Genomic DNA, 253,966 nt, shown 5'->3' on the forward strand with positions numbered 1-253,966 from the left:
GATAAAGAAACTGAGGCCCAAACAGATGAAATGACTTATCTAGGGCCACACAGCTATTAATTGTGGGATCCAAGAGTTAGACACAAGCCCATTCCATTTAGTACAGTGGGGAAGAGCACTATATTTAGAGTTGGAAGACAGCTTAAAATTTTTTCTGACATTTACTACTTTGTGACTTTAGGCAAATTACTTCATTTCCTTGATTCTCTGTTTTCTTAGCTTTAAAATGTGTGTGTGTGTATGTGTGTGAGTGTGTGTGTGTGTATGAGAGAGAGAGAGAGAGAGAGAGAGAGTTAGAGGGGATTAAACTTGTTTGGCTCTGAGGGATCTTCAAACCCTAAACCTATGATACAGTGAACTTAAAATCCAGCATTCTTTCCTCTTTACTGAGCTGCTTCTCCAGTTATCAGAGAAAGAAAGACTCCTTAGGAAAAGCACTAGGTATGAAATTCTACAGGAAAATAGAAATATAAAAGCTATTGTTTGGCAAATAAATAGAACCCTCACTGTGAGAAGGATGAGGGGAAAGAGGGGAAAACAGAGGGAAAAGGAAACCCATTACTCTGTATTTACAGAACACTTGCTATGCATCTGGTACTGTAGCGGAGGCAAAAAAAGAAAGCAAAGAAGGAAGAAGATGGGGCTAAGTGAAGGAAAAAAATGGTCTTTGAGAGATTCTGGAGGGTGAAATATTGAGAGCTAAGAATGTTTATTAATTTGGAATTTCTGATCATATTGCCCATGTTGTCCTTTCAAAAACATTACTGTAGTCACAACTGGTTGATGGAACTTAGAATATTTAGCTTGGCATAGATAATTCTTAGAGAATAAATGAGAAATGTCTTCAAATATTTGAAGGACCATAATGTGAAAGAAATTTAATTTGCTGGTACTAGAAATTAGAACTAGATACCATGGGTCACAAAGAAACTAACTTAGGTTAAAAAAGAGATACTTCTGAACAAATAGCGCTATCCCTGAGTGGAATGGGATTGACTTGGAGGGAGAAATGAAGATTTTCCTTCACTGAAAGTCTTTATGAGAAGGAGGAATGAACAATTTTTGGTATAGAAATGAGGCCTTCTGAGATACAAGTTGAAAGAAAAGGCCTCTCCTGACACTGATATCCTGAGATTCTTTTCATGGATATAGATTCAGCAAAACTAGATTCAGAAGAAATATTTTTAAGACGATAGAGGTTCTAGGTGAGGAAAAGAGAGGAGGCAGGGAGAAGAGAGAAAAAGGAAGGTAGTATAGCGCATTTCCTTATATGAAGGAAAATGATTGGAAAAGTACTCATTGAATGCCTACTATCTGCCAGGCACTGCGCTAAGGGCCAAGGATACAAAAGCAAGCCAACAAGACTTTGCCCCAAGGAGCTTACATTCTAATATAGGAAGTCAACACATAAAGGGGAGTGAGTGTTGGAAAGGAGAAGGAGATGGTGAACATATGTGAAGTTTTAGAGATAGCTAGGAAGTGGTGGGGTAGCCTAGCTCCAGGCCAGATAAGGTGAAAGCTCACCTAATATGAGCTCATGGACCCGGGGCAGAGTCCAAGTCCTAGTAGAGAGAAGAAGAGAACAGAGTCCAGGTGTCAGGGTTTGGAAATGGTCAGGAATTGATGTCCAGATAAAGTGTAAGCTAGAGAGTATTAACACATCGTAGTGGAAGGAAACACTGGACTTTGAATCAGAATGCTTTTGGGTCCTGGCTCTGTCATTTACTATGACCTTGGGAATCTAATTTCCCCACATAGACCTCCATCTCCATAATTGTAAAAAGATGGCATTGACAATTGGGATAAAAAGGGAAGCTGTTGACTGGGGAAAAATCTTTATGTCAAATATCCCTTATAAGGGTACGATATCTAACATATATAGGGAACTAAGAGAAATATATAAGAACAAGAGCCATTTCCCAATGAATAAGTGGTAGAAAAAAAACCCAAACATTTATGAAAAGAATTGCAAACTATTAACAATTATGTGAAAGATTGTTCCAAATAACTAATAAGATAACTGCAAATCAAACAGCTCTGTGCTTTTGTCTCATTCCTAGCAAATTAACAAAGATAGCCCCAAATGGTAATATTTAATGTAGGAGGGATTGTAGTAAGATAGGCAGTTAGGTAGTGCAGTGCTAAATCTGGAGTCCAGAAAACAAGTTCAAATCTAGTTTCAGAAATGTGTGAGCTTGGTGTGACCCAGCATAAGTAATTTACCCTCTATCTGCCTCAGTTTCATCATCTATTAAATGGAAATAAAAATAAAACCCACCTGCCATTGTTGTTGGGAGAATAAAATGAGATCTATGAAAAGAACTTTGCAAATTTTAAAGCACTCTATAAATGCTACCTATTATTAATACATTGCTAGAGGTGTGGTTTGTTCTAAATATTCTGGAAAGTAATCAGGAATCGTGATAAGAAAATTCCTAAAATGCCCATACATTGTGACATTGTTAGGCATATGTCTAAAAGAAGTCAAAAGATTAACATAAAGTTCTCATATACAACAAAATATCGATAGTATCACTAATGCAAAGAGCTAGAAACAAAGTAGATGCTTACTGATTAGAAAATGGATAAAAAGTTGTAACCTGAATGTCATGGAATTTTATTGCACTAAACAAATTTATAATTGTGAAAAACATAGAGAATCACAGCAAGACACAGGAACTGATGCAAATTGAAAGAAATAAAATTAAGAAAACAACGTGCATAATTTAAATGAAAAGAACAAAAATCTAAACTGGTTATGTAATGATAATGACCAAACAGCCCCAAAGGAGAGATGAGAATATATACCTTCTTCCCTTCTTTGCAGAGTGTAGAACACTGCATCTCCTATCAGACTTGGCTCATGTGTTGATTAATAAATTTTATTTCTTTGTTATAGAGAACCCGTTTTTGTTATGTTATCTGTCTCTGAACAGGGGATAGGGGAGAGATATATTTGGAAATGAAGGTGATACAAAAATATATATTTTTAAAATTAGGACATTAGAGTAAATTATCTTTAAGGTTCTTTCCAGTTTTATCCTTCTGTCATTCCATGGCTGGGTCAAGCTCAATCCCACAGAATGTCAGTATAAGATAAAGTCTTTGAACATAAGCAAATGTTTAAGTTTTTGGTTTTGTATCTTTCCAGTCAGGCTAACTATTTTCATGTTGCTCTCCTCGCTAAAATTTCCTCACAATAAAAACTACCCTTTCCCTTTTCTCCATTCTGGTATCCATGGAGCATATTAATTTGATATACCAAGAACACTGTAGGTTGATTAAGTATGTGGTCCATGGTGAAACAGACAATTATTTTCATGGCAGGATCTTTCTGTGGATGTAAAGGGGTCTTCACAAATATAGGAAGCTTTTGTTGGCCTATCTGGGCAATATGTGGAAACTCTCTCTGGCCATAATTTTCCCAGATACATTTATATATTCTTATTTATTCAAATTTTATTTGAACAACCACATGACCCTCCTTATTTCCACTGTATTCAAATACAATCATATGATCCTCCTTTTTTCTACTTCCCTCCCTTACTTGCCACCCTGGATCCCAAATAAAAAACAGACAGCGCATTTTAAAGAAGTTTTTAATGTCTTTTCAGTAATCTTGTATTGGAGCAGGGATCTTACTCATTTTCATTCCAATAAGTCCTGCTATATTCTCTGACTGATCCTTACCCACAGTCACCAGCAGAGAGCTACAGAGTATTAGCTATTTTCATTCACCAAATTGGCTTGTTTTTTATTTGCTTGCATAAATTATAAACAACAGCACAAAATCACACAACATAGAATCTAGAATAGAGAGGACGTGTTTCCTCTGGCCTCGGGGACACTATGTCCAAGGTTCCTTCTGCTTCCCCACAAGTGAAGCCAAGTCCTAAAACAGTTCCTTCTTGGAGAAATGGAGGCCAATCTGACTTCCCCACTGCCCCCACCTCATTGTTTGGGTTTTCTAGGAGGCTCCTGGCAAAGAAGTATCCCATTCTAGCACCACATTTGGGGAATAGGGTGTGGAACCATATCCTTAGGTGCAAGGCTATTGAGTTAAGTATAGCCATGGTCAGAAAAGTGACTCCAAAGGATATTGCCACTGGCTTCCACCAAAAATCGCCTCTTGAGGATTCCTTGAGTTACCAGATGTTGTTTAGGAATAGAATCTCCAGGGCTGCAGCCCCTCCTCCACATCTGACATATCATCTTTAACATCCCAGGTTCTACAGTTGGAGACAGGATGGGCAATGTTGCCCGAAGGACCTAAGGCTGAAGAGAAGTCATTCTGCTCTCCTCCCAGAGCTGCTCCTGCATCTTCATGTCACTCCAACAGTAGTAAAAGCCTTCTAATTTTGAATAACGATGGCACAGATCTGTATTGCACCTCTCTATATCTGCTTTTCAATAAGAATTAAGCTTCGGTGCTCCTGGGTGAGGTAGGTAAGTTCCATCAGCCTCATGCTGCAGCCCAATGAGGTTAAGAGACTTGCCCAATATTATCCAGCAGCTGAGTATTGTCATTAATCATCCTGGCTCTGAGCTCCCCACTAATGTTATGAGACATTGCTCTCTCCCAACTAAGCCACTAGGTACTGGGGGCCCTGTCAGCAAGGACCAATCACCCAATCACTTTTTAGAACTCAACCCCTAGCAATAAAAACTAAACGAACTCAAACCAGACTAGATGAATTGGCAATCCTGTCCTGCCCGACAAGTCACCTCCGAGTAAAAATAAAGTTTATAAAAGTAAATTATCTCATTTTTATAACTTAAGTGCATCAAGCATTTCCTTAAATAGAGTTCACACTGAAAATAAAGTTACTTTTGCTGTACAGTTGCTGCCTGTTACAATTAGGAATAAACTTTGATGATAAAGTATGAAAGGTTACACACACTCACACACACGTCCATCTGTCTATGGGCACATAGATGGATAGACGCATGCGCCTCTTGACAAGAGCTTCCCCAAAATGGTGGGAAGTTGTTAGGAGTCTCTAGGTATCTAATTTGCATGAGAATGTCTATATTAAAAGTCCCTGTTCTTAATGATAAACACGTCTTCATATCTAATGCTATGACTCTTATAGAAACATTAAACTATGCAATCCATAACGTATTCAGTCTTTGGAAATGCTGGGCTATACCATATTGTTATACAGCATCCCCAAGAAAGGCCCCTCCCCCACCCACTTCTTCCCTAACCTCCCAAACTAAGGCCAGTTAACTTCTGGTTTAATATGTTTGTTTCACTTGGGAGCCTAACCACTGGACTCTGGGGTGGACTCAAGAGGTGAAATAAGAATTCTGCATGGAGTAGAGGTGGTCGATGGGGTTCCCCACCCGGGACTGCAGGGGCCCGGCTTCAGAGGTTGCTAGGAAACAGTCACCCAGGTTACTGAGGGAGGTGTCATCACTATCTAGGTCATGGAAAAGGGGCTCAGCACCTGAAATGGAAATAAAACACCAGCATGAAGTTCATCTTTTATTGCTAGAAAAATGCAAATCAATTCAATGAATATTTATTGGATAGAGACTATATGCTGACAAAAGTAGCTGTTTGATAATAGTCCTCAAGAATCTGGCCATTCTTTTAAGCAAATAAGACTTAGGCATGCAAACACTGTAAAAATAGTACTTAATACACATTTACATATAGAAAGAAATTATAACAGAGAACTAAGCAGAATATAATCAAGTGCCACCACACATGGTCCAAAGGGTGAGGTGAGCAGCACAGTACATGATGCCCAGGGCTGAAGGGAAGCCATGCTGCTCCACCCCGGAAGTCTCCTTCCGTCTTACAATAGCAAAACCTTTGAATACTGACTGTTACTGACACACATCCACATCCCACCACCTCATCTGCCTTCCACTAAAGACTGAACTTCGTCGCTCCTGGATGCAATCAGTTTCATCCCACACAGGAGGAAGCCAACACCTAGTGAGGTTAAGTGACTTGTTCATTATTCTATAGATAGTCAGGAAAAGAATAAGGCAGTGTTGGCTGGAGTTACTATTCAAGTTTTCAGGGAGAAGGTTGAACCTAGAAAATGATGCTCTGTGAATGGTGAGAAAACATGAAACAGCTCCGCGACTGACCCATGAAGCTTCAGGTGAATTCCATGTTCAATATTCAATGAGCGTTTAAGAGCCAGCTTATAGTTTAGGGAGAACTTTTAAAAGTTTTGAGCTTAGAAGGCTGGCAAAGTGCTTTACAAATATCACTTCATTTTATTCTCACAACAACTCTGGGATTATTAGAATCTATTTTATATGGTATTTCTATATAATTTAATAGTGTATTATTTTACAGGTATGATTTATTTCATTATCTTTATGCTTATTTTACACAGGAGGAAACTGAGGAAGTCAGAGGTTAAGTGACTTTTCTGGAGCTAGTTCACTCAATGGGACCTCTATCTAGCATCTGAGTCAGCATTTGAACTCTTGTCCTTCTGGTTCTTTAGCCTGTGCTCTGTCCCCCAGGCCACCTCACTGTCTCATTAACTTAGTGCCCACAGTGTTCCCAACCCTACACTAGATTCTCTGAGAAATACAAAAGAAATAGATGACTTGGGCTTTGAGACAAGAGGTAACTCTTCACAATAACTAGAGGAAAAATTACAAAGTAAAATAAATAAATGTATAGAATGCACCAGTACCACCTGCTCCCACCCTTAGCTTAAGCAAACCTGATATATATATATGTGTGTGTGTGTGTGTATATACATATATATATATGTATATATACATATGTACATATAAATCTGATTCTGAGGGGGGAAACATCATTTTGAGGATAATTATTCACTTTACAAAAGTTTTAATCTTAGGATTTCTTTCTGTAGCAAGCTACCTTAGTATCTTTAAAATGTGAATTGTTAGAAGAATTGATTTATGTATATTTTTCCAGGAATAGAGCTATTTCATAAAGTGAGCTGTGTCTTTATGTTATGCAATTGAGATCATATCATACAAGGATCAGCTGAAGGAACTGGAGATGGTTAACCAGAAGAAGACAAGACAGAGGCAGGATGTGTTAGCGGCCTTCGAGTATTTGAAGGTCTGTCCCAAGCCAGAGCAATGAGAACTATTGTGTGGTTAAAGAGTTTAGAATTTAGAACAATAGGTCAAAGTTGCAGGGAGGAAGATTTTGACTAGAGATGTTTGAAAATGGAATCGAATTTTTCAGGTGTTAGTAAGAGTCCCTTCATGAGAGATCATTTAACAAGGCCTGAATGATTAGTTGTAGGTGGGACTCATTGGCCCAGAAATTCCCTTCCAATTCCAAGATTCTGAGATTTTATAAGTCTGTGATAGTATACAAACATGGTAGGATGGTGGGTAGGGATGGAATGAGGAAAGGAAGTCTCAGGACAAATATGGAATAAGTACTAAAAGGCTTCTTGTAGGAAGCCATGACTATAGATGATAGGATTGAGAATTGATTTAGATTCTAAAAGGATTTGAAAGATTATCCAGTCCAACAGATGAAAAAACTGAGGCCCAAGAATAAAATGACTTGCACAAAGAGCCAGGTCCTGAACTCAGCTTTCACCCTCCAAATCCAGTGCTCAGGTCATACATGAATCAATGGATTTTCCAAAATGGCTCCCTAAGTGAAAGTAGTAGCCCTAAGAATGAGAGAATCCAACCCGCTCACCAATCACCTCCTCACCTAGCTCCTTGCTTTAGTCTTATCATTTGTCATTCCATTTACTCATTTTTCTATGCTGGTGGTTGTTTCATCTGCCCCGATCAGCCTCTAAGTCCATCAAGGATTTCTTTAGTGTCTATTGCCTCTTTGGGGGCTCATAGAGGTCTCATTGAGTGAACCTGGGAATCACTGCTCACTATATTGTGGGATGTGGGGACTGAAAAACAAGATAAGGATTGTGATCTCCTCCCACACTCAAGAGAAGATATACATTATGACTTCCTAACTCTCTCAGGGTCTTCAAGTAACTCTTGGACTGTGAGTAAAGGGAAGGGAGCTGGAAGAACCCAGCAAACATATTCATGCACCTGGAATAGCTTTGTGTTTTGGTGAAGGACCCTGTTGGTGTCTGCTACCAGACAGCAGAGGGTGCTGGTGGCATACAGCAATTGGATGTATAAGGACACCAGTGAACAAAGGAAGTTGGTTGACTTAAGGTCCATAATTTGTGGTTGATGTTGCCATCATACCAATGGTTTGGTGTTTCCTCCTGCTTGAAAAAAAACTTTATATTTAGTCTTAGCAACTACTACTTTGCGTACTACTTATTGCAGAAATATTGGTCAGTGTGAATTTTTCTTTATAAAAAGCTGATGTTCTACATCCCTAATATCTGTTAAATCTCATTTTCCTGTTTTGGAGAGCAACTCTAGGCTGCAAGCCTGGTTCCTACCCCTGGCTCCTATCCACTAACCCAGTAAAAGTTACTTAAATGGTAAGTGGGGAGGATGGGTGCTTTCTGTAGCTATTTAGATCAGAGCTAGAGAAGATTCCCTACAGATTGAATGTACACAGCATATGTCTACTCTAATTGGGAGGAAAACTTTTTAACCATTAAAGGTTGATTTATGGTCCTTAGATTACATTAGAACACCTGCTAGTATTCACAGTAGAGAAAGGCAAGTACAAAAACTGCTACTTGTGTGTCTATCTCAGAGCTCATTACTTGCTTAATTAAAGAATCCTACCTTGATCAGAGGTATTAATATTAGAAATTATTTAATGAGCTCCTCTACTCACCCCGTCCTGTTATGAAAGAAAGGATCTGATAATTCAAATGCATTGTTGGAATACAACTAGTCATGCTCCTAGGTGGCCCAACGGATAGAGTGCCATACTTGGAGTCAAAAAGTTTGGGCTTATAATCTGGTCTCATATACTCACTAACTGTGTGACAGTGGGACAATCACTGAACCTTGCTCAGGAAGCAGCCTTGTAAAGGAAGGATGGAAAAGCCTATATGCAAGCAGACGGTGCTTATTGAATTCAGTCCTGGTACTGTTTTGAGTTTCTTACCATAAGGGTGCATGTGGTCTCCAGGCATCTGAGGTGGAGTGAGCCCTTGTCGAAAGGGATCTGAGTTGTACACGCTCTGTTCAATGGCCAGGAGCTGCTGTGCAGTTGGCAATGCAGTATAGGGATTCATGATCCCTTCCATTCCAGTACTCCCTCCACCATTTGTCTGAGCTGTAGGACAAAAGAGAGGAGAGATCATTCTCACTGATCTGGAAGAAGGGAGGGATTATCCTGGCTTAGTCTCACCCAATTATTTGACATCTCTTTTCCATTAGAATGTAAGCTCCTTGAGGGTCTTGATTTCTGCTTGTTATTTGTATTTCCCAACACTTAGCATAGTGTCTACCACACTTAATAAATGCTGATTGACTTGATTTCCTTCTCCATGAGGGTATAGCACATTGTTAACTCTCTCAAAGCAGTGCGTCTGGGGTGGTTAGTGAACCAGAGGACCCCAGATCCTTCCCTCACCTTGATATGTTATAATAAACAACACTCTAAGCTTCTGTTTCTTCATTTACAACCAAAAAGGTGATAAATACTTGTCATCTGCCTTAGTCTTTTGATAGCCATAGAGCTGTTATAAGATAATCTCTTGGGAGCTTCTGAATGAATGGCTCCTAGAAAGACTAAGTGCTTCTGCTCCCATAGTCCTTTGCAGAATTTTTTTTCAATTGCTCTTTTTAATTTAGGGGAGCCATCTTGCAAGATCATCTCAATAATGTCTTGAATTTTAAACGTGCTCAAGTTCTGGTCCACTGGAAATTATCATAATTAAATTTATTATTATTAATTGGCATTTATTAAGCATTTATTGTGTAACAAACATTGAGCTAAGCCCTAGGGATCCAAAGCAAAGCAAAAGACAGTCCATGTCTTCAAGGAACTTGCAGTTTAATGTGAAAGACAATGTATAAACAGCTTTGCACACATAAGCTATATACAGAATAAATTAAAGATGAATAGAGGTATTAGAACGGAAATCAAGAGATCAAATCTTTACTATAATGTTTACTATTTGTGTGACCTTGGTAAATCATTTGACTTAGATAGGCCTCAGCTCCCTCATCTATAAAATGACAGGGTTGGACTTCATTCAACAGTCTCTGAGCTCTATGGGGTCTAGATCTATGATCCCACAATTTGGAATCAGAGAACCTGATTTGAATTGCTGCTAAATGTCTGTGTAACTTTGAGCATATTGTATCACCTATCTGGACCTCGGTGTCCTTAACTGTAGGATGAAATAACTAGACTGGAGAATCTCTGTTCTTTCTACCTCTAAGCCTATGATCCTACTTTGCTTTTCAAAATGGCCTTATTTTATAGAGAAATGATTGGCTCAAAGACAAAGCCACTTCTCAAATGTGAGTCTCTTTCCACAGGAGCATGCAGGGTGGCAGGACTGAAGATACATTAGCCCGACATCTTTGCCAGCTTTTCTGTTCCTTCCTTCTCTAGCGAATCTCTATAATGACAGGGGTCCTTAATCCAAGAGGTAAGTGACCAAGGAATTCACTCTCTGTAGAAGGCCTCTGAGTTACAAACTGCAGAGCTAGGACCCCTCATTACAATCTAGAACCACATTCGGTTCAGTATCTAGCAGAAAGACATGGCACCAAAGGGATCTTGGGAGGAGAACCATGCTAAACAATAGGGACTGCATCGAGGAAGATGAGATGACACTAATGCAAGAATTCTTAAATTCATTGCCTCAAATGACCTCCTTGCAGAATCAGCAGATATATTTTTTCATGGCCAGAAAACAAACTAATAAAAAAATTTTGTAGGATTTTCATGTTACTGAAAGAGGGTAAATGATGGTGGGATTTTTCTTTAAGGGAGGGAGGGAAGGAATAAGGTTTTATATAATACCCATTATGTGCTAGGCACTATGCTAAGTGCTTTAGAAATATTACTTAATTTGATCCTCAGAATAACCCTGGGAGGAAGATGCTGAAATTATTTTAATTTGACAGTTGAGGAAACTGAGGCAAACAGAGCTTAAGTGACTTGCCCAGGGTCACACAGCTAATGAGTGTCTGAGGCTGGGTTTGAACTCAGGTCTTCCTGACTCCAGGCCCAGCCTTCTATCCACTTCACCATTTAGCCATCTCATGTCCCATTAGCCCAGAAAAGGAGAATCCCATCAGGAATGGACAAGCAGAGAAGATAATGCCAATAAGGGATCAATTTATGATGTCAAAAAGAGAAAAGGTTAAGAGGGCATTGATGGGAGTTAATGGCTACCAACACCATCATTAGATAGCCACCCTGCACTCTGCAGCTCAGGTATTCTTAGTTCTGCCACAACTAATATGTGACCTCTGGAGCAGGGAAGATGGCCCCAGTTCTCACTCTAAGGATGATAGGGGAGTCAGGTGATAGATGGAACACCACTCATTTCAAAGATCTATTGATGAGGAGTTGAGCTGGGGTGGCTTAGCGGTGGCTAGTGACATCTCCTACTTAATTCTTCGAGGAATTAGAGAAGGAACTATAGCACTAGCTGCTGAGGATGGGGCGTCCACCTTACCCGAACTCAGCCTTTGTGTATTCTGCTGATCTTGCTGTTGCTGCTGCTGTCGCCTTGCCAACTTCTTCATCTGGTGAGGAGGGAACAAGGGGGTTAGAACCTAGTCCACTTGCAGTAGCCTAATGAGATGGAAGACGGGATGGAGAAGGAAAGGTGAAGGGATGGCCTCTGAAATAAGACTGTCTGATTAGTGAAACCACTGGACCCTGCTTGCTCCACTTAGCATTTAGGGACCCAGACATTTTGGGGAAATGGCTCTACTGGGGACCTTGCAACTAGCTATATCTCATCTGCTGAGCTATTTTACAGACATGAAGACTGAGACATGGGCAGAGCTTTGTTTCAGTGCAAAAGACAGCATCTATGTTGGGAACTGGAACAACAGATTGGCATTTGAAACGTAATTTGAGACATCATAAATAAAGAAGTAAAATAATATATTATAAATATATATATAATAATGAAATAAAAATAAGTAAAATAAAAATTAAATAAATAAGAGACATAATTTGGACCAACTAGGATTTACTGAGTTCTCCAGCAGGGTTGAAGAGGCAAAGACTCCCTGAATGACCAGTATACAAGGTTTACACAAGTTTCAATGAGTAAGAAACAAGGTAGGGAACAAAGTAAAAGTTGATTGGTCAAGGTCCCTGGTACTTGGTCTCAAGGCTGGCCTGGTGTAATAACCCTTTTGCCCAGTTTCAGGGTAACAGGAAGCAGGAGGTGGGAAGGGACCGAGGCTGTTTTTCAGAACAGGATGAAAAGTAGGATACCATGGCATATCTTATTTGGAGTTACTTGTATTTTTTTTCATTTTTTAAAATTTATTTCTGGTTTTCAACATTCATATCCACAAGATTACAAGATTTTGAGTTATAAATTTTCTCCCCATCTCTATCCTCCCTGCCACCCCAAGATGGCATGTATTCTTATTTCCCCTTTCCCCATGATTACTTGCATTTTAAGTACCAATGGGAGACTACAGATGTGTAAACTAAGTGAAATGATTCTCAGAATGGAGGAGCTCTGAATCCACGATAGCCAGAAGGTAAAATAGAGTGGAGCATAAATAAATTTCCTTAATTTCCTGCCTATAATCATTGCCACAAATATTTGCAGGCTTACCCATATGTAATAATAACAATAACTCCTATTTCTATAACATTTTAGAATTGCAAAACCTTGTAAAAACTCTGTCCTCACAGTCCTGTGAAGTAGATAGTCAAATAACATCAGTCTGGTTTTATAGACAGTCAGCCTAATATTTGGAAAAATTAAGTGACAAGCATATGATCATACAGTTAGTTAAGTGTTGAATCCAGGGTTCCAACCCAGGTTTCCTGACTCTATAGATAGTACTCTTTGCTGCATCGTGTTGTATGGCATATGCACTCAGGCCGACCTGGTAGGTACGTAGAATAAATGGCCTGCTCGTTAGTTGTAAAAACCTGCCTTTAGAGTCACTTCTCATAGCCATAGAAACAGAAGATTTAGATTTGAAAGAAGTCTTAGAAATTGCCTTGTACCAATATCTTCACTTTATATGTGGAAAAAATAGAAGCCTGAAAAAGGAAATTGCCCAATGTCATATAATATAAATTGATTTTTTGGTTTGATCATAGACTTAGAAGCCAGAAGGGATCTTAGAAGTCATCTACTCCAATCCCCTCATTTAACAGACAAAGAGAGACGTAGAATGATTAGGTGACTTGCCAAAGATTATCACATAAAAAATGAGCCAGAGACAGGATTTGGTGCAGTCTTTTGAATTCCAGTCAATTCTATGATGGCTCTACCACAGGAAATCTTCTCTAGAAGGTCCACTAAAGTATTGGCTGGGGAAGGGGGGGGCGGTGACACATTAACCTATTAGCACATGTGATGCCATTAGTGTATACTGGCTGTTCTTAAAGAGAAAAGTCCTAAATGAATGGGAATGGGGAAGAAAGGGGTGGGGGGCATGGGCAGCTACCATAGAAGGCAAGCCAAAATGAGTCCCTTAGAAGCCAGATGGCAGTAGGAAAGCCTTGTCCGTGGCAATGGGGAAGATTGCCAAAAATGGAGAGGCACATACTGGAAAAGACCATGTGTTTGAAGTGAAATGCCCCCAAAACCCAATTCATCTGGAATTAGGAGACCTGGCTTAACTTCTTGGTTCTGCCACATGCTATCTGATTGACATTGGGCAATACATAACCTCTGAGACAATTTTCTCTTCCATAGGATAATAACACTTGGGCTACATAATTCAAAGAATTTTTGTTTTGAAAAGTGTGAATACCTCAGAGCATTAGAGAATTCAGTGACTATTACTTAAAGAGTCAGTTTGGTATAGGGGGAAGAAGACTAGACTAGGAACCTGTAGACCTCAGTTTGAGGTCACAATCCATCTGTTACTAGGTAGGATCTCAGCTACATTCCTGAGCCTCAGTTTTCTCAGCTATAAAGTAGGAACAACAGTCCTTAGACTATCACGAATTATCATTCAGCTGTATTGATGAGCATCAAACGAAACTTATTTTCATGAAAGCTCCATATAACAGTAAGGTATTATTATACAGCATATCTCAAAATTCCTAGTGCAGTTTTAAGTCTTAATATAATAACAATGATAATAATAGTATAACAAAATTAATTAGTTAATTAAAAATAGTAACCAGTCTGCTTATTTGGAAGTCAAAATAAGAGCTTTTTTTTAATTAGTTGTTTTTGTTAATGACTTCTATTTACACTAACCAAAAATGAAACTTAAGAAAACTCATTTGTATATGGAGTCCCAAAAGTCACACCAAGACTTTTGGGACACAGTGTATAAATGTCACTTATTATTATTTATTATTATTATTATTTCACTAGGCTCAGTCTTGAATATATCAATCAGAATTTACAATGTACTTTTTAGGAGAATGTTTACTATATGCTTAAACTATGCTTAAAGCCTCACCTTATAACCAGCAAACATTTCTCCAGACATATGATAGGATGCATCTAGTCGGTGAGCATATGATTAACTAACAGGGCCCCAACAAATGATCTCCTGCTATCACTAATTTTTTTCAGGGACACAGTAATATCTCAAGGGATTTGGGTGATATAAAGTTCAAGAGGCAATTTACCTTAGCTCTCTGATTTTGGAACCAAACTTGAACAACACGAACACTCAACCCCGTCTCAGCAGCCAAAGTCTCTCTTACCTTTAAAAGATGGAAAGTTAGAAACATTAAAATTTCAAAAAAGGGAAAGATATAGAAGCATTTCTTAATATATTACATGCAAATATATTACCTACATTTATCATGAATATACCTTATTTTCCTCTATTAAATAGATTTTTTGGTGCACAGGTTTTTTTAATGGAGGGGGTAGGGAATTAATAGTTTTGAAAAAAAAATTGAAATAATTTATTCAAAATTATCATAAAAGAAGAGGAAGACCAGCTGAGTGTTTCTTTGGTCAATAACTTAGCATTAAAGAATTATGAAACTGAGCAAAACTTCATATGCGTAGGAAGTCCCAAAAGTCTTTGTGTAGTGTCAAGCTTTAATGGCTTACCAATGCACTAAGACTTTTGTGATATCCTATGTAACTTTTTCATATGTGTAATTATTTGATGACACACATAATGTATCATCAAAGCAATTGAACTCGACATGACTATGAATTTGTGCCTGGTCACTGCCGAAAGGAATTAGGAATAGAAGAATAGAGGGTAGATGGAAGATAGAAGGTAGAAGATAAAAGAGACATTTTGTAATAATATCAGTGGAAGGAGAATGTTTGTCTGAACATGTTGAAACATACATCCCTTCTCATTTAGCATTTGACGTTAAGTGCTAGTTTAGAACATACAATAAGCCAGCGAATGGGTGACTTTTGATAAGTCTGATGATGTGCTGTAATTGGAGCTGAAAAAAAGCATGAATTGTAAGTATATATATCACACAAGAGGTCAATGTCGGTATCTTCCTAAAGACCTGGCTAATGGTCAGAAATCAAGTAATCCAAAGCATAAGAAAAAACCCCTCTTTAAAACAGAATTCACCAAGTACATCTCATAAGAAACAAGCATGAACTCAAAGGTTTAAAACACCTCAAGGAGGTGTTTCCTGCGGTTTGAGTTTACATTGAACATCAGCCAACTCTTCCAGAAGATGTTGGACACTAGCCCATTGTCGAACATTAGCCGTAACACATTTATTAACAGACACACAGAGCTTGAGGGTTTCTGCAAAAATTACCGTTAAAAGAGACTTACTGCTTTTTGCTTTATCATTGTCATTTTGCAATTTAATTTGCTTTGAATGCTGCCATATCTTTCCCTTGATTTATTTAGAGATATCATAGAGTAGCAGAATGAGTGTGGAATTTGAAGTTAGCAGAAAGCTGGGTTCAGGACCCTACCTTTGATGCCCCCTGCCAGTGTAAACATAGGCAAGCAACTTAACCTCTGGTCCTCAATTTCCCCATCTGTAAAATGGGGATAATCATACCCTTTGCACCTTTCTAATGGAGCTTCTTACATTATGTTTGGTGCTAGAGTTACTCTAATATGGAGGTATCAAACAGGCTGCCTACAAACTGCATAAACCCCACAATATTTTTAAAGTAATATCAAAAAATTTATAACAAGTTTCTCTGATAAAGACCTCATTTCTCAAATATATTGGGAACTGAGTCAAATTTTAAAAAGAAGAGCCATTACCCAATTCATAAATGATCAAAGAATATGAACAGGCAGCTTTCAGAAGAAGCAATCAAAGCTATTTATAGTTGTATGAAAAATATTCTAAATCATTATTGATTAGAGAAATGCAAATTAAGACAATGCTGAGCAGCTTGCATTACTTATATACAATGATTAAGCATTTGGAGGGGAATAGTGAGAATGGAAAGTTATTTTATGTTTATGCTGTGGCAAAACCTGTCATCTATGTTTTGATTGGTCAGGGAAGACTTGAGATTTCAGAAATAAGCTACTTCCCTTAGAGGATCAAAGGAAGCAACATTAGTAATGAGAGCAGGGAGAGAAGGAAGATCTCCCTGAAATTTTTTGTATAGGTCCAAGAGGGATGTGAAACTAATGTTTAAATTAGTTTTTCCACTACCATGATAATAACCAAGCTTTGCCTAACTCTTGACCGTATTTTCTGCCTGTATACGTCCTCATACCTCAGAGTCCTTTGTCAACACATCCCTTTAATGCATTTATATAATGAAGTTATCAGTGTTCGCATCTTATCTTCCATCTGGGCTCTATACTTGCACCTTAGCAGGGACCCTGGTTTATTTAAACTTTGAAACTTCCCCAGTAGAGTGTTTGGTATAATGTAAGTATGTCACTACTTATATAATGAACAAATGAATGAATGAAATGAGTTTAACTTATATGCATGGGAGGGACAGGAGGGTATGTGTGAATACAAATTTAAAATCAGCCTTAAGAGGACCTGCACTGTCTAGGGTTGGACAAGTCTTTCCTGATCCTCATCAGAGACAGACATGACACAGATGTGGGCGATTGCTTCCCTCTTCCTCCTTAAAGTACCTTCCTGCACGGCTTGGAGGAGACTTCAAATGAGGCCTTGAATGCTCTTCGCTGTTGGGTGGTCAGGATGGTCCTGGGGCGTTTGGGGCGTTTGTGGTCCTTGCCATCCTCAGCGACCCCCTTCCCTGTTCCATGGCCTGCCTTGCAAAGGCTATCTTCATCATCGCTTTTCCCTGAAAGAAAAGAGAAAGTCATGTAGAGAGTCTATCGAAAGTCTCTTATTGGGATTCATGAGTGGGAGCGTGGGGTTTGCCCCAAATAATTGCCCCAATCCCTCAGCCACAGAGCTGGCCTTATATATCTTCAGAGTAGGTGGTTGTAAATGGTATGATTTCAGAGGACCAAAGAATGAAATTCCTGATCAAAGACACACACACACACACACACACACACACACACACACACACACACCCTTCTCATCTGACACTGCTCAATCCCTGTAAGAGCTGGTGATTTTTGTTGTTGCTTATTACAACTTCTTGAAAAGGATCATGGGCTTTGAGATGTAAAGTGCCCTTGACTTTATCTAGTCCAAACTTGTCATTTTACAGGTGAAGAAACTGAGGTCCAGCTGGGTGAAAATCACTTGCCCAAAGGCACCCAGGTAGAAGTGGCTGAGCTGGGATTCGAATCCAGATCCCCTGACTCCAAATTCATTGTTCTTTCCATTGTGGCCTGTAAGACTAGCACTATAGGGGTTTATCGTGTCTTCAGAAGAACAAAGTCTGCAAAGCTAGTAGCTGTCACCAAGTGAAGAGGGGTACCCTCTCATCAGCAAAGTCAGCATTTAGGTCCCCCCAAGCCACAGAAAATATAAAGTAAAAGCAGGCTATCCTGTCTCATTGACTCATAAAAGTTTAAAATTTGAAAAGCTATCAGACAATTTTATAGTAACTTTTTGCTAGAACATGACTATCAGAATAACAATATAAAATGGTGGCATTCACCATAGGAAATTGATAAACAATGAGATGTAATATGGCTGAAAAGAAAGACCACTGCCTGGATCCAAGATGCACTATGGGCTTTCTCTCTCTCAGAGTAATTATTACCAACCATAGGTTAACTTACTGTAAAACTATTGTTTTTCCAGGTCCAAGCTTTGAATCTTCTCTTCGTCTTGCTCAAGAAAAGCTGCTTCTGAACTCAAAAGCATCATCAAAATGTATTTTGCTTACCTATTTATTCTAATTATTCTAGCTTTGACCAGTGGGGGGGATAGTAAATGTTTAACAACTGACTCTCCGGGGGGAAAATGTACGCATAATACACTTTCAGATTTAATTTATGTTATTAACATTTCCTCCACCACTTACTTGAGTGATCACAATCAACAAAACAATATATCTGTAGTGTTTGCCACTTTTTGAAGGGTAAACACTCACACTAAAAATTTAATAACCAGCTGGTTCCACCTGGCTCCTGCACGCCCCTGAGTTTGACCTTCATCAATGTTGTTGCTCATTGGATTCAGTTGTATTTGACTCTTCATGACCACATTTGGGGTTTTCTTGCAGAAATATTGAGTGGTTTGCCATTTCCTTTTGTAACTCATTTGACAAATGTGGAAACTGAGGCCAACAGGGTTAAGTGACTTGCCCAGGTTCACAAATCTAGTAATTGTCTGAGGCTGAATTTGAACTCACAAAGATGAGTCTTCTTGATTCCAGACCCAGTGCTCTACCCACTGCACCACCTAGCTGCCCTTATCTATAATTTCACTAATTGTTATCAATGACTTGGATGAGTTTCTCTGAAAAAATGATTTAGGTGTTTTAGTGAGTTGTAAGAAACCCAGGAAAAGAAAAGACTTAGGGGCACATGATAGTGAATCCCAATATTTGAAGACTGAAATGTTCAAATAATAAGCTTGTCCTGCCCTTTCCCATTGTGCCAAAGTAGGAGCAATATATGGAAGCAGTTGTAGAAAGGCAGAAAATTTAAAAAAACTAACTTCTAACAATTAGACCTATCCAAAAATGAAATGGGCTGCCACTGGCACACAAGGGACCCTATCACTGTTAGTCTTCAGAGGGAGTTTAGATATTTGTTTGGCATACTGTAGAACGGGTCCTTGGTCAGGTATGGATTGCACGAGATTGACTATAGGATGCCTTCCAGTTCTGAGACTGATTCTGGAATCTCTTTCTGTGTCCTCCCACTTCATGATAATTGAATTTCTACCTCATCCTCAATTGGGGATCATTCCCTCAGCCCTCAGTTCTTGGTCCCATCTCTGTCCCATCCCTACCACTAACTAGAGTTTGTTCCTTAACTTCTGTGGATCCCAGACTTCTAATCTATAAAATGGAAGGCAGGGTGTAGATTAGATGTTAGATAAGGTCCTTTCTAATTCAAAAATCTCTCCTTCTGTGCTCTTATTTTTCAAGAGGCCCAAAAGAAAAGAGTTCAGTTGGAAGGATAGAGCACACCAAAAAGTGGCCTTTTCTTCAATTTAAACTTCCTCCTTCAGACTTCTTTCGACTTCATCCATTGAATCTTCCCCTCCTAAAAGCAGAGATATCTGCATAAACTCATATTGTTTACTTTTAGATAAATTCTTTCATTTCTGAGGTTCTGTTAACTTTGTCTTTCTCACAAAACCAAAATATTTCTTTTTTTTAAAGGATGATGCCTTTTTGTTTATTTGAACATTTAAAAATTATTTTAACATAATAGAATAGTTAATACACTGGTTTCCTTACAAAACTTGGTTCCTTTTACTTTTTAGCTAAATTCTTTCACTTCTGAGGTTCTGTTAATTTTGACTTTCTCCCAAAACTAAATCATTTATTTTTTAAGGATGATGCCTTTTTTGTTAGTTTGAACATGAAAAAACCCAACCCATTACTGTAAATAGAACATTGTTACTCTGGTTTCCTCACAAAACTTTATTCCTTTAACTGTGATCCCTGTTAAAATATGAATACACTTGGAAGGGATAATAATGTTATCATTATTTATACCTGGGAGCGAATGAGGTTTTTAAACTTTCCTGCTTTTTTCACTTTGGACAGAGGAAAAGAGAATGTGAGCAAGTAGAGTGCCTGGTGAGAGGCAGTGGGGAACAGTGAACCACCGAGAGGGACAAGGTGGTCTGGAACCCATTTCACTCAGATCTAACCCTACTCATTTGACTGATGGAATAATCCTTGCGAGTCTTTATTCAGTCTGTAATTCTCCTCTCTCCTCCTGGATCACTACCTTGTTGTGGTGACAGGGCTTGTGTAGCTCAACAAAACCATGACTATGTCATACAGGGCTACCCAAGACGGATGAGTCATAGTGGAGAGTTCTGACAAAAGGCGATCCACTGGAAAAGGAAATGGTGAACCACTCCAGTATCTTTGCCAAGAAAATCCCATGGATAGTATTAAAATGCATGACATCAGAAAATGAGCCCCTCGGGTGAAGGGCCCGGCATGCCATGGCTCACAGAGTCATGAAGAGTCAGACATAACTGAACAACTGAACAAAGTCTCCTCTGGATCTGTTCTCTTTGAGTACAAATAAATACCACTGAGTATTTGGTAATATGATAGAGAGGACAGAATACTAGATTTAAAGTAAGAGGACCTGAACTGGAATTCTACCTGTGATACTTACTCTCTGCATGACCTTAAGCAAGTCACCTGCATCTCACTGGGGCTCACTTGAGAAGGCTGATCTCCAATGTCCCTCTAATTCAAAATGCATGATCTTATTTCTGACAAACTTGGCACATCAAGTCACAGAGGATCCTCCCAATCTTTCCTTTGGTGATTCTAAGAGTTGCCATGAGCACATTGGGTAGCCTGTGATCAGGCCCTACCATCCGAAAGGGTAGAGAATTGTTGTCGGGGGCTAGGCTGCAGATTTCGTAGCTGTGGGTCATTCTTGTGCAGATGATATAATGCTGTGTGAAAATGCCACAGTCATTGGCAGAGCCCTTGGGCTGAATCCTATGAACTGCCACTCCCACCCCACCACCGCTACTCCATAAACTCTAATGTCTTCCTATTATCTCCATGATCAAATATAAGGCATTTAAAACCCTTTACAGCCTAAAGTTTTCCTACCTTTCCCATTTATTTGGGCACATAGGTGGCTCCATATGAATAAAATACCGGGCCTGCAGTCAGAAAGATTCATCTCCCTGAGTCCAAATCTGGCCTCATATATTTACTAGCTGTGTGATTCTAGGCAAGTCACTTAACCCTGTTTGCCTCAGTTTCCTCATCTGTAAAACAAGCTAGAGAAGGAAATGGCAAATCACTCCAGTATCTTTTCCAAGAAAACCCAAAATTATGTCACAGTCAGATGCAACTGAACAACAACCACCTTATTTTTTCCTCCCTTTCTAATTTTCTTACACACTATAAGATTCAGCTACACTGTCCTACTTGCTGTTCCTCTCCCAAATCCATGCTTTGTAAATGGCTATTTTCCTTGCCTGGAATGTTCTGCCCCTACCATGGCCTATGTTGATTGGTGATTTTGCATACCTACCTGGGAGTTAGGAGCATTATGGCACAGGAGGGCTAGGAATGTCAGTGAGAGTCTCTTTTGAGAAAATTTTTAAGTGAAAATGAAAAGTGAGAAAGAAAGTGTGCGAAAGTGTGACTGTGGACACTGAGGGCCCGGGCAGTGGATTTTAGACTTGGCATGAAAGCCAAGAATGAGCATGAGCATGGCTAAGAGCTGGGACAGCTGTTATGTGTTTTAGGCACAGACTGAGAAGTCTGAGTAAGACCAGAGATTATGCACAAAGGTAGGGCTCTGTTCTGGCTGCTAGTCTCTGCCTCTACCTTCCCCCCTCCCCTGCCCCACAATGCAATGTATACCGGTATGGAATGAGACATGATGAAAGGATGTAAGATAAGAGTCTGTCCAGTACTGTGTATCTGAATTGTGGGTTTGTGAGGTCTATCCTGGGTTTTATCCCAGATGGAGATCACACTGGGGAGGAGGGGTGCACAGAGTGACCTAGTAGGACATTTGAGACAGGGTGGATTCTGTTCTGTTGACAGGTTTAGGGCAACTAGAGCCCTGCCTTTACCGTGACATGTGGGCAGAATATCGTTCTTGGTCAACCTGGTCAAACAAAACCCAGCGTACATCACAAGGTCACCATTTTGCCAAGGGTTAGGAATATGCTAGAACACTGGGTACAAGTGCTGCCCAAGAGCAAAGGGCGAAATATGGCAAGAGGGGGGAAAATGTCAAACAACAAACGGAAAGAAGGGCTCTCTTCATGGCTCTGAGGCTCCCCCATCCAGATCTGCTCATCATAATTTACTCCGACACTCCCAGGCTGAGATGAAAAGAACTCCACTTGTTGCTCCCTGACAGCCAATGTCAGCAGAACTGGAGGCAATTTCATCACAAATGCAGCATAAATCTGACTCCTGAAGGGAAAGTCCAGAGATTAAGTCTCCACACATTCTCCTACCAGGTGGAGATGAATTTGTTCTGTGTAGAGTTTGAACTTGTATCCTAAGGCCTTTTCTCCCCCGACTTCTTGTAAAAATGCTAGTTCTGGTACCAGTAACCCCCCTTTCGCCTGTGCCTCCCACTCATTTATGACATAAGCAGCCACAGATGAAAGGCTGTGCCATGGTTTATGGCTCTGAAATTGGCCTGGCTACCTGTGGGGCCTTGAAGATTCCTTTTAGGTTGTTGGAAAAATCCCAGTGGTGTATAAACAGTAAAAGAGACATCTGAGCTTCAGTTCAGAATGGGGAGGAAAGGGAGGGAGCAGATCCCCTTGCTGAGGAAGGGGGAGGCATGGAAGGTTTTCAGATGCTTCTCAAATAGATTAACCTTATAAATATTGTGTTTGTTGGGTGGGAGGAAGGTGGTATAGAGTGGAGATTATGTCTGGACCTCATAGTGACCCAGATCCTGGTAGGAGGAGAGAGGGGTCTGCATAGGGAAAAAAGAGTAATCTACAAAGCCAAGAGAATATGATGCCTAAGAGGAGTTCTCAGCCACTAGTCTGCATCCCATAACCCAAACCCCTCTTCTCAATGACCAAGAAGTCAGCTCCTAAAGCCCAGTGTTCGGTGACTGCAGATATATACAATAAGGTGTCAGGAACATAATCAGAGGGAAGGTACTAGCAATGGAGAGACTCAGAAAAGGCTTGGAGATGCCAGAACGTCAACTGAGTCATAGAGAAAACCTGGGAAGCTAAGGGAGAGATTGAGGAGGAAGAGGATTCCAGGTGTGGTAGATACAAAGGAAAATGCATAGAGATGGAGTGCCATGGTCAAAGAACAGGAAATCGGCTGATTTCATTGGCCAGTCTGTGGAGGGGAGTAAAGTATAATGACTGGAAAGGTAGAAAGGGGTCATGTTATAATGAGCTTTAAATGCCAAATAAAATGTTGTATTTGATCCTGGAGGTAACAGGAGCCACTGGAGATTATTGACCAGCAGCAGGGTGACATGGTCAGACCTGTACTTCAGGAAAATGACTTTGACACCTGGGTGGACAGCTGACTTGTAGAAGGAAGAGGCAGGAAGACCAGTTATAAGGCCATTGTAATAATCCAAACAACAGCTTGTGGGAGCCCACATAGAGAAGGCTGATTTTAGAGTGGGGCAACTCAAAAAATTTTTCATGGAGGAGGTGAGCAAGGCTTTGGGAGGGGCTTTACTAATAGATATGCTTTGACTGGAGTAAAAGAGGAAGGGCATTGAAGGCCAGAGAAACAGAATAAGTTAGTTACTACCATGGAGGTGAAAATAAGTATGGAATTTGTAAAGAGCAGTGGGGAAACCTATAGCAGTCTTGCATAGGAAAGCTGGGGGGAAATATACCGAGATTGGATGTGATAAATTGGGGAAGACCTTGACAGCCAGGCAGAGTTTATAGTCCCAATGCTCTGAACAGTAGAGAGCCATTCTATCTCCTTGAGTAGGGAGTAACATAATAAGATGGATGTTTTAGGAAAATTAGTTTGGTCACAGCCAGCAGGATGGATTCAAGCAGAAAGACTGGCATCAGTACCGTGGATTTTGCACCTGGGTGGAGGAAGAAGGCGTGTTCATTTTAAAGGTTAGCCGAGAAATTATCCCGGCTCCCAGCTCTAGGTGCTAATCCTGGCTCCCAGTTCTAAGTGCTAATCCTGGCAGGATAATGAGGGCCTGGCTAGTTCTCAATCAATAGAGGACCAAGGGCAAGCAGGTGAAATGCACCTGCTGGAGGACCTGGCAAGTTTGAAGGCTTTGTTACAAATAGACTATTAACATAAGGAATCTACTTGTTATTTAAAAGGCTGAGTCGGGTGGTGGAAAGAAGTCTGGCCCTTGCTTTATTATTATTCTGAGAGGTAGCTACTCTAGAGGACCAAGAGCCATGAACTTGAAGGTAGACTTGGGTTCGAATCTCAACTATTTTATTTATTTACCTTAGACTAATCTATCTGGGTCTCAGTTTCCTCATCTGTAAAATAAGGACATAGATGTTGAATATCTCTAAGATCTCTTCCATCTCTATATCTGATGGACTTCTCTGAATTTTGAATGAAGTTATATGTCTTGGGTTAAGTCAAGTGACTTCTCTGTGGCTTTATTTATCCATCTGTCAAATAGAAATAATACCTGCCTCATTTACCTAATGATAAATATGCATGTTTCTATAGTGCTTTAAATCTTACAAAGCATATTATTTGTGGTGACCCTATAAGCAGGTAGGGACATGGAAAGAACGCTGGATTTTGAATCAGAAGCTGTAGGTCTGAATTCTGGCTCTGCTTCCTTTGGGCAAATCACTCTCTCGGACCCTCAGTTTCTTTATCCATACATGAGAAGTTGGTCTAGGCAATTTGACTCTAAATCTCTGATACTAGGACCTCACCATGCTGTTCTGATGATTAAATGAGATGTGATGACACGTGGAGACATTTAGAAAAGAGTTCTGTTCCATGAATGCAAAGTGTCACAGAGAAGAGAAAGCTCTTGTAAACAAGGACGCAGATGAAGGATGCTATTTGGAGGCTCAGACTTTCTGGGGTTGGGGCACCAATTAAACTATGGCTGGAAAATCACTAACTGTCCAATCTAAATGGGTGAGTTTATTTTTCCCCCTCTTTAAAAACAGACCCACAGCTCAGCAGGGAAGAACTCTTCTTTCAATGTGCTAATCATTCCCAGAGCTGGAGTGACAGGAGCTTTGCTGCCCTCCCAGATCAGGCCTTAGGTAAAGCGCCCAAAGAAAGACATCTTTGTTCAGGGATGTCCACTGAAGATGGGCTTTCTGTACCAGGCAGAGGGGAGTTCAGACCTGGGGCAGGCCACAAAGGGGAGTCGTGTGTGCTGTAAGGACCGGCACGGTGCCTCTGACTGAACACCTCGCCTTCCTCTTCCCTCTACCGGCTGATGTCTATGAAAAGGAAACCTTGTGCATGGAGCTTTGTAGGAAACATAACAGTATTGACACCGATTGGAGGGACTACTGTTGATTTGTATACAGGCCAGGCTTTTCTCATTCCAATAAACCCATAGGGAACAAGGTCCCTCTTTCCCCCTCTCTGTGTCTTCTCTCCTCTTTCTTTCATCCCCTGTCCTCCATCATTCTTTTCTTTCCCACTTGGCCCTCTTTCTATTCCTTTCTATCCTTGTCTTGGTTTCTTTTTCCCTCTTCCTTCCACTCCTTTTTCTTCTTTATCCCTTTCTAAATCCTCTGTCTCTCTGTGTATTTCTTTGTTTCTCTTTCTCTCTCTGTCTCTTTCTCTCCCCTTTTTCTCCTCTCTCTCTCTCTCTCTCTCTCTCTCTCTCTCTTTCCTCTCTCTCTCTCTCTCTCTCTCTCTCTCTCTCTCTCTCTCTCTCTCTCTCTCTCCCTCTGCCTCCGTCTTTGTTTTTATTTCTCTCTTTTGGTCTCTGTCTTTTTGTCTGTCTGCCTCCCTCTCTCTCTTTGTCTCTCTCTGCCTCTCTTGTCTCTGTCTCTCTGTCTCTGTTTCTCTCTCTTTCTCTGTCTGTGTTTGTCTCTATCTCTGTCTCTGTCTATTGGTCTCTGTCTTCCTGCCTGTATGTCTGTCTTTCTCTTTCTCTGTCTCTCTCTGTCTGTCTCTCTGTCTCTATCTGTCTGTCTCTGTTTATTGGTCTCCATCTTTCTGTCTGTCTATCTTTCTCTTTCTCTCTGTCTCTCTCTTTCCCTCCACTCTTCTCCTGTTTCTCCCCTCCCTTTCTCTCTCTCTTTTGCTCACTAGTATTTTTACATGAAAAAGAAACCTTTGTGTTGATTGATTTTTAAACTCGTTATGACAAAAGATGTTGCTTTAAATAAATCCACACAAAGGTAAAACAAATCAAAAGCCCCCATGTTGGTGTTCAGTCATCTTAGTCGTGTCTGACTCTTCATGACCCCATTTGGGGTTTTCTTGGCAAAGATGCTGGAGTGGTTTGCCATTTCCTTCTCCAATTCATTTTACAGATGAGGAAATGGAGGCAAAATTGGTTAAATGAGTTGCCCAGGGTCACACAGCTTGCAAATGTCTGAGGCCAGATTTGAACTAAAATTTTCCTGACTTCTAGGCCTGGTGCTTTATCCACTGTACCACCATAGTGTTGCATGCATAGTGAAAAGTAATCGGAAAAAGGGAATTACATTCATCTTTGTGGATATATGCATGTATATTTGTGGGGGCGGGGGCTCAGTTTACGCTAGCATTGGAAAACTCCAAACCTGAGATATGGAACCATAAATTAGCACCATATAAATGTCAGGGGTCATCATCATTATTATGTATCTCCCCTGCAAAAGTATCTGCCAAGCCTCTCCTTTACCTAACCAATCAAGCACAAATTTCTCATCCTAGCATTCAAGGCCTTGTATAAACTGTTCATATTTTGAACTCTTTCTCAGGGCATTCAATCCCCACCAGCCAACTCAATCTCCTGATCATGCTCTAGAAACACTCTGATCTTTCCTTCCTGTTCACATTTGCTCATACTGCTTCCCTTGCCTGAAATCCCCTCCTCCCATTCTTGAAGCCAATAAAACCTGTTTGTACAAAGTATGCCCTAAAGTCATGTTACTGAAGTATTAACTTAAATTTCTGGATGAAATATGTCTGGTTGGTCTTGTCTACTGACATAATAACCATCTTACTGGTAAAATATGATACCTGAAAAATAATTCACATCACAGTTATCTTAAATAACTTCTTCCTCTCCACTTAAACAAATGCCATCTGTTAAGGCTATTTTGAGTCCCACTTCCTCTATGGAATCTTTCCTGATAACCCCAAGCAACCTTGATCTATTTCCTTAATGACCACCTTACTCTTATTGGGTGTATGATAAATTTTAGATATTTGTGATCATGCTCAATTTAACATGATTATAACTGTATCGATGTTAATAACTCACATTTACATAATGCCCTGAGGTAAACCGAGTGTAGTAGGTAGAGAATGGAGTTCAGAGTCAGAAAGATCTGAGTTCAAGTGCCAACTATGATGCATATTGGCTCTGTGACACTAGTCATGGTCAAGTTACTTAATCACAAAGTGCCCTAGGCAGCTTAAACCATACATTGCAGATTGGATACCGATCTATATTGATAAAGGGAGTTCCCTAAACCAATAAAGGTGGCTAGGTGGTGCAGGGGATAGAGCAGAACTCCAGGCTTGGAGTCAGGAAGATCTGAATTCAAATCCGGCCTCAGACACTTCGCATGTGTGACTGTAAGCAAGTTTCTTAACCCTGTTTGCCTCAGTTTCCTCATCTATAAAATGAGGTGGAGAAGAAAATGGCGAACCATTCCAGCATCTTTGCCAAGAAAACCCCGACTGGGGTCATGATGAGTTGGACATGACTGAAATGACTGAACGACAACAAAAAAACCACACACAATAAAATCTCGTATCAGGTCCCCTCACCCTACCCTTGCCCAAACAAAAAGTCCTCTAAAGTTTATAAAGTATTGTCCTTATAACATCCTGTGAAGATTGAGAGCCAGCATGGTATGGATGAAGGGATGCTGGAATGGAGGATTATGGGATCTAATGCCAGGTGTAAAGCTCATAAGGTCGGCTAGCTGCATGACTCTAAGCATGCATTTTATCTCTGAGCTCATTTGTAAAATGGGGATATTAATACTCATACTCCTGACCACCCAGGACTTCTGTGATGAAAGAACTTTACAAACTGTAAAGTGCTATAGAAATGTGAGTTGTTTGTATCATCCCCATCGTCTAGGTCAGGAAGCTCAAGATAGATAACATGACTCAAGCAGCATCACACAGTCAAGAGCAGACCTGGGATTTGAACCCAGGTTCTCTGACTCCAGACCCAGAGCTCTTTTCAATTCAAGGTTGTTGGGAGGATCTAATGAGATTATATTTATAAAGTTCTTAGCACAGTGCCTGGCACACAGTAGGCACTTAATAAATGCCTATTCTCTTCCCTCCCCTTCCCTTTTGTCTATCAAGCTGCCTTCTATCATTTTCTAACTGATTTATTTGTATACTAACATTCTATCAACACATACTTTCTCACCCTCAAGAAAAATCTCCATGAGAGCAAGAATCATGACCAATAATTCTTTAGCAATTCGCCTTGGCCTAGCACAGGGCTCACCTTAAGGTCCTCGAGCACAGTGACTGTGGGGTACCCATCTTTGTATTCCCCATAGTCCGTAGCAAGGTATTAGCCACAGAGTAACTTAAATATATGTTGAATAAACAATAGATCTCAATAAATACACATTGAATTTAATTAAATTAAACTGGATGGCCTTGGGGATAAAATACAAACTTTTTAGTCTATCACTTAAAGCCCTCTACAATATGGTTGCCACGCACCTTTCCATTCATATTTCATATTATGGCCTCTTCCTTCTTGTATTTACCACTCTGGTCAACTGGCCTTCAAGGTGCTCCCTTGTATACTGCATTTCACCTTCTGCCTGCAGGCCTTTGCAGAAGTGTCTAGAATATCCTAATGTACCCTCATGCCTACCATTTAGCATCTCCAGCTTCCTCCAAAGCACAACTCAGGTACCACTTTCTATACAGGGCTTTTCTGATCCTTCTCAGTTTTTAGTCTCTCTCTCTCTCTCTCTCTCTCTCTCTCTCTCTCTCTCTCTCTCTCTCTCTCTCTCTCTCTCTCTCTCCATCTCTTTCCCTCCATCATCATCATCATCATCTCTCTCTCTCTCCCTCCATTCTCTGTCTCTCTGTCTCTGTCTCTCTCTGTTTCTTTCTCTGTCTCTGTCTCTCTCCCCTTCCCCTCCCTCCCTCCCCCCCTTTCCTCATGTATTTCTTTGTCCATACCTATCATTTACTTACTCATGTAAGTGTTTAACACAGTTTCTCACAGATTGTAGGTGCTTAATAAATAGTTTATTTACTGAATTATGTATGTGTATTTTCTTCAGCAGCAGAAAGTAAGCTTCTTGAGGGCAGGTACTGATTTGTTTTTGTTTTTTTAAATTTTTATCTCTATAATCTAGCACACTGTGTGGCACATAGTAGGTGCAATAAATGTTGAAGTGAATTGAGCCTTGAAATCACCTGTACCACCTAATCACAACCCAAGAGAAAGGAATGTGATAGACTTAGGCCTTTCCAATTTTAATTACGTATTTGACAAACTTAAGCAAGTTATAGCAGGCAATGGACGGATGTGAGGATTAGGTAGCTGCTTCTCTTCTTTCTGACTGAATTATGAAATATGATGCCCCTATTACCTGTACCTCCTAACAGCTCTGTGCCTTTGGTATTGACCTGAAGATGTAAAATGCACCAATTTCTCCCCCTGCCCCCCATCATTGCAGCAATCCATACTTTGGGTTATTTAGCTTGCACAGCACCATTGAGGGGGAATAGCATTTGGCTGGGAATCCCTAATCCTGATCAGCTTGCATTGGCCTTCATAATTAAGTGGCCTTGTTTATGACATAAATAGAGGACTGGATAGCCACAGTTCTTAATATCTCCCGCCTAGTGAGTCAAAGAGGGCATGAATATTTTACAGAGGATGAACCTCCCTTTAATTAGTCATAAATCCATCATAAGGATCCATTTGGGAAGTGTTCATGGTAATTACCCCTCAGGGGGGATGGGCTGAAGGCTGTAATGTGGTGATGTGAATGAAGATCGAATCTCATTTTGCTGGTGGGCAGCAGGAGCAGTATCAAACGTAGCCAACGGTGTTACCATGATCGCTTTAGGAAACAAATTAGCCTTGAATCTATGACCTTCAATATAGCATTTATTCATGCAATATTCTTTGCCAGCTCCATTTTTAAAGGAGATATTGGACCACCAAAATGCCCATGACCATGATCAGTGGTACAAATACACAGTGAAGAACAAACAACTACGGCCTGTAAGAGGTTTGCATTCTGATTGGAAAGGCAACATAGACCCATGTAGGTTTAGGTGGGACACATATAGAAAGCAGATCCTAGGTAACCTGGGAAGGGAAGGAGCTAGTAACTTAGGGAATGGGGAAAGGGGATCAGGAAATGCCTGCAGTTGCAAAAAAAAACCGATGGCACTTGGGATGTTAGGTAACAGGGGTATGAACAATAGTAAGGGACTTCGCCTTCTGCTCTCAGACAATAGGTTTGTTCATGATTCTTTCACTGTTCCGACCAGACCTTTAGTGTGACCCTTATCATTGTTAAAATTCTTAGAGCCCCTTGGAGGGGAGAGGTTGAGGGGGTGCGATTTGCTCTTCCGAATGTGAAGGTCAAATGAGGATGAAGTAAATAGAAATAATAATAGCTAGCTAGCATTTCTAGGGTGTCATATACTGGGCAGTAAATAGAGTGTGGCACTTGGAGCCAGGAAGACCTGAGATCAAATCCAGCCTCAGATACATAGGAGCTGTGTGACCTTGGGCAAGTCACTTAACACCTGTTGGCCTCGGTTTCCTCCTCCATACAAGGGGAATAATAATGCATATTAATAGCACCTATCTCTGGGGGTTATTGTGAGGATCAAATGAGATATTTGTAAAGCACTTAGCACAGTGTGTGACACATAGTAGACATTTATTAAATGCTTATTGCCTTCCTCTTCACCCAACCAAGCACTTTACAAATACCTCCTTGGATCCTCACAACGACCCTGGGAGGTAGGTGCTATTACCATCATCTTCATTTTATAGTTGAGGAAACTTGAATGAAGTAATTTGCACAGGTTGCACAGCCAGTAAATGTCTAGGGCCAGATTTGAACTCAGATCTGCCTGACTCTGAGTCCAGCACTCTATGCACTACACCACCATCCATTGTCACTAATACAAAGCATCACATTGAACATGGAGTTGATCTTTCCCCACTGCTTGGTCAATTTAGATGAACATATCTGTCCTCTTGTGATGCCTCACTGAGGCATGGGAATGACCCCAAATTCTCAAAAGTTATGCCAATGGAGCAGGGTCTTAGCAATCCAGATGTACTCTCCTAACTCTGCTTCTGACTTAAGATACTTCTCCACCATATCCCCAAGTGGATACCCACCTTCCCACTCGAGTTTTTCAACTTCCTTTTATGTAATTGTTTTCCCCCATTAGAATGTAAGCTCATTGAGGACAGGGACCCTCTTTTTTCTGCTTTTATTTGTAACCCCAGTGCTTACCATAGTGCTCGGCACATAGCAATGGCTTAAAAAATGCTTATTAATCTGTTGACTTGGAAAGTCTTCAAATATGCACCAGGCAGTGGATTCTCTCTCTCGTGAGCAAAGTCCAACCTAGCTAAGTCCAGAGAGGCTCATCACCAGGTGATTGGTCACCAGGTGATGATAGCTGTCAGCCACTGGAATTCATGGCTACCCTCTTCTCCACAAAGGTGTGCACATCTTGCATTTATGGAAGGAGCTTCCACCCATGAAATTGCAGATTCTTTATATTGAAGAGAGATGACAAAGCCAGAGTGAGGTGATAACTAAACTCCTTCACACATACCTCAAAGGGCTATTATTATAAAATATCAAAGAATATTTTCCACTGTCTATAAAATGTGCTTGTTTTATCTAAAAGCATTCTTACCTGTTCTAAAAGTAAGACAGAGATTGTTGGTCTCTTTGTGAGAACAAGATGGCTTCCAAAATCTAACCAAGTATGGCAGGTTATTGACTTAGTTTCTTTGAATTTTAGGCGTTAAATCAGGTGGTAGGGTGTATTCTATTGACAAACACATGTAGATATACATATATGCATATGTAGATATAGATGATACCTCACACGCACATGTGAATATATAAGTAAAGGAACATTTTGGCCTGTACGTGGATTTTATCAGTATAGGGAATTCCTGGTGTGTAAATTCTTTCCACTAAAGCAGATCAACAACTTAAAGGACTGTTTGAGGCACTATGGTTACATTCCTAGGATGTGTCAGAGGCAAGATTTGAAACATAGATCTTTCAGACTCCAAGATCTGCTTCCTAACCATACATCATGCTGCCCCTTGTACATATATCTGAGTGTATAAGTACATGTGTGCCTGCATGTGTATGTACATAAAACCAACCCATTTCTTTTTTTTTCTTTTAGCTGGCACTTTTTCTCCATCCCACCCCCATGTTAAACTCTCCTGGCAACCCTGTTTTCCTCTAGCCCCACCTTTCAGAAATACCTACTTCACACAAATGTGAACTATACTATGAGCTCCTTGAGGGCAGGTTCTCTCTTCCCCTTGCTTTTCCATTGTTCTTTCCTCAACTTGGGATGCCAAGTATAAAGAATGATATGGCTGTTCATGCTACTTGGATGACCTGGGAACCACCCACCTGCTGCAAGCTTCCAGTAAGATAGATAAACACCTGGTCTTACCATTTGCCCTGCCCCATGGCCTTCAGAAATCTAGGCATTGTCATCTGACCTGCTGATCCCACCCAGGGACTCTTGGTTTTGCCACCTGTCCAACCACTGCACCCTTGGGATTTCTAGGATGAATTGGAGAGGAGACAAACTAGAATGAGATGGCTACTATAATTGCCCAAGTGAGAGGCAATAAGGACCTGAAGTAGGGTATTAGTTGTGTGAGTTAAGAAGAGATGGAAGCATGCTCACAGTTGGAGGTCAATACGTATGTGTTGATTAATTTAAGAAGCATTTTATTTGTCTCAAATGAACTTTTTATGCTTCATAGGATTCCCCTTAGGTCTAGCAATTCCAAGATTTGACAAACAAATCCATGCTCAATCTATCTATAGACTTCATGATTTCAAAAGGCATCAGTCATATCCTTTTCAATCCTTATCTATCAATCATATCCTTTTTCAATCTTTATCTTTCCATTATTAATATGAATAATCCTATTAATGTGTCCTCATATGGCAATGCCCAATCTGATTTCTTCATCCTTATGAGTTGCCTATCTCTAGACATTCTCCAGATTTATTCCTTTTTTAAGAAAAAGAAAAGGCCTGCACACAGATATCATGCCTCTTTATGTGGGCAAGATGTTTTCTATGGGGCAAATTATCTCACATGAAAGTGCCAAAAAAAAGCAGTTCTGTAGGAAGGGAAGAGGGGGCAGGTGAGGGGGAATGAGTGAATCTTGCTCTCATCAGATTTGACCTGAGGATGGAATAACATACACACTCAATTGGGTATCTTACCCCACAGGAAAGAAGGAGGAAGAAAATAAAAAGGGGGGACTATAGAGGTGGGGCAGATAGGGGGAGGATGTAATCAAAAACAAACACTTTGCAAAAGGGACAGGGTCAAGGGAGAAAATTCAGTAAAGGGGGATAGATTAGGAAGGAGCAAAATATAGTTAGTCTTTCACAATATGAGTATTGTGGAAGGGTTTTACATAATGATACACATGTGGCCTATGTTGAATTACTTGCCTTCTTAGGGAAGGTGGATGGGGAGGGAAGGGGGGAGAGAATTTGGAACTCAAAGTTTTAAAAACAGATGTTCAAAACAAAGTTTCTCCACGCAACTAGGAAATAAGATACACAGGCAATGGGGCATAGAAATGTATCTTGCCCTACAAGAAAGTAAAGGAAAAGGGGATGGGAGGGGAGTGGAGTGACAGAAGGGAGGACTGACTGGGGAACAGGGCAACCAGAATATATGCCATCTTGGAGTGGGTGGGAGGGCAGAAATGAGGAGAAAATTCGTAATTCAAACTCTTGTGAAAATCAATGCTGAAAACTTAATATATTAAATTTTAAAAAAAGATATTTTCTGTTTTGTTTCCAATATCCCTACTAAAGACAAGCAAAGCTGGTTAGGCCACAGGAACACATTGGGTTCATATCTTTGGAACAACTTGTTTGATATATGAATTCATTGTGGAAATGATGATGGATGTGAAGTCAAAAGAACTGGGTTCACATACCTGGTCTACCATTTGTTAGCTTTATGAACATGAGAAAGTTATCTTACCTATCTGAGTCTCAGTTTCCTCACCTGTAAAATTAAGGGGTTTTATTTCTAAGGGCCCTTCAGCTTAAAATGTATGATTCTAAGCAGCATGGCTTAGTGAGTATAGTGCTGAAGTTGGAGTTTGGAAGACTTAGGTTCGAATCCTATCTCTGATACCCTCTAGTTGTGTGGCCATGAGAAAATCATTTCATATCTCTGAACATCTGTTTTGTCGCCTGTAAAATAGGGATAATAATGCTCGTAAAAACAGCAGCATGAGTTTGTTTTGAAGACTCCAATAAGCAATTTATATTAAAGGCTTTGCAAACCCTAAGGCACAATATAAATGCAAATTACTATTACTCTAATGGTTCATATCACAGCCCCTCTATAGTGATATTCTTGTTTAAGTTTTCCAATAAATCTTTCGTAGAGAAACTGTCTCAATGCATAAGAGGCTTTTCTTTTCCTACCAACATCTTGTATATCTCAATGTATCCTTTTGGTTAACAAGTTATTGTCTCTTATTCTCACTATATGTCTGACTCACCTCCTTTCCATGGCATTCATACACATTTTCCATTGCTACTAATGCATATGTTGTCACTGGCTGTGTGCTCCAGCTTGCTTATTCCCACTATACATCTTTACCCTGTCCTTTGGGATGTTTATAATTTGAATGCATCTAAAACCATTTTTTGCACATAGAGACACTGAAGGAATATTGTATTAAAAAGATGGTCTTTTGGAGTCATATGCAATCTTCTGGCAAAAGTCTGTAATAACTCCTAGCTCTCCTTTCTGGGACTGTAACAAAGTTAAAAATTCATCATCTCATACTTGTTGTGAATTATTTTTTCTCTAAAAAGTATTTCCTGGTTTTGATCACCACAAATATCCCCTTTCTAGGTACTCACATGGCTTCATGAGACTTTTCTTCACCTTGGTATTTAGCTCACCTATTGAGAAACTATTCTTTGCAGATACTTTTAAGGGGAAATGGGAAATCAGAAGTAAAAGAAATAGATTTTCAAGGCCCTCTTAAATAGAGAAACATATAAACATCTGGGACAAACAAGCTCTGAATGAGCTCCAAATGAGCTAACTGATTTGAGGAAGGTCACAATTCTATAGGATCAAGATTCATGTGATGGAGAAGAACCAAAGTTTTAAGTGATCCAAAAGAAAATGAAAATTTGAATATAGAGTGTTATCATCTTCGATGTCTTACCCACAAGAAAAGACATAAAAGACATCACTGAGGACAGATATAACCAGAGAAGGGGTGGACTGATCATTTAGCATGAGTGCAGCATAACATGCTTCTTCATGTGGGCAAGATAATATTTTCTGTTTTGTTTCCAGTATCTCTACTAAAGACAAGCAAAGCTGGTTAGGCCACAGGTACACATTGGGTTCATATTTTTGGAACAACTTGTTCGATGGTATAATTGGATGTTGCACCGGTACCCATGATCTGCCACTTGCTAGCTTTACGAACACGAGAAAGTTGTATTACTTCTCTGAGTCTCAGTTTCCTCATCTGTAAAATTAGTAAAAGAGGAGGAGGTGCAATACAGTCAAAACACTGATTCTGGAGACAGAGAGCCTGGATTCAAATGCCACTTATGATACAACCTTAGTGAAAACACATAATCTCCCTAGGCCTCAGTAATATGCATAAAACTGGTGGGTGGGGTGGACTAAATGGTCCCTGAGGTTCCTTCCAACTAAAACCTTATGATACTATGAATCAGAAAAAGGCATGAAATTGAGTGGAGCCCTCATACAGAGTTGTGGAAAGACACAAACAAAAAATGACAACAGAGAGAAGGCATGGATGGCTTGGTATCTGAACCAGTAGAGGGACTACCCATAACACTGAGATCATAGATCCTATTAAAATAACTCAAGTCTGAGAAAACTTCCACAGGCAGGTGGTTCTATAATATTAGTATGGGGCAGTGGTGAATATCACCAGTACCAGGACAACCTCAGCACCATGTTCCACCTCATATTTTCTAAGTAACTGATAGTCACATATTCTAGAGGAAAAATTAGGTGATAAATGTACTCTGAACTGCTCAGCTCCTAGACCAAAACCAATCTCAAGAGAAAGCTACCATTTCTATGAGATTACCTAGATGATATATTTTCCCTTTCATGACACATGGCATAGAGGAAAAACGATGGTCTTGTAACCATAAAACCTAGGTTCTAACCCAATATATTCCATTTAGAATTTCTTTAGGTTTCATTTTCTTCATGTGTAACATAAAGAAAGTGGCTAGGTGATTTTCACAGTCCCTTTCAGCTCCAATATTCTATGATTGTTATCTGTGACATCATCACCACTTCCTTTATAGTCCCTCTGTGTGGCCTTCCTTGTTACCATACATGGTACAGATGAAGGACACCTTTGAAAAATGGCATTTCAGACAGGTCAAGCTGCCTCTATCTGGGAGTTTAGTTTTAAAACTGGATTAAATCTTGGTTAGTACATTTCACGGAGGTTTACTTAGATGTCACCATTAAATATTTAGATACTTCTGTGTCTCCTAAGTCTTATAGAATGGGATGTGTCCAAGCTGTATAAAGTTCACATCAGAGTAGAAATTAGACAGCCAAAAATAGTAAGAATTAACATTTTGTTCCCTTTCCCTCCTACTTCATCCTCAATAATTAGGCTTTAAATATTTTAAGAAATGGTATCCTAGAGGGGAGAGGAAGGCTTGAAGGAGTAATGGTAATAACACATGTGTATTCAGCACCATGGTCAGAGCCTGGTAGACTTAGAACTCAAGGCTAGAACAGAGTAGAGAAGGCAAGAGATCTTGTGATTTAATTCAACAATGACAGCTATCTCAGATATACACATGCAAGGTTTGGGGAGTTAAAGCTAAAACACCCACTAAAAAGTACCTTCAGATTACTAACCCAGCTTCCTCCCATCCCCCATAGTCATCATCCAAAGGAATGGGTAACTCCTTTGAAGATGTGCCCAGGTAACTGCCTCCACAGTTGCTGCATCCCTTGGCTCCTTGGCAGTCAGCTATTAAAGAGACAGAGGAAAATAGTTCTCAAAGTCCTTAGTATTGTCAAATGATTCACCACCAGAAAATGACATGGCTTTACCAATGAAAATGACACTAAGGGAAATGTATAGCAATCTGTGGGAGGGCTATTATCTACCAGCATTTCCTCACAACATGGGTTGTGTCTCCACCTCTTCCTTCCCTCCTGCTAGAGGAAGGATTTTTCCCTAAAGGAGGACAGAGATGTACCAAGGGCCTGATTTCCCTGGCAAATTCTTTCCCCTTGCCCCCAGTGTGGGGCAGGCCCAGACCCCTCCTCTCTCTCTCCTGCAATAGAGATTTGCTTTCCCTAAAAGGAGATAAAGCTGCCCTAAGACCTGCCAGATTTCTGGTCATTTTAAGGGCATAAAATGTTCTAATCACATAGAGGCTGGCTCCCTCTAACTTGATGGATTTCTGAAGATCATGCAAGTCACTATGTCCTTCACCGTCTCCAGCCTGACTACCAGGCACATTTCCATAGAGGGGGCCACATTAAAAGAAGCTAAGTGTCCCTGTTTCCTTGTTGCATACCCTTGCGGTGTTAGAACTAAGTAAACTTTCTTTTGTTAACTGCTCAATGACTCATGAGTGTCTCATTCCATCCCAACAATAAACCTGAATTGAAGACTGGCATTAGGCCCAACTCTTACACCATCTGCTTTGTTGATTTGTTCTAAGGACCGCAGGGTCTTTCCATCTGCTCTTCAGCTGAAACCTCTGAGATGTTTCATCTACCCTATTAGAATGTGAGTTCCATGAGAACATGGAATATCTTGCATGTCTATGCATGTCCCAGTATTTTGTACAGTGCTTTGCACATAAGTATTTAATAAATGCTTTCTCATTCTTCCATTTGCTTCCAATCTCAGTATGCAACAATAACGTTAGCTGATATTTAAGGTTTTGAAAATATTTTATATACAACATGTCCCTATACATTTATTATTTAAGCTTTGCATAACCCTGTGAGTTAGGTAAGACAAGGAATATTATTCCAGTTTTATATATAAAGAAACCAGTGTTTGGAGAAGTTATGTGACTTGCCCATGGTCATGTTGCTGGTAAGCATCAGAAGTAAACTTCAAAGTCAGGTCTTTCTGATGCTTAAGTCCAGAATTCCATCCATTGGGCCACATCATGTACGTAGCTGTCATTTGTACTGATAACAAGACACTGGAAAGGTAGTGTGATATAGTGAGAAGATGGCTGATCTAGTCCTGTGATTTGGCTTCTAGTCCAACTCCCACCACAGATTGCTATGTCTCTGTGGACAAGTCACCTGAACTGTCTGGGACCTTTTTCATTATCTGTAAAATGAGGCTTTTCACTAGATGGTCTACAAGGTTTCTTCTAGGGTAGAAGATGTTTCTTTTAAGTGATAGGTAACTGTGTTTTATCTAAACTAGGGAAAACTGTGGAATGGCCTTCGTTCATGTAACTTGGCTAGGAATTGACTCACATCCAATGACCAGATAAATGAAGCTCTGCTTTAGAGATCTGATTCATCTCAATCAAATTGCTAAAAGGTCTTGAAATATTTGGAATTATAGGCATCTCAAGAGATAGATGATACTATAACCTCAACTGCTTAGGCAGAACATATAATGGTCATTTAATCTATACATTCATTCATCTTTTTCTTCTCCAGCCAGCAAATAATTTAGAGTTTCACAATGTTAAAACCCATTCATGAATATCTAGAAACCTCCCTGAGACTGTATCTACATGATGCCTCAACAAGATGGATGATAAATAATCCAAACAATTGTCTTGGGAGTATAGTTTTTAGAAGTTTGACTATTTTCATTATATCATTTAAAGGGTATTGTGGTATTGTATGCACTTGACTGAAAAGCTGCTGTTCCAGTGAAGTCCTGGTGGGACTAGATTAATAGTTCTTTTAATTCAATAAAGATTTCTCAAATACTTACTATGTTTAGGCACTGGGGGAGATACAAAGATAAGTAATACATAGTCTTATTTATAAATTCAGAGAGCTGATAATCTAATTAGGGAATTAAGACATAAACAAGTAACCCAAAATACTTAGATTCAAGAATAGTGACATAAGAATTCAGAAAAAGGAGATACGTATACTCACAAATATTTAGGGAGGAGGTTGATCAAGAAAGACTTCATGGATAAATAATATTTGAATTTAGCCTTGAACCAGCAGAAATAGGAAGGAGAAAAGAAGCATGGATTTCATGTGCTTTACTTCAGAATAAAAATAGCAAGCTTTCCCTGTTATACTAAGCTCCTCAGGGTCACTAGATGTCACCCCTGTTTCCCAATCTTCACTTCCTCTAGTTCTATGGGCAGTCTGATATACAGGTAAAGGAGGCAATCTTGTGTGTATGGTAAGTGTCAGAAGCAGGCTTCAGAATCAGGTCTTTCTGACCCTTAAGTCCGACATTCTATCCACTGGGCCATGTCACCTACATATATGTTATTCCTCTTAGTAACAAAATACTAGAAAGGTAGGATTATCTGTAGTAATAATAAGACACTAGAAAAGTAGGAAGATGGCTGATCTGTGAAATGGAGTTTAGTCCTGACTCGGCCACTGATTGCTATGTGACTTTGGATAAGTCATTTCAATTCTCTCAGCCATTTTTCACTATCTATAAAATGGGGGTTTTTCACTAGGTGGTCACACTTCACTATAAATGTTCTTCACCATATAGTTTGAGGAGTCAGCACCTTACTCAAAGGTACCATCCCACCTGCCTGTAATGGTATACACATGACACCAGCCCTTCTTTGTTCTCACTATAATGGAAGCATTGATTTGAAGAGGAAACTTCCTGTATTATCACTTATTATTGAATGTCTTTATACAATGCATTGGCTTGATTTCCTGCCTTATTAAGTAGAGTGGACATAATAGAATCTGCAGTAGTACTGGTTATGTCTGGATATCCCCAGACATTTAGCCTGATAGGCTGAAATCCCAGATTCCTGCCTGACCTGTTTTTGGAGAACTGACCTATCCTGCCAGGAGGTGGAGATTTTCAAAGTATGAGAACCTTGTTTGAAAACAGTATGAAAGAAGGTACAAACAAAACCACACAGAGACACAAACAACCAGGAATGTCTCCTTCCCTTTTGTTTCTAACCTTTTGCACAAATCATGTTTGGTGACCTCATTTACTCTTCTTCACACCACAGCTGTTATACCATATGATGCCAGCTGTGGCATCCCTGCATCTTTGTCAAATAACCTTACATGAGTGTGGAGACACTTTGGTATATTTTGAAGGTGTCCTTGGTGTATCATGACTTACCAGAGTACATAAAGTTGAACAAAACCTTATAAATCACATATTCTAATTCCCTCTTTTTACAAATACAGAAACTGAGAACTTTCCCAAGGTCAAAGAGAGAATTAGTGGCAGAACCAGAATTAGATGCCAGACTTCAGACATCTAGTAAAACCTTTTCCCACCATTAGGTCATGATGCCCATCCTGAAGTTTCTCACACCCATTTCTTACACACTGGCTTTGCCAGTTTGTGACCAGGAGATTAGAAGCTTCAAGATTAAGGCATGCCTGTTGCTTGAAGCCTTTCCTGACCATTCTAGCCTTCACTGATTTCTCCAATGCCTAAACTTGGTATCATTCAGAATACTGGCTGTACGATACATACCATGCAATATAGAATACAACCCATCAAAAAGCATTTATCAAGTGAAACTGTTCCGACTGTCAAGGGATTTTTAATTTCAATGGATAGAGGTAGTATGTGCATATGTATGTATATGCAACATACATATAAAGTAAACACAGACTTAGGTAGAAGATGCATGCTAAATAAATACAAAACAGCATCATAGGAGATGGCATTATCAACCAAGGGAAAACAGGAAAGGCCTGAACTGACTCTTGAAGGAAATGAGGAACTATAAGAGGTAGAGGTAAGGAGGGAGGGCTTTCCAGGCATAAGGAAAGGTAAAAGCAAAGACAGAACTGTGTGTGAGGAACAGGAAAGAGACTAATATTACTGGACCCCTGGGTGCATGGTTGAAAATAATGCATAAGAAGGCTAAAAAATAACAAGGACTAGTTTGTGAAGGGCTTTAAATCCAAAGAAAGGAATTTATAGTTTATATGGATTTATATTTAGTATCTTGTAATGTTTTTGGTTCTTTCATAGAACATGCTATTGCTTTTCCAACTAGATATAATCTCCTTGAACTCATGTATTGTGTCCTATATTTTTATATAGCGCTCCCCCCTCCCCGCCCAGTACTTATGTTAGTAGGGCTAGACATATAGTAACTGCTTAACTATCATGGATTGAAGAAAGTAGTGGTTACCATGGTGGTTACTTGGTTCAGATGGTGTATGTGTGGGTGTGTGGGTGTTCATCTAGCTACATAATACAGTGGGGGTGTAGGGCATAGATTGACAGAAGACTGAAATAGTACGTATATGGGTTCAGTTGTTGGGAAGGGAACTTAATTGTCTGAAAAAGGTGAAGAATCAAGGACTTAACACTTTGGTGCCTAAGACAGGCTTGGGTCTACCCACGCCAGGATCACATCTGAACAGCTGAAAGATTTCACTGATTTGATTCAACACTGCTCAATCTACAAAGCATTCAGAAATGCTAGCCTCTCACTTATGGAGAAGTCCTTATAATCATGTCTAACTGCATCTACTGAATCCTGCTGACTTGTTTCTACTGTCACCATGCAGAAAAGACATGAAATAGTAGCTCCCTACCTTAATTTGAGCCCTCTGAGCCACCTGATTGAAATCAACCAGGCAGGGGGAAAAATCAGTGAGAATACATTGAGGTGACAGGTCTTCACTGCTTATGCAAAGAAGCATCATTTAGACAGGAAAGGGAAAAACATACTTCACTTGAATTATCCTGTAGGGTCCTGTCCTCCAACTCTTGATAACTGCCCAACTCTGTAGTCCCTTTTGGTTAGGGAAGACAAGAGGGAATTTGTCAGTCTTTTCCTTACATCTGAAACCTGGCTTACTGTCAACAACAATTGACGTTTATAGCAATTTACAATCTGCAGAGTGCTTCACATATATTTATCTCATTTAAGGCTGCTCCTTTCAACTCCCCCGCGCTTTTTGCAGAGGAGCAGGTTTCCAAAGAAGAAATTGAATGTCAGTGAGATTCAGGTTCAGCTCAACCAAATTGGATCATCAAAGAATGGGGGTGCATACATTGTGTCCCTCCTGTTATTCACCTCATTGGCTGGCTCCCCTTCTAATTCTGAATTCTACCAGGAGCTGGGGAGCAGAGGATGGGATCGTGGGCCTAGGTGGCAGAGGGAGAAAATCTTTCCGGTGGATAAAAACACCCTCAAATTACGCTGGAGAACCTCAGAAGCTCCTGCGGATCTGAGCTCTGAGGCAAAAAGGCGCTAGATATGCAGGAACCAAAAAAGAACAACACCCCCCTCCCCTGCCTGGGCAGCGCACAGAATGGCAGGTGGAACAAAGAGGGGCGGCGGGAAGACACACTAGGGTGCAAGTTAAAGTGGCTCTTCCCAAACCACCGACCAAGCCCCTGCTCCCCCCAACCCCCCAAGACCAAACACCTGCTCCAGGAAAGCTTGCGCTGGCTTTCTCTCTCTCCCCCCTCCTCCCCACTAAGGCCCAGCTCTTCTCCAGTTAAGAAAGCCGGGGCGGATTTAACGTGGTATTACTTTTAATTAACTCTGCCTCGCCAGTCCTCCACGAACAAGGTAGGAATTAATCTGGCAGGCCCCGCCTGACGTAACATGGGAAAGCGGCGGCCCAGGGAAGGAAGGGGGGAGCGGGCGGGCGGGCCAGGCTTCGGATTGCCGGCTGTGGCTGTGACCTCTGTGCGACCCGCGGGGCTCCGGAGGGGACCGAAAGCCAGGGACACAGACAGAGAGAGGGAGGGAGAGAAAAAACAAACCCGAAGACTCCATTCTCGCCGGGCTGGAGATGAAGAAATTCTTTGGTTCGGGGGGGAATTAAGGAAAGGAGAAATGTTAGTACACTTTTAATTGGAAACCGAGTTCCTCTTTGAGAGCAGCGTGTTTACTTAGGATTGGGCATTAGAACTCAGGGGAGGCTCTAATTGAAGTGAGGGCTTTGGAGATTACGGGGAACATATGGCTCTGCCGCCTGGCTCTTTATCTGCATTTTCTCATAAAACTGCCTTTCGTTTGTGTTGCTCTTCTCACCCTCTTACATTTCTAAAGGCGTCTTTGAAAAGGCAGGCAGAATGCGCGGGGCTTACTTAATGCGGGGGGCTGCGACCCTGGAGTGGGGAGCACCTAGCTCCCGGCCTCGCATGGGTGAAATTTACATCCCTCCTCCTCCGCGGTCCCCCTGCCCCGCGAGCTTCTCTCCACTTTCCTCCTATCACGCATCAACTGTGCGCGCCCCTGGCCAGAGGCTGACCAGCAGCATGGGGTGGCAGGGACCTTCTGCCAGAGTCACCCTGTATTGGCTGCTGCCTGGGATGAGGTGGGGGAAGAAGGAAAGATGACTAGTGAGCCCCACCGAGCTGGTGTGGAATCCAGACAGTATTTAGCTAGTGCAAGGCTGAGAGAGAGTTGCCAAGGAAACGGGAGATCTCCCCCACACATACCCCCCACCCCAAGCTCTGGGAGAGGGTAACCTCATGCTTCAGGCCTGCCTGCATACGTGGAACCTTAAGTGGGGGAGAAATGGAAACCAGGGTGAACTGGGAAAGAATTACTGAGCCCAGCCCACCCCACCCCATTCCACACACACACATATGGCCTCTTGAAGGCACCAAGTCTCCTCTGAGCATTATTACCAGTACCCAGCAGTGCTGAGCCAGAAAGAAGAGGAGAGGAAGGAAGTAACAGTAAGATTTCAACATGCTTTGGGTTTGCTTAGTTCTCCATCATCTTCTTTTTAATTCAAACCTTGTATGTAGTAGATGGTTGCAGTGGAGATCAGATTTAAAGCCAGAAGGGACCTTAGAGGTCATCTAGATAATCAATTGGCAAACTTTCAAGTGCCTACTATGTGCCAGGCACTGTGATAGCCACTTGGGATATAAAAACCAAAAAATGAAACAATCTATACTCTGAAGTGGCTATACATATACACACAGATATATACATATATATATATATATACATATATTCATACTGAAGTATGTACATATATGTATATTGTATGCATATAACAATATCGAGATAATACATACAAAATGACTCCAAGATGATTAAATGCAAGGGAGTTAGGGAAAGAGGATGTTTGAAATTGTAAAAATGGGGTAATCTGTAAAGAATTTATTTAGAAAATGGTGACGGACCTGTGTCTCCAAGGAAAAGAAGGATTCTATGGGGTGGAGGTGAGGAAGGGAGTATATTCCAGGCATGGAAGGTGATCAGTGCAAAGTCACAGGTCTGAGAGATGGGGCCACGTGGGAAGAAAAGAGAAAGGCCAGTTTCTCTAAACCATAAATAGGATGTAAGAAGAGTAACAGAAAACAAGGCTGAAAAGATAAGTTGGGGCCAGGTCAAAGGCTTTAAAAGCCAAACAAAGGAGTTTGATTTTATCTTAGGGGCAATGAGGAGGCACAAGAGTTTATTGAGTAGACAAGTGTGCTTAAGAAAAGCCACTGTGTGGAGAAAGGACAGCAGTGAGGAGAGACTTAAGGCAGGAGGCCGTATAGATATCTGGTCCAAAGGTGGAAAACATGAGGTCCAGGAGCAGCATCTCCTGGGTGGGGCCCAAACAAAATTAACATGCAGTTGGCAAATATCAAATGAAATAAATAAAAACACAATAAAACATACATAATGTTACAGTTTAAAACTAAGTCAATATGCATCCAACAGGTATCCTTATGTACAGATTATTGAACCCTGTTTCTATGGGAGCTTGATACCATTGGTCCAATCTAATTTTGTCATTTTACAGTTGAGGAAACTGAGACCCAAAGACATTAAGTTACTTGCTTAAGGTGACATAGGTGATAATGAAATGGCAGAAGAAGTAATCAAATCTAGGTCCTCAGACCAAATCCACTGTGTCATGCTTTCATTCCCTGTTGAGTCACTGCCATATTTCTACATCCCAGCTAGGCTAGTACAGCTTATCTTCCTTCTCTCCATCCATCTGAGAAGAAAAATGAACTTCTATAAGCCCAGCCTACATATTTATCCTCATCGCCTTGAGAAGAAGCTTTGAGGTTACAGGTTTGGGGGTGGAAGAGGCAGGAGGAAGTAGGGGTTAAGAGGCAGGAGGAAGAATGATGGTAGTATTAAAACAACATGCATTATAAATTCTCAGGAAGTACTTGATGAATTGAATGGAGGGAGGGTAGGGCAGGAGTAAGGGTAGTAGTGATAGCCTTGAATAGTCTTCTATGGTCAGTGTCTAGGCCCCCATACCCTCAGCACAGACCGTATGCTTATTTGGCAGGGTATAGTCTGAGCAAGACGGAGATCGCCATAGCCTTGATGTTCTTCCTTCAGCCCTCCCACTTACCTGGGAACCAATGTAGGAGATAAGACAGGATAAGAAAGCAAGAATTTTGGTTACTTTGTTACTACACTTTCATTGATCTATTTGGAAAAAGTTACTTAAACCCTCTTAGTCCCTCTGAAGACATATACTCCCATACCTCCCAAAGGGAAAACCTACTAAATGCTGAAATGTTGTCTGAAGGAAGACACCTTAGAAGCTCATGTGTTATTTGGTATAAAACAACCTTTCCTGCATATTCTACTATATATTTTAAAGCTTAACCTTTAAGCTTTAAAACGTACTTTTAACACACTCTTACTCATGTACAGTCTTGTGTTGTTCACATTGCCAGTTTCAACAGAGTGAAATGGAATTTATTTATAAAATAGTGATTTTTAAAGGAAAGTTTCAGGGTTCATTTCTAGTCCTTGAAGATGACCTAGGACAACTACTGTACTCTCCCAACAAAAATCCCTTAAAGTCACTGGAAAGGTTAGATGGGCCAGGACTGAAGCACATGATTATACTTCTTACCTAATATTTTTGGGGCAAGTGTGGGGACTGGACCTATAAATGATTTCACAGTAATGTCCACATGTTTTATTGATGTCTTATTGCCTTTGGAGAAAAGTCATGATACATTCCAACACTATGTTAAAATCATGATGTTCTGATTCACTAAGATTGCCAAAATTATGCTAATGTTAATAATTCAATATTTCAAGCACCTTTTTTCACTGATGTTGTATCTCTTTTCATTAATATAGAATAGGATCCCCTTAATGATTTTCATCAGTAACTGCCACTGGAAAAAAATACGATATATATGAAAAAACCTGAAGGTAGAAGTCACATCCAACTGCTTTTTAAAATCGTTAAGGTTTACAGCAACAGGTCATTTTCCTCCCAGTGAGTGTTTATTCAGTTTGAGGCCTCTGGCAAAACTGTGTTATGATGAACATAGAATTGACTACTCACTGAAATAGATACAGTCAGCTTAGGGTCAAGTCAATCCAAAGAGGTCCTCTCGCTCAATTCACCTCCCAATAACCAGACCCCCTAGGGCTCTCAACTCTGCTGCCTGAATGGGTTTCCACTCTCACCTTTCTATTGTGATGTATACCACTCTTCTGTAAAAGAATAAAGTATGGTCTACTGATAGCAAGGTATTGTCTCTTGTGTTTCAGGTAACAATGCCCCAGATTCTCCTAGCAGTTAGGCTAGCTTGTAACCAAGACTTGAGCTAACATTCTCTTGGAAGAATTTTCAGATATTAGAATGGATTTAAGGTGTGTACATTAGTTCTGATTATAATGTCCTGACATGTGGCTAATCAGAGCAGTTAATTAGAATACATTGTTCGAAGCCTTTTTCGAGTTCTGTCTCTGGTGGTCCATCTAGTTTTGCTCCATTCTGCGACCACATTATTCCTTTCAACCCATCTTTCTCTTTCCCAACTACATGCCAGATAGTTACTAGGGAAACTGGAGTGTCAATCAATCGGTAGAAATCCATCATCAGGAAAACAACCTAAAGCATGTAGTGAATTAATCACATTATCTTCGTATATGAAAGTCAGTATATTATAATAATTGGTATTATTATACAATTCATGCTCAAGACAACCCTATCACCTCCTTCTCATGTATGATATAGAAAAATAGGATTCTTCCAATCAGACTAAAGATCCAGTTATTGTATGGTTGAAGATGCAGGTCAGCATAACTTATCCTTCCTTTGGATAGCCAAGTATCCCAATATCACCCAAATAACACTTTGAGCTTCACCAATTTTATTCATTCTTGATGTCTTTAATGTCCTCATGTTCCTCTACAATTACTCTATCCATAGTCATATTTTAATACCCTGTTTAACTCCCCTCTCTTCCATGAAGCCTTCCTTGACCCTACCAAGTAGGAAATTTTTCTCCATCTCATCTCCTATAGGAAGGATAGTTCATAATATTCATTGTTACCCATCATTTACCCTCTCCCTGGTACAATTTCATTGGTTATTTTTTTCATTTGTATTTATCTTACCTCCCCAACTACAAGTGACTCTTTTGAATACAGTCAAACTTTCAGCAATATTCTCATGATATCCTCGCAAACAAGAAAAAGATAAGCTAAATGACAAAGTATTTGGATAGATTCAAAACTAGTTAAATATCCGGACCCAGAAAATAGTAATTAATGGGCCAAAGCAAAACCAAAAAAACTTCTATAGTGGAGAGCTTTAAGGATCTATTCTTGGACTTCTCTATTCTTGGACATTTTATAACTATTTTGATCAAAGGTTCTTAACCTAGGGGCCCCTGATCTTGATTTTTTTGAATATGTTCATAACAATTTAAATATATTTGGTTTCATTTGTAATCTTATGAATTTTATTTTGGGTATTTAAAAAGGTTATTCTAAGAAGGGGTACCTAGAATTCATTAGACTGCCAAAGGAATCTATGACATAAGTAAGGTGAATAACCCCTACGTAAAAGGCATCATGTGCTTGTCAGATTTCCAGATGACGAAAACTGGGAGGGACAGCTAACAGTGAAGATGCAATCCTTCATAAAAATAGACAAGTCAAAATGATAGATTGAATCTAGTAAGATGAGATTTAAAAGAGGCAAGTGTTTGACAGGTATATTGGCCCTTGAAACATGTAAAAAGACTGGAGGAAGGCCTCTAGAGTGGAGCAGCTCTTTTTTGGAGGATCTATAGGAGGGTCTGGGTGAGTTCCACAAGATGAAAAGGTACAGATGAAATGTTATGTCTTCTGATGAAAGGAGTACCTAGATCTATGTGATCACAAATCCATTGAAGGATGTTTTACATCAGTCTCACTACTTTATACAGTAGTTGTATCCTGTATATTTCATCTGTATGCCTCAACATGCCAAATATAACATGATCATCCAGTAGTTAATTAATGGGTTCAACTGTACATTCATTTTCTATATTTGCTGTTGCTTTTTCAGTGGTATGCATTTGAGGTACAGGTGTCTACTTATCAGCATTCTCTTTGATCATACCTGGCATATATATACAAAAGTGCTCCTAGTCTCCTGTTATCATGGCAGCATGCCAAGTACATGCTACAATCATGGGTTAATATGCCAGTGTTGCAAGGCAAATAAAGATATACATCTGGTCCTTGAGATGTAGACTTGGCTTTTCATTCCCTCCACTTTTATTTCTTGGTTATTACAGGGAGGTCTACAGAGGGTAAAGGGTGGGATTAGCTCTGACTTTATCTGGCATCTATGTATTTTTATGACATCCATCACTGAAGTAGTCAGAGAAAGCAATAACCTGGTTCATCCTCAATCTTTAATAAGACATATAAACATACAGTCCACCATCATTTGAACCTTCTTCAAATACACATTTTCCAAACCTACAAATTGTATTCAGAAGCCTTTAGCGGTTTTCTTTCTCCATTGACTCCAGGACTTAGGGCATTTGGAGATGATTCTTTTTCCTCCGTGCTGAGACTGCTTGTTCAAAATAGTCATCCTAGCATGTCAAGACCAGTATTCAAATCTTTTAGATAATGCATTAGTTGGCTTTATGAAACCTGATTATGAGGTCCAAGTCAGAATGCTAATGCAATATATGCAGTCAAATTTCTCCTGTGCTTTTTGATAGCAAGGGATTAATTATTTCTTCCCAGTTAGCACAGTTGATTGGAGAATGGTGCTACTGAGGACAAAGTCATGGATTAGATCCCTTCAAAGGAGAGTTAGATTTGTTCTGTTCCATGGCAATAATTTTGAATATCAAAAAATCATCTTATTTAGGCAAGCTCAAATTACTTCCTTTCATAATCTCTGCCTTTCAGCCAAAATGAACTTGCTCATCATTCCCTTTCCTAGCCTTACTATCACTTCTCTCCATGCCTTTGCTCACATATTCCCCTAAGCTTCTAATAGGCCACCCCACCCTTCCTTCCTATTGAAATATTTCTCTTCATTCAAGGCAATCAGGACTCTCTCTGAAGCCGAGTCCCTCCGTTACCCCAGTAAGAAGCAATAAGTCCTTGCTTGAATCTCTCATTTATATCTTTCAACATCTGCTTTGTATTTATGCTATTCTTATATTGCAGTCATTTGTGTACATGTCTGATCTTGCTACTAGTTAGTCATCAAGTGTTTATTTTGTTTACTACGTGAAAGCACTGACCTAAGTGCAGTGAGGACATAAAAAAGCAAAAACAGTCCCTACCCTCTAGGAGCTTACATTTCAATGGGAGGAGACACTTAACTAACTATGTACATAAAGGACATATGTGTGTGTGTCTACATATACACATATATATGGGGGGGGAGAGAGAGAGAGACAGAGAGGCAGAGAGAGAGACAGAGAGACAGAAAGAGAGACAGAGAGAGAGAGAGAGACAGAGAGAGAGAGACAGAGAGAGAGAATATGGAAGGCAATCTTAAAGGGAAGAGACCTATATGGGTTCTTAACTGGGGACTGTAAACTTATTCTTTTAAAAAGTATTATTTCACTAGAATTGTGTATATCTTTAAATATATTATATATATTTAAATATATTATTCTAAGAAGCCTTCAACTTTTTCTATGACCAGAAAGGTGTGGTGAGGGAGAGAGGGTTAAGAATCCCTACTCTGACACCTTGGGGGACAAGGAAAAGCCTTCTTCAGGATGTGGGATTTAAGTTGAGTCAGGAAGGAAGCCAGGGCAAATAAGAGGCAAAAATGAGGGGCAGAGCATTCCAGGTATGGGGGAGAGCCAGCATAATGCATGGAATCAGGAGACAGGATGCAGCAAAGGAATAGCAAAGTAGTCCAGTAGAGGTGGGTCGCAGAGCTCAAGGAGAGGAATAAAATGTATGATTAGAAAGATAGGAAGGGTCTGGGTCAGGGGTGGGAACCCTGCAGCCCTGCTCTAGGTCATGGAGATATTTAAAAACCAAACAGAGGAGCATATGTTGAATCCTGGAGATAAAACGAAAGCACTAGAGTCCATTGAGAAAGGGGGAGATGACATGGTCAGAACTACACTTTAGGAAAATTACTTTGGCTGTCGAGTGCAGATGGAGTGGAATGGGGAGAGGCTTGGAAATAAGCAATTGAGGATGCAATGAAGTTTGGGGGCTTTGAAGAACTGGAGGATGGTGATGCCCCCAATAGTAATAGAGAAGTTGGAACTAAGGAAGGATTTGGGGGAAAGTCAATGAGAAGTTTTTAAGATGTCGAGTTTGAGATGTCTGAGACATTCATTTCAAAATGTCCAACAGGTGGTTGGACTCAGGAGTGAGGTTACAGCTGTTTATATAGATCTGGGAATTATCTGCCTAGAAATAATAATTGAATCTATGGTAGCTGATGAGATTAGCAAGGGAGAACTATAGAGCTAAGAGGGGAAAGAGGGCCCAGGATATAGCCTTAAGGCTCATCCAGCATTAATGGGCATGACATGGATGAAAATCAAGCAAAGAAAAGGAGTGGTTGGAGAAATAGGAACAAAACCAGATGAGGACTGTGTCATGAAAACTTTGAGAGCAAAGAATGTCCAAGAAGTGAGATCATAAACAACGTCAAAGGCTGCAGAAAGGTCAACAAGGATGAGGATTGAGAAAAGGCCATTAGATCTGGCAATTAAGTAGTCATTGGCAACTTTGGAGAGAGCAGTTTCCCCGAACAATGATATTGAAACAGACTGGAGAGGATTTAGAAGAGATTGAAAAGAATGGATGTGGAAATATGTAGTGGCAATGACTTTTCCAAGAAGTTTATCTAGGAAAGGAATGAAAGATATATGATGATAGCTGGCAGGGAGCGTGGGATCAAGTAAGGGGTTTTTGAGGATAGGAGACATGTGGTCATATTTGGAGACAGCAGGGAAATAGCCAGTTGATATAGAGACAAAGCAAGAGAACAGGAAATGATTGTGGGGATAATATGCTAGAGAAGATGAGAGGGGATTGGATCAAGTTTTGACCTTGATAAAGAAAAGGGTGACCTCTTCATATGAAACTGTAGTTAAGGAGGAGATAATTGCGGAGGCAAGATATCGGAGTTCTGTGAATGAGGATCATGGTGAGGACAAAGAACAGGGTTAGAGGTTGTAAGGTCAAGGGGAAGCTAGAATGATTAAAAAGTATCAACAAATAGAGCAATTTTAGAATTTTTGAACATGGAAAGGGAATATCTGTGGATGATGGCAAGATCAAAGGAATGACCGTTTCTCTGTATAATCATTGAAGAGTAGAGGAGTGTGTCATGGGAATTGAAAAAAAATCAGACCAAACTGTCAATAAGCTCTTCAAGGTGGGTGACAACTTTCCCTGAAGATGTCTTATAGTATTTTATTGTAATTCTCTAATGTAACTATCATATAAGATTATATATTACTGTTATCTTTGGTGCCACTCCTTAACTAGACTATAAGGCAGAAATCTGTCCTGTCTGGACTTTCTATCTCCCCTGGTGCTTAGGACAGGATAATGTTCATTATAGTCATTAGGGATAGAGACTGTATTTTGTTTCATTTTTGTACCTCCTACTACAATTCTGGATAGAATACAAAGGAGTCTAGAACAAATGAACAAAACGCTAGTTAACAGCAGCTGAATTCAGAGTTTTATTCAGAGATCTATCAAGAGGGAGAATCTATCATTGTTTAAGGTCCCTGGAAACGTTGATGACATTATATCTGCTCCATACCTACTTGTGGCAATTCCAGAATGATGAACTAAGTATGACCAACAAAGCCCATTGAACAAATCATAACATAAATCCATAAATCAGTTGATTTCATCTAGGTAGGTATTTGGAAATCAACTCATTCCTTCCATACACAAGTGCAGAAAGCACCTGTCTTCTATGACCCCGTGGCTCCTGAAGTCAGAGCTAGAAATATTTTTGAGAAAAATGCTGCCCAATTTTATTCTTATCTGGCATGGGTGTGACTGGAGTCAAGACAGTTCGTGAAGCCAAGAACCTGCTAGAATTAATCCTCTATGGGCATGACCCTGTCTTCTACTTCTTTTCTTATCACCATGATACTTAGCGCAATGCTGGGCACATAATAAGAAGAGTAACTAGCAGCTGTATAGAACTTTGAGCTTTGAAAAATGATTTACAAATCACAGCAACCCTGAGAAGTAGGTGCAATTATTAACCCCATTTTATACATGAGGAAACTGAGGCAAATAGAGGTTAAGTGACTTGCCTAGGGTCACATAGCTAATAAAAGTCAGGCACTGAGGATACAAAACAAAACAAAACAAAATAAAAAATACAGAACACCATCAACCACAAAACCATGGTCCCTGTCCTCAAGAAGCTTATAGTCCAACAGAAGAAACAACATGAAAATTACTATATATGGGACAGATAATTCCAGATCAAATTGGAGGTGATATCAGAAGGAAGGAATCAGCACTGAAGGGGACTAGGGAAGGGTTCTTGGAGAATGTAGGACTTGACTGATTCTTAAAGAAGCCAGGGAAGTCAGGAGGCAGAAACCAAATTGAAGAAATGGGGGGTGGGGTGGGAAATAGTACTCCAGGAATGGAGAACAGCTAGTGAAAAGTCACAGTCCGGAGATGAAGCATCATGTTTGGGTAACAGGAAGAAGGTCCATGTTGCTAGATCACAGAGAACATAAAGGAAAGGAAAGTATAAAAATGGTTGGAAAGGTAGGAAGGGGACGGGAAGCCAAATTGAGGATTTTATATTTGGTACAGGAAGTAATAGGGAGTCAGAGTAGGGGAAGTGCCATGGTCAGACCTTCACTTTAGGGAGATCACCTTGGCAACTTTGTAGAGGATACACTGGGGCAGCTAGGTGGCACCATCATGCATAGAGTACCAGGCCTGGAGTCAGGAATGTTCATCTTCCTGAATTCAAATCCAGCCTTAGACACTTACTAGCCATGTGACCTTGGGCAAGTCACTTAACGCCATTTGCCTCAGTTTCTTCATTTGTAAAATGACCCGGAGAAGGAAATGACAAACCATTCCAGGATTTCTGTCAAGAAATCCCCAAATGGGATCACAGAAAGTTGGACATGAGTGCAAAATGACTTAGCATCAACAAAAGATGGACTAAAGATGAGAAAGACTTGAGACACCAGGACAGCCTGCACCTGAGTGGCAGCTGTGTCAGAAAAGGGAAGGGGAGAAATATGAGAGATGTTTCCAAAATAGAAACGACAGGACTTAGCAGCAGGTGAGGTGGCAGTGTTGTACTGACTAGTACATTAGCTGTGAAATAGAAGTAGAGAAAAAGTGAGCAGCTGGCTCTGTAGAGGATGGCCAGGAACAGGATCTGGTTTTCTGTATCAGAGAAAAAGGTTCCAAAAAGAAGCTCAGATCCTAGGCTTGTGAGCTGAATATGGGCTCCTGATAAAATATTAGACTCGCTTATTAATGAGATGATTTATGAGCTCTCAGCAAAGGGAAGAGTGGTCACTCGATAACAATGACGTGACTCATAGAGAACTTTCAGGTTTACAAAGCTCTTTCCTCTCAGTTACCTTCTAGGACAGGTAACACATGGATTATTATACCCATGTTACAGATGGGGAAACCAAACTCAAAGAAGTTAATTTGTCAGTGGACCAGGATCACATGTAATTGCCTCCAGCATGATTTGAATCCAGGTTTCCTAGATTCAAGCTACTTCAAATAATGTCAGACAACATGCCACCTCTTTAGAAAAGGCCGCTATCCTGTGGCTGTTTCAGAGACATGGAGAATAGTGTAGAAGAAAGAGCAGTGAAGTCGGGGTCATGAGAGAGCGAGGTTCAAATCCCACCTTTACTACTTGTTGCCGGGTGACACTGAGCTAGACACTTAACCTCTTGGAGACTCGGTTTCTTTATATGTAAGATGGGGATAATCCCTCTACTATCTACTGCACAGGGTTGTTGTGAGGAAAGGGTCTTGTAAACTTTAAAGTGCTATACAAACATGAGCTATTATTCCCATCATTTTCACCCTAGGAGGGGAGGGGGCAGGCTGAGATGCTTTCCTCGGTAACCCTGGCAACCAGAGGATTTGCCAGCCAGCTCACTGAAAGTTTTCTGATTCTGGCTACAGAATCCATCACAACTTTAATGATTTTTCCTCAAGACCACAGGCAAAGCACAAACCCGAGGATGAAAGAACAGCAGATCAGCAATGAGCAAATGCCCTGAATCTCTTCCCAGTTCTCCCACCACTATACAGTCACAAAATTGCAAAATTCCAGAGTTTGAAGGGATATCAAGGGTCCATCGAGTCCAAGCCATACCTGAAAAATCAACCCTTTTACAAGATACATAAAGAGTCATCATCTAGTCTGCTCAAAGACCCCCGAAGAGGCACTTACTACATCCACAGGCATCTCATTCAATGCTTGATTAATTCTGCTAGTGGTTCCTTATAGGAAGCCTAAATTTTTGTAAATTTTGTGAATTTCTAAATTTTGTAAATTTTCTTTCTGTAAATTCTATCTATTGCTCCAAATTCCATCATCTGGGCCCAGCAGGACAAACATAATCACCCATCGAGGTGGTAGTCCTTTAATGCTTGAAGATGGGTATCATATGGCCACTAATGCTTCTTTTTTCCAGACTAAACATCTCAGTTTCTTTAACAGAGGCTCATTTGCCATGAACTTGAGACCCTGATACCATCCCAGTTACCTTTCTCTGTATGCTCTCCAGTTTATCAGTATTCTTCCTAGCAGAACAGAATATATAGATTGGATCTAATGAGATTACAGTAATACTGTCTGAACAACAATATATAGACTTTGTTGTTGTTCAGACATGTCTGACCCCATTTGGGGTTTTCTTGGCAAAGATACTAGAATGGTTTGCCATTTCCTTCTACAGCTCATTTTACAAGAAACTGAGGCAAATAGTGACCTGCCCAGGATCACACAGCTAGGAAGTGTCTGAGGTCAGATTTGAACTCAAGAAAATGAGTCTTCCTGACTCCTGACAGACACTCTATCCACTGTGCCACCTAACTGCACAATTGCTTCCTTGTTTAACATGGTTTCCAGATAAATCACCATCTTGAGCACACTCGCCTGGGCAAGGTCCAGTTTGTCAGTATCCTTCTGAAAACATGGCATCCCAGATTGAACACAATACTCTAGACATGGTCTGGACAATGCAGACTACAATGGGACTTTTTTTTTCTGTGATGGATGTTGGGGAGAAGGATAAGATGGGGTACTTAGCATCAAGGTTCAGCCAAAGGACAAAAGAAACAAAAGGTGATTTTTGAGGTGACTATGGGAAGTATGGAAGAACCCAGATAGAACAAGTTGGTTCTAACACTTAGAATTATAGAGGTGGAATGCATCCGGTGGGTTCTCTAGGCAAAGCCCTATATGAGTCACAAATCCATTCTACACAACATGCCTAACAGGCACTCATTCAGTCTCTGGTTAAAAACCACTAATGATAAAGAACAAAGTTTCCCTACTAACCCCCTGCCTCCTTCCATACCTGTCATAGGATAGGGCATTCTACTTCTATATAGTCCTAATTGTTAAGAATTTTTTTCCTCCTAGTGAGTTGCAACTTGCCTCTGTGTAACATCCAGTTATCAGCCCTTGACTTCTTGGGCCAGATTGAACAGTGTGTCTTCCACAAGATATACTTTCAAATGTTTGAATGCTACTATTATGCCCACCCCTACTCCCCATCTCTGTTAGCTATGTGAGTTTGTGCAAATCACAAGGCTCCTTAGAACTCAGTTTTCCCATATTTAAAATGGTAATAATAATAATATTTTTACAGTTTATTTCAAAAGATTGTTGGGGATAGGAAGTGTTTTATAAAGCTTAAAGCGGAAATACAGTCACATGACTAATTGTTATTATATAATAAGGGCAAATCTGTGCCACGTGACCCTTTTGGAGAAAAAGCGATTGGGACTTGCAATCAAAAAGTACAATAAGTGGCTGTCATATAAACAGTGATAGGCGAGGCGCCGTTTAAAGTGATTGACGCTTGAAATTGCACTAAAATTTCTGGGACACTGTGTGCGTGTGTAATGTGTATACATATGTGTGTATACACATATATACTAATATACATATGTATACATGTATACATATAATATGTGATGTATGTGTTGTGTACATATATGTAGGTTGTATATGTCTTAACCCTACTTGCCTCAGTTTCCTCTAAATTGAGCTGGAGAAGGAAATAGCAAAGAAAACCTCAAATGGGGCCATGGAGAGTCATAGGTGACTGAATAACAACCACAACCAAGTCTAAATATTGTTATTGTTCAGACATTACATGTACTTTTACATATATGCATATTATATATGTGTGTATATACATATATGTATTCTACATGTGTACGCATACATATATTTATGTATATTTATATTTCATTTGGTCTTTACAACAGCTTTCTGAAAGGTACCATAATTGCCCTTTTACAGGGGAAAAGATCTAAGTGATACGCATGGTCATATAACCCCCAGGTAGGACATAGAATTCAAACTCGGGCTTTCTCAGTGCCACGTCTTCCACTCTTATAATGCTGCCACTCTAAAAGCATCATAAAGGGACTGCTCTTGTAAGTCCTTTGTTCTGGGTGTTGCTGACTTCAGAACAGATCATCATGGAGCATTGAATTAGAAGCTGAAATCAAAGGATGATCATCGGTGTCCTGTGTTTGTGTCTAATTGGAATTGTATGATGCTTATGCGGATGGTGTGGTTGTTCTTTTTTTCATATTCCCACAATAGGATACAGATCTTTAAGAATCATGAAAGCCAGAAGCAAATGACTTCCAAATACAAGGTCTGAGGCTTCAGTGAAAGATTTTTGCATAGGAGGATGGGAATCTAGAATGTGATCTTTTAGAATTTAACTTAATACCCTTAACTTTTCTATTATTGTAGAGTTCATCCCCATGCTCCAAGTCACCTAGGCCTTCAACCCGGGTGTCATCCTTGACTCCTTATTCTCTCTCGCCCTCTGTACTCAATCATTTGCTGAGTGCTATCAATTCAACCTTCATAACAGTCCAATCTGAGTTTGGAAAAAAATAACTTCATTCCATTTCTTCTGAAGGGGTAAAAATTGTTATGAGGCACTGTTCATTGCCCTTTCTACTTTGCTTTCCACTCTTTAGGGGCAGTGAGGGGTCATCGTTGACCTGGGATAGGTGGAGATGAAGGGGAAAAAACACCTTTCGGTTATACCCCCCAAAATGCATTAACCTCTGGTCAGAAAGAAGTACCCCAATTTTACAGATGGGAAATTGAGGAAAAGAGAAGTTAAGTCATTCCTGGGTTCACGATGAGTTTTGAGATAATATGATCCAGGACCACAGATCTCCAGACTCCCAGGCCTGTTCTTTGTCCATGAAATATGATTGGGCCATCCCCCTTCCCCTTCTCTTCTCCCTCCCACTAGCATACTTACCAGAGTCTGAAGCCACTGGGCTCACCAGGCTGAGCAGCTCTCTCTCCTTCTCATAGTCACCCTTACAGAGTAGCTGTCCCTCTTTCAGGACAAACTCATCACCCTTTTGGAGTTGGCGCTCACAGACACAGCAGCAGAAGCAGCTCAGGTGGTAAACACTTTTCTGGGCCCTCATGACAAACTCATTGGGTGCAATAGCTTCAAAACAGCCACCACATTTGACAGCAAACAACCTGGAAGGGGAGAAACCAAGAGCCCTCAGATGGAGAAAACATTGGCTCGGGGACTCCTCCCCCCAAACCAGTCACAAATAAAAAGTCCTATTCAAGTTAGAACAATCCGGGTGAACTTCCTGAAAATCTAGGTGGCTCCTAGACATGGGAAAATTTAAAATTTGTTTATTATCCGATCATTTTAGCACTAGTCTGAGGCTGTTGAATCAAATTGCATTAATTTGGGGGTAGAAGGAAAAGTAATGAGTTCAAATTAGTGGCCATTTTAGGATGATATGTATTCGAACATATTTTTTGAGGAGGAGCTCAAACTCAAACATTTTTTTCATCATCAGAAATATTTCATCTACTATTAAAGTAATTCGAGTCAGTAACTAACACAAAATATCACAGACCACAGTAATATTGGAAGCCCCTCCATTTCAGGCTTCTTCTTAATTAATTCAGTCCTTTTCCTTGGGCTCTGGTTAGGGGCTAGAGTGGATCAGAAGCAGCAGGCAGGAGAAGAGGGGTAGGGGGAATGAGGGAAGGAAGGAAGAGCTGAGCCTGACAAAGAAAGGAGTGTATGGAAAATGAGGGGCCTGTTAGAATGTCCCAGAGAGGGGGGACAACCTGAAATTGAGGTATAAGGCAATGCAGCCAATTTAGCCTCAACCTAATTCTCCATCTTTACCTTAAGCTATTCATTTAGATATGGCCTTCCCACCCCATTAGCTCCATATACCTTAGTTTGTATATATTTGCCTGCATCTGTCTCTCCCATTAGATTGTAAGCTCTTTGAGGGCAGGGACCATTTTTTGTATCCCCAGAACTTAGCACAGTGAATGGTACATTGTTGTTGTTCGGTTGTGTAGGACCCTATGTGACCCCATGGTCATTCTCCATGGGGTTTCTTGGCAAATTATTTCTGACTTTTCATCTTGTCTTGTAGAAAGATGAATGACTGTTAAAAGCCTCTGGGTTTGGAGACAGATGCTATAACAATTGGATGTCTGGAAAATGCATGTCAAACAAGATGCCCTCATCTCACTTGATATGCTGCTGGATGACAGGAGAGAGGGAGGATCAGAGGGGATGGACAGGTCAGATGGAGCAGGGTCACATAGCTAGTAAATGTTTGAGGCTCGTGCGAATTCCAGCCTTCCTGACCCTAAGTCCGGTGCTCTAAATAGTAAAATGAGGTATAGTTGTGCTACGTTTTCTCTAAAGCCCCTTCGACTCTAAAAATCTGATTCTCTGATTCTAGATTCATTAAGTATTGAGAAGAGAGTTACAGTGATCCGGATGAGGTGGGCTTCATCTGGGATGCTTTCCAAAGAAAGGGAATTCTAAGAGCAGAGGAGGAAGGGGAAAGAAGTCTTGCTAGTGGAACAACAGAGAGAAGGAAGAAAAGAATTGCAGGGTGGCAGAATGACAGGGCAGCAAAGGCCAGCCCCGCCCAGGGCTACCTTTCAGGAATGATTCCCCTCCCCCACCCCCAGACAGAGGCCAGTCTGGCAGAAGCACCACTCCACCTGCTAGTGAATGCCAAGCAGTTCAAGGATTGAAATGAAGAGGTCTCCAGATTCTTCTATCACCCCCAGATACTCACTCACATAGGTGCTTCTTGTACCCTCCCTCATCTATAACTAGGAACCCTACTTAAGATCATGGAGAAATATCTGTAAACACAAACCCCCTCATCCCCAGAAGGAAAGAGGACAGCTGGGGAGAAAGGACAGCAGTGGTAAGCAATAAAATGCTTCCTTTGCATTAAGGGTCCCACATCTACCAAACAGTTTAAAATTTAAAAACACTCTTCTCACAACAACCTTGTGAGTTTAGGTGATATATTACCACAAGTGTTATCATCTGCATATTACAGATAAGGAAAGAGATTCAGAGAGTCTGAGTTTCTTACCTAGAGTCACACAGCTAGAAAGTATTTGATCTGCCATTGGATCAGGCCTCCCCAGATGTCAGATTCAACATTCCTTCTCCTACACCACACTGTCCTCTAACTCTAGTCACCTTCTATTGCTTTCCCCCTTCCTCTTCCTTTTACAGAGTAGTGGCTGGGTGTGTATCTTCATTGTGCCTTGGCACACCAGATCCCTGGGCATTGTCCTCTCCTTCACCAACCCTAAAGTCATATGCTCTGTACTGGAGTGCAAGCATACACACACACACACACACACACACACACACACACATCTCTTGTGTGTTGAGACGGCATTTGTTGTTTGCCAACCTGAGCAAACTAATCAAGCTCCTTCCAGGAGACGGCCAAAGTCCCTTTGTCCCAGGGCCTTCCTTCTCCTCCCCTTCCCCTGGAATGAACTGTGAAACAGACTCAGGACAAACGCTCCCAGAGAGTCAACAAGCATTTGAGAATCGACAGCAGCAGGTGGGAGCATCTGTGCCTGTCCAACTTCAAGCCTGTTAATCTCCTCCTCCCCCTTCACCAACCCCCATGCCTATGACTTCCCCCAAGCTGGAGAGGGGGATTTGAATGGGGGTAGCCCAACAAAGTAATAGGCTATGTTGACTCAAGAGTGACAGGAGGAAGTATCAGGAGGCACCCAACTCATGTCCTGAAATAGTAGTGACAAGAACAGAGATTACTGACTTAGGAGGGACCATTTCACTTTCTCTGGGGCCCTTCTTGAGAAACTGGGGCCATCAGATTCTCCTTTCTGTGCCCAGACAAGGCCCACAGACAATTTACCTTTCCACCACCAGCAACCACCAACCCCATTATTGATCCAAGGAGGGAAGGAACATGCATTTCAACACCTGTTTGCCAGATGTGTACACAGCTGTATGGGTACCACTGTGGATCCAGCTGCTGAATACATGCCTCCCACCAGTTGTTTTCTCTAAGGCTCAGCCAAGCAGAGGAAAGGATTTGTTCAAAAGTCCAAGTCATAATTAAAACACAGCCTGTCTTTGCGTGCTGCCCTGAGTGGTTTCCTCCACGGTAACTTCTCCCTTTGAATGTTAATGAAACCTCACTGTGCATACAGAGCCCGGCAGACTGGCAGTACCTTGAAAAGCCAAACAAGGCTCACCAACATTCTCAGCTCCTTTGGAGGAGCAAGAAGCTCTCCTTTTATCCCTAGAATTTCTCCTGCCCACAATTGTTTTGCAAGGGATTCCCTTCCTGCTTTCTATGCCAATGACTTGTTGAGGCCAAAGGAGTGGGTGCTGGCTGGCATTTCTTTCAAATCCCAATTTTCAAAGGTATAGGAATGATCGCCATGACTGTGAGCATCCTGTAGCTCAAAGTATACTAGACTTCGAGTGGCAAGAGTCAATTTCTAGTTCCAGCTTTGCCATGATTTAGCAGAATAGCCTTGGGCAAGTCATGCTATCTCAGTGGTTCTTAAACTGGGCTCCACAGATTCCCCAAAGAGTCCTTGGTTAGTTTTCAGGGAACCTGTGAACTCTGGAGGGGAAAAAATGTTATCCTTATTTCAATAGCCTTTTACTGAACTGTAACATTTCCTTCAGTTATTTTCAAATGTTATCCCAAGGAGTCCATAGGCTTCACCAGACTGCCAGAGGCATCCATGACACAAAAGAAGGTGGTAAACTCCAGCTTTACTTATCTTAAGGATTGTTGAGGAAGTCTAAAGTCTCTTTCAGATCTAACATTGTATGCACTATGGGAAGAAAATGAAACAACCACCCCACCATCATGGAGTAGTCCTCTAGAATGGATATCAAGCTCCTTAAACCAGAAACTATGGAGGGCTCAACAGAATCCAGCACACTCATGTAGTATAGATAGATGAACCGAGAAGAGCCAGTACGTGAAGCGTGTATAGATATTCTCTGTCAGCTTCCAATCCAGTCTTATAAACACTTGTTGGGATGGTTTCTGGTGAGGAATGACTGAAAGGTCAGTACTGTGTGATTAGGAAGTCTTCTAATTGGTTGTAGGATGAATGGCAGAGGAGACATTGAACTAGGACTGAGCATGAGTACAGAAGATGCATGGCCATCTCTTAGGCTATTTCCTTTGTGGCTTCCATTAAGGCAGAGCTCCTTTGAGCTCTTAGTGGGAAAGGAGCAGCAGTCTACATTCTCCTAACTGATCACTAGGCGTATTTGGGCATATGTCTCCACTGATCCTTTTGTGTTTATATGTTCCTGATCTTAGGCAAATGTGTATTCCAAGATGGGAGTAGCAAGCTGACCTGGTGAGTTTAGGAGGTGCTGAGGTCCCATTGGATTTAGGAGCAGAGTTCTCTGGACCTAGTAGCAGTAACCATAGGAGTCAAGAGGATGACAAAGCACCAACCTAGAGGCAGACATGCCCAGCCAGAAACCTTATTGGGTATTGCAAGGTCTGAACAGACTACAGGGTGCCATCCAAGAGACTTAGCCCAGTAGCAGATATGCCTAGCCCAGCCCAGCAGTGGCTGATCTGCCCAGCAGAGAGCTTCACTTAAGGGTAAAATTGTAAGGGCTCCTTGAAAGGAGCCAGGAGTTGGGAAGTGCCCCTGGGCCACACTTGTCCTCTGCCCCAGGGGTATAAAACTGAAATAGAAAGGGATCCCTTGGAGCCACACATTGACTTAGGAAACCACAAATGCATATTACTTATATGGTATTATATTTCTATTAATTTTGTGATCATTTCTCTATTATGTTTTAATCTGGTTTAAGCTACAGTCTAGAATTTGGTGGGCCACAGCCCATGAGTTTGACACCTCTACTCTACACATATGCCTTGGGACCATTGCGCCTTAAATTTGAGCCCGCCTCTTTAGGGACCTTGTGAGTACAAGGGGAAAGTACATCCTGATTTGGGGGAATGAAGATTAATAATAATAATAATAGTTAGCATGGATATAATGTTTTCAGATTTGCAAGGAATTTGCATGCAATATCTCATTTGATTCTCACAATAACCTTATAAGATACTATTATCCCCACTTCGCAGATGAGAAAACCAAGGCTGAGAGGGATTAAGTGACTAGCCCAGGACTGCAAAGCTGAGGCAAGGTATCCAAGGTCAGCACTCTAACTACTGCATTGCCTAGCTGCCTTGATGTTTTTCAACGTTTCAGACCAATTGTTCTTTCTGTACCTTCTCCATAAATCCCGCTACTTAGAAGCTAATAGAGTTCAACTGGTTGACTGCTAATGGGAAACGCATCGATGGGAGATCAGGATCCACAGGATCAGAAACCCCAGCCCCTCAGATTTACCTGAGTGAACACTGAGAGCTACATCCTCTGAGAACAGCACTCTGTGTGTGTGGGTGCCCAGCTGGGGGAGGGTCCCCAGAAAAGGCGCCATACTCCCATGACCAATTTCATTGTCTGATAGTATCACCAGCAAAAAGCTGGTGGTTACTGGTTTGCAGTTCCTGCCTCCCTATTGACAGCACAGCCCAGAGAATCTGGGAAGGAGTATCCGAGGTACAGCACCCTGGACATGAAGTCCAACTTGGACTATGACGTAACCTGTAGTTGTTCAGAGCTAACACTCATGATAACAAAAAAACCAACAATATTTATATAGCACCTACTATGCGCGAGACACTGTGCTGAGTGATCTTCACAATAATCCTGAGAGGTAGGTACTATTATTATCCCCATTTTACAGATGAGGAAGTTGAGGCAAATGGAGGTCACACAACAAGTTAAGTATCTACTGGGCCAACTAGTATCAAAGAAATGTTCAAAACTGCCTAGTTCTGAGTTTGGGGGCCTCTTTGCAACTACCCCATAAAGCCTCAAGTTAAAAAAAAACATAGCTCTAAACAGTATAATGCTTTAAGGTTTGTAAAGCGCTTTACAAATATAATCTCATGTTTATCTTCACAACGCTGTGACATAGGTGCTGTTATTAACCCCACTGTACAGGTAAGGAAGCTGAAGCAGACAGAGCTTAACTGATTTGCTCAGGTCACAGTTACTAAGTGTTTGAGTCTGGATTTGAACTCATGTTTTCTGAACTCTAGATGCAGCACTCTCTCCATGGTGCCTCTTAGTATCTTGATGAATCAACGTTTAAGACTTTCCCCCATTGGTTAAAACCAATCCTACATCACTTCAACTGGGAGAGATGAGGGGTTGGTTGTCAGTAAAGGGTAGGTAGTTGAATCAATTATTGGTGGCAGTCTTTATATAAGTTGAGTCACAAATTACCTCTCCAAAACTTCCCCCATCGATGTTTTGTAACTAATTTCCTGAACGACCTTAAGCAAATCACTTAAGCCCTCTGATTCTCAATTTTCTTATCTATATGAAACAAGAATATTGGACTAGATGATCTTCAAGGGCCCTTGCATCTCTAAATTTTATGATAGTTCTGCCCCCTAAGTTTAAGCAAAATAAGTCTAGTCCCACCTTCAAATGGTGGTTCTTAGAAAGCTATCCTATAAACCATCCCACCACCCCATCCCCTCAAGGCATCTCTTCTCCAGCCTGAACATTCCTCATTGCTTCAACTGCTCTTCACACGGTATCCTTCCACATCCCCCCACCATTCTCATCACCCATTTCTTCACGACAAAAACTCTAGAGGGTCAACTCCTTTCCAAAATTCAGTATCCAAAACTGGATAAAAGACTATATATGTGGCCTGTACCAGTGCACAATGCAGTGTCCTTGTTCTGGACATTATGTTTCCATTAATACCACCTTCCTCTCTAAATCTCTTTCACAATTTTATCATCTCCCTTTCTTTGCTTTCCACTGCTTATAGTTTATCAAAAACCACCGAGTAGCTTCAGTGAATGCCATTTAGCACCATTGGTAACTCTAAATCCTAAAAAGATTACCTACAACTACAACAAACGATGCTGTAAGATAGTATTGTAATTAAAGCGATTTGACTGGATAATCTCCAGGTTTTATTCCAGATCATAAATTCTCTGACATAGGGGGAAAAGATCCTTGGAAAAGGAGTTGTGCTAGCTGCAAGCTCCTTGAGACTGTCATTCTTTTTAAAAATTTATATCTCCAGTCCCTAGCACAATGTATCACATTAACAGGCACTTGTATTTGTTGACTGTAATTGATTGAGAATTAGAAGACCTGGGTTCCAGGCCTTGCTATTCCACCAATTCACTGTGTGACTTTAGGTAAGGTTATTTCTCCTATCTGAGACTCAGTTTGCTTATCTGAAAAAAATTAAGGGATTGAACAATATGAACACATCTATCTCTCCCAACATTAATTAACATTCTATTATTCAAAGATGCTAGAATTCTAGGATGGAGAATTTTGATTACCCAGCAAATTGTTTCCACCTTCTCCACTAGGGGGCCATATAATAACACTCATCCACTCGACATCCAACTGTCATTGACAGTTAAGGTCATTCAGACACAATCAGCTACTGGCTATAGGCCAAAGCTGTCGATCAGAGAAATCTGCTGCTGGGAGTCTGAGAGTCCACATAGTTACTGCACGTGGAGGAGAAAGGGCAGGAGAAGAGGACACAAAAGACTTGGGGCCACTGAAAACATCACTTCTGGTCATAGACATCATCCAAGTTTTTCAGCTCTCGTAAGGTCCTTGTCCTTGAGGCTGAGCCAACACTATCATAATAAACAACTCATGCGTTCAGTCCTGGAAGTGGTGGGAAAGTCTGTAGGGACAATAGAAGGGGCAGTATCTTCTATGGCGGGCAGAGCTTCATGACTCCATAATGGTGAGAAAATGGGGAACAATAGATGGCTGGCACAGGCAGTCAGAAAATCCTATCTCCTGTGGATCTTGGTGAACTGTATGCAAGCAAGGATATACAATGGGACTGAACGACTGGGTGACAGATCTGGTTTGCATAATGCCTGCATGTCTGTCCCTGTACAGGTCATTTTGTCAACGTTAGACCTTACTCAGGAGCAAAGTGATGAATTTCACCCACCAGTCAACAAAACTAATGCCATGATTTTTAGCAAATGTATTTAAAGTAAATTATGACCAATTTGTTTTAAAGTACTGGGCTGAATTTTATTCTTTCTTCAAAAAACATTGATTTTCATATCTTATACTGTGCATCTACAGAATTTTGCAGTCATCCATATTAAAGAACATATGCCCATTAAAAACTCTAATAATAGGCCTATTTATTTCAGTTCAGCAGAATAAATGGTAACATTAACTTCAGGTGAATCTTTATAGCTTTTCTATATACCGATTTTAGCCAAAAACTATCTTTCACAGTCCACCATGGAAAAGAAAGGTAGACAAACTCGAAATGCTGAGATGTTTCAGGTCGAAGAGAAATAGAGACCTCCCTTCATTTGGGCAATTAAAGCTATAGTCCAAACCAAAGAAAACATTGACATTAGCCAACTCATGTTGACATTAGCCACATTCACTGCTAAAAGTCTAATGTATGTTCAGAAAATCAACTAGTTTCTTACTCGTGCCGCAACAGCCACTATTTAACTCATTCCAATATTATCTGGTAAACAGATCATTTTTCCCATGTAACTTAGAGTTTTATAATGAGAAAAACCTATCATATGCAGAAAATGACTTCAAGAGAGTTAAATTAAATTGCCCAAAATCATACAGCAGCCAGACTTAGAGCCCAGTTGTCCTGCCTCTCAAGTCGATTGCTTTCTCCTTGTTATTCTTAGTAGGCTTTTTAATGCTGATACCCAGTGGTGCTTGCCACCATCAACAGGGCAGGAGCTTTTGACCTCTTTCTCTAGATATCTAGACGGCCAGATCAGTTGCAGGTATTTACAAGATGGCGAGCTGAAGCTAGAAATTCAGTTAGTGGCCATAGACCAGGCAAATGGTCTATACAGAGATGAGAATCTCTAACTTTAGTACCACATTCTAACCAAAGGAGTTAATAAACAATTGTGTTTATGTTTATGTGTGTGTGCATGTGTGTGCATAAACCACTCTTGTTCCTCCTACATAGGATTTTTTTCTTCTTTCCTATACCTCCCCCCTGCCAACATCCAGAAGACTGCCTATTAACAAGTTCAAAGAGTTTAAGAATTCCAGGAAACCCTGGATTCCAATGGCCCATGGATGAGGTGACACAACATATAATATAGTTTCTCCCTATTGTCACACAAACATACAAAAAATGGTATGAAACATAAAACAGACATACGGAAAATATATTTTCTTTTTAGGGGGCTAAAGATTTAGTTTCCTTTGAAAATGTCAGTTTTCCTTTCCCTTCATCATCATTACCCTCCTGGGACCCTCCTAACCATACCCAGCAAACAACAGAGCAGGGGGGAAGAGGGTATTTTTAGCTGATATTCTGGGCACTGATTCCTTTTGTTCCATAATTTTTGGCTTGACTAGATGGCAAGTGGCCAATACAATGTATACTCTTACAAAGAATGTATGTTTTGTGGGGTGTGTGTGTGTGTGTGTGTGTGTGTGTGTGTGTGTGTGTGTGTTATACTGGGAAGACAAGGGTATTACAGCATTTTTGATGAGAAAGCTCTTGGGACCCCTTGAGGGAGCATCGCTAGGTTCCCATGTCATCCCCTTTGTTGTTGCCTCTATCACTTCTCATCATCGTTATTGTAGGTCAATAACACACTGTTGTCATAACTTCTGATACTAAAACACCCTGATTCTCCTATTGTAGGAAACTCTGAAATTTGGGAAGGGAGAAAATCCCCCACTGATTGCTCCACTAGGTGAAAGGAGTCAAATTTTTCCACCAACAAGTAAAGCCCCTCACAAGGGCTTCCTTGGGGAAGGTTTATAACCCCTTGGCCTCTGAGCTTTGGGCCAAAGAAGAGGGATAAATATTTTGAATTTCTGGAATGCTTTGAAATGGAAACTCTTGAAGTATCATATATAATAATGATAATAATAATGATAGCTAACATTTATATAGTGTCAGGCATCAAAGCATCCTTTTGAGGTAGGTTGCAGCAGGTATTATTACCCCATTTTGCAAATGGTAAAACTGAGTGAACCAGGGGCTAACATGCCTTGTACGATATCTTAGAATGAACCAGTAGTGAAACTTCAGTTAGAACCCAGGTGTCCTGAAGAAAAGTGCAGGGATCCTTCCCATTTAGCTGAGGGACTGCCACTATCATGGGTTAGATTTAAGGTTTCTACACATCTTTATTTAAATTAGGACACAGGTGGAAGTGTTGGTTAGGGCTGAGAGGTGATCTCTTTTGGCAATATTCTTAGACCCTTTCTCCCATTCCATGACTTCCACAATCAGGCAAAAAGGATGGTCATCATAATTTTTCACAAAATCCTTCCCATGACCCAACTCCGAAATCCTGTTCATATTGCATTGCAATCCTGACTTGGGAGATTTGGGGATAAGCAGAGAAAGAAGCTGAAGGAAAAAATGTAAGCTCTATGAATGAATGAATTAATGAATGAATGAATGAAATATTAAACATTAACTATGTGCAAAGAGTCATCTTTGTACTTGAATTCCCAATGCCTACCACAGTGCACTGAAGATAGTAGATACTTAACAAATACACACTAAATTTGAGTAAGAGCTGACTCTGCTGCCCACCACTGCTGGCTCTAGAAATCCAAGGTACATTAGGCTACAACAATATAACCTCTTAACTCCAGGTAGGGGTGATAGAATCTAGAACTAGAAAGAGACTTAGAAATCATCTCATCCAACCCCATTCTTTTATAATTGTGGAAATGGAGAGACAGAGAAGTGAATATAACTTGCCTAGGATTTAAACACACAGCTAACCACTAAAAGAGTTTGTGTTTGAACCCAGTTCTTCTGATTTCAAATCCAGTGCTCTCTCCCAATATGAGGTCTAATCATTAATCAAGGTTTATGAGATAATGGACACTCAGCACAGGTGGAAGGGACAGAGAGGTCTCCTTCTGTAAAAGGCATGAGAAAATGTTCTAATAATGACCAACAAGACAGCAAGCATTTATTAAGTGATTACCATGTGCACTGTTAGTGATCACTGCTAAGTGTTTACTATGTGCAACTAAAGAACAAATTATTTCGTACACTGTACTAAGCACTGGGAATACAAATAAAAGAAAAAAACAGTCCCCACCCTCAAGAAGTTTACATTCAAGTGCAGTAAGACACATAAAAAGGGGAAGAGAGAGAGGGAAAGAGAGATGGACAGAGGCATAGAGAGAAAGATAGAGACAGACAGGGGGAAAGGAGGGAAAGAGAAAGAGAAGGAAGAAAGGAAGGAAGGAAGGAAGGAAGGAAGGAAGGAAGGAAGGAAGGAAGGAAGGAAGAAGGAAGGAAGGAAGGAAGGAAGGAAGGAAGGAAGGAAGGAAGGAAGGAAGGAAGGAAGGAAGGAAAAAAGGAAGGAAGGAAAGAAGGAAGGAAGGGAGGGAGGGAGGGAGGAAAAAAAGAGATGCTGGTCATGAGAAACAGGCTAAGTTAACTCCAGATAGCATCAGCCCTGAAACTTGTATTGAAACAAGGAAGGAATATTGTGTGGAAATGGAAAAACCAGGGGGAACGGTGGCAAATGCATTGTGCCAGCCAACCAGCCGCCCAGCTAAACCACATCACTCATGTCCAAGTCTGGGATGCGCTTTTCTGCCTGGCTTCTCTTCCCATGGCTCTCCTCTCTATATCCAGCTCCATTCAGAGGATTAGAGAACAGAGATAGACTTGAAGAGAAAGAGAACCACAGAAAAAAAATCTCTGAGAAATAGGATGCTTGCTTTGGAATCAGCAATATTCTATGCAGACAAACACATACATACACACGCGTTATTGCACACACATTTGGAAATCATCCCCCAGGCCAGCAATTGCTGACCATTTTGGATTCAAGACAGCTGATTGTTGGTTTTATTTCACAATACTCCCCTTCCAGAAGTTTTTTGGGGAATTGTCCAGCACTCCTAGAAATAATTGGTAACACAGGGAAAGGGATGTGCTGATTAAAGTTTAACAACCAGATCTTTGAAAAAAAATGTAGGCACAACACATTTTTAGGTTTATTCTGTATTTTAGGGTTAGCTAGGTGATATAGTAGATAGAGCACTGGACCCACAGTCAGGAAGATTCATCTTCCCAAGTTCAAATCTGGCCTCAGACACTTTTTAGTTATGTGACCTTTGGCAAGTGACTTAACCCTGTTTGCCTCAGTTTCCTCAACTGTAAACTGAACTAGAGAAGGAAATGACAAACCACTCCCAGCGTTTCTGCCAAGAAAACCCCAAATAGGGTCACAAATGAAATGACTGAAGAAGAAATTATTTTTAACATAACTTTCTCAAGTCTAGACAATTAACAAAAACAATGCCTTGATTAGTAGAATTTGTTGATAGCTGAGGTGTAAATGCTCACACTGGAAATTTAACAACCAGCTCTCATGGGCTAGTATTGTAAACTAGACTTGGAATTCACTGACCCAAAGCACTACAATACAGATTTCCTAGGTCCATCTGGGGCTCTTAGAGAGATCCCGGTGCTCTGTTCAGGACAAACTCCAAGAATCTGCTGGTCAAATACTTCTGATCTTTCTGAGTATAAGCAAGGGCCTGAGGAACTACGGGATCATGAAGAAAGACAAATGTTAGTAACATGTAGACCACCCCTTTCACTTTACAGATAAGAGAAATGATACTGAGAAAGGGGAAGTGATTTACTCAAGGTCACATAGTTATCAAGTCACAGACCTTTTGACTTTAAATACAGAGCTCTCTCCTCCTGCCTAGAGGCAGCTAGATGGCAAAGAATGATGTCCTGGAGAGAAGACAAGTCCAAATTCTGCCTCAAGAACTTACTAGCTATGTGACTACAGGAAAGTCATTTAACCTCTCTCTGACTCAGTTTCCTCACCTATAAAAGGGGGAAGTAATAATAGTACCTACCTCTCAGAGTTGTTGTGAGGATTAAATGAGATAATATTTGTAAAGCACTTAGCACTGGGCTTGCCACAAAACAGGCATTTAATACATGATTTCTGACTTCTCTCCTTCCCTCTTTTCTTCCTTTCTTCCTTCCCTTTTCTCCCTTCCTCCTTCCTTCCCTCCTTTCTTTCTTCTTTCAATCCTTCCTTCATTCCATCCTCCCTTTCTTCCTCCCTCTTTCCTTTTTCCTTCCTCCCTCCCTCCCTTTCTCCCTTCCTCCCTTCCTCCCTTCCTTCCTTCCTTCTTTCCTTCCTTCCAAGAAGGGACTTGAAAGTATCACCTGGATCTAAAGAATATCCAGATCCAAGAAGCTTCCTAGATTCCAGAGACTAATTCTCAGGACCATATTCAAATGTAGTCATCTAGACATGCTCTTCAAGCTTAAGCCAAGCAAAGCCTTTCCCTGAATTCCTTACAATTCTGAGGCCTGAGGTTTCTTCCAGCTGCTTTAATTCGGGCAGCAAAGATATTGCCTTTTCTTTCTTTTTGTATCAAGATCACCACCAGGGAAGCTCTTAGCAGTGAGGACTTGGTGGAAGAGTAGGAAGAACTTGAAATGGGGCTGCCTTCTGGCTCCCTTTTTGTCAGTCCTCCCCACCCCATCCCCCATCCCTCTCCTCATTTCTTACTATGGAGAACTTATCTGAGTTCACAAAGACAGTCTCATGGAGTACTGGGTCAATGTGCAAAAGTGTTTTTGCATTGTATTAGGAGCACCTTACCCAGTCTCAGACAGCTGCCAACCTTCTTCATGGGATTTGGAGCTAGCAGGGGTCTTAAAGATGAGGAGGCTGGTGCAATGATTTAGCCAAGGTCACATGGGCAGTAAATAGCAGATTAGAATGCATTAAAATGGATTTGAATTCAGGATTAATGTATACTCACCACCACCGTATGCCTCTCACACACACACACACACACACACACACACACAGAGGCACACATGCATACATGTATACATAGGCACATGTACATACACAGGTACAGACACACAGTCTTTTTTTCCCAGAGAGGCTATTCTCACCAAGCAGAAAACTGGAAGAAAGTTTTTTGCTATTGACAAAAACATTTAACACAATTGGTGGAAACATGCTGTTAATAGGCCAGTCCTTAGGAGGACTGTAGTTAGCTTGGGAGAAAGGAAAGAAGAAAAGGCATTTTCTTGATGGCAGGCCTTGTTCATTCACTCCATCCATCTTACAGATGCTCTGTTCACAGGGAGGGATGGGGTAAGAAAGCATTGATGGCTCCTCACATCCCACAGACACAACAATTGAAGCAACTTCCAAAGCTCCTGCCAAATCACCATTCCCGACTGGCTGTGTTATGGGTTTTTCCATGTTAGGCCACCCATGATACACCTCATGTTAAGCTCCTAAGGGACAGAGCATAGGAGTGGCCAGTTATAAAGCCAGATTTCACTAAATGACTCATACACACACACACACACACACACATACACAGCCCAGGGAAGTGAAGGACTTGACCAATAATTCAACAGTTTACAAACTCTGAAAAGGTCTGTTTCCTTCATTAGTAAAAATGAGGATCTGAATATTGTTCATTAAATATTCTGAAATCCTGATAAATAAATAGAGGTGACTTTTGGTTGTTTCATTGTCTTGTTGGGAGAATACACAGCTTTTTAATTTTGGCCTAGACCTTTGATTTCATTGGTATAGATAATTCCCAGGGAAAAAACTCTCTCTGCTATACTAATGCAAATTGGCCCCTCCGCTGAAATCAGTAATCTTAAATAGATGCTGGGGGCCATGAGAAGTAAATTGTCTTGCCCAGGATCACACAGTCAGTGCATTCAGAGTCAGGACTTAAACCCAGGCTTTTCTGACTCTGAGTCAGAATCTGCTTATCCTTCCCACCTTCACTTGAATAATCTTGTCTTTAGTCCTCATGGCCTCTTGCCCAGACTATTGTAATAGCTGCCCAGCCGGTCTTCTCACCTCCAGACCCTTCCTCCCCCAGTCTACTATTCATATCACTATCATAGTAATGGTTTTCCATTCTGACCATGTTATTCAGAGCTCTCGAGATAAAATGAGTTACTTATGTGGCATTACTGATGGAGTGGTATGGTAAGGGTGATCCCGGTACTCAGAATTTCTACTTAACAAGCCTCCATTTCCTCCCTGATAAAGTTAAAACTCCACATTCTGGCATTCAAGGCCTTACAGAGTCTGGTTCCAACCTAGCTTTCTAGTTGTATTCCACCTTGCACCCCTATATCCTATGTGTCAACCAAACTGAATTGCTTACCATTTGACTCTCTTAACAAATTAGCAAGAGTGTATTAAATAACTATAACGTTCCAAGTGCCAGGGATTCAAAGACATGAATTAGTCCCTGCCCTCAAAAAGCTTAGACTCTCTATGGGGAAAAACATATACATACATAAATGTTTTAAAAATACATACAAATTCATGCCCTTTGCTCCGTATCTGGAATGAACTTCTCATTCCTCTTTTTCTGTCAAAATTCCTATTTTTATTTGACTTGTTTCATGGGCCCCTTCCCCCGCTGAAAATGAAATCTCTTTCCCCAGATTTCTTAGAACACTTTGTCTAGACCTCTACTCTGAGCCTCTCACATTCTGCTTTATCTGACAATGAGAACCACTTAATAGCATTTCTATCACATTTTGCTGTCACTGTGGCTCGGTTGCGCCTGACGCTCTGTGACCCCATTTAGGGTTTTCTTGGCAAAGACACTGGAGTGGTTTGCCATTTCCTTCTCCAGCTCATTTTACTCCATCAGTGGCTCTATCCAAAAGCAAAGCACTTTGCAAAAAAACAAAAAATGTCTCGTTTGAGCCTCATAACCACCCTGGGAGATAGTTGCAACCATTACCCTCATTTAACAGGTGAGGTCACTGAGGCAGAGAAAATGTAAGTGACTTGTCCAGGATCACACAGCTAAAGGCAGGATTAGAACCAATGTCTTCAGTATCCCCAGTCCTGCATTCTATTCACTGTACCACCATATATGGAGTAATTAGGTGGCACAATGGATAAAGCGACGGGCCTGGAGTCAGGAAGACCTGAGTTGAAATCCAGACTCAGACACTTAACTACCTATGTGACCCTGGGCAATTCACTTAACCCTGTTTGCCTCAGTTTCCCCATCTGTAAAATAAGCTGGAAAAGGGAATGGCAAACCACTACAGTATTTTCACCAAGAAAAACCCAAAATGGGGTCATGAACAGTTGGAAACAACTGGACACCAAAAACAAAATTATGACCTTATAATATATATAATAGAAAACCAACCCTCCTAGACAGTGATCTCCTTGAATAAAAGAACTGTGTTTAACTCATATCTGTATCCTTGACACCGTGCCTTGCACACAGTAGATAGTTAAGAAATGTTTTTAATTTAACTGAATACTTGAAGCAATTTTGTTTTAATCAGTTGCACGATCAGTGATGATAGATTTGGGTCTGAAAGGGGCCTTTGGAAGTCATCCGTCCTCCAGTCCAGTCCTGTCATTTGACAAACGCTGAAACAAATGGAGGGCGAAAGGAGGTGAAACGTTTTGGCCAGGATCACAAAAATGTTAAGCAGTGGGGTCAGGTTTGGAACCCGGCACCTCTGACTCTATATCCAGTTTTCTTTCTAGTGGATCGCAGCTGTGTGGATGGACCCATAGGGAAGGCAGTGGGAAGTGGTCCAGGAGTGAGCTAGGTGACAGAAGGAAATGAGCCATGCATTTCTAGCAAACCATAAAATGGAGAATCCACAAGCATGAAATTGAGAGTTGCTTTTGGCTTGGCAGATCCGAAGTAAACACACCCACGCATGGAGCCAAATTGCCCTGAAAACCCCCGTGAAGATTAAACAGACCATCGTGCTACAGCACATGCAGTAGTGGGAAAAAAGTTCCCCTTGGAGTCTTGGGTTCTAGTCCTAGCATACTGACAATCACTAAGCTGTGCGACCATGGACATGTCACTTAATTTCTCTGTGCCTTAATTGCCTCACCTGTAAAATGAAGATGATAGCTCCTGCGGCTATATAAATCACACAGTTGTTGTGAGGCTCAAATGAGTGAATGTAAAGAGCTTTGTAACCATAAACTGCTATAAATGTCAGCTATTATTATCAGCAGGAAGCATGGCTATTAAAAGGCCCATTTATAATGCTACTTACCTTTTTAGCTATGCTTCACAGGGGAATATTTTGCCAGGGAACCCAATATAATAGAAACCTGTCTAAGTATAGCAAGGGACTCGATGGAAGATGTGAATGAGGGAATGGAATGTGGATTCTTGGGCCAATGGGTGAGTACTGAAGGCCAGGAATCTTCTGAGATTCTCAGGGACCCCAGGTAAAATAAAAATAAAAGGAGGAGCAACTTGTAAGCCAGGGGCACCAAGCTCTAAGACCAGAACACAGACACAAGTTCACTGACAGAGGAGACCTTAAGACTGCATGAAGCCTCTTCTGAATAGCCTGAACTCATTACCTCATTCCTTAGCTAAGCCACCACTGCCTTGCCAAGAGCTGCCCAGAGATGGATTTCCTGTTTCATCATTTACTCCCATTATCTCACCAAGTGCACTTCAGTCCTTTTGAGGCTTTGAGACAAAAGAAGGCTAGATAATGAGTCTAGACTATATTTGGAGGTTGCCTCAAGAGGGTGTTATCAATCTGAGGGCTGGGGGCAAGAGAGCTTAGAAATGGTCCTGCTGAGATCCGGCTACCCAAAGGTCTATTTGATTGGATCCATGTTTTCATTTTCACAATAGAGAGTGCAAGGTCAGAGTTCAGCGAACTAATAGAATAAATGTGGGAACTGTCCCTGTGACAATGGAAGTTGGGATTTTAGGTCTCACCATCGACCTGCCCTGATGACCCTGTAGACAGAGGACAGGATCACCCTCTAGTGCCCTAACCTCCATTCCAGCAAAGGAAGTCTGAGCTCGATCTAATGCCGGCTAATCATGTCTTAGATAGGAGTCCAAGCGGGCTAATGAGAGCTCCGAGCCACAGCCATAAGCAATCACAGCTGCATGAGATTTGAGATGATGAAATAATGATGACTGCATTAAATGCATCTAAGGCACCCAAGCTAAAGTGTGAAAGTAAGGCTGTTGTCTTTAGGACACAACTGAATCAACCTTGGTATTTTCCTTCTAAGAAAGAACAGAAAAGGACTAAAAGTCAGTTAATATCATCACAGTAGGGAAATGGGCAAAAGTGTAAATATCAAATACAACATCTTGTAAGGGAGGCCACTAAAGGAGGGGCCCTGCTATATTGGTGCTTCTATACATTTATTTAGTGCCTTGATGAACAAGGCACTCTAGTATATGTATGCCAGATAACTATTTTATTTTTTAATTTGCAAAAAAAAATTTTTTTTTAATTTGTAAAAGATGAAGACAGCTTTCTGATGTATTTATTTGGGAGACTAAAATTACCACCTAAATGGCTATGGAGAAAGAATATGACAGGAAGAAAGAAGAAGGGAAAAAGGTCTCTGGCACTCCAGAAGGCTGCCCAAATACGTATGCCTATATTTCCTGGAGCTTGGAAGACTTTTCTCCACATATGGAAATCACCAAGTGATTTGTCTAACAGGGGTGGGGGACCTGCGACCTTGAGGCCACATGTGGCCCTCTAGGTCCTCAAGTGCAGCCCTTTGACTGACTTGGATAAGGATATACAGACAGTGAGCAGAAAGTTGTTGTCTCCTTATCAAGCTCCATGGCCCCAAGTACGTTATTTGTTCTTTCTGGGGCTCAGTTTTTTTCACCTGTAAAATTACCCGGAAAGTTCCTTCTTCCTATATGGGTCTATAATTCCATCCTTCCAGTCCCACCTCCTCCTCCATGAAGTCTTCCCTGCTGCTCTTGGTGCTGTAGATCACAATTAAATCCTCTACCCTCTAAATTCCTCCAGCACTCTTTCCTTGTGCCAGTCTTTTAGTAAGAAGAGCCCACATTCCTATGCATTTTACAGTTTTCAAAGTAATTTCATTTACGACATTTGGATTTTATTATAGCCCTGTGTGGAAGGCTTGGAAAGTGCTATTATTTCTGTTTTACAAATGAGGAAACTGAGGTTAAATACTTAGCTAACTAAAGGACCCAAGGCTAGCAAGAAGATCCTGAGCTAGAACCCAGAGCCTTCTTCTGACTCCTAGCCCGATATCTAGTGTACCCTTCTGTCTTTTAATCCATATCTTTGCACATATCCTGTCATGACACCTCTCTTATTCTTGTTGTCCCATCCTGTTATTTAACTTTTTCACATGTATATGTCTTGCCTGTCTGATTAGATTGTAAGATGCTTGAGGGCAACGGGAATGTGCTGGGTTTTGTTTTCTTTTTTTTTTTTATTTCTGCATAACAGACAAAATAATGCCATCACAGTACACCCTCAATAGATATTTATGGCGCGGACACATGATCTACCAGTCCCTCCTTGTTTATCACAACACTCATCATGCATCAACTGCTTTGTCTTTAGGGGTGCAAATAAATAGAATAGGATTTTGATATTCAGTCACTGTGATTCTTGGTAGCTTTTCTATATTTCCACAGCATGATGGGTAGTTAGAGAATATCCTACAAAATGTAGGCTGGGGAAATTGTTACAATGCCGTATCAATAGACAAGACTTTGGGGTGACAAGCTCCGGCTCTTCTCTGACCTAGTTCAGTTCAGTTCAATTTAACAGGTATTTATTCCGCTGGAAAAATCCAAGCTAACTCAAGGGTCATTGAACAAATGCCTGATTACCCTCTGAAAAAAATCAGAGTGGGTTGGGGGACTAGAAATCCAGGTCCTGCTGCTTACATGTCATTAAAATAGGGTCTGAAGAATTTAAAAGCGGAAGCTTTCAGTCAAGGGGCTAATCAGGTACATACTCAGCTTATGTCGAACATAAAGGCAGCTCACCAGGTAAGAGGTATCTGTGTGATCCTTGTTTTAGTAAATAAATAATTGAAAGTAGGTACTGGTGTCATAGAATAATAGAATCCTAGATTTGGAAGAAACTCCAAGAGGTTAGGTAATCCAGTACCAACCCAGACCATGAATTTTATTTCAGGAGACCAGTGGCAGGGAGAATATCACAACTAAGAATCTTTCTAGCTTTTCCTATCTCCCTAGCTATCCCTCAATATACAACATTAATTTCAAACATTTTTAAATACATAGAACAATTTTAAATATATAAAATATATAGAACATTTTTAAATATATAGAATTATTGATTGAGATAGAAGATACTTTTGAAGTTACCTACTTCAGTCTTCTTAATTTACAGTTAAAGAAACTGACACCCAAAGAGACTAAGCAACTTGCTGAAGGGCCTAAAGAGAATAAGAATCAAGAGTTGAGATTTGAACCCTGTTCCTCAGACTCCACACCCTACTGCATTACAAGAGATTATATTGGACTTCAGTCAGTCAGATGTGGGATTCCTATTTGGAATGAGACAGATATGTTCTTCCTGGACACATCTGGATAATTGAAGACAACAGCAGGACTATTGTATCAGAGCTTTTGTCAGAAGTCTGGGCACTTGGTTTCCTTTGATTTCCACACTAGAGCAGCAACCAAGGCTGGGAACTATGTGCCACACTCCTCAAGACAGGAGACCTCTGGGTACTATCGCACTTGGAAGAGAGCTTCCAAGCTTGCTGCTCATGTGGCCAGGTAAGTGTGCTTTCAGAAAGATGGTTCACCATCTTTTTCTTCCAGGTAAGTGTGCTCTCAGAAGGACGGTTCACCACTTTTTCTTCCTGATCCTAGGAGAGGTTTCAAGATGCCTGATTGATCACTTTTTCCCTCACCAAGTGCCCTGATGCCCACACTTAAACTGGACAAGCCTTCTGCTAGTTAAGCAGAGGGGAATTACATCCCTGGTGCTCTCTCTGCCAGATACTTGGAGTCTATCATGCTTTACAGACACAAAAACAAATTCCACCATATGTTAAAGTTAATTGCAAACATTTGCTGCTGAAAAGAGTTCCATTTTTCAAGAGCCCATGGAGATCCGGTTACACCGGTGGCTGAAGCATCAGCCAACCTCATTTGCTCATTTAAAGTGGCAGGACCAATGTTCTGGTGGCAAATATGACATAGGAAGGATTCTCCTGCTCCAAAACTTACTCCCATTGTGTTAGTTTAGAGCTCAGCTCTTGGATTGTACAATTCCTCTATCAACACTGGCCCAGGAACAATGTGGAGGAGTTGGGTAGTGGTGGGGAAAAAAGGGGGGATGATGGAAGGTGGAGAGATGGGGATAGAAAGGGAAGTCAGCTGGCTGTGTTCCACTGTCCGGTGAGTGCTGAAATAAGACGGCACAGGCAACCACGATGACCCCATGAGGCCTGGAGAAATCAGGCTAGATTGCCAGGGGTCTGTACAAGGATCTCTGAGTGATAGTTATTGATGGTGTGGTTTCGGAAGAGGCCAGTTGAGGGAAGCCTTAGACTCACAAACCTACTTAGCTTAGAATCCAATGTCAGGATGTCACAAAACATAGAGAAGTCGAGGAGGAGGGGGAGGAAGAGAAGGAATGGCATTTGGAACTCTGAGGATAATTCTACCCCAGGCCACAGAGAGGAGATACTTTTATGAGCACATCTGGAGGGTAGATTTCTTTGACTAGGATGCCAAGAGGGAGAAATAACCATTGAGAATTCCTAAGCTGTTATTCCTGCGTATCACCCAAGCAACTCCAGAATAAAGAATTTCACTGGGTCTTACATGGTGATTTCCTCCAACTGCAGCCTTAGATAGCAAAGGGCCAACCCTGGCTCTGGCAGTCAGCAGCTTGGGATGCGGTGCTTGAACATGGAAGTGTGGTGCTGACGCTTTTTGGCTTCTAGTCTCGGCTCTGCTCTTAATTTGCTGTGCTACCTAGTTGAGTCAATCTCTTCTGGACCCCATTTTCTTCTCCTGTGAAATGAAGGGGTTGGGCTACATGACCTCTAAGGCCCCTTCTGGTTCAAAATTCTATAAATCTGTGTGCTTCATTGAATCTGTTGTTCAGGCACCTGCCTGACTCAAGCCATCATCGCTGTAAACAGCTCAAGTGTGAGTCTGGTTGACAAGGAGAGACCCTGCAGGGAAAGGCAGATGGAATAGCAACAAGTATGGCAAACACAATAACCGGCCCTTCTGGCAGTGCCTGGGATGTCCATTGCTTGACCGTCCCAAGGACAGCTCATGCTTGTGACCGGCACTCAACGGCACTGGCAGCAACGTATTTGCCCTCTCAGCCAAGCCTGCATGTGGGAAATCACACTGCCTGGGATGTCACCTCCAAATAAGGAGGAGGAAATCCTTATTGGCATGAATGTCAGGGAAGAGGCACAATCCAAATGTCCAGGGCCCTGCCTGGGCTATGTTTCAGAAAAACCTTGATTCCCAGGCTGTGTCTGCATGATGCTCAAACATCTGGTAAATTCAGACCCTGCAATCAAATGAATGACTGATTCAGTGGGGATGGAGTGGGGGCTAGAACAGGCAATAAAACTAATGTAATGTAGATAAGGAATGGACTTGGAATCAATAGATCTGAATTCAAGTTTTGGCTTTACCATCTAGCAACTGTGTGACCTTGGGCAAGTCACTCAACTTCTGGGAGATCAATTTCCTCATTTATAAAATGGGCATAATCACATAGGATTAAGGGAGAGAGGGAAGGGGAAAACCATTTATTCAGTGCCCACTATGTGTCAGGCACCACACTAAGTGTTTTACAAATATTATCTCGTATTGATTCCTCACAACCATAGGAGGAGGGTGCCGTTACTATCCCCATTTACAGCTGAAGAAGCAGATAGTGGTCACATGACTTGCCCAGGATTACATGGCTTCTAAGTGTCTGAGGCTAGATTTGAACTCAGGTCCTCCTGACACCAATCCCAAGTACTCTATCTACTGTGCCATCTAGCTGCCCTTAAATAAAGTATGTATATAAAGTGTTTTTAAGTAAAGCATTTTATATCAATGTGGCATTATTATCAATAGTAATCCAACAATTCATAGAATTTAGAACCGGAGTGGCTCTTAGAGAAAACTTAATCCAACCCCCTCATTTTGCAGATTTCAAGCGACTTGGCTAGGGTCATACATAGTGCCATGCATTTAAAGCTGGATAGAAGCTCAGGGGTCACCTGGTGCAACAGCATCATTTGTACAAATGGGGAAATGGAGGCACAGAGAGGTTAAATAACTAGCTTCATATTGGTTAACGTATAACACTTTAAAATTTGTGAAGCATTTTACATAATTCAATCCCCACAACAACCCTGTGAGGTAGGTCCTATTTTTAATTCCCATGTTACACATAGGGAAACTGAGATTGAAATCACTGAGGTGACTTGCCCAAGGTCACTTGGCAGGCAAATACCTGAGGCAGGATTGACACTTGGGTCTTTTGTGACTCTAAGTCAAGCACTCCAACCACTAAACCAACTGCCTAGAAATATGGAATCTATATAGAAGCTCCCTTCGCTTCCCTCTAGATTCCTCTAAGCCTCTCATTGTCCTCATTCATTTTCTCTTCCTTCCTCCCAGTCTCAGAAGAGGCTGCTCTCCTCTCTCACTTCTTCCATGATCTTCTTCCACCAATCATACCTTCTCGCTCATGCTTCTAAGCCTCTCACCCTCTTCCTAACCTGTACATGTGCTCCCATCTTACCTATTTTAAATAAACAAAACAAATTTCCCTTGATTACAGCACAGTCCTCCTGGACTTATCCTTTCTCTTTGTTGTTGAGTTATTTTCATGTCCAACTCTTTGCAACCCCATTTGGAGTTTTTTTGGTAAAGATACTGGATTGCCATTTCCTTCTCCAGCTCATTTTACAGATGGGGAAACTGAGGGGAACAGGGTAAGTGACTTGCCCAGGGTCACCCAACTAGTAAGTGTCTGAGGTCAGATTTGAACTCAGGTCTTCCTGACTCTAGGCTCTGCGCTCTAATCCACTGGGCCACCTGCCTGCCCTTTTCTCTACTTCTCCTCACTGCCAAACCTCTATAAAGAGTAGCCCACACTTGCTGCTCCCTCTTCCTCCCCATATTTCACTCTTCAGACCTTTGTAATCTTCCTTCCTAGTCTACCATAACAGCTTCCTCCAATGGCATTAATAACTTCCTGACTGTGAAAGTCAATGATATTTTTTCCTGTTTTCAATCTCCTTAACCTCTCAGTGGCATGGGACACTATGCTCCAACCTCGCTCCCTGGGAGCCTTCCTCTCCTTCCCTCTCCTGGCTTCCATGACACTGCCTTCTCATGACTCTTCTCTAATCTGCCTGATGATTCCTTTCATGTCTCCTTTGCTGCCTTCTCCTTCATTATCTACTAGCATCCCTGAGTAATTTCCACTCCACAGAACAACTGGCCTTCCCTCCCAGGATAAGCCGATCACCATGAAGAATGGAAAATCTACACTTTCTCAACACACCCTCAATTGCTTCTCCCCTCAGATTGTAGCAGGGCATGGAAGGAAGAGGACTAACCTCCTTCCAGAGCCTTCCTTTATAGAGGGCTCACAACCTTCCTGATAACTGGGTTCTCCAGCTCAGCAACTCCATGGTATAACATGCCCCTGTGTCAGGTAACCCCTGTCTCCCCACCCCCCACGCTTTTCGGTCTCTTTTTTGGGTTGCCTTCCCCATTAGATTATAAGCTCCTTGAGGGCAGGAACTATATTTTTCTTACTTGTATTCCCAGTGCTTTGCACAGTTCCTGGCACCTAGTAGGCACTTAATAAACAGTTATTGGTTTGAAATGAATTTATAAAATTGAATTAAATCCTAATGTTTCCTTAAATATGGGTATTGCCCAGTGTTCTTTCCTTGGTTCCCTCCCTTAGATAGCCTCTATTCCTTGGTGATCTTCTGCTTCCACAACTCTAATTATCACCTCTAAGCAAAAATCTCCCAACTCTGTATTTTATCCCCTACATCCCAACTTCTCCTCAAAGCTACTGTTCCATATTTCCAACCGCCTGCTGGCTGACTCTGCCTGTAGATGTCCCACTGGCACCTCAGACTCAACATATTGAAAACAGAATTCCTCTGTTTCTCTCAAAATCTTCCCCTCCCCCAACTCTTCAATATTTACATTGGTGGTACCACATTGTCTTTCTAGTAACCTAGGCTTGTAATCTCAGTAATTTTTACTCTTAGAAAACTATTGAACTTGGAGTCAGTGGACCCAGGTTCAAATGCGGGCTGTATTACTAATCATCTATGTGACTCTGAGCAAATCATGTTACCTCTTTGTGCCTCAGTTCCTCATCTGTGAAATTATGGGTTTGAATTGGATGTTTTAGATTAGATTAAGGTTCCTTCCAACTCTAACCTATGACTCTAATTTTCCACATCTCACCCCACAAATACAATCAGTTACCAAGTCCTGTTAATTCTGCCTCCAAAATCTCTCTCCTGTTTATATCCTCTTTCCCATACCCACTATAACCACCCTAGAGGATTATTTCTAATTTATTGGAAGTACATCTCTAGTGCAGTGCCCTAGAGGTCCTTGGCCTTATGCTGCGCCATCTTCTTGTCAATGATTTGGATAAATGAATCCATAGCATGCTTACCAATTTTACTGATATTAGAAAGTTGGGAGGAATACCTAACACTTTAGGTAAACAGGATCAGAATCCCACAAATTTTAACGTGTTAAAATGATGGATCTTATTTAATAAATTAGCATTTATTAGGCTTAAATATAAAGCCTACGCTTGGGTTTTAAAAAAATCAACTATATTAGTACAATAAAGAGGCAAGAAGGTACAGCAGATAGAATGCCATAGTCAGGAAGATCTGAGTCCATTTCCTAATTTTCACTAGTTTATAATGCAATGGTTGTTGTTGTGTTTGTCCTTCATTTTCAAAGAGGACCACAACATCAGGGAAATGATGACATGACTTGCAATTGACTTTGATTTGAGTGAAGGAGGGCTGTGCAAGGTCACCAGCCTCACTTTCTCCTCCAGAGCCATCTGGGTCCAGTGGCCTGATATTCACCAGGATGACTGGTGAACCTTAACCTTCCAGGCTAAGGCTCACTGTGAGTGAAGTAATGCCCATTCACTGAATAGGCCTCTTTAAGAAGTTAATCAAGGGATGGCCCCTTTGATGAAAAGCTCAAAAAAAAATTAAACTCGGAGGGAAAGACCCTCAGGGTTCCTGGAGGTAGGATATGTGTACATGAGCAGCACAGGTAACTGTACAATGCCTGGCACATAGTAGGTGCTTAATAAATGCTTATTTACTGAAATTATAAGAATTTAGTATTTCAAGATTATCATAAATTCATGATCATCAGGTGACTGGTATAAAACAATAAGCTTTGGTTTTATATGCTTATGGTTTATCATCCCAAATAGATTATAAGGTCTTTGGAGGGCAAGGGCCAAGTTTCAGATTTTTCTCATAGCCCCTGTGATGTACCGGACACATAGTGGATGATCTGAAAAATGCTTGTTGATCGATTGAAATCATCTCACTAAATTATGCCTCAGTTTCTCCATTTGCCCCACAGAAAGAAAATAATACCTGGCCCCAGACCCTCTTCCTTGGCGGTTATAAAATCCAGAAGCAATTTTCATAGAATGTAGGATGCTAAGAATCCAAGAAATTTTAAAAGAACAATGGCTATGAGGATGTGGAACTATCTGACTCCAATCTACTATCAGATGAGGGAGACAATTCTTGACTGAATCATGCAGCTTCTTGTTTCCCAGTTTAAACAGTGAGTGTTATTATCTTTACATACCAGAGACTGCCAATAACACTGACCTCTGTGTCTATACTGCGAAACACTTTATATGTGAGACCAGATATGTGAGGAGTGTCACTTGGAGTCAGTTGTGTGTGGTTAATTTCTCCCTCTTCCTGACCCAGAGAGCAGTGATAATAATACCTTATAATCAGTTCCTCTTGGTACCTTTTTAACTTAATGTGTTCAATACTGCTCTGAGTGGGCAAATACATAAATGAACAGTTTTTGTTCACCTAATAAACCTGATCTATTTAAATCCATGAAAAAATAAATTAAGGGATAATTATTCACTTTATCAAGATCAAATGAGACAAAAACTGGGAGAAAAATGTTTGACATTTTGGAGGTACCACAGTAAACGAAGATTATCTGATGGACTGTATGCTATTTGAAGGCAGAGACATTTTTACTTTTATTTTTATATCTCTAGTACCTTGGTATACCTCCTGACGCATAGCTAATGCTTGCTTAATAAGCACTTGCTGATTGATTGTCCTGTGCTGAGTCCAAATGGAAGAAGGAGTCCCTATAGATAAACTCCTCTAGATGCTCCAGTTTGGAGATGACACTGTGACGGTTGCATCAAACTCCAGAATATTTCAGACCATCCTAAGTGAGATGTATTGTCATTCATAATAATTGAGTCTAACAAACCACAAAGGGAAAAGGGAGTGAATAAAGAATGTCTGTTGTTCATACAAAGATATTTCAGCTGAATAAGTTTTGAAAAACACAGCAGATAGATAATAAACTGGTCCCAGAATTGAAAGGGAAGGAGATTGGGAGGAGGAGAGGACTGGATTTGGAGAATTGTGCAGTGTGTTTAATGACCTCAAGCTTTTACCTAAGATAAAACAGATGAGATATTTTTAACACTAATACCCTTCTGATAGTACCTTATGGCAGGAGATCATGGATAGGCATTCCATGATCAAGAAGGACAGCTAGTGGCTCAGTGGATAGAAAGCCAGGCCTAGAGTCAAGAAGACCTGAGTTCAAATGTGGCCTCAGACTAGCCATGTGATCCTGGACAAGTCACTTCACCCTGTTTGCCTCAGTTTCCTCACTTGTAAAATGACCTGGAGAAGGAAATGGCAAACCACTTCAGCGTCTTTGCCAGGAAGATCCCAAATGGGGTCATGAAGAGTCAGACAGAACTGAAACAACTGAACAACAGTCTCAGGAATACTACAACTGTAGGTCACCGAAAGGGCAATGGAGATGCATGGTGGGCACAACTAGGCTTGTAATCAATGAAGAATAGTATATAAGAAGTATAAAAAGATACCAGAAAGAGACGTATGACCAGAAACAGGGATGGGCAGATCTCTTTAGAGAGCGAGGCATACTCCATTGAGGTTACATTCCATTGGGACCTACAAAGTGTCAAGAGACCCAGAGGAAGGTCTCTAATTTATTGGCTGCACTCCCTGTGGAAAACCAATGGAAGATCATGAACAAGAGTCACACAAAGTAAGAAATCATCAATGAGCTGTGATCTACCCCATCCACAACAAGAAAATCATAGACACTTCAAAATCCTGAAGGAAGTCACTTCATTAAAAAAAATCATTCACTATATTGAAAAAATTTGTTGTTGTTCAGCTATTTCAGTTACATCTGACTCTTTGTGACGCCAATTGGGGTTTTCTTGGTAAAGATACTGGAGTGGTTTGCCATTTCCTTCTCCAGCTCATTTTACAGATGAGGAAACTGAGGCAAACAGGGTTAAGTGACTTGCCCAGGATCACACAGCTAATAAGTGTCTAAGGCCAGATTTTAACTTGGAAGATGAGGCTCCAGGCACAGCACTCTACCCACTGTGCCACCTCGCTGCCCCATATTGAAAAATGCACCTACGAATTTCCTTAAATAAATAATTACCCTCCTAGTGTATTGAAAATGTCACTATACTATTTACATTTATGCTAATTTGATTTTCACCAAATTTCAGAAATAGACTAATTTGCATGAAGAAACGTAGCGGGATCACAATAAGGCTAAACAAAGTCAATGTAGAATCCAAGAACTATAGAAACAGATAATTACGGTCTCACAAAGTAGGTGGATACACAAGCAGTTTGTTTGGGGTTGACCTAGAAAAGGGAAAGTCACTAATGCAGAATTTGTTTTCATTTGGTTTACACGGTCCTTATCCAACCTCACTGTAAACTTTAAATTTATGTAGGAGTCGGGAGTCAGGATGGAGTTCACCGAGGGCTCCTTGCTAGAACTTAGGCATCCATTTACGTTTTCTAGGCCTCAGTTTCCATGTCTGTAAGATCTGCAAGGTCTTGTCTGTAAGGTATTGGAGATTTAGAGCTAGAGGGAATCTTAGAGATTATCTAGGTAAATCTCTTCAGTACAGATGAGGAAACTGAGGCCCAGAGAAGGAAAATTTGCCCAAGGTCACACAGCTATGAAAACCTGAAAGTTGGGTTTTGACACCAGGTCCTGAGTCCACATTCTTTCCGTTACACCATGTTGCCTCCAAAATGAATTTGACTTGATCTCCAAGCCATCTCCCAATCTATGCCCTAGGCAAAATGAGAAAAGAACTCCCATTACAATGTACAAACTAAGGGGCCAAGATACTCCTGTAGGTCAAGTGTCAAAGATGGTCAAGGAGGGAGAGGAGAGTTCCTACTCTCAGCCCTCTATTCAATATGCTTCAATCCAATGAATATTTATTAAGAAATGACTATGTTTAGAGTATCCGGTATTAAACATAGCATAGTGGCTAGAGTGCTAGGCCTAGAGCCAAGAAGACCTGAGTTGGAATTCTGCCTTAGTCACTTACTAACTGCATGACCCTAGACAAGTCACTTATGTCAAACAGTAAGCATTTATTAAGGACCTCCTGTGCCAAGCATTATGCTAGGTGCTAGGGATATAAATATAAAGAATTAATGGTTCCTGTTGTCAAGAAGCTTCCATTCATGACTTTCTAAGGTCCCTTCCATCTCAAAATCTATGATCCTATGAACCAATATCCCTGCAATCCTCCTACCCCCCTACTCCATAGAAAGTAAATATTGGCCAGACTCCTCCTGCAAAATGTAGATTGGATCAGACACTTAGTAAAGAGTGGCATGAACCAAGGTGGTGAGGTACCTCATTGTAAGGCTAAAGATGTAACCAAAGAGAGACCCACCCCCCACCTCCACTCAATAGTCTTCATAGATTACAATGCTCATATTGAGAGATGCTCTAACTTGGGTCTTGGCGTGTGTGTGTGTGTGTGTGTGTGTGTGTGTGTTACATATAAGTGTTAAACGGCTCACCTGAAGAGTTTTAGCACATAGATTTTTCATCTCAATGTCAGCCAGCCTCATTTGGTCTCTAGAGATGGTGAATACATGTGCACAAGGGCACAGTCAGGAGTTAACAGCAAATAATAGGGATGGATGTTGGGATCTTTTTGGTTGTTCCAGAGACAAAGCTGGAAGTTGGCCCAACAGCTGGCTGAAGGTACACTTGCAAAGCTGTTCTGACATCCCCTTGCTTTCTTTTGGGAGCTGCCTTCACATCAGCAGCAACGCTCATTTGTTGAGGACCCCCACATGTGCTAGGCACTGTTCAGAACAAATAGAAAAATAGCACCTGCCACATGGGAGCTTTCACTCTTAATGATGTAAAGTAGACAAGCACAAGCATTTTCTTTTAAAGGCTTTAGGATTTGGGTTTGTAGACTTAGGAGCCTATAGACCATGGCGTCTCTCTAGAAACAATAAAAAACAGCCTTAGTTTAATCTATTTTCCAAAATCTGGATCCCTGGGGTTTGAATTTAGTGATGGTCAGTCATGGCACACATAAAGAGCTATGTGACCTGGCATCCATCCACAGGCTCATGGCTATTTAGCCCCTTGACACTTCATGGCACTCTTGGTATGGAGGTAGTGTACAAAGGTAATGTACAATGGAGTCAGGGGTTGAGACTCCCCTAAAGGAAGTGCATGAGTTGGGGACAATGTAGAAAGGAAGGTTCTGATATTGATCTTGCCTCTGTCTTTCCCAGTACTTTGGGCAAGAGACTTTCCATTTATTTTAGGGATATTATACTTAGGTCCTACTTAAAAATAATTAGAAATAACATCCCTGCATGTACATATACATACACACACATTCACACACACAGCCATATTGTGGCACTATGCATACTTAATAGATTGGAAATGGAAGAAAACTTGGGAATAACTGCAGAAATAAAATTCAAACCCATAATTTGCAACAGATGTTGCCGACATTGATCAGTGAAGGAATCAATGATGTCCCTGTCCAGAGAAGGTCCATAAAGCTTAACTTTTTTGATTTTTCATAGCATTTGACAGCTTAGAGTCCTAAAAGGAGTTTGTACCAGGCAAATAACTCTCTTCTGGGTTTTTGATGTTAACTTGTTTGGCCCTGTCGTCTAATACACTAATGGAAATTATTCATTAGCAAGTGTGAATCGTACCCCAACAACAACAGACTGCCTTCATCCACAGTGCCAAATGAAGTGCCAACATGAACTGCTCATTAGGATTTGTGAAAAAAACTCAAATAAAAATGCCAATGGATGTCACAGCAATCCTGACTGTTGCTAATAGCAGGAGAGAGGTGGGGAACTTCCTTCCAAGTGACTGGAATTAAACACTGGTTCAATTTCCCTATTATAGATTCTAGGCTTACATGCAAGAATGACTTGCCCCTCCCCCTCCCCCACCTCCCACACTCTTCCTTTCTCCTCTCTTACAGGTGCCCAACTCCTCAGCAAGAGTCTCTCTCCTTCCCTTTATATGATAAGTCCAGAGGCCAAACAAACACTCACTAATCCATCTCTGGGGAGAGAGGAGCTTTTATGCAGGCAGCTAAGTCAAATGCTCTTCTCCAGCCCCTAGTAAGGTGGGGGTGGGGTGATGCAAGAGAATGATAAGGGGAGAACACAATCGGGAGGATTTTGCTTCAGTCCCTCCGGTTTCTTCAAAATGTTATAGTGCTGCTGGGGGGAGGGTGTGTGTGTGTGCGCGTGTGTGTGTGTGTGTGCGCCTGTGTGCGCGCGCGTGTGTGTTCCTCCTTCTGAGTTTGAACATCAGCCAAATCTCAGAACAAGAGCAGGCTGGGGCTAGGCATGAAGGTAACCACAATTCTGTTTGGGAGCGGCGCACTGAGGTTTTAGAACGAGAAGCCAAGGAATGAGTGATGGGCTTCGGAGATGAGATGCACACACCAGAGATCGGGGGAGAAAGAGACGGAGGGGAGGAAGAAGGGGGATGAGGAGCGGAGAAAGAGCGGGGGCAGGAAAGGGGGAGCAGGAAAGAGGTCATGGAAGAGAGGAGGAAAATCAGAAAGTCGAAGGGAAGCGTCCCCAGACAACGGACTTGAGAATGTATTTTCTGTCTCTCCTATCCAAACTTGAACTCCCAGGTCACGAAATATTGTGTAAGCCTCTGTCTTATGCCGCTAAACGAGAAGTCTTAGACTCTAGGGGGAGACTCCTCCTTTTTAGAGCCTGTGAAGAATTAAAACACAGGCCCTGAAAAGGAAGGAGCTATTCCAATGTAAAATGACTCTAACCCTGTGTGAGATAAAGTACTGACTGCACCCAATCCTTATCTTCCACTACAAAGGAGAGACACAAACTTGCAGCTGTACCAGCCGAAGAGGCACATCTGTGGATCTCAGGGAGCAGAACTAGAACTGAGAATTCTTCTACATGGGGGGAGGCAGCAGTGGGGTTCAGGGGGAGAGAAGAGGGAGTGGGGGAAGGTTGATCTTGGGTTGTGTGAAGAAAAGGGGCCCACAATGACAGAGAGGACAGTCCAGCCACAGATGCAATTGTATTTGGTGACAACTGCAAGAGAGTTGGTTCTATATATCCATGGAGATGAGGGGAAAAGAGAAGCCTAGGGGAAGGGTGCCATGAATGGCTCCAGGACCTGAGGCCAGCTGAAAGAGTGGGACCCTGCCACACCCTGTCATGTCAGTAAAGGGCAGCAAAGAAGGACAAAGAGTCAGTTGCTTTGCCCTGGTTATTGCTATGAGGAGGAGAATTATTATATGGGCACAGGTTAAGTGTACTATGGCCAATAAATCAACAATTATTTTTAAGTGCTTGCTAAATACCAGGCATTGTGTTAGGTGGTGGACTTTTATGATAGATTGAGAGGCAGATAAAAACTTGAGGCCATGATGATCATGCTTTTATCTTGCCACTAACATGACCTTGTTTGAATAAGTCACAAAACCTTATCACCCATGAATGTTATCCTGCTCTTCAGTATATTAGTGAGGAAAATCATTAGAAATACTTTTGAGAGATACAAAGAACACACACACATACTTTATATATATATATATATATATTTATATACATATATATTTATATACATATATATATTTATATACATATATATTTATATATATATATTTATATATATATATTTATATATATAAAATCATCCTCTTTTAGAAAATTATAATATTCTAGAGTTAGAATTTAATTTTTAAAATAGTGAACAGTGTAGAGAACATCAAATGAAGAACTGAGAGTTCAAAGGCTAGGATTCAGTTCCTACACACACACACACACACACACACACACACACACACACACACAACCTCTCTGCCAAATAGATTTGCTAGACTAACATTGCTATGAGGTAATTAAGAGGCATATGGTCTTATCCCCAAGCTGAATGGCATAATAGATAGAGATACTACACTTACAGTCAAGAAATGCTAAATTTAAAATCCTGCCTCAGATGCTAATTGTTGTACCCTGTGCAAACCACATAAAATCTCTCAGCCTCAATTGCCTTATCTCTAAAATGGGAGTAACCTACCTGATAAGGTTATCCTGAGGATCAAATGAAATAATGCATACAAAGTACTTTACAAACTTTAAAACATTACACAGATATTGACTATTGTTATTTTTATTATGACTATTACCATTATTATTAATTTTCTAGTGGAGAAAATGAGCTATTGAGTACTGAAGTATTACAGAGAAGTGAGGGGATGGAGGAGGAGGAACTGAATCCTAACCTTTGAGCTGAATTCTTCATCTGATATTCTTCTCTACACTGTTCAATATTTTACAAATTAAATTCTAAATCTAGAAATTTATAATTTTATACAATTGGATGATTATTAATAAATATGAGAATATGGGTACATAAGTGCAACAGTTTGTGAATGCATGTAATTTGCAAGCATGTGATTTGGGATGACATGGGGTAGATTAAGGAGCATATGTGTATGAGCATGGGTATCTGGAGAACCAAAGTAAAAGTGGTAGCTCAGACTTGGTGGGGTCAGCAGAGCCTCGAATGCCAAAGGCTATAGGGGAGTGCCTTTGGGGATTAGGGGAGGCACTAAGTGCCATGATTCTGTGTGTGCTATACCTGCTCAGTGAAGTTGCCTTGGCATCTGATGACCTTCGCATTAAATGCCATGGCTCACAACCAGAAACCCTGGCTTATATAACGCCCTAGCTAAGTCCTTCCTTCAATGATGGGAAATTCCAGGACTTCGTGTGTAACTGGGAGACCACTCATCTGGTCTTCCTAATGTTGGGTCCCAATCCCCGTATGGCTTTGACTGACAAGAGCAGGGTTAGAGCTGCCCAGGGATTCCCCAGCTGCACACATGCCCGCAGCAATGGATCTCGCTAATCAGAATGCCTGAGCTGCCTTTTCTACAGCTCATCCTCCTTCTTCTCCCTCCCGACAAATGGTGCCAAGAAAGGAATAAAGAATAAATTCATGGAGTTTATTTGCACCATCGTGGCCATGAACAGGCTGCCCCATCCCAGTTCTGTGTAGTCATGCTAGCACCAAGAGAGCAGCTTTAGGGAGCTTTTTCGTTATGACTTCAGGAACAAAATCCAGTCACTTTCATGCTGAATAAAGGAAAAACAGGATTAAAGAAGAAAAAAAGAGGCCCAGAAGCAGGAGCACTTGAGAATGAGAGGCAGCCTGCCATAACGCACAGAGCACTGGACTTAGAGGTATGAGACCTGGGTTCAAGTCTCACATAAGACCTGAATAAGTCATTTGATGTCTCACATCCTCTGTTTCTTCATCTGTAAAAAGGAAACGTAATGATTCCTCTCTATTGTGAGAAAGCTGCTTTGCCACCTTAAAACTTCTATAGAAAAAGAAGTCATCATTCTAGAGATGATGGACAGCTAATGACTGCCAAGGGCCCCTCTAAAGTTATTCATGTCAGCCTCTACCACTAAAACATAACTATAATAAGCTGGCCTCTGTCTTTTCCTTGTGTCTTTTTTCTCTCAAAGAAATAGCATTTCTTTCTTTCTTAGTTTTCTTTTTCTTCCCTTTCATATTCTCTCACTTCCCCTTGGTACTATTTTTTCAAGTGACCATGAGGCATTTTCTTCTCTCTCATCCTCCTCTCCCAATAATCCCCCTTTTCCCTCAAGGGTATTCTCTATTTCTATCCCCTTTATACTTCAGTGGCTGGTTTCCTCAGCCCCACCAATTTTGATACTTCAGGGGGACATCTAGTGACACCGAACTGGAGTCACCTCTGGATTTTGATTGGCAGTTGAGTTAGAAAACAGTACTGCAAAGGAATCAATTCAGCCTGTCGATTTCTTCCACCAGCTGGCCCTCTGGGGAGAACATTGCCTGAAGCCACAAACATTGTGAAATGTGGTTCTTTCAGGAAAAAAAAAAAACAAACCACATTTCCAAGCCAGGCCAAATAGGCCCTAAAGTGGTGTGTCTCACTCATGGCATTCTAACCATACAGATGTTTGTGATATCTAAGAGCTGAGGCCTGGAAGAACATAGAGTACAGTATACATACCGTATGGCAACAGTGGCCGTAGCATTGGGGTTTTAATGCTACTACAAGATCGTCATTCATACTGGAGGCCTCTCTGCCAAAGAGGCATGAAGTAATAGACAGTACTGTGTAAAAATAGGAGTGTTGCCCAAACAGCCCCTGAATAAAAAAGGTACGAGGAGGAACTCTGAAAGTCAGTTGTTTTGTTATTGATTTAAAAAAGGGGAGAGTTACCTTCTGAAATTTTTGCATAAGAAGCCAGGACTTTAAATCTTTACCACTGGGATTATACACTGGGGGAACCCAATTCATACTCACCCTAGAGTGGAATAAGAAGCTTTCCAAATGTTGGTTGTTTAGTTCACCAAGCTCATCCAACTGAGGCTAAAATCCATTATCATCTGACAGAGATTCTGTGGTCTGTGTAAAATAACAGGGTGGAGACTCTACCCTGTAGGACAGAGAGGCCTCTTCCCCGAAAAACATCACCTCAGCCAGCAATCACTGGTCCCTTCTCTCCAGTGCCAGCCCATCACTGGAGGGGCCTGGAATCAGGCGTTTCCCCAACCAAGGCCCCAGAGTACCTAGTTCAGGGCCACGAGCCCTAGGGCAGAGTCTCCATACATATTCATTTTCACATACAATGCTTATACATTTGAACTGAATATTAATTTTCACTGCTGGAAGTTCTTCTATCCCAAGGGGTCTGAGGACAGGATAGGAGAGGTGGGAGCTGGCATCCACTCTAGCTCTTTGCTCAAAAGGAAATTGTGTGGGAAAAGGAGGAGGGTGGAAGATGGCAAGGTTTAGGGATGGGGAGGAGATAAGAACGGGTACCATTTCTCTACTACTACTACTTAGTGTCTCAGTTTCCCTCCTCTGTCAAATGAGGTCATCAGAGACTGATTTCAGAAGCACCATGAGGATCTCCCAAGAAAGGAGAGAAGAAACTGAGGGTATCCTTATCATCCTTAGACAAATCATAATTTGTATTATTAGTTCCAACAAATGAACGCAGTTTGGGTGTGTGCCGCGGTATTCCTTCCCCACCAATAAACATATCAACTACCCCAAAGGGCTGGCTCTCAAGCGGAGATTTGAGGGGAGGGCTTCAGTGCTAGTTTACATGACCCCTTTCCATTCTCCCTGTCCCCCTCTCCCTGGGGCGGGCAAGTGCTCGTTTTACTGCCTGGCAACCAGGCCAGGGCTAAGCTTGCTAAAATATGAGTGCTTTTTTGGCTGGAGTACCAGAGAGCCCGCAGCCCTATGGAGAGAGAAAAATTGAACACACCAGGCCGTGGCTCCAGAAAGGGGAAGAATTAGGCTTCACACCGAGCAGGCTGAACCATGGCATTCTTTAGATAATGCTTAACAAACCCCCAAACAAAGGCAGCCAACTTAGCTGCATGTTCGTAAAATGTATTCTCAGCAGATTCGGGCTTATTGAATCACTCTGCTGCTCCCCAGCCCAAGTAACCACTCTAAGCTTCCCGTTTTTCCGGGCTCCTCTCCCTTGTCTAAATTCCTCCAGCTTCTGCCAATCAGAATTCCTCACCTCGGGCTCAGAGAGTCTTAGCAACCAAGGTAAATGGTAGCCCTGTAAGATGTGGCCCTCACATTTGCTGCTCCTGGGGCTGCCTTCTCCAAAGGAGGGCACAGAGCCCAGGATTTCCCCACTGGACTACCATTTGGCCATAAGGGACTCATTTCTGACTGGTTAAAATAGATAGATAGATAGATAGATAGATAGATAGATAGATAGATAGATATAAATGTATAAATAAACAAGACATTGAATTCTTTATTCAAATGACCCTTGCAGGCTTGACTGAGAAATTTTATTACATTGGGCTTTTAATACTTTATTCTTATGAATCTCATTAGTGAGGACACTTGTACTGTTCATACAGATGCCCAGTCCTACACGCTATTTTTGCCCATGTTCAGATTATCTTTTGTTAAAAATTATTTGTTGTCGAATTTTGTTCTTGTTTCTACCGTTGGTGGAGTTCAGACAAAAATAGGACAGGTCACCAGCCTACTTCTCTGTTCCTTCATGTTTATTGTTTGAACAATAAATTGAATAAAAGGTAAATAAAATTGAATAAAAGCATTGAGATGCAGACCTCTTCTGTAGGTTCCTTTGGGGAAAAAAAAAACACTGTCACCATTATCCTCATCATTATTATCATATGCAGAGATAATTAGCTTGATATGGTAGAGATATAAAGTGATTCAGAGGCAGGTGAACTTATTTCCCATTGCCAGATTTTCTCTGAGCTATTCAAAGAGGGAAGTGGTGTGAAAGAGAGCATATTAACTATGGAATACAGATACACTACTTTGTTGTCATGTGGTTATTTGGAAGTTGTGCAGTCCCTACTCCCCTTTGGCCTTCAAATCTCTTTGTTTCTATGAGTATTGAGATTTCTTGTCTCACATAACTAGTCTCTCCAGAATCTCTGAACTGGACAGGAACTTTGTCAGAGCTGACCGTGGGCAGGAATCTAAAGGTTTAGAGACTAGGTTTGGGTTCCCACCTTGTGACTAGGGGCAATTTTCATGAAATCAACATTTTTTTTTTCTCACTGCAGGAAAAGGCATTCATCCAAGTCTGTTAAATTAGCCCTGATTTCTCTGGACTCAGATCTACCCCTGGCTAACTCTGTGACCTTAGGCAAGTTTCTTTGTCAGGGGGGTTTCCCCTCCATAAAACAGGAATAACAATACCTGTCCTTCATCAACCTCCCAGGGGTATTGAAGTAATGAATAGGATAAGGGGCATAAAACAGTTTTAGTGCCTCTGAGGAAGGATACACAGAAATACAAGGTGTTTAACTTTAGACTCTCCAAGCATTTTCTAGGTCCTGTGGAGCCAGATAGACCACAAGGAGATGTGGGTAGCTTCCCATCCCAATTTCCACTGAGAACTAGCAACAAGAACTAGCAACCTAACAAGCAGGCCCAAACCAGAGCTGTCTGACTGGACCATGTGAAGTCTTCAGATGGGTTCTGGGAGGCAAGTTTGCTTTGGTTTATAATAGAAAGTTTATTTTACACAGATCTGGTTTATATTGGATAAGCTAAGGAGAGAGCCCACCCCCATACATGGAAGACAGAGGAAATGCGTGAAAGACGTCTTGAAGCTCACACACCTGTCTAGTATGGCCTGATGGGAAACAACAGGAGCAGATGAAACAGCCTGGACTAGAGGGCTAACAAATGGGATGACTCTTGGAGCAGAAGTTTCATGTTAAGTATAAAGAAGAACAAGAATCGTAACTAGCAATTTTTATACCTGGGCAAGCAGCACAAGCAGGCCCTCAAATCAACTTTGTAATGTATGACGTGAAAAAAATAATCCAAAATATAACTAAGATAAATTCAATTGAGTAGAGGAGAGGGGATTAATTGCTATTCCCTATTACAGTGAATCAGAGAATTAAGAATCTGATCTATCTCCTTATTTAACTACATTTTACTGCTAACTAGGTACTAACCAAGTTATTAATATCAATTGATATCCATATCGATTTTTATTGATAACTAGGTGCTAACCTTAGTTGTTTCTGAAGGAGTATATGGTATTTTTTTTCTTCTTACCTCTACATTTCGGTGATCAGGGACAAAGCATCAGTCACCCAACCCTAGTTATGGTTCTGTGTTGCGTCACAAATATTAACAGATTTTCTGCAAATGGTGACTACAGCCTCAAATCAAAGATTACCTTTAAGCATGGCCTGTGTTGTGTCACATGAACCTGTAGGTAATAATAATTGTCTGGTAATAGCATCATTGACTATGGGGGTCAATATACATTGTGGTGGAAAGCATGATCTATTTGGAATCAACAGACTTGGGTGTGAAGGCACACTCTGTTGTTTATCAGCTAGGTTACCTTGAGCAAATCATAGGATCATAAATGTTTGAGCTAGAGAAGAAATTAGAAATCATTTAGTCTAACTTCTTCATTTTATATTTGATGACATAGTGACCTAGAGGGTCACTTGCCCCTGTACCATATGATACAATACAATATGATACGGTACGGTATGGTACTGTATGGTATAGTACAATACGGCATGGTACGGTATGGTGCAATGCAGTCTCATGCTACATTATATACTATGTTTTTATTTTAGATATAATATAAAATATTGTATATATGCATGTATATTGCCTCAGGGTCACACAGATATTAAGCCACAAAGTTGGAATTTGAAAGCTTGCCCCTTGACTCAAAATCCAGAATTTTTTCTACTACTCCTTATAGTGACCCTCCTACTCAATGATGCTTTTTTTGTTGTTCACTCTTGTCCTACTCTTTTCGACCCCACGGCCAGGGCCTTTAATCCTCCACTATCTCCTGAAGTCTGTCCAAAGTCACATTCATTGTTTCCATACTGATGGACAATTGTTGTCATCTGCATACACACAGAAGGATGTTTCTTCTGGATACTTTGTAGCCAAGGTCTTGGGGGGGGGGGAAGGGAGGAAGGAAGATATTGGAGGATATACTGTCTACATGTTTAAGAGTATCTTCTTACATGCTTTTCTTTATTTTCATGCATTCCTATACTCTCCTTTAAATCTGAAGATGGGCGGGGTGTCCCAGAGTCTTAGTTCAGGTTGTGTTTTAATAAACTTAAAACTTCAATAAGACCTTTGGAGCACTCTGTTAAGAACATAACACAATGTACGTAACGTGTTGTGTAATAGGTGTTCAATAAATGTGCCTTGTGCATTTTTCTTGATTGAACCATAGCTCTATTGACCAATTGGGAAGAAATAAAGAAAAAAAGCACTTTTTAGGAATATAGAATCCTGAGTTTTACTTCTAGCTCAGCTAGATGGCCCAGTGAATTGAGTGCTGGGCCTAAAGTCAGGAAGCCCTGAGTTCAAATCCAACCTCAGACACATACCAGCTGTGTGACTCTGGGAAAGTCACTTAACCTCTGTTTGCCTCAGTTTTTTCAACTATAAAATGGGGAGAATAATAGAACCTACCTCCCATAGTTGTTGTTAGGGTGAAATGAGATAATATTTATAAAACACTTAGCACAGTGCGTGACACATAGTAGAAGCAATGATTATTATTAACTTGCTGTTTTATTTCTGGAAAACTCCTGTCTCTGGAGCTTACTTTTCTTATCTATAAAATTAGAGAGTTGGAGGAGATGACCTTTATGGTTTCTTCTGACTCTTCAATTCTATGAATCACGTATTTTGACTAATTTTTCTAGGCATGTCAATGACTTTGAGCAGCTTCATCCATGTTCCCACATTTCGCTTCCCCTCTCCCTTTTTGTAATCCATGGCAAATGCTTCCCGGCAGCTGTTTGGGGAGAGGAGCATGGAATAGAGTGAAGATGTGAAGAGCCATAGCCAAAGCACAGGATTTACAGAGTGAATAGATTTTAGAGTCTCATCTAGCACCTTCCTTTTAAAATGAGTAAACTGAGACCCAGAAATATAAAGTGAATTCAAAGAATTGAGAAACACAAAATCTCAGAGTAAGAAGGGACCTGAGAGAATTCCCCATCCAACTAGCGTCTGTACATGAATCCCCTCCACAAAATCTCTTAGAAATTGTGATGAGGCCTCACCAGGAGCCTATGGAACCCACTACCTTTTGAAGTGTCTCATTCCAATTTTAGAGAGCTTTAATTTTTTAAGGAAGTTTTTCTTTACATCAAGCCAAGTTCTGCCTCTTTGTAATTTCCCCCATTTCTTTTAGTTTCGTCCTCAGGAGTGAACATTTCTGACCCCCTTCCAAATGATGGCCCTTGAAATTCTCTAACTCTAATGTGTCCTATTCCCACCTAAGTCTTTTCTTTTCTAGACTCAACAACCCTTCTTCTTTCAACTGATCCTCATAGGGCATTGCTTCCAAGCCTCTCTTCTTCCAGCACAATTCAATATTCTCCTTCAATTGTGGCATCCACAATTGAACAGAACATTCCAGACATGCCATGAGCAGGCAAAGTACAGAAGGACTATCATTTCCCTCAGTCGACAGATTGTAGCACTCTTAATGTAGAGGGATATTTAATTAGCTCTTTTAGTTAGCTTTGATACATTGTAAGTCCATACTAGGCTTGCATTCCACTAAAACCCCCAAGTCATTTTCATGCTAAATGTTCTATCAGTAGCCATCTTGTACTTATGAAGTTGATGTTTTGAACCCAAATGTGAGACTTTGCATTTATAATATAAAATTATATTTATTATATTATATATGACATACTATACAATATAATTATATATAACATATCATATAATTATATTGTATACAATTATTATATGTTTATATAGTTGTATCCTATATATGTGTATATGTATATGTGTACATGTAAATATGCATATATACATCCATATATGTGTGTATATATCCATACATCCACATGTATGTATATATGTGTGTGCATATATGTATATAGACATACGCACACATAAATAAGAAGACCTGGATTCTAATCCCAGCTACCTCCTATATGATCTTGAGAAAAACGCAATCTCTTTGAGCTTCAATTTCCTTCTTTATAAATAGAAGGATTGGACTAGATGAACCCTAAGGTTCCTTCCAGCCCTAAATCTCTGTTCTAATGATCCTAAATTTCATCTTATTCAATGTGGCTCAACATCTTAGGCTGCCAAGATTTTTTCTGATTCCAACTATCTCATTCAATGTGTTAGTTATCCCATTCTGAGAGGTTTCATCTACGTATTTGTTTGAATTGTCTAAGGTGATAAAGGTAAAAGTAGCAGAGCCAGGATTCACTTCCAGGTCCTTCAGCTTCATATGCAGCTCTCATTCCACTCTACCATAATGCTCCAGTTTGCTGGCTTTCCCATTTTCCCTCTTGGACTTCATAGAGCGTTTTTATACTTATTCAACATGCTTATCATGTAATATCCTACATTATTGAGATAGTTGTTAGAGTCTCACCTCCCGCACTAGATTTGAGGGTGGGGGAAGTGTTTTGTCTAAACATTAAACTTTCCCCAGGGCTAAGCACCTTGCTCTAGATAAGCGGGCTATTGAATGAATCAATGAATGGGTAGATGAATAAATCTTGACCCCTGTTAGCAACCTTAGTTGCTAACCTCAACAACACAAATGGATAGGTAGGTAGGTAGGTAGGTAGGTAGGTAGGTAGGTAGGTAGAAACAGAGAAAGACAGATAAAGACAATTTAATGTCTATAAAACATGACATCCTCTCAGTCACACTTTAATAATCTCCCTGATTCTCTATGCGAATGACCTGGTATTTCTATTCATTTTAGTTCCATCTCTTCTTATTGTTGGAAGTAGGAATAAAAATCTGGAATCACCTTTTGGCTGCCATAAAGTGAAAAAGAGAGCCAATATGCTTTCCCTGCCTCCCCCCTCAACTTCACATTGTAGACCTGCCCTGTACCCAGGAGGGCAATGACAAATACCAAACAATGTGATTATTTAGAGGAAAAGTCATTACTGAGGAGAGTTGGGTATTCTAATTACCCAGGTTTTGTGTGGGCATAGGGGCAAAAAGCTCTTACCAAAAGGGGTTTTCTGAAGAGGATTTAAAACACACACTACAAAAACAACAAAAAATACAGAAGGTGAATTCTATGAGTCACAGCGACAGACAGTTCAGAGCAAGGGAGGCAGCCAGCAGGCAGCAGAGGTCAGAGTTAATTACAGCCAACGGCATTTCACCACCGTGCCACGGTGCCTACCTCATCTCTCTCCTCTGGGAACTGAGACATTCAAAATCCATGCTGGCTGATATTAGTAAGTACTGATTAGAATATGCCCACAGGGCCATTTAAACTTTCCTTCTCTAGTTAGAGATTTCATTTTCATCAAGATTTATGGGAGTTTCTGCTTCAGGCAAGTAGAATTTGCCAACAGGGAAGTCCCTCCATTTACAGAGAATGCAGAGGCTAGCACTAGAGCACTGTCTTGGAAAATGCAATCTCCATCTGTTTGTTTCTTACAATTTCAGGTAACTATGTGGAAAGACAACAGAAAGGCTTCCCAGATCCCCCATCTAGTGACATCTCTCTCCTCAATCTTTGATTCCTGTTTGTGTGACTTCTCTTGTGGCTTTGTCGCATGCTAACTTGTATTGTAGTTTAATTCAAATCAAGGCACCCTTCTCAGTGCCAAAACAAAACCATCTGTGCCCTCAAAGAACTTATATTCTACTAGGGTAATACAACATGCACACAAATAAGTAATTGTAGTATATGTCAATTTATACAGAGAGGAGAGAGAGAGAGAGAGAGAGAGAGAGAGAGAGAGAGAGAGAGAGAGGAGGAGGAGGAGGAGGAGGAGGAGGAGAGAAGAGAAGAAGAGAGAAGAGGAGAGGAGAAGAGAGGAGAGCAGAAGCAATATGGAATAGTCCAGATCTATGGGCTACAAGTCAAGAGATCCAAGTTCTAGTCCTGGTCCTACCACAGCTTGCTGTGTGGCCTTGAATAAATTGCATAAACTGTCCAGTCTTCAGTTTCCTCATCTCTAATATTAAGATCCCATCAGATTCTCTTGGCAACTTCTCACCACACCCACAAAAACAAGGATCAAATCTGGAAAGGAAAACCTGTGGTGTCTGATCAGCGATGCTGCCAATTCTTTTTTTTTCTCTGAACTAAACCCAGCTTTACATCCCAAGATTGCCTGGGGGATACAGACCGCCAGCACATTAGACTAGAGAGAGCTTAAGTCTCCAAGGTGAGTGCATACATATGAGTTTCTAGCATATGAAGGCTTATTACATGGAGTATGATGACCAGCTGTTCTCCATCTCTACCGAGGAACAAATGAAAAGAAAGGGGCTTAAGCTAAAGAATTGGGGGTTTAAGTGAGATATACAGAAGAGTTTTTCCACTAGTATCAGTTGTTAAATACTGGGAAGGGTTGCCAAGGTCATTGTATAATCTTCTTTGGAGGTCTTAAAAAGCAGGATAGATGATTATTTCTTGGGGATAGTTTAGTTGCCTGATTGAGGGGACTAGGGTATTAGACTAGATCCCAGCAGGTTCTAGACCTCTCTAGACCCTTTCCAGTCATGTGAATCTAGGCATTAAACCCCATCATATTTGGCAAGAGCTACTTAGTTTGAAACGGCAAACCATATACTTGTATTAAGATGTCCTTCCAAACTCCAAGTGAATTCAACAAACATTTATTAAACTCCTATTATGTATATAACAAAGGCAGCAGTAAAGTAGATAAGACTGTTGAGCTGTGAGTCAGAAAGGCCTGGATTCAAATCAGGTATCTAACACTTCTTTGTCCTATGACTCTTTGAAGGCCATTTAACTTTGTGCCTCCAGTAAGTCTCTATGGCTTGTCTATTAAGCAACAGACAGATGGATTTGCTGAGGTGGGAAATATTTAAAAGAAAGTAACTTCTAGAGTCACTTTCTGAAAAGAAATGAGTCTCTAACTAATTAAAGTCTAGGACTGGTGTTGTCCTGAGCAAATACTGCTAAGCTTCTCGCTTCAACATTTGTATATCGACTGATCAATCAATCATTTAAGCAAAATGTATATGCCAGGTGGTGTGCTAAGGACTGTGAATACAAGGGAAGAAGGAAAGACAGACAGACAGACAGACAGATGGAAAGAAGGAAAGGAAGAAAGAAAGAAAGAAAGAAAGAAAGAAAGAAAGAAAGAAAGAAAGAAAGAAAGAGAGAAAGAAAGAAAGGAAAGAAGGAAGGAAGGAAGGGAGGGAGAGAGGGAGAGAGGGAAGGAAGAAAGGAAGGAAGAAAGAAAGGAAGAAAGAAAGAAAGAAAGAAAGAAAGAAAGAAAGAAGAAAGGAAGGAAGGAAAGAAAGAAAGAAAGGAAAGAAGGAAGGAAGGAAGGGAGGGAGAGAGGGAAGGAAGAAAGGAAGGAAGAAAGAAAGAAAAGAAAGAAAGGAAAGAAGAAAAGAAAGAGAGAAAGAAAGAAAGGAAGGAAGGAAGGAAGGAAGAAAAGAAAGAGAGAAAGAAAGAAAAGAAAGAAAGAAAGAAGGGAGGAAGGAAGGAAGAAAGGAAGAAAAGAAGGAAGGGAGAAAGGAAGGAAGGGAGAAAGAAAGAAAGAAAGAAAGAAAGAAAGAAAGAAAGAAAGAAAGAAAGAAAGGAAGAAAGAAAGAGAAAGATGGAAGGAATCTTAGAAAAGAAAAGGGAGGAAGAGAGAGAAAGAGAAAGCCATAACAAGGTTAAAAAGGGACCAGGCTGTGAAGACTATCAAATACAGAACAAAAACCTTTATATTTTATCCTAGAAATAACAATAGCTAGTATTTACATGGCGCTTTAAGGTTTGCAGAAGACTTTATAAGTATTATTTAATTTTATCCTCACAACGATGTTGTTATCATCCCCATTTTACTAATGAGGAAACTGAGACAAGTAGAAGTACCTTACCTGAGGTCACACAGATAGTAAGTGCCTGAGGCTGGATTTGAACTCAGGTTTTCGGGACTCCAAACCCAATTCTATATCAACTGTACCATTTAGCTGCCTAGGAAGGTTATTGACCTCAGGGTTTCCATGGTGAGGCCTACACTTTAGGAAAATCATTTTGGCAGCTGAGTGGAAGATGGATTGGGGTGGGAAGAAATGAGACATAATGATCAGTTGAAAGGCTATTGTAATTGTACAGGTGAGAGGAGATGAAGACCTGATGTTGGGTGATGACTATGTGAGTAGAGAGCAGGGGACATACATGGGAAATGTTGTAGAGAAAGACATTACAAGTTTCGGTGACTGACTGTATTTGTGGGGTAAGCAGGAGAGAGGATTTGAGGATGCTACCAAGGTTTCTAATCTCGGTAAGTTGATGAGATCTCCAAGTAAGATAGTGAGAAAAGAAAGCCTTGAGGGACACTCACTGTTAGAACGAATGACATACAAATGAAGAGACTGAAGAATGGTCACCCAGATAGGAGAACCTAGAGAGTAAAGCCATGAAAAGGAGGAGGAGATATTCTCCAGAAGGAGAAGGTGGCCAACGGTGGTGCCTGCCATGGAGAGGTCAACAAAGCTGAGGGCTGAGAAGAGCCCATTAGATCTGGCACTTAAGAGACCACTGGTAATTTTGGAGAGAGCTGTTTCAGTTGAATGAAGAAGTCAGAAGCCAGACTGCAGAGAGTTTAGAAAAGAGTGTCAGGGGAAGAAATAGACCCATCAAGAGTAGAGAGATCTTTAGCCAATTAGTGGAGAAGAAATATAAGATGATAGTTCACTTCCAGAGGGGAATCTATGCTTCTGGACCCCAGTTTATGTTCTTTCCTTCCTCATATTATCTTGTATTTGCTTATCTGTGATTGCATCCCCCCAAGCAAAACAATTGGATCTTTGATGATTAAATTGCTAAAAAAAACAAAAAAAGTGCTTTGCCCATAGGTCAAAAGCAAAGGACCTCTGATTATGTCAGCATAGAGACTTCCTCCACTGACAAAGATGTGGGTTTGAATCCAACCTGTAACACTTACTAGCTAAAAACTCATTGATAACTTACAGTCTTAGAGAATCACTTGAGGTGCAGAGAGGTTGTGAGCAATGAAGTTAACATGGACTCAGAAGAGCTAGGTTCAAATTTCACCTCCAATTCTTCCTACCTACTTGAGCTTTGGCAAGTGAATCTTAAGGTCTTTGAGGAGGGGACAAAAAGGAGGGAATGAGCATTTATTTAGAACCCACTATGTGCCAGTCACTGTGCTAAATGCTTTATAAATATCTCATTTTATAATATTAACATTGTACTATTATAATTGTATTGATGATGCTGATAATATTGAATTATTTATATTATTGAATTAAGATCCAAGGCAATATTTTCATCACCCTGGGCCTTGGTTTCCTCAATTGTATTGGCCTCTATGGTTCCTTCCTGCACTAAGACTGTGATTATCCTAGGATCTGCACATGCTAAATTTCAGAGATGGCATCTGAAGGTGAGTCTTCCTGACTCCAGACCTAGCCACTAATTTTCCTTACTTTTTCCACATTGAACCTCATCCTGCACATAGTGGGGCTTCATAAATGTTGAATTGACTCAAATAGCACTTTGTCTCAGACACACATTTCATGCAATATTTTGTGCCTGGTTATATGTATGACAAATAATAGGGCTAATGTGGTGGACCGAGCTCTCACCTCGGAGTCAGAACCACCTGGGTTCAAGTCTTGCCCCTGGCATATCATTAGTTTGTGTGACCATAAACTGGTCTTTTAACCTCTGGGCATCCCAGGCAACTCACTAAGACTATAAATTTCAGAACAATTCCTGATCTGCAATGGTCAGAGAGAGTTTCCTCACCAGGAATTCCCTACATCAACGAAATCACAAGTGTAGACATTGGACATTGACATTGAAGTTATTTATGGATGCCATCCTTCTCTCAGAATATTAGGTTCATGAGGGCATGAACAAGGGTAAGTCTTGTTCAAACTTTGTTATCCTCCCCACAGCACCCACTCAGTGCTCTGCGTAAAATAGGTGATTTAAAAGGTATATTGATTTAAATTTATTTTAATGAATTAAAGGCTTATTTAGTAGTAACTTAATATATTAAATGCCTTTTCTGAAAAATCAGACGTGACAAATTAAAGCAAAGTACCAGGGTATTCTACATTAAGAAAAATCAGCATGCAAAGATTCAGATTTACAAAATACATAAATTGGTGGAGGCAGGTTGGATTTTTCATATTATAAAATTATTTCTTTGATTTACAAAAGGTTTTACTGTGGTATTATTTTTTTTAAAAAACCAGCAGCCTTCCCTGATGCCACCCAGTGAATTTAAAAATCTGATTTGGCATATAAAATTTAATTTATTTAATGTATTGTGTAAAGTTAGGGACACTTATACAGAGAACTAACTTCTTAGCCCTGGCCCCTTGTTTAGCCCTATGGTCTGTGTAGGCAAAGTGAGTTATTCATTAACTTTAGTATGTAACCTGAATAATAAAACCGAAGTGTGTTAAATCCAGATGAGGGGTTTTAAATCACTTCCAAGTCACTTGGCTTTTAACCACTCTTATTTTCCTGGAACAAACATGACCTAAGGTTGTTGCAGGACAACACTATAAAGTAAAGATCCCAATATTTTGCCCAAGTTGGGGGGGCAGGGATGGCACAAGGAGAAAATGGTGGTTAAAGAATCTAACACCCCCCTTCTCTCCCCCTGCCTCTCTCTCTCTCTCTCTCTCTCTCTCTCTCTCTCTCTCTCTCTCTCTCTCTCTCTCTCTCTCTCTCTCTCTCCCCCCACCCAGTCTGTCTCTCCTTGTATACATGAAGAATTTACAGGCAGCAAGGGAATGGACCAGATGACCTCTTGAGTTCCCTTCCAGCCTTGGGGTTTGAAAAAGTGCTTTGAGATCCCTGGCTGAAAGGCACATGGGATGAAAACTGTTATTTAAAGGGGGGAACCAAGTCCCAGTGAATAGCTGTGGGATTCAAACCCGTCACTGCTTTGTAACAACCACTTAGCTCTTATTTCTCTCCAGGGATTTATGTGCTAGAGAACAGCAGGCAGCTGTCTCCAACGCTGAGGAAACCTCCCCCCGGGCGAACGAGGAGACCGTAAGCAGGCAAGATGTGGGTAAAGCAAGCTTCAGATTCTGGCTGGATCCTGTGTCTCCTAGGTTACAAGTGAGGACTTTTCTCCCCTTTATAACAACAGAAAATTTATGTTCCCCAGGGACTGTTCAAACATCTGTATGAAGAGCCAGGACTGTGCCCGCACAAGTGTGCACACACAAACACACGCACCCAACCACCAGCAGGAATAACACAGCTCTTCAAATAAATCCTCTTCAGATATTTAAAATTCATGGTACATCATTGCTGTCACTGAAGCCGCCCTGCTACAGATGTGTGCTAGTAGTCTTGAAGCAGAGATCCAGTATTCTAATTAAAACAGAGGAAGGCTATCTCCTCTCGGATTTCCTTTAGCTGTAACTCTATAAAAATCACTAGGTAATATCCAATTTAAAGAGAATGAGTCACTAGGGCTAGCAGCTGGGTGATACAGATAGAGCAAACAAAGTTCTGGCCCCCACTGGGGGTGTCCCAGAAAATTCTATATAGCAGGAACACCTATATCCTACGTCACTATCATTAGCCTGCCCCTCATCTAATCTCTCAGGGTCATGTTGACGAAGTTATGGCTATGGATCCATCTGGATGTTTCTCCTTCCCTCCAAAATGGGAAAGGAAAAAAGTAACAGAAAAAAAACGACCAATGCTGTTTTGTGGGGGAAAACTCATAAAGATGGGCTAAAAGTCATTGAAATCTGTGCTTTGCTGTTTTTTGCTATCATTGAAAAAAAATGAAAACCAGCTGTTCTGATCTCCTTGCATACAGACTGCTTAGAGCAGAGCTGCATAGCAGATGGAATTATCTGGGAAAGGGAATCCTTCATTCAAAGCTTTGTGCACTAGAGAGCACCCTTACGTGTGTTTCAATGCAATTTGTCACCCAAGCTCAGTTAAAGATGCAGAGCCAAAGTATCAAAGAATTATTTTCTCCAGTGAACCCAAACACTCCTTTTGCAGAAGTGTGACTCAGGTGGCGTGGTCTCTCCAAGGGAACCTGCCTTCTTTCCCCAATTACAAAGTTTATAAGATTTGATGTTTGATGGTGCTGGTTCTGCAGAGCCGAATTTCAGCTTTTGTCAACTATAGCATTCCAACCAGAAAACTAAGAGTAAACCACGGATCAATGCTCGTCAAATCGTTTCCAAAAGCAATTCCATGATGGGAGCTGTAAGTGAGGCAGGGCATTCGGGGCTTTGACATAGGACGCTAACTTCAGAGGGTCCAGATAGCACTTGCAATGTTGCAGTAGCATGCGGGGAGGGAGAAGGGAACTTAACACCTATGTCAGGAAGAATGATTAGTGAAAATAGGACGGGAACAGACGGTTAGCTCCTCCGGCATCACAGTTAGCTCCTCCCACTACTGCTTAACTAGGGGCGCACCTCAAGTTTTATACCACTTGTCCATGGTGTAGTTTGTAGTACTTGTCCTGGTGCATAAAACCCTCTTATGGCTCTGCCTGTAATAATCCATCTATGTAGCCTGTTGTTTCTGTTCAGTCGTGAATGAGTCTCTGTGACCCCATTTGGGTTTTTTTTTTGGCAAAGGTACTGCCATTTCCTTCTCCAGCTCATTTTACAGATGAGGAAACTGAGGGAAAGAGGGTTAAGTGATTTGCCCAGGGTCATACAGCTAGGAAGTGTCTGAGGCCAGATTTGAACTCAGAAAAATGAGTCTTCCTAACTAAAGGCTTGGCTTTCTTCTATCCATTGCACCAGCTAGCTGCCTAATATATAGCATGCTAAGTGTAAAAATCTGGGTTTGGAATGAGAGGAGAAAGGTTCAAGTCTTGGGCAAGTCACAAATACTCGCACTGCCTACTTTATAAGACTGTGTGGGAAAAAAAGCACTTGCATAGACTTTAAAGCTTAAGTAAATGTGCAATAGTAATATTGTATACTTATAATTAATCAATATACATAACCTAGCTGCCATAAGATAGCACAGTTATAACGAAAAGGAAATTGACATCTAACACAATGCCAAAAGATTCACCATGGAAAACGATATACAGATCCAGAGACAGGACTATGGAGTCTGGAGGCAGATTGAAACATACTATTTTCTGTGTCATCGTTGTGGTTGTTGTGTGTTTTTCTTTCTCATGGTTTTTCCCTTTTGTTCTGATTCTTCTTTCACAACATGACCAATGTGGAAATATGCTTAATGTGATTGTACATGTATAGCCTATATCTGATTGCTTGCTGTCTTGAGGAGGGAGGGAGAAAAAATTGGAACTCAAAATCTTACAAAAGGAAGTGTTGAAAAATAAATAAATATTTTTTTAAAAAAGAAAGAAAAGGAAATTGAGAGAGGGGTCCTGAGATTTCTCTTTTACTCCACTCCTACTCCTACTCCCACTCTTACTCCTACTCCTACTACTACCCCTACTACTCCTACTCCTACTCTTACTCCTCCTCCTCCTCTTCCTCCTTTTCCTCCTCCTCCTCCTTCTCCTACTACTACTACCTCTCATTTATATTTTGCTTAGAGGCTTACAAAGTATTTTCATTATTATGAACCAGCTGGTGACACAGTAGATTGAGCACAAGAACTAGAGTAAGGACGACCCAAATTCAAACCTGCCCTCAGATGTTTACTAGCTACAGGACCACTTGCTGCGAGTCACTTAACTTCTCTTTGCCTCAGTTTCACCAACTCTAAAATAATAATAGCTAACATTTATATGATGCTTATTGTGTGCCAGGCACTGGGTTAAGTGCTTTACAAATATTATTTCATTTGAGCACCACAATAATCCTGGGAGGAAAGCGTGATTATTAGCCTCATTTTCCAAAATTATACTGTTTGTCATTGTAATTTATATTTTGCAAATGTACAAATTTTACAGGGCAGCTAGGTGGCACAGTGCTAGCCCTAGAGGCAGGAGGACCTGAGTTCAAATCTGGCCTCAGATACTTACTAGCAGTGTGGTCCCCGGCAAACCATTTAATCCTGTTTGCCTCAATGTCCTCATCTGTAGAATGACCTGGGGAAGGAAATGGCCAACCACTCCAGTATCTCTGCCACTAAAACTCCAAATGGGGTCACAGAGAGTCAGTCATGACTAAAACAACTCAATAACAGAAACCAATTTTACACAAATGAGGATAATAATAGCACCTACCCCCCCAGGGTTGTTGTGGGGGTCAAATGAGATAATATTTGTAAAAATCACTTAGCACACTGCCTGGCACGTAGTAGGTGCTCCATAAATGTTTATTCCCTTTCCCCCCATTGCCCTGTGAGAGAGGTAGTTATAAATAGTCTGATTCTCATTTTACAGATGAGGAATTAAGGCTTGGTAAAAGGAAAGATTTTTTGCAGAAAGTTTGTGTGTGTCAGAGTCAGAATTTGAACCCAGGTTTCCCAGATACAGGGCACTTGCTGCTACATCCTACTGGTTCCACAGTCCCATCCTTCAAATGAACAGGTGCACGCTCTTCCATAGAGCCTTCTCTGATTTCTTTAGTTGAAAGTGAGCTCATTCATTTCAAATTTTCTTAGCACACTTTGGATCTCTCCTTTGTCTCTGACCTCAGAGTATACATGCAAGCCCCTTGGTCATCAGGGATGGCTTGACTTCTCATCTTTATGTTCCTGACACCTTGCACGGTGCCTTGGCCCCAGTAGGTACTTAGTGAATAGAAATTGAATTAAATCTTTTTCCTCAGTTTTTTCAACTGTAAAAAGTAGAATGGGGATGGTGATTATATATAGACTATCTTCCCTCACAGTGCATTTGTCAGGAAAGCAATTTGCCAGCCTTAAAGTGTGGCATTATTGTGTGGATTATTATTAATATTAATGTTGCACAGTACTAAGCTAGGCTCTTTGGAGGATATGAATAATAACTGGCATATGCATTACATGTTGCCTATTTGATACAAATAACTGGAATATATATGTAATATTGACTATTTTATATAAATAACTGAAATATATACATATATATCACCTATAAGATACAAATAATAACTGGAATGTATATTGCCTATTTGATACAAATAGTAACTGGAATGTGTATATATGCATATATGAGTGTGTATATGTATATATGTGTGTATGTATGTGTATGTATATCCTTAAGATTTGCCAACTTATTTACCTTGCAAAAAAAAGTGATTTGCTTTGCAAAGGCTTGTTCAAGCCTCACAAACAATCCTAGGTGAAAGGTATTATGGGAATTATCTCATTTATGCGGTTCTTTAAGCACTTTTTGTCCTAATAGCCCCATAAACTGGAAAATATATTTAGCATAATCCCCATTTAATAGAGGACTAAACTGAGGTTCATAGAAATTAAACTGACTTGTCTTCAGTGCTACAGTGAGTACATATGAGAGGCAAATTCAATACGAGGTTGCCCTGGTTTTGAAATTTCACATTCCAACCACTGTATAACACTGCACATAGCAGGCTCTTAATGGATGCTTATTGACTGACTGACTGCCTAGCTAGCTGCCTATAGATGTTGCTCCTGACCTTAGGGAATTTACAGCCTAGTAGGGAAGGTAAAGATACTTACCAAGTAAATGATATATGCCCCCATAGAACTGCAAAGTGCTCTAAGAAAACATGTATCTTTGGAATTAATTTACACAGATTTTAGACCTCTAAAATGGGCAAAATCCTACTTGCCTCTAATGTTATCAGATTATTTATGTATATGCATATATACATATACATATGTGTTTTATATGCATGCATACATATATGCATGTTGTACAATCATACATATTTATATGTTATATGATTCATACAGAATTATAGGAAGATGAAACCTTGGAGGTCAGCAAGCCTAACCTCTTACCACATGCAGGAATTGCCCCTCCCATATATCAACCTGTGTTTGCAGCCCACTGCTCCCTGGGGTATCACATTCCACTGTTGGACAGCACTGGTTTATAAAAATTGCTGAAAGAAATTCAAGAGAGTGGAATTCTCGAATCCCAAAATGGCAGAGATGGATGGAAGGGACCTTGGAGATGTTCAGCAGCATTTTTATCTGTCTTCTTTGGAGCTAGCACAGTCTGGCACATCAAGGTGTTCCATACATGTTTGTTGGGCTGAGTTAGAGGTCTCTCGGGCCCCCTCATTTTACAGGTGAGGAAACCAGGGCCCAGAGAACTTTGGGCATGCTGTCACATAACTAGTGAGTAGTGGAGTTGGGGCCTGAAAACCAGTCCTATGCTTCTAAGTCGCTGCTGCCAGGGTTCAGAAGATGGAGAGATCTGTGTGAGCTGGTGAGCCACAGGAGGCTTGGTGGGGGAGGCGGCACCTGAGCTGGACCTCGAAAAAAGGCCAAAAATAAACTGAGAGGAAGCAGAAAGACCCAGTACTTGGAATTAAGTTTCCACATAATTTTTTTTAAAGTGAGATGATAAAAATGAGCTTTTATGGCCATTATGAACATCTCTTTCACTTTTTCATGGTAGCCTATTACAAAAACATTTGTTTTCATTTTGGAAGCTCTGAAAACCACACATAGAAACCTGTGGTATTATCTGGTTGTGGGAGTGAGAAAAATGACCCAGGGCCAGCAGGACCAATTTAAATTATCAAAAGATAGAACAGGAGGGAACTGATATAGTCAACAAGAGAAGGGTCTATCAAGCCTGTGGCTAAAGGATGGGCTGGGCACCATCCGAGCACCATACTGAGGTCCCCTCCCTCCCCCCATCATTAACAGCCTTCACCTACTTCAAACTTCTAGTAATCCTTTTTTTTGCACCTTTTTATACTGTACTTAGCATGTATTGTTCAGTGTCACTGTTTTCCATGTGCATATGTGAGATTCTCCTTCTAGACTGTAAGCTGAATGAAGGCAAGAGCTAATCTCCCATCTCAGCACAATGCTCACAGAGCACTACATACAGTAATCATTTAATAGATGTTTCTTAAAATGAATTGGGGCACGTAGGTGGCTCTGTGGATAGAGCCTGAGTTCAAATCTGGCCTCAGACAGTTATTAGCTGCGTCACCTTGGACAAGTCACTTAACCCTGTTTGCTTCAGCTTCCTCATCTGTAAAATGAGCTGGAGAAGGAAATGGCAAACCACTGCAGTATGTTTGCCAAGAAAACCCCAAATGGAATCATAGAGAGTTGGACATGACTGAAAAAACAACTCAACAACAACAACAAAATAAATGAAATTGACTGATGTGTGGGATGGCATCAAAGTGGGTCGGTGGTTAGAGCAAGAACCGGCCATCTAAGTAAAGTTACATTCTAAAATGCCTAAGGGTTGTTTCCTGAGGTGTGACCCTGGACAAGTCAGTTAACTTGTTTGTATCCATTTCCTCATCTGTAAAATGGAGATAATTATAGCACCTACCTCCCAGGATTGTTCTGGGGATCAAACGAGATTATAATTGTAAATCATCTAACAGTGTCTGACACATAGCAAGAGCTAGATAAGTGTTAGCTGTTACTAGTAATAGATGCTTAATAAATGTTTATAGAATAAAAGAATGAATAACCTCCAAGGTTCTTCCCAGATATAAGATGCTATGACTCTTTGACCTTAGGCCTGCTACCCAACTTCTTGGGATTAGCTTCTTCATTCATAAATGTGGAGTTGGACTAGATGATTCTAGAGAAGTGGTCCACAGACCCCTGGGTATCCCTGAGAGGCTTTCAGGGGATCTACAAGGTCAAGGCTATTTGCATAATAACAATAATAATAAGATGTTATTTTCCTTGTTAAAATATTCATCTTTTTTCCAATTTAAGGGTGACTAGGTGGCAGTAGATAGAACGCTAGGCCTAGAGTCAGAAAGACCTGAGTTCAAATCCATCCCTGAACACTTACTAGCTTTGTGACCCTGGGCCAGCCACTTAACTTCTCTCTATCTCAGTTTCCTTGACTGTAAAATAAGAATATTAATAGTACCTCCTATGGTTCTTGTGAGGATCAAATGAGAAAATATTAGCACTGTGCTTGACACATAGTAAGTACTTAATAAATGCTTGTTTTTCTTCTCCCTTCTCTGATGATTAGATCATGGAAGGATGAATCAAAGGAAGAGGAAATATAGTGAATATTGATGTAATGTTTTTTATAATTCTAGTCAAAAGATTTTCAATATGCCGAAAAATATTCATAACAATCAAACTGGATTTATTAAAGGATGGAAGAATAGCCCAACATTAGGAACAAACATAATCACATTAAAAATAAAAGTTATCAACACCCTATGATTGAATCCATAGATACAAAAATATAGCACCATCTTTTGCCTTTGACAAAAGATAGCACTCATCTACAGCAATGCTCTAAAAAGCACAGACAAGCCATTTATTAATCTTAAAAAGTATATATGTAAAACCAAAAGCTGGCATTATTAGCAGTAGAAAAACACTAGAAGCTTTCAAAATAAATACAGTAGTAAATCACTATTGATTGAAATAATTCTAGAAGTGATAATAGTAGCAGCAAGACAAGAAAAATGAATTAATGACATAAACATTGGGAAGAAGCAAAATGATTCCTATTTGCAGATGACAGGATGTTCAGTGCTTAGAAAATCCCAAAGTGCCAGCAAAGAAGCTAATGAAAACAATTAGCAGCTTCAGCAAAGTAGCAAAATACAAAACAAATCCTTAAGATTCATTAGCAATTCTGAGAATAATGAAAACCAGAATGAAATGATAGAGAAATCCCACTCAAAATAACTAGAAAGTAAATAAAATGTCTGAAACTCAATCTACCAAGGCATGCGTAAGATTTATGTAACAGCAATTCAAAAACATTTTTTACAGGAATAAAGGCTGACCTCAATAATTGGAAGGATATTCATTGAGCATTTTGGGCCTTGCCACTATAATAAAAATGAAAATCATTTATATATTTAGTACTATATCATTCAGAATACCAAGAGGTTACCATTTAGAGCTAGATAGATTAATTTATTTTTAAAAAATCCATTTCATGAAACACAAAGTCAAGAATTTTCTTTCTCAAGAAAATATCAGAAAAAGATAGAAATTAAAGGAGAATTGCACATAAGACTTCAAACTAAATTAGAAAGGTGTGATCATCAAAACTATGTGATAGTAATTAAAATAGAAAACTAGATCAGTGGCACATGCAAGATAAGCATGATCATGAATAATTAAGTTCTATATCCATGCAATTGATGAATTCAAGAATGAAAACAACATGGGGAAGGATTCCCTTATCAATAAGAACTTCTAGAAAAACAAGAAATCAGTTTGGCAGAAAATGTTTAGACCACCATCTTATACCATATATTACATTAATTTCCGAATGGATAATCAACCTAAGTATAAAAGATTACATCATAAAGAAAAAAATAAAGAAAATGAAAGGAGATATTTCTGAAAGAGATACAAGCTGATTAGGGTGAGGATTTACTTCCGAACAATGGAGGCAGGGGATTCCAAAAGGTAAAATAGATCATTTAAAGTACATGAACTTGAAAAACTTATGCACTAACAAAATCAATGCAATTTGGATAAGAAGGGAAACTGATTAGGGAAAAGCAAAACTGTGCATCAAATATCTCTGATTAAAGTCTGACATCCAAAATACAATAGAAATTAACAGAAACATAGAAGGCCAATAGAAAACTAGTAAAAGGACATAAACTAGGTGAGAACATGTCTTAATCAAAAGCCTTATATTAAGTAGGAAAAGTCTTTAAAATCTTTGAAAATCATTTAAGACAGGAAATCTGTTCTGATAGGCAGGAAAACCTGACCATGACCCAGAGATGATTACAAATTATCAAATAAGTTAAGAATTGGTTGGGGTGGGGGGAGGAGAGGAATTCCAGAAATTTGAGTAGATGGATGCTCAGCACAATTTGAGGAGCAAAGGTAAAACTGAGGTATAAGAGAAAAAAGTTATTAAAGAGGGGCATTTGCTCTACAAACACCTCAGAGCAGAAAACTCAGGCTGAGTGAAGTCCCAAGGAAAGGATGGCTTTTTCCTCAACTTCCCCTCTGGATGTTTGTCTATTGATAGAAACTATAATAGAATCTCATTTCATTACTCAAAGTTTTCCAGTAAACTGAATTTTGCCTTATCCACAAGAGGCCAGAGATTAGCTAGAAATAAGTATAAATCTCAACTTAGGCAGAGAACCCAACCTCTACCTATATGTTAGGAATTTTCCTAACTGGGGGCTCAGAGCAATTGTGAATGAACTCATCACTTTTTAAATTCTATAAAGCTGAAGAGGAGAAAACCATTTGAACCTGACTTAAATGGCCTAATTATTATAACAAGGTATTAAAGAAATACTACACAATTAGTAACAATGTCAACAACAATAATAAAAACCATAACAAAATCAAACTAAATATTCTATGATTCTAATGACTGAACTTTGCCAACAGAAGAAATGCTCCTCCCTCTTTTTTGCTGGAGAACTGAGAAACAATTGGTATAGAATACTGTATTTTATCAGATCGAGTAAATGTATTGGTTGGTGTTGCTTAGTTACAAAGGTAAAAGTATATCTAGAAATTACTATTAAGAAAAAATGAATAAAATTTTAAAACATTTTAATGGTACAGGATAGAATAATTCTGACAGAAAATAACTCTACCACACAAACAGGAGGAAAAAAAACAGGAAAAGTGGCCATGTCCCTGAGTCAGTGATTGAGTGAATCTCTGTGGATCCAAGTCATTACTTCCTGGCGCAGGAATACTTACTCTCCCACAAAGAAGCAGGCAGGATAGGGGCCCAGACAAACATGAATCCCAGGTTGCTGTTATAAGTAAATCAAACAAACTGGCCTGTCAGTGCACCCAACTCTAGTATGCAGGTCCTGTACAATCAGAGGAAAGGATATTGTACGTTTACTGTTCTCCCTTTTTAAATATTTGTTTGGTAGGGAAAGGGTTAGTTGGAAACAAGAGCAGCTATTACAGATCACTTTAAGAGTCCTCCTCCAGAAACATATGTATTGCTTTAAATGTGTTTTTTCAAACAGAAGTTTATTGACCTAATTTATCAGTTGATTGACTTACAATTTACTCAATAAATAAATAAATGTCTCCAATAGGCAGAACACTGTGTAGGACATAACAGAAATCTGGTCCTTATTCTTTGGGAGTTTATAATTTAATGACAACTGAAAAGAAGGAGGAAGAGGAGGAGAAGAAGGAGAAGGAGGAGAGAAGAAGAAGAAGAAGAAGAAGAAGAAGAAGAAGAAGAAGAAGAAGAAGAAGAAGAAGAAGAAGAAGAAGAAGAAGAAGAAGAAGAAGAAGAAGAAGGAGGAGGAGGAGGAGGAGGAGGAGGAGGAGGAGGAGGAGGAGGAGGAGGAGGAGGAAGGAAAAAGGAAGAAAAGAAGGAGGAGGAGGAGAAGTAAACGTGGATAGGGAGTGGAGATGAGTTTTTCTGATTCAAGAATATTTTTCAGATGCACCGGGCCATCAAGAACTATCCACCTTGATCCCTTCCTGTTCTACATGCTCCTTCTGTCCTCAACCCTGCACTGTTCATGTCTTTAGTTCTCAGGTAAGCCCCAGGTTGCCTCATGTCTAGTCTCTCTAAACAGGACCTGTCTGGAGTTGCTAGTGCTGGACACCTCACCCAGAAGGCAGGAGGCTATTTCATGGAAGCAAATACCCAGTGTGATTGAGGCCATTCTGGAGGGATCCAGACCTGTGATGTCATCAATATGAGGAATTCTCATTGTGGAAGGAACCTCCACTGATACAGAACTGCTACTTGTCAAAAACCTACTGTCCTGAAGAGTTTTGCTGAGACTTAACCATGTCCACACAGCTAGAATACATCAGAAACAGGTGTTGCAACATAGATCTTCCTGAGACCTAGGCCAGCCCACTATCCTAAGTCCTTTGGCTAGGTCAGCCAGAGATCATCACATTAGGTTAGTATTGTGACCCACAGATTGGATAAAATGAAGTTAAATAGCACTGAATGAACAAACACAGGTATAAAAGGGAGGATCAGAATGTGCTCCCTATTTCTAGAGTACAGAGCTTGGACCAAAGCCGTTGTGTTGGTGAGGAATGATTGGCTGTCCTGAAACATCCCTCAGAATCCATTGAGCTGAGGCCTATGTTGGATGATTCTAATTCACTATTGCAGATAGCCCCTCATTTGAAAATGCCAAAAGAAATAAAGTTGGGTGGAACATCTGGCATGCATCCACACAAAATTAAATCTCCCATGCAATGAAAGACCATAAAGCCCACAAAGGATGTCAGTTTCCACATGATATCAGGCTTCCTCATCTTGCCCACTAAATTCTCATCTCTGGAATTTTAAGAAGATTCCTTGTGATCTCTAATCTCTAATAGACCATTCTGTCATCATTCTTATATTGATGTCTTCATTGAAGAAACCAAAAGTTATCTTCTAGGTTATTTTCAGGACTGGTTATCTCTAGCACCCTCAGCCTTCCTTTTATGTGGCCTTTGTCTCCCTTCAAAAGCTTGCTCCTCTCTTCTCTTTTCCTTTCCTCTCCTCTCCTCTTCTTTCCTCTCCTTCCCTTTCCTCGCCTCTCCTCTACATGCCAAGCACTCATGCTTTCCCTCATTTTCTCCTTATTTCAAATGAATCTCAGTAAAAGATCTAATGTGATTCCCTCATACTCTATTATGAATTAAAATCAGTGCTCTAGGAAATATGCCGTTATATCGAGGACCCATGATTTGATTTGTATGGGAACTCCTTGTATGTGAGCTCCTTCCACCAAGGCAGACCTGAATCCATCTTTTATATATTATTAGCTTCAGAGATTTGCTTGAAGCTCAGAAGGGTTACGTAATTTACCTCTGATCACATAGTTAATTAGTATCAGAGGTGGAATTCCTATTCTAAGTCCCACATTCTATCCACTCTACCATACTCTCCAGCATTTTAGGCTTGTATCCGATACCTGAGACCTTGTCTTTAAGGAAACATGGGTATGCATGTGAAGGTGGGGAGACATTTAGAGAGCAAGAAGACCTTTCTTGGGATCTTTAAAATCATACTTTGTAGGTGGCCATCTACTCAATCCATATCTAAAGTTGGCCCTGGATGTGTGGTTGCTCAGGAACCAACTGAAGAATGGGAAGTAAGATCTTCTGATGATTTTTGGCATATTCACTAGCCAGTAGGCCATGCTCTCTCTCACAGAAAGCCTTTAATACCTCAGGATGGAAGGTATTCTCTGTCTGAAAGATATCATTATTGAATAAAAGGGGAAAAAAACAGAAAAAGGGCATCAAAGCCTAAACAAATAACATCAGCATGAAATCTTTAATGAATGTCTCATCCAACGCGATCCAGCAAAATCCGAAAGGTTTTAGCAAAAGATGCCTTAAACCCAGTTTATACTGCAAATCAGCCATGAGGAAAAGTCAACACCAAGTTAATCCCCATTTAATAATTCAGTTTCAGGATGTTAAAACATATTTCTTTCTTGGAGCCTCTGCATAGGTGGCTGCTCACAGGGCAACTGAGAAAAAGTTCTGAAGTCTCCAGAAAATAGTATTATTGTCATTATTATTAGCAATAATTATAATGAAGTGGTTTACTAGTGTTCCTTTCAATATCTGATACTGTACGTAGCTCTTCCACTGTTGAGATAAATCAGAGTGAAGTGGCAGCTGGAGTTGAGGTCAAAGAATCTAGGTCTTGGTTTAGACGCTGACTCTGTTACTGACCTTCTCAGTGACCCCAGACAAATCACCATGGTACAGTAGAAAGAACATTGGTTCTAGAGTCAGAAGAGCTGGGTTCAAAAACCATTTCCAATGCTCATTACCTGTGCAACCTTATCCAAGTCCCTTAACTTCCCTGGGCCTCAGTTTTATCATCTGTAAAATGAGAGGATTACAGTGGATGGGCCCTGGGGTCCAAATAAGCTCTAGATTTTGGATAACATGAAACTTACTTTGTTTCTTTGTGAGTCTCAGTTTTCTTGTTGGTAATAACTAAGGGGGCAGAACAAAATTATTTCTTCTGGTTATACATCCTTTGGTTCAAAGATTTCCTTTCCACTGCCTTCCTCTGCTTTAACCATTCCCATCTCCTAGGAACCCTTTTTTCCTCCCTCAAGACTTCCCTACCAAACTCTCCCTCTGGCTCCCTAGGTGGCATCCCCACCTTATTTGGCTCCCTAGGTAGCATCCCCACCACTAGATGATCCCTAAGTCTGGCATCTAACCTAGGGTGGCTTTAAGAATATCAGCATCCCATCTTTACACAAGAGGAAAACTGATTGGTTTGGGGATGAGTCAGTAAAGAAGATGCACAGGATTCATTATAGATTATTAAATAAATAAGTGTACTGGAGATGATGCTAACGGTGATCATTGATGAGGATGGTAGCATTTACATAGTGCTTTAAGGTTTGCAAAGTCCTCTACAAACATCTCATTTTATCTTCACAAAAATCCAGGGAGGTAAGTACAATCATTATCTCCATTTTACAGGTGAGGAAACTGAGGCAAGCAGAGGTTAAATGACTTATTCAGGGTTCTAGAGCTAGTAAGTGTCTGAGGTCAGATTTGAACTCCTGTGTTCCTGACTCTAAGCCCAGCACTCTATCCACTATGACCTCTAGCTTCCTATGTAGTGGGCAGAGACACAGAGTCAGAAAGGTCTGGGTTCAAGTTCCCCCTCAGACAGACTTTCTGGGTGTGACTTTGTTCATCACTTATCTTTCAAGGCCCCAGGCAACTTTCCGGGATTATAAACTGCAAACAAGTCACTGATCAGAAGAGGCAGAAGCAGTAGTTCTCCACTGTGAAGATTCAGGCAGGAAAAAAAAAAGATATTAAACTATAGTCAGTCCTCACTGACTGCTGCAGTGCTTCAGTTTATTTGACTTCAAGTTTAGCTCTGAGGAGGCTCTGCCAGGTCACTGAGATCCTTCATTCTCCCCAGTTACTCTGGCACATCTACCCTTGACTGTCTGGATCTATCGGTTAGTTTGTGGCTGCTGCTTGTGAGGGCAGTCTCCTCGAGAAGACCCAGGGTCACAAGCTGTTCGTTCACAAGCCTGGTGTTACTGAATGCTGCCAAAATGGCAGCTCCCCGGCCAGCACCTCCCACCATCACCATATTAGTAGTCTGTACGGTATGCCTCTATCAGTATCCCCAACCAAAGGAGCTGACCACCCTAGTGGCTGGAGGCCTGCCACAAACCTGGGTATTGTACTCAAAGCTCCCTCTGGAAAGTAAACAGAAATGTAGGTGTGGCCCATGGACAGCCCCCTTCATGAATAGGATTTTCCCTAGCTTCTGGAGAGAAAAAGTAGGCTAGATTACATCAATGTTCTCCCTTCACCAGAACCTGGACTTAATCAGCATAGTCTCTTCATCTGCTTTGGATGATAGAGTCATCGATTAGAACTGGACTTTAGCAGAAAAAAGGGTCAAAATGGCTAAGCGTCTTACCCAAGGTGACATCTCCCACAAGTGGCAAGGGGTAGGCCTTTAACTTTAAATTCTCTTCCTCCCTTCTCTTTTTTCTTATCTCCCTGGTGTCTCAGTCTTTTGGTCACTGGGGGAACACAGACAGCAGGGCTCCTCTGCAGCACAGAGTGGGCCTCAGAAAGGGCATTCTATGCATCCACAGGGCCTGCCATATTTGGGTAAGGCGTGAATTTTCATAGTTCACCCCAAAGCAGCCTAAGCTTATCACTCTGCCCACAAGGAGCCCCCTGGGTGCCCTGATAGCACATTCAACTGTACAAAAGGAAATTAAAAGCAAATTTGCATCACCTTTCATCCATGCTAGAGCTCCCAGTGTTAATTTGCATGATATTTGAATAGCACTTGCATGTAATATTGTTGACATGAGCAGACTTCTCACAACCTCTCTTCCTTCACTCTTTCTCTGATCCTTCCCCACACCTATTATCTCACCATCTCTGACCGAGCGTGAACAACAGCCACAAATATCCATAGGCTCTTTGATGGTCCATCTACTCCAACCCCCTCATCGTATAGATAAGGAAACTGAAGTCTAGGGATGTTAGATGACTTTTCAAAGATCACCTTGGCAGTGAGAGGCAGAAGCAGTAGTTGAACCCGGGTCCTTTGTTTCCAAACGTACTGTTTAGAAAGAACACCCTTACGTCAAGATATCATCTCAGTGAAACTGGTCCCCTGATAAAGAGTAGAGTCCTGAGGGAATGGGCTCTAGGGAAGCTACATTTTCAAAGAAATGAGGGACAAAGGATCATGGGCATGGGCCCCTGCTATGGAAGGCTGGCCTGAATGAGGCCCTGGGACTGAATATAACTTCCTCTCCTTAGCTTTCCAAATGCTCCTCAAACTGGCCACAATCAATCTTTCCAGATTCTGTGGACACTCTGCAATCCAGCCAAACTGGTCTTCTCCACGTGACACTCCATCTTCTTTCTCTGTGCCTTGGCAGTGGCTATCCCCCATGCCTAGAATGTACTCCCTCCCAATTCTGCCTCATGGAGTTCCTCTCTTCCTTTAAAAAGGTAGTTCAGGTACCACCTTCCGCATAAAGCCTTTCCTGACCCACCAAACTGCTGGTGGGTGCCCTCTCTCCCAAACTACCTTATATACAGTATATAAAGTATATACATACGTGTGTATGCATATATATGAATATGCATATATGTGCATATATACACATACACATATATATTCACATACATATATACACATATACCTATATATTTATTCGCTTTATATACACATACCCTGGAAGATTCCTCCACACTTATATCATCCTTCTCCAATTGGTGAGTTACTCCAAGAGCCTCCATTTTGAAGAGCCATTCTCACTCTTCCATTTTTTTCTTCACTACCCTCTTGGCACTGCTCCTGACTTTCCAGACTTATACACTAGGCCCCCCTCCATGGTACATCCCCCCACTATGGTATATCCCTTCTTCCCCCTTTGATCTCTCTTTTATGTATTGTCTTCTCCCATTAGAATGAAAGTTTGTTGAGGTCAGGTTATGCTTCTATTCATAGCCCCAGCACTTAGCACAGTGCCTGGCACATAGTAAGCATTTAATAAATGAGTGTTGATTTACTGACTGACTGAGAATCTTGATGCCAGAAGGCGCCTTAGAGGTCATGTAGTGTGACTCTCATCTAAAATAGAAATATCTCCTGCAGCATCCTCAAGAAGTAATCATCTGGTGTCTGCTTGAGCACATCCAGTGAGAAGGAAATCACCACCTACCAAAGGCACACATTCCAGTCCATTTTAACCCATTCCAGCCCCATGGCCAGATCAGATCATTTACTATTATGGTTACTCCTCTGCCTCAAATTCCATCTTACTGCTTAGGATTGAAAGCTCCTCCTCCAATCCAAAAGAATAGTGTACCTAAATACTCCTGCAAAGACATCCTCATTCATCTCACATCATGGTCAAATGGATAGAGCCCTAGTCTAAGTCCAGACTTCTGGACTCTACTGGTACCTACCAATGTGACCTGTTACTTAACACCTCTAGGTCTTGATTTCCTCACCCATAAAATGAGCTGGTTCGACAAAAAGATCTCTGAGGAGTCTCCTAGCTCTAATACTGAATGAATCTATAAACCACTTAAAGCCCCTTGAGTGCAGTCATGCTCCCATACTAAAAATAAGAGTATTGACTTCAGGGACATTACTGGTCTTGGAGGAGCTAGAAAATGAGTCTCCACATACATACAAGCTAAACATTCCCAGATTACTATGCACCCACCCTAAGAGTCCCATCCCTTATTCCTCCATTTACATAGAAAGGAGAACTCTCTTTAAAAAGAAAGAAAAAGGGAAATGGTTTTCCCAATGTACTTCTCTGGTATCCAAGATCACAGCCATATTCTGGAGTGTACTCTAAAAGAAAAACAAGTCAGCGTTTGGGCTAGCGGTAAAATGATATTAATGAGTTAAATTGATTACGTTTCTTATTTTTAAGAAAAAATTCCCAAGGTCCAAGACTCAAGTCTAGACTCCCTGAAAAGTCTTTCCTTTTATCAAAGTGAAAGGACTTTTTACTTTGGGAGAGGACTTAGCTGGTAAAGCACACACTGACAGGTCCTGCTAAGCTGGGAGTGCTTGGGGTAGAGGCTCATCTTTTGAGGACTAAACTAAATAATAACGATTTCTCTTTAAGCAGTATTTCACAGTCTCAAAGCACCCAGCAATACTTCTTTTTGTCTTGTGCCCCAAAGAGATCAAAGAAAGAATAAAAAGACCCATGTGTACAAAGATGCTCATAACAACTTTTTTGTGTTGGCAAAAAAATTGGAATCTAAGGGAATGTTCATTTTCTGGAGAATGACTGAACAAATTTTGGTATATGAATGTAATGGAATACCATGGTAGAGAAAAAAAATGATGAAAGGGAGAGTTTCAAAGAAACTTGTAAAGGCTTGTAAGATCTGTGGCAAAGTAAAGTGAGCAGAGGGGCCCTTTCTTTATATAGTAACAACTACATTGTAAAGACAAACCACTTTGAAAAACTTGAGTACTGTGATCAATGCAATGACCAACCACAGTTCCAAAGGACCAGTGATGAGGGATGCTACCCACCCACCTCCTATCAGATAGATGATGGACTCAAGGTGCAAAATGAGACGTTTTTGGACAAGGCCAATGTGAGGATTTGTTTTGTTTGATCATTCATATTTGTTACAAGGGTATGGTTTTCTTTTTCCCCTCCAATTTGAGTAAGAAGGAAAGAAAATGACAAAATTATTCAATAAATTACTAAATTAAATAAATTAAATTAAATTAAATAATTAAATTAATTGAATTTATTAATAAAATTTTATTAAATTTTTTATTAAATTAAATAATTAAAATTTTATAAATAACAAATAAAATGGTAGAAAAAAAGAAATATAATTTACAAAGCCATCTACATACAGTCCTTCATTTGAGCCTAATAAGAATCTTGAGATAGGATTGCAGCTACTATTACCTTCTTTTTACAGATCAGCAAACTGAGGTTCAGGAGTATCAAGTTGATTTGCCCAAAACATTGGCTACCAATTGCTGAATTTTTTCAACCCCAGCAATTCATGAAGCTTGTCCACTAAGATAAAGAGGCATTATAATTTGCCTTGACAAAAGAGTAACCACAATCTATCAGTGTTAAGCAGCAAGCCTTTAAATGTTAAGTGATTCTGAGAATAAAAGGAAAAAAAATGAAATAGCCCTGCCCTCAAAAAGCTTACATTTTGTCATGTGTCTAAAAAAGCAAATGCCCAATATACATTCATTTACGTTAAATCAGATCTAGTCTCTTTGTTTTACAAATGAGGAAACTATAGACCAGGTTGGTGAATCAACCTGTTCCCAGCTGTTACAGTGTTAGCAGTGCCCACTCATGTCATTTGTCATCATTCATGACATTGGGAAGGTTCCTGGGATGGCAACCCTAAAATCTTTTTGGCAAATTGTAAAATAACTGTCTAACATTTAAGATGAGGATAAGTGAATACATCTTTTGGTCTGAGATCCTCATAGAACATTAGGAAAAGCAACAATAACAACTCCCTAACATATATCCTACCCTGTCTGCAGAGGGCATCCTGAGCCAAATAAGGACCAAGGAAAGAATCAGCTTCATGACACTTAAAGTGTTACATTCCTCTGAGCTTGCATTCATATCTTCTTGTTCTCATTGTCGATTGGATCAGACATGACAGCATTCAAATAGAGAGCTCCCTGAGAGGAAATTCCATTTATGGTTGCAGATTAATATTTGCTCTTCAATTTATAATCCTATAATCTTAATATATTATCTGAGATATGAAGTGCCTTGCCCAGGATTATACAAGCAGTATGTGAAGGATTCCAGTCTTGAACCTAGATCTTCTTGACTCTAGGAATGATTCTTTATCCACGATTTTATTTTTATTTGTATTATTATTATTTTTATTATTATTATGCTTCTTCCTTAAAATCTCTCCAAAGTAATTGGCCCTCATGTTATGTTTAGCCATGAACAGGCCATTCAGGCTTTAGCTCTCAATTGATATTTTACTTAATTCAACCATCCTGGGGACCAAGAAGGCTTTACTGGTGCATAACTTTATACCCCCCTCCTGGTGGTTTGGTGTAGCTTACAGAGCTTCCCCCCACATTTAAAAAAAAGTACAAGACAGATGAGAAGAGGGAAATTGCATTCCTTAGCTGGAAGAGTTCCTCTTGTTCTTGTCCAAGTAACCACAAAATGTAAGCCCCTTTGAGACCATGCTGGTCACGGACTTGGCTTTCACATCCCAATGACCTATTCCTCCAGACATCATCCTACCCATCAGCCAGTTATCCTTCTTTCTCAGCAACAGTCCACTGCATCCACAAAGAGGAAAAAAGAAGGGGGGAGGGCAGCAGATACAGCCAAGGCTGACCTGATAGATAAGGAAATGGCTTCATCACATTCCAAGGACAGATTTATCCAAAGGAGATTCACTAGGTGCCTCCTGTATGCCTTTTGCATCAGAAAGTTTCTTTTTAAACCACAGTATCCTTTTAAACCAAGTTATCCTTAGCTCAAGCTTAGTCAATAGCAGCAGCAGGTTGTCATGGGACAGGAAGTGGACCTAGAATAAGTAGACCTGGGTTGAAGTCTAAGCTCCTCGACTCCCCAGGTCTATGACCTTGGACAAACCACTTCCTGTCTCTGAAGTATTGTTTCCTTATCAGTAAGATGTGGGTGAAATATTTATGTTATATGCCTTCCAAGATGAATGTGAGCAAAGTGTTTTGTATACCTCAAAGCAATGGAGAAATGTCAGTTATTATTTCTATTTACAATGGAAAACAAATTGTTTTCAAAATTAAAGGAAATGGTGAGATGCAAAATTATTCTTCTCCGTATTGTACTTAGTTTGTCTCAGTACAGCTCATTTGAGTGCTAGTGGAAAATGATCTGGACAGAGAGTCAAGAAGTTTTCATTTTTAGTCTTGGCTCTGCCCCTGACCAATTGGGAAACCTTTTGTCTAAGCATTAATTCCTTCCCATGTATAGATACCTATAGATACACACATATGTATGTGTGTATATGTGTGTGTATCTATCCCTTCCTGGATCACAGACTCTTCATGGAGGAGGGGTTTGTGTAACTCAATGAAACTTTGAGTTGTGCTATGCAAGGTTTACCCAAGATGGACCAGTCATAGTGGACAGATTCTAACAAAAGATGATACACTGGAAAAGAAAATGGTAAATCACTCCACTGTCTTTGCCAAGAAAACTCAATGGATAATATTAAAATTATCCATGGAATCCCAAATAGTTGGACACAACTGAATGACTGAACATCATATACACATACATATACCCATAAATATACCTATACATATATACAAATAAATGTAATGTTAATGGAATGGAAAGATCTCCCCCACCCATTAATAGGAGTCACATGGAGCCCATTAAGGGAAGCTTGCTTAGGGGAGGCTTGCTTGTAGGAAGGCTCATACCTTTTGCTAATTTCTAATTAGGCACTGAGTCATGAGGGTTATAATGCCCTCTGGCTCTGAGAAGTGTATATGCACTCTGAAGTGAGGTTTTGCTTTGGGGGCTCACTTATGAGAAGGATCTTATGATTCCCTGGCCAAGATTCTGAGTGGCCCTATATAGGTTCATAGCTCCCCAACTTCTCAGAGGTAAAGGCTCTCTCAATCCAGTGGTGTATGTAAAGTTTATAGCAATATTGCTTTGATTCAGGCAGTAGAGCCTGGTCTGTTGGTCTTTATTTCTCTGCTTTTATTTTCTCTGTACGTTCTCTGAAGTTCAGGGTGCTGACTTTTCCCCTGAACCAATGAATATAATTAAAGATTGTTGATGCCTTAAACAGCTATCTTTAAAGCAGATCTAGTAAAGCAGTAAAGTAAAGCAGATCTAAGAACTTGTGCTAGCAAACATCCTGGGAATGCCAGTATGGTTGCCAGTACAACAGATTAAGAGTTGGCCTGGTAGAGTGGATAGAAGATCCACTTTAATGTTAGGAAAAATCTGGTTAGGTAGATTATATATGATGTTTGGACACTCAGCCACTCAGCATCCCTGGCAACTCCCTCAGACTCTATGCTGGAGAACCTTGTAGGCCTTCAGTGGCTGAGGGAATTTCCTTGTGGGGATCTCCCTATACTGAAGAAATACAAGTCAAGGCCAACTATAGACCTCATTTTATAAAAGCATGTCAGGAATATCCTCTTCTATGTTATGTTATTTGATACATGACACTGTAAAGTAGTGCTATGGTTATCCTCATTTACAGGAAACAGGCAATTATTTTATAATAAATTATTATTGATTACTTGCAAGTGGATTATAAAAAAACTAGACAAATATGTCTTACTCCTATCAGATTGCCCCCAAATTAAGATGCAGACAATTTTTTCCCAAAATCTAAGTTAAGATTACCGAGAGTTGGCCAAGATGGCGGCTGGTAAGCACGGACTAGAGTGAGCTCCGTACCCGAGTCCCTCCAAAAACCTATAAAAATGGCTCTGAACCAATTCTTGAACGGCAGAACCCACAGAACAGCAGAGGAAAGCAGGGCTCCAGCCCAGGACAGCCTGAATGGTCTCTGGGTGAGGTCTATCCCACACGGAGCTGGGAGCTGGGAGCTGGGAACGGAGTGGAGCAGAGCCCAGCCTGAGCTGCGTGGACGATCCAGACCAGAAGCCGGGCGGAGGGGGCCCTAGCGCCCTGAATATGTGAGCTGCGGCAGTTACCAGGCCCCTCGACCCACAAACACCAAAGACTGCGGAGAAGGTTAGTGGGAAAAGCTGCGGGAGTGGAAGGAGTTCACGGCTTCCAGCCCCGGGGGCAGCGGAGGTGGGGCAGCTACAGCTGTTGTTACTTCCGGCTCCAGGCCCACCTGGTGGGAGGAATTAAGTGGCGGATCAGAGCAGGAGTGCAACAACCTGCTGAAGATCTAAGTCCAGTCTGGACTGGGGGTCCTTGGGGAAGGAGGAGTGCGGCTTTGACAGAGCTGGCACCTCCCCCCCCCCAAACGTAGAACATAGAACTCGTTAGTCTACAAGCAGTCATACCCCACTGAAAAACTCAAGGGTCAAGTTAGTTGGTTGGGAATATGGCCAGGCAGCGAAAACGCGCCCAGATTCAGTCTCAGACTTTGGATTCTTTCTTTGGTGACAAAGAAGACCAAAACATACAGCCTAAGGAAGACAACAAAGTCATAGAGCCTACAACCAAAGCCTCCAAGAAAAACATGAACTGGCCCCAGGCCATAGAAGAACTCAAAAAGGATTTGGAAAAGCAAGTTAGAGAAGTAGAGGAAAAATTGGGAAGAGAAATGAGAAGGATGCGAGAAAACCATGAAAAACAAGTCAATGACTTGCTAAAGGAGACCCAAAAAAATACTGAAAAATACACTGAAGAAAACAACACCTTAAAAAACAGACTAACTCAAATGGCAAAAGAGCTCCAAAAAGCCAATGAGGAGAAGAATGCCTTGAAAGGCAGAATTAGCCAAATGGAAAAGGAGGTCCAAAAGACCACTGAAGAAAATACTACTTTAAAAATTAGATTGGAGCAAGTGGAAGCTAGTGACTTTATGAGAAATCAGGATATTATAAAACAGAACCAGAGGAATGAAAAAATGGAAGACAATGTGAAATATCTCCTTGGAAAAACCACTGACCTGGAAAATAGATCCAGGAGAGATAATTTAAAAATTATTGGACTACCTGAAAGCCATGATCAAAAAAAGAGCCTAGATGCCATCTTTCAGGAAATTATCAAGGAGAACTGCCCTGATATTCTAGAGCCACAGGGCAAAATAGAAATTGAAAGAATCCATCGATCGCCTCCGCAAATAGATCCCAAAAAGAAATCTCCTAGGAATATTGTTGCCAAATTCCAGAGCTCCCAGATCAAGGAGAAAATACTGCAAGCAGCCAGAAAGAAACAATTTGAGTATTGTGGAAACCCAATCAGAATAACCCAAGATCTGGCAGCTTCTACATTAAGAGATCGAAGGGCTTGGAATGCGATATTCCGCAGGTCAATGGAGCTAGGATTAAAACCTAGAATCACCTACCCAGCAAAACTGAGTATCATGTTCCAAGGCAAAATATGGAGTTTCAATAAAATAGAGGACTTTCAAGCTTTCTCAGTGAAAAGACCAGAACTGAATAGAAAATTTGACTTTCAAACACAAGAATCAAGAGAAGCATGAAAAGGTAATCAAGAAACGGAAATTGCAAGGGACTTACTAAAGTTGAACTGTTTTGTTTACATTCCTACATGGAAAGATGATGAGTATGATTCATGAGACCTCAGTATTAGGGTAGTTGAAGGGAATATGCATGTATATATATGTATATATATATATATGTTTATGTATATATATAAGTGAATGTGTATGTATATATCTATGTGTATATGTGTGTATGTGTATGTATGTGTATATATATGTGTTTATGTATATATATATATATATATATATATATATATATATGTAAAAGAGAGAGAGCAGACACAGGGTGAGTTGAAGATGAAGGGAAGATATCTAAAAGAAATAAAATGAAATTAAGGGATGAGAGAATAACATAAGGAGAGAGGGAGATAGGGAGAGATAGAATGGGGTGGATTATCTCGCATAAAGGTGGCAAGAGGAAGCAGTTCTATGGGAGGAGGGGAGAGGGCAGGTGAGGGGGAATGAGTGAACCTTGCTCTCATCAGATTTGGCCTGAGGGGGAATACCATACATACTCAGTTGGGTATCTGACCCCACAGGAAAGAAGAAGGAGGAAGATAAAAAAATAAATAAATAAAAGGTGGGGGGATGATGGAGGGGAGGGCAGATGGGGGTGGAGGTAATCAAAACAAACACTTTGGAAAGGGGACAGGGTCAAGGGAGAAAATTCAATAAAGCGGGATGGGTTGGGAAGGAGCAAAATATAGTTAGCCTTTCACAACATGAGTATTGTGGAAGGGTTATACATAATAATATATGTGTGGCCTAGGTTGAATTGCTCAACTTCTTAGGGAGGGTGGGTGGGAAGGGAAGAGGGAAGAGAATTTGGAACTCAAAGTTTTAAAATCAGATATTCAAAAACAAAAAAAGTTTTTGTATGCAACTAAAAAATAAGATACACAGGCAATGGGGCGTAGAAATTTATCTTGCCCTACAAGAAAGGAAGGGAAAAGGGGATGAGAGGGGAGGGGGGTGATAGAGGGGAGGGCTGACTGGGGAACAGGGCAACCAGAATATAAGCCATCTTGGAGTGGGGGGGAGGGTAGAAATGGGGAGAAAATTTGTAATTCAAAATGTTGTGAAAATCAATGCTGAAAACCAAATATGTTAAATAAATAAATTGCATTTAAAAAAAAAAAAAGATTACCGAGAGTTGGCTTCCATGTCTTGATGAATCCCCTGGAAAGACTAAAAGTGGCAACTGAGTCCATCTGCCTAGGATGCTCCCTGGATCATTTATGAAGTAGCAAGAAGACACTCCTTAAGCTAATTCATTCATATTTTTTAGGTCACTACTATGTGCCAGACACTGTGCTAAGTCCTGGAGATTTAAAAATAGGCAAAAGACAGTCCCTGCCCTCAAGGAGTTTACAATCTAGTAATAAGTTCTACTTTTCCCTTCCCTTTTCCTTGTATGGATAGATGGAGGAGATCCCTTACCCCAGATAAAACAGGGGCAGTGCCTGCTGAGAAGGCTGAGGAACTTTCTAAGAATTTCCTCATTTTGGTATAAGTAATGTAGACAAACATACATCACTTCATTTGATCCATTTGACAACTCTGTGAGGTAGGTTCGATTATTATCCCCATTTTACAGATAAGAAAAATGAGTACCAGAGAGGTGAATTTATTTGTCCTTAAACAAGGGAGGGAGAGCTTGAACTCAATGACCTTCAAAGACTCAGCCCTCAAAATGTTTGATCTGAACAATAATACATTTCAAGGGTCATGATGTCATGACATGCATAATCTATCAAGCCTTGGATTCAGTATCTTCTTTGTGTATAGTTTTAACCATAAGAAGCCTCATACTCCACTAGGGCTGGGCCATTGATCAAAGCATTGACCTAAGAGGGATTCAATGCAGAAGAGGATGAGTCTGTCTAAGTATGTGTTGGTATGAAGCCAGAGCCTCTGCCACATAAATGATGGATTATCTGTTTTGTATTATCTATTCCTTAGGATCATAGGAATGAGAGCTGGGAGGAACCTTAAAATTCATCTAGTCCAACCCCTCACTTGATAGATGAGAAATTAAGGCCAAGAGAGGTAAATGACTCTCCCAAGATCACACCGCTAATGAAAAGCAGAACTAGCTCTCCAGTACAGGTCCCAGAATGTAAATCTAGTACTGTTTCCACCACAATATGTTGTTTTCCTTAGCTCCCATTATTAGCATAGATAATCACAAGTTGTATATATATATTAGCCAACATTTATATACCACTTGAAAGCTTATAACATGTATTCTCATTAAAGCCCTGTTAAGTAGGTAGGATAGGCATTACTGCATAATTATCTCCATTTCACAGATGCAGAAACTGAGGCTAACAGATCTCTACCCAAAAGGTCTTCTGCTTCCTGAGAAAGTTAATCCATTGCCTAGATGGGGCACTAATAAGAAATATTTCAGCTAATTAATTAGTATTCATAGTCCCCTAGGAGACAGCAGAGTAGCCAAAAAATAACATATATGGTTAATATTTGTGTAGAGATGGGGGGGAAGGGATTGGCATACTTGCCATTCCCTGAAGGAGTGGGGAGCTGCAATAGGGAGGGGTTTAGGATAAAAGAGTGGGAGAAGCATCAGGAAAGAAGCTTAGGGGGATACCAAACCAGAAGTCCAACTAATCCCTCAACCAACCTTATGTTTCCCAGTTTCTAGCTCTGTCCCTATTGCTGGTGCCATTGCTGCTGATAATAAGAATAGTTATTATGATAAAAAAACTTACTTTTAAAGAATGCTTTAAGGACCTGACGTGTCATGCCTTTTAACGCAGAAGTTTAAGGCTGGTGGATCACTTGAGCTCAGGAGTTGTGAGCTGGACCATGTGAAGCAGTTCTAGTGTCTGCACTAAGTATGGCACTAATATGGTGAGCCTCTAGGAGCTGTGGCTGTTGGGGAAGGGCACCAGACTGTCTAAGGAAGGTGAACCAGCACAGACAGGAAAAACATGACAAATTAATGCTCCCATACCAATCGATTGGGCCCATGAGTGGCCACTACACTTCCACCCTAGGAAAGATAGAAAATCGTTACTGTTGTTCAGACATCTCAGTCATGTCCAATTCTTAAAGTTGCCATTTGTGGTTTTCTTGACAAAAAGACTGAAGTGGTTTGCCATTTTCTTTTCCAGTTCATTTTACAGATGAGGAAACTGAGGCACATAAGGTTAAGAAACTTGCCCAGGGTCACAGAGCTACTAAGTGTCTGAGGCTGCATTTGAACTCAGGAAGATGAGTCTTCCTGATTTCAGGCCCAGCACTCTATCCACTGTGTCACCTAGCTGACCAAAGATACCCAGTCTCAAAAAGTAATAAAATAAGTATAAAATATAATATTAAATATATACATATGATAAATAAAATATACAAAATATAAAAATAATAAAATAATATGAAATAAAATTTGAAAGTTGTTAAGATTTATAAAGCAGTGAGGATGGAAGAGGAGGAATGGAAAAGTTTAAGTACTCTGCCTCTTTGGGGGACCTCCATGTAGGCAGCAGACAAACATTTAGAATACTAATACTATCCAAAGATTTAATCCACAAATATTTATGGAGCCTCTCCTTGACAAGACAGTGGTAAGTACATATCAAGAAAAGTTAAATAAAAAGTAAGCTACAACTCTAGTGTACAATTGTGGTGGGAAAAGTACTCAATCCAAGTAGATTGGGCATTCAGTCCTTCCTTTCCTGCTAACCTTACATATTTGCCTCCCCTATAAAATGAGGAAATTAGCCTAGATAGCCTCTGCGACTAAAAAAATCTATGGTGCTTAAAAATTATTATCAAGTGCTTCGTTTAAAGGGGGCCACATCTAAAGCCATCTTAAATGGGTTATATTTTAAATGGGCAAAGCTATTCATGCACTAACAAAATCTTAGGGTCAGAAGGAACCTCAGAAGTCATCTTGTCTCACCCATAACTGGAACAAGAGTTCATCTATAACAGAGTTCATCTATAACATCCAGCCTTTGCTTTAAGAAACTAGTGAGGAAGAACCCATTCACTCTCAAGGCAGCCTACTGTGCAGGTGAAGTGTTTTCTTAATCCCTGTTTAAAAATCAGAATATTTTTCCTTCCCCAATCCTGTAGTGCCTCTCCCATTTTACATAATCTTTCAGAGATCATTGACAATGGTTTAGCAATATCGCATCTCCCAGTTTTTTCTGTAACCAGGAAGTACTTCATCCCAGCCTAGTGACTTGGACTCATCAGGAGCTGCTAGGTGATGTCTTACTATAGCCATATTTATCTTGGATCTTAACTCCCATTAGCAATATTTGTCCTGTCTTTTCCAATCCAAAGAACATTTTCCTTGGCAAAGGAAATAGTAGCAAAATGAAAGTTGGGTGGCTCCAACTTTTCTCTGTCATATTATCTTCATCCCATATACACTGCGTAACAGGCCTTTCCCATCTTTACCCTAATATAGATTTTAGACATGTACTTTTCTTACCCTTAGATTTCCTTGCCAGACTCTATCTGACCCATAGCAAGTGCTTAATAAATGACTCTTCATTCATTCATTCTTAATTTTAGCATTCCTGACACAATTCAAGTACGACCATGCTGCCCTTTTGTTTTCCAACTTGTCATTACTTCCAACTTTTGTGTTTCTTTTAAAAAATCTGTTGTTCATTGAGTTCTCTGTGTATCCACATTAAAAAAATGTCTCTCCTTTCCCCCATCATTAGAATTGTCTCCCTTTATATATTCAAAGTTTTACCCTTGAGAGCTTCCTGGCCCTCTTGAGCTGACTTATCCTTTGGAATTTTTGGCCATGGGATCCTATCTACTATTCTTTTGAACTCTATGTAATCTGCTCTCTCCAACTAAGAGTATTAAAGGTCAAATTCAGTAACAATGGAATCCAAGAGACTATAAAATTTTTGTACAAGTGAAATTTGATTTATTAGCTATTCCTGAGAACAAGCTGGAATTGGAAGTCTTTGGGTTGTATTTTTTTTCTTCTTAAGGGGAGATGACCTTGAGAGTGCTCACATGGGTTTCATATAACTTTTGCCTTGGAATTAATAATTATAGATGAACAGAAAGTCAAAGCCATCCCTTCCAAACAGGATTGAGATGTGAGCAGAGAGCATCCTTGGATCACAGGGGAAAGAAAGTTGATTGTTGCCACCACTTTATCTGAATCAGTCCCTACCATCTTGAATCTCTAAACTTCACCTACTCCCTTGAAAAGCAAGAGTAATATACTATTGGCTTGCCCGCAGACTTACAGGCACTCACAGCTGTGCCCATTTCAAATTTATTATCTCTTTGCCTTTACCATCCTCCTGACTCATGGACTTTCACAGAGCCCTCAAAGACCCTGATGGGTTGGGGATGTATGAAGATAAGATATGCAAGGACTAAGTGTGAAGACATGGTGGGTAAAAGCTTACTGATGAGACAATACTACACACATGAAACCCATATGTGAACTTTACCTAGCTACTCACCGATCCTACTTCTTGTTACTGCCTGTTTCTGATACCATGTTATAACTTCATCCAAAATATTCTCATCATTAACCTGCCCGGACAACATCTTCACCGTATTATAACTTCATTCAAAAACTTATCATCTTCAGCCTGCTCACACAACTGCACACACTCCATCCAGCCCTACTCCTTATCGAACATCCCTCACTACCAACAACTCGTTCTTCCTACCCACCCACCCCCCAATCTCAACCTTCAAGCTTTAGGAGGATTTGGGGAAGTATCTTAGAATTGACAGCCTTGTACAAATTGGACTAGGCTATTAATAAGTCCAGTGTTGTCAATTTTCTTGGTCCTTTCTCTGGTGGACACCTGAGCAGTGCAGGTATTTCACACTCAGGCTTTTTCCCAGAGGCAGTATGTTGAGTAGCATGGTTTCCTTAGAATGACTTCACACTATCATCAATTCTGCTGAATCACTGATGGTGGTGACTTGTGCCAGGCTATGCCCCTCCACTCTTTCTCCCCATGGCCTAAATGAACTCAGAGTGCAATGGTCAGCAGGTCGGCCATCGTCTGTGGCTGCTGCCAGAGATTCTCCATATGTTTTCTCCAACAGAAGACAGATGCTGTGGTTGTTCATATGGGGAGTGGTAATGTGAACTCCTTGGTGGAAAGCAACAGGGAATCCTGCAGTCAAAGAGAGGCAGGATGAACTTCCCTTCCCACTCCAGAAATGACAGAGAGACAAATGGCACCCCATTTATTCTGCTGACCAACTCAGGAAGCAATGCCAGCTTAGCCGAGAGCAGGAGAACAAGAGACAGGAAAGAGAAAAGAGTGAAGGAGATGGAGGGGGAGAGACAAAGAGAAAGAGAGGGGAAGGGGGAGAAAAACAGAGACAGTGAAACAGAGATAAAGACAGAGACAGGGAGACAGAGGGAGAGAGAGAGCAGGAAGGAGGGGGAGAGAGAAAGAGAAACTTCTTACTGGTTTAGATGAGAAACAAACTTTAAAAAACTGAAATATTAATAACTGTAGTAACCAATCTTGCCCCTTGAGAACAGATAATGAAACAGATTTCCCTCTCCTCAGCAGAGAGGTGGTAGACTACAGGGAAGAATGTTGTATACCTTGTCAAACCAGATCTTTGTATCATTTGTTTCTGCTTAACTCTTTTGTTTGCCATGAGGGAGGGTTCAATTTGGGAGAGGGAAAGGTTTATATCCAGAAGTGACTGTGACATAAAAACAAAATAATCAGCAAAACTTTTAAAATTATTTTCTAAAGAAACAAGTTTAAAATGTGGTATCATTTCATGTATCTGATCGGGGACAAACCACAGAATCTCAAAATTGGGAGGGACCTTCTGAAGTCACCTAGTCCAAGCTGGAGCCTGCCAAGGATCTCTTCTACAATTTCCTTTATGAGCAGTAATGTAGTCTTTGCTTAAAGGTTTACAATGATGGCAAACTTACCACCTTACAAGATGTCCCATTCCACTTTGGGACAATTCATTGTTGGGTCAGGAAGTTTTGGTTGTTTTTTCTTTTATGGAACCAAAATCAGCTTCTCTGCAACTTTCATTCATTCCTCCTGGTTCAGTCCTTTATGTTCACATAGAACAAGTCTTATCCCTTTTCAAAAGAGCAGCCCTTCAAATACACAGAAAACAGCTATCTTGACACACCTCAAGTCTTCTCTTATCCAGGATAAACATCCCTTGTTCCTTGGATCAATTTTCTTAACGCATAGTCTCCAGCCTTTCACCATCCCATTCACTTTTCTGTGGTTCTCTGTCTCTCTCTGTCTGTCTCTCTCTCTCTCTCTCTCTCTCTCTCTCTCTCTCTCTCTGTCTCTCTCTGTCTCTCTCTGTCTCTCTCTCTGTGTCTCTCTCTGTCTCTCTCTCTCTCTCTCTCTCTGTGTCTCTCTCTCTGTCTGTCTCTGTCTCTCTCTCTGTCTCTCTCTCTCTCTCACACACACACACACACAAATTCACCAGGTCATATGGAATATATTCTTGTTTGCCACAAACCTCAGAGCTTATACACAATTTCTTTATGAATTAAACCCGTAACTCCCCTTTCATTAAGGGCTTTGTTTTGTTTTGTTTTGTTTTCACAAGTTCTTAGTTAAGCCTGAACTACTCTCGCTGGCCCATTCCAAGTTGTATCTTCACAAAGCTCCTGAAGACTTCCTTCCATTGGTTTCTGTGAATGCCAACCTCTTTGTGTTGAAGAATTGAGCAGAAAATGATAATACAAAAATTATGTTACGACCATTCCTCTATGAATCCCATGTATTCAAGCTGGCCTACAGACTCAATACTTGAATGAAACCAGATTACAGGCAAGTAAGAATCTTACCACCACTGATAACCTGATTTTAAAAAGTACCTGGACAATTTTTCAGTCATTGAACTTCTTCTGTAAAGGCCAAAATATTTCTATGGCAGAGGAAGAAATGGGGGATGGGAGGGGAGAGACAAACAGAGAGAGATAGGTAGAGAGAGAGAGACAGACAGAGACAGAGAGATAGAGAGCCAACTTAATGGAATTGCTGTTGGTTCAGATACCAATAAAGAATCAACGATAGGGAATGGATTTGTGATTTAATTAGTACTGAGAAATTCCAGGTGAGAAACTCCTTCTATCAATACAGGTTGGCATTACCTCTGCACCTTTTGATCTTGAGTTGCCTAGGACACTAACAGGTCAAGTCTTGCCCAGGGTAACACATCCATCATACGTCAAAGGCAGAACTTGAACCCAGCTCTTCTTTGCTTCATGAACAGCTTCTGTCTAATACACCACATTACCTCTCAGTGAAGAATTAAAGAATATAAAAAGGAAGTTACTCATCTATGCCAAAAACAGAACTAGAGACACTGTCACATTGTTGAAAGTAATGGCGCAGGGTGAAATCATACCTATTAAGGCCAAGTTTTGTTTGTTTTTCAGGATAGACCACTAGCTAGTTTTCATGACTAGATAATATGATTTTAGCACTGAATACCACTGAGACTAACCTCTTCATTTTACAGATGAGTTAACCAATGCCAAGAGAGTTTAAGTGATGATGAAAATCACACAGTCTAAGTGATAGATTCATCTAGGGGGCTCCATAGTGCATTGTGCTGGGCCTGGAGTTAGGAAGACCTGAGTTCAAATCTGGTCTTAGAGGCTAGCTATGTGACTCTGTGTTAACTTCCTCTTGCCTCAGGGATGATAATAGCACCTGCCTTCCTGGCGTTTTAATTTAATTTAATTTAAATTAAATTAAGAGGCTTTTCTATTAAAAAAAGAAAAAAGATTCAATCATCGGGTACTCTAGCACCAGATTCATTGCTCTGCTCTTCTCATTGCTGAGTTCAGGTTCACCATGGCGCTGTGAATACACCTCTGTCTATTGATCATGAGGGTAGAAAATAAAACACTCCAGCCTCAAGGAAAGGGTTGTCTTGGATCAGGAGTGGTTCGTGTGCGTGTGTGTGTGTGTGTGATGGGCCCCCTTTGGCAATCTGGTGAAGTCCACAGAACCATTCATAAAATGATGTTTTTAAGGGCATGCAATAAAAATGCCTAAGATTACAAAGACAGCCAATTACTTAGAAATATAGTTAACAAAATACACCTGTTCTTAAAAGCATATACACAGATCACCTGAAGTGTTCATTAGATCATCTCTGAGGTGCCCTGGGACTTGGGGATATGGTGATACTACTATCAGCCCAGAGAAATTTAGAGAGAGCACATGCAGAGGGGTACCAGGGACCATCACTCTGACTATGGTAATGGGAGCTCAAACTGATGAAGGTATCATAAATGTACTTATCTGTTTTCATGATGTCTTTCCCCAGTAGAATATAAGGTCCTCGAGGACAGGGAAATATTTTGTTTTGCCTTTGTATCTCCTGGAAGAGTGCCTGGTGCATAGCAGACATTTAAAAATTCCTTCTGAATTGGGCTGAATTAGGATATAGGAGGAAGGAATTCTGTGAGCTACTGGCTTTCTTTTCTCTTGCTTCCCAAAGTGCCCTAGAGTTGAATGGGCCTGGATGCTTGTATGGGATTGATGAACATCCCATATGACATATATCTATCTAGAGACAATATATATTTATATCAATGCATGTGCATACAAGCTCACACACACACACACACACACGCACGCACACACACACACAGAATCTGTCTTACAAAAGAGTTCATTCTATACATAAGGTGTCATTTATTGGCCAGTGGTTTATCCTGAAAGAACCTTGTAGGTCAATGGATGAGATCTGACACTATCCTGGATTATTTTTCTCTCTCCCTCTGTTTCTTAGACAAGGTTTTTTTATAGATGATGCTAGGAGAGGCTCATGGGCGTCTCGTATTCTACTGCTGGTCCCTTTTGGAAAGAGAAGCTGCTTATGGAAAACCTCCCTTTCCGTCCTAAGTCAAGACATTCCTCCGGTGATTGGGGAAAAGAGCCCCCTCCCTGCATCCATGCCATTTGGAAGTGATTAACATCGAGATACCCTGACAGAGTGAATGATGCTGAGCCCTCACTCCTGGATCCCAAGCAACAAACACACTGGGAGTTCCCCACCCCCCAGTCCTTGGCATGAGCTGCTGTATAGTGCTGCACAATTCCTCTCGGATCCTGAATTTTAAGGATTGCCTTCCACTTACTGACGTATGAGATCAACTTTAATAGCAAAAATCTGGCACTGTGAAGGCACCTTCTGCCTACTGAAGGCCCCCAGGGGCAAATCCAAGGAAGTCCTGGGAGGAGGCAAGTAGACTGACAGCTCATATTTCTTTTCCAGTCTGTTATATATGTATGGCCTGTCCTTGTCTCCTCCACCTCTGAGCAGAATGCAACAATAACAATGCTTCTTTCACCTTCTCAAGACCCCACCTGGTTCTCCCAGGAGGCTCTTCTAGTTAGGAGGCACCCATCCTAGAAAATGCCTGCAGACAATTGCTGATACTTCTGAATTCGCCTCCTCCTTTGTTGTACCCAACACCTTTCCTGCATGGGAAATGTATGCCTGACATCACCAGGATCTTAAAAACCAGTGCACTGATCTCCCTTCTTCACTTCCCAGACACATAACCATAAGGTCCCCAAGCCCTGTGGAGATGGGGCCAACATGTGCTGGTGATTAAGAACAACTAACAGGCTCAGATGAACATAAAGCAGAAGGAATATACTTAAGCTGTAGTCCAGAAGAATAATCAGAATGCTGAGAAGGAGTTAAGCCAAAGAGTATACCAAGGCTAACAAATCACAAAGCAGCTATAAAAGGGCATTGGTCAATGACAATTTGCCCCATGAATTAAGGTGTCTTCATATCTCCTCCAAACTCGGTTGTATCTGCCTAACTGACCAAGGCGATGATCACCTCTTTTTTCTCCAGGTTCTGAGATAAAAACGGTCCCTGCCTGTTGACCTAGCTATACTGTCACTGTTAGAGGGTAAGAAGACCCTGCCACCAATATGACTGTGGACAAGGCAGATTCCTCATCTATAAAATAATGGGATTGGATTAAATGATCGCTAAGATCTCTTCCATTTCTCACATCCTCTGGGTCTTTAATTCTTCCTAAACCTTGGATAAGTCAGCCCTGGAGTAGAAAACATGACAATCACAGGGCTGGAGGTGATCATATAATAAAATAGGCCCAGGAGGAAGAGGGAAGGGGGCAACAATTGAACAAGTTTGAGGATGTGCCTAATCATGGTTCTCCTTACCCTCCAACCCCGCTCTATACCCCTTTTATAAGAAAATGTGGCTTATTGGGGTGAATGATTAGAAAGTGAGGGAGAGTTTTCTGACAAAGTGCCTGGGACACTTGAGGTAGTCCTGACAGTGGTTAGGTTTAAAGAGTAATTTCACTTGAATGGCAGAACCAAAGAATTACGAAACGTCCACCTTTCCTATTTCCACACACTCTGGTTATAGAAACTGACCATAATATGCCCAGGAAACAGAGAAATGCTTTTTGAACAAGATTATTTCTTTAGAAAAACTATCATGTCACCAAAGCAGCGAAAGACAAATAAGGGAGTCTTAACTTGGAGTCCATAGACCTTCAAGAGGTCTGTGGATAGATTTCAGAGTATCCAGATGGGAATAAAATTCTTTTTTTTTAATTAACCCCTACCTGAAATTTAATGTTTCCTTCAATTATTTAAAAACACAATTCTGAGAGTGGGGCCATGGGCTTCCCCATCCTGCCAAAAGGATCCCATATCACACACACACACACACACACACACACACACACACACACACACACACACACAAATGTAAGAATCTCTGATTTAAACTGAAGACTTTGTTGTAATGAAATTTGCTGTAATGAGATTTCTCTTCTGCTCCCCTCCAAATGTATAGTATATGCATGCTTATTCTCACTTTGCCACATTCTCACTCAATTCCCCACTCATTTCTAGCTCTAATCTTTGCTCATTTATACTACTTTCTATATACTATTGAATACATCATTCATTTATACTAATTCTAAGGTTGAGTTCCCATTCTATGCCCATCTCAACCTGTTGAAATCAGACTATTCTTCAAGACCTCACTCAGATGCCACCTCTTACGTGAAGTCTTCAGGACCACCCCACCTTTCAAGCCCAAGGCTCCTCCTTAGAATTTATATAGTACTTTGTTTATGCATCTAAAATGTTTCTGAGGCATCACAGAGGGATGGGAAACAAACACTGGATTCTGAGTCAAGAAGCCAAGGTCATTAATAATAATAATAATATATTTATATAGCACTTTAAAGTTTACAAAATACTTTCCTCATCAACAGCTAGACCTGGTACTTCTGCCGTATACAGATGAGGAAACTGAGGCTCAGAAAGGTAATTGTCAGACCCAGGAATGAAGCCAAGTCCTCTGAATCCAGGGAAAGAAGAAAATAATCATTTGTTAAGCAACTAAAATGTGCCAAGCACTTTGCAAAGGGCTTTACAAGTAGTATCTTTTTCACTTCTCACAACAGCCCTGGTAAGTAGGTGTTATTATCATACATTTTACAGTTGTATATTATGTATATATAATATTTATGTACAGTATATGTATTATATTTATACATATATGTGCATATGTATAAATGTATATTATACATTTTACAGTTGAGGAAACAGAGGCGGATAGAAGTTAAGTGACTTGTCCACAGTCAAACAGTCAGTAAGTGTCGGAGGCTGAATTTGAACTCAGATCTTCCTGACTCAACGCCCAGAGTTCTATCTACTGCATCACTGAGCTACTTCTGCTAAGTTTAGCATTCTTTCTACCATACCATGCTCTGTCATTTACTAGCTGTATGACTTTGGATAAATCAAAGATGTCATCTAGGTCTATGAGCCATTATGGTTCTATTTTGCATAGTAATTAAGCTTATGAAGGCATAATCCCTCTCCCGTTTACCTATGTTTTTCCCTCAGCACCTGACCAGTTCTGTATTCATAGTAAGAGTTTATTAAAGGCTGAATCACAATGAAGTATATGCTTCAGTGTCTTTAGTTTCAAGATAGAAGTATTGTTATTGACTTCCCCCAGAAGGTTAGCATAAAGAGAACAAAATCCAGAATTATTTTTGCTCCTAAAAGGAGCCCAAACCCAGGTTTGGTTCAAGCCTCTGATAAATAAGAAGAAATTTCCAGCATCTCATAATAAGAGAACTCCCAAAACCTTCCCTCTACTACATTTTAAAAAATTATCTATAGTGGATATGAAGGATGCTTTGTTCTTGAGATTCCATTATGTACACAGGAATGAAATCTGTTAGAAAATCACAGATTTGGGGCAGGAATACATGTTGCAGATCACCTAGACAAGCTTTCTCATTTTAAGAATAAAAATTGAGACCTAGAGATGTTAAGCGATTTTCCAAAGATTATACAAGTTAGCATGGCCAAAGGAACATTTGAACCCAAGTCCTCTGACTCCAAAACTAACCCTCTTTCCACCGTACTATGCAAACGACCACTTAAGAATCCTTTATTCATCACCAACCACCAAGGCTCTGATATGTTTTTAAAGATTCTGGGATCTCTTGAGACTTATCTTGGCTAAATAAATACATAAGTTATGAAGGAGAGGGGAGTACTGAGGCAACAAAATTCCTCGTAATTCAATGTTAAGGAGGCAAAAGACCACAAGCTCCTTCTACAATGGCCAGAGTAAATCTCATCTACTCAGCTGAGTGTCCCTGGAAATGTGTGTTCTGTACAACTATATGACAGCAGACAGGAACAGAGTGATAAATACCTGCTCTGAAGTTCCTAACTATGTGAAAAAAGTGTCTCCTGTGTGCCAAGAACGATTTTTAGCCCAGTCACCCTCATGCTACATTCTCAGTGTCATGTGAGTGAGCCTGAGGCATAAATGCACTGAAGTCTACTCTTAAAAACATCTGGCTGTTTCCCAAATCCAATCTGGCTCAATTCTGAACCTCACCGGGAAGAGAACCTGTCCCTTGGGATCCCATGTACTGCAGCCAAGAAGTTAAGAGCCCACCTATCATCACCTAAGAAAGAGGTTCAGAATTAAAATGTTAAAATTATAGAAACTTCCTGGAGACCCCATTGAGAAGGGTTCTATATTACTTTGGAAGTCATAGGATACATGAATCAGTGGCTACCCAAAACCCAAAGGATCCCATTAAAAGCCTTGGCTGCATTTTATGGTGCCTTTGACCCATGCCTTTATATTTGGGGGGAGTGGGAAGGGTGGAGAGCTTCAAGTAGAAGGGAAAGAACATTGGATCTTGGGTCAGAGAATCTGGATTTGCATCTCAGTTCTACCTTCTAGCTACATGACAATGGGCATGTTTGCTATTTGTAAAATGAGGGATCGGACTAAACTCCAATACAGCTATAAATCCTATGATATTTTGAATCGAGAAACCTGTGTTCTAGTCAAAGATTTGCCATTACCTTGCTGTATGCCTTTCCACAATCACACAACCTTTTTGTGCTCAGTTTCATCCTTTACAAAACAGAAGTTTGAATATGTGATTTTTGAAATCCCATGAGTTTGAGGATTGCAAGTTTTGAGTTTAGATGATAAAACTTAGATGGTATAGGTCATTTAGTCTGATGCCCTCCTTTTACAAATGAAGAAGATGAAAGTTGGAGCTTTTCCAAAGAACGTGAAGATAATGATAGAACAGAAACTTGAACCTAGATACAGTACCCTGATTTAGAATTCAATGTTCTTTCCAGTATGCCATGTTTCCTCTCCAATCCAATCCAAATGTAATAGAATTCAATCCAAATCAATACATAAATATTAAGTGCAGGGTACTATGCTAGGCATTGAGGATACTAAGACAAAAATTTCAAAAACAGTGATTACCCTCAAGGGGTAATATACATTTCAATATACATTTGAATGTTTCCTCAAAAGCAGTGATTACCCTCAAGGAACTTACATTTGAATGTTTCCTCAGTATCCTCATACAGGTTTTGAACCCTGTTCCAGTCCACGGCTCTTATAGCAAAGACAAAAGGGAGGGAAAGGGTCCATGTGCCAACTCAGAGACCAGGACCAGTCCTAAATGTCTAAATTAACCCAGAGAATGAGGAGACAGATTAAAATCTTCAACATCCTCCCTCCACAAAGTAGGAGGGAGGGGAGCTTAGAAAGGGGTGAAGCAGGGAGAAGGAAGGTGGGTATTCTCAGAAGTTTAGATTGAGCTGGAATTTTTGGGTCTCTTCCATAGTGATTCTAAGTGTTCTCAGATGGGAGGCAGTTCAAGTCAGAAATAATCCTCATAATGACTGAAAATCCTCTAAGTGACCTTTAGGACTAACTTGTAAGCCTGGTCTAGGTTCTCTGTAGAACATAAATCATTTGTACCTCGCTCCTCTGAGAGTGACCATCTTCTTACCTAGCGCCACATATTTTTCATTCATTCACTCAAATGAGAGAAGATTTGGAAAGAGTTTTGCAAATCTTAAAATGCATATAAAGTCTAGCTGTCATTAATTCATTCAATCAGTCATTGAAAAAATATATTAACTCTCTATTAGGTGTAAAAAACGGCTAGGCACTGGCAGAAATACACAGATGTGATAAAGACACAAGAAATGGTCACAGTCCTCAAGTACCTTACTATCTCTTAGGGAAAAGAATATACATATATATACACACACATATATATTTACCTAAAGTTATTAGGTACATTATATATATATGTATATATTACTATTTTTATATATATAATATGCACACATATGTCTTTACCTAAGGTTATTAGGTGTGTATGCATATATATATATATATATATATATATATATATATATATATATATATATATATATATATATATATATATATATATATATACACATACATATATTAGGTAACCTAAGTTTATCTCAGGGTATTAGTGAGGAAGATATACATGCCTCCTTAAATCATTTTTGTGCAAGTGAAAGTTCCACCGGTGGTCTGTATACCATTAATAAATGCTATAGCTATATTAGATATGGGAGTGACTGTGTTTCTGTTTTTTGAGATCCAAAATTGGACTACCACAAGCACTAAGGCTATATATATATAATAGATAGATATACACACATATATGTGTGTATATATGATGGTGTATATATGTATGTATACACATGTGTATGTATGTATATGTGTGTCTATACCTATACATATATATAAGTTACAAAACATAAGTACATAAAAAGAGGTATACACAATATCATGAGATTTTGGAGTTGAGAGAAATCATTTCTGATTGGTTGGATCACCATTAAAGGGGTTGCATTTTAACTGTCCTTGAAGAGTGAGAAGATTTCCACAGGTAGAGACAGGAAAAGGAAAATATATATGCTCATGGAAGAAAGTATATATGAAGGTGCAGGGGCTGGAAAGGGTGAAATGTCTTAGAAGTTGTTCAATTTGGTTAGAACATAGCATAAATGAAGGAGTAAAATGGAAAGTAAGGCTTATAAGGTTAGGTTAGGGCCACATTATAAAGGGGCTGAAATGCTGCACAGTCTTGAATGTAGACTATTTAGAAGATAATGAGGGGGGCAGGGGAGGAGTATTGAAATCCTTTGATCTTTCAATAGAGTAGTGTGATCAGATCTGTATGTTAGAAAGACTGATTCTACATCATTATATAGGATGAATTGGGAGGGGCAAAACTAAATGGCAGAAAACTGGCTTGGAGGCTAATTAATGAGGGGCTGTAATGAATGATGGATAAAGTATTTCAAGGATACTAGTACACAGAGGTTAGACTGGACCCCTCATCCTAGAAGGAGGAAAAGGGAGCCTGTAGGACAATTGTCACTCCAATTCAATTGGAGTGATAGATAAATGCATGAGTACAGGATCCCTGATACCAAAGGAATTCTAGCAACTCTTGTATTTATCTTTATCTAAACAGCTCAGAATAGGCATATTCTGTACTTACCTTAGATGGGTACTTTTGTAAAAGACTCTGGCTCCCCTTTGTCTACCCCAGCACAAAATCTCACAGACCTTACTAACCTTTGACCATGCTTTATCAGGCTAGAGTCTGAGAAGAACCAACTTTCTGGGTTGTGGTTACATGTATAGCTTCATTTACCCAACCCAAACTCATATTTTTACCTAAGGGTATTAGTGAGGAAGACATACATGTCTCCTTATATCATTTTTGTGCAAGTGAAAGTTCCACCAGTGGTCTGTATACCGTTAATAAACACTGTAGTTATATTAGAGGTGGGAGTGACTGTGTTTCTCTTTTTTGAGATCCAAAATTGGACTAACACAAGCACTGAGGCTATTATCTTTAGAAAGTGAAGCTATTTCTCTATTAGTTAATTATTTGCTGTCATTTGCTTTTTTGGCCAAGGAAAGTCACATGGGAGCCAGTTGATCAAAAATTCAGTTGCCATTTTTCATTATACTTTAAGATTAATTTAGTTATGGAACATTTCTAGGCTTGAAATATTGACAGATCCCACAAATGCCAGTGAAGGAAGCCTAAAGAATATGATCTCTCCAGATAAAAGAGGTGTGGGTAAACTTTTGGAACCAAATTAAGGAAACGAAGCATACTTTCACAGCAAAAGTTGCTGCACATATTTTCATACCTTATTTCATATTTTAGCTTAAAAATATTTATACCATACTATACAAATTCTGTCATGAAAACCCTATGTACATTGAATGTGGGTTCCAGAGAACATAAAATTGGGTCACACTGCCTTAGGAATATAACACTGACTGGGTGGCCCAAAGGGAAGTGGCTGGTAGTTATACTGAAGATGGAAAGGGTCCAACTCCAACTTTGTTGCCAAACTAAGGAGAATTAACAGCAAACAGACAAAGGCAAGGAAAGCAATTCCCTAAGGAAGGCAGCAAACATCTCCACAAGCCAACGCCTCCATGTGAAATAACACAGCTCTCCCAGCAAGTTGTGGGAGCAGGGTCGTGAGGATGGTAGCAATCACCATGGGCAGGAACTATGAACATTAGAACAGAGTATTATCTTGGTGCTTTGGACAAAGACAGTGTATGGGTCAAAGGGATGTCTCAAAAGCTTCCAAAAATTATGGCAGACCTCAGAAAGGCCTCAGGATGCCAATTCTCTAATCTGAAGTGAGTTGTTCTCTATATGTCATTTCTTTCAAGATTAAGATTTTGGCCATGGCCCCTGCTTTTAGAATTCTGCATACCACTGGCCATTTTGTGGTTGGGTGGTTTGTCCTTCATTCTCGAAGAGTACCATGACATCAGGGAGGTGATGACATGACTTGCAATTGACTATGTTTTGAATGAGGGTGGGCTGTGCAAAGTCATCAGCCTCAGTTTCTCCTCCAGAGTCATCTGGGTGCAGTGGCCAGATATCAATCAGGATGACTGGAGATGGACCAGGATGCAGTGGGAGACCTTGGCCCTTTTAAGCTGAGGTCTTTTCAGGTTCTTGCTTTGAGTGAAGCAATGCCCATTGAGTGAATAAACCTCTTTAAGAAGTGAATCAAGGGATGGCCCCCTTAATTTAAAAAAATAAAACTGAGAGGGGAAGACATTCAGGGTTCCCAAAGAGAAACAGTTACTATTGACATTCACTCTGAGCCAGGAGGGACCAAAAATAACCACTAAGTGGTGCTTAGGTAGGGAACTATTGTTGTCTAATCCATGAGATCCAGAGTGAATTGAATTTAAGGCTTGGTCTTTGAGAAAGAGTTCTGCCTCCCCTATCCAGGACATAGTATTATATCCTCATAGACCCTAAGATACATGTAGAGCTGGAAGGGAACTTAGAGGGTATCATGTTCACCCTCCTCCTCCATTTTACAGATGAGGAAACTGAGGCTGTGGGATATTAAGTGACCAATCCCAGGTCCACACAGATATTCCAAGTATCTGAGACAGGATTCAAATGCAATTCTTCCTGACTCCAAGTCCAATATACCCCTGAGAAGTTTTTGAACCCAAGCATAGGACTCTACATTTAACCCTATTCAATTGGATCCAATCAGATGCGATTCAATGTTCTAGTCTGTTGCCATATTTTTGGATCCTGACCCTCATTCAATGTGAGGAACAATGCAGCCCAGGGTATCTTAATGTAATAACCATGAAGCAGCTACTTTTTCTCCTTCTGTTTCCGTGGAAAAATCTAATCATTCGATCAACATTTATTAAGCCCCTACTATGTGTCTAACATTATGCTGGACACTGAGAATGCAAAGACAAAAGTGAGATAGTCTTTGTCTTTAAGGAACTCACATTCAATACACACACACACACACACACACATATATATATATATACACATATATACATATACATACATACACGCACACACACACAAGATAAATACATGATAGATGGAGGAGAAGGAGATGCTAGCATCTGAAGGCCTCATGTAGTTCTTGGTAGTTGAGCTGACCTTTGAAAGAAACTACGGATTGCAAGATGTGGATGGAGGAAAGAAGGAAGGGAAGTCCAGGCATGGAAGACAGCAAAACAATGGAGACAGGTCATGGGATGTAGTGAGTAAGGAACAGAAAGAAGGCCGGTTGGGATGGACCATAGAGCAAGAGAAGAGGATGGTTCTGGATTTCAACCTTCTATCTTTTAAATAAATCTTTCTAAATATCCGTTCCTGATGTATTTTATCCCCACTCTGGGCCCTACTCCCATCTTCCTTCCCTCCTCCTATTCTATCCCTCTCTGTTCTCTTTTCTGTCGCCTTGTTCAGCAAGTGTCATGTTTACTTGCTAAACCATAGCCCCTACACTACACATTCTAGTGGAATTTCACAGTTGGTCAGTCCTAGCCACAGTTGGTGCTCCCCTCTCTGGACATTCTCATCTCTTCTCTGACTCTCTCCAAATTTCTTAAGCAAGACCCTCTTACCTCTTTCTCATGTAGCCCTCCCAATAAGCACATGAGAGGAAATTTCTTTCCCTTCCCACCCTCTGGAAGGACTAAGTGGCCCTGAGTTTGTTCTCTGAGTCCTACACATACCTGTGTTATTTGACCACAGTCAAGTGTCCCAGTCATGGTTCCATGAGTGAAATGCAATGGAATACTCAAAGCCCAAGGTTCAAATAATCTATTTCTTTAACAAAATGTATTCAATAGTCCCCAGGTAGAGGCAGTGCCCAGGGCAGCTGGATTGCATTGTGGATGAAGTGCTGGGTTGAAATCAGGAAGATTCATCTTCCTGAGCTCAAATCCAGCCTCAGATATTTACCTAGCCCATGGCAAGTCACTTAACCCCATTTGCCTCAGTTTCCCCATCTATAAAATGAGCTGGAGAAGGAAATGGAAAACCACTCCAGTCTCTCTGCCAAGAAAACACCAAATGTGATCACAAAGTGTCAGACTGAAATGACTGAACAACAACAACAAAGTCAGTGCCCAAGGCAATAATAGCAGTCTACAGGGACATAAAAGCCGATTAAAACTCCTGGCTTGGAAATAAAAGCAGAGGAAAGTTCCTTGGGTTCTCTTGAGCTCCTCTGCCAAAGTCCTAAACTTGACTTTATACTCCTTTCCAAAAGGCCAACCACTTGGTCCAAGGTCAATCCACCCAGGGGTGAAGGTCACTCAAACTGTCCCTTGTTTCCTCTACAAAGTCTTAGGTCACAGTGACATTAGTAAGTGGTGTAAAAGTGTAGGGATTAATTCAAGCTACCGCATTGCACTAATGTCCTGGCCCAAGCATGACTAGCCCAAACCCTGGACCAACTTTCTAGGTATATGGAAATCTTTGTGTTGATATAGTTAGCTAACCTCTGTCAATAGCAGGTTTGAGGTAAAACACCTGGAGCTGATTAGCATTGAGTAGCTAGGAAGAAATATAACAAGGGCACGGAGCATCCCAGATACAGTTCCTCATGGCTTTCTCAGTAAAAAGAGGTTAAAATCCCCTACCTGTGGTTAATGAACCAGCCAAGTGAGAATTATCCTGCTCATTTTGTATTGTTGTTCTTAAACCAACCCTATCAGACTAAATCCTACTTACTCCTGCTCCTTCAGGAGAGATTTTTGTTAGTCTAAAGAACAGCTGTTGCTCACACATAGATTTTTTTCCTCATAAGTAAGCTTATTCATGACAGCATGGTGTTTTGCAGCTCATGATCAGCATGGTGTTCCAGATTATGAAGCAAATAAAAATGGTCTTTGGAGCCTTCATATCTCTCCTTTTAACCTCTTGTTCCTTATATCCTTATCCCCTCCCCATATCATTCCTCCTTTCTCTTTTCTTCACCTGGCTGCTAATCTATGTTCAATTTTTGTATGGTCTTCCTTTGGGTTCCTAGTTACTGGCACCTAAAAATGGGGGCTTGAGCTAAAGTCTAGAGAAGATGCCCCCAATATCTTACCCTAAAACATTGTTGTTTTTCAGTCATATCTGACTCTTTGTGTGGCAAAGATACTGGAGTGGTTTGTCATCTCTTTCTCCAGCTCATTTTACACATGAGAAACTGACGCAAATAAGGTTAAGTGACTTGCCCAGAGTCACACTGGTAGTAAGTGTCTGAGGCCAGATTTGAACTCGTGAAGATGCGTCTTTCTGATTCTAAGCCCAGTGCTCCACCCACTGTAGTACCTCACTGCCCCTACAATCCTGAGAGGTAGAGATAGCTGACCTGGCTCGGAAAGCGTAAACCAGCACATCCTTCTACTTGTGAGAAATTTCATCTTACAAAGAACGAAAAAACCCCTACATTGAAAGAGCTTACATTTGAATAGGGAGACAATGAGTGCATATATAAATACATGCAACATAAACATAAAGTGAATAAATACAAAGTAGTTATACAAAGTCATTAAATATAAAGTATTTTACAAAGTACAAAGTAGCTAACATACAAAGTAGTTATATATACAAAGTAGTTAAACATAAGGTCGTTTGGGAGGGAGGGGACACGTTTAATGTCAAAAATGGTGTTGGAGTTCCATCTTAAGGGAAGAGGAAGATGCTAGGAAAATTCTCTGGTCACACAAAGGCACAAATACTGAAGACAGACGGTGAGGAACAGAGACAAGGCCAACTTGGCTAGACCCAAGGTCTACTTTCTGACACAATGAGGCATCAAAGAAAGAGAAAGTGGAAAGGATGGGGCTGCAATATTACTTTTAACAGATGAGAAAAAAATGTGATTCAGAGAAATTACAGGATTTGTTCATGGTCACTTAAGCAATTGGTTGCAGAGTTGGGACCAGAAATCACTCCTGATTTCAAGTCCAGAGCTTCATTTAACACACCGTGTTGCCTCTTCCTTGTGAGATCAAGGCTAAATAGGGGAGCCTGGGTTATGTCTTCATGTCACTGGATGAGAGAGGACCATGAAATGGTGACTGATAGAGGTCCAAGAAATTATCTCCATTTTGCCTTCCAAGTTTCTGTTCTTTGTGAGGCCTTTGGGTGTGGAACTCTGGATATAATGTCAGACTTTATTGAAGATTTGGTTCATTTTCCTTAACATTTTTTAAATCCCTTATTATATGGGATGTCTCTCTGGGAGGGGGAAGAAGAGGGATATATTGGGATTTATTGGTGATGTAAAAATAAATGATAACAGTTTAATGTTTAAAGAAATAAATGTTTATTGAACTGAGTTTAACAATCATTTGTTGAATTTAATAGTTATACTTTATATCTCCATGGCACTTATAGCAAAGCACCTTGCACTTAGTAGGTGTGCAATAAGTATGGATTGATATGTAAGCTTGTTTTTCTCTTCTCATTCTCATAGAATGCTGGTTTAGAGTTCAGACATTTCTTTGGACTCTTGTATTTGTCCTCAGAGACTTGTTAGGGTAAGTAAGCCAGGGAAAGAAGTACCAGATACTTCCAAAATGTTTGTTAAAGGTCTGGACTCTGAATCTGGAAAGACCTGCTTTCAGAGACCATCTTGCCACTTATTAGTCATGTGACCATTTAAAAAGCTCTTGCACTTTGTTTCCTTATCTGAATTTGGCGATAATTACCTATCTCATGGTGGTGTTGTGAGGAAGAAATGAGAAAATGTATGTATCTTGATTTGAAACCCTTTAAGTGATATACAAATGTCATCTATTATTACTTCTCCATTTATTTTCAAAGTAGGGTTGATATGCAAATTGTCTGAAAATGCATTTAGGACCCACCAAACTATTTGCTACACCTGGATGTGGTTCTCTGAAAAATCTTAATGGAGACCCCTGCAAAGGAGACTAGAGGAATGGATGCAATTATTTGTACGACCTTCAGAAAATCATCTACCCTCTCTGGGCCTCAGTTTCCAAATCTACGAAATTAGAGAACTGAGCCATAAGGCCTTTGAGGCTCCTTCCCATTTTAAATCTCATGCTTTTATCTAAATCCCTGACCTCTTTGCTTCCCTCCTTCCTTCTATGTTAACTAAAAATTAGAGCTTCAATATGTAATAAAATGGGAATTCCTCTTTTAATGAAAATAATAAAGGATCATCATGCTAAAACGATCCCAGATATGAAGGATGAAGTGTGGACTTAGAAGTCCAGCTGGGGTGTCACTATGCAAATCCAGGCCAACAAACAGCTCTAGACCAATGGAACGTAGGTACCACCCCAACATAATGCAGTATGATAATGCTGAGGGATGAAATGATTCTCCATGGGGCTTCCTGCCCAGCAGGTTTCTGCAAACTATTATCTAATTTGATTCCCCTCATTGCATTACTCGAGGATTTAAAACACATCACCTCCAGCTGAAATGGGTTCTGGTAAATTTCTTGAGAGCTCTCTTGGATCACACGTCATCTTCTGGGGTCAAGGTCAACAATGCATTAATGGCATGGCATTTATCCACTCAGTAATTCATTCCCTGGCAACCTATTTTATTTATGCTCTATAAATTCAGGAAGCAATTAATAGTTGCCATAAAAGCAGTGTGACTTGAGGTGCTTTTCTCCACAAAGCTGTCAGGGAAAGCACCTCTTTTACTTCAAGGACGAGAAAGAAGGCCAAGTAGAACAGAAAGGGAAAGAAAAGCTAACCATTTGTAGAAAGGGGTACAAATTCAGAATGCATCAACAGTGTGACAAGACCGCTAAAAACCTAGTGTAACTTGAGACGAAATGAATAGTAATAGTAGCTAGGGCTTAGCAAATGCTTTAAAGTGTGCAAAGCACTTTCATTATCTTGTTTTATCCTCACAACAATCCTTGGAGGGAGGTACTATTATTAGCCCCATTTTACAGATGGAGAAACTGAGGCAGATAGTTACATGAGGGAGAATCACACAGCCACTAAGCGTCTGAGGCAGGATGCAAACTGGGGTTTTCCTGACTTCAGGCCCAGGGCTCCATGCACGGCATTAGGAGAAGCAGAGTATTTAGAATGAGGTAAGGAATGATAGCCCTGCTGTACTTTGCTCATTAGACCATTAATAACTGAAGTACTGTGAAAGACTAGTAAAAACGAGTAAAAATAATGGGCAGCAAGGTGACACAGTGGATAAAGTGTCAGCCCTGCAGTCAGGAGGACCTGAGTTCAAATCCAGCCTTAGGTACTTCCTAGCTGTATGACCCTGGGAAAGTCACTTAACCTTGTTTGCCTCAGTTTTCTCATCTGTAAAATGATCTGGAGAAGGAAATGGCAAACTACTCCAGTATCTCTTCCAATAAAACCTCAAAAGGGGGTCACAAAGAGTCAGGCATGACTGAAAAACAACCAAATAACAACGAGTAATAAACTGATGATGGTCAAAAGCCTAGAGAGCATGCGCTAAGAGAACTGGGGATGTTTAGCTTGGAGAGGAGAAGGTTTAGGAGGGTCATGATACCTGCCTTTAGTTATTGAAAGTCTACAAGCATTTAAAAGGATCAAGAAGGATTCTAATCATTCTGCTGGGACCCAGATGACAGAACTAGGATTAGTGCATGGAAAGCTCCAAATTAATGATTTTAATCTCAAGGTGAGGAAGAACTTCTACCAGACAGAGCTCTCTGAGAGCAGGACAGGATGCTTCCAAAGGCAACACTCTCCTCCTCACTGGGGCCCTTCAAGCAAAAGCAAGATAATGACTTTTGGAGGGTGGTACAGGGTCATTTAAGTGTCTGAAGTGTGACATGTGTAGCAGGGATAAAGGGAGACAGAGACAGAGAGAGAGAGAGACAGTCAGAGACAAAGAAGGAGAGAGAGAGAGTCAGAAACAGAGAAAGAGAGAGGAGAGGAGAGAAGAGAGAGAGAAAGAGAATCAGAAAGAGAGAGCAGAGGAGAGAAGAGAGGAGAGAGTCAGAGAGAAAGAGATAGAGAGTGTGTCAGAAAGAGAGAGAGACACAGAGAGAGTCAGAAAGAGAGAGAAGAGAGAGAGTCAGAAAGAGAGAGAGAGACAGGAGAGAGAGAAAGACAGAGAGAGACAGAGACAGATAACCAGAGACAGAGAGAGTCATAGAAAGAAGGAGTCACAGAAAGAAAAGAGAGAGGGGAGAGAGAGAGAGACAGAAAGAGAGAGAGAGAGAGAGAGAGAGAGAGAGAGAGAGAGAGAGAGAGAGAGAGAGAGAGAGAATAGCATCGAATGGTAGATGGCCTTGAATACCAGGTTAAATATTTTGATGAGGCATTAGGGAGCTATTCACAAATAGGTTTGGAGCAAAAAGAGTGATGTGGCCAGCTCTCTGAGTAAAGAAGACCCAAGTGACACTAAAGTGAAGAAAGGTGGATTAGAGAGGGGAGAGGGTAGAAGTGATAAGCCCTGTTAGGAGTCCATGGCAATAGTGGAGTGACAGTTGAGTCTTACTTGCAGCATGCTGGCTCCGGGGGCTGGACAGACCAGTTGACATTTTCCCCTGCAACCTGTAAACATGACAGAATGGCCCAGGCATCCTAGTGATATGTGACAGTAGCCAAAAGAAGAGAAACCTAATATTGGATGGATAATTCCAAGAGAACAGGAGGCCAGCCCACCAGGAGTTCAGCCTCCTGCCAATAACAACCAAGCCAAGGTCCTACCTAATATCTAAATTTCCTGACATGTGACTGCAAGGTAGCCTAGATGACTTTGGAAATCCTTTCTACTTCTAAGATTCTGTGAACCTACTGTGCTCACCTCCCTGTCCTACCAAATATAGGACAGCTGGAGTTGTGGGAATTTCCCATTCTGAAGCCACTATTCCTAGTTCTTTGGATGTTCAAAACCCTTTTTGTTGTTTTGTGATTTTATTACACACTTCCCTTCCTCCCACAAGAGTTCTATGGCCCACATTTATTTTTTAATGTTAAAATGACTGAAAGGTAATTTTGTTTTGAAAATTTTTTGAGGCTTTTGTGACTAAATATACCCAAAATCATCCTCAGAGGAGAGCAAAATCAGGTCAGAGAATTACATTTGGGAGGCAATATACCTATTGAAACATAAACCAAAAAAGATGATTGCGATCGGCCTTTATTTTTTTTACTTCCTTTTTTTTTCTATTTTTAGTTTTATTTTATTATTATTTTGTTTTATTATTTATTTTTCCTATTTTTTATTTTATTTAACCTCCTTTTTACTATTCATACAACCTGATTATATCACATTTATATAATGTAGATAATTAGTCAATAAACTGCATAATTGAAAGGTAAGATCACTGACCTAGGACTTGGGAGACTCAAGATTACTTTTGCTTAATTACTAATGCCTCCCTGCATCATATACATGTGTGTGTGTGATGTGTTGTCAGGTGTTTCAATACAAAGACAAAGTCCATGAATCTCAAGTATTTACCTGGCACTCACAGTGAGCCCACCACAGTCTTAACTGTCACCAAGGTGAGGGAGGCATGGTTAGAAAAATGTTTTGCGAAAAGATCTGAGTGTTTTAGTGATCTGCATCATCAGTATGAGTCAGCAGTGTAACATGGCAAATCAAAACAGTGAATTCAAACTTAACCCGCATTAAGAAGAGGCATAGGTTCCAGGCATAAGGATGTAAGAGTCCACTGTACACAAGGGAATATGCATTTATATAGTACCTGGTATGTGCTAAGTAAGCACTTTTACAAGTATTGTCTCATTTGATCCTCACAACTATCTTGTGAGACAGGTGCTATTATTATCCCCATTTTACAGTTGAGGAAACTGAGGCAAATGGAGGTTAAGTGACTTGCTGAGGGTCATACAGCTAGTAAGTACCTGAGGCTAGATTTGAACTTAGGGCTTCTTGACTCCCAGACCAACACTCTGTTAGCTTCCTCTAATGAGAACTCTGGCCTCTTCAAACCTCACTTACTTCTGTGCACCAAAGTTTAATAACATTGGTAAGTTGAAGCATATACAGAGGACAACCAGGATGGTGAGGCAGCTAGGTGGCTCAGTGGATAGAGCCCTAGACCTGAAGTCATGAAGACCTGAGTTCAAATTTGACCTCAGATACTCATTAGCTGAGTGGTCCTGGGTGAGTCACTTAATTTCTCCTTGCCTTAATCCATGGAGGAGGAAATAGCAAACCATTCCAGTGTCTTTGCGAAGAAAACTTCATGTACAGTATTGGTATGACATGGTCCCTAGTGTCACAAAGAGTTGGACACAACTGAACAGCAACCAGGAGAGTGAGGGGGATGTGAGTCCATGTCATCTGAGCATCTCTTAAAGGAATTAGATATGTTTAGCCTGAAGAAGAGAAGGCTTAGAGGGAGCATGGTAGCCCTCTTCAAGTAAATGTAGAAGAAGTATTAAATTTGTTCTTTTGTCCCTCAAGGGCAGAATCAGGAGAACTGGGTAGAAACTGTAAAAAGACATATTAGGCTTGATATTGGGGAGAAAAAAGCTTCCTAATGATTAGAGGCATCCAAAAGGGGAATGGGTGCCTTGAGGGGTAGTAGGGTTATCTATCCGTAAAGGTCTCTAAGATTTGTTGGGAATGTTATAATAGGAATGGTCGGGAATGTTATAGTAGGAATAGTTGGGAATGTTACAGGAGGAACATCTTTCAAATAAAGGCTGTACTAGATGGCCCCTGAGGTCCCCGCCCAAGCTCCAATTATCTAATTTTGTGACCTTGCCACCTAGTATTAGGCAAGAACCTTCCAAATTACATGACAGGAATCTCACAAAGTTAGATATAACTCCCTGTTATATCTAAGGTCCTCAGAGATGGCAGGGAGTAGTTTACAGAAGCCTGGTCTTAAAGTCAGGAACACCTGGGTTCAAGTCATTTAACCTCTAAAAGTTAGAAGTTGAATAATTGACAAACTACGTTGGTAAAGGGAATTTCCCCACCTGGAGTTCCCTATATCAATGAAATCATATTTCTAAGCCAGGAAAGATAAAACAAAACAAAATATATATTGAGCAACTGCGCACTGTCCATGCCTGCCCTTTCTAGGCAACGGCCATCCATGGGCTCACCTAAGTTCTCCAAAGGCGATTCACCTTGTGTGCTTGAGGACTTCTTTTAACATCTTGACATCAGTAAAATACTCATGGTGCTCAAAGAGTTATAAAACTGCCTATACACTTTGACCCAGAAATACCACTATTAGGTGGATTTCCTGAGAAGATTAGAGAAAAAGGAAAAGAACCTACATGTTCTAAAATATTTATGTCAGCTCTCTTTGCGGTGGCAAAGAACTGGAAATTGCAGGGATGCCCATCAATTGGGGAATGGCTAGACAAGTTGTGGTATATGATTGTGATGGAGTACTACTGGGCTATAAGAAATGATGACCTCAATGATTTAGAAAAACACAGAAAGACTTACACGAAATAATGGAGAGTGAGACGAGCAGAACCAAGAGAACATTGTATACAGTAAGAATATAGTTTTAAGAACAACTTTGATTGACTAAGTCATTTTGACTATTATAAATACCCAAATTAACTACAAAAGATATATGAAGAAAGACACTGTCTGAATCCAGATAAAGAATTGAAAAATAGAAGTATGTGTAGAATGATTTTACATATATTTACATTTGTATCTAATGGCAGTCATATGCAAAAAAGAAAAAATAGGAATAAAAAAGAAGACACAGGATTATTGATTTAGAGCAAGAGGGGCCCTTAGATTCTATTACCTCCAACCTCCTCACTTTACAGATAAGGAAACTGAGACCTCAAAAACTGGTAAATGTCTGAGGCAGGATTTGAATCCATTTCTATCTGACTCCAAGTTCAGTGCCCTATCCATTATAACACATGATCTTCAAAACCTTAGGACTTAAATCATGCCTCCCCTGTATAAATTTCTCCCTCCCCTTTGTGGGCCAGGGTTCAAGCATAGCCCTAGGGAGTGTAGTAGATAGAGGGCAGGGACTGAAGTCAGAAAGATCTGGATTCAAGTTCTGATTCAAGTCACTTGCTAAAAGTGTGACTCTCAAGAAATTCCTTGATTTCCTAGCAGGTAGAATTCAATGGCTTCTAACCTCTCTGCATCCTAAAATGAGAATCATAGAGGGAAATGCTGAGGAGAGAAAGGAGGAGAAAAGTGGGGAGAGATAGAATGTTGGAGAATGAATTAGTACATTGCTGGTGCTGGAGGAATGGGGGAGCCTGGTAGGCAATTCTGACTGTAGGCTTGTCAGCCTGACACCTTTCACTGGCCAAATATGTCCTTTCAAGGACAACAGAACCATTACTCTACTCAATTACCCTGCTCAGCGTCAATCTCTGAACCATTCTCAGACTGGGAGGTGTTGGGGCGGGGAGGTGCTGGAAAGGAGTAAGGCATTTGCGGTTTCAAACGAAACTACAGAGAAATCCCACAGGTCAAGTGCCGGAAACCTCAGCATTCAGAAACATTCACAGAACTTACTAAATGCATTCTGTGCCCTTTATATCTACAGACCTCTCAAAGCATGGTGGAAACAGAGATGAGCTCAGCCTGACTGGGGGGCCAGGTTTAGTGATTGGAGGAAAGGCAGACCACTCTCCAGAAAACATCTGCCCATTTAGGGACTACAAAATAAGATTCCCTATAGGATAGGCTAAGAGAGAGACTTGGAGGTGATGCTGGTGCTTGGGTGGAAGGAAAATGAGAACACTACACAGAGAGAAGAAATTGATGCATTTTTAACCATCTCTCTCATTTTTTAAACCTGGCTTTTAGTTGTTCTTCCTTCCCTAATTTTCTATCACCCCATTCCATCCCATACATAGAATCATCTCCCTTGGACAAGATCATCACTCATGTCCGTGAACAAACACATAGTAGTCTATGTTAATAACTATGTGAAGCTCACACACCTTTTAAACTACCTCCTCTACTACACTCCCTTCTCTTTTTTTCCTCTTTTTCTCTTTTTTCTTTTCTTTCTCCCAATTCAACCCCTTTTTTCAAGTCAAACCGATTTATTTGCTGCCCCTTGCCCCTTTTGTGGTTGTTAGTGTAGACGTGTGATTCCATGGGTCTACACTTTGGAATTCTTTGGTCTATACTATGTGATTATGTTGGTCTACTCTATGCCACTCATGAAATTCAAACTTCTTCCATGAGGAAGTTACTCTGTAACCAAGTCTTAGAGAGTTTGCCCACAATTACACAGTTGATATGCAACAGTAGCAAGGGCTTCCAAGGCCATCCCTCCATGCCTCATGCCACTGGCAACAAACTCAAATAGAAATGGATCCCTGAGGGCCGCATCATGACTTAGAAAACCACAAATTAGCATCATCTATGTTTTATTGTATGTTCATTTATTTTGTTAAACATTCCCCACTTGCATTTTAATCTGGTTTGGGCTGTACCTGAGAGCTTCAACTAGCCTAAATTTGACACCTCTGACCTATGACACATTTCTAAATCCCCCTCCTTTTACTTATTAATTCTGTCCTCCATTAGGCCACCTCCATGAAGGACAAAGCCTCCATTCCTTTATGCGTAATTCTCTCCAACAAGAATGCCCTCCTCTCTGATCTCTATCAATGCAAGCCCAATGCCTTATTCAAGGCCTCGCTACAAACTGTCCTAGAGCCATAAATAATGTTTTGTTTGTTTGTTTGCTTTTAACACAGAAACCTGAGGTGAAATGTGACTTGTACACGTCCAAACAGCCAGTACTCAATCCCAAATCGTCTAGTTCCAAGACTGCTGTTCTAAGGCCAGACTTGAACTCAGGAAGATGAGTTTTCCCGACTCCATGCCTGGCACTCTATGCAGTGTACCACCTTAATTAGGTACTAAGCTCAGCCATTTCTCTTAGCTGTAACAGTAATGATAACAAAGCAATTTTAGCAGTTACCATTGTTACATAGCTAGGCGACTCAGCGGACAGAGCTGGGCCTGGAGTCAGGAAGACCTGAGTTCAAATCTGGCCTCAGATACTCTCTAGCTGTGTGACCCTGGGCAAGTCACTTAACCTTTTTCTTGCCTTAATCCATCGGAGAAGGAAATGGAGAACCATTCTAGTATGTTTGCCAAGAATACGGGATCATGAAGAGTTGGACAGGACTGAACAACAACAAAGCATGTATACAGCGGTTTCAAGTTTGCAAAGCACTTTGCAAATATAAATACTGTTAAAGCCTCTTAAATTTTGGAACTGTGGGGGAAAGCCTTGATCATCCTATGTTAACTATTAACTATGGGAAGTACATATTGAACTCAGGCACTCTGCTAGTGCTGCAAAAGCATCGGCAAATCACCCAGCAGTAGTATGATCCACATAAAGCAGAAATATCAGTCAATAAGCATTTATTAAGTGCCTACTGTGTGCTAGGTGCTATGATAAGGGCTGGGGAAACAAAGAAAGAAAGGCAAAAACATGATCTCTGCCCTCAAGTGGCTTGTAGTCTAACAGCTATGCTCAAACAAGCTATAAACAGAATTATTGAAAATAGCCAACAGAGAGAAGGCGCTGGAATTAAAAGAAATTGGGAAAGGCTTCCTGTGGAAGGTAGGATTCTAGCTGGGACTTGAAGGAAGCCGGAATTTAAAAATGAGGAGGAAGAGCATTCCAGGAATGGGGGATAGAAATAAATATTATAAACCATGGGCTAGAAGGAAATTCAAGAAGTGAGCAAGCTATGTTCTTCATACTGTGTTCAAAATATATCTTGAAGATAAATATTAATTAGATAGGTAGATAGATGTATGTGTATACATATGTATGTATGTATATATATATATATATATATATATATATATATATATATATATATATATATATATATATATATATATATATATATATTAGTGTGTATTTCTAAGAGAGGTACTCCATAATGTTCCAAAGACCCCTATGGGTAATAATGCTTTCAGTTAAATATATATATATATGCATACATATGTGTATATATATATACATACACACATATTATTCTCAGTCCTAATCTGACTCTTATTAGTAAGACTCAGTGTCCTTTCCTTCTCATTCTTCCTTATAGCTGAACAGAAATCGCTGTTCTTTATATTGTATTCCTTATTATATATAAAGAATTTATTTGTCTATCCTTAGTCCTTTGTTCCCTAAATTCTCAGATTCGTGCTTCTGGTAAACATTAATCCAAATAAATTCTAAGGTCCTTTGTCAAAATTCAAGAACTTCTCCAATGGATTGTCTGTGAGACCGTAGAAAGGGAAAGTGAGTCAGACTAGATTATGCTAATTTCCCTTTTTGAAGCGGTTACATGGTAGATCAGGCAAATACCACAGACCTTGACTTCTGCAAAACATTGAACAGAGGTATTTCTAGCTAGCCTTGTGAATAAGGTAAAGAAATATGGGTTCAGTGGGGTGGATTCAGTTCCTGATATGTTCTAGTCCTTGCTCCCCCCAAAACCGACCTTGGCCAACTCGTTGATTTGTGGCACTTAACGGCAACAACAACAACAGTAGTGAATCAGTCTGAAGGCAGCTAGGTGGTGCGGTGGAGAGAGGACTGGGTCTGGACTCAGGAAGACCTCAGTTCAAGTCCAACTTCAGATACTTACTAACTATTCAACGTTGGGCAAATTATTTAACCTGTCTGCCTCATTTTCTTCAACTGGAACATTGGATGAGAAGGGCACCTACTTTGTATCCCAAAGAGATCATAAAAATGTAAAATGAACCACATGTACAAAAATATTTATAGCAGCTCTTTTTGTGGTGGCAAAGAATTGGAATTGGAGGGGATGCCCATCAATTTGGGAGTGGCTGAACAAGTTATGATATATTAATGTAATGGAATACTATCGTACTATAAGAAATGACGAGTAGGCAGATTTCAGAAAAACCTGAAAAGACTTACATGAACTGATGCAGAGTGACGTGAGCAGAACCAGAGAACATTGTACACTGTAACAGGAACATTGTACAATGATCAAATTTCATAGACTCAACTCTTCTCAGAAATACAATGATCTAAGACAATTCCAAAAGACTCATGATGGAAAAATGATATCCACAGCAGAGAAAGAATTATGGAGTCTGAATGCAGATCGAAGCACACTATTTTCTCTTTTTTTCTTCCTCATGGTTTTTCCCTTTTGTTCTGATTCTTCTTTCACAACATGACTAATGTGGAAATATGTTTAATATGATTGTACATGTATAGCCTATATCAAATTGCTTGCCATCTTGGGGAGGGGAGAAGGGAGGGAGGGAAGGAGAAAAAAAGGAATCCAAAATCTTATAAAAGTGAATGTTGAAAGCTATCTTTACATATAATTTGGAATAAATAAACCACTATTAAGCGGAGCGGGGAGAGCACCTACCTCCTAAGATTGTTATGAAGATCAGATGAGCTTGTAAAGCATTTGACATAATGCTGGTATATACACTACCTTGGAGAAATCACTTAACATCTGGTCCTCAGTTTCCTTATTTGTAAAAATGAGGGGTTGAACTAAGAAGCTATGTGGTCTTGTGACCTGGGTTTGAATCTCACAGCTACCATGCTTGAGTGACAGCAGCTAACCTTTTTACATTATCCATCTTCTTCATCAGTAAAATTGGGTTAATAATACCCATAATACCCACCTGGCAGTGTTTTTGTGAGCGTCAAAGGAGATAAAGAATTCCCAATGTTCTGCAAACCTTAAAGACTTTGTAAACATGAGTCATTATGAAAAATTCAGAAGACTAATAGTACTAATACTGGTACTCCTATTACTGTATTAGTAAAGGTATGTTAGTATATTAGTACTAGCAATATAGCTTATATAGCATTCGATTAGCAATAGAAATGCATTTCACTATGATTATATTTTCAGTAGGGATCATTCCTTTGATCCAAAGAGTCTTATGCCCAAATATCTACCTTTTGCTCTAGTCCATTCAATATTCCTAATTTGTTTTCCTTGGACCACTTTCTGGTGTTTTCTCCCCCCTTGGTGTATACGAGATTATTGATGATAGTGAATGACTTCAAGGACGCAGCAAGAATTTTTTTTATTACAATCAGAAAACTCTCATCGAGTCTTAAAAAAATCAAAATACTTTGTTTTCTTGTCCTCCTCAGATTCATTTTACATCAGTAATGCAGAGAACGGAGCTAAGGATGCCTTTCACCTGCATTGTTAAATTTGATTTCTCTTTTGAAAAATTTCTCCAAATGATGTCTTTTCACAAGCCACCCAGCGCCCCAAGATGAGGATTATCCAAGACAGCCCACTAGTCCTCGTGTATGAAAAGAACATAGCATCCCCTCCTCTCAGTTAATTACCATCTCTTGCCCATGCATTTGATTTCAATAAAGTCTCTCTAATTACTTTAAATATCACCACTCCTCTCTCCTCCTGTCTCGCCCTCCCTCCTGTGCCCCGCTTTCTCTTGGAGTGCCTCGGACTGATGAGCTCCAGCACATCAGACAAGCCTCAGGCATTTGCTGTGATGAGCACTGACTTCTCAAACTTAATAAGCCAGGAAAAGTTAATAAACCAGACTTCCCAAAATTAATAAACCTGGAAAACAGAATCATTCCTGTTTTTTAGCATTATTATAATAGCGTTATTATTATTTGTATTTTTCTGATCAGCAGCAGCAGCACCTCCGGTAATCCTCAGCCCCTCCCCCTCTCCTGCCCCCCTCCTCCCCTTCCTCCCTCCACCTTCACCAGTGGCAGTAATATTGTGTGAGTAATCCCAGAGGAGCTCCCCAGCACTGCCCTGTTGGAGGAAGCAATAACAGAACCAGTGCAGCTCCTGGTCCCTTCAGGCCCAGCTCTGCCCTTTTATATTACACACTGTTCAGTCAAATCCATCACTGGCTTCTAAGACCTTTCCAATAGGCTGGAGAAGGCTGGGTGGAAGGAATGATTAAAGAAACTCAGTGGAGGGGGCAGGGAAAAGAGAGAGGAAAGGAGAGGAGGGGAGGAGATGGAGAGGAAGGTGGTTGGGTTTTGGACATGCCTGAGCTGTCAGTGCGTCTGATTTCCATATGATAGCCTGGGAGACTCGGTATTTCTCTCTGCCCTCTGGGCACCAAGTGGTACTCCCTAGATCAGTGAGGAATATCTGTAAATAAAGAGGATATTAACCATAAGCACCTTCCATCCTCCAAGCAAGTGCCAGGGCTCAGCTTTCCATTGTATTTTCTTTCAAGAAACAGTCATCCACTGGGGAGAGTCAGCATGGGAAAAAGGCAGTAACAGAACAGAGCCAAAGCCGATTTAATCTCCTGTCCTTAGATCCACAGTGGCTGCTATTGCCAAGTGGTCAAGGCTAGAACCAACCAAATCTCTCGGTACAATAATAGCCACTACCAGCCTCTTCTCCCGGAAAACATTCAGTCCTCCTATACTTTTCTAGGGCCTTACCAGTGAATCAGATGTGCTTTGTAAGGTCTTGACTAAAGCAGGGGTTTGGGTCATAGGAGCAGAGGGTACTAGGACCATAGATTTAGATCAAAATGGTATCTTTAAGGTCAACTTGTCCAATCTCTTCATTTTACAGATGAGAAACTGAGGTATTGGTATGTGGCTTAGACTTGGGGTGAACTAGGCCCTTTCATCAACCAGAACTCATGGTTAGAAGTTGAGGACCAAGGTTTTCCAGAAAGCCCTCAATACTAGAGATCTTATAGAACTCAACTACAAAGCTGCTGCCAAGAAGTAGTACAGCAAAGTCATTATCTGGTCCAGAGGAAGACTGATCAAACATGCAGGCAAGATCAAGTACTGGGGAGGTGGGGAGATGGCGCTCCTTATGGTTTTCAAGGTTATCATGGGATAAACCAATTTAGGGATGGACAAGATGCTAGAGATCATTTTGTTCAGCCCCAATTTTTCTATACATGAAAAATGTGAGACCACTCAAATGTAAATGACTTCTGCAAAGTCATACAAATATTTAACAGTGGAGCTGGGTTGCAAACCCAGGTCCTCTGACTCTAATTGAGGAAGCCATTCCTCTGTTTCATGCTCAGTGCACTGCTACTGCTACAGCGATGTAACCATTTAAGAAGAAAATCTGAGTGTTGAAATCCCAAACTCACTCCACAGTCCACCTGCCACCAGAGGGTCCAAGCCTGAATATAGCTAGTCCTGTCACTTAGAGGCCATTTGGAATTTCAGAATAACATCCCCCCTGGAAAAATCAAACTCCTCCTTTCCACAACACAGGCATTGTCCTAGAAGCCAAAGCCTCATTGCAATAGCCATGTAAAGGCTGGTCATACAGTTCTGGCCAGAGGGTGCCAGCAGCCCAAATCTGGTCCCTTTTCAACAAGGTAGCTGCTGCCAGCAGGAGGCTTTGGAAGAAGTCAAGTGTAATTAAAAACTGTGAAAGCACCATTGTCTCCAATGTAAATCCATCCAGCTTTATGCAGGACCTTAGAAACCTTTCCCTAGGAATTCTTTAAGGTGGGGAGAGGCCCATGCCATCTCCCCCACTACCATTACCAGATCCAATCAGAGATCTTAAGAGGAAATCATTTACAAATATTCCCTGCTCACATAGAGGATGGACAAGAAAAGTCGCCGTGCATATTTTGATAGCTTGACATTGCAATGCTCCAGCTAAATGAGCAGGTGGTAGAAGGATAGAAGGAATGAAAGAGGGAACAAAAGAAAGAAAGAGAAAATTTAATGTCACAGATCTTTATCTTTGATTTGGCTCTTCTTCACTCTTTTCCTTCAGGTTCAAGTGCTGCTCATAGAAACAAGTGACCAGTGAAGAAGGCCAATAGGTTCACAGGTCTAGTCCTCTTTCAAATAACCTGTCAATCCATGACTCTGAACAGGCTACCAAACAGTGGGGTATAGTGGAATCTACACTGTATTTAGAGCTGGAAGAACCAACTCCCAGTCTAATCTCTGCCATTTACTACCTGTGTGACCTCCCAAATCCATCAAATCCTCCACAAAGGCAGGCTGCCATAACCAAGTCTGAACTGGACACAACTCAAACACAGAACTCATCTAGTTCCTGGACGGATGTCTTACCAGCTTGTGCAGGATAGGATGGAGGCTTCTGGCTCCCTGCCAGGTGCCACAGCTGTGTAAATGAGTCATGGAGGATTGGACACTTGCAAAGTTTTAGTTCTCTCCACTTAAAAACCACAAGCGGAATAGAAATAGGACTTAGCTTAATTTTGTATTTTGTTTTTTCCACATCAAATGAGATAATGAATGTAAAGCACTTTGTTAACCTTAAAGAACTATATTAAGAGAAGTTAATATTATTTATAAGAATAATAAGAATAGAAAATAGTAATGGTAAAACTCTGTTATTTCCCAGCCTCCCCAGGTATCCACTGCCTCATCCCTACCTGTAAGACAGAACATGCCTGGCAGATAAAGAAAACCCGAGTTCCAGGTGTAGAGTTGGCAAGGGACTACAAAATATCTCTGTCAGCTAGGTAGTAGCTGAGTCTAACATTAGCTGTGTTGATATGTGTAGCTTCCCTTCTCTGGACCTCAGTTTTACCATCTGTAAAACTAGAATAATAATATTTACAGTACCTATCTCAATTTACAGTGGTGTTATGAGGAAAATGTTTTCTAAAAACAAAGTACTACAAGGAAGAGGGCAAGAGGAGGAGGAGAATGAAATGGAGTAGGAGGAAGAGAAGGAGGAGCAAAAGAAGGAGAAGGGAAGAAGAAAGGAAGGAAGGAAGGAAGGAGGGAAGGAAGGAAGGAAGGAAGGAAGGAAGGAAGGAAGGAAGGAAGGAAGGAAGGAAGGGAAGGAAGGAAAGAAGGAAGGAAAGGAAGGAAGGAAAGAAGGAAGGGAGGGAGGGAGGGAGGAAAGGAAGGAAGGGAGGAAGGAAAGGAGGGAGGGAGGAAGGAAGGGAGGGAGGGAGGAAGGAAGGAAGGAAGGAAGGAAGGAAGGAAGGAAGGAAGGGAGGAAGGAAGGAAGGAAAGAAGGAAGGGAGTGAGGGAGGAAAGGAAGGAAGGGAGGAAGGAAAGGAGGGAGGGAGGAAGGAAGGAAGGGAGGGAGGAAGGAAGGAAGGAAGGAAGGAAAGAAGGAAGGGAGGGAGGGAGGGAGGAAGGAAGGAAGGAAGGAAGGAAGGAAGGAAGGAAGGAAGGAAGGAAGGAAAGGAGGGAGGGAGGAAGGAAGGAAAGAAGGAAGGGAGGGAGGAAGGAAAGGAAGGAAGGGAGGAAGGAAGGAAGGAAGGAAAGGAGGGAGGAAGGGGGGGAGGGAGGAAGGAAGGAAGGGAGGAAGGAAGGAAGGAAGGAAAGAAGGAAGGAAGGAAAGGAAAGAAGGGAGGAAGGAAGGAAGGAAAGAAGGAAGGAAGGAAGGAAGGAAGGAAGGAAGGAAGGAAGGAAGGAAGGAAAGAAGGAAGGGAGGGAGGGAGGAAGGAAGGAAGGAAGGAAGGAAGGAAGGAAGGAAGGAAGGAAGGAAGGAAGGAAGGAAGGAAAGGAGGGAGGGAGGAAGGAAGGGAGGGAGGAAGGGAGGGAAGGAGGGAGGAAGGAAGGAAGGGAGGGAGGGAAGAGGGAGGAAGGAAGAGGAGGAGGAGGAGGAAAAGAAGGGGGGGGTATCCTGAAATCAAATCCCTGAATGGGAAAGCATGTTTAAAGGACTTAACATCTATGCAATATAAATCTTAACACACATTTTTGAATTTTAAGATGGACCACAATGGATTTGGCAAGTATCCTAACTAAAATTTATAGATTTTAACAAAACATAGGACCCTTTGTTCTAAGACAGTTGTCATAGAATTGATACCTCTTCACCAAAAAGGAGGAAGAAAACTGCCAGTCATGCTTTGCGCACAGGACAAACATTTCAAAACCTACAGAAATATTTTCGGAACAAGGAAGCACTTCTTCAATGAGCAATAGTAAAGCCTAAAAACACCATTACAATGTATGCTTTGTTGAATGTAATATGAAGTTGTTTACCTCTAGGTAGAACCTTTTAAATGGCTAAAATCCAAGCTTAGAATCCAAAAGTCCTGCCTAAGGTCTGAGATTACAATCCCGGACTCCAAGTTATGCATTGTTTTTCCAATACCCTATTTGGCCCTAGACACTTTGCTCACCCCTCAATCCCTTTCTAATACTTGCAGTTGCTTATGTTGTTCAGCCATATCCAACTCTTTGTGACCTCATTTAGGGTTTTCTGGACAAAGACACTGGAATTGTTCACCATTTACTTCTTTAGCTCATTTTACACATGAGGAAACTGAGGCAAATAGGATTAAGTGACTTGCTCACATACATATGAACTCAAGCAACCATTATGTCAACAAAGAAACTTCCAACAAATGACTGAATGTGTATTTGATTGTGCAGACGAAGATGCGTATGACAACAATTCAGGACTGGGTCACTGTCACTAGAAATAATGGAAGGGTCATCCTTAAAAAGTCCAGATTTACTGGTCAATGTAGATTATCCAAGGAAACTATGCAACATATCATGGCAGACTACAAATAAGTAACACCTACCAAGTACCTAACAAGGCTCGAATTACACATCAGAAGCTCATTATCTTCAATGGACTACAGATACAGACTTCAAATATCTTAAAGAACTCAATCGATAAACTGTACTGAAACTAGACCATTACTACATAAATGACCAGACAATGGATTTATAAAAATTTAAAAGCAATGTTTTTGATAGATATGCCATCCCAAATACTCACAATTTCCAAGCTACATGGAACAAAAAAACTTTAAAAACGTATCATCCCCATTGTCCTGTTTGCTATTGGAATTGCACCGCCTCCCTGATGTCATGGTCCCCTTTGAGAACAAAGGACAAACAACCACAGCAGCAGCAACAACCAAAGATGCTTACGAGGAGCCTATGGAGAATGAGTTCACATACTAATATCTTTAGCCAACTACAAAAGACAACTATTTTATCTACCCAGGTGATAGTCTATGGAACAATAAATGTATAAGTATCATGGCAGAATAGTGACTTGTCCCAGGGACATTTCTATTGGAACACCAGAGAAACAGGTAAGAAAAATAATATTAACATAATTATATAATATTGTATAATTATAATGTAATAATAACTATATAATATTATATATAATTATAATATTAATATAATAACTATATGATATTATATAATTATAATATAAATATTATAATAATATTAATATTAGAGCAATTTTCTTCTTGGTGATGTTAGGAGTGCATTAGACAAGTAAGATAATCACAGCCACTGTTGAGCTTAGCCAAGAAATCAAGACACCCTAGTTGTCCTGGCCCTGGCACTGACTCTTCAAGTTACCTTAAGCTAGTTATTTTCCTCTCTGTGTCCTTCAGTTTTCCTCACCTACAAAACAAGAGAAATAGAATCTGACTATCATATAGTGAAATCATAAGCATAATACTAACTGATAATTAAGCCTTGCCTTAAATGTTTGAAAAGAGTTTACAGGTATTATCTCATTTGAGCCTTACTACAACCCTGTGTTCCTGTTTTACAGATGAGAAGACAGGGGCTCAGTGAGGTTAAGTGACTTTTCCATGGTCACAGAGCTTGCAAGCATCAAAAGTGCAATTTGAACTCAATTCTGCCTGACTCTAGCACTAGCATGTCTATGAAGTGGTTTGAATCACCCTCGCCCATAAATGGAATCAATAAAAATGCAGAGTACTCATGACCAATATATTTAGGTACATCTCATTCTGCAAGCCAGAAGACCTACTAAGTTGAAAAATACAAGGGAATGGCACCTAGAAAAGATAAGCAAATAGCCGAGAGATTTGCCTTATAGAGATCGGAGACTCTTTGTCCCAGAAAGATGTCAGCCACTTGGAGTCTGTCTATCTGAAGTCAACCTATGCACTCAAGACTCAAGGAATTTCAGAAGTTACTGATTTATGGATGATGTAAAAAGATGTAAATCTACTAAGTTAGCTAAGCAAAGACTAGATGAAATGCAAAGGAAAGTTCTGTGCTACAAGCAACTACTACTCGCTAGAGCAGCTAGGTGGTATAGTGCAGAGTACCCCACCTGCAGTCAGGAAGACTCATTTTCTTGAGTTCAAATCTGGCCTCAGACACATACTAGCTGTGTGGCCCTGAGCAAGTAACTTAATCCTATTTGCCTCAGTTTCCCCATTTGTAAAATGAGCTAAAGAAGTGAATGGCGAACCATTCCAGTGTCTTTGTCCAGAAAACCCTAAATGAGGTCCCAAAGAGTTGGATATGGCTGAACAACATAAGCAACTACAAGTATCAGAAAGGGAGTGAGGCATCTAAGACCAAATAGGGTATTGGAGAAACAATGCACAAGTTGGAGTCTGGGGTTGTAATCTCAGACCTTAGGCAAATTATTCATCTCTTCATAACTCAATGTCTTAATCTGAAAACCGTGATGTCTTCCTTTATGGGGCTAACAAACACTAAAATGCTTCAATGTCTGAAGACTTTACTGATTGTAAATGCTAATCCTAAAATTCACAACGGTGATACAAAATTGGGTTTCAGTCAATAAGGATTTATTAAGTGCCTACTAAATGGCAGCCTACCTTCAAGGAGCTTACTCTTTAATAGTACTAAAATAAAGTCCTTCTGGCCCTTTCAGTAGCACATTCCAGGAAGGCCCCAATTGAGGTTGAATTCAAAACTACATCAGATCTCAGAACTATAGTAGTGAGAAATTTCCAAGTCAGAAAGGATTTCTGGGGCCAAACTGCCCAATCTTTCATGATGCAGTGGAATGAACGACGAAATCGAAGTTCATAGGATCACAGAGTTGGAACTGGATAGACCTTAGAGATGATCTAGTTTAATCTCTCTACCCACACCCCCCTTTAAAAAAAACTAATAAGGAAAATGAAGGTCAGAGATGAGCCTAAGGCCACACATAGAATAAGTAATGGAATAGAATAAGTAATTCGAATCCAGGTCCTCTGACTACAAATGCCATGTTGGTTCTACTCTACTACACTGGCAATAAATTAAGAAATACGGATCCCGTCTTTTGACATTAATATTTACAAGACTTTGAGGCTAATTACCTAGATAACTATGGGTCAATCATTTGATATACCTGTTTCCTTTTTCTTGTCATCTATACGGGAACAACAACACTTGTATCACTTATAAACCTTGGGGAATTGTTGCAGGGAAAGAGCTCCGTTAACTTTTAAAAGCTACATGAATGACCTTCACCTAGCAGATTGGTTAAAATGATAGATGTCTTTCAAATGGGGAATGGCTAAACGAGTTGTGGTATATGATTGTGATGGAATACCACTGTGCTGTAAGAAATGAAGAGCTGATTGATTTCAGAAAAACATGGAAAGACTTGGACTTGTGAAGGAAGATGATATCCACCCCCAGAGAAAGAACTCATAATTAGAAGTATGTATAATATGGCTTTACACATATGTATATGTGTGTATAGGTATGTATACAGGGATATTATATATATATAATGCACATAGTGTTGTTTAGTTGTTGTTATAGACACATAGAGATAGATAGATAGATAGATAGATAGATAGATAGATAGATAGATAGATAGATAGATAGATAGATAGATAGATAGATACACACATTGTTGTTTAATTGTAGCCTTCTCTAGGGGTGAAGGGAGAAAAAAGTACACAGCAGAGAACAACAGAAAACTTAGAAAGAGGCACAGAAAAGAATCCTATGTCATCTCAAGGAATTGAAGATCTATCCTATGCACCATAAGCCTTCCTCTGGCACCCTTAGTATTTTGTAGGTAGCTGTGTAGAACTCCAGTTGAGGTAACTGTATGCAAAATGCTTTGAAAACCTTAAAACCCATAATGCTAGCTATTATCATCATTATCCTTTCTTCTAGTGGCATGACTAAGTCAATTTTTTTCTATTCATTCATTTTTTCTATTCATAGATACTTTTGGTGGTAACTTTTCCACCACCTCTCATGCATATGAGTTTCTCTATTGACTTTCACTTTTAATTTTTGGGGGAGGCAATAGAGGTTAAGTGTCTTGTCCAGGGTCATACAGCTAATAAGTGTCAAGTGTCCGAGGCCCAGTTTGAACTCAGGTCCTCCTGACTGCAGGGCCAGCGTTCTATCTACTGTGCCACCTAGCTTCCCCTATATTGGCTTTTAGGTCAAAAGCAATTTTGATTATTCTGAGATTATGGATGTCTAACAGGATCACTGGGAGAATGTGAGTGCAGGTAACAGGTTGGGGTTACTGAAGTGTAGTACCATTTCCCAGATTTGATCTAGCTCATTGTACTCTTCAAATTCAATTCTAGACTTAGAACATTATTCATCTCTGGTTCCTTGAAAAGTTTTACGTACTAAGAGTTGCCTATCCAACTGTATGTCACAACTGGGCAATATAGATTTTTAAAATCTATTTACTTCTCCCTTGTCCCTCCTCATATAGCTACATCTCTTGAGTGGCCATTGGTCATCACTGAGGAGGACCTGTAGTGTTGTGGGGCCTAATTTTGATCAGAATCTGGATAATGGTTTGAAATCTGATCTTACAGAAAGACCGCCCATATTAGTAGGCTGCAAAGCATAAAGAGAATCAAGGATTACTCTTCTCCCTCTAGAGACAAGTAGATAGAAAGATAGATTGATAGACAGACAGACAGACAGACAGACAGACAGACAGATAGATAGATAGATAGATAGATAGATAGATAGAGATACAAACATAAATACATAGATACATAGACAGATGGAGATAGGAATAAAATTCACAAATTGTAAATGTTAATTGAGACCTCAAATTGACTTGTCCCTGGACTTTGATGACTGGAGGACAGAGTGAGGCTGACTTTGTGTAGCTCTGTCACACTTTTCACTACAAAGTCAAGATACCACCCTGGTGATGTCATTGGTCACCTTCAAGAACAAAAGATGAACAAAAATAAGAACAAATTGTCAGATTATCACATTTTTAATAGCCTGCCTTTTCTATAATGATAAACTAAAAAGATTAGAGAATGTTAATAAGCAAATGGCTCATTCTAAGGTTAACATCCTTTATATGTTGGAGGAGGGAGACTTAGCTTGACTGAAATTCATGTGAAAATCTTCCCCATTACTACTGTAGATGGCAACACCACCCTCCCAGCCCCTCTGCTTCATAGCCTGGAAGTCATCCTGGACTCCTCACTATGTCTCAGCTCCCATATTCAATCTGTTGACAAGACTTTTTGAACAATCAATAAATTAGTAGATTACATGTCTTAATAGAGGCATAGTAGCATTGGAAGAAACATTACAAATCAAGATTCATTAATAGCTTTTTCTCAACCTCGTGATTTATTTTTCCCTCCACTGAAATTCTACGTTCTCAAGAATAGGCAACAGACTTTATATGTGACTAACTCATTAAGGCTTGACCATAAGCTGATGGATTCTTTGTAGACAGCACAACTCATTAAGGCTGTACAGTCAGGTATGAGGTCTTGTACTTCACATCAGTGAAGGAAATCCCTGCCAGTGAAATCATGTACCCTAAAAGTATTTATTAAAGCAATAATTTGTTAAAAAGAAATACTCTTTGCCCTAAGAGTAGTTGAGCATGCCTGTAATCCCTGCTGCCTGGAGACTGGAGTTGGTAGATCACTTGAGCCTGGGAATTCTGAATTCTAGAGTCCTGTCCATCAAGTATCCACACCGAATCTATGACCATTATGGCAAGTCTTACCAAACTTCCTAAGAAGAACTGAACAAGCCCATGTCAGAAACAGAGAAGGTCAAAGCTTCTATGCCAAGAAATAGTGGGATTAGTACATGAGTGGCTGCTACACTTCCAAACTCAGCACTCAAAACAAAACATCTTCATGAGAATAATTAGATAAAAATTAATTTGGGTGAAAACCATTAAATAAGGCATTGGATTGAGAAGGGTCAGCAAATACTAAATGTGCTGCTGGATGTTGCCTGGTTACTCTAACTTAGCTTTGGGGTATAACTTAGTGCCGTGTACTTCTGTGTATTTGAGCATGTACATCAGTGTCATTGCTTTCCATTTTTGTAGAGGAAAGACACTGACTTTGTTTTTCCCTGCATATGAAAATGCAATGTAGAGGTGCTAGAGGTGAAAAAAGGGAAAAAAGTGTTGTGTGTGCCGTTGTCCTTTCCACACTGATTTAGATAACAACCATGGCTACTGCCTGCTGGGATGTTAGCTGTTTTCGACTGCCTCTCACCCTCGTCATCGCACTCATTGTCTTTGACTCAAGCTGAGCCACCTCATCCTGGATAGCTGCCATCAGCACAGTCACTCTGCTACTATCATTCCTCTCCTATGCCAGTTTATTCTCAGGCTGTGGACACGGTTAATATAATCCCTTTCTTCCAGATGGATTCCCGAAACAACTACCCAGACAAAACTAGATATTCCTTCCCCTCCCTTGCCTCACACCGTTTTCTTATACATTTGATTTCATAAAAATCTTTGAAAGAATTTGAAGGATGGAATTAATTATCAGAAGGGGGTGGCATATGATTAGCTGGTTATCCTTTATTCAAAATCTCAGAGGTGGAAGAGACCTTAGAGGATGTCTAGTCCAGCCCATACATGAAAAGCCCCTTGCTACAATATGCCCAAAGAATGGTCATCCAGCCTTTCCTGGAAGTCCACCAGGGTTGGGGAGGCCATTGCTTCCTGAGGTAGCTTATTCCTGAAACGATGCCTTTTCTTGGGTCATAAAAATTTAGACCTGGGAAGGGACTTATATAGATCATTTATCCAGTTGTCCCATTTTATAGAAAAGGATACTGAGTCACAGAGAGGTCAAGGGACTTGCTCAGAGTCACAAAGGTAATTGGCAGCAGGTCTTGGTTTGGAACACAGGTTTCTTCCCAGTATACTATATTAGTATGGTGGCAATTCTGAACAAGCATCGATTGGTTGGTTGATTGATTACATTTTGGGGTCAAATATGTTTGGTCTGACAAAGGACTGGTTAGAAATAGATTCATTCAGGAATTGTAAACAAAGCTATTGCCCAAGCAAGCCCTAAACTTTAGGGAACTCCTGAAAAGATCAAGCCCACTTTCCCATGAAGATCTATCCATTTGGTGATTAATAAAGGACAAAGAGGATTTTTTTCTCTTCTGAAATGTTTTCTTGGGAGTATAAAGTTTGAACTTATGACACTCTCCAGACTATTTTTTAAAGCAAGTTGCAATTCATTCATCAGACTTATTTCCCTGGGCAAATGTCAGAGGCCCTAAGAGAAACCAGGAAATACAGAGAAATTAATCTTGGAGGTTACTCAGCATTGTGGTCAGATCACAGCTCAGTATCTCATGCTATAGAGAACACTCCCCAGTACTTCCCAAATTAGAAGCTGCCAGGAAAGATGAAAGGAATTTAGATGATTTGACCTGAATAGGAAAGATGGTGATTTTCTGTTCTTCAACTCTCAGGAAGATCCAATAAGAAATAAATTTAAGACATAGCTAGAAGTATTATAGATCATTTAAAATGAAGAAAAACATAATTAAGAGTCTTACAGTTCATGTAGTATAGCCTTTAACAAATGGGGAAACTGAGGACCATCAGGGTTAAGTAACTTTTATAAAATCACATGGCTATTAAGTAGCTAAGCTAGCCTAGAAATCAGGTTGTCTGACTCAAAATCCAATGTTCTTTCCACCACACTTTGGTATCCAACTTCTTAATACTGGCTTACTAAGGAAATTTGTAAAATCTTATCCAATGAATTTTTTAAGCAAGACAAGTGGTCACCCATCTAGAAAAAAGTAGTCATGTTATTCTGTAATATCTTAAGATGACTTTTGGATCCCCTTCTAGCCACATGTACTCAGAATTTACTGCACGTAAAGTGCCCGTGACTTTTGATTACTCATTTCTTAGCACTCAAAGGTTAATAAGGCCAAAGAAATTGGCAGGATCCCATCAATTCAGGCCTCTGACAACAGGCTACCCCTGGGCCCCAATATGCCATATCATTAATATATGCCCTTAGTCATAAAAGGTGTAGATTAAAGTAGTAAGTATGACTAACTACTGGATAAAACAACTCAGATTCTATGATTCACAAATGTAATTGGTTGTTGAATGTTGACTTTGCAGCTAGCTCTGTGTCCAAAAAAAAGAAGCTGAAACATTTCAAGTTAAGGAAAAGAAGGTTCCTGGTTAAATTATTGTTGCAACTGACCAGGATCTCTGTAAATAAGTTTAACCACGTATAGTAAATAAGAAGACCTAGTTCTTTTACTTTTTCACTAAGTTCCTATTCTAGATGTCATAAAGTTGACTCTGGTTTCTTGAAGGCTTTGAGAATGACAGTGACAGCCTCTGATATCTCTTTCCATGTCAGAAAGGTTTGGAGGATGAGCCCAGTGATGGATTCTATGTTTATCACCTGCGGAACAGCATCTTTAGTATCAAGGGATGTTCAGTTGCCAGGTAATTAATATTTTTGGACAAAGTAACTCATGAAAATGCCTTATTAACACAGGAAAGGGCCGTCAACTTTGTTGGTGAAGGAAGTAACCAGTAGAATGAAATAATAAATTGTTGAAAGTCATGAAAGAGTATTTCGTGCCCTGGGCCAATTGTATCTCCCAACACCGGTACACAACTCTCCCTATACTGTGGTTTTCCCCATGATATAAAGGTAATGTGAGCTTTGCAACCTCTTTTCCTCTCTGGTTAACCAACAATCTCAGGACCAAAGCTGAAATCAGCTGCCTCTTAATAGTTCAACCTCCATAATTCTCAGCATCATTAAACTTTTAAGGAAATCTATTGGGGTTGTCCTTTAATCCTTTAATAATTGAGACCGGGGAGGGCCAAATGATGGAGCAGCATTTACCTGGGCTGATATTAACTAGGTTTGGCTGCTAATGGCTTTTCGACAATCCCACTGTGTCAATGTTGCCATTTAAAAGAATGCATTTCATTTGGCCCTTGCTCTTTAACTGTCAACGGGGAAATCGAAAAATAATATTCCATTAAGTACTGCAATTTTTTAAAAAAGTTCTCCATCCTGCCACCCCTTCTGGTACATCCATTTCAGTTCTACACTGTACCAAAGCAACCAGTGGAAAAGTGAAAAATTCACCCCATGAATTAGTTTGACTTTCATGATATAAAACAAGTGTATCATTCTCTTGCATCTTCTAACCCTCAATAAAAGCATACATGCAATTGGAGAGCTGGGAGGGGACCGGTAAGAATCTGGAAGAAAAGTCATTGGTGAAGCCATTGAGAAGATGGCTGGGGGATCAGAGAGTGAAGCACAACTGGGACTTTTCTGAAAGAGGAGGTCAGATAAGGTGGTCACTAACCAAGACAGTGAGGAAACCCATCACCTTGGGATCAGCCTGGTGAAGAGCCTACATGTTCCTCCTTAAGCTGGCCCTCAGGGAATAGACAGACAGTTCATCACTAACCACACCCTTGAAGCCTTTCTAGCTTGAAATGACCTGCTGAGCCCCACACTTCTCTGGTATAGATCCCAAGGTCACCTCCATGTCATTACAAAGCACTTGAAATAGACTTCAATGAAGGCTTAGAATGACTGAGGTTTTACTCTCCCAGGAATATTTGCCTTTTAACAAGGACAGTGCTTAATTCAAAGGAATGAAATCTTTAATGACAATTCAGATACCCATGACTGGACCAGGAAGGAAAAGATAATTTGGGGTAGTAGTGCAGAAAGTAACTGCTACCCTGCTTTTATGCTTCAAACTGGTTGTATCTATACACACAGTCACATATACACACACATGCACACACACACACACTTTGATGGTTTTCTAGCTTTTAATTTTGCCTCCTTAACCCTAACCCTAACTCTCCTTTGCTCCTTGGTTTTACATCAACTACTATGATGGTTCAGTCTCTCCCCTTCCTAGAAAAACGACTGAGAACACATATTCTATAGACCATGGCTCAGCAGTGTCATTTCTACATATAAAACATAGCACATAGCAAATATATACTTTCATGAGACCACATAAAAGAGCATGTTGCTTTTATAAAATATTTTTCAGTTTTTACCGGACTTTTTTTGAGGCTGGGTTTCACTATCTTGACAAGGCTAAAAGTGCATCAGCTACTCATGTGCCCAACTCCACCACTGGTTGGACTTGTCTTGCCTGGTTATTGACCCTACTTATGCAGCCCTTTGATTCCAGAGGCTTATAACATTGGTGCCAGACTTAGTACAGACACCATTCCTGAACTCAATTCATCCAGCAGCCTCAGCTTCCCCTAGTAGCAGGGATCACAGGTTTGTGTGACCATAAAAACTTATGAGAGCCTACACAGGCTTGTGGTTGGATGAGTGGAGACAAGGGGATATTGAGAGATGTCATCAAGGTAGAAATGACAGGACCTAAAATTAGATTAGATAGGTGAGGTAGTGAGGGTGAGGAGTTGAGACCAATAGCCTCCCAGCCACTATACCATACCATGACTAAGGAGTAGCACCAGAGGAAAGAAATGGGCTAAAAAGGCTAGGGGAAGAGGGTCCAAACACTGACTCTGACTAAGGGTTGTTGTCATTGTAGAAAGTATGAATCAAAGAAAAGTACTGGATGCTTCTTTGAGATTTTCCTCCCTCTTGGGGATCAGGGCACTCCAGCATGTTTGCCACCTCCAATTATCAGAGACTGTGATAGGGTAAAGGGCTTAATGTAGGTCCCAATGTTGATACTTACTCTAGCTTCGTCAAAGTACTTTACCTCTTTGAACCTCAGATTCCTCATCTATGAAGTAGGATGAGAAACGACACCTAAGCTACGTACCTCCAAAAGTAGTTGTGAAATAAAGGGCTTTGCTTGGCAAATCTTAAAATACTGTGAAGGTGGGCTATTATTAAGGGATTTTCCTCTCTGGAGCTCAGACTGCAGCCACTCTGCCTCAGGGTGAATATGGAAGCCATGGGGCAAGAGGTATATTCTCAATGGGAAGCTTTGCCACAATATAAGGAGGGGCAAATGGGGAAAAGGAGGGAGTGGAGGGACAGCAGCAGGGGAGGAGAGGGGTGATGGTTATGTTAAAAGGGATTTGTTCCACTGTCAAAACCAAAAAGATCTCCCTAAGCGCCAGCATTAGGAAATGAAGCCTGTGATGACAGGGAGGGGGTGGAGAGCATTAAGGAGGAGCTTTGAAGAGGAGGAGGAGGAGAAGAGGAGGAGGAGGAGAAGAGGTGGAGTGCTAAAATTACATAATTAACCACAGTTTGAAAGTGGTCTAAAATAAGTACCTGGTTCTGAAGTGCTTGGGATGTCTGAGCCATGCTAAGAAACCTTGCTTTATCCTTATGGCTAGTATTCCAGAGAAAAGGATTCCCAGAGTCCTGCCTTCGGTATTTGCTCTTGGACAAGGTCAGCTCATGAACCCAGGCTATAGTAGCTGCCCACCTATCTATGCCTTCTCCACTCCAATGGCAGTGACTGGAAAGAGTGGCCTGAGATAAGCTGGATCCAGGTAAAGTGCTCCCCAAAACACAAGGATCCCCAGCTGTCCAGGACACATAGAACTTAGCATCTTTTGTTAAGATTTCAAAATTAATGGCAGAAAAGCAACCTGCTCTTCCTCTTTCCCCTTCTGCTCTCCTTCTATTCTAGAACTAGGGGCCTAGGGGCCCAGGGCCTGAGTTGGCATCTTCCATCCTTTGGGTTGCCTGCTGTCCTTGTGCTCAAACAAAGACCAATTCGGATACCCCCTGCAGAGAGTGAGGGCCTATTTCTGGGGCTCAGAGGGAGCTTGCCTTAATCTGCCTCATGGTGAATGACAACAATGTTAAGAATGAAAATATGGTTTGGGGGGGATATCCCCCAGGAGCCCAACATTGCAGTATTTAAGGGAACTTTAATGAGCTTAAGAGGCTAATCTAGAGCTCAGGGGTTTTTTTAGTTGTTTTGTTTTGTTTTGTATTAAATCCTTTTAAAGGCTACTTAGTTTAGGATAGGGAAGAGTGAACCTAAATGTGAGGCAAAGAAAGGATGAGGCGTAAAGGAGGGTGGGGGCTGCTTTGGGAAGTGAGGGACATCCAAAGAACCCCCTTCAGTATGGAAGCAAAACAGGAATTCAGGAGACAATTGCTCACTGCTCTGAAGGCTGAAAAGTTAGGCACTCTTCTGGAGAAGCAAAAGGTAAACATCCTACCCAGAATTCCTTTCACAAAATTCTTCTTTTCTTGTGTTAAACGTTTCCTGCCTTTTTCCTTTCTACATTTATAGTCTGGGGAGGAAAAATGAAGATAAGAGATCCCAAATATAAGGTCTAGTGGGGGCCTTGGGGACCACCTACTACAGTTTCGCTTTATGGAGGATGAAGCCAGGACTGAGATATGTTCAATGACTTGCCTAACTTGACCCAAGTAGTTAGTGGCAGGGGCCAGAGTCTTTTGACTCATAGCATATCACCTTTTCCCTGAAAGCATGCTTCTGAGGCAGCTAGGTGGTGAAGTGAGTAGAGCACCAGCCCCGGAGTCAGGAGGACCTGAGTTCAAATTTGGCCTCAGATGCTTATCACACTTACGAGCTGTATGACCTTGGGCAAGTCACTTAACCCCAATTAGCCCTGTCTTTCCCCCCTCCAAAAAAAAAGCATGCTTCCTCCTAGGTAACAGGTGTCCAATCTTTGGTCTAACCATAAGCATTGAGTGCCTCTCTAAAACACTCAAGCCCTCCTTAGTCTAATAATAGATAAGACCCCAACACCAGACTGGCATTCAGTAAAGAGTTGCTAGTGGGAATAATGATCATAGAATCATTTCAACCTGATAATAACATCCCTCACTATCCAACTCAGGATGAGGAAATACTTGGGTTTACAATGCTGTTGGTCCATGTTTCAGACATCTATATAGCCAATACATATTACAGAGATAACCTTCTGTCAATATGGCCATGAGGGTAAATGTACTGTCATCTTAGATGGTAAGTTCATTGATCTCATGAACACTGGACTTATTGGTCACATAGATGTGGCCTTGGTATTCACATAATTCCAAGGTTTTTGCAGCAGTTAGAGAAGGGAAGAGATTTGGAAGTGGCTAGGGCAAAAAATAATAACAAAAATAAATCTGGATTGAGCGTGAGGTTCAGATCCAGCAAGAAGGATGGGTATTTTATCTGAGCTTCTTTTTATGCACAGTCTAATCTGCTTTGTCCGACATGGAGGCCCTACTCCATGTCTGCCAGATACTTATCTGTGCCTGTCTGTTATATGATAATCATTAAAAACAACAACAACAAACCTAATGGAGAGGAGCAAGAGGAATAATGTGAAGAGAACTATAATCCAAGTTTATTTGCTCTTATCCAAAAATAGGATCCTCACTTTGGAATCCTGAAAGGCTGGACAAGACCAATCTATTTCATGTGACTTCAGTTAAAGGACTAGGAACAGCCTCAGCCCATAATGTATTTTTAGTTGCCATGACATTATGGTGCAATTATAAGTGGGGGATCTGGCCATGGTCTCATTAAAGGCTTGCTAATCCGTGCATGGCAGTCAGGTGTTGAGCTCTAAAAATTATTTTGTCTCACTGGTCGAGCACCAGAGAGAGAGAGAGAGAGAGAGAGAGAGAGAGAGAGAGAGAGAGAAATCTCCGAAATCCTTCCCAACTGCCCAGACATCATTTTGTACTGGGACAGAGCAGACACAACCAGATGAATATTCAGGATAAGGCAGCAACAGTTTTATTTCTTAGGAAATGTCTTAACTGACTTCAGGGTTTATGCTTTATTCCAATTGGCTCTACTGTCTAACTCCCAGAGAAACTTAATCCCAGCCCTAATTCCCATTTTATTTATTTTCAGTAGTGAGAAAACAAACATGTAGCTAAGATTACAATGTTTACGCCTTCTCTTCGCCAAAATAATGCTAATCCCCCTCTGCTAATTAATGCCAGAGCCAAAGCAATTTTATTAACTTCACCTTGGTTAAAGTATAGTGGTGGTAGTTCATGTATAAATTAAAACAGCAATTTGACATTTGAAAGACATCGGCTTTGTCTCCACTGAGTCAGTCTGCTACCTTTCACTTAGATGTTGGTTCACTTTAATATATGACAAAAGACACAAAGCTCCAGTCCTCACTGGTCAACTATGACATAACTAATTTTAATTGCAATAAGTTGAATCAGACACCCTGTACTGTCATTCAAAGAACTCGGGGGAGAATTTAAATCAGAGGAAACATTAAGCCTGATTCTCCCTGAGGTGCCAGAAAACATGCCTTCCTCTGAACACAAAAGAGAGAGGAATCTCTTGTATATTCCCTCTGATATTTTCTTCCAGAGCCTAGCAAACATTTTTAACTCCAGAAGGGAACTGGTCTCTCCCTACCAATAGCCTAAGGGGCTTCCAGAAAGAATGCTTTTCTATACTCCCTCTGTGAAACAGAGCAAAGTAGTATAGTAAATCCTTAGAGGCTGATGCTTAGCCCTAGACAGAGGAGGGCTCCTCTGGAAGAGGACAAGAACATGCTTCTTAGAAGTGGAAAAAAAAGAGATTCTCCCCTCCCATATAAGTAAATCTCCAATGAGCTTCCTTCTGAAGGTTTACAACAAGACAACTAATAATTAATAATAGCTTACATTAAGTGGACTTTAAGGTTTACAAAGCACTTTATACACATTATCTCACTATCAGAAGCACACACAAAATCAAATTAAAGAGCAGTAAAGAATAGCCAAGGTTTCAAATGATAATATTTGTTGAATTGATTGGAATTGAATTAGAATACCTATCTGTTTTTAGAAGCATTAGGAGGTAGATACAGACATACCTTGTTTTCAAAATGTTTTTTCCAAATGTATTTAATAGTCAAATGAAAACAATGATATAATTAATTCTTCTGATTTGGTACAAAGAGTTAAATTTCATATATACATATATATATACATATATAATATGATATATCAATGATAAATACATTGATTGATATATTAAATATATGTGTATGTATAAGGCACCAAATGTATTTATTATGCATTTTGGTAGTTTAATTGATACTCTAAAATAAAAAAATCTTACCCACTTGCTCACTTCCCAACATTAGAGCCCAAATTTATTCTTGGGTCTTTTTTTCTTCTTTTCTTTTAAATTGCTGGTAATTTCACTAACAGAACTGTTTTCAGAAGAGAAACAATATTCATTCAGAATCATTAAAAAGCCTCTCCAGTTTAAAACAACAAAAAGTCTCCCAGCATTTATGTCATTATTTTGCTTAGCCCAAAGGTTGAAAAGCAAGATTAATGAAACTAAGAGGTGAGAAATCTACATGGGAGAAAAAGTCTAATCACATAAGTCTAATCTGGGAAATTTGATTCAGAGTGGAATGCATGGCAAAAAGTACTGGGACTACCAATATGTCCAAACAGACTGAAGTATCTATTCAAAAAGGTTTCTCTGTATAAGGCTTAAGATCATAAAGGATGTTACAATGCTAGGCTATGGATAAATGGGGGGAGAAGCAAGGGGGTGAATATATGATGTCAATATCATTTTTAAACTCCTAATCCCTACTTTTATTTCTGTACTCATTATCTCATTGATTTCTGTTTTTTTTTAAATTCTAGTTTAGTTGGTCTTTATCTGGGGGTGGGGGAAGGAAAGACCCAGAAAACACCTTGGATAAAGGATAGTTCCAGTCACCCTTTGCAAGCAAGAAAAGACTAATCTGCCTTTTTGGGGAGTGGGGGTGAAGAACTTCAAGACCAAGGTGGAACTGGGTTTATGAGATACAGATCAAATGAGTCTTCTGCAACTTAACGAAGCAGTCAACAATTTATTGCCTCATTGTGTTTGATTTTTTTATATCCCTCAAATTTTATTACCCCAGGAGCCAAGCCAAAAAAGATAAAGTCAAGCAAAACAAACAATTGCCTCTATAATTTCATTTGTGGCTTCCTTTTATGAGCAACTGCATGACTAGTGATCTCCAAGTAATGTTACTCTAACAAAATCAAATTGAACCCCTCCCCGCCCTCCACACCACCAGACACACACATACATACTCCTGTGAATGGATAAAATGTAGAACTGGTTTATTCCAAGTCTTAATAGAGATCCCTATCACTGCTGTATTTTCACTGCAGGGCTGCCAATCAGCAGGCTCCAAAGATATCCAGGACGTTATTGTGATATTCACTTTCTTTCTCCAGTTAAATCCCTTTCTTCAGATAATTGTTCTGTTCCAAAAATAAGAAAGTAGGGGAGGGAGAGCAACACAGAAGCCCTCCCTCTTAGGAAAGGTTTCTCAAGGAGATTTGCTGACATATGGGGAGTTATGATGTTGTGGGAACAGGCGATGATCACAGCAATACTAGCCCACACAGCCCCTAAGATGTCCAAAACAATCTAAGGGATGATGATAAACTTGTCCAAATATGTGAGGGGAAATACTCTAAGCCTGATGCACCCAGGCTCTGAGCACATGAAAGAAATAATATAAACTTGATTTTTACTTGGGATTTCTTCCAGAAGTCTTAATTATCTATTGTATTACCACATTCCCATTATTCAGCAGCCTCTTCTATTTCTGACTCAAGTCCAACTATAGTATTTGTTTGGAAGTAATTCAGGGAAAACTCCAAACCAACCAGATCACAGAGGAGCTCACTTAAATAGAGAACAACAGTTATATAGCAGGAAAGTATGGTTGCTTGTTAAATAATTTTCTGACTTTCTAAGACAGTTAAAGCCAGTATCTAAATATCCAGATTTGTATCACCTGCATCCATTTAGATGGCATAGTCCAGCCTCATAAACAAATCCAAAACATGATGGAATCCATACAAAGTTTGGACAAGTTACTCTCCTCCAAGAAACTTCATTGTGAATAAAAATGAGTGGACTCAGAACCATTTTCTATTTGTAAAGTGCTTAACACACCTAGCACATAGCGGATGCTTAAGAAATGTTTATTCCCTTTCTATTGTCTGTCTTCTACTTGATCTGGGTGATTATGTGAAGGCTATTTCCTAGGTCATTCTGGTGTATCATACCAAAGTTTAAGAGCACAAATATATACTCTTCACTGAATGGCGGTTCCTCCAAGATACTCAAACAACTTTTGGATTCATTGAGAAACATCAGTGAAATTTCTTGTTGGGCTTGTTTGAGAAAACAATTTGATGATGGAGGAAACTTCACATTCTTTAACTGGTTGCTTGGAATCATGGCGATACAGGGGATATGCCACTGGAGAACCACATAATAGTCAAATAGAACATTGTTCAAATTGCCCTTTTGCATTTCAGATCCATCTCCTATTTTAGCCGTTCGTATATTTTCATTTCCCAACAACTCAATATGAAATTTGAACGTTAGCACAAGAGAATTAGTTAAATTAGATTTCACGTTCCTCTGTCTTTTCTTCTTCATCATCACATTCCTGCCATATATGCCCAACTTCTATCTTAATCACTGTCCTCATGACAGCTTTGTGAGAATGCCCAGCCATTTTGCCCAGCTTTGATGTAATACTCTTTAGGATCTGTTATTTCCTCAAGGTGGCAATTCCCTCCACTAAGGCAGGTCACAACCTGTCTCTTACTTGGTTGTGATCCTAGAAAGTTGCTTGAAGCACATGGAATTTAAACAACTTACTCCAAATCATTTGGCTAGCAAGTGTAAGGATTGCATTTGAACCCATATCTTCCTGATCCCAAGATCATCAGGCTCTCCACAATGCCAAAATGCCCCCCAAATTAAAACTATAGAACTTTAATACTGAAAAAAGGGGAGGAGACAAGGTCTAAAATTTTTTAAGACTTGTTTTTTTCCCGTTTATAGATTTAGTTTACAAATTCATAGATGGTAAAGACCATGTCTTTTAAAACAAATTGGGTGTAGAGTATACTATATACAGTATTTTCTATTTAGGAATTGTTCGATAAATATTTGATAGTGATAATTTTGCTATCTCATTTAATAAGCTTATTTTAGAGAATCTATAAAAGAAGTTTATGCTATTAAAATTGAGGGGCAAAGTTTTCTTTAGATACAACATATCCCAGTACCTCTGATAACCCTCAAAGTTACAAGCCCCACAGTTAGCTAGATGAACAGTATGTCTACCATAATAAAAAATAGCTTTGTGAGTGGGGAGAGAACCCTGTTGAGTTAATGGGCTCAAACTATGTACAGAGCCTGGAAGGTTGAAATAGGGGGAGGGGGAGGGGAAGACATTGTAGTGTAAAGTATTTTAAGACTGACTTCTCCTTTTGACATTGGCAGGGTTCCTTAATGAAGATTTGCCACAGATAACTACATTGACCTTACAGTTTATCTTTGATTTTTCTTCTTCTTTTAAATAACAAACTGAATAAAAATCTACAACTTACATCCATTTCCAGGTTTTAAATTCTATGAGCATGGGCATGCCTTGAAGTTCATAAACTAAAATATAAAGACTTCGTAAACACAACATCAAAATCTGGAAAAATAAAATAAAGCAATGGACCAGCCATTTCAAATAGGCATGGTAGTTGAAATTGTAGAGACACAATATCTCAATGATTTCCTGGATTTTCCACTTTTCATCCAGAGATTTTTGGCACTGCATAATGACAACCTAAAAGAGAGGGGGCAGGGCAGTATGATATTTTTTGGAAACTGTCCTGTACTGTTTTCATATGAAAAGGGGGGAGAAGGAGAAAGCAAACCATACTATTTCAAAGCAGCACAATGTCATTGAAAAAAAAAATTCTTGTGAGTACACCCAGTGAGTCTAATTGTTAAGTGACAGTATTTTAGTAAATATCATTTCTCAAGGAATATGGTAGAATGAGTGCCAATATATCTGTTCTTTCTCAATGCCTTGTATTAAGACTCCTCAGGCACATCCCTATTGCACATTTTCAATAACACAAAGGGAACTATTTTCCAAACAGACTAATCCTCCTTTGATTCTGCTTATATACTTTAATCTGTTTTATTCCAGGGCCATATTTAATGACAATTGTGAAATATATGCAGGAAGTAGCCACTTCACACAAAGACAAGATTCAAGGCAGAGTCTTTTTCAATCACTCCCCTTTCCTCCCCTACTCTTCCTAGCCGTCTTAAGCTAATGTCTTTATTAACTAGGCATCTCCACCAGGGAAAGCAGCAGTACTCTCCACACAATCCCCAATCCCCATTTCCCACTCAAGCTCTGCCAGGAGAGAACAAGGAAATTCCTCTAACTCCCTTTTCCCTAGCCTCATCCAGCCTGACTCCTCTAAGAAACCAAGAAGCTAATACCAGTCTTTTCTTTAGGTCGCTGCCATAGCGGGAACCCCCTTCCTCTCAAAAATGTTGGAACTCCTTTAGAAACAATGAATCTGAACCTGTGACTGACAAGAGTCATATTAACTGGGGAAGAGATTTAGAGTAAGGTAGGGCAGTCTGAGCAGGGGGTGTAGAATGGGATCTCTGGCCCTCTTAACTCTGGTCTGAACCATCCCCAGGACCCAATAGAGCCTGATATTAGCTAAGGTAGTCACAAGAGTGACTTAGAAGGCAAGGAAGATTCTGGGAAGGGCAGTAAGGAAGTAACCCAGAGGAATTAAAGTTGGTAGAACCAACTCACATCTCATATGTCACCTCCACAGCAGCCTGAAAGATATTGCCAGAACTTGGAGACTTGACCCAAGGGGCTTGGCAAAGTATAGACAGTTCCGCTGGGAAAGATTCTTTTACTAAATAAAGGGCCCTTCCTCCACACACCCTTCCCGGTTTACCCCTGCTCTGAAACTGGTAACAGTAACGAGTTTCAAGCACTTTACACCTTGGCCCAGTAATAAAAACAGTACCATTCATTGCTCTGGAACACGCACTAATCAATATACCTTCCCTAACATACTGGGGACTCCAACCATCACAACAATCCCTGCGTCAGATGCTGCTGGCAAATGGACTCTGAAGGGATACTCTTCACGTGTGCACAGAAGAAGAGGGGACAAGAGAAGACAAGAAGCAGGTTCAAAGAAAGGATCGGGTCCCTTGAGTCCCTTGGGAAAGGACGAAAAATGGAAGGCCCGGGCGTCCTGTGGACTTTCCTGAGGCTCTTTATTTAAGTGAAGGGAGCCATAAGCAGTCGCGCCTAAAACGTGACGTAGAAGGCATTGGAGGCGTTGGGAAAAAGGAAGGAGAGACTGAGGAACAAGGGAGACAGTGGCTAGGTCCTTTGGGAGTTGGGACGGCAATGAAACGTGAATCCAGGCAGTTTCGTGTGTCTGCCCGTGTGTGTTTGTGTGTCAAATAGGGGAGGGGAGGGTCACGTATGGGGATTCTGTTTTGTGGTACTTATCGGTATACTTTGGTGTCCCCCAGTATGCCCCAGTCTTTGCACGTGCGTGTGCGTCTGTGGGCTTGTCTAGACTCCATGAGCGTCTGTCGACGCAGACAAAGGCAAAGCAGCGCTCTGGGCCCGCTCCGGGGACACGCGGGGGGATGCCGTCACTTACTTCTCATAGTCGTATTTGCAGTAGAGTTTCTTGTCTCTGTAGAAGCAGGTGGTCTCCAGGGGCTCTTTGCAAGAGGCGCACTGAACACACTGTTCATGCCAGAAGCTGTCATTGAGTCGTAGCAGAAATCTGTCCGAAATGACCCGCTGACAGCCCTCACAAACCGACTTGGGATTCACAGCTCTCCCTGCAAGCAGACAAATCAACACCGAGAGATTGGCACCGAAAGCCACCGAGAGCGCGCCAGCCCCTCCTTACCCTCCCCTGGGCTTGCCACCCCCGCTGTTGGCCCTTCAGCCCCAGCCGCCGCTAGGTTTCTGAGAGACACCTAACTTACTACGACAGCAAAGACTGCACTTCCCAGACAGGGTTCGAGCCAGAGAGTCGAAGAACGAATTAACGGAGCTGGCGAGAGCTACAGAGAAATGTCAGAACGAAATTGTCCTTTCCAATTAGTTGGGACCATTGGAATTCTGTTTTTGCTTCATTCTTACCCTGCCCGGAGGAAGGGGACGGGATACAGTAGAGAAGGCAGAAACCTACGTTTACGGGGGGGTGGGGGTGGGGGAGAGCGGAAGGTCTATGTAGGTATGAACACAAGCTCTAGCCGTTTAGGCAATGGAAGATTAATCCATAGTTAATGGTTGCTTTAAACGTCTTGATTCTGTATTAAGCACATTGCTTACCCGGGTAGATCGAATAAAACTATTAGATGGCCAACGAACGATTTTTAATAAGACATATTGAAAAAAAAGATTATTTACCGTTATTATTATAATACAATTTTTTTTCTACCGGGAATACCCCGAGGCATTGGGAAATCATGCCTGCATCTCAGCAATGATAATTATTTCTCTCTACAATGAACCCACAAAATTTCAACCTCCAGGACTATGGATGGGGAGGCCCTGGCGCCGTTTCCAGTTTGGTGACCCGACTCAAAAGACCTAGAAGAACCTGGGAGCAGCATGGAGACAGAAAACACCCCAAAGAAGCCCGATCTGATCAAAGATTGCCCTAAATCTCAGGGCGGGATGAACTACGGGTTCAGGAGGCCCAGAAAGATGAGGGGAACGAAAACCTCGAAGAAAATGCGAAAGAACTTGTCTTTTTCTTCCCCTTTAACGAGATGTGCCCCCCTCCTCATTCTAACAGGAATTTTGTGGGTGTTTTTTTTTTCTCAATTCGCTGGATTTAACACTCTTTCACAGCTCCAGACCGAAGCATGGGCTGGTCTCGGAAGGCATTATTTGAAGCTGTTAAGAGCGTGTGCTTTTGCAAATGAATTCAAGCCTTTACCCGTCTTTGTCTATGGTTTTTTTCTTTAGGGAAAGGACACGAAATGTATATAAAATGTGTATAGTACGAAATGGAAGACGGAGCAGTAAAGGGAGTGCAGCGAATGCCACACCTTCCCCAATCCCTGGAGGGAAATATTCTCAGATAGACGATATTGCACAGAGGGACAGGGGAGAAATATCCGAAATTTCTCCATTCTCGTCCAAGGATTTTTGTAGATTTATAGGTAGTAGTCTCTAGGTATTCAGCTAAAGGGGAGAGGAGGAGGAGGAGGGAGGGAGAGAGAGGGAGAGAGGGGGAGAGAGAGAGAGAGAGAGAGAGAGAGAGAGAGGGAGGGAGAGAGAGAGAGAGAGGGAGAGAGAGAGAGAGAGAGAGAGAGAGAGAGAGAGAGAGAGAGAGAGAGAGAGAGAGAGAGAGAGAGAGAGATCCCCTGGGTGGTGGAAAGAAAGACAAAGTTGTGAATTCTGTTCGAGTTCAAAGTTAAACTGCCGAGCACCTGGGCTGTCCGTAGCCTGGGAGGCTATTTCTACCTGGGCCAGGACTTAATTTGTCCGTTATCTGTTTACAGACTGAGTTTGGGGAAGTTGAGGAAGAATTGACAGAATGAGGAGAGATGCCCAAGGGGCTCACATTCTTCCCTTAAATTGGTTTATCCAGCCAGACTTATCTTTCCTTATTCCTTCCCTGTTAGAAGCTATAAAATAGTGTACAGGTTTAAAAATAAAGAAACGAAATTATCTTAATAATAACAAGAATAATAATGTAATCCACACCCGCCCTTTGCCCTGCCCAGCTGGGAGAAGGGAGATACGCAGTCACCACTTTGGATCCATCTCGGAAGAGGCTCAAAGGGAATTCAAACGACCATTTTCTCGTGATCCCCAATTCCAGCGCTCCCAGCGTAGCTGAGCCGCAACCGACACAGGAAGGTCGGTGGGGAGAAAGGGAAGAGCCTGGTCCTGTTCACTAAGGCCTGGAAGACCTCAGCAGCGGTAACCCGAGGCTCCCAGCTTCAGATCCGAAGAGTAAAAGGCTCTGCAGCCCATGCCTTCGCCGATAAGTTTCAGGCGTGATTTCATTTGGCTCCCTTCACTTACAGGAACCCCAGGAAGTGTTCCGCAGCCTCCTCCCGCCCTTCCCTTTCGCCCCGGGCTTCCAAGTCCGGGGAGGCAGAAAAGGCAAAGAAATAGCCTCGAACTTGAGCGGCGCCTGAATCTGACCCTACCTGACCAAGGGCAGAGGAGAAGGCCTCGAGATCCCCACCCTCCCATCTTCTCCCTCTCCCCAAGATGGGGAAAACTTGAGGGGAAGCAGAACCGGAAGAAAAAGGGGAGCCTTTAGAAGGCATCGATCTGCAAAGTGATTAAAATAGAGGGTTTTTAATCGCTTGCCACTTCTGGAAGAAGTTGCTCCTGTTCCCAGGCTCCTCCCGGGATTGGGGAATTCCGCGCTCTGTGCGCAGGGTTGGAGAGGCTGGCGTGGTTTCTGGGTTTGGTTTCGGTGGGGAAAGAATACCAAGTGAGTTGCGTTGCTGTGTGTTGTTCTGGAGGGAACTGCATCTACCCCTAAGTAAGTGCGAGAGGCCGAATCCTCTTACTTTCCAGAGGAATCCCAGAGAGAACTCCAAAGGAATCCGAGAGAGTTCTCTCCTCGGATGCTGCCCAAACTCGGCCCTCACTCAGTCCACGTAGAGGATCAGCGCTGAGACTTCGAGAAGGGCCACTGGGGAATCGTTGGAGACCCCAAGTCTCCACTTACCCAGCAACGAGGAAAAGGAGGCCGAGGTCTCGATCGCGCTCTGAAAGTTCTCTTCCATCTTTAGTCCGTCCAGCATGGTGAGGTTTCCGGGGATCAGGGAGTGGGAGGGGAGCCGACCTGGTTGGGAAAGAAGAGCAAAGGGACTTGCAGCTCCTCTCGGACTAAGCCTCCCTAGGCCGACCTGGACACACCACCGACAGGCGCCACACACCCAAGGGAAAGACAAGAGGGAGTGTCCGAGTTAGACAGAAAGAGGAGAGAAGAGAGGAGGGTCTAGAGGAGAGAAACATTGCCGGGAGGGGCGAGGAGGGGGCAGAGAAGGGGGTGGGTAGAGTGGCAGACAGGTCACAGAGAAGGTGCACGGGGTCGATCTGATTTCTTTCAATGACAGCGAAACGAATCTTTAGGATCAGGTCAGCTCCCCCCACCCCCTCTGCCCCGGGGTACCCCAAGTTTTCTCTCCACCTCCATCTCCAAAACCAGAGTACCCTTAATCCAGAAATCTGCTCACTTTTTTTAATCCAAGCGCCTCAGTGGAGTCTGGCTATTGGTAGAGGGTCAGTAAATGAAATGGAAATAGAGGAGTTAGCGTCTCTGTCTCTCTGCTTTGCTCTAGATACTTGCACCGGGTTTCCAGTCCCACCACCCACCCCTTCATCATCTCAGGCTCAGCATCGGCCTTCACCTCCGGGCCATTGGAAGAGTCTCGCGACCGAGATGAAGAGAAGGTGGCTTGAGCTAGCCTTCTGCGCTCTACCTCAGGGGACTGGTTGATTGGGGGCGCCCGACCGACCCTTTCCACTAGTCGCAAAGAGGGGAGAGAGGAGGCCCGAGTAGGGGAGGCGCAGGCCAGGGGGGTGCCAAGAGAGTCCTATCTGCCGGGACAAGCCAGGGCAAAAAAAAAGAAACCTTGGGGAGGAAACTGCACGGTTTCAGTATTGGATGCATTTCAAATAAACTTTGAACAACACAGGCATTAGTGAGCCACTAGACCCGGGCGGTGGAAGCGGGCAAACTTACCTGATTGGAGAGAGCCGGGTCTCCGAAGGAGAGACAAACAGCCAGGCTCCAGCTAGTTCTCCCCGGCAGGGTAGCGGCCCGGAGAGCGAGCTCCGCCGAAGAGAGGTCCGACCCAGGAGACGGCTAAGCTGGATGGGCAGCCGGAGGCGGGGCTGGTCCCCTGTTCCACTGCCACTTCCCTAAGCAGCCGGCCGCCCGTTCCCCTCACAGACCGGCCCACACTGCCGCCACTCGCGTCTGGGGCAGCGGGAGCCTCGGCTTCCCGGGATCCCGCTGTCCTGGCGGTACCCGGCCCGTGGGCCTACGGACCGCTCAGTGAGCTTCTCCGAGCCAGCTACGGGATGGAGAAATAGCGGGAAGCCTGGGTCCTGGGGTGCGGGTTCGGATCCTCTCTCCTTCTGGCGGATCCCGGGTGGCTGAGCGGTGTGTGTGTGTGTGTGTGTGTGTGTTGTGCTCTCCTGTAGGAGAGAAAGGAGAAAGGGGAGGGTCGGAAGCAAGTTCCTTGGAGGGGCTGGAATCAGCCTGGCTCTTCGTGTCCGAAGCGATCTGACCCACCTCCCAGCCTGGGCCACCTCTTCGCCTCACCTCGCTCCCTGCCTTCACAAAGTTTCCTCCCCTCCACGTGTAACTCTGCTACCTCATTGCACGCTTACTGCCTCGCGCATCTGCCGGCCCCTCAAAGGGAGAGAAGAAAGGGCTTCACTCCACCTGAACGGCTGTACGCCAGAAGCAGTAGCGTGGACTTTCCAACACACGCATGCCTGCCTATCCACACCCGTCCCAGCATAGGTGATGATAAGCCCCGAGCACTTCTCATTACTAGTATGCTAGGAACATGCTAGGCATCGTCCGCGGTTGCAGAGCTCATCTCTGCTCGGGAGTTCCTTATCATCAGATTCTCTTTTCTACCTGTCCTGATACCTAGGTTTTCTGCAGCCAAGTCCTCTGTTTATTAGGTAACTAAATAGCAGAGACAGTGTGTCCAGGTCACTTATCTAGTCACAGGCTGGCTGAAGCCCAAAGAGAGTACTCGACTGAAAGTCAGGGGACCTGGATTATCCTACCACTTACTAGTTGTGTGCTGTATAGCAAGTCATTTGCCTCTCTGAGTCTCAGTTTCCTCACCTGCAAAATGAGACGAATGTCTGTTTTCTAAGCTCTCTTTCAGCTTCAGTACTCTGAGACTCCACGTTCTTGATTTCACCCAGGCCAGACCTCTGTCCCCTAGAACTATAGTAACACGAAACAGGTAGGATCAGGCAAGGAGGTCGTTCTTGGAAAAACAAGGTGGGGGGGGGTGTAAAATTTGGTTCTGTTTCAAACAGTCTCGTCGTGTTATTCAGTTAATATGATCTATTCGGTAACCTGGAAATGTGGTCCCTCCTTTACTTTTCAAAGTAAAAAAAAAAGTTAGCCAAATAAAATTATTTGCCATGAGCCATGGGAGTAAGTACAGCTTAAAGCCAAAATATTTTCTAATTCTGATGGGGACGAATGACTCCTGACAGAATCCATCGAGTGCCAATCACAGAATTCATGGAAGGGGTGCAGCAGGTGGGCGGGGGCTTCAAAGACAATCATATCTGACAGTATACTTTTTAATAATGTTTCCTCAAAATTAGCTCATTGGTGTGCACAACAATCCTGTAAAGTAGATTGACCAGATATGATTACCCCCCCAACCCATTTTACAAAGGAGGAAACTGAGGTTTGGATATTTCTGTTAGCTACTTAGTGGGAGGGCTGTTAGATTCAAATCCATGTCTACCTTTTAGGCTGATATTCTTTGCATCCACCCAGGCAGGGCAGGATTGAAAGAAATAATAATGAGAGGAACTAGTGTGGGATATAAGCAGTTCTCCGAGGAAGGATATGAATACAGGTTAAGCAAGGGAGAAATTATCAAGTGGGCAATTTATTGTACCTCCACTCTAAAAATACAAATAAAGGCAAATCTCCACTGAGCAGTCATTAAAGCAGCTGAGGTTTCACCACAACTGTAATCCCAAACCGGAGGTTTGTCCCTTTCTTTTGGAAGACACTCTAATTTAGCATGAATCACAGACTCAGACTCATGTTGTCTTCTATTCCTTTGTATACAAAAGTTCTGTTTGCCAAATAGATTGTAAGCTGCCAAAGATCAGGGATGATTTTGCTGGGTACAGAGTGGGTGCTGAATAAACATTTGCTGATTTGAGGAGGAGGAGAAGGAGGAGAAATGAAGATGGCCTGAAATGGGAAGAAATGAGCTGGCTTCGGATATTGATAGAGGAAGGATATATAAACACATTGCAAGATCTTCCATTGTGCTATTTGCCCAGGTGCATATTTAGCTGATGTGTCCCTTTATTATATTGATCTCTCTAAATCTCTCATACCTCACCCTCTGACCTGCCCTATGTATCAATTACTTCATCGAATCTTATATTATAACTATGTTTGTCTACGGTATTATCTCCCCCCACTACCATTAGGTTATGAGTTCCTTGAGGGTAAGGCCACTGTTAGTCTTCATGCTTATAGCACCACACAGCCCCCATCTTGAGTACTTAGCATCCTGTAGGCTGAATGAATGACAAAACAAATATCTCTAATGGTTTGTCATTAATCCAATTAAAAGTCACATCAAAATGTGCTTACATTTTAGTTTTTACTTCCTTCCTTCATGGCTCAGCACAAGTGTTGTCTCCTCCACGAAGCTTTTCTTCCCCTCACCCACAGTCGTTAATGCTCCTCCAATAATCATGTATTTTCTCATTTGTTAATATGTACACTCAGTAGAATGTAGCATGGTCAGATGTATGTACACTCAGTAGAATACAGGCTCCTTGAGAATAGAGACCTTTTTTCTTTCATTTTTTTGTCTTTGTACCACCATATACATAGTAAACATTCAATAAATGTTTGTTGAATTGAACCAATTTTCCCCTTCATTTACTAATTACAAAGAAAGATGTCTGAGTCACATTCCTGACCCAAGAAGTGATTTTTCTACCTGGCCTCAGGCAATTCAATGCATTCCTTGGTCTCTTGTCACTTGGGAACATGGGACAGATGGGAAAGACTCACCTCAGTCACCCAATGATAGACAATATGGATCTGAAGAGGGCAGGAAATCTCATGGACTTGGATTCTCAGGGATCCAGGCTTGATATTTTCACCCTAGGAAAAGTGCACTGGCAGTCCCTAGAGCAGATTCTTCTCCCAACTATATCATTAATAAGCTGTGTGACCTTTCTGCTTAACTTCTCTGGGCCTCAGTTTCCATATCTGTAAAATGAAAAAAAACTGGACTAGATTAGGGGTTGTTTACCTGGAGTCTGTGAACTTTGTATTAAAATATTTTGATAACTGCTTTTCAATATAATTTACTCCCTTTCTAATTCATTGGATTTTGTGCATTTAAAAGTATTATTCTGAGCAGGGGTCCATAGGTTTCACCAGACACTACCAAAGAGGACTATATAATACAAAATAGCTTCCTGGGCTAGGTGATCTCTCAGGTTCCTTCTAGTACAAAATATTCTACAACAGGAACCATTAATGATGCCTCGTGTGCACACACAGGCATCTGCCAATTATCAGGATTCAAACACAAATACATGTTGTGTAATTTAGCCTTTTAAAAGAAGTAATAATCTGCAGTCACCATCCGATGTCATTTTAAGAATGAAGCCATTTTCTACTTCTTTGTGGTGACCAAGACACCTTAGGAGATAGGAAAAAAAAGCAGAAGGGTGACTGTCATTTTAAGAATAAAGTCATTTTTTACTTCTTTTCAGGGACCAGGACACATTAGGAGAAAGGAAAATAAAGCAGAAAGATGACTACAGAGAAGGGAAAAGGAGTAGCCCATGCCATCAAAATATACAGCTTAGAAGCAGCTGGTGGCACAGTAGATGGAGCACTGGGCATGAAGCCAGGGAGACCTGAGTTCAAATCCAGCATTAGACACTACCTGTGTGATCCTGGGCAAGTCAGTTTATTGACTAACCTCAGTTTACCTCAGTTTCCCTAACTATAATAATAGCATCTACCTCCCAGTGTTGTTGAGACTCTTAAAGAAGATAATATTTGCATAGCTCTTAGTCAATGACTGGCACATTGGTGTCATTCAGTCGTGTCCAACTCTACATGATCCCATGGAGTCCATGGGGTTTTCTTGGCGAAGATACTGGAGTGGTTTGCCATTTCCTTCTCCAGCTCATTTTACAGATGAGGAAACTGAGGCAAACAGACTTAAGTGACTCACCTAGGGTCACACAGTTAGTAAGTGTCTAAGGTCAAATTTGAAGTCAGATCTTCCTGACTTCAAGCCTAGTGCCCTATCCACAGTACCACCTAGCTGCCCCAAGTGGCATATAGTAGGTGTTTAATAAATGTATGTTTTTTTCCTTCCTTCCTTCCTTCCTCCCTCCCTCCCTCCCTCCCTCCCTTCCTTCCTTCCTTCCTTCCTTCCTTCTTTCCTTCCTTCCTTTCTTCCTACCCTCCTTCTTTCCTTCCTTCCTCCCTTCCAAAAGATCCAATGGAACTGTGTCTTCTACCTAATGCCTTGCTTTAAGGTGTGATTCCAGGGACTGTAATCAACTTCTTGTGGAAAACTCCATTTCTCCTTCAGTGCCAGAAAAGTGGGCAGTGGAACAAGGACCCATGACCCTATAAGGGTAAATACAGACCACAGACCTGCAAAAAGAGCACTAGCTTTGGAGCCTGAACTCCAAAGGACCTGGGTTCAAATCCCACCTCTGAACCATGGGAAAGTGACTTTACCTCCTTGAATCTCAGTTTCCTCATCTGTAACATAAGGGTATTAGATTAAATTGCCCTCGAGGCTCCTTCTAGCTCTATGAACCTATTAACTCAAACTCTGAAGATGCTTCATACATCAGTAGTCTCTATCTTAACAAGTTATTTCCCTAGTTTGACTGAAGTTTTTTTTTTGTTTTGTTTTGTTTTTGAGGTGGGGAGGGTGGTGGTGGAAAAGAAGATTCTACCAAGGTGTAGAAACTACTCTCTCCTGGTAGTTCGAAGAAATACCCGACTCCTGAATACTTGCCGCGGAGGTTTTTTTTTTTTTTTTGAGGGGGAGAGGGGAAGTGGTGGGAAGAGGCGGGAGGCATACTGGAGAGGCAGAGGGAGGGAGGAGAGAGGAAGGGCCATCCTGCTGTAGAGTGGAGATGACAGAACATGTTTTTTTACTTTCCTTTTCTTGCCCTCATTTCTGTGTTTTATTAAGGGAAACACAAAGGGAAAATTGTGTTATTTGTTAAAAAAAAATGTCAATGTGCATTTCACCAAAGGGAAAAAAAGCAGAAACATTACTGCCTAGATAGGGACTACAATAATCTATGGGGGAGTCAGGGTTTGCCTTGAGACAGGGACATACTTCAGCAATCGACTTTTGTTCTCTGTGGATCCTATAAAAAAAGATTCTTTAAAATGGGGATAATAAATCTTTAGTGAAAGCTCTTTGTCAACCTTAAAGTGATATGCAAATGTTTAATTATAACCATTACTGTTACTGTTATTTCCTTGGTCCCCTCTGGCTATTATTTTCCATTTTTGATGCTCAGAGCTCCCCAGGGATGAAAAAAACCAGGTACCTGCATGATTTGAATAAGGTACATTTAATATCCTCAAATTTTAAGGTGTTGTCACATATCTCCCAAGGGAAGACCCCTATGTTAGGGGTTGTAGGACCTAGGGTTGCAATGTTGGTTGTATCATTTGTTAATCCTATAGTTTTGGCAGCTAAGTGGTACAGTGAACAGAGTGCTGGGTCTGGAGTCAAGAAGACTCTTCTTCCTGAGTTCAAATCCAGTCTCAGACACTTCATAGCTGTGTGACTTTGGGCAAGTCACTTAACCCTGGTTGCCTCAGTTTCCTTGTCTGTAAAATGATCCAGAAAAGGAAATGGCAAACTACTCCAGTATCTTTGTCAAGAAAACCCCCAATGGGATCACAAACAGTTGGACATGACTAAAAATGACTGTACAGAAACAATAATACACTAATCTCTCTGAACGCTGATTTATCTATAGTGAATTAACTAGCATTTATTAAGTGCCTACTAAGTGGGAATACTAATACTTGAATAACTTATATTTGAGGGGTTTTATGAGGATAGGACTTGCTTCATGTATTATAGAAATATATTCCTTTCTCCCTACTGCCATCATTGTGGCTACCACCACCATCACCACTATAATTACCTACATAATACAGTCTTATGACAATTACATGACATGACGTGTAGAGAGCACTTTATATACTGTCAAAGTGCTAGTTGCATTTTAATCATATTCCCTCAGAGTAAATGAACCTCCGGGAACAGTGGTGTGCTGGTCAATGTTTAATAACCAGCTCTCTAATGGGGAAGGGAAGAAACTGTACAAATGACAGACTTTTAGGTCTGTTCTTTAACATTAACATTTTATCAGTAACTTTTTTGTAGTCTAGATAGTCAACAAAACAATAAATCAAGTCCTGATTTGTTGTTGTTTAATCATTTTTCAGTCATCTCTGACTCTGTGACTCCAGTTGGAGTTTATCTCAGCAAAGACATTGGAGTGGTTTGCCATTTCCTTCTCCAGCCCATTTTACAGATAAGGAAACTGAGGCAAACAGAATTGAGTGACTTGCCCAGGGTCACAGAGCTAGTGTCTGAGGCCACATTTGGACTCAGGTCCTTTTGACTCCAGGCCTAGCACTGGGCTACCTCAATGTCCATCTGATTTATAGCATTTGCCAATTTCCAAGGTATAAATCAGGAGTAGGGAAACTCTGCCCTTGAGGCCACATGTGGCCTTCTAGGTCCTTGGGCACAGCCTTTTGACTGAGTCCAAGTTTTACAGAACAAATCCTTTTATTAAGGGGATTTGTTCTGTAAAGTTTGGATTCAGTCAAAGGGCCATACTTGAGGACCTAGAGGGCCACATGTAGCCTTGAGGCTGCATGTTCCTCACCCCTGGATTGTAAATGCTTACTCTGAAAATTTAACAAGCTGCTCTCATTAAGAGGTGGATCCAGCATACTCCTGTCTGAGAAGCTCCATTTGCCTTTCTCAGACCTCTGGGGCTATCAAAGCACAATCAGGCTGATTATGCCTACGAAAACTTTATGGACCATAATCTAGGAGACCTGGTCTCCAGTGTCCAGACTCACAACTAATCAATTGTGTGACCTTACCCCTCATAGTCCCAGTTTCTTCATCTGTCAGATGAGGAGATTGGATCTCTAAGGTTCTCTGTAGATCTAACATCTGACGAAACTGAAATGAATGAATGAATCGAAGTCTATTCTCAGAAACTCGGTTGGATTTTGTTGAAAGATCGAAGGCATCATATTTAGCTCTTAGGTAAGTGGAAAACTCCATAGTGATAGGATCACTTATTTCTAAATAACCAGTTCAGAATGCATTTCCTCAGCCACATCCCCACCCCCACAACCAAAGAGGGACTAGCTGGCAGGAATCATCTATGATCTTTTTTCCCCCTGATTGAAACCCTGTGACAAATTTCATCTGTGACATCTATGTGCTATACTTAACACCAAATAGTAGGACCCGGGTGGGGGTAAGGGGATAGGGAAGGGAGGACTTTTCAAATCACCCAGAACAGACCCATAGTAACTTTGCAGGGCTGTGGTAAGGACAAATGACACCATGATGCCAAGGCAGCTGCTAGGAGTGGGGAACTGAAATGGGGGGTTGGGGTGTACGAAAAGATCAGGCAGACAAGAAAAATTAAAAGCTAGGCAGGGGCAGTTTGGAGCATGGGAATTGTACCAGTTCATTGCTAAAGAGCATTTGAAGCAAATGAAATGATTCCACTACAAGCTTGTCAGGTAGGTAATGCACAGTGCAGTGGGAAGCGCCCAGGACTGCATTCAAGTTTCATTTCATCAACTAACTATCTTTATAACTTTAGCTAAGTCATTTCTCTTCCCCGAACCACAATTACCTCATCTGTAAGATGATAAAAGTAAGCTAAATGGCCTCCAAGTGAACTTTCAGCTCTCAATGATCCTCTGAATCAAACTTCCCACTCCAAATCTAGGATCCTATGAACATTAATAGGCAGCTAGGTATCTCAGTGGATAGAGCACCAGGCCTTGAGTGAGGAAAGTTAAAAATTGACCTCAGACACTTACTAGCTTTGTGACCCTGGGCAAGTCACTTAACCCTGTTTGCCTCAGTTTCCACATCTGTAAAATGAGCCCAAGTAGAAAATGGCAAACCACTCCAGTGTCTTTGCCAAGAAAACCCCAAATAGAGTTGTGAAGAGTTGGACGCAACTGAAATAAGCAAGGAAACATGTTCCCAACCCAACCAGAAGGTGGAAGCCTCCAGGCTTAGTCAAAGGAAACTATGGGAAGGTCCATCAGTTCCTTATGGGTCATTTCTTCTTCCTTTGCCCACAAAGGAGGGAACCCAACCAACATCTTCAAGCACAAACATCAATCAGTTAAAGCAGCTGCTGGTGGAAGAAAAGATGATGGTTCTTGGCCCACCACTAACCTACTTTGTCATAACATCCCTATATCTAACCATGTTTATGGATACAAGGAACAAAAGGAAATTAAGTGATACAAACAAGAAATTGAAGCTGTGACCTTCCCTACTAATGATACCAATGATGACCATCGCTGCCATGCTCTAGCCAATACATCCCTCAGTCCCTTTGTCATCCAATTCAATTAAATAAAAATGTTATTAAGAGTGTATTATATTCAAGACCTCGGGGATTTGAAGAAAAATGAAAAATAACCTTTGCTTTCAAAGAGCTTACATTCTATTGGTAATCATTAGCATCTTATCACTATTTATTGCTTTAAAGTTTACAAAACATTTTCTTCACACACTGTGCCATCAGGTGGAGCAAATATTCGCTTCCTTATTTGATAGGCTAGGAAGCTGAACTTTAGCTGTGACTTGTTCAATGGTTTTGCCTAGAGCTACAAAGTGACTCTCACATGACATAGCAGTTGAAAGCAGGAGCCTGAGACCTTGGATCCTGGGTATAAACTTGGGCAGGTCCTCTTACCACGCCAGGACTTGGTTTCCCAATTTGTAAGATGAGGAGGTTGGATTACAGCGGGGATCTGTGATCTGTGGAAATGTTTTATATTCTGATAACATTGAAATACAGCTATAGAATCAGTTTGTTTTGTACTATTGCATATTTTATTTAATACATTTACAAATATGATTCCGATAAGGGGTCCACAGGCTTCACCAGAGTGCTGCCAAAGGAGTCTATGACACACAAAAGGACTTCAGAGGTCCCTTCAAGCTTGAACAATCTCTGAAACTCTGACTCCCAGTCCAGTGGTCTTTTCTCTAGTGCGACTCTATGTTATCAGCATCCCACTGGAACATTCAGGCTAAGGATGTGCTACTCACTTCAGTACAGCTGTGATGGCTCTGGCTCAATGTGAGATGATAGATAAAGGTGGTCTGTACAAGCCCTTACAGCTCCTCCTTTGGTGCTCCTAACAGAAAGTCTGTGCTGGAGTGGACAGGTGCTGGGGAGGGGCGTTACCCTTCCCTTCTACCACCTGACAATATTCACAGGTGCATTTTTTAGTATCCCTAGGATCAGCGTCCACCCTGAATATAATATTGCCTTCATCCATAATTCTCTTCTTTGGCTTTTCATTGTCAAGACTTATCAGACTGTATAAATTCTGTTCCTAAAACATTTGTATTGGATTATTCAATAGGAAACTCACACAGTGTCTACAGGAAGCCTCTACCTGCCTTACTGCTGTTCTGTTCCACCCCTATTTCATGGCCACTGAGAAAATAAGCATTTCAATTTACCCCATCTGCAATGTATGGGCAGTGACCAAAGTCAGAGGAAGAGGGGGGGGGGAAGCAAGCACATCCATTAATTTCCTTTTCTGTATGACCAGCTTTCTTCCCAGCACAGACTTTCACACTGCTGATCCAGAGGCATTATGGGTCAGTGGAGACAGTGTTGAACTTGGAGCTGGAAAGAACTGGGTTTGAATCCTACTGCTGGTACTTAACAGGTGGATAAACACAGGAAAGCCCCATGAACCTTTCTGCCTCAGTTTCTTTATTTGTAAAATAAGGATGAAAATAGTACTTATAACACTTACCTCACAAGGTTGTCTGAGGTTCAAATGAGATAACATGAGTAAAATGCTTCACAAACCTTATAGGACCACACAAGTGACAATTATTATTGGAATTAGGCTGTAGCATCATTGGATTTCATGGATAGAAGGAACCTTAGAAATGATGTAGTCCAACTAACTTATTTTACCCCCTGCCCCGCAAAATCCCACCAACACTGGCAACTAAAAACATGGGATTCACAGAGGAGGAATGAATGACCTAAGAGCCTTTTAAGGATGTCATAATACATTCATTTTCTCTACAATGTGTAGAAAATGAAACCTGGAAATTTAAATGTCCAGGAAAAAAACGTAAAGAGATGCAGTCACTTGAAGTAGGATTCACAGTACAGAGATGCTTTGCTTTGTAAAGTTTGGTCCAAGACAAAGTTTTGATCATCTAAACATATTTCAAATACAAAAGGGACGCTCATTGTATGAAGGCATTCTTTGGTTTAATCATAAAATGAAGGATTCTTATATAAAGCAAATGGCCCCTCCCTCATGTATCCATTTAATTCAGAGTTTCATCCATGAGTCTTTTTTTAAGTAGAACAGATCTTTATACCTGAAATGAAACTAGGGAGTGTACTGACAAAGAAAAGCACAGACCTAAGAGCTGAGGGGTCTTCCACAGGAAGCATCTTCAAAGCTGGAACTCAGTTAGCAGAGTTTGTGGTTGTTCAGTCATTTCAGTCATGTCCAACTCTTTGTGTTGGTGTTTATTTTGGGGGGGGGGCATGTTAAAATAAGTTAATTGGACTAGATAATTTCTAAGGTTCCTTCTAGCTATGAAATCCAATGATGCTAAAGCCTAGCTCCATTTGGGGTTTTCTTGGAAAATATACTGGAGAGGTTTGCCATTTCCTTCTCCAGTTCATTTTACAGATGAGGAAATTGAGGCAAACAGGGTTTAGTGACTTGCCCAGGGTCACACAACTAGTAAGTGTCCGAGGTCAGATTTGAACTCAGACAGGTGAGTCTTCCTTACTTGACGAGGCACTCTATCCACTGTGCCACCTAGCGGCCCTTTAGGGGAGTTAACGCTTCTTAATTTTCCTATCCAATGGCATTCTTATCACGTGTCAGGATGATGATTTGTAGCAAGGAAAGCATTGGTCTCTGTTAGAAAACACATTTGTTTCTCTCACTCTCGTATTTATCAAATTAATGTTGTAGCTTAGTGTTGTAATGTCGGGAAGATAAGTCTTTCTGACTCCAGGCCCAGCACCTTTGGGAGACTGCTCCCATCCTCTCAGGCCACCAGGATGACACTTAAGTGACTGATGACTGGGAACCCAAATATTTTCCTAGTGCTGCTTAGGCTCCAGCACACCTTGATAATTCAGGATGCACCAAGAGAAGCTGATTAAACTTGAGTTGGTGCTGGGTCAAATTTCATTTCATGCCAATTAATTTCACCTTTGTTTAATTTACTAAACATTTAAGTATCGATAGATGGCAAAAGGTGGTGCTGAAACCAAGCAACTCAGACACTGTCCTTTGTCTAGTAAAGCTTAAATATCCATCAGAAGGTAACTTTTCAGGAAATAAATCAGATGTATATAGTATTTTAATATCTATAAAATCACTTGATTCTCACAATAAATTTGTAATGTCGATGACTCTATTATCCTGATTTTGCAACTGAGAAAACAACATTCAGCGAGGTTAATTGCTTTATCCAACCTCCCCCAGCTAATAAGTGTCTGGAGTGGGATTGAAACCCAGGCACTCTTCCTGTCTCTAACCATCTTACCTGCCTCTCTGAAGGAAATCAGCATTCAAACAATTCAGAATCAGACCTTTAAAATATGATCCTAATGCCCTTTATTCCCACAGGGAAGTCAGGGAAAGGACCTTATGTATTCATTTAGGACAGCCAACTTTATATTCCAGAGAAAGAAAATGCGGTTCAGGGAAGGACAATGATTTGCCCCCCTCCCCTCACCCAGGTTCTTGGGGCAGGGACAAGACTGGTGTCTGGGTCTCTATACTCTCAAAGCAGGACTCCTTCTTTTAAACCACATATTGCGAGTCAAGGGATAGGAATGATCCCAAGCAATATCATGAGGCAAACAAAGCGTCCCCAAAGTATTTCATAAACTTTAGAATAATGATGACAATAATGTTTCTATAGCACTGTAAGTTTCATAAAACACTTTGCTACATAATTACCTTACTTTATCCTCACAACAGCCCTGGGAGGTAGGCACTATTATTTATTTCCATTTTCCAGTCAGATAGAAATTAAATGACTTGCCCAGAGTCACATAATAAGTATCTCAGGCTGGATTTGAACCCACAGAGATGGGTCTTCCTGACTCTAGGTCCAGTGCTCTATCCTCTCTGCCACCTAGCTACTAGACCTGGAGCCCGAAAGGACTCCAGAAACCTTCTAAGTCAAACCCCCTGATTTTACAGTTGAAGAAATTAATGGCCAGGAAAATTGCGATTTGCCCAAGGCCACATAGGGAATAAGGGGCAGCTGGGTGGAGTAGTGGGTAGAGCTCTTGGCCTGGAGTCAGGAAGACTCTTCTTCCTGAGTTCAAAACTGGCCTCAGACACTGACTAGTCGTGTGACCTTAGGCAAGTCACTTAACCCTGTTTGCCTCAGTTTCCTCATCTGTAAAATGAGCTGGAGAAGGAAATGGCAAACCACTCCAGCATCTAGTTTTATCTCACGTGATCCTTAAAACAACTCATAGGATAGCCAGTCACAAAGTTCTAAAGCTAGAAAGGATGTCTGCTCTAACACCTTCATTTTATAATTAGAGAAACTGAGTCTTAGGCACATGTAAGTCTCAGGCACATGTAAGATACTAAATAGCAGAACCAGGATTCCAACCCAGACCTTCAGACTCTAAATGCAGGGTTCTTCCTGCTACACCACATGGAAACTCTCACTCCGTTTCCAATTTAAGCCAACGTGAAAATCCTTATACAACTTATTAACTCCATTTTGTTGTAATTGTTTATCACATCTGATTCTTCATGACCCTGTGGATCATGCCGTCCATGGGATTGTCTTGGCAAAGATGCTGGAGACGTTTGCTATTTCCTTCTCTGGTGGATTGAGGCAAACAGAGTAAGTGACTTGCCCAGGATCACACAGTTAATAAGTGTCTGAAGCTGAGTTTGAACACAGGTCTTCCTAACTCCAGGCCTAGCACTCTATGCACTGAGCCACCCAGCTGCCTCCTAACTTCATTTCATAGATAAGGGAATGGAAGCTCACTTATCCAAGGTCCACATAACTAGGCAGTAGCAGAACTGGGACACACACACACACACACACACACACACACACACGCACACTTCCTCAGATCTAATCCATATAATATGTGAGCACAGCTCTTCTGCCACCAACATCCACACCTCTATGGTCCAAATCATGTTTGTGTTGGGAATTTCAGGCCCATTAGAAGGAGAAAGCATCTTCCTAAGTGGTAGAAAGATAAGTTTTAGAGCAGATTTTTTTTCATTACCCTCAAAGCACTGTGTGCAGAGACCCAACAACTTTACCTACAGGCAGCTTGGTGGCACAATGGATAGAGTGTTGGTCCTGGAATCAGGAAGACCTGAGTTCAAATCTGGCCTCATATACTTACTAGCTGCGTGACCTTAGGTAAATCGCTTAACCCAGTTTGCCTCAGTTTCCTCACCTGTAAAATGAGCTGGAGAAGGAAATGGCAAACCACGCCAGCATCCAATATTATCTCACGTGATCCTTAAAACAACTCATAGGATAGCCAGTCACAAAGATCTAAAACTAGAGAGAATGTCTGTTCTAACACCTTCATTTTAGGGTCACAAAGAGTTTGAATAGAACTTCCCCTGAGCCCTGGATCAGCATAGATGAAATATGTGTGTGTGCGTGCGTGTGTGTGTGTGTGTGCGTGCACACACACACACACATATATATATATATATATATATACTTTTTTTCCTGAACAGTTTAGTCATATATCTGTTTGGAGGCAGGAAACCATGTGAGGAGATCTTTGGTGGTTCCTTTAAGTTTTAGGATCCTTGAGTCAGAGATAGCATTTTAGTTTGGTAGCAACAGCCAAGCCCTTAACAGGGGTCAGCAAACTACTCCTAAGGGCCAGGAGCCTGTGTTTGTATGGCTCTAGGGCTAAGAATGGTTTCTACATTTTTAAAAACAATTTATTTTTAAACACAATTTACTTATTTTAGCCATATAAAACAGATGGCAGTCCAGAGTGGGCCCAGCAGCCCAACCCCTGACTTAGTGAATGGAGTTATAGACTTAGAGATGAAAGGAACCTCAGAGACTATCTGATTACCACCACCCTCCATTCTACAGATTAGGAAACCGAGGCCTAAGGAGATTAAATGATTTATTAAAGTTTATACAAGTCATGTCAAAGGAAGGATCTGATCCCCCTCTCAGCTGCTTTTCTGATTTTGACATTGTTCAGAGGTACATGACTCTTCATGACCCCATTTAGGGGTTTTCTTGGCAAAGATACAAGAATGTTTTGCCATTTCTTTCTCCGGCTCATTTTACAGATGAGGAAACTGAGCCAAACAGGGTTAAGTGACTTGCCCAGAGTCACACAGCTAGTACGTGTTGGAAGCTGGATTTGAGCTCATGAAGAGGGTCTTCCTGATTCTAAGCCCAGTTTTCTCTCTACTGTACTACCCAGCTGCCTCTTCTGACACTCCAAGATTTATTGCTATGACTCAGCTGCCTTCACATATTGTAGCTTTGCTCAACATTAGGGATTTTCTCACCCTGGAACATCCTTACCTCCACCATGATGGTGCCCTTCTCTGCTTGGTGAGTTCCTTTAGGAGGAGTCTCCATTTTGGGGATGGACCCAGGCCAGCCATGCATCATTTCCCTATAAATTCTACTTCCAATTCTCTGAATTTGGCCACCACATCCCCTCATGGGCAACTTCTCTTCCCCTCCCCCTCATTTTTAGCTCCCTTTTATATCACCTTCCTTTATTAGAATTTAAGCTCCCTGAGAGCAAAGGCTATCTTCCTTTTGTTTTGTATTTTTATTTCCAGGGTTTAGTACACTGGTACATAGTAAGTAACAATGCTTCTTACCTGCCTGCACTCAGGCCATCAGACTCCAGAGCCCTGCGTATTCCATCACAGGTCATTGAAAGATGCCATTGGTTCCTCCTACCTCCACATATCCTCTCCCCCTTATCCTTCAGCTGATTCTTCCATGCAGCCTTCCCTCATGCTGTCCCCACTCCATTCGCCACCAGAAGCATCCTCTGCCTCTTCTAAACACCAATATATCTTTCTTCATGCCTCCCTTACTGCACTTTTACAATCAACCTCATACTCAAACTATTGGTATACATGGTGAGCTTTCCCCTGGCTGACTCTAAGGTCTGTGAGGGCAAAGATCATGAGGGTTTCTTCTGTGGATCCTTCAGTGTCTATCTTGGGGCATTATTAAGTGCTTAATTAACACATCTTGAACCAATCCAGCCAGTCAGTGATGACCACTCAGTTCTCTTAGGGCTCCATATCACTTAACTAGTGTTTATTAAAACATGTGCTGCATGTAAACCATTATATCATGTGCTGGGGATACAATGACAGAAATGAAATTTGCCCTTTTCTTTGAATCTTGTCCTTGCCCTCATGGAGTTGATATTTTCCCAAGGGGAGCAAGGAAAACACGTACACAGATTTTTGTTGTTGTTCGGTCACGTCCAACTCTTCACGGCCCCCTTTTGGGGTTTTCTTGGCAAAGATACTGAAGTGCTTCACCATCTCCTATTCTAGCTCATTTTATGGACGAGGAAACTGAGACAAACAGACTTAAGTGACTTGCCCAGGGTCACACAGCTAGGAAGTGTCTGAGGCCAGATTTGAACTCAGAAAGATGTCTTTCTGACTCCAGACCGGGCATTCCATCCGCCACACCACCTAACTGCCCTGGAAAGCTTAGAGCTGAACAAAACTTTTGAAGTCCAGCCCCCTCCTTTGGCAGATGAGTTAGAAGTAAAGTGACTTGGCCCAGAGTCACCAAGCTAGAGCAGCGGAGCTGAGAAGTGGGCATAATTCTCCAACTCTAGACTGGGACTCTCCCCGTTGCACTGAACTGAAGTTCAGTTGAGGCGTATCTGTTTTGTCGGTAGTGGTAAATCCTGACTTGGCCATGATGTTTTGAAAACATTGTTTTGAACTTGCTTCCCAAACCACTTCTGTGAGGGACAGTAGGCATTTTGGGAAGGGGTGGATTGGAGAAGAGTTTCATTTCTGCGCATAGGGAGCTTCTCCTGAAGAAAATTCCCCCTCACTAATATAGATTGGTAATTGCCAATTTATAGTCTTAAAGAGCCAGGGTGGGGGAGGGCCTTAAGAGGTTAAGAGACTTGCCCCAAGGTCATGCTGTGTCTAATCAGAACTTGAACCTGGGTCTTCCTGACTTCAATGGCAGTGATCTATCCACTATGCCATGTTACTGATGAGGAAACCAGAGTTTGTGTGGCTAAATTGAGAGATTCCCAATCAGACAACTATGCTGAAACTTGAACTCAGTTCCTCTGACTCTAAGCTCAGGGATCTTGGAACTACACCGCGCTGCCTCTGATATGAATATAAGGTCGATATGGAGTCAGCCACCTGCTGTTGTGTGTCTAAAAATACATATTCACTCAGTCTCCTGGAGAGCCACCTTTGGCCACAAAAGGGTGGCAGGCCCCGCACTGACCCATTGTGTTTGGTTTCTATGGTGACTGATCTGGAGTCCCTCATCCTGTGTTCACCAAAACTGATAAGGTTTTGTTTTTTGACAACCACCTTTCTACAGGGATCTTTCTACAACCCATGTTTTATAAGCTCTAATTAATCAAATCACAAATATTTACTCAGCATCTACTGTGTGTAAGACACTGGAGTCTTGGAGTCATAATTAGTCTTAAGCCAAAATTACCTATCATGAAACCTGGGGTCCTTGGCAAATATGGGTCAAGTGCCTAGGTTCTAGAAACCTATCTTGTGCCCTCCTTTTCCCTCCCCAGCATCTACTCAGCGTCCAAGCTTCAACCCTTCCCCCATATGCCTGAGAGACAGCATGGTGTAGTGAATAGAGTGTCGGACCTGGAAGACATAGGTTTAAATTCTGCCCCAAACATTTACCAACTGTGTGACCCTGGTCAAGTCACTTAAACTCTCCATGCCTCAGTTTCTTCATTTGTAGAATGAGGGAGTTGGCTCTGATGGCTTCTAAGGGCCCTTCCCATTCTAAATCGATGTCGCTGTGATTTTTACCTCTTCATTTGTTTCTTATGCTGTCAGGTCTAGCAGGGTAGAGTATGGTGAGCAGGGAAATAGCCAGGCTGGCCAGTTCTGTGAATCATCCACCATTCATCCTCAGTCCCACCCCCACCAGTCCAGCCCAGCCCCCAAGTCAGGACAAGGCAGCCTCTAAGGAGGACAAGGTCACCTTGTGCCCAACAAGGACTAGTGGTATATACTAAAATTTCCTCTCCCCTCCTCTCTTCTTCCCTCCCCTCCCCCTCCTCTTCTTTCCTTTCCCCTGTCCTGTCTTGTCCTTGCATCTCCTCTCCCATGTCCTCTCCTCTCTTCTCTCTTCTCTTCTTCCCTGTCCTCTCCTCTCCTTTCTTCTCTTCTTCCCTCTCCTCTCCTTTCTTCTCTTCTTCCCTGTCCTCTCCTTTCTTCTCTTCTTCCCTGTCCTCTCCTCTCTTCTCTTCTTCCCTGTCCTCTCTTCTCTTCTCTTCTTCCCTGTCCTCTCCTCCCCTCTCTTCTCTTCTTCCTTATCTTTTCCTCTCCTCTCCTTTCCAGACTCTCCCATCTCACCCAGGATAGAAGTGCAGGGGCTTCTTACTGACTAGCCTGATGCCACCCTTGATTAGCACAGAAACTTTGACCTGCTCTATTTATGACCTCTCCTAGGTCCTTTGTCCTTGCTTAGACAACCTGGTGGCTTCTGGAAGCTCACCATACTAATGATAAACTTAGTGTAGACACCTGATTGGCATCTCAGAATCCCAGCATCCAGGTGTGTGCCACCACCATGATTTTCAATAGCACCTTCAGGAAAAGTTATTGGTAAGATGTTTCTAGGCAGTATTAGACATTTGTACAGGGAGGCAAGGAAGCCGCAAGCATTTATTAAGTGCCTACTATGTGCCAGTCACTGCATTGGGTGTTTTACAGATATTATCTCATCTAATATAGGTCTTCAAGCACAAAGGCACCTTAAAGATCACCTAGTCCAACTCCCACAATTTACAGAGGCCCAAAGAGATGAGGTAAGTTTCCTAAGATTACCCAGACAGTAAGAAGCAGAAGTAAAATTTGAACCTTGGGCTTCAGACTTCTGATCAAGTGCATTCTCCACTAAATAATAGACAAGGGTAGGTAGGGCAGCCATATCCAAGAGAAGACAGAAGTCCCAATTTTACAGAAAAGTCTGGCAAGGGGGTGAGGTTATTCAAGGAACAGTGAAATAATCCAGTCCTTCTAGAGGGGGACAGCCAGAAAAAGGAAAAACCTGGAGACCATAGCATTCAAGGACTGGGAACTAAAGAGCAGGAGAAGGCTTACGGTGGACATGATTACTGTTTTCAAATATTCAAAGCAATTAAATATAGAAAAGCAATTATACTAAGTCTGTTGGGTTCTAGAGGGAGGTACTGGGAGAAATGGGTACAAATGGCATAGAGGTCAAGTTTGGCTCAATACAAGGCAATACTTCCTAATAATCAATAAGGTCCAATGGTGAAATGGGTGGCTCCACAAGGTAAGAGGCCTTTAAGAGAGGGCTGCAGGCTAACTCATTAGCACTGTGGTGGAGGAGATTCTGATTCAAGTGACAGCTGTACTAGATGGCCTCTGAGCTCCCTTGTAACTATGAAATTCTGTGGATAAAGGTAGCTGTAGCGTGTCGAGCAACAGGACAGCGGAAAATGAAGGGAAGGATGGAGAAGAGTAAACTCAGAATTTGAAGGACAGAAGAATAAAAAAAAGTTAGGAGAGACGTATTTCCACACATGCTTAAAAACCAACTCTGCACAACAGAAACTCAAATACAGTTGAAGTCTTCCTTTTGAGCTGAATTAAAAGAAGCAGCTAAGTGGCACAGTGGAGAGACTGTTGGGGCTGGATTCAGGAAGATCATCTTCCTGAGTTCAAATCTGGCCTCAGATACTTCCTTGCTGTTTGACCCTAGGCAAGTCACTTAACCCTGTTTGCCTCAGTTTCCTCATCTGTAAAATGAGCTGGAGAAGTAAATGGCAAACCCCTAAATGGGGGTAGAGACAGACATGATTGAACAAGAAAAACAACAGCAAAAATGTTGTTTAGTGGGCAAATCCTGTGTCTCTTCAATAAATTCAACTCAATAAACATTTATTAAACCCCTTCAACTATTTGCTTAGCACTGGGGATACAGTAAGGAAAAAGAAAGACAGTCCCTGCCCTCAAGGAACTTATCATCTAATGGGTGGACAAAGAGTGAAACTAGCTTGTGACCCTGGACAAGTCATTTGGTTTGGTTTCCTCCTCTACAAAAAGAAAGTCGTGGACTAAATTGTTTCCAAAGTTGCTGGTAGCTTGAAATCTATGATCCTGTAAAAGCTATGAAAGTGAGAACAATCCAAATAGGAAGGAAAAATTAAAAAGGAAAAATATTCTTCTCAAGAAGTCACAATAGAAAACGTATAAAAAAGCGTAAGAATGAGGAAGCACAGGAGTTCAGCTCTTACTCTTTGTTTACATACAGTTTTTAGCAAAGCCTTTGCTCAACCTGCCTTTGAATTGTGGACTTGGGAGGAATTGCGAACCTGAGAGCCCCCTGGTGGTCAACAAAAATATTGCCACAAAGACCCAATGACAAATATTTTACATATGATTTTTCTCTTTCTAGGAGCTATTATTTCAAATCTCTGGAACCATGTCTCATTTCACCACCACTTTATTCTTTCCCAAATTTGTACTTATTTTTTGATGTACCTGCTTCACTCTACATCAGCCATCCCATCTGCCATAATAAAACTACATAATTGTGCTGGAAAAACCTGGCATCTCTGTACTACCATTTGGTTTGTCTTCAGTAGCAACTTTATTCAACCCTAAAGATCTACAGTCATCAAGCAGTGGACAGAAGACTGGACTAGAATTGAAGGGATCTGTATCTGAGTCCTAGCTTTGTGACTAATTCCATGTGGGAACTTAAGCAATCTAAGCAAGCCTTGGTTTACTTATCCTCAAACTGAAGAGATAGAATTGATGACCTGTATGGTCTCTTCCAGATCTGACATTGTATGATTCTAAGCCTGAAAAGAGTAGGATGAAAAAAAGAGCTCTGTAGTTCAGAGGACCTGGGTTCAAATGCTTGCTCTTCCACTTACTACTGGGATGATGTTGGCAGGTAAACTCACTTCTCTGCGTTTATTGGACTACAAGATTTTTAAGATACCCTCCAGTTCTAAATCCTGTGGTTCCTGCAAAAACTGACACTAGAGAAAAAAGAAAATAAAACAAAACACAGTAGACTGATTCCCAGAACCACTATTCTGGCTGATGGGTATAAAGTACTTTGCAAACCTTCAAGTGTTGTGTAAATGTCAGCTGTTACTGTTGTTGTCATCTCACTTCCCTCATCATGGTGTCTAGATGGAAATGAATAGTCCCAGGGAACAGTTCTAGGCTGCTATTGTTCTTTTATATTTAATATGGTCTTCAGACTATTTCGCAAGTGGATTAAATAAATTTTAAAATTGAATTCAAGTATGAGGATGTAGGCTTATCCTTTGTACGCTAACAGGACACAACCACTGGGCAACTCCAGTAGCAAATGATAAGCATGTTATTTATCTCCCTCTGCTCTCTAAGGATTTTCATCTCCTTGGCCATGTTTCTGTATTTTGAGAGTTTTTCATTCCATATAGTTTGAATGTTGATTATTTACTTATGTTTATGAATCAGTGTTACGTCCAAGCATTTGTGGTCAACAGCTGGCCTGTGATAATGTTCCAGATCTACTTATTATTCAGTGCTTGGTAATACTCTGGTTATCATCGTCACCATCATCATTATCATCACCATCATCATCACCATCACCACCACCACCACCACCACCACCACCACCATCATCATCACCATCATCACCCCCATTGCCATCACCACCATCACCATCACCCTCATCATTATCACCACCACTATCATTGTCACCATCGCTATCACCACCATCATCACCCTCACTATCATTGCCATCATCATCATCACCACCACCACCATCATCATCACCATCATCATCACCATCACCACCACCACCACCATCATCATCACCATCATCACCCCCATTGCCATCACCACCATCACCCTCATCATTATCACCACCACTATCATTGTCACCATCGCTATCACCATCATCATCACCCTCACTATCATTGCCATCATCATCACCACCACCACCACCACCACCATCATCATCACCATCACCACCACCATCATCATCACCATCACCACCACCATCATCATCATCATCATCACCATCACCATCACCATTATTTCATTCTTCTCACCTTTTTGGATGAGGGTCAGAGAGAAATTATCTGAAGACAAGTTACTATCCTATTATTCTTTTATGTGTAATGTTTCAGAAACTATAGCACAAGTGGACAAAATAGCTGCTTTCTTGTAGTTGAATGAACATGTTATCGTGGAAGCTAATCCTCTGTAGATTTCCAGTATTCATCCTTCTTACAACTCCAGTAGCAGAAAGAACAACAAAAATGATAAGGGTTCCCTTCTGTTCCCAGAATCAAATATAAAATCCTTGTGTTTTTAAAGTTCTTTATAACCAGTTCCATTTCTGCTTTTCCAGGCATCTTCTACCTTACCCCTCCCCCTTCCACATACTTTTCAATATAGTAACACTGGCTTCTTTGCTATTCCCCATATTAGATGCTGCATTTCCTGACTCTGAGAATTTTCACTGGCTGTCCCCCATGCCTGGAACTGTATCCGTCCTCATCTCTGACCCCTGGCTTCCTGGTTTCTTTCAAGCCTCAGTTACAATTCTCCCTTTTATAAGAAATCTTTCCCTATCCCCCCAAAAGCTAGTGGTCTTCCTTCTGAAATTATCACAAGTATAACTAGTATATATTTGTTTGCATATAGTTGTTGGCATATTATCTCCCCAATAAGATTGTGAGTTCCTTCAGAATAGGGATTCTTATAATTATTAGTTTGTCTTTCCTTGTATTTCTAGCACTTATCACGGTACCGACACATAGTAGGCTTACTTATTAAGTAAGTACTGAATAAATGCTTATTGATTTGACTTGATAGCCACTCCATTCCCACATTATTTTGATCTCCTGTGCTAGATGATCTCTATATTTTAAAGTTTTTCATGCCATGAAGTTTGAAGATTATGAACTTTTGCTGCAGTGAAATCTATTTTAAAAATTGTCCTTAGATTTTTATGCATTATATCATGGCTGGTTGATTGTGCACACTTGTTTGGTCTGTGACTATAGTCTGGTATACTTCATTGAATAAGCAATCAAGGATATTTTGAGGTCTGTAGTTATAGTGAGATAGGGAACTTCTGTTGTGTGTTGCTTTGTTGTTGCTGTCGTTAGACTACAGGATACCCAAACTGAGATTATTACCTAATTCTTGTGGTTATCTCTTTTTCAGGCTGAAGAATATGGCTCAGAAAGATGCGCATTAATTTTTTGTAATTATAACTAACTTCTATGCCTTGAGGCACCATGGCTTCATTGAAGAATGCAACAGACCAATGCTGTCAATGAAAATCTTTGTGAGTTGCTAGGGATGAGAAACAAATCATCCTCTGGCATTGAATATTTTGATAATAAGATTCTCCATACTTGGTTAGATAGATCTTCAGATGGATCAGATCATCCATCCTGGGTGACAAAGGATCAAAAGATAATAAGATCATAGAGTTGGTGCTGGAAGAGACCTTTGAGATTATCGAGTCCAACATTCTAATTTTACTGGTGAGGAAACTGAGGTTGAGAGAAGTTAAGTTGCAAGATGTGAAGTCTTATGCAACTTGGTAGGATTGCAACACTGTTCATTAGAAGAGCCATTGAGAACCAGAGTCAACATCATACCACGACGAGAAATCAGAGAAGGAGTTCAGGAAGAGTTGGCCTTCATTACTAAGGAAATTATTGATTGCCCTGTAATTTAATTTTCTTCTTATCACATCATAAGGAAAGAGGAAAAGATTCAGAGAAACTTTGGAAGAATTATATGAACTAATGCAGAGTGAAATAAGCAGAACTACAACAATTTATATGACTGCAATCTTCTAAAGGAAATCAACTTTGAAATATGAAGACTTCTGTTCAATGCATTGAGTAATCAAGACTCCAGAATACTAACAATGAAGCCTATGTCCCAGAGAAGTGACAGACTATAGGAAGACAGAATAATTAGAAGCAAATATTTAAAAGGCTGATTCCATAGAAATGGTCTACATTTGTTGGAAGGATGAAAGTTGCAAAGAAACAAAATGTGGCTTGATATCAGAGCTTTCTGAAAGTGGAATGCACTGTCTCAAGAGGACGTAAGTTCCCCTTTATAAAAGATCTTCAAGGAAGGACTGAGCAACATTCTGTTCAAGTTAGATGTCTCCTGAGCTCTCTTTCAGCCACAGAATTCTATGAGGGCTATTTGATTCAGACAATAGACTGAGAAAAAAAATGGGCTTAAGCATCCTATAGGAAATTTAGGCTAAGTCTAGGGTGGGGAGATAGGAGAACAGTATACTACAGCTCTTAGAGAATGGGAGGTAGTCATTCCCCTCCATATGGACACACATAACTGAAGTACCTTTTTGACTTTTTCTTACCATTTTCCTTCTTTATTTTCTCTTTCTTTACCTTCTTTCATTCTTTCTTTGCCAACTCTGATCATGGCCCCTCAAACTTAATTGGGGATAATTCTACTATCTCACAAATCTTCCCCTTAATAGGAGAGGGGTCTATTTGAGAAACTTGGACACCCTGCCTTTAGCAATTTTGTTGAAATAATAACCTGACATAAATAATGGCTAGGCATAGTCTAGCTTGAAGAGATTAAAATTGGAAAGCACAAGGAATACTCTTCATATGTTAGAATTAGGTTGCCCATAAAGAGCCACACCCAGTAACCAGGAAGTTCGGTCCAAAGAAAAGATTAAGCCTTAGAGCATTAGCCACCTGGAGGAACTCTGCTCTCCGTCCCCAGGTAGTGCACATAAATGAGCACACTCTAGTCCTGAAATATGGTTTCTTCTCTTTCATAATTTTAACCATTACCGCCAACCAACTTGTGCCCAATTATTTGGAAAACTTGAATAAGATTTCCCTCTTTGTCTGACTGTGGATATCTATTCTACATTTGGCCCATCTGTAATTCAGCACTCATAACTGATGTCCAATCTCCAGGCAGCAAGCACAAACAAAAGTGAGTTTCACCACCAGTTTGGGGAGGGGGGTGGTTATTTGCAAATTTGGGGTGTGACAAGTTGATCTTCCTCACCCACTGAATGTGCCTGTGGTCAGCCTTAAAGAATAAGGGGAGGGAGTTAAATCTTCCTAAGTTGCTTCAATGCTTTCTAAATTATTCATACATGGGATGCATAGCCTATAAATAATGCCTGGGAAACATACTAAACAACCCCAAAAGTGACCCCACTTAGCCCTCATAACATCTGGTCCATAGTATAGTGAATGTTCTTGTCCAAGACTAATTTTTCCCCATAGGCCTCTTTGAGTAACTTGCTAGGCAGCTCCTAGTAATTATTTCCATTCACAAATTGGTCTCAGTTGTTCCCCTAACTTAGAGCAAGTGTGGCACTACATCTCCCAGTGTAAGCCAAACCTCTCCCACATGCTGCCAATCTAGGCAATTCTTCAACCTCAGGGGCAGTGTGCAGATCCACCAACTTCGGATTTGATCTCAGAGAAGACACGTTTCAAGCTAAGTCAGACTCTCCCAATGCTGGAGGGGCCAATTTCAACTTCACCTGTTTTCCTGGCTGCTAGAAGTTTCCATGGAGAAAAGGAGGTCTCACTGCAACCCCAGGCCAGAACACAGGATTTGTTTTCTTCCTCGTCGCCCTTAGTAACTTGGTTGCAGATATACATCAAATCACTTTTGATGCATGTATTCTACTCTAGTTATGTTTCTCACACCAACACCTCCATTTCACTCTGGCTCTCACCTAGATGATTATCATGGCCAATAGTTAGCTAATTGGTCCCTGTACTTCCAATCCCTCCCCACATCCTTCCTGCTATCGTCTGCTTCAGAAAAAGAGCGTATAACAAAGGGAAACCACTGGGGGTAGGAGCAGAGGCAATTGTATTCTGCAAACCTCCCTTGAGAAGGAGATTGGTATTTTCAAAGGTAACATGGCCTTCTGGAAAATTTCGACAATGAGGTGAGACGAACCACTCACACAACCAGGCTATGGAAATCAGTTCAATAAACATTTGTCCCTAATAATAGTTCATGGTATTGGACTTGGAGTTCAAATCCTGCCCCAGGCACTTAGTACCCGTGTGACAATCAATAAACATTTTTAAGTACCTAGTGTAAAGCAAAAGCCAGGCCCTCCCCTCAAGGAGCTTACTTTCTAACGAGGGAGACACGAGGCATACAAATATATACAAAGCAAATAATTCAGTCTCTCAGCCTTAGTTTCCTCATCTGTACAACAGGAAAAGTAATAGCACTTCCCTCCCAGGATTGTTCTGTGGATCAAAAGATGTGAAGAGCTTTACAAAATTTAAAACTGGATACGATCGGTATTTCGATTTTTAAATAAAATAAAATAAAAAAATAAAAATAAATAAAATAAAATAAAATCAGTTGTCATTTCCATTTAGTAAGTTCAGGCTTGTCTGACTCTTAGTGATCCCCTTTGGGGTTTTGGGGGGAAAGATACTGGAGTGGTTTGCCGGCCATTTCCTTCTCCAGCTCATTTTACAGATGAGGAAACGAGGCAAACAGGATTAAGTGGCTTGCCCAGGGTCAGTATAAATTTATAAAATTAAAAAATAATAACTCACATTTATATAATAACTTAGAATGTACAACTTCTTCACAACAACCTTGTGTAATAGATAACTGAATGTTCTCTCTCTCTCTCTCTCTCTCTCCTCTCACACACACACACACACACACACACACATTTTACAGATAAGAAAACTAGAGCCCAAAGATATTGTGATCCTTTTAAATTGTGCTCAAGATCTCCACCAGGATGGCCCCAAAACATCTCAGACAGAGTATGAAGGGTACAAGTATATAGAATTTCACATTTTGAAGGAGGTTATTTAAGAGGTTATCTTGTCCAATCCATCCTTGAACAATAATCCCTTCTACAGTATATCCAACAAACGATCAATCACCCTCTGCTTGTAAAACTGTCAGTGGTGGGAATCTACCATCTCCTAAGGTAATACACTCCACTTTAGGACTGCTCTAATGGTTAGGACATTGTTCTCTACTTGGAGCTTATATTTGCCCCATCCCCTCACTTACATTTCTCATTCAGATGCATCAAAATCATCAGGCCACAAGCAAAACAGTCAACAAGCATTTATAAAGTATATACTATGAGCCAGGCACTGTACTAAGTATCTGGTTGTCTCTACTTGGTGTTATAACTGGCCATTTATTAATTTAAGCTCCCCTTGAACCCCATGAGGCAAGGAGGGACAGACAGACACAAAGATTTTTGAATTTTCAAATGGGTAACCAAAGATTCAGGAAGTTGGATTCACTCTCCTAATTCAGAGAGTCATGAGAAGATTTATATGAACTGATACAGAACAAAGGAGATAAAAGCAGAACCAGGAGAATAATATACACAATGACTATTATAATGTAACTGAAAAAGACACTAAAAGGCAGCCACAGTTACATCCATTGACCAATGGTCATTCAGTGACCGATCTTGATCGCAGAGAATAGTTGATGAGACTTACTTCCCTTGTCTAGGCACAAAGGTGGGAGACTTTATGTGTGGAATGTTGCATGCATTGGCACATGTTGTTATTGTGTAGTTTGGATTTTTTACAACTACTTTCTTTGTTACAATGGAACATTCATGATGAGGAAGGAAAAAGATGTAACGCACTATGGTATAAAATACAAAAGAAATCAATAACACGTTCTATAAATTCTATGTTGCTTTTTAAAAAAGAAAGAAAACAATGTTTTCACATTCCTTGGGTTTCTTAGCACAGTGGAAAGAACACTATACTAGAAATCAGGAGAGCCAGGGTTTAGTATAGCGCTTCTTAACTCTATCGCTGACCTCTCTGAACAACTGTAGGCTGTTCGCTTAAGGTCTTTGAGCCCCATGCCTTTACTGCCTCCCTCACAGCATTGTTGTGGGGAAATAATTTTTCAAGCATTAAAGACAAGATCTTTGGCCAGGAGCCATTGGGCAGAGGTGAGATAAGCATTCAAGAAATTCTTCCTCCCCCTTGGCCTTGTCTTCACTCTACTGAGCCTCACTTCCTCTGGCTCTAAGAATAAAATAAAGCAGGAGAAAATCATTTTCATGGTAATTCCTGGCAGCTGGTTGGAAAGCACTTTTCTCATAATCACTCAGCAGTTGATAATATTTTTAAGTGATATGTCACACAAATCTGAACATGAGATAAACTTGACAACAATTATGTATTGCTTCATTTGAAGTCAATTACACTTCCCAAAATGAACTGTTGTTGTACCATGATTCATGCGAAGGTGTTCAAACATTTCAGGGGAAGAAAGGTATGCTGAGAGCTGTATAAATACTCATCTTGCAGTCAGTTATTGTATACCTTGTTTCACAAAAGGCAATAGTTGGAGAGGATCTAAGAACTTGGAGATTAGCTAGTTGAAGTATTAATTTTTCTCTACAGCATTCCCATTAAGTGATTATCCAATCTCCCCTTCAATACCTACAGTAATGGGGAACTCACTCCTTAACAGTGGCTCATTCCATTTGAGGACACCTCTAACTGATAGATACACTTTCCTTATGTAGAGCTGAAATGTGCTTCCTTATAACTTTCACCCATTGGTCCTAGCTCTAGCCTCTGGAGGCAAAAAAAAGACTCATCTCCTTTCACATGTCAACCAGGGAATCACCTATGGAGAAGAGACCTGCCATCCCCAACAACTGCCAACCTAGCTGAAGCAGCAAGGCAACCTGAGTGAGAGACAGGAAGCAGTAAGTGCCAGGAAAGGTACTGTCAACATCATCCCTTAGAGCTTCATAGAGATAGCCTAGGACACAAAGGGCTTGAGAATAACAATGCACACAGCCTGGTGCCTCCAGCCATCATCCTGGAAAGCAATCCCTATAGAGAGATAACCTGACAACTGTTACAACCACATCTTTTCAAGACCCAGAAAATAAAATTCTTATGACCAAGGTCCTTGGCAACTTCAAATGATTCAATATCAGAAATTAATATAATTTCATCAGTGGAAACGTCATCAAAGAAGAGGTGTTGCTATGTGTTTTTCCACTGCACCCTTAGGACCATGAGACCTTTCCATCTGACATTGCAGTAACCTCCTTGTATGTTGTCCCTCCCATTAGAATGTGAGCTCCTTGAGAACAGGGACTGTCTTCCTTTTCTGTCTTACTCTTCTATTTGAACCTGTACTTAGCATAGCACTCTGCATGAAATAAATGCTTGATAAATACTTCATTCATTGTTTGAGGACAGTTGTGTTTCCTTTAATTTTGTTTTTATTCCGGGTCTCCCTATCTCACCAAGGCTAGAAGTACATCAGCCACTCATGTGCTGATCACATTATTCATCAGCACAGAAGCTTGTGTACCTGAGCTGATTTGCTCCTTCTTAGGCAGCTTGATCCCCTTCTGCTCCCTGGGGCTCTCCATATAGGTGCCTAATTTAGTGTGGACACCAAGCTGACTTTTGTTGCCATTTAGTTGTTTTTCAGTTGTGTCCAAGTCTTTGTAAGTCCATTTGGGGTTTCTTGGCAAAGATACTGGAATGGTTTGGTGTTTCCTTCTCCAGCTCATTTTACAGATGAGGAAACAGGCAAACAGACTTAAGTGACTTGCCCAGGGTCATACAGCTAGTAAGTGTCTGAAGCCAGATTTGAACTTGGGAAAATAGTCATCCTGACTCCAGACCCAGCATTCTATCTATTTTGCCACCAGCTGGCTTTAGCCCTACTATAACTCAGAACTTCTGAACTCATGCAGTCGATTAGACTTGACCTTTCCAACAGCAGGAACTACATGGGTGCTCCATTATGCCCAGTTTTGAGGATATTAATTCCGTCTTCCTTTAGGCTAAATGCCCCCTGTTTCTTTAATCAGCCTGCTTTAGTCCCCTCTCACTCAACCACAGTCACCTTTCTTTGAGTGAGTTCCAGCTTGTCAGTGTCTCTTTGAGGATGGAGTACAGTATCGTACTTACAGTCAGGCCAAGGCAGATTACAGTGGGATTCTGACCTTCCTTGTGAAGATCATAATTCAGCTAATGCAATATGAGATCACACCAGCATTTTTGATCATCACATCACCCTGTTTACTCTTATGGAGCTTGCAATCTCCCAGAAGCCCCCAGATCTTTTTGTTCCTATCTTCATAACTCATGCCCTGCAGGAAGAAGGACCCAATTTCTAATGTATCTTTTCCATCTCTCGACCCCAACCCTCCCTTTCTCTCATCTGTGGCTCCAAGAAGCTGTAGCATGCACAATGGCCACATCCCAGTAAAGCTGTCTCCAAAGATGAGCTAAACCAGATTGAAAGGCTTCAAACACATCAGCGAGTTACGAAAATGGCTACCCCAGGCGTATGAAGACTTCCCCGGATGAAATGGTCAGGGGAGAACAATTTGTTCCATGGCCACGAAGGCAGCCGTGGAGTGCTTAGAGCTTGGTCAGACATCAAAGATGCCTAGGCCATCCACTTCACTCTGGGCCATCACCCATCATTCTGATTTCTTTCTTGTCACTGCACATTAATGACTCTGGAAGAGAGAGTGAGGCTGATGACTTTGTACAACTCAACCTCACTAAATCCATTTCACCCATGAGTCCAGATATCACTCCATGATATCATTGGTCCTCTTCAAAAATAAAAGATGAATAACACCCACCCCTCCCCACCAAGTGCTATTTTATTTACCATATTCATGTCTTTATCTAGTTTTATCACTGGAGACTGGGAGCTCATTAGGGAAGAACTAGGTTTCCTTCTAGTTTCTTTATCTTTTCTGGAACATCAGTGCTTTTTGGTTAAGTATTAAATATGGATTCACAGAGTCACACAATCTGAAAGGAAGTTCAACATTCATCACGTGCATCTCTGTGGAACAATCCAGCTGATTACTCTGCACATAGTAAGCTCTAATTACAATTTCTGGAAATTAATTAAACTCATATGTCCAGAATTAGTGAAGGAGTGCTTCAACACTTACAGAGATCCATGATTTTATTAGTTTCCATAATTCCTTCACCAAAGCAGTGTCAAATGGAAGAAGATGTCCTAAATGTTTACGTGAGAAGGAGTCCTTGATTTCAGGGCTATCATGGCTACTTTACTAGTTCGGTTACCAACTGGAGGCAAATTATCTCGTCTCTCTGTGTCCCTGTTTCCCCACATCTAAAATGAAGCCCCTGATAAAATAAAATTAAACACTAAAACCACAGCTACTGAAGGCCAGAAAAGAAAGTTATAACCAAAGTCCTTGGAACTTTCAAATGGTTTAACATCAAAAATAAATATGGTTCTATCAAGGGAAATGATATTATAGAAGATACATTTCCATCTACTTTGCCCTGCACCCTAAAGACCATGGGGCTTTTCAATCTGACTTCCAGATAAAAGCTTCCATGTTTGGCATCTCTTCCATAAGAAAGTTAGCTCCTTAAGGACAAAGACTGTCTTACTTTTCTATTGGTATCCACAATATAACTTGGTGTTTGACGTGTAATTGCCATTTAATAACAGGGCTGCTAGGTGGTGTAGTGGATAGAGCACTGGGTCTAGAGTCAGGAAGCCTCCTCTTCCCGAGTTTAAATCCATCCTCAGAGACTTGCTGTATGACCTTGGACAAGTCACTTAACCCTGTTTGCCTCATTTTCCTCATCTGTAAAATGAATTGGAAAAGGAAATGGCAAACCACACCAGTATCTTTGCCAAGGAAACCCTAAATGGGGTCACGAAGAGTTGGGTATGACAAAAATGACTTAACTACAGCAACAACAAAGAGTGCTTAATAAATTCTTTTTTCATTTACTCATCAGAACACCTCTGGCAGTGTCTTTGGCATAATTTTCTTCCTCCCTACAACTAGGTTACTGAGAGGCTTAAAAAAAAAGAATGAAGAGACCTTAACCTCAGTTTCTCCACTCCTTTCTCTGCCCACCTCCACTTCTCCCTATACCATCCCAATTTAGACTCCTCTTTCTCCTTTGTCACCCATATTCTTTTCCTTTTATTTTCACATTTTTGAGGCAATGGGGGTTAAATGACATGCCCAAGGTCATATAGCTAGTAAGTATCTGAGGCTAGATTTGAACTCTGGTCCTCCTCACTCCAAGACCAGTGTCAGCTAGCCTTCCCTGCCACCCATGTTTAACTTTGATGATTCTTCTAAAACATTTCTCCAATCTACCCCTTTCTTTTCCATTCCTTCAACTGCAACTCTAGGGTCCAGGCCCTAGCAGAATGGTTTGTATATAGTCATCATTTAATAAATGCTTATTGAAATGAATTGAGCATGTAGCATTAAATCATCATTAAGTTTTCCTTTTGGCTCAAATAATAAATGACTCTAGAATTGCCAAATGGCAAGGACATTACACTTTCTTATCAGAATGAAAAACTTTATCTTACATAGTACGAGAAAAGTGATGCTCTTCTTACCCTGTATGCAGTCCTTCAAATGAGCAATTTATTACTACATAATTGGGTTTATCCTCAGAAAAAGGTATGTTTTTAATGTAAAATGATACTACCTCTGTCCCCTTTGCTTCTCCCTCACTCTCACCTTTTCTACATCCCTCTCTCCTCAGAGGGAAAGTTATTATTTAATTTGATAGGCAGTCTCGAGAGTTCCAACAAGCAAGAGATATTCATAGAATCACAAGGGAAATCATAGAATCTTATATTTGAAAGGGCTGGAGGGGGACATCTAACCTGTACCTGAGAAAGAATTACCACTATGGCATACCCAACATATAGTCACCCAGGTTCTGGAGGCAGCCTTTCTCACTTTGAGAAAGTTCTAATTATAGGAAGAGGTTTTTTTTTTCATTTCATAATACTGAAATCTGGTTAGACATCTTTATTCCTCCTACAGATCGTCATGTGACATGAATTTGAAGTCCCTCACCTTCTTGGTCATCTTCCTCTGGACACTCTAGCTTATCAATGTTCTCCCTAGACCATAGGACCCAGAACTGAGCCCAGTGCTTTAGGTACACTCATTGGATGACTTTCTAATAACGAGGCTTTCCAAACTTGGCTAAGGTGATCCTCAGATGACAAACACATGTGCACTGTCAAGCCCCTACTCGTAACCTTCCCCATCTTTGTTACCTTTATTAGGAACTCTACTGGTATATATAGCTTTTGAGACCCCAAGATCACCTCCACAGCAAGATGAGACTTCAGAGTATGACTAGAGCAAAAAAGTACATAATTAATCAATTAAAAAATTCTTGAAACACATTTTGGGATAAGGAAGCAAGAAGATAAGTCCTTTCAGAGTAGCTCTGATAGGGGCATAGAAAACTGTTAGGTTTCTATGTTGGTTCATTACAATAAAACCTTGCACATAGCAGATGAACTAACTATTTGAAAAAAAACAAACTCTAATACATATTTCCACAGAGCCCCCCACTGAATACTGTTGCAGTGATAAGGCATATGGACAAGGGGCTCCCACTGAGTCCAGGGTTATGGATAAGAAAATCACACAAATTTAGAGCTAAGAGGGACCAGAGGTTCTTAGTCTGAGGTCCATGAATCCTTAAGAAGTCTGTGGATAGAATTTCAAGGATACTCTAAACTTAGGAAAAAAATATCTTTAGTTTCACTGACTTTGACCTGGAATTTAGCATTTCCTTCAATTATATAAAAACAGCATTCTGAAAAGGGGTCCCTTGGTTTCACGTAACTGCCAAAGAGGTCAACAATACACATGGCATTTAAAAAAACACTTCTGACCTAGCGCAGATAAGACACTGAAAGCTGTTGTGAGGGAGTCTCTGTGACTTTTACTGTGGAGAACTTAGCATGTCCATTAGGCAATCTTACCAAGAATTGCCAAGAAACTCTCCTGCCAAGCCATAGACAGAGACATTGACATCCTCTTTTTTTGGTGAGGGTGGGGGTGGGGAAGGATTTTTATTACTATTAAAGAATTTATGTAATTGATCAAGACCTCCCCTGATGATTTTTTAAACATGTATCCTGCTTTTCTGAGAGAAGAAAGAAAATCTGAGAGCCAAAGTAAGGGAGGGGAATGAAGGTCACCTGGGAATCTGGCTGGAGACCTTGGACAGGACACTGGAATGTCTCCAGGTCTCTCTCTTGGACAGGCTAACACTGCCTAGTGCATGATAAGTTTTTAGCAAGTATTCCTTGTGGATGATGGATGTCTTGTCTGGAATTCTTCCACACCGCAAATTTATTTCTTCGTACACCCAGGCAACCAGAAAGCTTAAAAAAGGAGTGAGGTTACTTTAACATCAGTTTCATGCTATCAAGGGTCTCCTTTCCTTTCTGCCTTTCTCTCTTATTCCCAACTCCCCTCCTCAGTCCATCATAACCTTAATCACTCTCTCCTTTGCCACCCACATCTAGTACACCCCCTTTCTCTTCATTTCCATAATCTCAAACCCAGACAAAACCCTAATCTCCTTATGTATAGATTCCTGTAACAGTCTCCTGGCTAGAGACAAGCTGCAGGGACCTCTGCCTCCTATCTCTTCTTCCCCTTCCCTTCCCCCACCACCAAGCCATCTTATGCACTGCTGTCTGAATTCTATTTCCTCAATGCTAGATGTTTTGACCAGCATTTAAAAACTACAGTGATCCCCAGTGGTCTCATATGTCAAATTTGAACTAGTAATCATGTGCCCCAAATCCCTCCCAACCACCACCCCCCAGCCCATCCCACCCACCTTATTTCCTATTATTTTCCAACCCAAAATTTTCTGCCTTGAATTTAGCAGCCCTTCTTAATATGCCTACACATACAGCTTGCTTGCCCTAGACGCTGGAGCCTTCACATTTATCATGCAATCAAGTATATACCTATTAGAGAAGAAACACACCTTCTTTTTGTTTTTCCTTCCGGTATTAGGTTCTGAAGTCAGCGTCTAAAGCTTGGATAAGGTGAGAATCATCTTCTCTCCCACGGCCTATTTCTAAGGCAAACAGCCTCTGACTTGTTGGTACAATGTAGGCAAAGATTTCTGATCCATGATCTTAGAATAAGAATGGACTCTAACTAGAAGGAAGGAAGGAAGGAAGGAAGAAAGGGAGGGAGGGAGGGAGGGATGAAGGAAGGAAGAGAGGATGGAAGGAAGGGAGGGAAGGAAGGATTGAAGGGAGGGAGGGAAGAAAGGGAGGAAAGAAGAAAGGGAGAGAGGGGGAAGGGAGGAGAGAGGGAGAGAAAAAGGAAAAAGGAAAGAAGGAAGGAAGAGAGGGAAAAGAGGGAGAGAGGGAAGGAAGGAAAGAAGGAGGGAATAAAAGAAGGAAGAAAAGAAGGAAGGAAGGAAGGATCACCCTAATAACCCTGTAAAACAGGTGCTATCACTATCTCCATTTTAAAAGATGAAGAAACTACAAACTGAGACATAGGTTGATTTGCCTGAATCAGAATTTGAACTCATTTTTCAGATTCTAAGTCCCACACTCGATCCAATGTTCTGTTTAGCTGCTTAATCATCTTTTTCATTTTATTTATTTATTTTTACCAGACCTACAATTTTCCTGGTAAGGGGAGACTACTCAGTGCAGGTCAGAACTTGCTCATCTACTTAGAGTCTTAGAGAGTTTTGTGGGGCAAGAAGTACAACGGCTGCTTCAGAATCACAGGCCGATATTTCAAGCCAGAGACCAGTTGAACCTAGAAAAAGAGGTATACTATATTAGACTTTAAAAAACAACTAGTATAACCATATTTAAAAAAACAGATTTATTTCAGGGGTTGTAATTTCTGTAGTGCTAAGAGTACCAGATCTGGAGTCAAATAGGAAGCATCATTCAACATAAAGGGTGTTGAATTTGGAGCCAGAGGACCACAATTCAAATCTTTGCTCTGCTACTTACTAGTTGCATGACCTTGGACAAGTCACTTCTATTCCCTGAGTCTCTATTTCCTTGGGTGTAAAATGAGGGGATTAAAGTGACTGACCTCAAAGTTCCCTTCCACCAGCAAATCTCTAATCCTATGACTTGGCCAGGGGTTCCACCCGCGACTGTATTAACAAGGTTCTCCTTGGCTTGACTGTAGTCTAGGGCATTTCCTTTGTGCCTTCTCTCTTCCCCTAGTATGGAATCTCAGAGCTGGAAGGGACCTCAGCATCTCCAGGGTCAGCTACCTTGAGCTAATAGTTTAGCCTTATTTTATTGCCCTATTTGTCCTCCCCTTCTCCACTTCAGTGTCTCATTTTTAAAAGCCCCATCTGTGAGTGCTGCCCTTCTCTCTCTTCAGATCACTTCTCCTCGTGGACATGCACCTCCCACCCACCCCCTTCCTTGAACTGGAGCAGATAACATTATCTGCGCCCACACCAGCATTCCTGCACATCCTAGACATGAAAGCAAGATAGACACACAAAATCCTCCCGATTTATCTTTTTTTAATTTTTATTTTTTTCACCTTGCATCTCTTTGGCTTTGATGTCTGGAGATCTTAAGAAAAATTATACTCAACCTGCTACCCTGGAATGCCAAGACAAACAATGCAGAGAATAGACTGCCCAGTGATGAGAAAAACTAGGAGAAAATTGGAAATTGAAGATCTGGTTTTGAAGTTTCGTTGCATCACACAGATGGCTATTAGCTCCCTATTTAATAGTGCAAATCTCAGAGCAAGCAAAGGCTGCTGACCACCTCCTCCATAAAGGCCTCTCTGACAATCACCCACCCTCCTTCCTGGGTGACCTCACCTAGAAATTTTGTTTTGACTTGACATATGATAAGATGTATTTTCTTTATCTCATGGGGTCAGCTGCATGATTCAGTAAATAAAGTGTGGACCTGGAGTTAGGTAGGTTTAAACCCTGTCTCATGTATTTGCTACCTGTGTAGCTTAGGGAAGGCCATATTACCTCTGTCTGACTCAGTTTCCTCATATGCAAAATGGAAATGATAATAGTATTTGCTTCTCAAGGTTGTTATAAAGATAAAAAAGAGATAAGAACAAGAAAACCTTTGGCAAGCCTTAAAATATGATGTAAATCCTAGTTATTATCTAAGCTTCAAAATTCCACCAATCAACAAACAGGTATTTATTAAGCACCTACTATGTGCCAGGCACAGTGCTGAAAACAGCAACTCAACAGTCCTTGTCCTCAAGAACTTACACTCTCTCGAGAAACATTAGTTAAGCACCTAGATGGTTCTAGTTAATCGTTCTAGGTTATGGAAGGAGTGATTTAACTAAGGCTTAGTCCTTGCCCTCTCTGAGCTTACCATCTAATAGAAACAGGGACAATTCCCTAAGCAAGGCCTTTGCTGACACTTTCTCCAGTCCTGGTCTCAGGCATTACTGCTCTTCCTTCCATCAATTTGTGTTGACTTTCATATATACTTTGTATTTACTTACCTATGCACTTAGTATGCCCTTCCTCCCCACCCCCATCCTCACCCCCTCCCCCAATAAAGGGGAAGATCTTTCATGTTAGAAACCTTTTAGCTTTGATTTCCATTCCTAGCATTTAGCATAGAGCTTGTACATGGTAGTCGCTTAATAGATGCTTTTTGAACTGAATTGAGTTGGAACAACAGCCAAATTGGTCACATTCTACTTAACTGTTCATGAAATGTTGAAAGTGAGATTCACCTCAAAATCAAGAGAATTGACAGTGGAGAAAGAGAGAGAGAGAGAGACAGAGAGAGAGAGAGACAGAGACAGAGAGAAAGAGAGAGACAGAGACAGAGAGAGACAGAGATGGATGTGGAGATTGGTAGATAGATAGATAGATAGATAGATAGATAGATAGATAGATAGATAGATAGATATCACATAATGATATAAAACTGAATTTTGTTAGTTTTATTGTGCTTTTATCTGTCATTTCTTTGGTGTAAGGAAATCCTGGTCAGGAAACTCTCTCAGCCAGTGCAGATCAGTGCCTACTCTGCAGTTTGTAGATTTCAGAGCTCATTGGAGCACTGATAGGCTGTCCAGGGTCTCAAAAGCAGTAGGTCTGTGTCCAAGATGGAATTTAAATCCAGGTCTTCTCTACTCTAAAGCAGTTCTCTAAATACTACATTATGCAACCTAAAGTTGGATTCATGCAAGGATTTACAACAAAGCTCAACATTTGTGTGGTTTTTAAACTACGACAATAAGAGATTGTCCAGAATTGCCAAAAAGATAAGATGTAAGAGGTAAGATGAGGGGATGCCCATCAATTGGGAAATGGCTGAACAAGTTGTGGTATAAGAATGTATGGAATACTATTGTGTTATAAGGAATGATGAGCAGGTGGATTTCAGGAAAACCTGGAAAGACTCATATGAACTGATGCTGAGTGAAGCGAGCAGAACCAGAACATTGTACACAGTAATAGCCACACTGTGAGATGACTAACTTTCATAGACTTAGCTCTTCTCAGCAATACAAGGATCTAAAACAACTCCAAAAGACTCATGATGGAAAATGCAGTCCACATCCAGAGAAAGAACTATGGAGTCTGAATACAGATTGAAGCATACTATTTGCTTTCTTTTTGTTGTTTTATTTTGTTTCTTCTTTCTTGCACTTCCTCCCACTGGTTCTAATTTTCCTTTACAACAAGATTATTGTGAAAATATGTTTAATATGAGTGCATATGTAGAGCCTATATCAGCTCTTTATGTTACTGTCAATGTTGGTATAATTCAAATTTAAATTTTTGTTTATTAAAATAGTACCATTTTAGCCCCAGATTCCCTGAGACTGGGAGTCTGACCAGGGGTTGACTATGAGCTTCTCGCCAATTGCGATTGATCGATAACCATGTGTCTGATCTATCTTTTTCAGAAGCATATTTCTTTTTGTGTTGGTGACATCCCTCACAAAGCTGTAAAATCTAAGCTTTGCATCCCCCCTCCCCCACCTAGCACACTGTTAACACTTTATAAATGTTTGTTGAAAAGCTCCTGCCCTGGACCTAGGGCCCCCTAGTCTGTCTGTAGATGGAATTGGCCTGAGGGACTTCCCAGAAGCAATAGTTTCAAAATGGGAGTTTCTGGTTACAAAGGGCTTTCACTTTCATCGTCTTATTTGTTTCTTGCCACAAAGAATCTAAAGGAATCCTTGTCCTGCTCTATCCCTCCCCGAATCTCTTGCCCAGCAACTTTAGAATTTTTCTCTAGCCTAGGACAAATTCCAGGTTTCAAACTGGAATTTTCTGCCAACTCCTGGTCAAAGCTTATCTGTTCCCCAAACTCCTTCTGCTTTCCCTTTCCCCACCTTTCTCACTCAGTTTAATGAGGATACAAATGGAATTCTGCTTTTTTATTAAGCCACTCTCAGGGCTTTCTGGGAGATTCTGAACTTCTTTGGAACCTTTAAGAGGTCCCAGCTCTATCCCTTCTAAACACAGAGGGGAAAACAATTCCTTACCCATGTATGTAAAGGTAGTATAACATGGAGAGACCACTGGTCTTAGAATAGCAAAGTGGTTTGGAACTCTGATTGACATGGGCATCTGAGAAGTCTTCAGGTTTGGGGGAGACACATGAAAGTGGAACTAAGCTGGTTCTAGTTGGTCACAGAAGGGAGATCTAGAAGCAATGGATAGAAGTTTCAAGTTTCTATTTGGGCTTGATGTAGAAAAAACTTCATAATAATCAGAGGTTTCAGAGGAAGAATGGATCTCCTGAGGAGATGGCAAATTTCTCTTTACTGGAACTCTTCAAGCAAAAGCAGAATGATTGTTTGTTGGCTACTTGGTCACGAAGAGTATTGTCCAAGCAGGAGTTACAATAGATGAGCACTGAGGTGAGGTGCCTTCTAACACTAAGATGTGGTAACTCTGTGATCTTTGGGAATTAATGTTATGTAAGTTTATATTGGGAAATCGAATTTTAGTAGTTGTAGGAGAAAGTTTAGTATAGTGCTTCTGCAACTGGTAGTGATTGGGGGTGGGGAGACTGAAGAATGCTAGACAGTGGTCAACTTACCAAGAAATTCATGGTTTATTTCCAAGTGCAGACAGGAACTACAACTTCCAAGCAGAGATTTGTCAGACAGTGGCAGACTACAAAATGAAAATGAGATCACACAGACTCCCCTCGTTCCTCCCTCTCTCTTATTTTATGATGCAATATCAAGAGGGAGATTACCAGAAGAAGGGCTGGAATTACTGCTTCTAAGGAGCTATAACAAGACTAATCTCTCACCTAACACAGCCTTGCATTAAATAGCTAGAATGGGTGTGTCATATTGGCAAGTTAAGCATGGCCTAACATAGTATATCTAAATTTAGTGTGATGTTGGATCAATTAATAACCTTGTCTCTGTTTTGGATTCCTCATCTATATAATGGTGCTAGGGCTTCCTAAACTATAAAAGGAGACAAAATGGTACAGGAAAAAAGAATGCTATGACCTGAGTTAGAGGACCTGGGTTCAAATCCCATTTGTTATACTACTTATATGACCTTAATGAAATTTAACCTCACTGGGCCTCAATTTTCTAATCTGTAAAATAAAAGGCTTCCTTATTTTTAAGTTCTACCTGGAATTGTAGTTTATGACCATGTCTACCACTTTATCGTGCATTTCTTGGTCTAATTGACCATTATCACCCCACTGCAATACCCCTAGTTTGGACTAAACGTGGGTTTCAATCACCATTAATATTTTTTGCTCCAGTGTAAACTTATAATGTAGGTAATATAAGAGATCGGACTTAACTCCAAGATATCACAGAATCACAAAATTTTATTGCTGGAAAGAACCTCAGGGTCCATCTAATCCAACTCCTATCTGAACCAAAATCCTACCCCAAGTCAAGAAGTTTACAAGCATTTATTAAGTGCTTATGATATGACAGACACTGTGCTAAGCCTCAGGGATACAAATACAAGCAAAAAGAAAGACAGCACCTGCCCACAAGGAGCCTATAATCCAATGGAAGAAGAGAACAAATAAAAGAAGGCTGAAAAGGTGAGAGGAGGGAAACTTCCCGAGAACAAAAGATAACTTGTTAGGGCACTACCTCAAAATATAGAAGGAACTCACCAATGGGAGAATGGGACCATTGAAGCAGAGGGAGAAAGCAGCTAAAGCATTATTGCAAAATTCAGAATGTGAAGCATAGATGGCCTGGCCCTTCTTCAAAATGGAAGTTCTAGGAAGGATGGGTTAATAGGAGAAAGGGGCTGTAGGGATGTAAGGAGAAGGCACCAGTTTGGGGTCAGGGCTTGCCTACAAGATACTAAAAAAGCAGCTATTGAGTTTATGCTTGAAGATGTACATGGGCTTGAGCTAGATGTTTCTTTTATCTCTAGATCCAGGATCTTTTGAGCCTATGAAATATGAGCCATTAATGACTTCATAGACCTCAATGGGGCCATCACCACAGTGAACCTTTGTGTTCTGAAAGAGATAATACAACTGTAGTACGTGAAATCTCTGAAGTTCTTCATTCCAACACCCACTCTCACAGATGAGTTCTTGGATCCCAGAGCAAGACTATATTCCCCCCTCAGAGTTCTAGGGGTTCCTCTGAGAAATTAATAGCAATTCTCTGATGCCATTGGCTTGGACCATCACTACTATTTCCTCCAAGATTATCAGTTGAGAATCACTTAGTGAGATACCCTTAAGTAGCTTTTTAAAAGTATGTCTTAGAAAAACATGGAAAGATTTATATGAAATAATGAAGAGTAAAATGATCAGAACCAAGAGAACACTGTATACAGTAACAGCAATACTGTTTTAAGAATTACTTTGAATAAATAAGTAATTCACTATTATATATACCCAAATTAACTATAAAGGACATATGAAGAGAGATGCTATATGCATATAGAGAAAGAACTGATAAATAGAAATATATACAGAATAATTTTATGTATATGTGTATATACACCTATTTGTGTCTAATGGTGACCATCTCTAGGGCAGGGTGGGGGGAGGGAAGAAAAAAAGGGAAAAAGAAATTTACATGTTAACTTTGTTGTACAGTGTGTTCCCAAAGTCTGGACACATAGGTAAAAATACATACTTTCAAGAAATGAAATGAATGAAATTTTCAACATTTTATTTAATTGGACTATTAACATGTAACATCTTCAATTTGATTTCCATCATTTGTGATGCAAAGGTTGATGCACTTTGCAAGATTCACATGAACTCAATGCAATAACTCCACATTTCCTGTGTGTCCAGACTTTAGGAACACCCTGTATATTTAAAAGGAATAGTAAGTTGTACATAGTAGATTTGCAGCTTTGTGTGTAATCTTCTTTTTATTATATTATATTATGAAAATGTTTGTTTTATTTCATAAATTAAAAGTAAAATAAATTTTAAAAAAGAAAGTGGCATTAACTAAAGTGGGACAGGAAGAATAGTTCTTACAAAATATTTCCCCAATAGTCTGTGACATACTCTCCTTCAAGTACACATGGAGTCTGGGGAGAAGTGGGCCCCAGCTTAGAAAGCAGAGACGGTGGAAAGATCACTCATAGCTCCCAGTTAAAGTGGGATCTTTGCTCCCATTTGTAAAGTGTTCAAGAAGTTCCCTTTAAGCATGGCAGGGTTTATTTGCTGGGGTCCTTTCCTCCCTTGTCTCCCCAAAGAGATATTGCCAAGGTGTTGGGGGAGATCAAAGGCTAAAGCTGAAGCTTCTCCACTCCCCACCCCAACACCACTTCTTAAGAGTTTTGACTGGAATGTCATAATCATTTCTGGAAAAAAAAAGTCCTTCTTAACTCTGGATAATTTGTAGGTGACTACTGGGAGCAGGCCCAAATTTCCCTAGCCTATCCATACAAGATTTTTGTGCAACTTTACTACCATTTGGAGATACCCTTCCCCACCTTAGTCTAAAGCTTTGATTGACTGAGATATGCTCTAATAGTTAAGGTATCAAGGTTAAAATGGAGTTGGGTAGTTTTGACCCCACCCAAATACAACTATTCCAGCAAGGGGAAGAAAGAAAGAAAGAAAGAAAGAAAGAAAGAAAGAAAGAAAGAAAGAAAGAAAGAAAGAAAGAAAGAAAGAAAGAAAGAAAGAAAGAAAGAAAGAAAGAAAGAAAGAAAGAAAGAAGGAAAGGAAGGAAGGAAGAAAGGAAGGAATGAAGAAAGGAAGAGAGAGAGAGAAAGAGAGAAAGAAAGAGAGAAAGAAAGAGAGAAAGAAAGAGAGAGAGAGAAAGAGGAAGGGAGGGAGGAAGGAAGGGAAGGAAGGAAGGAAGAATGAAAGGAAAGCAGGAAGGAAGCAAAAAGGCCCCAATTCAACTGATAAAATTGAAATATCTTTAGTGTCAAATTTAGCCAAGTTAACTACAGGCAGGCCTCAACAAAAACCCATCTTCCAATTACTGTTATAGAATGATATATTCTACAATTTTTATTCTCATCATTAGATTTAGTGCTATTTTTCCCTTTCAACAACACTATACATGACGGTTGTATGAACCCATTGACCAGTGTCATTTACCTTTCCTTTAGAAGAATTGTTTTAAACTTTCATTAGGTACCCCAAAATGAAACAAAATATTACTAAAGGAAAAGCAGTGAAAGTGAATTGTTGAATAACCTATCTCTGATATTTCTTCTCTCCAGGAACTTTTAAAAATCATTAATTTTATGAGCATTTATTATCTCTACCTTCCACTACACCCCAGTTAAAAAAAACTCTCATAAAAATATTCATGGTCCAGGTTGTCCTCTGATCAAAGGGAGAGGGCAGAATTCCTTTCTTACAGTGCCCAAGCAAGTCCATTTCAGGAACATGTTTGGGATTGCTTGCTGGCTAGACATGGGAATGCTCATCTCTAAACTAGCTTGCTAATTTAAACAAAACCCTATGGGCATCACCAAGCTTCTTCATTCACTCCAAATATAACCCTTGTACAGCAGCCACACCATATAATAGCTTCTAAGGACTTCTAGAATCCAGTCCACTGCCTTTGATTGACTCAATATTAATATCAATGTAAGTGGCCTTATTATTAAGTTTCCTTATTTGTCAAATGAGAGGTTTAAATTAAACAACTCATAGAATCCCTTTCAGCCCTAAATCTATGATATCAAGTAGCAACTAAAATCATATTGATCATGTAGGGATGGTGACTAGACATGTAGTATGGTCAATCTGTATTGGTTAAATATAGATAAAAGAACGAATCTTCGGGAAAACATACAAATTGTCCATGTAAAGTAATAATTTATAATTCAGCTATGTTGAAAAGTGCTATCTTTCTATGAGTAATAAATAAGAATAAATAGCAGATAATAAACAGCTATATCATGATCTTGGCTGGATAGAAAACCATTCAAATTTAATCTAGAACATGGGATAAAGACAGATGGTGATAGGTTACAAGATCTTCTTGCATACACTTATTGATAGATTGGTAGAAGTAGGGCAACCATACATAAAGTGAGCAGAAGAAATGCACTTGGACACCCTTACTCCTACTTTCCGCCTTAAAAAGTAATGTAATCTAGTCCCAACTAGCTGAGCTGTGACAAGAAGAGAGCTACCACATAGTGTAGCCAGAGCCAGAAATGTGGTTTCTGGAACGGAAACTTCATGTCGTTGGTTGGTCCAGAATGCACAACCATAATCAGACACTGCCCAGCAAGATGTGGTCATGACTGGTAATTGAAAGATAGGGCACAGCTGTAACCAATGAGGCACAGCCATAAAATTGGGGAAGGGTGGTGATGAGGGAATATGGATTTCTTCAATTCTGTAGTGATTCACAATAGAAGGGACAGCTTCAAGAATAAAAGGTGTGAGAACAATACATAAGACAGCTCTAAGGGGAAAGAAAACAGATCTTTTTTATATTATGCCTGTAATATACTTTTCAAGGGATGGTTGAAGTCTCCATCTAAGTGGGGTATTGTAGAGAGATCACTTGAATTAGAAGTCTTCCAGATGTTCCTATTCACAGATGACATTGCCCTGATTTCAGACCCCCAGAATACTGTAGAGTCCTCTCAGTGAGATCTATAGCTACTCAAAGGAAAGCAACTTAGGAACCCACAAAGGAACAATCACAAGTATGAAAAAAGTCTACTGCTGAGATTGTGACATTTAGTTGGAAAGGGAGGATAGCATAGAAGGCCGAAGGCTAGACTTAAAATCAGTACTGAGGTTGCATCACACCTCAAACATCAGTGATGTGATCTAAGAATGGCAAGTCACTTACTGGAAGTCTACTAGCCTTCAGGTCATTCTCCCTCCTTTTTTAAAGGAACTCAATATCTGGCCAGTAGGCTTCTTCTCTACCTCCAGCCCCAGGCTGAATGCTCTAGGATATGTATGTATGTATGTATGTATGTATGTATGTATGTATATGTGTATATGTATGTATATGTATTTATGTATATATGTGGATATGTATTTATGTATGTACATGTGTATGTGTATATATATGTACACACACACACACACACATATATATATTTGGATATCCCCTTGAACACCATGATTTCCTAACTTTTCAGCCTCCTGAACTCCTATGACTTTGGTCACCAATAGAGATAGTCAGATCTCAGCTCCCACCATCATGTATAGTTGTAGCTCATGATCTGGAACCACACAATTTTTTCTGATCATAACCTCAAATCCTTCCATTTCTCCCTCCGCCCCATTCATTCTAAATATATTTTTCATCCTTCAGTTCCCCATCTGCCTCCCTTCACTCTCTTGACCTCATGGTTGACCAGTTCAACAATATCCTATCCAGTCTCTTAGAATCTCTTCTGTCCCTCATCCTATTAACAGCCTCTCACACCTGGTCAGATCCCTTTTCCTTCTTTGCTGTTCCAAAGCCATAATATATAAAGGGTTGGACTTAATTCCAGGTTGTTCTGACATTGATACCAGTTCTTTACCACTGTTCTATGGTACCAACACCATAATTTCTAACATTCAGTTTTAATTTGCAAAGGTAGATCTTTGAAGTAAATTCTTTACCTTGTATTCCATGCTACCTCTTGCCACCAACAACACTACTGAGGATATTTATATGACTCCTTAAGACTTCCAAAGTACCTTAAATATGTTATCTCATTTGATTTGTATATGTATTGATGGCCCATATCTATAAGGTGCCCAATCAACTGCATATCATAGTCTGTACAGTAGACATTTTTAATCTACTTGATATTCCCCATGTGGATGATTATAGGAGATCTTAAATAATCATGAATCTCATTTAGGAGGCTCTACAATGTTTCATGGTTGGATGTTTTACTTTACCAAATTAAATGCTTTCCCACAATCAAAAAAACAATTAACAAAGTGAAACCTCATATTTCCTATATTTTCAGTCAGTAAAGATGTGGTCTGGTATAGAATATCATTTGCATGACCTTTTGTATTCCCTTCTAAAACATTCATCAATGAAACATTCATCAGAGATACCCTCAGTTCATGTGTAGATTATTCTCATTAAGATTCTGTTGAGATGAAAAGATGGGCATATAAACCCCAAAGATCAGAATCCTAGATGCAGCAACTATACCTGGTTCCTTTTCACTCAAACTCATAGCAGTAATTGCAAAGTGAAGCCACTTAGAACAGTGAAGGCAAGGATTTAAGATACATAATGGAAGCCAAGATAGTCACTTCTTCCAGGGGGCCACAGAGTTTCAAGACCAGGAATCAAGACAAGTCAGTATGATAAGAGCAGGAAAATAATATGTCTGTGGTAAAACTGTATTTTGCTGCCACTGTGACAGAGATGAGCATGTGCTTTATGACTCAAGCAAGGAATCTAGTATTAATTTACCTGAAGCCACTACCCAGTTGCTCTGATCCCTTCCTAACCTCATTGTGATCCAGAGATTATAGGACATTCCTGGCCACAGTGAGGGTTCAGGTTAGATGGAGGCAAGCCAAGAAGTTCCCAAATGGGTTCAAATGTTCTGTGTGGAATAGGACCACCAGATCAATATACAACAAGGAGCCATGGCTACTATAGCAGGTACCTCTAGAATTCAAGCCAGCCTGTCCACAGGTGAAGGAATTTTCTGGGGGAAGTGACCATGTTGTTGACAGACTGAAGCATAGAGGACCAGACATCAGTGATGTGAACCAGCCATAGGGCTGTAAAGATTTCTCATGTAGACAAAGCTTTGAAGTAGTACATACAGACCAAGGAAACAGTGTTCCTACACAAAATCTGAAAAAGTCACCAGAAAATGATACTAAAAATGGTGATGCTCTGTGTCAATATCTGTTCTTTTATCGTTTCTTATTCTAGTGTCAACAACTTGTTTAAATAGCTTTAATTCAATTCCATATCTTCCACTCACTTTTGTTCTTTATTTTAATCTAGTATATATTTTATCTTTGCTCTAAGAAATCAATGGTTTTCAGCATATTGACAATTGATTAGCAAATGATTTTTCTCATCATTAACCAACCATTTCTTGTCAATTAAAAAACAATTTCATGTTTTGTGATGCTATTTAGTACTCACCATTTTCAGTACTTCATGACTCTCTGTCAAAGAAAGCATAGATGATAGATGGATGATGTAGATAGATAGATAGACAGATTTATACATATATGTATATATTATATCTGTGTTTGAATGTGTGAATATAAGTATGTGTATAAGTATATGTAACATACAAATATGTCATATATTGGCATAAAGCTTCTATTTAACCTATAAACCATTGGTAACCTGTGATAGGGAAATATAGGATGTTACAAGGTTCATGTGCTCCCTTTTTAGACTGTGAGTCCAAAGTGTATCAGAGTTAAAAGGATATCCAAACTGCTACTCATGCAAACATGCTACTCATGCGAACATACCTCCAGAACAAGGGAACTGGTCCTATTCCACACAGAACATTTGAACCCATTTGGGAACTTCTTGGCTTGCCTCCATCTAACCTGAACCCTCACTGTGGCCAGGAATGTCCTATAATCTCTGGATCACAATGAGGTTGGGAAGGGATCAGAGCAACTGGGTAGTGGCAAAAAGTAAGTTTGGGAAGATTTTCCAAGGACTTTTTTGAAAGTATAACAGGAAGCAGGGAAAATCCTGATAGATGTCTCATGGTACATATAGATATAAATATAGATATAGATATACATACACATATACATACACATACACATATACATATACATATACACATACATATACATATACAGAGTTTATCTGAGTATCTCACCTCTTTCAAGCAGAAAATTATTTATTTTATGGTTTGAATGTCCCTAAGACAGAAACCTGGAAACCAAGGTAGTTGATCTTTGCTCCAACAGCAACCTCCTCTACGCTAGGAACTCAACCAACTCATTAAAACCACTTATAAGCTGTGTGATACTGGGTAAGTCATTTATTCTCTCAGGGCATCATCTATAAAATGAGGCATATAGACTAGGTAATCTCTTCCAACTCTAAGTCCTCTGATTATGTATCAATTCACCATCCTCCAGACAAAACTTCTGAGCATATACTTGAAGATAAAGTGATCTCCCTGATGTCACCTGACTTTCTGCTAAAACAAATGGTCTCTCTCCACTGAACTACTGCACAACATGAAATGAGGAATTCTATCCCTAGGAGGAAACAGGCTAGACTTGGACCCAAAAGAACTGGGCATGGGTCCCAGCAGCACCACTATAGCTATATGATCTCAGGCAAGGAACTTGATCTATTTGAGCCTATTTACTTATCCATAAATTGGGAATAATACTACTTGCTTTTCTGACTTCACAGAGCTATTATGAAGAGCAAACAAGAAAAGATGTGTGATATTGTTGTTGAGTCCTTTAAGTTGTGTCTGATTCTTCATGATCCCATTTGGGATGTTCTCATCAAAGTTACTGGGATGGTTTGCCATTTCCCTCTCCAGCTCATTTTACAAATGAAGAATTGAGGCCAATAGGATTAAACGACTTGCCCAGGATCACACAGCTTATAAGTGTCTGAGAGCACATTCGAACTCAGGAAGAGGAATCTTTCTGATTCTAAGCCCAGGGCTCTATCCTCTGTGCCACCTAGCTGCCCAAGGTATGTGATAGGAACTATTTTAAAGTACTATAGTAACGGGGGAAGTAGCACGGTCCAGTAGGAAGAACACTAACTCTGGAGTCAAAGGACATGGGTTCAAATCTTGCCTATGATAGTTACTACCTATGTGACTTGGGGCAAATCTCTTCATCTCCCTAGGTTTGTTTCCTCATCTATAAAATGAGGAAATTGGACTACATGGCCTCCAAGGTCCCTAAAAGTTCTAACGCTGTGATCCCTTGTCATTAATTCAGGGTGTCCCCAAATCTTGGTTCTAAACTTAAAATTGAAAAAAGACTTGGGGACACCATTATTGTTGAAAAATCTGCAGTTTTTCCTTCTCATCATTGAGCAAGAACTTATTGGTGCTGGATATTTGGCAACACAATTTGAAAGGAAGAAACACAAGCCGGTGATTTCATTTATTTATCTATTTTGTAGGCTTAAGCTGTAAACTTGACGTCTATGTTGGGGTTTGCCCAGTTTTGACTTTAACACATCTGTTTCTAAAGTTCTTTCTCTTTTTCTAAAAGAAACTAAGACTGGGCTGCATGCACCATGACTGTTGGACTTTTAAGGAGATTTTACTGTTTCTGATTATTGAGCATCTAGAAGCAGGTCCAAGCAACTGTGTAATGTTACACATACACCACTAGAGACTGAATGACAGAATGAATTCTTGGTAACAAAATGCTGAGGTTAAGGTTGAAAGACAACTCCCATTATAACCTCCTGTTTTCACTCACTTATAATTGTCCAAAAATTGTCCTTTTGCTCCAAATCTTTCCATGCTCTGTTTCCACCCAGAGATGAAATTGGTTGGAAAGTCTGAACTACAGTGGTTTGGCCATTTCAGAATCAGGCAAGTGGGGGGAAATGTAACTCCTCCAATTGAGAAACCAATAAGGTACATTTCTGGCTGCATCCAAGTCAAAAACAGCTGTGTCTTGATAACATCACCAACTTCACATGGGTGGTCAGTGCTCACCTGGGAAAGGAAATCAGTGTAAAGGTTGGGGAAGAGCCAACATCAGGAAAGGCATCAGAGGCAATTAAAATGCAGGATCTGGGTTTCTAGTGCCATTTTTCTCTGTGTAGTAAGTTGTATTACCTACAGAAAGCATCATGTGCTTCTCCCTGGCATTGGCAGCTTCGTTGCGTCTATTAAATACTGTGTTTGGAAAGAGTATATAGCGATCTGAGAAATGCCTCCTTTTTCCACATCTGTATCAATTTCTTGAAGCAGGGCTTGAGGAGACTTCAATTTTATGCAAAACCCTACATATGTTAAACAAGCTTCTACAGTGCCTAAGTCAGAATGGAAGCCAAGAAAGGGATGTGCAACTAGTCACTTCTGAACATGAACCGTCACAGTCAGTCAACAAGTATTTATTAAATACTTACAAAGTGTCAGCCATTGGGCTAACTGCTGAGGATACAAAGAAAAGACCAAAGGCAGTCCCTCTCTCACAGACAGAAAACTCATGGGACTATAGAAAATAATAAAGCTTGAAGGGACTTTTGAGATCGAGAAGTCTAACCCAACTTATTTTGCAGATGAGATCTCTGGTGAGTCATTCAATTCCTTTTGTTCTTGGTTCTGTGGGGGAGAACTGAAAAGATTTTAGACAAACTGGTTTCAAAGGCATCAGGGAAAATATAAGAAAGCCTGGTTGATCAGTCTGTCAACAAGCTTTATCAAGCACTTCATGCCAGGGACTATGCTACAGGGATACAAAGAAAGACCAAAAAAAGCCAGTTCCTGCGCTTAAGGATCTTACATTCTAATGGGAGAGACAGATGTAAATAACTGGACATCCATGATACAGTATTAATGGACAATTCAATTAATCAACAAGCATTTATTAAGCACCTAGTATATGCCGAGTATTATTGCCAAAGACACATAGGGAAAAGAAACCCACAAAAAACAAAAACAAAATAGAACCAGCCCTCAAAAAGCTTACCTTTGAATGAGAGGTGAAAAGCAATCTAGCATTTCTATAGGCTTAAAGGCTTGCAAAGTACTTTATATATTTAACCCATTTGATCTTCACAATAGTCCTGTGAGGTATGAGCTATTATTATCCTCATTTTACAGATGAGTAAACTGAGGAAGACAAAGGTTAAATTGATTGCCCAGGAACACTCAGCCAGTAAGTATCTGAAACAGGATTTGAGCTCAGGCTTTCCTGACTTCAAGTCCAGAATTCTTTCTATTGTAACACCTAGCAGCCTAGAATAATAGCTAGCATGTATAATAACAGCTAACATGTATATAGAGTTTGAAAAACCATTTTATGGTATCTCATTTTGTGTACATGTAAATACAAGTATGTGTATGCATACATACATATATGCGAATACATATGTGCATGTATAAATACATAAGAATATACATACGTGCAAACATATGTATACATACAAGGTAATTTGAATCTCAAAGTAAAATTCTGCTGGGAAATTCAGCCTAGAAAGGATGGAAAGCAAGCTGTACAAAGTAAAATTCTGAAAATTTAAAGAAAAGCTTTTTCTACATAGAAAAAAGGAAAGTGGGGCAGCTAGTGGCACAGTGAGTAGAGCACCAGCCCTGCAGTCAGGAGGACCTGAGTTCAAATCCGGCTTCAGACACTTCCCACTTACTAGCTGTATGACCTTGGGCAAGTCACTTAACCCCATTTGCCTTGCCTTCCCCCCTCCAAAAAAATGTAGAAGAAAAGGGAGTTTTCCACAGAGGCTAATGTGCATACAAGTCCAACTTTAAAAAGACACATAGAAGATAGGAACAAAGGCAGATGATGAAGAAATCAATTTGTAAATGGTCACTTCAGTGTTGCCTAAGTTCTGATTAAAAAATAAGCATCGATTTGCCCTGGCTTGAGGTTAGCAGAACCTAAACAAATTTCTTCCTAATTGGCAATTTTCAAAACTTAACTACATTTCAAAGCCATTAGAATGATGATCTCAAAGTCTGAATGTGTTCTGCTGGAATGCCCTTCCTTCATAATCAAGTGTCTGAGGCCAGATTTGAGCTCAGGTCCTCCTGACTCCAGGGCTGGTGCCACCTAGCTGCCCCTCTATTCCTTTTTTCTATGTAGAAAAGGCTTCTCTTTGAATGTTCAGACATTTTTTTCTGCAACTTGCTTTCCATCCTTTCAAGGTGGAATTTCCCTGCAGAGATTCAAATTGCCTTGTATGTATGTATGTATATATATCTATAATACATACATATATACACACGTAGATATACACACATAGATATGTATATGTATATTAATATATATTTATACACACATATGTATACATATATATGTATATACACATACACAAATTTGTATTTTCATGTGCATAAAATTAAACTTTAAAGTGTCATATACATGTTATACATGTTAGCTATTATTATACATAGTTAGCTATTATTCTAGGCTGCTAGGTGTTACAACAGAAAGAATCCTGGACTTGAAGTCAGGAAAGCCTAAGCTCCAAGCCTGTTTCAGATACTTACTGGCTGAGTGTTCCCGGGCAACCAATTTAACCTGTGTCCTCTTCAGTTTACTCATCTGCATTTGAATCTGACTTTTCTATTGCCAACCCACCATTCTGTGCTTGAAGTAAGACTTAGGCCCCTAAATGTGGTATCTAAGCCTCCCAACAGAACACATTCAGGCTTAGAGATCATCATTCTCATGGCTTTGACATGTAGTTAAGTTTTGAAAATTGCCAATTAGGAAGGAATTTGTTTACGCTCTGTTAAATTCAAGCCAGAGCAAATCGATGCTTATTTTTAATCAGAACTTAGGCAACACTGAAGTGACCATTTACAAATTGATTCCTTCATATGAACTATAATAGATAACAAGAATGTTCAGTCACCATAAGATAAAAACATTGGAATGTGCTTTCCAGTAAAATCATGGAAACTAGAAGGGACGTATATGTGATAGCATCCAATAAAATCCCTTCATTCAATATATGAGGAAATGAGGCTTCGGACAAAGTAAGTGATTTATGTGAGGTCTCACAGGTAATTAATGCAAGAGAAGTAAGAGAGACTTCTTTTAAACGTGCTACTGTTTCAGATTTTGGATATAGAGAAAGTCTCTTTTTTGTAGAAAGTGGCATTTGTTAGGGGCAGCTGGGTGGGGCAGTGGATAGAGTAACAGCCTTGGAGTGAGGATGATCTGAGTTCAAATCTGGCCACAGACACTTATTAGCTGTGTGATCCTGGACGAATCACTTAACCTTGATCACCTCCAAAAAAATAAAAGAAAAGTATAATACTATAATTCTATGAATAATGGAGCCACTCTTTAGAAGTAAGAGACGATAAAATGAAAAGAACAGTGGATAGGGGACCAGAAGCTCTGAATTCTAATCCCTGTTTTCCCACTAACCATTTATAAGACCTTGGGCCAGTCACTCAACCTCAATTTTACAGAATATCAGAGTTGGAAGGGACCTCAGAGTCCACCTCGTCTAAACCACACCTGCTGAGAATTGTCTCTACAACCTGCCCCATAGGTAGTCATTCAATGTGTGCTTGAACACCTTCAGTGAAGGAGAAATGACTAGCTTCTGAGGCAGCCCATCCCGATTTTGTAAAGCACTAGTTGTCAGGAAGTTTGTGGTTAGGAAGGCACTTTCTTACTGTGTCCCTACTTATCTAAGTCATTGTTTTACCTTTCTAGTCCAAAACATTTTACTCAGAAAAGGAAAAAAAACCAACAAAATAAATTGACCAACTCTCATGAGTCATCATTTCAACTACTAGGAGCTTTGCTCCCATCCCTTTGATTGTCCTCTTTCCCTGATACAGCTTTTAAAAAATGTCAGTTTTTCTCACCAGTTGTAGCTCATTCTGAGCTTTTGCTTTTGTGACAGTGGAAAAGTCAGATTCAAACCCACTGTAGGCCCACTTCCAACCTTATCATTCAGTTGGAACTGTTCTCTTTAAAGTTACTAATGCTGTCTTCATTGCTGAGTCTAATGCCCTTTTCACAGTCCCTGGTGCCTTGCACATAGTAGGTCCTCAATCAATACTTGTCGGGTTGTTGGATGGTAGATTTAGTAAAGTTGTGTTCAGTGTTCTGTTTGGTAAGCCACAGACACTTCCTGCTGGAACAGGGACTCAGTTGAGAGAGATGACCACTGGGTTGGGAATGGAGAGGCCAGTACCCAGGTATTTCTTTTGGCGAAGTCATCATATCTTTTTATTCGTATTCAAACTCAGCACCCCTCTTGCTACACTATCTTCTTAATACCTTGGTTCTATCCTCAGTGAGAAAAAAACAGGGGGCAGAGCCAAGATGGCTACTGGAAAGCAGGGACTTGCTTAAGCTCCCCACCAAACCCCTCCAAACACTTGTAAAAAATGGCTCTGGACAAATTCTAGAACTGCAGAACCTACGAAATAGCAGAGGGAAACAGGTCTCCAGCACAGGAGAGCGGGGATGGTCCCCAGGAAGGGTCTATCACATGGTGCTGAGAGCAGAGGGCAGCCCAGCACGGGGACAAACCAGACCTGGAGTCAGCCAGCTGGAAGAGGCCTTGGGGCCATGAAACAGTGAGCTGTGGCAGTTGCCAGACTTCTCAACCCATAAACGTCAAAGAACAGGTTAGGGGGAAACTGTGGGATCGAGTACAGAGTGGTCCGGCCACCAGCTCTGGAGGTGGAGGAGGTGGTGCAGTGGTGGTGGTAGAAGCAGTAGGAAGCTCCTGAGGCTGCCTCCAGAGCGCCAGTGTCAGCAGCTTCCCAAGTCCCTGGCTCACACGGTGGGAGGAATCTAACAGTGAATCAGAGCGGGAGTGCACGGAATGCTTTGTGGGCACAAGGGCAGATTCTCTTGCTGTGCCCTGCTTGGATCTGTATTGCAGTCCTTGTTGGCGGCTCTTGGAGGAGGAGGAGCGCTGCTGTGCCAGAGCCTGGGCTGACTGTGGAGTAGAAGTAGCTCTGAAAACAGCAGGCCTTGGACCCTAAAGCTTGGGACAAAGTATTCTACACTCTACGAGCAGTCATATCCTGACAAAAAGCTCAAGGGTCAAGTAGTTGGCTGGGAACATGAACAGGCAGTGAAAATGAACTCAGACACAAACTCAGACTCAAACTCAAACTTTAGATTCCTTTTTTGGTGACAAAGATGAGCAAAACACACAGCCAGAAGAAGTCAACAAAGTCAAAGAGCCTACATCAAAAGCCTCCAAGAAAAATATGAATTAGGCTCAGGCCATGGAAGAGCTCAAAAAGGATTTGGAAAAGCAAGTAAGAGAAGTAAAAGAAAAATTAGGACAAGAAATGAGAGCGATGCAAGAAAATCATGAAAAACAAGTCAACAACTTGCTAAAGGAGACCCCAAAAATACTGAAGAAAATAACACCTTAAAGAATAGACTAATCCAAATGGCAAGAGAGCTCCAAAAAGCCAATGAGGAGAAGAATGCCTTGAAAGGTAGAATTAGTCAAATGGAAAAGGAGGTCCAAAAGACCATTGAAGAAAATACCACCTTAAAAATTAGATTGGAGCAAGTGGAAGCTAGTGACTTTATGAGAAACCAAGATATTATAAAATGGAACCAATGGAATGGAAAACTGGAAGACAATGTGAAATATCTCATTGGAAAAACCACTGACCTGGAAAATAGATCCAGGAGAGATAATTTAAAAATTATTGGACTACCTGAAAGCCATGATCAAAAAAAGAGCCTAGACATGATCTTTCAAGAAATTATCAAGGAAAACTGCCCTGAAATTCTAGAATCAGAGGGTAAAATATAAATTGAAAGAATCCACCAATCACCTCTTGAAAAAGATCCCAAAAAGAAAACTCCTAGGAATATTGTCACCAAATTCCAGAGTTTCCAAGTCAAGGTGAAAATACTGCAAGCAGCCAGAAAGAAACAATTTGAATATTGTGGAAACACAATCAGGATAACACACGATCTAGCAGCTTCTACTTTAAGGGATTGAAGGGCTTAGAATATGATATTCTGGAGGTCAAAGGAGCTAGGATTAAAACCAAGAATCACCTACCCAGCAAAACTGAGTATAATGCTCCAAGACAAAATATGGATTTTCAATAAAATAGAGGACTTTCAAGCTTTCTCAATGAAAAGACCAGAGCTGAATAGAAAATTTGACTTTCAAATACAAGAATCAAGAGAAGTATGAAAAGGTAAACAAGAAAAAGAATTCATATGGGACTTACTAAAGTTGAACTGTTATGTTTACATTCCTACATGGAAAGATGATGTAATTCATGAGACCTCAGTATTAGGGTAGCTGAAGGGAATATATACACACATATGTGTGTGTGTGTATGTGTGTGTGTGTGTGTGTGTGTGTGTGTGTGTGTGTGTGTGTACAGAGGGCACGGGGTGAGTTGAATATGAAGGTATGATATCTAAAAGTAAAATAAATTTAAGGGGTATGAGAGCAATATATTGAGAGAGGGAGAAAGGGAGAGATAGAATGGGGTAAATTATCTCACATAAAATTGGCAAGAAAAAGCAGTTCTGTTGGAAGGGAAGAGGGGGCAGGTGAGGGGGAGTGAGTGAATCTTACTCTCATCAGATTCAACTTGAGGAAGGAATAACATACACACTCAGTTGGGTATCTTACTCCACAGGAAAGTAAGGGGAAGGGGATAAAAAAGGGGGAATGATAGAAGGGAGGGCAGATAGGAGGAGAAGGTAATCAAAAGCAAACACATTTGAAAAGGGACAGGGTCAAGGGAGAAAATGGAATAAAGGAGGACAGGATAGGATGAAAGGAAATATAGTTAGCCTTTCACAACATGAGCATTGTGGAAGTGTTTTACATAATGATTCATCTGTGATCTATGTTGAATTGCTTGCCTTCCTAGGAAGAGTGGGTGGGAAGGGAAGAGGGGAGATAATTTGGAACTCAAAGTTTTAAAAGCAGATGCTTAAAAATTTTTTTAAAGTTTTTTTTGCATGCAGCAGCGAAACAAGATATATAGGGAATGGGACATAGAAATCTATCCTGCCATACAAGAAAGTAAGGGGAAAAGGGATTGGTGGGGGTGGATGGGGGAAGAAATAAAAACAAAACAAAACAAAACAGCCAAATGTATCCTCACATTATACTTTCACTGACACCACACATTCAGCCATACTCAAAACCCAAATAATGCCAGAGAAACAGAAGTCTAGACATCTTTGTTACCATGGGAACCCGATTGTTGCCCAGAGTGATAGTGATAGATGGGTTTAAAGAGACAGCCTTGATATGGCCTTTCTTTCAGCTTTGGTATTTAATCCTATTAGTTTTATGGTTGTGACTCTGGGAAGGACAGGAACATATCCGACATCCTCTTAGAGTGAAAGATAGGGGCCTGACTCATGGAGGTGCAGAGAGTGATGGGTGGAGGCTCTTCTTTCACAACCTGTGCCCAAGCTTAAAAGTGTGTTTTCATGCTTTTTCAGTAAATCATCCCCTTGGAATCTCCTTACAACTCAGTTTCCCAGATTCTGAAGCAAACACTTAAAGCATGTCCTCTCCAACCCCTCCCCACCAATACCCTTTTCGCAAATACAAAGTCTGAGTTAACATAGCAAGTTAGTTTCAATCTGCAAAGAAATATCCACTTTATTAGGGATCCTCTATCACATTTTCCTGGGGAGGGAACTTGATGCACCAAGCTAACAGCAGGTGGCATCAATGCCTAATAATTTCCTCTGCCCAGATTATCTGGGGGCTGGTACTTTGCAAGCAATCACCAGCAGCGGCTTTGTGACCAGATGGTGCTTCTTTCCAAGGAAGTCTGGGTCTGAGCCAGTACTTTTGTGGTCAAGGATGTCTCGGGGCTCAGACAGTATCATGGGAAACATTTTATGCAAAGAAATGATTCAGGGGTCTGACACCCCCAATGGGGAAAAAGTTTAAAAGGAGGTCTGAGGAGCCTCCTCCCCACCAGGCTTGCCAAAAGACCCATTTCCCAAATCCTTCCCATGACCACCTGAGGAGGGAAAAAAGAACTAAGACTTTGTGATTTATTCTCATTTCTCTCCCCATTCAAGTACAGTCCCCTCAGGATAGCCCTGCCCATGTCAGAGGTCCCCAATCTCTCCATAGCGAGGGGCCTTTTAATATCTTGAAGTCTTAAGATTGTCAAGATACACTGTAGTCCTTTAATGGACCTGTGATCTCCTTTAGCTGTGGGTATTCCTTCCAATGGCACAGATTGCAACCCGCCTTCATCTTCTTATCCTCTGTGACTCTCGTCCTTGTGAATCCTCCACAGGGGATCCAGCCAGTGGGGCCCTTCTTCTAGGTCTCTTGGCATTGCATGGGTACCAGTGCAGCATACAGGCTGCCATCTGTTATCACTGCCTCTGATGAAGCCATAGGGTTGTCAAAATTGACCCCATCCCCCAAACAGCCTGAACATAACATACCAGTAAAAGCCACCCTGGCTTCTGCATTCAAATCCCTGCCTTTCTGGTCAAACACCAGCTATTTGAAGATCCTAATAGGCAAAGTACACTTCAGAGCCCATAGTACAATCTATTAAATACCCTGAAGATGATAGATCTCTGGGTTTTTTTAGAATAATTTCATTTATTTATTTATATTTTATTTATTTTTAGCTATCTATTTATTCATATATAATACATAATAAATATATTATAATAGTATGTATTTGAAATAGTGAAGAGTCCTCCAGAGATCAATCTGGTGGTGAATAGGATTTGTGGATAATAATGATGATGTGATGTAGAGAAGTGATATGGCATAGTAACACAAGAACTGAGGTCTCGGAGTGAGGAAGACCTGGGTTCAAAGTCATCTCTGACACATACTGGCTGAGTAACCTGAACAAATCACTTATCCTCTTGAGGGACTCAGGAAACTCTGAAGAAATCACCCATCTGCATTGATGTCAGGATGACACCAAATAACAGGTATAGACAAAACATAGCGATGAGAATAGCAATTCATTTCCTTAGTGTTTTAAGGTTTAGAAAGTACTTTCCTACAATTTGTAACTATATCCAAAAAGTTACTAAATTGTGCATATCCTTTGACTCAGAAATACTACTAGGTCTATCCTCGCCCCCAAAAAAGAGGCAAGGGACTCATATTTATAGCAGCTCTTTTTGTTGTGGCAAAGAACTGGAAAATACTCACTTGGGAATAGGTACACAAATTATGATATACCAATGTAATAGAATACCATTGTGGAGCAGTTCCAGGTCACATGAGCAACAAGACATTTTCTCTGATCCCTACAATCTCTCAGACCTCTCCAAAAAAGAAATTATGTGCCAAAAATAAAGCCACCTAAGACAACCAGAATCCAAAAGAAAGATAAAAAAAGAAAAGCATCTCAGTAACTGATGCTTACTGACACTGAGCTCACTCAGTACTCCTCCCCCTCTACTGGCAGTGAGACTACACTATCAGACCCAAGGACATGATACAGACTTACATCAAAACCCACCCTACACACCAATCCATTCTCCCTCTTTCCATTGCCATGGAGATCTTGACTCCAAGCTGTGGAAATCTGCTTGAGCCTCTACAGCCAGTTTGGCCATAGCCCTTCAGATGCAAAAACCTGCCAGGGACTGTAACCTGGTAGCATTAGTACTGCAAAGTTTTAAAGTGGTGGTGTCAGGAAAAAATAAGCTCTGAATTGCTGGTATCCAGGAAAGCAGACTCTCAATTACCTATGTCATGTGAGAGAACTGAGGAAGACAGAGAATGGGACAGGTCACTGGGATAGAAATGCATATGAGATGCAATCAGTACTCCACCAAGCCTGTAGGAAAGAGTAGAGCATCCAGCTGGGTCCAGTTCTGACTACCCAAAAGTCATCTAGGGCACAGACCTAGGCTGGTGAACTGGGGATTTTTCAGTGTGAGATCAGTGAGACACTTTGAGATCCAGCCCCAAAGGAAAC

At 40.7% G+C, this 253,966-nt stretch overlaps 1 protein-coding gene across 1 annotated transcript; it reads right to left on the reverse strand.

The window, feature by feature from the left end:
* Positions 1 to 3,590: 3,590 nt before the first annotated feature.
* LMX1A (LIM homeobox transcription factor 1 alpha) lies at positions 3,591 to 195,016 on the reverse strand. The gene is made up of 9 exons (XM_036757916.1): positions 194,469 to 195,016; positions 193,449 to 193,565; positions 190,392 to 190,578; positions 58,375 to 58,607; positions 17,104 to 17,276; positions 14,675 to 14,752; positions 11,556 to 11,625; positions 9,020 to 9,190; positions 3,591 to 5,450 (listed from the first exon to the last, which is right to left on the reverse strand). Exons 2-9 carry the CDS (start codon positions 193,522 to 193,524, stop codon positions 5,290 to 5,292), a joined length of 1,149 nt encoding a protein of 382 aa, XP_036613811.1. The 5' UTR covers positions 193,525 to 193,565; positions 194,469 to 195,016; the 3' UTR covers positions 3,591 to 5,289.
* Between the last annotated feature and the right edge of the window lie 58,950 nt (positions 195,017 to 253,966).

Source organism: Trichosurus vulpecula, chromosome 4 (genome assembly GCF_011100635.1).
Source record: "Trichosurus vulpecula isolate mTriVul1 chromosome 4, mTriVul1.pri, whole genome shotgun sequence".
Taxonomy (NCBI): domain Eukaryota; kingdom Metazoa; phylum Chordata; class Mammalia; order Diprotodontia; family Phalangeridae; genus Trichosurus; species Trichosurus vulpecula.

Bases quoted from the DNA above. Each gene is read 5' to 3' on its own strand.
- LMX1A (XM_036757916.1), bottom strand. From the start codon at position 193,524: ATGCTGGACGGACTAAAGATGGAAGAGAACTTTCAGAGCGCGATCGAG. The intron at 17,277-58,374 runs GTAAGTATGCTA...CTTTTCTTTCAG, and splicing joins CCCAGTGGCTTCAGACTCTG to GGAAAAGCGATGATGAAGAT. The intron at 5,451-9,019 runs GTAAGAAACTCA...TTTCCATTTCAG, and splicing joins AGACCACATGCACCCTTATG to GTGCTGAGCCCCTTTTCCAT.